Below are 243,793 nucleotides of genomic sequence, written 5' to 3'. Positions count from 1 at the left end.
CTTGAACTACAATTCTTACTTGCACACATACAGCCCTTAAATTGTACGGTAATCACTGTATTCCATTTTCCAAGTGTTTGGGGTTTTTTATTCTGGTACATGCTATTTTTATGTGAGCTGCCTACATTAGAACCACTGCTAAAATGCAGACATTCTGAGTACATTTTATCATTAAAATACCTCCCTTTCTTATTTCCACTTATTATTGTTCAGAAACTTGCAATTGTGTATAAAGCTGGTGCTTTTACCATTGTCATTTTAAAAGCCCATCTCTTAAATGAATAGCAATAAAATAAAAATTTCAGTAACATTTAGCTACAGTCCATGAGAAATAATGACCCAAATTACAAAAATGGCAGTATCTAAGCTGCCTCCAGTAACACAGTTCCTTTGGAGCATCACATTGAAACACTGATTTAGCTCTGACTCAGAGAAAGTGACACCTCCAGAGACATTAGCACTTAATCTGTCATCTAGGTAGGTTTTTTGTAGGTTTCCTATATGAGTAGTAACTTTGGATAGTAACTGGACTACACACTTTGGAGAGTTTTTAAGGTGCTATGAGAAGTTTTGCTGGTGACTCTATGTAGTCAGTATTTGATTAATTCCTTATCATCCCAGCAGGGGCTCTTTGCTGTTGAAAGGTGCCATTTTTCAGATGAACTTCTTCAGAGATTCCAACCAGTTGTGACCATAAAAGCTCCCATAGCACCTACTATAAGAGTAAGCCCCAGTGTTCTGGCCATATTCGAATTTGGGGAAATAATATTCTATTTCCCTAAACTTCCCCTTTTGCTTCAGGAATTTATTTTCTCCTTTCCCTTTTATAAACTCTTCACCATACCACCAATTCAGAATACCTCAGGTTCTGCTAGGGCTGGTTTCATCCTCATTATATTAAGACTATCCCATGTCCCACAAACTTAGGGGACTTTGAAAGGCCCTGAAATTACTTTTGAGGCCTATTAAATGTCGTCATGCTCCATCATAGCTTTCCTTTTCTTTTTTTAATAGAAAATTGTCATAGTGTGTCAAAAATGTCATGATGCTGCATTGTTCCATCTCATGGTAGAGCTCCTGGTTGGGTGGTGGTGAAGTTGGTCCCACCTGACAAACTCAGAAAGGTGATAACTGTACAGTAGCCACTGGAGTTAGTCAATACTGACCCTATCATGTGACAGGGATATTAACATTCTGTACCATTGTCAAGTGCCTGGGTTTATGCAATAAACTTCAGTGTCTTACCAGCACTCATATGTGTCACCTAGAATGAGATAACACCTAGAATGAGACCTGTAAAACGTATTGTAACTATTTGTCACTGTGAATAGTTCTCCTAGTCTTTAAGCTCTCCCCATGCAACCCGTGTGAATATGTAAATGCAATATGCACTTGGCTCAGGAATATTATGATTTTAGCTAACTTTGTGCAAAAATAGGAATTATGTTTGATGCTGCATCTGAACTGAGGAATTTGTCAAGACAATTCCAAGCACTAGGTGTATTTTTCTATATGTGGCCTTTAACAGGGTGGAAGGACATAATTTATGTTGACTCAAAAAGGCAGGTGAATCTAGTTAACTCTAACCAGAATATAAGAGGGGTTGGAGTATCACTTTCTGGGGAGAGGGAATTAAGGGTTGGGATAGATTGTTCCTGCATGGAGAAATTCTAGGGACAAGCCAAGCTCCATATGAAATGTAGGCCAAGGGGTGGTTGTTTATGTTAACAGTGAAAGGCAAACTCCAGGAAGGGTTGAGAGCGAGAGAGCGAGAATCAGACTTGTGTGTGTTTCAGTGATTGACACTCCTGGACTTCATAGTTAAGAAAATGAACAAGCTGCGCAGAGCGTGTCATTTCAAAATATCAATCTCCATCCAGGCATGTTTAAAATTAATGCTGGAGAGTTCTTCAACATGGAAAGAAGACTGATTATTACTAGAACCTACAAAACTTCCGCAGACTCAACCCTTAATATGTACTCCATGGAAAACTTGGCCCCAAAGACCTGCCTCGGTACTAATCGTATATATGCTCTAGGGAGGAACAAAATAAGAAGCCACTTGTAAGATAGTCAACATCAGTTAAGTGAAAACATTAAGCAAATTTAGAGCCTACAAAAATAGTGGAGTCACCGCAGTGCCTTTCGATTCCCCAGGTGATAGCAGGAGGCCTAACTCTAGAACAAGGTCCTGAGTCAGAGGGCCTTAATAGTGAAGAGCTTCAACAGAGAAGACAGATGGGCTCAGATGGGGAAGAGGGACTAATATTAACTTGTTCCCCTCCACGTCAGCTAGGACATGGGGGGAAGGACTTGCTTGCATGTTTGGTCACCCTTTGTTTAAATAACCTAGATCTCCCCACACACCCCTTCGCTATATACAAGTGAATTTATTGATAGCCATAAGTGGAAATGAGGCAGGGACACACCCACTGCTCACACCAAGCTGCCAGGGAGCATACGGTGTGATGCCAGCGTTGACAAGAGTGGGCATTCCAGGGGTGAGTGCCTACACTACTATAAATGGTCAGATATTGGATTTGCCTGATCTCTGAAAATTCATTCCATAGCCTGATCCCCTCACAAAGAATGCTTTTCCCCCAGCTCTCATGCAGTTTGTGATCTGCATTGTCCCCCAGGGAAGCAACTGTCTCAGCAGTTTACAGATTGAAACTGGATGTTTAATTTAGCTTGGGCTTGATCCATTAATTGCTTTGGAGATAAGAATCAAGGCCTTCAGCTGACATTGGAAACAAACTGGGAGCCAGTGGAAGAACAGGAGCATGGACTGGTTGTGTTCACAGTAGTCTAAACCGTGCTGGGGGCAGGCAGCCACATCTTCCATCACCTGGATTCGACACACTGTCTGCACATTCAGCTGCAGATACAGTGAATTACAGTAATCCAGTCCACAACTGACAAATCAATGGATCACGGCTCCCATGGCTTTTTATAATGTGGTTAGTGAATTTTACTCACATAAAACACCAAAACATCAAACATTCATACATCGGAAGGGGTGTAAGACCCCATAACAAATGTTTTAATATCATTGGTACCACCTGTAAATGGGAAAAAAAGGAACCTAGTGAACTGTCAGGTAAGATTCACATGCAAGGTACTCAAAAAAACTATTTCCAGTGGCAGGAGTGCGCGTTTTGAAATTACATTGTTTGTAAGTTATTACTGTTTAAAGAGATCTGCATTGCAAGTTTCAGTCTGGATCAATCACCCTAAAGTGGGGAGGCCTGCAGAAAGATGGAGCTTGCCATATGGTAAAGCAGCAAGAGAGACTCTGCCAGGAAATTGATTGGTACCCAATATACTTGAAGGGAAACTGCTACGGCAACCAAGGTGAACCAAGATGAGACTTTTCTAGGAGGACCAGACTGGACAAGACTTGCATGGAGAAAGGAACTGGACCTCTTTATAATCCCTCCGGCCTGAAGGCCCTCAGTCTAATTCTCCACTGGCACATTGCATGGGGGAACCAGCTTTGCCTCTGTCTCTTTCCAGCTCCAAAAGTTGGACTCCAGATGCATTTTTGCCCTCAGAAAACATAACAACTGCCTTTTAAAACTTCAAACTTGGCATGGACCGAGTCCTCAGCAAGGAAATTGAATATTAGATTGGGAAATGAAAAAACTACAAGAAATGAAGAAGTCATAAATGACTTAAAATGGCATGCTTCATCTCGGAGGCAATACGCACAAAATCACCATAAAAGAAGAGTCTGTGGTACATTGGAAAACAAGGCAGAAATTAGCAGACTAACATTGTTCTTATATTTGCCACAATCAGCAGGCACCTTGTACTTAGTTTTGGCCATGAAATGATGGCAGAATGGCTTAGTAAATATTTGTTTAGCTTTAAGGTATTAATTAGGACTAATCCCTGCAGGTTTCCTTCCACACAAATGTGAAAAAGTTGGTATGTAGAAACGCCAATTCATTATTGGGAACCCAAAGGGATAAAGAGTCATTTTTATTTTTGAAGGGGTTTACATGGACAATTCCAAAACAATTATACCTAACAGTAGTAATGTAAATATTACTTAATAGTCTTAATTACCAAAAGGTGACATTCACCTCAATGCAGAGGGCCAACACAGGGCATGAACACTAGTAAAATGTCACCTAAGTGAGAGTATTTTGCACTGGGAACTCCTGTGCTCTGCACAGTGGTAGATGGAATACTTAATGGTGGGTCAGTGTATCACTTTCACATTTACTCACAATCTAAACAGAAGACAGTGCTCCAAATTCCGCTCCCACTTACACTAGCACTATCTCACTATGTCTAACATTTTCTAAAAGGGCAGGTCAACAGGAGAATTCTGCCACAAAATTACAGACCCTTTCTGCCCACCTTATAAGATTTATAGGTTACACTCTCTGACTAGAGACAGTTTTAAAATGGGAGTTTTATTAAACTTAGAATCCAAACACAGACAAATGCCATTTGCACAAACCCCATTGTTGCTGCGTCCTTTCAGATGACATAAATTCTGTTGCCCCATCCACACTCCTCTATCCAGAGCTGTGACCTTTGACATCTTCAGCAGTACCCCCATTCTTTACAGGGACAGGAGATAGGTAAATATAACCTGGGCATTTACTTATGAGTGCTACATATCCCCCTCATAAGTGTAATATCCCAACATTTCTATTAACGAATTATAACATTCAGTCCATTCATCTGTCCACAAATTTCACAAGCTCATAACAGTTGTTTTCAGGTGCGTCTTTGTTTCTCTTTTCTTTCATAAGCTGTGCTAACAAAGGATGGAAATGTCTGCATTTCTCTTCAGTATATTGTATGCTCAGTGTCTGTGACAATTGTGGCAACTCAATGGCCAACAGAACAGTTTAAATTCCCAATTATATTAACATTTTATTAAATAATGGTTCCTATATGGTCATTCAAAGTCATTGGCAATATGGCAAGCTATTGAGAAACACAGCTTCTAAATAAACATAATAACAAATCATCTAGAGCTATAAAACACTTGATTTAGACCAAACTCTTAGCATAAGTCAATATCACTTAATTTACCAGATTATAACAGTCTTGAATAGAATGCACAATAAGATACAGAAAAAGGTATTTGGTATGACATTTACCAGACTGGAGGATAACCCCATGGTGCATTCACCAGTCCAAAAATTGGATTAAACACCGATAAGTAGGTGACCTTAAGGGCACGTCTACACTGGAATAAAAAACCCGTGGCACAGCCAATGGTGGCTCAGGTCAGTTGACTAGCTGTGAGGCTAAAAATGGCTATGTAGATGTTTGGGCGTGGTCTGAAGCCTGGATTCTGGGACCCTCCCACATTGTGGGGTCCCTTAGCCAGGGCTCCAGCATGAGCCTGAACATCTACACTGCAATTAAACAGACCCAGAGTTCAAGCCCCACGAGCCCAAGTCAGCTCACATGGGCCAGCAGCTGGTGTTTAATTGCAATGTAGACATATCCTCAATATTCATAAGTCAGTGTCTTTGGGGATCTCCTCTCTCTAGCTGGACAACTTTGAATGCCAGTGAATGATGATAATCTGCCCTCATGTGCTCTATTACATGCACTTGCGCAAAATTATGGTTTCAGGTTCTATGGCCTTATTTTGGCATTCATGTTTTTCAGTGGTTGGCACAAATAACACACCAATCCTATCAGCACTTACCAAGTTTACCAGATCAGTAACATTCATATTTTCCAGCCATACATAAAATGTTTCTTTCTCTGGATTCAGAGCGTCTCAGCCATGGACAGTATCCACTATCATTACATAATGTAGTTGATCTTCACTCTCAGCATCAGAATCACTAGAGCCTAAATTCTTGTCCTCATTTTGATCTCTTTGTACTATTTTTCCTTGTTCTCTATGTCTTCCTCTGTGGTGGTTTAGAGAGGGTGGTGTTATATCCAACAGTAAGGAGTCACAAGGAAAGGCGATGAAGAACTCTAATAGATCCTTTTCCATCTGCTTTGACTTCATAGACTGGTCTATCTCTCATTCTTTTAAGTAAGAAATGAATTTTATCTTCCCAATATGATCTTAATTTGCCTTGTCCTCTCCCTCTCTCTCTAAAAATAAAAAAAAATCATATTGGGGTGTGGAAAATTTCATTCTGATAGGTGAAAACATTAGGGAGTTATGAATGACTCAGAACTTTGATATAGAGAGGAAATACTTAGGCAGCATATTAGCTCTGATAGTTGTGACTAAACACTCCAATTATAATGGATGCATGCCCTAAAATGGAGCAGCAACAATAGACAGTAGGGCAGGTGAAGGCCTCATTTCTGTTAAGAGTTACACACATGCTTAACTTTACATACATGAGTAGTCCTGTTGTAGTCAATGAGACTATTCTGTGTATAAAGTTAAACACATGCATATGTCGTTGCAGGATCAGGGTATAAGATAAACGAAGTAACAGCTACTATATATGTGGATCACACAGAACGATGTCTAGGCTACAGTCATAACCCTATTTCATTTAGAAAGCAAGAAATATTCCTCTTGCAACGCTTAACTATAAAACCATAAATTACTGTCTCGCTTCTAACTCTGTGCCCTTAATTCTTAAAAGATACACTTATGTATTAATGGAGAAAGGCATATAAATATTTAAAGCTTTTCTATAAATTTCTGCATATCATAGATTGAATTAATGACCGTAGCATTTTTCCTTCTATAAAACAGTTGCACTGTACATTATTTATAATATTTTCCACTTATTTCACACATACAGTATTAGAAAGTAATGTCTTCTGTTTATTCACAGAACAGGCATAATGAAGATACTGACACTGCCACCTTCCTCATACAGCCCAGCTGTTATGTCTAAAGCAGGGGTTCTCAAACTTCGTTACACTGTGACCCTTGTCTGACAACAAAAATTACCACACAACCCCAGGAGGGGGGACCAAAGCCTGAGCCTGCCTGAGCCCCACTGCCCCGTGCACGGGGCCCAAAGCCAAAGACCAAGCCCCACCACCCCAGGCAGGGGGCCAAAGTCCAAGAGCTTAAGCCCCAGGCGGGGGGCCTGTAACTTGAGCCCTGCCACCCAGGGCGGAAGTCCTTGAGTTTCGGCTTTGACCCCGGTTAGTGGGGCTTGGGCTGCAGCCCCAGGCCCCAGCAAGTCTGATGCCAGCCCTGGAGACCCCATAAAACTGGGTTGCAACCCACTTTGGGTCCTGACCCACAGTTTGAGAACTCCTGGTCTAAATCCTTTCTGCAAGAACTATCTCTGGAGGTGAAAGGACAGTTGACTTGTCATGCCAATTCGTTCTCTTTCCTCTACTAAGACTACCAAGAGGAATATCAGTTCATGTTAATTTTAGTGGTGTTATGTCTGTCTGTCTAGAATTTTACATTAGAGAGAAAAAGTAAGAGATGTAATATGTTTTCTTGGACTGATTTTTACATTAGCTCCCATCACCATCATATCTCAGGCCCTTTTTAGTGATGGGGATTCATAAGCATGAGAAATTGGATTGAGACTACTGACACATTCATGCAGCTAACGAATGGCCATCAGATGGTAGTTACTTTGGATTATCCTCATTTTGTGACCTAATTATAGCTAAGGAATATAGGACTGGACCTTTGATATCAGTCTTAGCCGCTTACCCATGGAGAGTCTGAGCAAAATTGATTCAACTATTTTTGTGTTTATCCAAGTGTGAAACTATTCTATCTCTATGTGTTCCAGTGGAACTGTTTGTACTTCCACCATATGGCTGGTTTTCTAGTTCTCACTGAAGAAGGATAAACCATTTGGGTCAATTTTTGTGCTGACATTCATTTTGGAGGACCCTATTGAAGTGGATGGGAATTGCCAAATTGTTCATGAAGTCATGAAAGCAGGTCATCCCAAACTCATGTCAGTAAAACCTTTGTAAAACATTGGATCATCATGTGTTCTCCATGGATTTTACAAAAAAACAAAATGTCTTTTTGAAACATTTTAGGTAATTTAAAAATAATGGTATTGGGACTATTTTTTGTATCCCTACAGCTGCTGCCTTAGTTGCCATGTGTTTGACAGTAGACTCTCGGAGAGAAAAATATATAGTTCATAAATTTAAAACACCTCCAACATTGACCTAAAATAGGCTTTCAATACATAAACATTTTTAAAGTTCAATACCTTGGGCATCCAGGGATAGAAGCAATGATGTGCCTTCCATGGGCATATGAAATCTCTCTTCTTTCCAAATAAATAAATAAATAAATAAATAAAGGTCCTAGCTTTTATTCTCCTTTGTCCTGCATTGTGTATAGTTAAGGCTACAAGTCGGTCATGGAGGTCACAGATTCCGTGAATTTTTGTGACCTCTGCAACTTCAGGGTTTTGACTGTCCATCACTGGCAGCGGGGCTCTAGCTGTCAGCTCCCTTGGGCAGGAAGCATGGCTTTGGCTGTCAGCTCCCAGCTCCCTAGTCATGGGACTGGGGCTTCAGCCCCATGCTGGGGAGGCTTGGGCTTCTGTGAATTCTTTTTTATTGGCCGGTTTCAGAGTAACAGCAGTGTTAGTCTGTATTCGCAAAAAGAAAAGGAGGACTTGTGGCACCTTAGAGACTAACCAATTTATTTGAGCATGAGCTTTCGTGAGCTACAGCTCACTTCATCGGATGCATACTGTGGAAATTGCAGAAGACATTATATACACAGACACCATGAAACAATACCTCCTCCCACCCCACTCTCCTGCTGGTAATAGCTTATCTAAAGTGATCATCAAGTCGGGCCATTTCCAGCACAAATCCAGGTTTTCTCACCCTCCGCCCCCCCACAGACAAACTCACTCTCTTGCTGGTAATAGCCCATCAAAAGTGACCACTGTCTTCACAATGTGTATGATAATCAAGGTGGGCCATTTCCTGCAGAAATCCAGGTTCTCTCACCCCCTCACCCCCCTCCAAAAACCACACACACAAACTCACTCTCCTGCTGGTAATAGCCTATCCAAAGTGACCACTCTCCTTCAAACTCAAATAAATAGAGCCTGGGAGTGGCTAAGTCATTATGCAAGGTAGCCTATTTCCCCTTGTTTTTTCCTCCCCCCGACGTTCTGGTTAAACTTGGATTTATGCTGGAAGTGGCCCACCTTGATTGTCATGCACAGTGTGGGGAGAGTGGTCAGTTTGGATGAGCTATTGCCAGCAGGAGAGTGAGTTAACCTAGATTTGTGCTGGAAATGGCCCACCTTGATTATCATGCACATTGTAGGGGGAGTGGTCACTTTGGATGAGCTATTACCAGCAGGAGAGTGAGTTTGTGTGTGTATGGGGGTGGGGGAGTGAGAAAACCTGGATTTGTGCTGGAAATGGCCCACTTTGATTTTCATGCAGGTTGTAAGGTCATATTTTACTATCCATATACCTCATACCTAAAATAATATAAATGCAGCATATACCCTAATGCTCTCCACAGCATGGTACAGGGCAGCAGAGAATCAAGCCCCCTGTTTTTACCCTGCAGTGTCAAATGTTATTTGAACTTAAGAACTTAAAGCTGTCACTGATACAGGTCTGAATACTGCTATTCCTGCCTCTAATGGCTGAGTAAATTTTTGGGTGTGGGGAGATTCCAAATGCTGTGAGTAAAAAGGAGATGTTCTGATAATTTAACTTTTTATAATGGCAGCTTTTTGAGCTGCTCTAGGGCTTGGGGTATAGGAATAAGCTTTGGGGGAGATGGTCAAATGTGTATGATAAACATCATTTATTACATGACTTGGCAATTTATCCAGTGTCTATGTCACTGTTTTGTGTGTGTGTAATTTTTATTTAGGGTGACTATATGTGGGGAAAGAGAGATACAGTAATATTTGGGACTATATGATCCATAAATAAAATGTTATGCATATTTATATAAAAGAAAGGATTCATTTCTGGGGTTTTTTTCAACACAACTATTTTTCTCAGTTGTGCTTGTTATTTCACCCATTATACTCAGAACAACCACAGAGGATAAATAAATAAACACAGGCCATCTTTTTTTCACGTACAAAGTGTGAATTATTGTGTTTCATTGTTTTTCTTTCACAGAAACCCCACCGGTGTGGATGAGTTGTAAGTTCTTTTTCAGAAAAAAAAATCTCTCTCTCTCTCTCTCACTGCAGAGCAGACTTTAACAGGGCACTTTAGAGTACAAAAGTGAAATGAATGAGGAAAAATGTTAAGATTGGCATAGAACCGTCTAAAGTCAGGAGATTCAGATTTAAGGCTTATTATGCTTTCCTGAATCCACAGTGTAAAATAAGAGATACCATATGCTTAGGAGTAAGGATGGGGTGGATATACTGAAACAGAATTACAGAGACTAAAATAAAAACAACTACTGCTATGTTGATCCCAGGTGACATGCTGTTGAGTTTGGTGGAATAGAAATGAACAGACAAAAAATACCTTAATGAAATATGCAATCAGCCCTTGGAATTTGCTGCTGAAGGACATTTCTGAGGCACTACTAGTAACCTGTGAAACATTCATGTTGTTTAATAGTATTTTAGCTTATTGTTCTTTTTGAGCAAGGTACATAACTTCAAGCAGGGGAGTGCTCCCATTGATTTCAGTGAGATTTCCCCATTCTTAAAGTTACACCTGTGCTTAAATTCCTTGCCAAATTGGGGCCTCTATCCTTGTTGCAGTCACGGGAGGGTAACATGGTATTACAAGCAAGTCTGATGTTCCACGAGCAGAGGAAAGCAGTCCACACATACAAGGTGTGTTTTAGTGCAAGTATGTATGTAGACACTCTGATTTCAGTGGTTTATCTTTGATTAGTTTGATCTGTTTTTAATGAATTAGCAATCCATTTTTAATGGATTATGGTCAATTGAAATACCCTAGTCTTAGTCCTTGTCTACACACGGTTTTTGTACTGGTATGACTATTTTGTTTGGAGTCTGATTTCTTACTGAAATAGTTATATGGGTACAGCCCTTAATGTGGACACTTTTTATTGCTATAAAAGTACCTTGCACTCATACAGCATATTCTCCTTCCCTTACAGGAATAATCTATACTGGTATAAGCATCTTGGTACCAGCATAACTGCATTCACACTAGGAAGGTTGCATCAGTTCATCTATACCAGTATAGTTAAAGTGATACAAGTGTAGACAAGCCCTTAAACTTCAAGACTAATTTCTACACACAAATTTGCACCAGTTTAATTTACTTGGTTTAAAAACACACTTTGTTTTTAAACGATGCAAGTTTGTGCACAGACAAGTCTTTAGAGAATTTATAAACTGCCTAATGAAAACTTCTATTAAAAATCTCTATAAAAAAGAAATACTGCCTGTGTAGTGACCAGTTTTTACATTTTAACAACTTTCCTTTACTTTTAAAAATGTTTTCAGAATATCAGAAGCAAATAGACCACATTATAGGCTACTCATTTGTCATATTTAAAATGGAAGGGAAAAATTCTGACCGCATATACATATGCGTGAGTGCAAAAATAAACATTTAATAAACTTCCAACATTTCTTTTTTTGCACTCATGCACTCTTAAAATAATCAAACTGAAAAATTAAAAATTTGCTAGAAAGTTAATTCCCAGGATGAAACTTTGACTTTGCTCCAGCCTAGGGCTAATTTTTATAGTTCAAAAATTTAATAATAGAAACTCCAATTTATTCCGATCTATAACTGGAGAAATGTACAATTATAATAAAGCTACATTTTTTTTCTTACTGAACTGTGATTTTTTTTTACTGAACTGTGAGCATGCTTTGGTGTTATACACTGTTTTGAAGTCACAGAAGTTAATATGGCCTTCAAGTACAAAACATGGATGAGCGCAGAAGGTATATAGTATGTTGGTGTATTCACCTAGTGACCCGACTTTGATGATGTGTCTTTTACACATTATAGTTTCAAGCCACATTCCTAGGATACATGCAGGCACAATTTTTATGTCAGTCTACTCCACTCCATCATACTGTGGAATCCCTGCTGTACCTAACAAGCAATGGACCATTAGACAGAGGGAAAGCAGAGGAGAGCAAAATAATAAGACGGTACAGGGGCCAAGGGTCAAAATCTAGCCAAAATTTTCTCATTTCTAAAAATGGAAAATAAACACTTTGATAATTAAAAGACTGAAAGGGAAATAGCTGTGAAAATAAAGCGAGGAAGTGTAAACAAAGGACAAATAGAATTAAGGCAAGCTGCACAGAAAGATACTGAGCCTGATTCTGCTCTCACAAAGGCAAAAAGCAGGAGTAACTTCACAGAAACCAATAGTTACTCTGATGTATAAGGTCCCAATCCTGCTCCCATTGACATTAAATCCAAAATTCCCTTTCCTCTTAATGGTTCAGAAACAGGCCGTTTCTAAGAGGGGAATCAGATTAGTAAAGAGACTTGGAAGATTATTCTGAAATGTATATACATGTTATAAAATTGTAATCTCATTTGGATCACTTTTTCTTTGTGGCCCAGTATGTGAACTTTTTGATCCCCTGAAGAGCAGGTTTAATACTGTTTTCCTTTTGTCATTGAACATTTATTGAAGCAGCAAGCATACTGTTATGAATTTCACGACTATCATAATGATCCTGATCCTGAGACATCCTGGCCTCCAGCCATTTTGTGCTGCTTAAAGATGAAAAAAACCCCTAAACCTTGAAGATACCACCCCACTGGGTCTCTCTTCCATAACGAATCCATCTTCAGTTGTTACAGTGATGCCATAGAGATTCCTACACTGCCCCCTCCCTGCAGCTCGTGCAGAGGGCATTGGCTAGGTAAAAATCTGTGGTGTAGGGATGCCCCAGCAATCCCCAACTGCTAGAACTGCACCTTAGGGTTGTTGGCAGCTGGTACTAGTTAAGAACCACCAGCTGCAAAGTGGAGTGCAAAATGTGCCTTTGAACCATTCCTCAGTTGCAACCAAGTACTTCTCAGCCACAGCTGAGGATCTGGCAAATTGTTTTTTTATTATTAATTATTATTATTATTGTACAACTGCACTTATATGTTTTTGAAGCATGTAAGTGAACAAAATAAATTGTACTGTCTTTCTCTTTTTTTTTCTTTTAGTTCTTAAGTATTGATAGCTTGTACCTGAAATATGAGTATTTTAAAGACAAAATATTTACCTTATATGATTTTATATGTATTGTTTTCTTTGTAAGACATGAGCTTAATCAATATTTATTTATTGATGTAACAATGTCACAATTATAAATAAATGGTTAAAGAAAGAGAAGGAGAGAGGCTATGGTAAAGGGAAGCAAAGCAGAAAGAAGACTGGGGAAGTATTATATGATTTGTAATCATTCTTTCAAGAAGAATCCTCACTGTTTGTGTTCCCTTTCTCCGTGTGATAAAGGGCAATCAGAAAGATCTAATTGGAAACTGTTCCATTTCCCTGCTTTTTATTTTTGTTTGTTAGACATGTGAAAGAAATTTAATTATTTGGCTGTGATTCTTAAAACTATTTGGCTGAAACTATGGGAATCTCTGTCTTTTGAGGGTGTAGATCATATGTACTTCTGACTATGGCTATGAAATGTACTGTTAGGGTTATTGTCGTCACTATCTACATTACATTATACAAAGGTAACTTTGAGGAATCTACTGGGACAAAGAAAAGATATTGCATAAACTATGACAAGTAGGCCATTATGTGTGCCAGGGAACCATAGTTTTCTAATTGTATTCTAGTTATTGTAAAAAGTAGTGAATGGGCCTTCAGATTTCTCCTTAAAGGGACAGTCTTTCATTGAAATAACAATAAAACGGGTCATCTTCACCATGATAACACCATCAAATTAGGCCTGAATAAAGACTGGGAGTGGCTGGGTCACTACAAAAATAATTTTCCCTCTGTTGATACTCACACCTTCTTGTCCACTGCTGGGAATGGACCACATCCACTTTGATTGATTGAATTGGTCTCGTTAGCACTACAAAAAGTAATTTTCCCTCTGTTGATATTCACCCCTTCTTGTCAACTGTTGGGAATGGGCCACATCCACCCTAACTGAATTGGCCTCTTTCGCATTGACCCCCCACTTGGTAAGGCAACTGCCATTTTTTCATGTGCTGTATTGTTATACCTGCGTACTGTATTTTCCACTCCATGCATTTGATGAAGTGGGTTATATCCCACAAAAGCTTATGCCGAAATAAATTTGTTAGTCTCTAAGGTGCCACCAGGACTCCTCATTGTTTTTATGTGGAAAGAGGCATTCTTTTTTGTCTGTTTGTTTAAAGATCATCATTGTGGTGATGCACGAACTTTGCCAGGCTGCTACTGTCACATCCATTAGAGTGGGAGCTAGAGTTTTCAAAAAAGCACATTGTGCTGTCACAAATCTATTTACAAATTCCCCTTGAAGTGAATAGCCCTTCATTCCAACTGGAATTTGTGCTGTCACATCAATGTTATGCATATAAGCTAATTTCACACTGCTTCAGAACTTTGTTTTCAAATGACTAAAAGGGTTAAAGTCTAAGGACAAAACACCTGCCAGTAACCCCCAATCCTAATTAAGCTAGTTTCTTTTTTGAGGGGAGTAGAGGGTGGGAAATGGAGAGGGGGCTGGAGGGGGAACACGACAATTAGAAATTGTAAAAATAAATACTGGAAATTGTTTTGAAATAAAGTACAGTATTCTGAATGTTTAGAGCTCAAAGATTGTTTTAAACTGGACAACCTCCAACTTTTAAAAAATATATATATTTAACGATATGCCAAGACCAACAGATGTATATGGATTGAGCCAGTAGGCCTTACAGATGTCAACTACTACACTGTGTAAAAGGAATTATTCTGAATAATTCACCTTTAGTGATGTTCTAAAAATCTAAGGACTAAATTAAGTCCTGTGGCATTTGATTACAACAGGGATGAATTTGGCACTAGAAGATGTTACCTACTGGCTAGCTCCATTTCTATTGAAATATGACAAAATTTCCTTGGCCAGTATGGACATACTCACTTGTTTTTGTGAAGGGCCTTGAGAGGCACAATAGGCATAAAATTTTATTTTAATAAGACTTAACCTATTTTGTTATTTTGGAATGTAAAAAAATGAAAATTATATGCAGTTTGCAATTTGATAGCAGTTGTCACAAATGGCATACTAAATATTAAAGAATACTTTCTTAATTACACTACTGCCTCATTACACCTTTCTAGCAGAGTAAGAGGGCCTTAAAGTGGGTGTAAGTGTAATTACTAAATGTAACTTTAAGGTCCCTTTTACACTGACCAAGGAAAGTGTAAAGGAGCCTTAGCACCCCAGGAAACTGAGTAATTATACCAGAATGGAGAATAACATTATAAAATTATACAAGAACAATAAACTATACCACGGGCCGTGCCGGTGGTGGCCCACTGGGGGTCCTAAGCAGGAATATTATGCCCCTCCCACAACACATACTAATAAGAGGGGGCCCCCTTGAGCAGCGTGGGGGCCTAAGCCAGTGGTTCTCAACCGGGGTACGTGTACACCTCGGGTACTCAGGGGTCTTCCAGGGGGTACATCAACTCATCTAGCTATTTGCCTAGTTTTACAACAGGCTACATAAAAAGCACTAGCGAAGTCAGCACAAACTAAAATTGCATAGAGAATTATTTGTTTATACTGCTCTGTATATAATATACTGAAAGGTAAGTACAATATTTATATTCAAATTGATTTATTTTATAATTATATGATAAAAACGAGAAAGTAAGCAATTTTTCAGTAATAGTATGCTGTGACACTTTTGTATTTTTATGTCTGATTTTGTAAGTTTTTAAGTGACGTGAAACATGGGGATACACAAGACAAATGAGACTCTTGAAAAGGGTACAGTAGACTGGAAAGGTTGAGAGCCACTGCCCTAAGCAATTGCTTAGTCTGCTTATGCCTAGTGCCAGCTCTGAACACACGGAGTTACACAGGCAAAGCTGTAGCAGTACAATCATTCTGCTATAGCCATTCCAGTCAATTTCCTTGTGTAGAAGAGCCCTTAGTGTAAATAAGAATCAGACAATGTGTGCCTAATTCACAGCTGGCATTACTCCAATTTTACTGCAGTAATGGATTACACATATTTCAATGCAATTACAGTGTCATAAAACTGGAGTAACACAGTGAAGAATCAGGCCCTAAAGTTTAGAATAGAGCTAGGCTAACACTGATATTCTTTTTTAAATTCATTTTATTTTTAATGAAATAGGCTGCAATTTTATTTGCACATGTTCCCCACTGTACCTGAGCTCTCTTGAGTCTTATCCACTCAGCTTTGTTGTAAATTAAAACAGCATGGGCACCGCTTTACATCCCCTGAGGATATGTCCTAGAGAAGTAAAATGATGAAATTTTTTAAAGTTTAACAATGATCCCCATCAGTTATGCTAATTTACACATAAAAATGTTATTGAATGCAGAATGTCCATTGTTGCTAATAATTTGCCTCTAGCGACTCTTTGCCTGATCTTTGTTTTGTTTTTCAGTTACAAATTAGTGAGGCCTGTTAATTAGTGAACATTCAATGGAGCTGAAGACTGGATGAACACAGTTTTCTGAGTGTGTGATAAACTTAACCCATGAGTAGGTTTTAGAGAAACATGATGGTTCAGCTCCATCACTAACTAATGTTACTCAGTCTTGTACATGATGTAGAGCCTGTATCTAACCTCTACTAGAAAATCAAATGATAGAAATGTTTCCACCAGAATTCTCAACAGCATAGGTGCTTATACGTTTATGAAAGCCTTGTTGTATTTTCCATGAAGACTTTCAGTGGCAATCCACCAGAAACAGATGAAGAAAACAAATGCAGACCTCATCGAAACTGGACTCTCAACCTGTATACCATAAACGTCAGTATTTTTATCTGAATCAGACACCACACCTATTTCCCTGTATACAGAAATTACATTCAAATCAATGGGACAAATTCTGTACCAAGGCACAGAAGGTACAGCCTTTGCACTGCCACCTTTGTACTGCCTGGGTTCTAGGTTGAGTGGTGTCTGCTCTAATGTATAGCAGCCTTAGTCAGACAGCTTATGAGCTGTGCCGCAGCCAAGAATCTCACCAGCACTTAATGCTACAGATACTCTGCCTTCTGCTCCTGACACCCTCCTTGTTGCCCCATGCCCCAACATGTATTCTACTTTGGGGGCTATGAGGGGTTGAGGAGGTTGCATAGGAAAATGTTAGGTGGTCTTAACCAACTTCTGTGCAGAGGGAGTTCTGCCCCAGTGGTTGCGCCCCCTTTATGGCCCCTATGCACTGCCAGAATCAGCCCCCAGGAGTTCTGTGTGTATTGCTTTCAGGCTTAAGGCAAAGACCATGGTTTTTCTCCATTTGTGCCTGTTCCTAGGTTTTTTTTTTTTTTTTTTGGTGCACACATATATGGGATAGAAGCACTACAAATGTGTTAATAAATATAGTGAAACGTATATCTGATAATCAAATAATACATAATATATAAAATTCAACAATGGTTGGAAAAGTTATATGGTTTAAGACTAAAGGGGAAATTGTGATTAGCTTGTAGTTAGTAAAAATAACTAACTGAATAAGAAGTTGTGAAAAATTGACAGGATATATAAAATGATACTTTCATTGGACTAATAATTAATAATGCATATTATTCTGACACCAAAAATACAGATTCCTGAAGAAGGGACCCTAATGATCTGAATGTTTCTACATTATAAAGTTTATTTAGCTTTGTGAACTTTTATTTATTACAAGGCATAATAAAAACATATGGTGGTCCTCTAATGATTAAATCATCAATCATTAGGTTCATCCTTAAACTTTTCTGTACCTCATATGTAAAGACTACATAATAATTCTCTGTTGTCAGTACTTTTTCTCAAAGGGTCCAAATATAAGAGGTGATGAGCCCTTTCATTTCCACCGAAGTCAACAGGTTACTACTAGCAACCAGCAGGAATTACTCAAAATCTTGCAGGATCAGGCCCATGAAAGCAAATAATAGCGCCAAAATTTTAAAAGTAGCTATAGCATCCATTTGAGGAACATAAGAGTTGTTCGTATTTCACAGTTTATAAATATCATTCTTCATCTTTAAGCCACAGGCATCTCCTCAAAGACATTACTTGTTAAGAGAGCTAGATGGCAAAGGGGACTGGAAACATGATACAATGCCTTTCACTGATGCCAGTTCTAATTTGTTTCCCCAGAGCAGCAATGAATGAAACTTGTTATCATATGATGTCTTTGATGGACTGTGTGAAATGAGTTTAGTCTCAGACCACTTTGTGGAGGACAGGTGCATCACAAAACAACCCTTACAGCTGGTACAGATTTGTACCCTGGTTGGTATTCTCAGCAGAGATGCCAAGTGAAGAATGGAGAAGGGAAATAAATTATCCTCTCACCTCTAGAAGTGTTGCCCTCAATAAAAGTTTAGACACATTGATGGAGAAGTGTATGGAAGTTTGCACTGCTGCTGCCCATTGTGTATCTTTTGTGACATATAGAACGTAAAGCTGTCAAGACCAGACTGGCATAATCAAAAGACAATAATGTACCACAAAAATAAGTATTTGTTGATCCAGTAAGCAGCTATCACCTAACTTTGTCATACGGACTACATCCTTTTTTCCTGTCTCTCTCTCTTTTTTCCAAAATAACTGAAAACACTGTAAATCCACAGCATTTTTATGCCAGCTTCTAGAAGCATTTCCAAAGAGAAAACACATTTCTTAGCAGGAGGGGTCACTTGCTGCACGGTTGGGCTGCTGCGCTCAGGTGGATTACTTGGAGCCATGTCAGGACTTGGTCATGAGGGAGCCCTGTGGTCCCACAGCTGATCCGTGGAAGAAGCTCTGCACAGTACACTTTTTTCCGTGTCTTGCTGCGTTTCTGGGTGTGCCTGTGTGTCTCTCAGCTCCTCACCTAGGGAATCCCCGCACAGGGGAGACACAGGCTGTCCCCCCGCTCAAGAGTCCTCCTGAGTGAAGGCTGGGGGGGCTTTCACAATGGGTGGCTAAAGCCGCCCTCCCGCCCCCTAACCTGAGGGGCTCGCCACGCCGCCGGATAACTTGGGGGGAAGTGAGGCGGAAAGGTCGGAAGAAGGAGGGGGCGGCCCGGGGGAAGGGTGACCGGGGGGAGAGAGAAGGCAGAAGAGGCGGAGAAGGAAAGCCGAGCCGGGAGGAGAGGAAGAGGGACAGCGGGGAAAGGACGGAGGCAGGGTAGGAAGGAATCGCAGGGAGGGACGGAGGGACCGCTCCAGTCAGCGGGCGAGTGAGTAGCACTGATTTCCCCCAACCCTCCTCCGGCGGCGGAAAGTGGGGAGGGGGAGGAGAGGGGAGGGGCGGGATGGGACATACCAATAAGCCCCCGGGGGGGGGAGGACACCGTGACACCCCCCAGCTCCCGGGGAGAGTCCTTTGGCCGGCGGGGGCTGCGCCGCCCCTGGTGTAGGCGGGCGCATTGGAGAGACTGGGGGGGGGGAGCGAGACGGTTTGCCCCGGGGAGAAGGAGGAGGTGGGAGCGAGCGGCTCCCTCCCCCCCCCCAGCGGGGTGGTGCGGCCCGTTCCGAGGAGGGCGCTGCGCCTCCCCGCTCAGTGACACACAGACCCGGCGCGGGGAGGCGGCGGCGGCGGTGGCTGGTCGGGGCAGCGGGGCGGGCTGGGCTGGGATCGTAGCGGCGGCTGGGAGCCGAGTCCGGAGCATGGCGGGGACCCTGGCGGCCGCTCCCCCGCCGGCTCCTCCCGCCAGCGGGGAACTTCCCGCTACCGCCACCGCGGACGCTGCCTCCTCCCCTCCCCGGCGGCCCCCGGCGCTGCCCGGCCCGGGGCTGCTGGGGCTGGGGCTGGGGCTGCTCCTCTGCTGCGGTGAGTGAAACTTTTCCTCGGGCGGGGCCGGGCTGCGGGCGGGGGCGGGGCCGGGGCAGTTGCCGGAGTTCGGCGAAAGTTTTTGCGGCCGCGGGGTGGGGCGCGGGGCGAGCCGGGGGGGGGGGGGGACGGACCCCAGAGGGAGCAGGGCGGCTGCGGGTGAATCCGGGGGGGGTGGCTCCCGGCGGGTGTGTGTGTGTGTGTGTGTGTGTGTGTGTGACGGGAGGATCCCGGCTGGCGAGAGCCCCCCGTGTGCGCAGGAGAGTGGGGGGTGCCCGGCCCGCTGCTCCCGCTCCTGGGGTCGCCGCGGCCGGGGCGCGGTTGCTGGGCGCGGGGTGTGTTTAGATTCCACTTGTCGCGGCGGCGGGACCGTTACTGCGGGCGGGGCGCAGCCGGGGTGTCTCCCTGGGGCCGGAGCCTGGCCCGGCGCCAGCTGGCGAGGGAGGCTCCAGCAAACCTCCCCCTTTTCCAAAAACGGAGTCTCCGGTTCCGAACAGCTGGTGGCTGGAGCCGCGTTGACTCCGCGTAAAGCGGGGTAACTGCAGCCGCCCAGCTCTCAGCACGTGGGTCTATAAATCACAGCCTGGGGGCTGGGCGCTATTTGTGGGTCTAGGGTCCTTTCTCTCCCCGCGCTCCCCCCCGCCCCCGATACTGCGAGTTAATACCGACCAGCTAGTGGTCTGCCCGGGGGACTGTTGATGATCCTCTCGCCCCTCGGCTGGAGACATAGGAGCTAGCGGTGCAGCGCGCACAGCCGGGCGTGTTGCGGGAGCCGAGGGGGTGGGTTTTCCGCACGTGTGCGACGGTGTCTCTTAGAGGGGTAGAAGCGTTCCTTGGCTTCTGATGCTGTCGCTTGAACGCTCCCCCGTGTGTGCTAGCAGGGGTAGTGGCTTTGGGGGGTGTACTTGTTCAGACTCCCTCCCTGCCGGGAAAGCGTGTTTTGCCCCCTCCGAAGCGGTCACACGTCCCCTTCACGCCTGCTGAGGCTGATCCTGTGAGTGGCGGCTTAAAGCACGGGGCCCCACCTGTAGTTTGATGTGGCCCTGTGTGGAAGATTTACACTCCCCCCGCAACTCTGCTCTTGCGGAAAATAGCTGGGTCGGCAGTATGGTTGAAACTACTCAATGTCTTCTTGAAAAAGAAAGAGGGTACGGCCTGCTCGCATTAGGCGTTATGTGGGGATACAGGAGGAAAGTGGATTTGATATTCGTTGCACAAAAGAAATGAACGCAGCAGCAATTATGTCACTTTCCAGCGCAGCACCAAGTACCTAACGAGGCCTCAGCTGCTTCTTATCGCTCGCTGTGCACGCTCTTGGAGGTGGGTTTCATACAGCGCCTGGGAGCAGTGTGCCGCGAGAGTGCGTTGCGGCAGCGTTTTTGTATTCAGCGAGATGCCCTTGCAGGGAGGGAAGGAGAGCGCTGCTGCTGGAAGTGCGAACTGCTGCATCATTGCCTGAGGGGGCAGACTATCACAAAGTGTGCTTCACAAGGGTGGGGTAATAACAATTGGAATCGCAGAGAACGTGGACGCGCTCAGACTCAGAGCTCTGGATAATCGTCCACCGTGCTTTACTGCTTTCTGTTCTGTGCAAGATGAGGTTTTCTTGGGCTCAGTCACGCTGATCGTGAGCACAGCTTTGTTTTGCTTGGAATTGGGAGTGTGTGAATGGCTAACGGGCTTAATTTCATCTGTCCAGGAGACGGTTATTTTTTGAGTTTGGTGCAAAAGTTAAATGTGCAGCATTTGATTTAACAGCTTGGGTTGTGCAGAATTAGGTAACTGAGTTAAGTCCAGGTGATATATGGTCTTGTTGGCACATATATGAAGTACTGTATGATCTAGAAGTGCTACAGAATTAGTGGAGTTGCAAGTGGTTAAGCAGAGCTTTCATTTGCTGTGTGGCATGCAGAAATCACTTCCAGAGTACAGCATCAAATCTTTGTGGACTGTCTTTCTTTTTCTGACCTTTGGGTTGGAAGTTGTTAGACAACTAAAATTCAGCTGATCTACTGTAATTATTACACTGAATAAATAGATTTGAAAACTAGATGTCAAAACTACAGTTACCACTTTTGTGTACATTTACAGACATGTTTTTCTTAACTAGAAAATTGCCTGATAATCACACATAGTTACCATGTTTTATACTTGGCTGAAGGGGCTCTCAAGACAACCATATTTTACTTATTATTTAATACTTTTACTTATTTTATATTTTGATTAAAATATAAAACTGCATGCTGAGCTATATGCCAACAACTTCTTTTCTCTAGACTGAGACAAAAGAATAAAAATCAGTTGGGATCTCATGCACCATACCTGTACTGTAGTGGGGAGGGGTTGCAAACACAGTAGGGAGCCATGTAAGTTTCTTTCAAATTTGTGTTTAAATAAAAAATGACTGGTGTATAGCCTGTTATAACCGTGTTGGTCCCAGGATATAAGAGACAAGGTGGGTGTGGCAGTATCTCTTGTGGAGCCCAGAGTGGAGTGCTAATGCTGCCAATAGCAGGTAGTTGGAAAGTCTCTCTCACCACAGAAAATGTCACAAAAGTTCAATCATACAATATCAGGGCTGGAAGGAACCTCAGGAGATGCTCAACCCCCTGCTCAAAGCAGGACCAATCCCCAATTTTTGCCCCAGATCCCCTAAATGGCCCCCTCAAGGATTGAACTCACAACCCTGGGTTTAGCAGGCCAATGCTCAAATCACTGAGCTATCCTTCCCACCTAAAAGATGCTACTTCTGCAAGATTTACATCAGAGACATGACCTGGCTGAAGTATTTCCCTGAAACTGATGAGTTGAATCAAACTGGGTTTGGTGTTAATCAGCTCTATTTAGAGCCTTGAGGGGCAGCTCTAAATATTGCAAATCTATAATGCATGTTAGAGTAAAAGGAATACAAGACCTATGGAGCTCTTGTATGTTTTCCTGGGTGTCTCATGAATAAAATAAGTTAACTTTTTTGGGGAAACAGTTCAAGAACTGGTGTCTCTATTGCTGCATGTCAGAAGGTTCTGTGGCTTAAGAGGAAACTAATTGCACTTGTGTAAGATGTGGGGATATTGATAAATGACCAGTGCCAAGTAGACAGTAGCAGACTGAATTAGTGGTAAACTGGTGGTCAAACTTTTAATTATCAAGCCTAGTACTGTAATACATTTCTTGGGTTATAGTTACCTAATAATCATATTGCAAGTGGTAAAAGGCATGCTTTCCTAGCCTTAATAAACTGGATGGCTAAAAATCTCTGTTGTTGTTTCTGGAAGACTTTTGATCTATGTGAACTACATTGAATTCCATTATCCATTTCATTACACTTAAACAACACAAGGCTTGTCAAAAAGTTGGAATGCCTGCTTTATGTAGTGCAATGTTTTCAGCCTGATTGAAAACTTCTGCAGTATTGGGTAAGTGTCTTGTATAGATGTAGGTAGAAGCCTGAAGCACAAGAAAATATTTAGTGATTCTTCACCAGCATTTTGCTTTCTCTCAACAAACAGTTCTTAAACTGTCTGTACTAAAGCTTTGGCTAAAATTGCCCACTTGCATGATTTCTTATCTCTTCCTCTGCTGCTACCACCACGATGCTTTAATGGTGCTGGGTACGAGAGTGACACTTCCTGGGCATGAGAGAAACTTATTTGTGCCCACCAGAGTAAACCTTTCCTGTTATAGCTAACCTTAGGCTCCACGACCGTCGCTTTTTCCCAGTGCAGGTTAGCAATATACATCCCTCACTTTGGTACACTTGAGTGCCCACTCCTTTGCTTTCAGTGTGCACTGCAGATGTCCAGGTTTGCTGCCTCAGAGAAAACAGTACACCTCGGTTCATGCTTTCCTCAGCACAAGGAGCTTAGACAGATTTATAGTAAAAACAGACTGAAGTTTATCAGAGAGAAAGATTTGCGTAAAAGCAAGTATTTGGAAACAAGGCTGTAGGTAAATGGAAATACAACATACAATCTATAGCTTATATTTACTTTCCTGTCTTATAAGGTAACTTGTTAGTATCTCTCACTCACAGGTCATTCCTTGAAGCACTTGTCCATTTCCAAAATCTGGGATTCAGTTTTTGTGAGGCTCATGCTGGCAGAGTTCCTTCTCCTGTAATAGATCATCACTTGTGCCCCTTCCTTTCTTACAGTCACATATCATTGTCTCTTGCCCCAAGGGGTCCTGATTTCTGAGAACTCTCCTAGGTTTGCTGGTCTTGGAGTATGCTCAAGGTTTCATCTTTTTTTAGACCATAAACAAAACTCTCTTCTTTGTTTGAGGTCCGTTGTTCCTCTGTGGATTGGGTCAACCCTGTGACTTCCCCTTCTCAGGTGATAAGTTTCACTCCCAGTGGATTTGGAACACCATACTTCATGTACTAACATCTTACAAGAAAAAAGACAATCAACTAGTTTTTTTCTTTTGGTAGAAACCACATATGACCCTCTTTGCTCTAACATTGAGAAAATGGTCAGACACAGATATAATCTTTCTGCCAGAGCTTGTTTGGGCATGTTGGTGTCACAGTCGGGGCCCAGGTCTACTCTGGGACCTGCTCTACACTACAGAGTTAAGTCTATGTAAGGCAGCTTACATCAACCTAATTACGTGTATCTATACAACAGCCTTGCTCCTGTCAATGTAAGTGCTGCACTACACCGACATCATAACTTCAGCTCCATGAGAGGAGTAAGGCTTATGTCAGTGTAGTTAGGGGGACGCAGTGTCTGTGTAGACACTGTGGGTTATTTACATTTGCTGTTGGCTGTTGTTCTTGTCAATTTCATGGCTCCCACAGGGAGCCATGAAATTGACAAGAAAGCCAGGTGTGGGTTCTGACCTCAGGGCAGGTTGGGGACTCCAACTAGAGCTGGGCTGCTGCCCGGGTTCCCCACTCCCAGCCAGGTAGCTAGCCAGGCTCCTGATGGGGAGCTGCATGCAGAGCTGAGAACCTGGGCTCTCAGCCCCCCCCCCCCCCACTGCTCCTCTTAAGTTGATGGAAGTGCACCACCGACTGAAGGAGGGTAGTGAGGACATGAACCACCGCAGTAATTATTACAGTGGCTGTAAGTTGACCTAACATAGGTCAGCTTAAGTTTGTACTGTAAACATGCCCTGGATCTCACATTGTTACCACATGCCCTGGGTCTCACATTGTTACCACCAGTGCATTATTTCACCAGTCCTAGCAATAATGGGGAAATAATAAAGAGAAATACCATGTGATATACATTGCTATAGTGAAAAGTGAAACTTTTTGGTATGTAACCAGAGAGAGCCTTAAAAGTTCTGAGCCCTTATGGAGGAGAATATTATGATCAAGGGGTATGGACCTTCTGTCATTGTTACTCAAGCAGAATACAAACCCTCCTGGGAAGAGGGTGTATGTGGGAAAAAAAGACTAGCAGCACCTTTGGTTTTTATTTAATGCTTCTTTTCCAGCTATACAGTGGAACCTCCATTATTGATGCTTATTGATCCATAACTTGCCTGAACACCCAACGCTGTTGCATTGCTTACCGTTAACATCTGTCGTGGTGCTGTAGTGAAGTTCTGAAGGCACATCTACACTACAGGTACTACAGCTGTACTTGTGCCGCTGTACTGCCCATGTCGTAAAGCAGTTCTACTCATAAGTGTAAACTAATGACTGCTTCCTTACTTTCTTTCTCTTCTTAGATCTGTGGTGTGTAAAACCGCAAATTGAAGCAGAAAGCTACATAAACAAAAGTGTGGTGAATGGAAACAATATAATAAAGTATGCCATTTTAAATGCAAGATAGCCCCAAGGAAATATTGTATTTCTGGTTTTTTTTGTTTTTTTTTAAAAAACTTTCTTCTTGAAACAGTAGTTTAAAATCTTTTTTGCTTTTTACTGAAGCTTGACAAGAAATATCTCTGAGAGGGAGTTGAGTTTAAGTTGGTGGTGAAAAGATTTATATTCCTTAAAGGAAAGATTGGCATATCAACTTGAGAGTATAGTGAAGCTTTTAAAAAGAAGAATGGTTAAATAGGTTGGATTGTTGAAATTGAAATGCAAGTGTGTGGAGAAGAACAAGGAAATGGGAGGAAGAGGCTACAATGTGTTCATAAACTTCTGTTGTGTTTTTTGTCTATCAAAATTATCAGCAGACTGGTCATACAGAGTGTCAAGGTTCCTTCCCCACTCTGAACTCTAGGGTACAGATGTGGGGACTGGCATGAAAACCTCCTTAGCTTACTTTTACCAGTTTAGGTTAAAACTTCCCCAAGGTACAAACTATTTTACCTTTTGCCCTTGGACTTCTGCTGCCACCACCAAACATCTAACACTGGTTACTGGGAACGAGTCAGTTTGGAAACGTCTTTCCCCCCAAAATCCTCCCAAATCTTACCCCCTTTTTTCTGGGGAAGGTTTGATAAAAAATCCTCACCAATTTGCATAGGTGACCACAGACCCAAACCCTTGGATCTTAAGAACAATGAAAAAGCATTCAGTTTTTTAAAAGGAAAGTTTTAATAGAAGAAAAAGTAGAAAGAATCACCTCTGTAAAATCAGGATGGTGAATACCTTACAGGGTAATTAGATTCAAAACATAGAGAATCCCTCTAGGCAAAACCTTAAGTTACAAAAAGACACAAAAACAGGAATATCCATTCCATTCAGCACAGCTTATTTTCTCAGCCATTTAAAGAAATCAGAATCTAACGCATATCTAGCTAGACTACTAACTAAGTTCTAAGACTCCATTCCTGTTCTGTCCCCGGCAAAAGCATCACACAAACAGAGAGAGAGGCTTTGTTTTTCCCTCCGCCCCCCAGCTTTTGAAAGTGTCTTGTCTCTTCATTGGTCATTTTGGTCAGGTGCCAGCGAGGTTATCCTAGTTTCTTAACCCTTTACAGGTGAAAGGGTTTTTCCTCTGGCCAGGAGGGATTTTAAAGGGGTTTACCCTTCCCTTTATATTTATGATACAGAGTTTGACATTACTTGATTTCCATTGAAAAGCTAGTAAAACTGAAGCCAGTAGACTAAGGCAAACTCTAGTGTTAGATTAAACCAGTTTTCTAAATTCGGGTATTTCAGAACATCCTGGCTCTTTTTATTATTGCTAAAATAGTTTGACAGGTAATCTAAGAAGGAGAGTGTGACTATGTGTACCTGTTTGTTACTGGTAACAGGAAAAGCAGATGGAGTTGTGTAGAGGGCCTAAAAGGAAGTAGAGAAACTTGAGGGATAACTTCCAACCATGAAAAGAGGATGGTTACTGCTGAGATATATTGACATAGGAACATGTTAATTGCAATACTGGATCACATCTAAGGCTCATCTAGTCAGGTTTCCTGTCTCTGACAGTCGCCACTGTCACAGTTCAGGGCAACTGCACCTGTATTTCCCTTTAATGGCCCAGCACTGGCATCCACTCTCAGGCTTCCAGTTCTGCAGCTGTTGCCCCTCTTGGATGGAGAGATGTGTCCCTCTTCCTCCTAACTAGGATATTTTCAGGCAACACTGTTTCTTGCCTTCATTGTGTATTTCCCAGCACAGACTGGTCGTTAATGGCCACCTGCTTGCTTTCTCTTTAGAGATAGCCAATAAGTGTAATTGCTACAGTTGGAAGGTACCACACAGTGTTTCCTATGCAAGCCTACTTTAGTCTTAAAATAAAAAGCTTAACAGAGAAAACATGTTACAAAAAATGAACCTACATGTATGTTAATAAGCTTACCAGATTTAAACCCAACCCTAACATGGATTCGGCAAGACAGGACTTTCAAATCCACACCAAAGGAGGATTCCACAAGTTCATTATAGCTTGAGCTCAGAACAAGCACCCCGTCCTTCCAACCCTGTGCTAAGGATTGGGGCTTTTGTGTACTGGGGGTCATGCTGGTCCTTAGAGAATCCAGCTTGAACTAGTACATGCGTATCTTTCCAGAACAGTGGCTTCAAAGTGTTGATAATGGAGGAAGAATATTAGTATCCCCCCTCCCTACTAAAGAAGGTATGTCTGCAGCATCAGTGCATATACAATTGCATTTTTAATACAATGTACCCCAAAAGTATTAATCCTAATTCAATAAAACTTTATTGAATGCAATTAAGATAGGCTTAATTAATAAAATTTGTTCAGGATATTGTCAGTCTGTCCAGTCGCCAACAGATAAGTTAGAACATTAGGTAAAAACACTGCTGTAGGCAGATGTGAGTTAATGTGCCCTAAACCTGGTAAGAAATAAATAAGATGGTGTCAGAAACTTGACTCTTTGTGAATTGGCAGAAATCCAAGGAAAAGAAAATGCCCAAGTTGACTCCTCTACAAGAAACTACATTTGGAACATAAGAACTGCCACACTGGGTCAAACCAGTGGTCCATCTAGCCCAGTATCCTGTCTCCAACAGTGGCTAGTACCAGAGCTCAGGGGAGTGTAAAGAACTGGGTAGTTGGAGTGATCTTCTGTTTTCCCCTTCTGGCTTTTGATAGAGGTTTAGGGTCACTCTGAGCATGGGATTGCATCCCTGACCATCTTGGCTAATAGCAGTTCATGAATCTATCCTCCTTGAATTTATCTAATTCTCCTTTGAACCCAGTTATACTTCTCACCTCCAACATCCTGTGGCATTGAGTTCCACAGGCAAGTTGTATGTTACGTTAAATCTGCTGTCCATTAATGTCATCAAATGACCCCTGGTTTTGTATTTTGGGAAAGGGTAAATGACTCTTCTCTATTCACTTTTTCCACACCACTGATGATTTTACAGAACTTTATCATATGCCTCCTCCATCTTAGAAGAAAGGCCACCAAGTGGAAGAGCCCTAATCTTTTTAGACTTTCCTTGTCTGGAAGCTGTTCCACAACCTTGAAAATCAGTGTTGCCCTTCTCCGAACCTTTTCCAGTTCCACTATATCCTTCTTGACATGGGACAGCTAGAACTAGACACAGTATTCAAGGTTTGGGTGCACCATGATTTTGTATTGTGGCAGGATATTTTCGGTCTCTTTCCTAATAGTTCTGTTAGCCTTTTTGATTGCTGCTGCTCAGTGAGCTGAAGTTTTCAGAGGACTCTCTGTGATGACTCAAAGATCTTTCTGAGTAGTAGCAGATAATTCAGGACCCATCCTATATATGTAGTTGGGATTATTTTTTCCACTGTGCATTACTGTGCACTTACCAGTGTTGAATTTCATCTGCCATTTTGTTCAGGCACCCAGTTTAGTTAGATTCCCCTGTAACTCTTTGCAGTCAGCTTTGGACTTTACTGTCTTGAGTAATTCTATATCATCTGCACACTTTGCCTCCCCGCTGTTCACTCCATTTTTCAGATAATTAATGAATGTCGATTATCACAGATCCCTGTGTTTACCTCCTTTCTATTGTGAAAACTGACCATTTATTCCTATCATTTGTTTTTTGTCTTTTAACTGGTTACTGATCTATGAGAGGACCTTCCCTGTTATCCCATAACTATTTAGTTACTTAAGAGCCTTTGGTGAGGGACCTTGTCAGAGTCTTTCTGAAATTCCAGATACACTATATTAACTGGACCACCCTTCTCCACATGCTTGTTGACACCCTCAAAGAAATCTAATAGATTGGTGAGGTCTGACTTCCCTTTTCAAAAGCTGCATTGACTCTTCCCTAATGGCCTGAGGCCTTAATGGCTTGACCAGATAAGCAAATAGAACAGAAAAATTTACAGGTCATCTCACTAACTCAAACAGTGGTGAGTTAAGTAAAAAATATTGATAAGTTTCTCGGAAGTAGATAAGAACCGTTGCGTTATTGACTAGAAATTGAAAATGGGGTTTGTTACACAGAAGAATGCAATACCTGCATGGATGTGCTTTTACTCAAGTGAACAACCTAGAGAAAGCATGGAAGTTTTTAAATGTATGAATAAACTATTGTCACAGAATCAGTGAACAAGTGAGTTCAATAGGCTTTCTTTAAAATAAAAAAACAAAGAATAAAAGGAAAATAATACTTGATGATGTTGCAGTAGTGATCCAACTGGTGTAACAATCTGAGCTTCTGAACGTGTAAGTCACCTTCAAGAAAGCAGTGGCACTATAGTGCAACTAGTAGTGAAAGAACTTAGGTGGAAAAACAAACAATAAAACACTTCCTCCCTTGATACATGGCAGGTATGGTAAAGAATACAAAACAGATGAGATCTACGCAGCCAGTGGAAGTTTGTGCAGGAAAATGTTCAAGAAGCTGGCGGGTGGGGGGGACTCTCTTTGGAAACAAAGGAATTTAGGAGATGGGTATGATTTACTTTGCTTGGGTTCTCTACCTTCCTTCCATGTCAGATGGATGTTAAGCCAGGGATTGTGGGTTCGAGTCTCATCTGGGGGGAAAAACTTTTGGGGGGGAGGGATAGCTCAGTGGTTTGAGCATTGGCCTGCAAAACCCAGGGTTGTGAGTTCAGTCCTTGAGGGGGCCATTTAGGGATCTGCAGCAAAAATTGGAGATTGGCCCTGCTTTGAGCAGGGGGGTTGGACTAGATGACCTTCTGAGGCCCCTTCCAACCCTGGTATTCCCTGATTATGGTAGGTTATTGTCTTCTCAACCCCTTCTCAATAGCAGGTGGAAGAAGAAGAGATCTTCAGCCCCAGAATCAGTCTTACACTGAATTTGTGTTATATAGTGTTAAATTAAATGTATATTACTTAAATACAGTGTTAAATTAAAAACTGGTTAAGGTTCAGAAGTGACTGATTGCTGAAGAGAAACTGAAGGAGATGAGCCCTAAATTGGAGTAGTGTAGAGCTGCAGTCAAAGGGCTGGGACAATTGCATGGCCAAATATTTGTGCTAGATCCTGTTCCTTCATGGGATCAGTGTGGCCAACCTGATGAGCCTCAATAAAAACTGTGTTAGTATTTGATGGTAATAGGAGAATGAGTACAGACCCTCTTGCAAGAAGGAGCTGTTCTGTGGCCCTCAGCACAGAGCTAAGGCTAAATTCTGCTGGTTACCAAAGTGAAGAAATGATGGAGAAGAATTATAAAGCCGAGCACTTGATATTTGCTGACAGTAGTATGTCCCATGGTGACTGTGAAGGTAGGCTGGGGGGAAGGTGATGTACCTTGTAGACTACAAGAGGCAAGATGGGAATGTATACTTTTGCCATTGAAGATAATTTTTTGGAGTTAAATGATGCAACAGGATGATTACACTAAATGTAATTAGCACAATCTGGCACATTTTATTTTAATGTGATGGTGCCAAGCTGAAAGAAGTCATGCCACGGGGAAGCTATTCCTCTAGCTTTCTCAGAGATGGCATGAGAATAACTCTAGAAATACTACATGAGAGAGAAAAATTTCCTACTAATCTTGGAGGGAGCGGAAGCTTCTCTGGGATAGACATCAGAAATTAAAATTAAAACAAGTTAAGAAAGCAGCTGAGACTGCTGGACTAAAAATGGAGGAAAAAGTATGCCAGAATGAAGACTCTGGCAATTGGAATTTACAATGGATGGTTTGAAAAACAACGGATTTCACTACCTGTGAGTGTATTAAAACTTATACAGCTGCTAAATGTAATCCGTGTTTCCCAAACTTGGCACCCGCATGTTCAGGGAAAGCCCCTGGCGGGCTGGGCCAGTTTGTTTACCTGCCGCGTCCGCAGGTTCGGCCGATCGCGGCTCCCACTGGCTGCGGTTTGCCGCGGCAGGCCAACAGGGGCTGTGGGAAGCCGATGGCCTCTATTGAGAAGGGGTTGAGAAGTCAATACCCTACCATAATGGAGAAGTAGTTGGGGGGGAGGGAGGAGGATATCCTGGGAAAGAGATCTAGGCCTGGCACTGGCCAAGGTAATTAAGGGCCCTATGCGCATATGTGGGCAGCTTTCCTAGGGCCAGTCCTCCACCTTCCTCTTTTGGGGGTGAAGGATGCAATGAGGGGGGGGGGTCCCAGTTGGCCCAGGCCCACCAGACGTAGACAAGGAAGGAAGATTGTGGTTTCTTTGGGGGAGAGGAGTATTGGGAAGAGTTTTTCCGGAAGGAGGGCAGGATGGGGACATGACACTTTGGAACTTGCTGTGAGTCCAAACAACCTCCCTAACTGGTTTCATAAACATCCCTAAAAGTCTCAGCACAAGGTTGGCATCTCTGCAAGAGGTAAGACTTAAGCCAAATTTAGAGTTAAGGTGATGTTTTTAGTGATCTTGTTTCAAGGATGTGTGGCTGAGTGTTCTCAAGTAGGAGTCTAAGGCTTTTTTTTTTTTTAAACTATTGAAGTCAAACTTTAAACTCACTAGAATTGAAACTGACACCTGGTCCTGAAAAGCTGAGAGTTGATTCTGGATAACAGCTGGATGTAATAAGGGATGTGTCTGCAACAAAAAATACACAGTTTGGGCTGAGGTGCTTGGTGCTGCAGAAACAGCTGTCCTCAGCTGGTTAAAAAACTGCATTTCCACAGCCTGAACAAAAGGAGCCAACAGGCTTAGAATTCCTCAAATGGGTTAACGGTCATCATCAGTTAAGGGACTTGATCACCCAAGTAAAGAAATTGGGGCAAAATTCTTGAATGCCAGAAGATGGCTATATCTTAAAGCCAAAGTGTGAAGCCAGTGATTTTCGTAGAACTGTAATGTTGCTGAAAGACTTTTTTTAGCTTAGTGTGGAAGAAGGTGTGAGAGATCCTAAATCAATAGCAGAAAGTGAGGCAGAAATTTAATCTGCCAGGCAGTAACTCTAATGTGATAGAATGGCATCAGGGATTATACAGTGGCATTAATCAAAGATGGTGGTTAATGTTACTTCCTATGACTTCAAATACCTCATGGTATTAGGAACAAGGAGAGAGTCTGTCTTAGTGGGTACTAAGTACACAATGCCTGTTCTTTACTCTCTAGGTCTGGAACCTTCCAAAGAATTCCATGAAAATCAGAGTTTGTTCCCTTAAATTGAATAAATTGAATTTGCAAAATGGGCATGCTTTAGATGAATGGTTTTGCAGTAGCTGTTACTGGGGAGAGGAGGAACTCCTTGCTCTGTAGGTTAATTCTGGAGGCTCTATAGAAATTGTAGTATTTGAGTCTTGGTCTTAGGGGGAAAAATAATTGGGTTCAGCTGCCTCTGAGATGCTTTCCCATAGAGCCTTCTTTTCTCCCCCCACTCCTCTGACACAGTAGTCACATCCCAGCTGGCAAGTGCAAGATGATGTGTTAGTAGAAGGGTAGTAGAAAGTACTTAGGAGGTGAACGTGGCTACTACTGTAGCCTAAGATGGATAGCCTTAGGTAAGTGCGAATGCACACTGGAATTTGCACCCCTTCCATCTGAGGACAATGATGTTGAAGGAATTAGCGATGTATCAGTGAAGTAGTCCTGGGGAGCTCACTGGGTGGTAATAAGCAGCACTCTCAGTCTAAGTGAGCTCTGGCATGCCTTCAAGAATAAAAATGTCTTAAGTCCAGGATTCATTTTCTGGTGGTTCTCAGCTGATGTTGCTTTGAGGGGATAGAAGAAATGAGGGTTTATAATTACTTAACCAGACATGTTTCCCCTTCGATCAACAGGCTGCATGCTTCCTTGATCAAGGGAGTATGGGTGCTTAACCCTCTGAGACATGGCTACTTCAAAGAGATGTAAAGCCCTAATATTTCCTTTCTGATGACAGCCGAGTAAGTTCTGGGAGGTAAAATATGACTGGTGGTCGCTTTACAGAATTTAAATGTAGCTGAACAAATCCAAGTGAGCAAAACACCAGAGTAAATAAGATATGGGGCTGGGTTCTGTGACAGTGAATAAAAATGCAGAGCCAGACCTCGAGTTGTATTTGATCAACTGCAGGAGTGAATAAATTTGGCCTTTAGAAAAACAAAAAAAACATACCTATAGAAAGGGAAAATAAGTGAAAACATGAAGCAGAAATGAAAATCTGACACTGTTTCATGGAAAATCACGGGAAGGTGTTGAGTTCTGATGTGTTGGGGTAAGAGTAGGATTGGGATGTCCACTGGGTGTTTCAACATAGATGTGTTTCCTTCCATCAAGTGTCAGCCTCGTGGCCACTTAACAAGTGACAGTGAACTTGAAGGGTATGCCCCATCTATAGTATTGCAGCTGCTAGTCTAGAGTCTGGCTCTGTACAAACTTCTTTTCAGAAAGATCGGAGAGAGCCTGAAGTAGCCAGTCATGGAGTAAACTGACCATGAAGGTTAAGCTGCTTTGTAACTCCCATTAGAGGCCAGTACATACATGGAGGAACAAAAGTATAGAGCCCTGTTGATGCTCAGTTACAACATTTTATTAAATCTCAGTTGATTTGAGGTCAGTCTTGCTATTGAAACTCCAGTCATTCTAGTTAGCATATAAATATTAATGACTGGTTTTTGCTAAGAAACCACTTGCCTTAGTGCCTTGGGGCAATGAGTTGCACAAGCGATTGTGTGAAAGTTTTTGTACCAGATTTAAATGAACTGCCGATACACAATGAAAGTCCACCTTCTCAAAATACAAGTGTAATAGAATTAAGTGTGCCTGGCATACCTTGTACGCTGTTAAATATTTCATATGTTTATCCTATCTCCCTCCCCCCTCAAAGATAAAATGTTCCCATCTTAACAAACCCTGTTAATATGGAAGCATTTTCATGCCTTTAATTTTCATAACAATTTCTGAATCTCTTTGATTTCTGCTACCTCCTGCCTTGGAAGGTAACCAGGAATTAGTTATGTACATATGATCATATGTTCGATATTCTTTTGCATCCTAACACTTGAGCTTTTTAGACTGAGGCTGCATGTTAGCAGGTCTTGATTGAGCCTATGACAATGACTCTTAATTGAAATGAATTGAACTTTTTTAGTATAGAACAGGGTAAGACACATTGAAAGCTAGAATGTGCTTTTGTCAGTGAATAAGTTCATCTACTGCTGTTGCCTGTTCTTCTACTTTAGTTAGGTCACTCTTCGATTTCATTCTCTGTCACCTCAGTGTCAGCTTCCTCTAGCAGACAGTTAATATACCAAACACTGACCCTAGTGAAGAACCTTGCAATGTCCTCCTAATAGCTTTTTGCTATAACAAAAATTGACTGATTTCTGATCTTTGATAGTCATTTGTCTCTCCATAAGTACTGTACTTTGACCATCTTTTGAGGGGCTTTTTCAGATGCTTGAGTCATAATTTGGTCTCTTTTCTTTATTTACTACGTGAATGGTAAAAGTTAGGACTAAAAGAAGGAAAGTAAAGATTAAACTTGGAATGAATAAAAAGGATGAGGTAGTAATAACTTAGTTTATGCAGAGGCAGAGCATGCAGGAGGAAAACAAAGGAAAATATACACTGACTACATTTTTTTTAAAATTATTTGAACACATGTTTAGAAGACCATTATTAGCAAAAATCAGATCACAAATACATGTATCTTTGTCAGCGGAAGCTGGCAGATTCCCTCTTAAACTATTCAAGAAATAAAATGTAGTGACAAGAAGAATGAATACCCTAAGTGGTGAGAGGGCAGGAGTCAATGAGGGAAGAGGAGAGAATGGATCTTCATCTTAAAAAATAAATAAATTTTTTTTTAAAATCCATTACTTCAGCATGTCAACATGACAGTCTTGGGCTTTTTAAATGCCAAAAACATGGACAAACTAAAGTCTTGTCTACCTTGATTTGTCTGGACAACTAGATAAAGTGAAGTGTTGTAAAGGCCAAGACTATAACAGGGTTCAGAAAAGAACTAGATAAATTCATGGAGGATAGGTCCATCAGTGGCTATTAGCCAGGATGGGCAGGGATGGCATCCCTAGCCTCTGTTTGCCAGAATCTGGGAATGAGTGACAGGGAATGGATCACCTGATCATTCCCTCTGGGGCACCTGGCATTGGCCACTGTTGGAAGACAAGATATTGGGCTAGATGGACCTTCGGTCTGACCCAGTATGGCCGTTCTTAAAGTGATTGGAGGCTAAGTCCTCTCATAAAGAGGTATTCCAATTGGCCACCCAAACACTGAGTCAGGTGTTTAAGGTAGATGTTAACTAAAGACTTCCTTACAGCCTGACAAAATAACAAGCCAGTTGGTCACTGAGTTGTATGTCCTGTAATGTGGTAATTACATTTGTTAAAACAAAACTGAAGACATGGTATTAAAGATTAAAATAAATAAATATATATATTTTTTTGAAAAACTTTTTGTGGGATGAGTGTAGAGAAAAGTAGAGCTCGTTTGTGTAATTTCCCTCCTACAGCAGGGAAGCCTAATGACAATCGAATCCCCTTTTCCCCCACACAGCACAAGTCACTTCTAAAGAATGTCTCAAAGTATATGCCTTTGGACTAAAAACAAATGCAGACAGAATTATGTATGTACTGAGCAGGAAGAGAGGCCAGGGAGGGGCTCTAGTGTAGTTCCTGTTCAGAAGCATTTAGCAAGATAGAAAAGATAAAATTACTTGGATAACAAGACTATCCAACGTTGTCATGCCTCACTGTTTCAACCAATCTGTAAGTACTAATGATATAAGATGTAATGTGTGGGGATGGATTATTATCTGACTTCTGTGTGGTGGTTAAATTTTTGTGTAAACTACTTAGTGCTGGCTACTGTCAGAAATGAGATATTAAAAAAGATGAATCTCGGGTCTGATCCAGTGTGGCAACGGACTTGGTTTTTCTATGTAATAAGTCACATTTGTACAAAGAATGCAAGTATTTTCACTCTTAAATTAAGAACCTGTAGCTGAATGCTTTGTGACCATTTGATTTTAAAAAAACAAAGGGTTCCCGATCACCGGTTCTGCTGCTAGCCTGCTGAGTGACCATGGGAAAGTCACTTCATCTCTCTGCCTCCATCTCCTCATCTCTGAAATGGGGATAATGATACTGACCTCACTTATAAATGTTTTGAGACTTACTGATATGTGCTATGCAAGGTCTAGGTATTTTTGTCTTTTTGGTATTGTAGGTTAAGGTGAAAAAAAAACCCCACAATTAAGACCTTAGTCTGTATTGAGTAACCCTCTTCTTGACATAAGTATTACGAAGTAGCCTCCTATTTAGTTTACTAGGGCCCTTCATTTACCTTTGTCAGAAAGCTTGTTGCCTTGGTATGTCAAACATATGTCTTACATGAAATGGTATTAGACAAAATATTAAAAATGTTAAGATTGTTGCAAAGTGAGGTGCTTACAAATTAAATAACATGAATTAAGACTGCCTTTTGAACATAACTTGGGCCGCTTGAGTACATAAATTATGATAGTGTTCAATTACATGAACATATTTTTTCCTCAGGATCCCTGCCTCCTTCAGTTGCAGAATGAGCAACTGTTGAATATTCATTTTATGTTCAATGTGTGACCCCTGCTTTATTTACTGCATAACATTCAAACCCTGCTCTGAATAGAGAATCTTCTCATGAGCTTTTCTGTGGGCTGCTCGTTGAATCTGAGTGCTTGACAAGCATCAATGAAACTCTTTACAATGTGCTTATAAGGTGATGTGATATTACTTCTTGTTGCAGAATTGAGCCACAGATAAAGGCAAAAATTGTCACAAGTTACCTCTTGCTATGGGTGCCCAATTTGTGATGCGTAAGGCCTGTTTTCGTTTATGTCAGATGAAATTTTATAGCATATTGGGTGTTCGGATAAGAGCTCCCATTAACTTAGATTGTAGTTCTGGTTGCTGAGACCTTCTGCAAATCAGTACGTAGGGTCTCAAGTCAGCACCTAGAAATGAGATGCTCACAATTTGTATAAGTGACTTTGTGGCACAGGAAGAAAATTTTCCAAGGCTGTGTAAAACTGCCCAAACCATGAGACTGACCATTATGTTCCTGCAGTTCCTTACCTTAATCACAACACTTCCAACTTTGATTTAAAAAAAAACAAAACCTCAGTACACAACTGTTTTCCTCTGTGAGTGATTGTCCCTATGCATATCGCACATGTAGGTGTGCATGCTTGCCATGTGCCCAAGTCAGGAAATTCTTCAAAGCAGCGTCCATTGGTCTGCACACATGTGGTAGCTCTCCTTATGCTCCAGACTAATGATATAAGAGGCAGTGTGGGTTGACGCCGCTCCAATTCTTCCTTACCACCATGTGGTGTGAGCATAGGTGCAGACTCCGTGGGTGCTTCAGGGATGGAGCTCCCACGGGAAACAAAAATAGTGGGTGCTTAGGTGTGGCAGCTGCAAATCAACTCTTATGGGTGCGGGGGCCCCCCTCAACCTTTGGCGGATGACAGGATTAGGTGTTTCCAACCAATCAGCTGTGGCGTGCAGCAGCCTATCAGCTGTTTGGCAGGGAGCCAGCAGATGAGCTCCTTCGCAGCATGTGGCTATAATTCCTAGCCCGGCTCCCACTGCAGGTAAAAGGGTCCCTTTCAAGGGCAGAGGGAGCAGAGTACCATTTAGGGAAGGCAGAGAGGGCTTCTGCTGCTTCCTGAGTTTCCTACCACAGCGGAGTGCAAACAGGAAAATGAACTGCCTCTGCTCCGCTGTCACCGGAGGAAGCCAAAGCCCTTAGCTGTGAGCTGAGCAAGAAGTTTCTTTGGCGATAGGGCTGTTCCGGAGGAGCTGGATCAGCAGCTCCTCCCTCTTCCTCGGCTGTAGGAAATGTAAATGCCCCCTTGTGTGGGCTGCTGTGTTTAGACCACATCCGAAGTTGGCTCCCAAGATGGCTTCCATGTTTCACAAAAATCTGGTTATTCAGCTTCCAGCCTTTTATCCCAAACCTCATCAGGATAATAGGGAAGCCATCCTCAATACACTTGCGTGAGGAGAGCCTTGACCTTCTATTTGGACAAGATAAGAGCCTTCAGAAAATCTTAGACTCTTCCTCTCTGTTGCAGACAAGTCAAAAGGTACTGTGATTTCAGCTCAGAGAATACACTACGGAATAAGGTCGAATTTATAGATATCTGTTTTATACATTCGAGTGTGTGTCCCCCCACAGAAAATGCTCGAAGTGCATTAACTCGGCGGAGTACTTCCACAGTACCGAGGCAAGCGTAGACTTCCGGAGTGTTGCACTGTGGGTAGCTATCCCGCAGTCTCCGCTGCCCATTGGAATTCTGGGTTGAGATCCCAATGCCTGATGGGGCTAAAATATTGTCGCGGGTGGTTCTGGGTACATATCGTCAGGCCCCCATTCCCTCCCTCCCTCCGTGAAAGCAAAGGCAGGCAATCGTTTCGCGCCTTTTTTCCTGAGTTACCTGTGCAGACGCCATACCACGGCAAGCATGGAGCCCGCTCAGGTAACCGTCACCGTATGTCTCCTGGGTGCTGGCAGACGCGGTACTGCATTGCTACACAGTAGCAGCAACCCATTGCCTTCTGGCAGCAGATGGTACAATATGACTGGTAGCAGTCATCGTCATGTCTGACGTGCTCCTGGCCACGTCGGCCAGGAGCGCCTGGGCAGACATGGGCGCAGGGACTAAATTTGGAGTGACTTGACCAGGTCATTCTCTTCAGTCCTGCAGTCAGTCCTATTGAACCGTCTTATGGTGAGCAGGCAGGCGATACGGATTGCTAGCAGTCGTACTGTACCATCTTCTGCCGAGCAGCCACGAGACGTGGATGGCATGCAGTCCTTCTGCACCGTCTGCTGCCAGCCAAAGATGTAAAAGATAGATGGAGTGGATCAAAACAAGAAATAGACCAGATTTGTTTTGTACTCATTTGCTCCCCCCGTCTAGGGGACTCATTCTTCTAGGTTACACTGCAGTCACTCACAGAGAAGGTGCAGCGAGGTAAATCTAGCCATGTATCAATCAGAGGCCAGGCTAACCTCCTTGTTCCAATAAGAACAATAACTTAGGTGCACCATTTCTTATTGGAACCCTCCGTGAAGTCCTGCCTGAAATAGTCCTTGATGTAAAGCCACCCCCTTTGTTGATTTTAGCTCCCTGAAGCCAACCCTGTAAGCCGTGTCGTCAGTCGCCCCTCCCTCCGTCAGAGCAACGGCAGACAATCGTTCCGTGCCTTTTTTCTGTGTGGACGCCATACCAAGGCAAGCATGGAGGCCGCTCAGCTCACTTTGGCAATTAGGAGCACATTAAACACCACACGCATTATCCAGCAGTATATGCAGCACCAGAACCTGGCAAAGTGATACCGGGCGAGGAGGCGACGTCAGCGCGGTCACGTGAGTGATCAGGACATGGACACAGATTTCTCTGAAAGCATGGGCCCTGCCAATGCATGCATCATGGTGCTAATGGGGCAGGTTCATGCTGTGGAACGCCGATTCTGGGCTCGGGAAACAAGCACAGACTGGTGGGACCGCATAGTGTTGCAGGTCTGGGACGATTCCCAGTGGCTGCGAAACTTTCGCATGCGTAAGGGCACTTTCATGGAACTTTGTGACTTGCTTTCCCCTGCCCTGAAGCGCATGAATACCAAGATGAGAGCAGCCCTCACAGTTGAGAAGCGAGTGGCGATAGCCCTGTGGAAGCTTGCAACGCCAGACAGCTACCGGTCAGTTGGGAATCAATTTGGAGTGGGCAAATCTACTGTTGGGGCTGCTGTGATTCAAGTAGCCCACGCAATCAAAGATCTGCTGATATCAAGGGTAGTGACCCTGGGAAATGTGCAGGTCATAGTGGATGGCTTTGCTGCAATGGGATTCCCTAACTGTGGTGGGGCCATAGACGGAACCCATATCCCTATCTTGGCACCGCAGCACCAAGCCGGCAAGTACATAAACCGCAAGGGGTACTTTTCAATAGTGCTGCAAGCTCTGGTGGATCACAAGGGACGTTTCACCAACATCAACGTGGGATGGCCGGGAAAGGTACAGGACGCTCGCATCTTCAGGAACTCTGGTCTGTTTCAAAAGCTGCAGGAAGGGACTTTATTCTCAGACCAGAAAATAACTGTTGGGGACATTGAAATGCCTATATGTATCCTTGGGGACCCAGCCTACCCCTTAATGCCATGGCTCATGAAGCCGTACACAGGCAGCCTGGACAGTAGTCAGGAGCTGTTCAACTACAGGCTGAGCAAGTGCAGAAGGGTGGTAGAATGTGCATTTGGATGTTTAAAGGCGCGCTGGCGCAGTTTACTGACTCGCTTAGACCTCAGCGAAACCAATATTCCCATTGTTATTACTGCTTGCTGTGTGCTCCACAGTATCTGTGAGAGTAAGGGGGAGACGTTTATGGCGGGGTGGGAGGTTGAGGAAAATCGCCTGGCTGCTGGTTACGCGCAGCCAGACACCAGGGCGGTTAGAAGAGCACAGGAGGGCGCGGTACGCATCAGAGAAGCTTTGAAAACCAGTTTCATGACTGGCCAGGCTACGGTGTGAAAGTTCTGTTTGTTTCTCCTTGATGAAACCCCCTGCCCCTTGGTTCACTCTACTTCCCTGTAAGCTAACCACCCTCCCCGCCTCCCTTTAATCATTGCTTGCAGAGGCAATAAAGTCATTGTTGCTTCACATTCATGCATTCTTTATTCATTCATCACACAAATAGGGGGTGACTACCAAGGTAGCCCAGGAGGGGTGGTGGAGGAGGGAAGGAAAATACCACACAGTACTTTAAAAGTTTACAACTTTTAAAAATTTATTGAATGCCAGCCTTCTTTTTTGGGGGGGGGGCAATCCTCTGTGGCGGAGTGACTGGTTGACCGGTGGTTCCCCCACCGCGTTCTTGGGCGTCTGGGTGTGGAGGCTATGGAACTTGGGGAGGAGGGCGGTTGGTTACACAGGGGCTGTAGTGGCAGTCTGTGCTCCAGCTGCCTTTGCTGCATCTCAGCCATACACTGGAGCATACTGGTTTGGTCCTCCAGCAGCCTCAGCATTGAATCCTGCCTCCTCTCATCACGCTGCCACCACATTTGAGCTTCAGCCTGCCACTTACTCTCTTCAGCCCGCCACCTCTCCTCCCGGTCATTTTGTGCTTTCCTGCACTCTGACATTATTTGCCTCCACGCATTCGTCTGTGCTCTGTCAGTGTGGGAGGACAGCATGAGCTCGGAGAACATTTCATCTCAAGTGCGTTTTTTTTTCTTTCTAATCTTCACTAGCCTCTGGGAAGGAGAAGATCCTGTGATCATTGAAACACATGCAGCTGGTGGAGGGAAAAAAAAGGAACAGCGGTATTTAAAAAGACACATTTTATAAAACAGTGGATACAGTCTTTCAGGGTAAACCTTGCTTTTAACATTACATACATAGCACATGTGCTTTCATTACAAGGTTGCATTTTGCCCCCCCCCACTGCGTGGCTACCCCCTCAACCCTCCCCCACTCCCCGTGGCTAACAGCGGGGAACATTTCTGTTCAGCCGCAGGCAAACAGCTCAGCAGGAACGGGCTCCTCTGAATGTCCCCTGAAGAAAAGCACCCTATTTCAACCAGGAGACCATGAATGATATCTCACTCTCCTGAGGATAACACAGAGAGATAAAGAACAGATGTTGTTTGAAGGCCAGCAAACATACACTGCAATGCTTTGTTGTACAATGATTCCCGAGTACGTGTTACTGGCCTGGAGTGGTAAAGCGTCCTACCATGAAGGACGCAATAAGGCTGCCCTCCCCAGAAACCTTTTGCAAAGGCTTTGGGAGTACATCCAGAAGAGCCGCGAATGCCAGGGCAAATTAATCCTTTCATATGCTTGCTTTTAAACCATGTATAGTATTTTAAAAGGTACACTCACCGGAGGTCCCTTCTCCGCCTGCCAGGTCCAGGAGGCAGCCTTGGGTGGGTTCAGGGGATACTGGCTCCAGGTCCAGGGTGAGAAACAGTTCCTGGCTGTCGGGAAAACCGGTTTCTCCGCTTGCTTGCTGTGAGCTATCTACAACCTCATCATCATCTTCTTCGTCCCCAAAACCTGCTTCCGTATTGCCTCCATCTCCATTGAAGGAGTCAAACAACACGGCTGGGGTAGTGGTGGCTGAACCCCCTAAAATGGCATGCAGTTCATCATAGAAGCGGCATGTTTGGGGCTCTGACCCGGAGTGGCCGTTCACCCCTCTGGTTTTCTGGTAGGCTTGCCTCAGCTCCTTCAGTTTCACGCGGCATTGCTTCGGATCCCTGTTATGGCCTCTGTCCTTCATGCCCTGGGAGATCTTGACAAAGGTTTTGGCATTTCGAAAACTGGAACGGAGTTCTGATAGCACGGATTCCTCTCCCCATACAGCGATCGGATCCCGTACCTCCCGTTCGGTCCATGCTGGAGCTCTTTTGCGATTCTGGGACTCCATCATGGTCACCTCTGCTGATGAGCTCTGCATGGTCACCTGCAGCTTGCCACGCTGGCCAAACAGGAAATGAGATTCAAAAGTTCGTGGTTCTTTTCCTGTCTACCTGGCCAGTGCATCTGAGTTGAGAGCGGTGTCCAGAGCGGTCACAATGGAGCACTCTGGGATAGCTCCCGGAGGCCAATACCGTCGAATTGTGTCCACAGTACCCCAAATTCGACCCAGCCAGGCCGATTTAAGCGCTAATCCATTTGTCAGGGGTGGAGTGCGGAAATCGATTTTAAGATCCCTTTAAGTCGAAATAAAGGGCTTCATCGTGTGGACGGGTGCAGGTTTACATCGATTTAACGCTGCTAAATTCGACCTAAAGTCCTAGTGTAGACCAGGGCTAAGTGGGTGCTGGGCTGTATTAAATGGTTACAAATTGTGTAGTGTAACGCCCCCTTCTTCAATCTGCCTGCATTTTACAAGGTCAGTCTCCTCGTCCGTCACTTTCTCCAAGGCTATCCCTGTATCAGAAATCTGCGGAACAGCTACTTGGGCATCAGCAAACACCTTTGCAGAACACTCTGCCATCCTGAGGGATTCAGCTGCAGATGCCAATTTTGGTGCCACCTGTCAGACTCTACTCCGAAGTCCCAGCCTCCAGTCATAGGAACTGTTCAGGAGTCTCCTACAGTGGAACACCCATAGGGACGCTACTCGCCTTGTGCGGTAACGATGGTTCTTTGAGATGTGTGTCCCTAAGATGATAGCACCATATAGCTCTCTGGATGGAAACTGAGTCCTTGGTTTGTCTTGTTGTGTACATCACAGAACACAAGGATGCGCTCCAGTATTTTTGTTTATGGGATGGAATATTATGATTTTTATGAAGACACAGAACCTGGTAACAATTGCCACAAATGTGACCGGAACCCAAGTCTTTGAAGAGTGTTAAGTGATAATTTGGTGCCCAGGGTATGGGCCTTATTACTAGCAAACACCAAGTATCCATCTTTAGGAAATTGGGGCATCCAAAAATAACTCATTTTGATCAAAGTTGACATTGATTTAAAATATTTACTCAGTCTACAGCAGAAACTTGACCATCTCTCCCACCTGGCAGATTACAAAGTTATTCATTAAAATGTGGGCTCTGAGGGATGTGCAGAAAACACTGCTTGTTGTAGTGCTAGGCGCTCAGTATGCATTAGATCTTGTGCTTAATTTGTCTGAGAAGTTCAAGTAGACTTGAACCATTGAAGTTCAAGTAGACTTGCAGAGTATGAAATATCATGGTGAAATCCTATTAACCATGGGATCTAGTATTCTAATACCTTTCCCTACTTATGCTTAGAAAATTATTTTTGTTTAACTTTTAACACACACAGCCAACTCAAAATTAAGACCATCATGGAAAATTAAGAATATGAAAGGAAGTTACTGACTGAATCCTACCTTTACAGGAGTGTAGAAAGTTAAAAGGCTGTACAAGGTGTGCTTCCATTGTTATCTGGTGTAGTCAACAGGATTCATACTTTTCATGCATAGTCCTCCTAAAGATAACTAAAATTATAGAGTAATGCAGTATTGTAAGGAAAGAAAGAAGTTACAAGGTGGTATGGTAGCTTTCAAACACAGTGTGAATGTTTTGTAATTCTTTAAATTCCTTGCAGATGGTAAAATGTGAATATAAACAGTAATTTCTCTAATTAATTGTTGGTTTTGTTAGCATCACTAAGACTGAACCGTAGAGCCAAGTTTAACAGCAGGTAATTAATTTTGAGATTTTAATTTAACACTTGATACAAAAGACCTTTTCATTTACCCACCCACAGATATGACCCTGCTACAAATAATAGGAGTACTGTTTTATCGAATATAGCTTTTAAATAGTCATGACTGACTTCCCCACTTCATATCACTGTGAAATATTCTTTTCAGGCACAAAACTTTAAAACTACACCACCTTCAGCTTTTAATCTCACATTTTCTTGACAAAAAATAGCTGTGCAGACAGTACAGCTTGGGCTGGAGCTTAGACTCGAAAGCCTATGGAGGAGGAGTGGGCTTCAGAGCTTGAGCTCCAGCCTGAGAAGCAACTTCAAAGTGCTGTCTACATAGCTATTGTTAGCCTCGTAGTGTGAGCCCCACAAGCCTGGGTCTGCTGACCAGGGCTGGGAGGCTCATGGGTGCAGGCTCCCTTTAAGAAGTGTGTTCTGCTCAGCAGTTGTTCCATCGGGGAGACCACATTAGATGACTTCCTAGCCAAAGAGACCAATTTTGATAAGTGGTTCCTCCAAATCGTGGAGTTCTTTTCTGTGCAGCCAATTTGCTTCTTCCTCAGCTGGTTCTGCACGTAATGACCCTATGCTACAAAGGCATGTTCCTCTGTTCTCACCTGCCCAAGTTTCCTGTGTCTGAGGTTTTTTTGAGCCTCTTAAGCTTCTGTGCTTTAAGACTTACCATCAGTGCTTGACTTTGTTTTCCTGCTTTTAGACTTTGTTCTCCAAATTCAGCCCTTTCAGACAGACTTGGTCTGATTGGGAAAACTGATTTCTTGAGGCTTTAACTATCCTATGTCTTTCCATTTGAATGGGAGCGATCAAGATATAATGAACCTCTGTTGGTCTGGATCTGGGAGATGCATGAGACAGCCCTGACAACAAACAGCAGATTCAGCTAACACGGAGTTATTTAATCATAAGCAATTTAATAACATCCATCAGAATTCAAAGTTGTACTTAGTCCTCAAATTGTCAAAGTCCATTTCTGCTCTACTGAATAAAGAAAGTTAGAGGAAATTTTAGGGAGAATGACGAGCAACCTTGACTTCAGACTGGTATCTCTGCAGTAGAGTTGTCTAACACCTTATTTTATGGTGGCAGAAAAGATAAATAAGCTTTTCCTATTAATTCAGGTCTCCTTAATCTAGCCAAGGAAATTTTTGTGTCTCAGCTTCATCATCATCAATAATAAAGATGTACCAACTGCCTTGGGCAAAATCCATGATAGTATCTGTAACATACAAATTTGCTTAGAGGTAGCAGTTTCACTCCATTCACAGGGACAGGGAGTTGTATAAACTGGATGTTTCTGATAGACCTATTCCAGCTCCTTGGTCTTTTTGTATCACCAGTTACCAGGCAGCAACGTCTTGTAACTACGTATTATGGAACACCATTGAGCTCCTTTTAACAGCTGTTTACCAGAGGAGCAAAAGGAGGTTGCCAAGACTCTCTGGTCAGTGTGTCGAATTCAAGCAAAGCACTTACTGTGAGCAGCTTATGATCTGTTGAATATTAGCTCAAGACCTATGGCCATGGGCACAGCCTTAAGGAGACGGGGTTTGTTTAGATTATGGATTGAAAGACCTCAAATGGCCTAGCTCACCTTGACGCATAAGGGGTGAGGTAATGTCTTTTATTGGATTAACTTCTGTTGGTGAGAGACAAGCTTCCTGTGACCAACATGACCACAATAATACTGCATAGCTCAATTTGGTTTAAGTCAGGTAGCCCTGTGTCATAACCATATAGCTAAGGGTAGCCTAGAATTCCTTCTTACCTGTAAGGGGTTAAGAAGCTCAAATAACCTGGTTGGCACCTGATCAAAAGGACCAATGGGGAGAAGATATTTTTAAATCTGGGGGTGAGTGGGAAGACTTTTTGTGCTTTTGGTTTGTGTGTTCTCTGGGGAAGCAGGGAAGCATCAGGTCAGAAAACTCCTTCTCCTAAAATTATCCTAAAATGAGTCTTACTTTTTTTTTTTTTTTTTTTTTTTTTTTGCAATATTAAGTAAATAAGGCAAGGCACGTTAGATTATTTTTTGTTTTTAGCTTGTGAATTTTCCTTGTGCTAAGAGGGAGGTTTATCCCTGTTTTTTGTAAATTTAAAGTTTTGCCTAGAGGTGAATCCTCTGTCTTTTTAAATCTGATTACCCTGTAAAGTTACCTTCCGTCCTAATTTTACAGAGGTGCTTCTTTTACTTTTTTTCTTTATAATAAAGTTCTGTTTAAAAATCTGTTTTACCTATTTGGTTGGTAGATTATTCTCAAGCCTCCCCAGGAAAGGAGGTGAAGAGGTTTGGGGGGGATATTTTAGGGAACAGGAACACAAAGTGGTCCTTTTCCTGAATTTTTGTCTAGCACACTTGGTGGTGGCAGTAGTACCCATCCAAGGACAAGAGAGGATTTGTTCCTTGGGGAAGTTTTTAACCTAAGCTGGTAAAAATAAGCTTAGGGGGTCTTTCATGCAGGTCCCTACATCTGTACCCTGGAGTTCAGAGTAGGGAGGGAACCCTGACATGGTGGCAGAGCGGTGGGATCATTTTGAACCAGAAGCACAAACCTCAGGATAGTAAAAGGACTTGTTTTTTTTTCTTCTTTTAGCTGAGAGCAGCTGGAGGGTTTTTTTCCTTCTGCCTCAGGGTGGAGTAGTTAAATCCTGCAAGGGAATTCACAAGCTCTGTGGGGTTCCCCCCCCCCCCTTCCTTTCTAGCTCTCGGGTTAAGCTAGGCTAAGTGCAGAAAGGCTAGGATGACAGAAAATGACTTCCAGAAAAAACTGGAAGTAGACAGATTTGAAGCTGAGGAAAGACAGAAGGAACATGAAAGACAGCTGGAACTCAGACGGATGGAGATTGATGCACAAGTGATCAGAAAAAAAAAAAAAGCTGCTTGGGAGGTAGAAACAGCCAGAGAAGAGGCTGCTCATGAGAGAGCTAGGGAGGCCCAGAAGCATACTCAAGAGGAGAGGGAAAGAGAGAGAAAGCATGGATTGGCTGTTACGGAGTTGAAGAAACAAAACCCTTCAGCTGCTGACTCAACTTCCCCAAAAATCCATAAATGGGAGCGCCTTTGTCCGCAGTACGATGAATCCAGTGATATTGCTGAATATTTCCTCATCTTTGAGAGACTGTGCACCCTCCATGCAATTCCTGATGATCACAAGATGACCACATTGGTAGCAAAATTGACTGGAAGAGCTCTGGACGTATTCAACAAAATGCCTATTGAGAATGCTTCTAACTATGGTAAATTTTAAGGATTTGGTTTTGAAACAATTTCAAATTACACCTAAAACTTAGAGTAAAATTTACAGCCCTTAAGAGAGGGGCTGGACTAAGTAATGTGGCTTATGTAAACCAGATGAAGGATCTGTTGGATAAATAGGTCAAAGGCAGGGATGTAACTAGCTTTGAAGGGATGTGTGATTTGGTTGTCCAGGAGCAGTTCCTGACTATGACCAATAATGATGTAAAACATTGTTTATGGGATAAGAAAATGGACTCAGCAAAAAGTCTTGCTTCTTATGCTGATCAATACAAGCAGTCCCAGACCGTCAGAAAGGCGGGGCAAATTGGAACAAAACGGGTGGAGGTAGCAGAGAGGAACAACCCGGGTCGCTGGATACCAGAAGGGACACCGCAAGACTACACCCTACCACCAGTGGCAGCCCAAGGCCCCAGCTACACCCGAAGGAAAACCCCAGACACCTTATCGTCCCACCACACCATTCTCCAGCAACCCACCCCGCCCCAGTGACCAGTCAGCTGGGCAATGTTTTAAATGTAACAAGCTGGGGGCATGTAAAGGCCAACGGCCCCCAAACCCCAATCGATTACAGTTCATGGCATCGGGGTCACACCAAAGGTCCTCAGGCCCAGATGCCTCCCAAATACCCTCAAAGTGAAGGGAAACTGAGAGTGTGGGCAGGAAGAAGGTTATCACATGGAGGGACACTGGTGCACAAATGTCGGCTATCCACCAATCCTTAGTGGACCCCAGCTTAATCAACCCAGAGGTCCAAGTGATGATTCAAACCTTCAAGTCAAACTCTTTTGACTTGCCGACATCCACAGCCAGGCTAAGCAAGCCTTCGCACCTAGCTCTGTCCCTGAGCCTTCTGTAAGGGCCCCATCTGTGTGTTACCAAAGACCCAGACTGAGGTGGTGGAACTGGACCCCATGCCAACGTCTGCAACAGCAGTAGTGGATCCAGTTGCAGAGACCCAGCCAGAGCCAGGCCCAGAACTGGAACTGGCGAAGCAACCAACACCAGAACCCTGGTGCTTGCAACCCCGTCTACAACTGCAATGCCAGAGGGCACCACTGAGCCTGCCCTGGCAGCAGCAGATAAACCTACGGAAGAGGCTCAGCTGGAGCCTGAACCCCAACATAGTGCACCAGCAGAGAGCTGTTCACAGTCAATGGAAACAGCCCCATCACCTGCATCGCTTCCAGAGGGACCAAGCCCAGGTCCACAACCCAATGAGGAACTGGTGTCTCCAGCATCAAGGGAACAGTTCCAGGCCGAGCAGGAAGCAGATGAAAGCCTCCAGAGAGCTTGGACAGCGGCCCGGAGCAACCCACCACCTCTCAGCTTTTCTAATCGATCCAGGTTTGTTGTAGAAAGAGGACTTCTGTACAAGGAAACTCTTTCTGGTGGACACCAGGAAGACTGGCATCCTCAGACAGTTGGTAGTTCCAACTAAGTACCGGGTACTTGAGCTTAGCCCACAATCATACTAGTGGCCATGCTGGGGTAAACGGGAACAAAGACTGTTTGGGGGAGTCCTTCCCCTGGGAGGGAATGGGTAAGGACGTTTCTACCTATGTCCGGTCTTGTGAGGTATGCCAACGAGTGGGGGGGAAAGCCCCAAGACCAGGTCAAAGCCCCTCTCCAGCCACTCCCCATCATTAAGGTTCCCTTTCAGCAAGTAGCTATGGATATTCTGGGTCCTTTTCCGAAAGACACCCAAAGGAAAGCAGTACATACTGACTTTCATGGATTTTTGCCACCCGATGGCCCAAAGCAATAGTTCTAAGCAATACCAGGGCTAAAAGTGTGTGCCAGGCACTAATGGACATTTTTGCCAGGGTAGGTTGGCCCTCCGACATCCTTACAGATTTACATGGCAGGGACCATGAAAAGCCTGTGGGAAGCTCATGGGGTGAACCACTTGGTTGCCACCCCTTACTACCATCAAACAAATGGCCTGGTGGAGAAGTTTAATGGAACTTTGGGGGCCATGATACGTAAATTCGTAAATGAGCGTTCCAGTGATTGGGTCCTAGTGTTGCAGAAGTTGCTCTTTGCCTGCAGGGCTGTACCACATCCCAGTTTAGGGTTTTCACCATTTAAACTTGCATACGGTCGTGAGGTTAAAGGGCAATTACAGTTGGTGAAGCAGCAATGGGAGGGTTTTACTCCTTTTGCAGGAACTAACTTTCTGGACTTTGTAAACCTACAAAACACCCTCCGAACCTCTTTAGCTCTTGCTAAAGAAAACCTAAAAAATGCTCAGGAAGAGCAAAAAGCGTGGTATGATAAACATGCCAGAAAGCGTTCCTTCAAAGTAGGGGACCAGGTCATGGTCTTGAAGGCGCTCCAGGCCCATAAAATGGAAGCATCGTGGGAAGGGCCATTCACGGCCCAAGAGTGTCTGGGAGTTAACGATCTCATAGCATTCCTCACCTCCAACTGAAAGCCTAAGGTGTACCATATTAATTCTCTAAAGCCCTTTTATTCCAGAGAATTAAAGGTTTGTAAGTTTACAGCCCGGGGAGTAGATGACGCTGTGTGGCCTGAAGGTGTCTACTACGAAGGAAAAAGTGATGGTGGCTTGGAAGAGGTGAGCCTCTCAATGAACCTCGGACATATGCAGCGACAGCAGCTCAAGGAGCTGTGCACTAGCTTCGCACCAATGTTCTCAGCCACCCCAGGACAGACCAAACGGGCATACCACTCCATTAACACAGGTAATGCTCACCCAATTAGAGCCCAACCTTACTGGGTGTCTCTTCAAGCCAAAACTGCTATAAAACAGGAGATCCAGAACATGCTACAGATGGGTGTAATCTGCCCTTCTAACAGTGCATGGGCATCTCCAGTGGTTCTAGTTCCCAAACCAGATGGGGAGATACTCTTTTGCATGGACTACTGTAAGCTAAATGCTGTAACTCGCCCAAACTACTATCCAGTGCCACGCATAGATGAGCTATTGGAGAAACTGGGACGTGCCCAGTTCATCTTTACCTTAGATTTAACCAAAGGTTACTGGCAAGTACCGCTGGATGAATCCGCCAAGGAAAGGTCAGCCTTCATCACCCATGTAGGGCTGTATGAATTTAATGTGCTACCTTTCGGGCTGTGAAATGCACCCACCACTTTCCAAACACTTGTAGATGGTCTCCTAGCATGATTGGGAGAATCTGCAGTCACCTACCTTGACGATGTGGCCATCTTTTCTGATTCATGGACAAAACACCTGGAGCATCTGCAAAAAGTCTTTGAGCGCATAAGGGAGGCAGGACTGACTGTTAAGGCTAAGAAGTGTCAAATAGGCCTAAACAGAGTGACCCACTTTGGACACCTTGACCAGGTGGGTCAAGGAACTATCAACCCCCTACAGGCCAAAGTGAATGCTATCCAAAAGTGGCCTGTCCTAAAGTCAAAGAAACAGCTCCAATCCTTCTTAGGCTTGGCTGGATATTATAGGCGATTTGTACCGCACTACAGCCAAATCGCCGCCCCACTGACAGACCTAACCAAAAAGAAACCGCCAAATCCAATTCAGTGGACTAAAAAGTGTCAGAAGGCCTTTAACCAGCTTAAAAAAACACTCATGTCTGACCCTGTGCTAAGGGCCCCAGGCTTTGACAAACCTTTCCTAGTAACCACAGATGCATCCAAGCGTGGTGTGGGAGCAATTTTAATGCAGGAAGAACTGGATCAAAAATTCCATCCTGTCACGTTTCTCAGCAAAAAAACTGTCTAAGAGGGAAAGCCACTGGTCAATCAGCAAAAAGAAATGCTATGCCATCGTGTACGCTCTGGAAAAGCTACCCTCATATGTTTGGGAATGGCGTTTCCACCTTCAAACGGACCATGCTGCGCTGAAGTGGCTTCATACCATCAAGGACAATAACAAACTTCTTCGGTGGAGTTTCGCTCTCCAAAATTTTGATTTTGAAATACAGCATGTTTCAGGAGCTTCTAACAAGGTGGCTGATGCACTCTCCCATGAGTTTCCCGAAATTAACTGGTTAAAATCGTCCTTGAAATGTGGAAATTGTTAGTTTTATATAATCGGTAGTATATCTAAAGGTGCGTGTGTCTTATTAACTCTGTTTTTTCTCCTAAAGGTCCGGGAAGAAATCACAGCCAGTGTGGTACACGCTGTCCAGCACCATCTGTGATTTGGGGGGAGTGTCATAACCATACAGCTAAGGGTAGCCTAGAATTCCTCCTTACTTGTAAGGGGTTAAGAAGCTCAAATAACGTGGTTGGCACCTGACCAAAAGGACCAATGGGGAAAGAAGATGCTTTCAAATCTGGGGGGTGGAGGAGGGAGGCTTTGTTCGTGCTCCTTTATCTTTTGTTTTTAGTTGTGAATTTTTGCTGTGCTAAGAGGGAGGTTTATCCCTGTTTTTTTGTAACTTTAAACTTTTGCCTAGAGGTGAATCCTCTGTCTTTTAAATCTGATTATCCTGTAAAGTTACCTTCCATCCTAATTTTACAGAGGCGGTGCTTTTACTTTTTTTTTCTTTATAATAATCTTCTGTTTTTTAAATATCTGGTTAACCTATTTGGTTGGCAAATTATTGTCAAGCCTCCCCAGGAAAGGAGGTGAAGGGGTGGGGAGGGATATTTTTAGGGAACAGGAACTCCAAGTGGTCCTTTTTCTGAATCTTTGTCTAACTCACTTGGTAGTAAGAAAAGGAGTACTTGCGGCACCTTAGAGACTAACAAATTTATTTGAGCATAAGCTTTCGTGAGCTACAGCTCACTTCATTCACTGAATGCATCTGATGAAGTGAGCTGTAGCTCACGAAAGCTTATGCTCAAATTTGTTAGACTCTAAGTTGCCACAAGAACTCCTTTTCTTTTTGCGGATACTGACTAACACTGCTGTTACTCTGAAACCTGTCACTTGGTAGTGACAGCAGTACCCATCCAGGGACAAAAAAACATTTGTCCCTTGGAAGTTTTTAACCTAAACTGGTAAAAATAAACTTAGGGGGTCTTTCATGCGAGTCCCCACATCTGTACTTTAAAGTTTAAAGTGGGGAGGGAACCCTAACACCCTGACTATAAAGATAACCGCACACAACAGAAAGGTAAAGTTTTCCAATCTGGAGCCCAACCTTCTTTGCTTGCATCTGTCTGAATGATTAAAATTTTCAAGGTGGTTATACGTTACTTGTTTACCTCATAATAAAATTTAGAGGTTAGCTGCATAACTTAGCATTGTCCAGTTATTTAGAAAATGTCAGAAGAACATATTCCATTGTGCTTTAAATTTCCGGTTACAGAGAATCAAAACAGACCTGTTAAACAGAGCATACACGAGTCTTAACCAATCATTGTGCTGTTTCTTAATCTTCATAAAGAGTGATGTGTGCTTGCTTGAATTTGAGATTTCTGAGATGCAGTTCTTGATTTAGATATTGAAAGATTAGTCAGTGGGCCTAGTGTGAAGATTACAAAACAGTGTCTTACTAATTGGCTCTCATTTTGTGTGTTTGGTTTTTTTTAATCCTGACTATTCAGTGTGTGACTGAATTTATTTCTTGAAAGTAACAACGAAAAATTGTTTAAAAAATATACAGAAGTAGATATTTCCTTTCAGAGATAATTTAAAAAGGGCTAAATATTCTCCTTCAGTGTCAGCAACAGAATTCCGTGGCATTATGCTTGTGTTGTTGTACCAGAAAGTGAAATGGACTACCAAGTGAACTCTCTGAATTTTGAACAAAAACCTATTGAATATTGTATTTGATTGGTGGGAATGGTGAATAATGAAGAGGACATGTCATCAGGATGTGTGTGGTACAAGCAAACAGGGTTTCAGTATTGCCAAATGTAAGACCTCCATGTAGGAGGGGGAAATGTAGGCCATATTTCAAGGATGGAGTCCTCCATTCTTGGAAAAACACTGAGTCTGAAAGACATGGGGATTATGGTGGATAATTAGCTGAATATGAGCTCGCGGTGTCCAAAAAGGCCAATACTTGGAGGCCTTAATAGGGGAGTGTTGATTAGGAGTAGGAACGTTCTGTTATCTCTGCAGTTGGCACTGGTGTGACCACTAGTGGAATACCATGTCGAGTACATCGGTGCCCACATCAAGGAGGTTGTTAATAAATTGGAGAGGGTTTAGAGAAGAGCGGGAATGAAGGATTAGAAAATCTGCCTTTGCAGAGAACTAAGGTAGTGTAGCTTATGAAAAAAAGTGCTTTGACTACTGGTAGACATGTATTCCACTTCTGATGTGCATGCACCCCATATACTGAAGATCAGAATTCTTTGCTAGCAGTGTCCATTGGTCACATCTCTTCCTCTGACCTCAAGCCCCTTCCCCTTCATGGGGGAAAAAGAGGGTAGAGGGACCAACTGATCCTCAGTTCCTTTCAACTGCTAATTACTGTAAGACAGACCCAGTTAGCAGTGTTTACTTTTTTCCTGTCAAACGTTTTATTACGATTTTTCTAGCTGAATATTTTATTACTATTTTGTAAATGGTTAATTATTTAGTCTAGGTATTAAGTGTAGTGTGTGTGTGAAGTAGTTTTTAGCTTTCTCTAGGTTTTATTGTTTGCCTTAAACCAGTGGTTCTCAACTCTGGTTCGCCACTCCAGGCCAATGGGGGCCTGCACATCCCTCGGCCCACGTCGCTTTCTTCAGCCCCCATTGGCCTGGAGCGGTGAACTGCGGCCAGTGGGAGCCGCGATCAGCTGAACGTGCGAATGCAACAGGTAAACAAACCAGCCTGGCCCGCTAGGGGCTTTCCCTGAACAAGCGGTGGACCAGAGTTGAGAACCGCTGCCTTACACCATAGTGTGATGTGGGAACATAACCCACTGGACTTAAAATTTTGGGAGTTCTGTGGGGCTGTTAAACCCACTAGTGACTCGCATTCAAGGTATTGTTACTGTTTACTCAGGAGACGTCTTTAAATAAAAAGAGTAAGGACTGTAAAATAGTCACTAAGGGGGCAACTAAATGTAGGGACAACAGGATGAATTTGTTCATTTTAGAGAGAGCTGTGAAGCCAGTCTTAGAACCAAATGGAAGACAAAATCTCCTAGTCCCAGACAGTCATCAAAAAGGGTCCTGGCAACTGCATTATGTCCAGGCTCCACCTGTTCCATCCTCTGTACTGCAAACAGTGACTGTCATTGCTCACCTCTGAAGTACAGAGGAAAATTCCCTCAAAAGACTTTCTCAGAAAAGAAAAGACAGATGGTTCACCTCTTTCTATCTCCAGGAAGAAACAGTGTTCTGAAAGCAGCAACTGGCTCTTTATTTTGGCAGGAAGTAACTTGGAAAACTTGTTGACTGTTATCTGCACCCAAGCAGAGCACTGCTGCAGCTGTCAGTCTGCTGCTAGCACCTATGCTCTTGGTACTGGGTCAGTTTTCTCAGCTGCCTGTGGCATCAGCTTGTTTTGTGCCAGGGCAGTTACAGCCCCCTATAGGGCTGACTTGCTTAGTGCAGGCATCCTCAGAGAAGCTGATGCTTGAACTTGTATCTGGAGGCTGTTGCTGCTTTTAACATATCAGCTATGGCTCTTCTAGCTGTAGAGCTACTAATGCCATTATTATCATCGCCCGGTCAACTTATGGAGCAGCACCACTTGAAACCAGTGTGTACAGCATGGAGTCATTTGGCAGTTTTCATGCAACCTGACATGACTTTGTCAGGAGTTTCTGTTAATCAGGAAGTGCTTTCATGGTCATCTGGGTGGTGTTGTGGTAGGCCTTTTTCAGTGGATAATTCTCAGATGTTCACACAAGCAGCTCCTTGCCCCCTTAAAATAAAGATCATGGGTATTCCTCTTTAAAGCTCTTTTCATAGTTGGAATATTTTACCCTCTTACCCTTCAGTGTCTTTCTTTATGACTCGTACATATTAGTGTGTCCGGTCAGATACAGGTAAAAACATGTTAGTTCAAAATCTCCTTCCTCTCCTCCCCCCCCCCACCCCCCCCAAAATCTAAACTTGTTTTATCCATATGAACAAACTGCGTGGCCTCACTGGTACCCATGGCCATATCCTAAATCAGAACCTCCTTCAGTTTCGGTTTCTAGCGTTAGATCTCCTTCACCGTAGGATCCACCTATCATGCAAAAGCATTCACAGCAATCTGTTCATATTACTGAGACACTCTTCATGTCTGTCGCTGTATGAACGTATAAATCTGCAACAAGTTTCTGAAACAATTCCAGAGCATATTCCATTCTTTTCTCAGAATGAGGCTCTAGCTCTTCATCAGATAATTATGGGTTATTTCAGGGCTTAGTCGGCAGAATGGTGGATGCTTTGGAGATCATGGTTCAGTCTGTTCAAGGAAAAGGACGTAATATTTGACTCTTGGCATACGTCGTTGTGAAAGGCTTTCGTTTCCTGTAAGTGAAGCCTTATTAAAATCAACCTAACGATTATGGCAGACTACAGTGTCTATATTGCCCACCTACAAGAAAATTGAAAAAAAGGTATTGAGTCCCTTCCACAGGCTTAGAATATTTCTATATGCATCCTGATCCAGGGTCTTTGGTGGTGACCACTGCACAAGAGAAGTCAAAATGTAAGTTCTTTAGGACTACTGCAAAGGAGTTGTTGAGACTGGACATTTTAAGAAAATGGTATTTGTTGGCTAGCCTTCAATTTGGCATAGTGAATTATCAGACCCTTCTGTCACATTTATGATTACCTTATGTGGAGCAGAGTTACTGAGGACAGGTCTACGCTACAGGGTTCAGTCGACCTAAGCTACGCAACTCCAGCTACTTGAATAATATAGCTGGAGTCAATGTAGCTTAGGTCAATCTTTTGCTGTGTCTACTCGGCGCTGGGTCAACAGGAGAAACTCTCCTGTCGACTTACCTTATGCTTCTTGTTCCAGTGGAGTACTGTAACTAATGGGAGAGCGATCAGCAGTCGATTTAGCGGGTCTTCTCTAGACCTGCTAAATCGACCCCCTGGTGGATCGATCACCATGCATCAATCCCCCGGTAAGTGAAGACAAGCCTTGAGTATGTTGATAAACTTTTGATCACACCTTGGAGAGTTGTTTATAGAGAATCAGATAATTGCTAAAACCTCTTTACAAGTCTCAATTGATGCTTCTGATAAGGCATCGAGGGCACCAACAGTTACTGTGTGGTGTTCGTCATGGCTCCGTCCTCTGTTACTAAGGGATGTTCAAACTATGTTGAAAGACCTCTCCTTTGAAGAGTCTTCTACTCTGGTCTAAAACTTAATGACTCATTAGTGATGTTAAGACTCTGGTGCCACATTACTGTCATTAGGCATCTACCTTTCCCAATATAAAAAGCAGTTTAATATTATACTTAACCAATACAGCATTTCACTACTCCTTTCTATCATCCTTATCAAAGAATATTCGATTTCTGTAAGAGGATAGATAGATAGATATGACGGAGATCTTTTTCAACTTTGAATGCTGCTAAGGTGGCTCAGTCATTTTGATGTGTATGTTGAGAGCTGCCAGCCAATTTGGATCTGCTTTCAGGGACATGCACAGCGGCCCCACCTCTCTCCAGAGAAGCTGCCTGGAGCTCCCAAGGAGGCTGCATGGTGAAGGGTGCTGATCCCTTCTGCGACCACAAGCGCAAACACCATGGTGATGCATTGCATTGCTGTTGATAACAGCTATTCAGGAGAGACAGCTGGGCACTGCAGGGAGGGGACACTGCTTTGCCTCCCCCAGTTCTCTACCTGTGCTATGTAGGCTGTTGTGGCTGGAAAAAAAAAATCCACTGGTGGCTGCATTTAAGAAACGGTGTTCTATGTACAGTGACACAAATTTGGCATGGCCCTTGAGGATGAGCTCTGTTCTTAATTTCTAAAACTAATTGTCTTGGTCTTGAACACTTGATGGAGTTGTAAGTATTGTAGAACTTTTAATAAAAGCAGTGAGGTGTCTGGCACACCCAAAGAAGCTAATTTGTAAAACAGTGGATTGGGACTAAGTGGTGATAAATGGTGGAGTGAAAGTTAGTAGTGTAGACGAGTATTAAGCAGAAGAAAACGGATGAGGAGTGAAAGCAGGACAGACTCTAGCCGAGATAAGACATAAACAGTTCTGACTGGCTATTGCCTGTTAGGAACTTCCTTGAACACTAAGGGCTTGGTTACACTTGCGAGCTAGAGCGCATTAAAGCAGTCCCAGGCGCCCTTGTTCACTACGCGTCCACACTGGCAAGGCACGTAAAGCGCTCTGACTCCATGGCTAGAGCGCTCCTCGTACTCCAACTCCACGAGAAGATTAATGCTTGGTGTCCCTTGGCTGAAATGCCCGGTCGTCAGTGTGAATGAGGTGTTGCATTACTGTGCTCTGATCAGCCTCCGGAGACGTCCCATAATCCCCTTAAGTCAAGTGGCCACTCTTGTCATTGTTTTGGAATCGCTGCAGGAATGCGGATATGCCCTTTGAAAGCTCCGTTTCTGACAGCCAGCTGCTTATCTGCTCCAAGACAAAGCAATGCCATTTGTGTGGAATGCTGTGTTGGGGGGCGGGGTCTGCTGCTGTCTGAACCTACAAGACAGCATGCTGACATGCTCTCAGCCCCCCTAAAACCCTCTCTCTCTCTGTCACACCCCACCACCCCATTTGATAAAGCAGGTTACAGCCACTTGCATGCTGGGATAGCTACCACAATGCACTACTCTCTGTGGCCGTTGCAAGAGCTGCTAATGTGGCCATGCCACTGCACTTACAGCTGTCAGTGTGGACAGATTGCAGCGTTTTCCCTATTGTGCTCTACGAAGGCTGGTTTAACTCAAAGCACTCTACATCTGCAAGTTAGCCATGCCCTTAGACAAGATAGATGTTAAAGAAAAGAGTCTTTTGGTGGATGACAAAAGTTAAATGTCTGACTTGGCCACAGACTTATCCTATGGCATTGGACATTTCACTTGCACTCTTTTTTTAATCGGTAAATGTTGGTTAGCATTGATTTCACCATAGATGCACAGACTGACAAAAATATGCCTGTTGATGATTACAATTTATGGATAGGTAAAGTAAGAAAAATGCTGTTTAGGAACTTATTAGAGTTTGATTTAAGGATATTTACATTTTGTTTTGACATGTGACTTTTACAATGTGTGTTTGATGGTTACAAAGCTTCAACTGTTTGAAATTCAACATCTATTCATTATATAATTGTCGTGACACCTTCATAATTTCATGCAAATATGAACATTAAAATTGATCTTTATTTTTTTAAAAGGTTTAAACACAGTTCTTCAGTTATAAAAACATAAAAATAAATTTCTGCCAAATCTAGTTGAGTGTTGGTAATGAAGTACATTACTCAGCATGGGAACCCAGGAGCTGGTTTTCCTCTTCTGTGCACCAATCCCTAAAACCTGCCTCCAGGGAAGTATAATGCATTAGAGTAATAAACTAATTAAGGTTTTAAATGAAATGCAAGAATTACAGCTAAAGTGAATAAGTGTCTTTAGATTTGATACTCGTGTTTGAAACTCAGCTAACATAACATTTCTTTTTTTTAGGTGCCTTGGCTGGACCAGTTGTTGATCCACATGTAACAGCAGTTTGGGGGAAGAATGTCACCCTGAAATGCATAATTGAAATAAATGAAACAATAACACAAATCTCATGGGAGAAGGTACATGGTAAAAGTACACAGACCATTGCTGTTCATCATCCTGAATATGGGTTTTCTGTTCAAGGAGAATACCAAGGAAGAGTGTCGTTTAAGAACTACTCACTCACTGATGCAACTATCATCCTAAACAATATAAGCTTCTCTGATTCAGGAGAATATGTATGCAAAGCAGTTACATTCCCACTAGGAAATGCTCAGTCATCAACAACTGTAACTGTTCTGGGTATGTTTTGCTTCTTAATTTTATATTTGATTTTTTTTTTTACCCCACTATTTTACCCTGCCCCCCCCCCCCCCAAAAAAAGGCGGGGGGGGGGGGCGAAACAAACTTCATAGGACTTGGCTACATGGAGACATTATGTGTGCCAAGCTGGGGTCTGAATCTACAGCACACTATCTTGCCATGTACTGATTGGCTGTGTTTATCTTCCTACTGTGCACTGAAAGTTCACTAGTGGGGTTTGACAAATGTTTCAAATATTGTTAGTAGGCTCCAGCTTCGTAAGGAAGTGATCAAGTTTTTTAATGCTGTGATCTACAAAAGTATATAACTTATTCTTCTGACTCAGGTTTAATTTAACAATCCTCATGGCTGACTTAAGACAACACAGAGCAGGTGTTGTTATGCAGTATTAGTTGATTCGTGAAGGTTTTTTGGTAGACGTAGCCACATCCACGAGAGGGCTACAAGCCTTTTTGATTCCAAGTCATTCTTAGTGATTTGGGGAGGACTTACATATTTTAAATCGGAAAATCCAAGCACTCTGTCAAATAATCCAAAAGATGAGAATAGTGTGTATGTTAAAAATAATAATAATAAAAAAAAGTAGGTAATATAGTTGGGCCTTTAGCTGCAAGAAGGAGAAAATAAACATTGAGTGATGAAATTAATATACTGGGCAGTGCTTACTGAGTGAAGAGAGTCTCTGATGGATTGCGATAGGCTGAGATGAAATTGCTGCTACTTCAAATGTTTGACAAAAATGTGCTAAAATAGTGTAGTTAAAGTTCACATTCTAGTATATGTTAAAAATAAACTGCGCATGAATGGGAGAAATTTCAAGCATTTTTATTTATAAGCTTTCTTCTCAAATTTTAGAAACAATTCAACTAAAAGCAAAAAACAATTTAACAAAGCTTGTCCTGAAATTTTGAATAAATAATACAGCTGTTGACTTGAATGGAAAAATCAATATGTAATTTAAAGGAGCTCTGTTAAGGATGTTTCAGGTGTATTGATCTGATGAACTACTAAATGACTATAGGAAGGCTTTTGATGGTGAAATAAGTAAATTGCTGTGTACTATTTTAAAAAGAAACTTAATGGCTCATTAAAGGATTAAGGAGGGCGGTCTAGCAAGTATGAAGTAGTTCATTTTTTTTCCAGAAAAATTTGGTATTTTAAAATGCTTGAAGTAAAAACTTAACTGGGGCCTTGTCTTACTAATCCACATTCTTATGTTTTCTTATTTGTTTAATATTAATGCCATGAACAATAGTTAAAATGAGATTAGTTTACTTATAAATTAGTAATTTTAACTAAAACTCTGACTAGAGATACATACATGGAAGAAAAAAGTGTAGACAAACACTCACCAATGTGAGGTGAAACTCACGAAAGCTTATGCTCAAATTTGTTAGTCTCTAAGGTGCCACTAGTACTCCTTTTCTTTTTGTTTCCGTTCTGTAAGTAACTTTGCTCTTGGGTGTAACAACTTTTTTTAAAAAAAGACCACTATACTTAAGCAAAATAAAAATATTTTCTGAAACCACTATTAATATGATGGAGAAATCCCTGAAAATAGGTGAATAATATATCTTTAAACATTTTCAGCAGTAATGTTAGTTTTAATACACGAGGGACATGTGTGTGGCAATGGCTGTAACATAGCTCTAGAATTAATTTTTTTTTGGTATTTGTCTCCCAGTTACTCTACTAGCACAGTAAGTCTCAGAACTGCTTCTGTGAAATATGGACTATTGTTTTCATTGTGTGATGCTGTTTTTTTACAGCTTGGATTTGAAGTAACATGTTTCTAGTTTCTCAGCTTTTTTCTTCAGTAAAGAATTAAGTTAAAAAGTTGAATGAGTAAAGAGTTCCGTGTTAAGTAAGGTACAAAAGAATTGCTTGTCAGCTGAAGATCTCTGTTGGTGAGGAATGGGGCACCTTGAAAAATAGTTGGATATGAAGCAATTGTTGTAAGGGCAATCAGGAAGGCGTTTGCCCTTCAGACTGTCATTGTAAGGACAGACAAGGCAGTGATAATGGCTTAGATGGTGCATTGTAGAATACCCATGAGACAGATGATGTGTGGGTAGAAAGTCTCTGGGACTACAGTAACATGAAGAACAATACATGTGTTGAGTTTAGACCTGATAAGGTCATGCTACATTTTGACTTTAACCTGTAGCTGATGGACAGGTTTTTGAGAGATGTGAACTTGGGAACCTTTGACTTGACCAGTAAAGTGAGATGTCCTTAAATATTGGTGGAGTTAAAGTATTACCATGTGTTGTCAGACAAAGGACTCTTCTCCAAAGTCCTGTCTTAAATCAGGAATCCTGCTTCAGTTTCCAGACAGGCTGTGAAAAGCACTTGACTCTCTCAAGTGCTGATTTTTTTTAGCTGCTGCTCTTAACCTGGGAAAGTGTTAAAATGAGTTATCAATAGGTACCATCCGTTCATCAGGAATGCAATGTCTGATCAAGTCTTGATGTATTACTGAGATCTGTTCCTTCCTCCCTTTGTCTGTGTGGACTGTAGAATAGTCTATTACTGCCTAAGCCTTAACTTATTGTGCTTTGTTGCTATTAGTTATTAGGTGAGTTGGTTACATTGCACTGTAAGCCCCCCAAACCCCTCTCTCAAGAATTGGGCGTTTAAGTCTCTACCATGCTGTCTTTTCTTCCTAAGGTTTCCTGTAGGCTTCATCTTGAGCAGGATGGTTCCTAGCTTCAATCTTGATACTTTTCTTGAGGAAATCTCTGCCTCAAAAGTGTTTTGCCTACTTGAAATGTTAGTTGCCTCACTTGAACTGGATTTTACCAAATCATTGAGTTTTGACTTGAGCTATTTAGTAGTCTTAAGAAAAAATGTCACCAATCTAGTAGTATTCAATAGATCAGAAAGCTTAAAAGCTGTTAGAATTGTAAGGGAGTTTAGAAAACAAGTGATAAATTTAAAAGGAATGGTTTTCTCTTGTAAAAAAGATATATATGGCCTCTATTTGATCTCTGAACAATAAATTCCATATACATTTTGTATAGATTTACTGCTTTGAGCAATTCTGTTCATGGTTGTGTTGTCTTGTAGCTTTTCTTCACCTCTTGAATTTCTGCGATGGAACGTATTGCTGTTAAGATGCAAGCATATGGAAGATAGAGATGTATTATCAAAGGTGTTCACTTTTTTGGCAATGTGCTGTTTCAGACCCAAAAGCAATAGTTCTTCCACATGTCGGTGCACATGTGTAAATAATTTTTTGTCATTTTCATAGTGTAGTTCGGTTTCATAAACATCCTCCCTGGTTAAGGGACACAATTGCTTGTTACCTTGGGACTATGCCAAGGATCCCGGGCTTCAAGAACTGTCACATGCTCATTTCTTTTCCATTAGCGACGAGCATTAATGGCGTCTCTACTGTCTGAGTGAGGCACGCATTTCAGTGAAGCGCAGCATCAGAACTAGAGTAGCCTGTGAGCCTCATCTCTGCAAGGTCCTTATAGAAGAGGTAATGAGGCCCCTGGTGCACTTGGATCCTGGCCAAGTGGATTGCCCTGTACAGTGGCCTTGACTAATATGTAGTGCCCTCTGAGCAAGTGCCATTGTGTGGAGCTGTTGGCACTGAAGCCTAAGGACAATCCCCACCATAAGAGTAAGAAACACTCTCTCATGGGCGTAACAGCAGATCCACACAGTGGGCTGCTTATAAGAGATTAGTTCCCTCCCCTACCTGTACTAGGTCAGGTAAGATGCAGCACTTGGATCCAGCAGAACCAAAGCTGATTTTCTTCCTCCCCCTCCCCCCCGCTACCTCCCTGGCTGGGGGGTAAAGCAAAGAAGAAGCAGGAACTGTTGGTAGTGTACCAGTGGTGACCTCGGTTCTGGGACACTTAAGAGCATCAGTCTACAAGCATAGCTCCGGATGCTCTATCATTGCTGCCTCGCCAGCATGCTGACCCAGGTCCCTTTGGAGTCTCAATGGGCACCCCATGGACTCAGGATGTAGAGACTTTCCTCTCATCAGAGGAGGTATGCCTGCTGTATCTGCAGTGTCCACTCCCCAAAGAATGGACCGGCCCATGAGATATCCCCACACCTGAGGATGAACTGCTGTTCCTGCTGTGGGAGAGGCCCCTTTCCCGTCCATTGGACCGAGCTCTCTGGTACTGACAGTCCTAGCCGTTTCTGACGGAAGTGATAGCTTGACTTTTAAGTTAATACCGACTACTGTAAGAATTATTTTCTTTTAAATATAAACTGCAGTAGAGATGCTCTGGACACCTAAGTTCACAAAATGTTGGGCAGTTGGATATTCTCCATTAGTACCTTGCAGCATGGGAGTGAAATCACTCTTATTTGTAACAGGCTTAACATTCATAAATAGACTACATTTCCTTGCACTTAAGTTGGATTTCTTCGTAGGCTTCCCTTAATGTATACGAGTTCAGCCTTCCTTGATGCCATTGATTCTTGGGCATCTCTCAGGTCTTTCCTGATGTTGGGTTTTTGCATGTTGATTGTCTCAGTAGATATGTTTAAAAAAAAAAAAAGAGAGAGAGCTTAGTTCTGACTAGTAAAAAGAATGTTTTATGGCCAGAGCATAATGCTGCAAGCCACACTGTTAACTACCAAAGAAAGTAGGCTAAAGGACATAACGTGGTCTGATTTGTTTAATAGCTTGTGGAGCAAGCATCTTTAGTACTGCTTGCTCTTTAACCAAAAACAAACAAACCTAAACAAACAAACAAACAACCCCACCCCCGTATCTATGAAACTAACTAGATGATAGCACTTCAGGTACACAACAAAGAAGATTTGGGTTCTAAGATGACACTGGAGATGTGTAGTTGTAAATAAGTGCATCATACATTCCTATAAGTGTAAAAAAAACAAAACAAAAAAACCTGAATAAATGTCAGTTAAGCTACAGAATTGCTTAAGTAATTGTGTAAAATATAGTCTCTCTTCCTGGTTAGTAAAACCAGTCTCCCCAAATGTAGTCGAAAGGCTATATTTAGTTTCAGTTCACATGTTTTAATGGTTACCAACAAATGAGCATCACCCTTACCTGGGGGGGGGGGAGGGGAAATCAAGTACAGATGCAAAACTAGATTAAAACAAATGATTTAAAACAAGGTCTCCTGCTTGCTGATTAAAATTTGACTTCTATCACTTAGATTTTAAATCAGTCCACCCTGGCAACGTGCAGCACGGGGGTGTCAGAGCTGTCAATTGTTCAGATTACTTTTAAGTATCCATTGTGTCATCAGCTTTACCTGCTGGTTAAGAAATCAGCCTTGAAAATGAGTTGTTAGTTGTAAGCTATTGGGGATAAAATGTACATACAGGAAATGAAGTGAGGTTAATGAAACTTTTTTCTGTCTTGACTGAAAATATACTTAAACTTTTTATTTCAATAGTTGAACCCATTGTGAGCCTAACCAAGGGACCAAACTCTTTAATAGATGGTGAAAATCGGACAATAGCAGCCATTTGTACAGCAGCCACTGGAAAACCTGCTGCAGATGTTGCTTGGGAAGGAGGTCTTGGAGAAATGGAATCCAGTTCTACTTTATTTCCAAATGAAACTGTGACTGTTGTCAGTCAGTACAAACTCATACCCACCAAATTTGCCAGAGGAAGACGCATAACTTGTGTTGTGAGGCATCCAGCTTTGGAAAAGGAGATGAGATATCCTTACACATTGGATATATTATGTAAGTATATAACAAGTTAACGATTGCTTTTACAGCTGTTGTTCTGTCATATTACAACTAGGCCTTATAGTACGTTCCATCACTAGATGTGCAAGCAGTGTACAAAGAAGGTCACTGTCATTGCCCCATCACACGGATGGGGAAACAGAACAATGGAGAGGTGAAGTGAGTTGACCAAGGACTTGCAGCAGGCCACTGTCCGAGCTGGGAATAGAACTCAGGTCTCCTGAGACCCAGTCAGTTGCCCTACTTGCTGAGAAGCATTGCCTCTTAACTTTTAATTAACTTGATTTAATTTCCCATTTATATTCCTCATATGTTTCTTCATGGACCCTTATTTTTTAACAAATGTGACTAATACTCAGATGTTGAAGCTGAAAGAATTCAATTCCTCTTCTTCAGCTTTACAGGGACTTGTTAAATGGGAAAATGGATTTTGCTTATAACAAGAATTGAAGTATTTAAAAATACTTGAAATAATACAAGACATGATATTCCCGAAGAACTTCAGTGATGAAAAATGTTATGGAGTAACTATGCTTAACCAGATCACTCACTACACTACTGAGAGTGTTAGAGAAAGTGGATAATTTGAGAATCCTTCCACTTGGAAGTCTCTTTTCTTTTTTAATATAGGTTTTTTTTTTTTTTTGGTTTGTTAAATTTGAAGTCCCGGAAAGAAACAAGTGACAGAAGATGATAAATTGCCAAGCCCTCCTCATTATTTGACCCAAGGCCTACCTTGTAAGAATATTCTTTATAATTTCATAACTTCACCTTTTGTCTCAGCTGTAGAAATATGCAGAGCTTTCATCTGTTAGCAATGTTTGGTTTTTTTGCAGCAAATAAGTTTCTGTGTATGACCAGATTGTTTTGGATTCTGCATATTTACTGTTAGCATATCACAAGCAAAAGGTATGGCACATGTACTACTTAATTTTCAGTTCAGTAACAGATAAAACGATAAAAGACCTCTTTCTAGCCCTTTGCTGTTGAGCTTCTGGCTACCTGAAAAACTTTGTCTTGATGGTCACAGATTAAAGCCCAACAAATTTAGGGCTTGTTTACAGTGCCCTACAGTTTGGATTATGGGATTGTGAATCGCATTGAACAGCAAGTGCTGAGCTGCAACTCCTCCATGTGGATACTGTGGGTGTGAACTAAGAGGTTCTTAAAACAGGACTACATTAACTACATTTAGGAACCTCTTAGTTCACACCCACAGCATCCACGCAGGGGAACTGAAGTTCAGCACTTGGCGTGCAGTCCTTTTCACACTCCAAACTGAAGACATAGCCTTTGCATATCTCCCTAGATTGACCAGTAATAATGCTGTGCTCTGGTGCCCGCTGTTTTTTGACAAGAGTTGCCCCTGAAATAAATTCCAGTCCGTTTCTTCCCATTGAAGAGGAACTTCTGACTTATCATAAATAAGTTGAATTTCTTAAAACTTTACATTGTATGCTTTGTTTGTCATTTTGATGTGCTATTGCAAACTTTAGTGCACATAGCCCAACTTTAGGCATCCATTTTGGGTTATCAAATATGTGACCAGAGTTTTCAAAAATCCAGAAAAATTGGGGTTCCTAAGGATTCAAAATTTAGCTTTAGGCATCCATTTTCAAACGCAAACTATAACACACTAATGGGTGCACAGAAGATGGGGAAAGGAAGTGTAGGATGTAGATCTTGGAATAGAAGAAGCTTGTAGTTTACATCTATTGATGGGTTAGAGTAACTTAATTACTACTTCAGAAAAGCAGCTGAGTGGTGAAAAGATTTCAAAGAGATACTTTCCCTCCTTCTTACTGAACATCCGTCCCTTGCTGTAAACTGTTCTATCAAAAAATTAAATGTTTACCATCAGTTACTAGTTGGTCGCGTAAACACACGACCAAAAGAGAATTTTCAGTAAATTAACCTATTGTTGCTTTTTATGGTTACCACTTGTAATCGATTTGGCATATTAGGGACGGGAATGACCTTGAGACAAGTATAATTATTGATTTTTGCCTTCAGCCATCGTGGGAAATACCATAATAAATAAACTTACGGTCTGAGAATGCTATTGGTAGTAAAATTGTTAACATGGAATCAGGAAACATTTGAAATGGTATTAAAAGACTAAAATTATGACCTATTCCAAGTAATACACAACCTCCTCGAACATAACCTTACGGTAGCCCATCAAGTAAACCCACTAATAAAAACGTGTAAGAATTGTAAAGAACATTTTTGAAAGACAAGTATGTTCTATTGAGTCAATGAATTTTTAATAATTTTAGAACAGTCTGTACTGGCGGATTGGCTGGTTTTAATGCCTAATTGAATTTGGAAAGAACTTTAGACTACGTTACACATCTTTTCCCCAGTATTAATTAGAAGTGAATAAACTTTAATACCTTCCAAAACAAATTATAAAAAGGTACTGGACTTCATACTCATGACAACTTGCCTAGTGTTCTTATAAAATTGTGTTGAGCATGAATAGAGAAGCAGTTCTGCTTAGTGCTTTGTTTTAACGTATACTAACAGTCTTCAACTGAGTTCTGAATCTCTACACTTGAATCTGAGTAGAGTGTTTTAGTGGAGTAGTCCTAAATAAATAAATATAAGAATAAGAAGCAAGTTGTGAGAACTGTAAATACTCCATCCAGGCCCTGTGCTCTGATGCACAAATAAGGAAGGAAATTATAACTTTTTTTAAGTGTAAACATAAAATGAAGATTAATTGAATACTGAGGCAATTCTGTTGAGAGAGACTACCAGTTTTTAAACTGCTACTCCCTACATGTCATTTGCATTAGTGTGCTATCTGGAGAGAGAAAAGCTGCATCCTAACACAATTGATGACAATAGCTGAAGAGAGACAAGCATAACAAGAAATTTCCAGTCTCTCTCTAATGTAACCTTTCTGGCCTAGCCCAGTAGCAATAACCAATATCCATAATATGCCTCAAACATAAATTAATAACACTAAACTATGTAAGAGGTGGAAAAATGTGCCTTCAGTGAGAAGAGAGAGATTTCAAGTCTTGCTCTCCTTTTCAACTTTTTTGCCACCTGCATTTGGAGGAAGTAGTTGAGCCTGTTGTCCTGGACTGAGAACAACTATCCTATTCTGAATTCTGACCTCATATTACTTAAGTGTGCTGGGAATAGAACTTTTTACTGTAGCAGACCTTTCAATTGGTGCGTCAATTATATTTGAATGTTTACATTATGTTGCCATATACTGTGAATTTGCCCCAAGCATACCAGTGGAAGGCTTACAATAAGTGTATATTTAAAACTGTCAGACATTTTCTACATCTGGGTTAGGGTGAGATTCTGGGGGCAAGACTGCTAATACTGAGGGGTTGAAAGAAGTTGGGAAGATGGGATTCAGATTGGAGCCATTATCACTATTGTCTTTTGGGTCCTTTGAAAAGAAATAAAACAAAATTAAACACAGAATACACTAAAGTTCCTTGTTGGTTTGACTAGTAGTACTAACATAGGCACAGTGCAGATACCTACTACAGTATAAATCATTAGCCAAAAGTTACTCAGGTTGTATGTGCAATTCATCATTTACCACTGTGTAATGTGAATTTTTTTTGAATTAACAGAATTTGGTATATTTTAACTATTGAAGTTAACACTGCATTATGCTAAAAATTGGCATTGTTGGTGTAAAGACTATAATTAATCTCGGCTTGTTTCAGTTAACAAACTGAAAACTTATGGGGCCCACTGATTTGCTTTGTTAAGCCCCTGATGCCAACCACCCAAGGACACATGTCATTTACTAAGCTTTCCAGGTAGGACTATCACCATTCATTGGAGATTAAGCACTGCCATACTGTTAATTAAATACAACATGTAGATATATCATTCTAAACAATGCATGTCTCCTTTTAAAGATTGTACTTTGAGTATTGGCTTGTGCAATTGCACATATTTTATAGATGCCCCTGAAGTTTCAGTAACTGGGTATGATGGAAACTGGTTCATTGGAAGAGAACATGTTCAGCTCCGGTGTAATGCTGATGCAAATCCACTGCCCATGGAATTTACATGGACCAGGTAAGTGTTCATGAAAATCAAAGATGAATTTTTCCATTTAAGTACACAATATTTTAATAATAGAGTTTTGAAGGGTGTTACTGGCTAATGACATGGTGGAAACAAGGCCCTTTCACTGCTACTACTTGTCTGGTTCCAGTACGTGACTAATGCACATCATATGTGGTTAGAAATGACTGCTATTGAAATATGTCCCATATTGATGCATCAGACATATGGATTCATACATGTGGACTTGTAAAAGAAAACCATTGGCCTTATACAGTTGATGGTCCCTAAGGAAAGGGGAACAGTAGCAACTGGGGTGGGAAAATACAAATAAAGAATTATTGTTACTCTGAAATCTGAACAGTTACCAATACTTTAGGATAAATCCATTTATTTTTATAAATGGAATAACTTCTTTGACAGGTGATTGTGATATGGAGTTTCTTGGGCTTCGTGTAAGATACTTCAAGCACCTGTTGTCTAGCCTTCCTCCTCTGTGTGAGTTGGGGACGTGTTTAAAGCAAAGACGTAAAAAGATTGGATATTATTTGAATAAAATTATATAAAACTGATTACATTAAAAATTGGGATGGAAAACACTTGAAGTATCATTTCAATCACCAAATTTACCATGCCTTAATAAAGAGTAAGGCCAACTGTATCTACTTCCAAATAAGATGCATGAGAGGCTTGCCTCATGACTCGAAACTTAAGTCAATCTGTGTTGGTATTTGGTATCTCTGTATGGCTTTCTGTTGTGTAATAAAAGCTGTATTTCATGATTGTCATATGAATTGGATGCCTTTACTGTGATTCCTGCTGCCTGCTATCTGTAGTCTTGCATGTTAAGTATGTTCCCCTGGAAGGAGCCACCTCCAGGAGCGCATAGATGGCCCAAAAAGGTGTAACTTTCCTTTATTCCTCTTAAAGTAACTTCACTTGGTCGGTCTGTCTAAAACAAAGAATTTTTTTGTGAGAGTGTTTAAGCATATATAATACATCGTAGTAGTGCTGTGAGAATCACTGATACATGATCATTAAAGATCAGTTGTGGTACCACCTTGTATCCTCAAGTTGCTTCCTGAATCAGTTTAAAAGAAAAAACGAATACTTTTAGCTGTCTTTGTCTACACTGGAACTTCACTGGCAAAACTTTTGTCATTCAGGAGTGTTAAAACACACACATGCACCCCGAACAGCAGAAGTTTTACCAACAAAAAGCGCCAGTGTGAACAGTGCTTTGTCGTCAGGAGTCGCTCATTGTGCGACTTTTGGCAGCACAGGAATGTCACTAAAAGCTGCATGGTGTAGACAAAGCCTTTAAAATTGTATTTTGAAATGCGTGGTTAATAATAATAAACATATAACCAAGGTTTTTCTTGAATGGAACCTCCTAAACGCAGAACAAAATATGTTATCCAACTATTACATTAAAAAATTAAGAAACAAATCAAATGAAGTAGTCTCAATTAGACCACATTTAAACCAGGTTGATTAAAAAAATCCACTCCAAATACAAATAGTAAAATCTAACAGTGGTTGTCAGTTAATCCCCAATTAAATTTCATTTAAATCAGTTACTTTCAGTTTTAGCTTGGCTAAACTGCTCAACATTGAAACAATATACATTTGAACCAGTGATCAAACCATAATCACAAAGGCAATACAAGCTGCTTTTCAAGATGATACATGCAAGGTGGCTCAGTCTCTCTTCTCCAACATGTTATGGTTCAGGTTAAAAGTAATAAGGACAAATAACTAATCTAGTTTTAAAAGATATTTTAACCTTCTCAGTAATAGGGGCTTTCATAACACTTAAACCAATTCCCAGATTTAATTTCATTCCTCATGTGGTATAGACAAGTGTGACATTTTTTGTAAAAGCAGAGAACTTAATTTCAAGAAATTGTAGATGAGCTTGTATACACATTTCTTGTAATAAACTCTTTGGCAGAAACTTAATCATTAAAAGAATGCTGACTTTAAAAAGTTGAGGTAGCAATTTATTGGCAGAATACTGGGCTACAATGCAGCGGGTCAGACCACTATTATTCAAGGGTAGAGAGCTTGGTTATGTGAGGGGTATTTACTTGTACTTGCTTCTGAAAAATTAACAAAGTAGTGGCATTTGGGGAAGGCAAAGGCAGAATCTCATCTGTGCCTCTTTGTCCCAGGAAAAAAAATTCAGTTGAAGTTGATTTCAAATCTAGTTTAAATTCTAAATAATGCTATTGAAGAAATACAGAATTGAACTGGTGCAGAATAGCTGTATTTTTGCATTTTGTCCACTGAATGTTAAGGTGAAGGGGGTATGTTATATTCTCAGTAATAGTAATAACATGCTGAGCAATCTTAATAACCTGGAAGTAGATGGACAAATCTGTCCACAACGAAGTAAATGAATCCTTGTTTGGCTGGGGAGATGAAGACAAATGAGTGTGTATTGCGGCAGTGTGTGGTGTTCATGCAATGAAATGACACAAGTCCATGTACAATCAGAAATAACTTAAAATAAACAAGTACAGATTGGTGCATGTTTAGCCATTTGACTCCTATGGTGGGAAGACTTTGAGATTGGCAAGCAGGATAGCTATTAAGCTGCAGAAATAAAACATTTCTACAGTTGTCTAGCAGTCACTGGCCTATAGTCAACAAGATCTCAAGTGGAAGAATGTCTGAGGATGTTCATTCACTGTACATGTTGAATTTTGGGGGTATTGTTCATGAAAAGTAGTTGCAGCATGTGGCATTGCATGGCAGACTGTGTTGACACTTTACTCATGGAAATCGCTCGTGCTCTCGCGCTCACACTCTTCGAGTAGTGTCCCTGTGGGTGCTCTATATCAGTACACTGCCTGCCTGTGCCACACTCATACCCCAATAAACTACCTGTGGCTTGCAGCAGAGCAGTCCGTGTCCAGTAGTTGAACTATGCAGCTGACTATCCTTTGCTTTCTTATGCCTTTTTCATTTTAGTTTTTTCTTAGTGGTTTTTTTAGCACAAGTTCATGCTTTGAGAGGGTTCACCCCTTCTTTCCTCTGGGTCCCCGTTCTCCCCCTCCCCTCTCCCCAGCCCCATGTGTGGGTTATGCTGAAGACCCTGGACTTCAGACCTTTCCATATGTGCCACAAGTCCTTCTCTTGCAGTGATGAACATTCAACCTGCCTCTCTGCTGCTTGGGAGAAATCCACATTCCCTCTAAATGTAAAGTCTGTTTAAGATTTAAAAACAGATCTAAAAAATTGAGGTAGGAAAAGTCGCACATTCCTATTTATGCAGTACTTTGAGATCCATGTGGTGAGTCACCCCCAAATAGACTGATTCCATTGACCAGCTCTGCTTCGGTGGTAACCAAAGACCCCAGACTTTCCAAGAAAAGACCCCATTCTCCAGAATCGGACGAAAAAGGGAAAGTCACCACCTCGATCTGGGTCCCAAGAGACCTCCTGTCCAAACACAGATATTGCTGAGGCTCCCTTTCCTTCAGTACTGTGACTACAGTAGCATACCTAGAAGTCAATTTAGAGAGCTTCTGACACTGGCATCTGACTCCGGCTTCATTTTGACATTCGGAGGCAGAGTCCTTATTGGTACAGTCTTCCATAGCCAGAAGTGCAAACTGTGCCATACCTATTCTGGTGCTGCATCCGGCACCACCCCATATGCTTACTCCTGAGAAAACACATCCAGACGTCCTGGTACTGTCCAGGCTCCTATCTCACAAAGACGTCCGAATCCTCAGAGAGCCCGAATCACCATTAAGAGGTACTGAGAGGCATTCCTCACTGGTACCAACTCATTTCTCTGAGCTTGCTTACCCTCCTTCCTTTTCTTTGATGGTGACTCACCCTCTGGTACCAACACCTTCCCCATGCAGGCTCTTTGAGAGAGACCTCAAATGGTACTGTTACAAGATTTTCTGGAACTGCCTCACCAGCCTCTTTCTAACCCCAATATTTATGCATGTGCAGGTCTCCTTCTGGGCCCCGTACCAGTCTGACCATCAGTACCTACACCATTTTCCTCCCCATTTGGATAACATCATTTGACTCAGGTGTCTGTATGAGGTTCCTCCACCTTCCAGCCCTTCTCCCTAGAAACTGACATTTGAAGAAGGAGCTCATAGCAAGAAATACACCAATTACCATAGCAAGGAAAACGTTGGGATCTTGCATTATTCCTTTATGCCTCATCACAGTGAGCTTGCTGGAACCCATGGGCTGCTTATGTCAACCCTTGTTACATAGGGTACTATCTCAAGAATTCGCTTCAGGAACATCAGCGAGTACATCTAGGTTGTGCCCCACAACCTAGATGTACAACCTAGATGTTCCTCTACAGCAGGAACCAGTGGAAGAGGAAGAAACTTCACCTTCCTTCAAATCCTCCTCATCAGATGAGGGTCATGCCTACCTCAGCATCCTGTGCTAGTGACTTTAAGGCCTTTCAAGAATCCATGAAAAGGATAGCAGACACCTTGCAAGTCCTGGTAAAGGAGATTTGGATTTCCTGAAACTCCTTGTTGGATAACCTACATTCACCTCAGGGCAAGACAATCTTGCCCTATCTGTGAAACTTTGCTTATTCTATTCTGTGGCAAACAGAGTGTGGTGAACTCCAGCCACTGTTGCACTTCCATATGGATGAGGCTACAAAAATTATTACATCCCTCCCAGAGGCTCAGTATTTATTCTCTCAGCTCTCTGGTGGTCAAGGCTACTAACGAATGGAACAGACAGCATTAGTCCTATTCAATGCCATCGGACAAGGAGCTAAAATGATTGGATCTGCTGGGTCATAAGAGCTGCTACTTGGCCTCCTGGTAGTTCAGAGTGGCCTGTTATCAAGCCCTGATGGCTAAGGGTACGTCTTCACTACCCGCTGAATCGGTGGGTAGTGATCGATATCGTGTCTAGACGAAATGTGATAGAATCGATCCCCGAATCGACGCCTATACACCACCTTGGCAGGAGGAGTAAGCGGAGTCGATGGGGTTGACTCGGCGCTGTAAGGATGGCCAGGTAAGTCGAACTACGCCAATCGCGTAGCTGAAGGTGCATATCTTAGTTCGAACACCTCTGCCCCCCCAGTGTAGCCCAGGCCTAAATGTGACTTCAGTTTATTAAAAATTTTCATCTTGTTGAATATGTGCCTCAGGAGCAGAGAGAGAAATTTCAGGCCCTCATTACAGAGGGTCAAACAATTGCCAAGGCATCTCTCCAGGCTTTGTGCAATTGTCAGTTGCATCTAATGTTCTATGGTTATGGCAGCCAAGCTTCCTGAATGTAGTCTTCAGGCCTCCCCTGGGAGGTACAAAATACTATAGAGGACCTTCATTTTGAGGGCCCTCAAATTGTTGAGTGACAACCTGGATGGGTCCCTCCATTCTCTGAAGAACTACTGTGTGACACTAAGTTCTCCAGGCATCTATATACCTGCGAATAAAGAAAATACAGCAGGTTACAGACAGCTCAGCAATTTTGCCTAGTCCACTACCAGCCCATGAGAATAGCTGAACATCCTCGTGCGCGCGCGCACACACACACATAGAAGAAACCCAGATTCCCTAAGAAAGTGGTTTCCCCTGCAGCAACCTCCCAGTCAGTGACATATTCAAAATGTATGTTTCAACCCATTGGTTGACCGTGGTAAACTACTTCTTGCTGTGGAACTTATATTGCACTTATTCCCCTCGTACCTTTATGGGGATTCCCTCTCCTATTATCTATCTTCCTGGGAGCTCATCACTTTGGCCAGATGGATCCTAGAAGCAATTTTCACAGGCTTCTCCATCCAGTCCAGCTCCTTACCACCCCATTCCTCGCTAGGGACCCTTCTCACAAAGAGGAAAAAATTCCTCCTGGCTCTGGGGGAAATTGAACCTGTCCCATCAGAGAGAGGATCCTCTTTTATCAGGATAGAATTCTCTTGGTATTTTCTTGTCCAGAAGAAAAATGAGGGGTTGGGGGAGGAGACCAGTTCTGGACCTCAGGACTTAAACTACTTCTGTCCGCTCCTTATAGTTCAGAGTATGACCCTAGGAACAATAATTCCCTCTCTCTGGGAGGCTTTATTCCTTCAACCTTCAGGATTCTTGTTTCCATGTCGCCATTTATCCCTCACACAAGCAGTTCCTATGCTTTGTGGTATGCAAGGACCACCTTGCCATACAAAGGTTCTGCACTGCAAAATGTATCAAGAATCTATTCAACCTCTTCTCTCCTATCCAGGAACTAACACCAGCATGGGACCTCATTTTGAGTTCTCAATGCTTCGAGGAAACCTCAATTCGAACCTATGGGGAGTTCCCTCCTTCATTTGGCCCTTAAGACCTTATTCCTCGTAACCATTACTTCAGCCAGGAGCGTAAGAGCTTGGAACCTTGATGGTGGACGCACCAAATACAGTGCTCTACCAAGATGAGGTGACTTACTTCGTAAATCTCCTGCTTAACATGCAATTCAGAAGAGATTAACTTGCCGGCATTTACCGCAAGCTTCACTCTTATAGAGAAGAAGTGAGCCACCATACACTTGGCTTTTACCTTGACAGGAGTAGGCCCTTTTGGGTTTTCCCTAGACTTTTCATCTCTGTTGCAGAAAGAATGAAAGGGGACATCTGATATGGACTCAGTCTGTCCAAATGTGTTGTAGGTTGCATCCTCTCATGCTATGAAGTTTGATTGTTAATCCACCCTCCTCCCCTGAGAGTTATTGAGTCCTGGTGGAATGAGCAATCTAGCCCCTTTCAAATGTACACCCATTTCAGACATTCGCAGGGTAGCCACCTGGTCTTTGTCACCCATGTTTTACCAGCATTACACTCCTTCATGCCTGCCTCCATGACTGACATGGGCTTTGATGTACTGTGATCCATACTGAATCCACTTCCTTGTCACCCTGCTCCATGATGGGAGTCTGCTGACATGGTGCACCCATAGGGACGCTATTCAGGTAATCTCTCCTCCGTCTTTACCTTGTATAGTAACTGGAGTTCTTCCAGACATATGTCCCTAAGGGTGTGCCACAACCCACTGTCCTTCCCCTCTGCCGTGGAGCCTTTCTTGAAACATTAGTGGTTGAGAAGAAGCTGCACTAGCATTGGGTATGCCCCTCTCTATATCTATTCTTGAATCAAGGCACAAGGGTGTTTAGGGTTCACATGTGGATCCATACACTGCTGACTGAAAACTCTTATCAAGAGAGCAAGGGTGTGTGCATATCCTGATGTGGAGCACGCATGGAGGGGAGGAGGGCACCTTTTGAAGAACTCCAGTTACTGTACAAGGTAATTAATGTCTCCTCCTTTTTTGGTTAGTTGTAACTCCTCTATGCCCTGAAACCATCTGATTCCTTAATTAGCAGTGAAGGATCATTTAAAGGTGCCCCTAAACAAAAATCTCTCAGCACATTAACAAAAAACAGTTGGCAGAGCAATACCTGTGAAATCGTACAGGCTGTTCAAGATACAAATGAATTAGTGTAAGCACTACATTGAATGCTGCAGATATACTCAGCTCTTCCTCTTCCACGCATTTGAGTTGTAGGCCCTTGATAGTAGTCCCTATCTCTTCCTCTACAGATATCAGTGCGGAAGATAGGCATTTCCACTTGAATCAGCCTTGCCTGTACTAACAAGATAAGGAGCTGTAGGTGGTCCTTTGGGCTTTGTAACTTTGTTTCTACAAAGATTTTCTTAAAATATTGCTCCCTAGTCAAAACTTCCAGATAAATCACGATACATAAATTCAGGTCTTATTAAGCCCAAATGTATTCTCCTGACTTTGCGTCTCAGACTTCCAGTAATGGCAATTTGAAGGACTGAATTAGTTAACTTGTCCTATTGGCAGTAAAACCATATTGTTACTAGTAAGAAGTCTTTTTTTATTAAAAATTTGACAGAACTTTGCTTTAGTTTCAGGCCACATCATTCCTTAACTTAATTCCACTGACATGATTTGGAGCTAAACCGGTGATTAAGTTGGTCTGTTTTAAGATTGCTCATTCTTGTAACAGTCTTTGGAAAACGTGTCCATCAATCCTTATCTCAAAAGAGGGAAGATGATTTGTTTACAGCCTATAAACCTGCAGAAGAGCACAAAAGACTACTTCTCAGGGCATTCTGCGCCAAGAAATTCTGCACACAATATTTTAAAATTATTCAAATTTTATTTGTCAAATAAATGTGGAGGCTCCAGCATGACATGGGGAGCACAGGCCACTGGCTGATGGAAGATCACTGTGCAACTCCACCGCAACACCATCTTCCCTCTGCCCCCCCTTCCCCCCACCCCCCCCAGGACATGGACTCAGCCGTGAGGCTTCACCCAACTGTGACATAGTGTGCCGCAGAAACACCCCAGGTCCCTGCCCCTGTGTGCCAGGTGCACCAGGTGTGGGCAGGCAGGATCCAGGTGTGGAGGGAATTAGCCCCACACAGAACCCTCTCAACCCACACACTATCTGGGTGCGGGAGGCTTAGTGGGGGATCTGGGTGCGGGGGGGGATCTGGATGCACAGGGGCTTGTTAATGGAACTCTGCAGGAGGGTCCAGGTGAAGGTGGTTGGGGCTCAGTGTGTGTGGGGGGAGGAGGGCCTCAGTGTGTGATTTCAGATGCTGGGGGAGTGGGGCTCAGTGGGATAGGGATCCAGGTGCAGCTGGTTGGGGCTTCATAGGGTGGGATCTGGGTGTGGGTGGGTTGTTGGGGTGGTCCAGGTGCAGGGGGAGTTGGGCTAGTCGGGAGGGTTCTGGATAATAAGGGGGTCTGGATGCACGGGGGTTGGGTGGATGGGGGAGTAGCTCCTTGTACAGCGATCCCTCCCTCTGCAGCTGAGGAGCGATGGGTTCAAGAAGTACGGGGGGGCGGTAGTGGGAGAGGAGGAATTGGCAGAGCTTCCCACAGCAGGGGGGAGAAATCTGGGGGTGGATCTGACATGACCCCAGATACCGTGCAGGGGAAGAGGAAATCCCGTCCTCTTTAGCCCAGCCGGGACTAGCAGCTGAGCCTGGCACAGGGTAGGAGCCACCAGCTGGGTCTTCCCCAGTCCTGCCCTGTGCCCCACAGTGATTTACCTCTCTGCTGGCTGCCCTGGGCACCCCATACATACTGTTGGGGAGGGTCGCATGACTGCTCTTAGGGCTTCCCTTTGCTTCCCCCATCAGAAAGGCATTTTTCAGCGGGGAAACAAAGAAATCTACGGGGGACTTAAATTCTGCGCAAGTGCAGTGGGGCAGAATTCTCCCAGGAGTAAAAGACTCAAAATAAACAAATTGACTTGACATTGACATTGTTTTTTAACTGAAAGGGCTTTAATAAATATAACAAAATAATTGCATTCCACAGAGGCAAGCTATTGTAAACATAAAATAATTATAGTTGGAACCTTTTTAGATAATACATTTTGCATTTAAATTTTATTGTGTAATTTCTGAGAATGCTTAAACTGCCTCCAAATATTGTCTAATTCAGGTTGGATGGACAATGGCCTGAAGGTTTAATATCTTCAAATAATACTCTGCATTTCAACAGTCCATTGACTTACAATTATACTGGGACTTATGTCTGTAAGGTGACCAATTCCCTTGGACAAAGAAGTGATCAAAAGACGATCTACATATTAGGTGAGTTGTTTCTCCCTTCCCTTCCTAAACATGCTTTGTTAAAATACTGTCAGAAATTGGACTAGGTGTCTAGTTGAATGTGGTGTTTTTTAGCCATGTTATATATCAGGTTACCTAAAACTCAGTCTTTGATTAAAGGAAATATAAAACTGGGAAGGACAAATGGAAATAAACATTAGCCCCTTGAAATAGTATCAGTACTAGTTGGGTAATCTCATTGTTCTGTCATGTATGCTGTCTGTAAATCGTAGTACTTAAAAGGACCACAGTAGTGTCTGAGACTATATACCAGCCCTAAGTGATGGTAATAAAGATAAGGAAGTAACCTCTGCCACCGCCTAAGAGCAAGTGTTTCCCTCCCTCTGATGAAGACAGCATTATTGACAACATCTATGCTACCTAATTTGAGATCAGTTGACAAATGGAAGAGATTTTAGCTGGTAAGGAGTTAAATAAAATTGAAGAGTTGAGGGTGGGGGGAAGAAATGTTCTAAAACCCAACTTAGAACACTTTCCTGAGGGAGTCTGGTTTTATTCCTTTATCCTTAGGTGAGCTGGTCAGAATAACAGTGACGCTTCTCACTGCTCATACGCTCCTACAGAGCAAGCATAAAGCTCATTACAGGGGGCAGAAATGGTTAGAGCACATTGCTCCACCTGCCCCTTCCTGTCTGTGTGGTGCTCTCTTGTGGGTGGGGTATTGCCACAGTTGTTGGCGGACTTTCAGTTAGTATTTAAATTAGGAAAGCACTTATTACAGTGCTGGCTATGGTAAAGAATCTCAGTAGCAGACAGAAGTGCCACGTTATCATAGTACATGTTCCTTTGAGTATAGCAGCATATTGAAAGGGTACCATGTCTTATTGAAGATCATATGTAGTAGCCTCAATAGTGGAGCTGAGACCTAACATCATTATATTACCATGATGATGGGGGTAAACTAAGTGGAATTACTTAATTGAAACATTTGCATCTATTGATAAAATTAACGGGTGGTAGCAGCATTCAGAACATTAACTATAAATTCATTATATTCTTTCTACGGTCTCGAGGGCCAATCTTCATGGTAAGGTCTGAATCCATTCTTACCTCAGTAGCTACTATCCTGGTGGCATTGTAGCTAGGGAAAACTACTGATTCAGCCTGTAGACCACTGAGAGCGAGAAGTAAAGTAAGTGCCTCTTTGGCTATTGGAGCGGAAAATTTATCTTTCTTAAATGCTGTGAAAGGAGAATGCAGTTGAGCAAGATGGCACCAAACAATCTACAGATAAAACTTTTGAAGTCGCACCCTCTGTATACCAATTACTTACTTGAGTAGGCTTCACTACTTCATAGCAGCATGGCACATGCTGGTATATCTCAGAGCTGGTTGACTGTAATCGAATGGGAGGGAAAGGTGAGCAATATTGAACTCAGTACACCTTCACTTGGTTTGGGGAGAATTCAGACAATACTGTCAAAGGTGGAATTTCAATATTTTTAACTAAATTTGTATGAACACTATACAAAATATTGCAGTATTTAAAAAAAAAAAAAAACCCTGAAAATAACACTTGAAGAAGTTCATAAGTATGTATATACAATTCTGTGACCTAAAAATAAATTTGTCCTAAGTGTCAGTATCTTCATGAGGTTAAATCACCTGTAAATTGTTCTGTGATTCTCTGCTTTTTTTGTCTTAGTTGAACTGTTATCAGAGTAGCAGCCATGTTAGTCTGTATCCGCAAAAAGAACAGGAGTACTTGTGGCACCTTAGAGACTAACAAATTTATTGGAGCAAAAGCTTTTGTGAGCTACAGCTCACTTCATCGGATGCATTCAGTGAGCTGTAGCTCACAAAAGCTTTTGCTCCAATAAATTTGTTAGTCTCTAAGGTGCCACAAGTACTCCTTTTCTTTGAACTGTTATGTTACTGAAGAAAGCTAATGCTTAATTGTAAAGGTTGACTAAGCTCTGGTCTATGCGAATAGCATAGCTGAAGTCAGCGTATCATAGGCCGACTTACCTGGCCGTGAGGATGGCGGCGAGTCGACTGATGCCGCTCCCCCATCGACTCCACTTTCGGGAGCTGGAGTTCTGGAGTCGAAGGGGAGCGCAGCGCGTTTGGGGATCAGTTTATTGCATCTAGACGAGACATGGTAAATTGATTCCCCTATAGATCTGGTGGGTAATGATTACCTGCCCTAAGAAGCTTTGGAGAAACTCTACAAAACCTATTTAAGGTTTTTAAAGCTTCCTGGGTATTTTAAATCAAATCATTTTAAACAGAGATGGTTATTTGTTAAAATAGTAGTTCAGAACTATTTTAGTCCTGGAGCATTGATGACAAGAACACCTAACATATATGAATGGGAATGATAATCCTTAAACCTGTTCAGTTGCGTATTAACTATTGCAGAAGAAATCAGCTGGAACTAAACATACAAGGTTTATAAAGGAAAATATTTTTACTTAATTAAAAGCATTGATATTTTAGAGTTACTGATGCTTTCTGATCATGATTTTTGTAGTAACTTTTTATTTTAAGCTTTTCTGTTAACCTACTTTAATGGCATAAAAAACATTTAAAAAATTACTTTACCTATAGCACTTTAGGTTACTGAAGATGAAAACTCTTGAAAAATTGAAATGGTTTTGTATTCAGGTGAATCTTTGCATTTGATCGATAAAACAAACAGCTCACTTATACTACATATCTCTCCGTTATGAATACAAATTTTTGTCCTGTTAGCAGCATTGCAGGAAAGATGAAACTTGAACTTTTTAAAACAGTACACTAAAACAAAGTTGTTGCAAAATCTTCAACTGCTTGATGATCCCCATTAAGTGTGAATCAGTCTATGATTACAGCATTTAATTACACAAAACTCAACTATGACAAGATATGTGCAATGATATTTGAACTAAAAGCAGTTCAGCAGTACCTCTTGGCCAGTTAAGCTGTCCTAAACTTAAGTCCAGTGTTGTCTTTTGAGCTCACATGTCACCAGTTAATACTGGATATCATGGGGAAAAAGCCACATGTGAACCACTCTTAGTCTAGGAAATTAGTTACTTCAGTAGTATAGTAAAAATTTAAAAAACAAAGAAAACCCAAAACTTTTTATAATAGACTATTGACAGTATCTTGGTCTATATATGGGAAGAATAGCTAAATCCAGAAGGAACAAATGTATTCAGAAATGCAACATGAAAACAAATTAATTCCAACCTGAAAGCATGGCTTGATTTTCCATTCTTAAAACAGACACGGGTTATCCTTTCAGTCTCTCCACTTACTGGCTTTTGTAAACATATTACAGAAGGCTCAAGAGCAAATCTTACAATAGGTTTTCTGACTATTTCAAATGTGAACATGAAACCACTAAAAGTATCCATTAAAATTGGGCTGTTGTAAAGAGGGGAAAACTTATTGATACCTACTGTTTCATAATTTTTTTTGTAAATTTTAAAAAGCAATTTTATTTGCTGTTACAGATTATAATACATAGAATTTGAACATTTAAATATAGTTGATCTTGAAAAACTAGTTACTATGGTTTTTAACAAACGGATTGCATCTGTTGTTAACACACACTGAGCATAATGTGGCTGCAGTCTTTGTAAAGTGAAATAACCGCAAATATAAAATTACTTTGCTCCCCTTTTTCTATTTCAAAGATAACAAGGGTTCTTAGACTTTTTTCCACTAAAAGTCAGTATTAAGATAACTGAAATAGCTTAAGATATAAATAGTTAATATGCCTGTCCAAAGCTTCCAACTGATTATCAAAGAAACTTTTAAAATTTCAACAGTGCATACCAGTCTGGAAGAATGGTCAGAAAAACTTGCCAGCCAGTCATTAATCTGTAGGTAAACAGTCATAATGATGGTGAGCTAAGGAAAAGGACACCTTAGTCGCTTGTCCAAAAAAAAAAAAAAAAAAAGTAGTAATATCTAAACTGAAATTTGCAAGGTTGTTGAGCTAAAAGAAATTGCTTGGGTGCTAATGTATATGATTGCAAATATACATTCTAAGATAAATTGAGGTAGATACAATTGTCAATAGAACGATTAAGTCCTGTTTGTCAACTTCTGTAAACTAAAAATTTCATTCAAAAATAAACTTAATAAATAAGAAAAGTAAAAACCAAATTGAACATCAAGTTAATCTGTTTCTGTGCAGTTTCCTAACAGAGGAGGATAAAAAGGATTTGGAAATGAGCTTAAAGTTGATGAGGAATTTTACCTGATCACATACCTAGCACTAAAATGCCATAATGTGTGGAGGGGAAGGGGGGGTGTCCTTTTTTTTGTTTTTGCTTTTGTGGTTAGATACAGTAAAGAGCTCATAGCAGAAACAATGTCTAGTGCTGCACAGCTTCTCCTTCACACAAATGAATAATGCCTTTGAGCTGGAATTCAGAGGCAGTCCACTGTTGCTGGAGGCTCCAGAACTGAAGCCTCCCTTTAGACTCAGGCCACCAGAAATTATGCAGCTTTTGCTGGAACTCATCTTGTCCCATCCACTTGGTTTACACTTTTGATTTTTGTCAACTTCTAGCAGTGGTCTCTCTCTCTCTCTCTCTCTCTCCCCCCCCCCCCCTCAGATTAGAGATAACTAGAGTAGTAAGGGTGTAGTTTTCTGGTTTCTCCAGTACAGCATCTATCTAGCAAGTTCCTTCTGCTCCCACCACAACTATTAGGAATAGCTCTGCAAGCCTGGAGCAAAGTCTAAGAGGTCCGACTTTTCTGGAAGATCAGAGGGCAAGCTATGTCCTGCTTCTATAAGCCACCAACCCTTTTAATGGGAGGGTGTGGTGATTTGAGTTGGACAAGCTGGGTGGGAGTCTTGACTCCTGTCTGAAGTCACAGCTCTTCCGCAGCAAGGCTTTCTCAGGGTCATGGAACCCCTCTCAGCCTACTCATGGAGGTAAGTCATGCAAATTTGAGAGGCTATGGGTTGCAAAAGTACAGAAGTAAGCATCCCCTTCACAAGGCAGCAACTCTAAAGCTTCAAACATAAGATAAGAGATTTCAGGTGCTAGCAAAGGGATTTGACCCAAGGATTTCCAGTGCCTTGGGTCATAGTCCAAGCTGCACAGGAAAATTCAGAACAGACTTGGCCAACCATCAGAGCATAGTATCCTAAGAAACTAGACATCAGAGAAAGTATATCCCTCAGAGTCTCTAATGCAGAGTTGCTAACTACCATGTACTCCCGGCAAACTACAAGCCTTGTTAGGGGATTAACTCTTCTCATTAACAGACAAGGTCTCCTAACAAATATCAGGAGCAGCTTAGATCCTCCATGACTAAAGGGCAGCTCACCGCTACAGTGGTGCTCTGGGCAGCATTGGATACAGTGGATTTGGCAGCTAGGAGCATGGTAACTGCAGTGACATGAGATGGTGGTCCTGACTTCAGATGGTAGATATCCCTTCTGAGGTCCAAACAACTATAGAAAAAACTGCCATTTCAAGGAAATGAGCTCTTCAGCATGATCACAGATGAGGCAATGCACTTAAAAGAAATTGGAGAGCAACAGTCCTTTCTCTAGGGCTTTATGTATATCCCAGCTTACGCATATAAACTTCAAATGCCTCAGTCCTCTTTCAGATAATAGTCCCCTGACTGTGGCCTGTATCGCTCCAGAGCCATCTAGGGAATACCAGTGACTCAATCCATGATGGTCATTCATCATCATCTTGACAGACCATAGTTGTATTGTGAAGCCCGAAGGCCCCGGCATTTTGATTGAAGTGAGATGTACAGCGTTCTTGTAGGCAAAACGATAATCATTTGCTTTAGTTGGCATGTCAAGTGTCTGGGAAATGATTCATGGAATGAAACCAGACTTCTTGTACAAGGACATCAGGTGACATTGTGGGAAGTGAGTGAGCTTCAGCTGCGGAAGATCTGCAAAGTAGGTTTTGATTACATTGGAGGCGTCCTTTGGTAGGAAGATGCAATTGGGTTAGTTCCTGGATAATTCCTTAAACTATATAAAGCTTTTGCTTTATATCGTGGGTAGGAGGGAAGTGTGCTTCTTCCTAGTCCATTTCAAAATTTGCTTCTCACCCACCACCCCATTTCTTTGAATCACTGCTTACTACCTTTTGTTTTGTTATGAGGAGAGAAGCTATGCAGCAGAATGAGAAATGAGTGTTACATGATCTTCTTTCTGTTAGCAGCTTGTCTCCTTATTCAGCCCACCCTGATAGTCTAATAAGAAATGGAATTTTTTCTGGAGAGACTTAACCTTATTTACCTTAAGGTTACCATCTGATTGCTGTTAATTGGTTGTTGGAGTGTTCCTACAGCTCTGGAAGAAATCTTCTAGTGGCTTGAGTTGAAGGGTGCAGCTTAATCCTGGAGTCTAAAGCAACAACTTTGGATCATTTCAGAATTCCACAGGTGAGAGGCATTATCTGTTTTAAATGAGGAGAGAAGCTGCTAACAGAAAATTATCAGGGCAGAAATTTCTCATTCTTGAAAGACAAATTACATATTGAACAGAAACAATAATACTCCAGTATAAGCATTCAGCTGAAGGGTGCTTATTTGGGGTACTAGACTGTAAAGTAGGAGAAGCACAAGTAAGTGGGTTGAGGCAGATCATTAGCTTTATATAAAATTAACTGTATTACTTCCTTAGTTAGCATGTGCTGAAGTGGAAATAAAAGTTAAAGAAGCTCTTAGGCCAGCAGTTCTCAACCAGGGGTACATAGAGGTCTTTCAGGGGATACATTAACTCGTCTAGATATTTGCCTAGCTTTATAACAGACTACATAAAGCACACCTAGCAAAGTCAGTACAGACTAAAATTTCATACAGACAATGACTTGTTTATGCTGCTCTATATACTATACACTGAAATGCAAGTACAATATTTATATTCCAACTGATTTCTTTTATAATGATATGGTAAAAATGAAAAAGCAAGCAATTACTCAGTAATAGTGTGCTATGGCATTTTGCAATTTTATGTCTGATTTTTTGTAAGCAGTTTTGAAATTAGGTGAAACTTGGGGTATGCAAGACAAATCAGACCTTTGAAAGGAGTACAGTAGTCTGGAAAGCTTGAGAGCTGCTGTCTTAAGCCAAATTTTGTCGAAATGGACTAATTTGTGTGTGTCAATTTTCAGGTGCCCAATATCAAACACTGTTTCACTGGGTTGGGTATGAGATACTTTCCTGGAAATGAGATGTCTGAAGTTCACTAACAAAAAAAACAATAGTGCTACTTGCTTCTGGAAGTTTTGGCCTTGAGCTGTTATAGCAGCAACAATGGAGAAATTCTGGCCTTGACATTTGGTAGTTGAGGGAGGAAGGCTGTACCTTTATTTCAAAAAAAGTTAAATTTAAAGGGACATTTAAAGACAGAGTTCAATGTTAGAAAATACTAGAGAAGCATTAATAGCTGTTGCTTGTTAAGAGTATGAATGATCAGGTCTCCAAAATAAGTGTTCTGGATTATATTTTCTAGAGACTTGAACATACAGAAATGAAAACTGGGGCAATAATCCTATTCTAATTGACATTTTAAGATAGCTGCTACTTGCAATCCTTTTAGACAGTCTGGTTGTAGAATATAACACAAACTTGTCGACAGTATTACATATTCAAATTAATCTCACTAGTTCAGGTTTTCAACTAAGAAATTTTTTTAGAACCATTAACATTGTATAAATCAATTTAAGCAAAAAATCTGCAGTTGACACTGGTTTTACTTGATGGCAATTGGAAAATGCTTTCCAGGAAGCAAGCATTGCTTAGTTCTGAACACAAATGGAAGAATTTAAGGGATGAAACTTCAGAAAACAGTTCTCTCTGGTGAGGAGAACTAAGGAAGGATTATAGCACTAGCTTTTATTTCTTAAATCTTGAATTTGCTACCATTACCTGGTTCTGATGCCATCTGAAGTGTTGTAGATATGCATCTAACCTTTATTTCTTTAATATAACAAATAGTTGTCAGCCTTGATTTGGGGGTTGGGGGGGAAATTGATTTCAGTCTCTGCCCTTAAATCTAAGGATGATGATCCTGGTAAATTGGGGTTGTTCATCCTTTTCCCTTTATAGGATGAAACAAAGCTTTTTTTTTCACTTCAGGTTGAACTTCTGGATCACTAAAATCATAATCTGAATTCCCTTCATTACTTTAGTGCATCTTCTCTCCTTTCTTATCCTAAATTCACTTAATTTTATATATAGATGTGTTAACAAATCACTATGGGCCACAGTTTGTTGCTTTCAAAAGATTTTTTACAAAACTAGCAGTAAATACATTGAACAGAACTTGGCAACATAAGTAAATCATTATGTGACACAATACATGAAATGCAGATGAAGAAATCAATTGCAGTAAGTATTGTGTGCATTGAAAAGATAAATTACTCAATGTAGTATAAGAATTTTATAACCAATTCTACACAATTGTTAGTGTTACCTATTTTTAAAAAATTGAAAAACATTGCTCAACAAGAGCCTGTAAACATTGCATTTGTCAGAGGCACTGAATTTTTTTGTATCTTACTTCTAGTTTTGTTCAGTTACTACCATTTCAGGCTGAGTAGCTTAAATGCTACTTTAACCATTCTCATTAGTTTCACTATTGGTGTTTAGTTGCCTCATTAGTAACAAACAGTGTTAAGAGTGAGTTAAAGATAGCTTGATACTTGGGTATCTATTGTGTAAGCAGGTTTTTTAATCTCTCTAAAATGTAAACTGAAGTCATGAGTCAAAATTTTTCAGTTTTAAAAACTCTTGGATGAATTAAGCTTGCAGCTGGTGATAAGCTACTAATTCATACAGCATTTAAGAAATTATACTTAGTATATTTGATTTTTCAATTTAAGAGATCGTGAAGTCACTTCATTTTAAACCACTTGCAGATATTAGGCAGTCTTATATGACTCCAGGCGCTTCTTACATATAGAAGCATGTACATCGCCAGTTGACTTCGAAACTCAAAAGAGAAAAGGTCTCGTACAATCCCAGTAGCAGATTTTATAAGTGATGGTTCAGTGCATACTCTTGAGAGAGCAAGATAAAACTCAGAATGTATGTCATTATGAAGGAGACAGGGAACTTAAGGGGAAAAAAATTAAAATTTGCTTAAAAACGAGTTAAATCAATCGACATTCTGGAAATGTACTATTTATTACATATTGCAAAAAACTATTTTCAGTGACTTTCTTCAACTGGTTTCTGTAGACTATTTATTTTTCTAAAACAGTGATTATCAAATATAAAGTTGCATTGTTACACTGACATCATTCTCTTAAAAGGAAATTCATAACTAGAGAACTGCATAACATAATTAACTTTGAGTTCCTTCACCATTCCCCACTTAGGCTGTTGAGGTTCTATTAACACAGCCAATGTTTTGGGGAGAATAATTAAAATCAATAGCTTACTTTCTGCTAACTTAGCACACAATGTATAGTTTTTCATTCTTTAAGAGTTTGTTTCAATGCATTGAAAAATTTCAAAATTTACTAAAAGTTTAAGTTAAAAGTGAAGACACTATTTGTCCTTCGCCAATATTAATTTTTCAACCATTTCTTACCTTTTGGTTGAGGAATTGGTTAATGGTTGGTTTTGTTTTGTTTTTTTGCAGTAGATAATATCCTCCATGGATGAGATAAAACTGGTTGGAAATAGTAAACTCTAAAACCTACATAAACTGAAAGGAACTTCTCCATTCTTTCAGGAGAATTAATGGTTACTTTAAAGTTTGACAGTGATTGCTTTTGTGCCACAAAAGCAGTTCCCCACTCTGCTTATCGTATAGCGCAAAATGAATACACAGAAGCCAATTCAGAATTAGTTGGAAAACTATAATCTGTATTGCAAAAGTACTTGATAATTGCTCAGACTTCTTAGAAATTTAAGAATGAAAAACTATTGTCTGTTAGTAGAGAACCACATATTTACATGTTCATCAACTTGGCTTTCTTATAAACCCTCTACTGATTTAGCTTGCATTGACATTCTTTGCCTTTTCTGTGTCTTGTCTACCCCATTCCTCTTTCCATTAGATCCTCCTACTACTACTACACGGCCACCCACGGTTCCATGGCATCCTTCAACTGATGGCATCACAGGTTTAGCAACAGAACCAAAACTAATACATTTTCCAACATCAACCTTGCCAGCAATGCAGGAAGACAGTTGGGGTACCATCATCGCTAGTGCAGTGGGTGGGGCTCTCTTTCTGATACTTGTAAGTGTTTTGGTTGGAATTATCTGCTATAGGAGAAGACGGACGTTCCGTGGTGACTACTTTGCTAAGAACTACATTCCACCATCAGATATGCAAAAAGAGTCTCAAATAGATGTTCTCCAGTCAGATGATGTGGATTCTTACCCTGACAGTCTAAAAAAAGAAATAAAACATCCAGTGAACAGTCTAATATCAAAAGATTATTTAGAAGACCCAGACAAACCAGAATGGAACAATGTAGACAATATTAACAGGTACCAAGAACGGTATGAAAGACCAATGGATTATTATGAAGGAGGAACACTGGGAATGAAGTACATGGGTGGCGAATGTTATGATGACAATGAAGAAGACTTTGTGTCACATGTAGATGGCTCAGTAATATCCCGGAAGGAGTGGTATGTGTAGTAACCACTGATACCTTAACTTGATTCATACAGTTCCATTCATTAGTTGATCACTTTCAGGTTGTTTATATTTTTACTTGAGGAAAAACAAGTTGATTTTCAAGCTTTTGATATTGTAAAATTCTGGGTTAAATGTATCTGAGCTGCTTTATGATTTTTCAATGCTGTACTACTGTCTTTGAAAATATTGGAATTTTGATGCATAATGCTTTATTCGTCTACTGCACATGTAAGAACCAAGTGCTAAATTAAAGTTACCATACAAGGTTAGAGTTAAAAAGCAACTGTCTTGGCTTTGTGATTTAAAAACAGTTTACCTGAGACTATGATCACGTATAATCTTGGTTAAGCACATGTGTTTTTTTATATATATACATTTTAGACAAAAACGAGTGAATTAGTCTCAGAGCTGAAGTTTATCGAAGGTAAATTCAATTCTTAAAAGTAATTTTTACTATACAAAAACATGGATTTGCTTAAATCTGTTTTTTCAAAGGTATATTATTCTTTTCTACACAAAAATGAATACCTCTTTGTTTTAATGAGCCTTCCTGTAATACGATGTGCATAGTTAGTGGTAACTTTGTAAAGAAAACATGTTGCATTGAAAAAGTTAGAATTCTCGGTGAAGGAGTTTTGGAGGAGAAACAATGAAGATATGGAAAGTTTTGTCTTGTAGTTGACTTTTGAGAACCCTTTTTTTACACTACAGTTCATTTTCAAAAAGTACTATACAGTCTATGTACAGAATTAGTCAGTTATAGTCCTGTTCTTCACGTGAGATCAAAAACTGATTCTCCATCTTAAAAAGAGAGAATTTTCAACTAGAAATAAGATGATGTCTGGTAAGTTTTTTTTTTTTTCACTGGGGATTGGGAAATACAAGGAGTTAATTTAGCTAAGATATATATGTTTAAGACTCTAGCAGAATACAGCGTAACATGGTGTGCAGAACATAAAAGGTAAAGGGCAAATTTTTACAATGCTTTGTGATTACATCATTGCTTTTAAGAGTTGAGCATACTTTTTTTAAAAATGCATATTTATGAAAAGGGGTTAACGTAAAAAAAGTGCTATTTAAAATAAAGCAAGTAGGGTAATAAATATTGCTATTTAATGCTGTTGGAAAAATAATTTGTACAAGCACACTGTGGAATCCCCAGAACAACAGTTGTATGTATTACTCAGTTGGGTTTGTTTGTATTGCATTGGTTTGCTTTGTTACAAATAAACAAGTGGAACTGTTGACTAAAACAGTAAACAGTCTTGTAGCTAGGAGAAGCAGATGGTTACTAGAAATGAAATTGCATGCTTGGAAGTCAATTTCTTCAAGAACTGGAATAACCTTGCTTCTTATTCAGTAGTAGGTTCACTACCTCAGCTTTGCAAATGAATAGAATGGAATCTGAATGAAGTTAATTCAGATAATCTAGTTTGACAGCAGTTAACTGTTTATCACCTCTAATTTTTACAATTTCTGTGGTGAAATCATATTTTAAGCTCTCAACTTGACATGCATTCATGAGTTTAAAAACTCTTACCCAGAAAAACTTGCCTTAATGTTGAAGTCCAGAAATGAAAAAAAAAAACTTGGGAGAGAGGGGAGATTGCCACACAAATAAAAATTTAACAAGCTTGGACCAGAATTTTAAGAATACTTAACGGCTACTTCTTTGAATGTTTCCTTTAATAGTAAAAGCACTGCAAAATGACAGAGTATTTAGAGCTTTATAACAAATACAGCATCTGCATTAGACTTTTGACGGTAGTCTGTGATTCCAAATGACTGCATGTCTTCAAAAATGAAGGGTAGACTAGTAAATTCATATACAGATTAAAACTGTTTCCTAAGGCTAGTTAGGCTCATAGTTGAGAGCTATGTGATGTGTATTAAATTAATTGACCAAAGTCTCAACTTAGCACAATAGCAAAGGGGTCTGTGCTCAGGTGTAAACTCATGCAAATGAGTTCTCATAACACACAAGGGTCTACTCCAAAGCCCACTGAAGTAACTGGATCAGATTCTATATATAGAACTTCTTGTTGTCTCTGAGAGATAATTTAACTTAGAGTTTACAGTTAATGTTCTCTTATGTCCATGTGAGATAATTTATTTGGGCCTTCTGTAGGTTTTGGTTTTTGTAACAAGTTGAGATTTAGAGATGAGTATTTCCTAAATTCTTAAGTGTTCTTCACCATCTTAAATTATTAAACTTGGAGGAGTTAAAAATTTTAACCTGAAGAGGTTGGTGGTAGAGTTAAGACTCCAAAAGAGTTGCAGTGTTTCCTACTTGATGTATGTTTGCTGTAAATAGAGAATTGATTGTAAGTATGAATAGCTGTTGTGTGAAATAAACATCTGCTGTTAAATTGAGTTCTTGAATACAGGTAGTGTGCAGAACTGATTTGAAAGACATGAAATAACGAGCTAAAGCTCACACCCAAATATATGTACATTAAGTGTAAAGGTTTTTTGGGGGAAATGGAGTTCAGCAATCAGCCTTCAACTAGAATTGTTTCAGTATCACTAGTGCTTTGAAAATTATTTCTAAATATTTAACTGCCTTTCAAAATAGCATATAGAGAAACTTAAGCAATTAGCATGGCTGATATTTAAGGACAATTCTACCTTTATTAACGGTATGTTAATCACTTAAAATTAATGACTTCATTCATTTCAGTTAAGAAAACAGTTAACATAACGTTTATTAAGTATTTGGACACATTACCTTCGTGTAAGCAAAAGCTGTTCCTTTGATGACATAACTCATTCTGACAGAAGTTATGACTCAACAAAATTACTGCCCAGTCCAATGTAATGGAGTTTGTTATTCTGGATTTGCCTCTGAGACTCGTCTTGCTGTCTTCTTTTGCTGAACTGACTAGACAGTTTGGGAGGTGTCTTCTGCCATACATATTCCTCATCAGCACACTGACTACCAACAATCCCCTGGAAAATAGATCACTTTATTTTTTCCAGGAGTTTTGAGTCTAGAATGGAGGGAAGCTCTAGGAACAAGCTTGCTTAGCACTGCAGATGACCCTGTGATTACCACCTTCCCAGTCTTATGTATTCAGCGGTTCCTTACCTGCCACTCTATCCACTGATCTGTTGCCTCCCACGTTGTTGTGAGAGAGATTGGGACTAACACCAGGGAGTTCAGTGTGGTAATAGTAGCAATTAAAGCAATACTTGCTCTCTTCACCTGAGTCAACATGACTCCATGACAAGCCACTCCACGTATCTGACATATGCTTGTGGATGCTCTTAAGAAAAGCAGGATCAGTTAGTGAACCAGTAGTGCCAAAGTGTAAGATGAAACAAAGCCTCACACTCTGTAAGATGAAACAAAGCCTGCAAATATACGAAGCCTGAAAAATACTCCCTCAATGAAGTCATATTCACATCGTTCAAATGGTTACTTTTACTCCAAGGGATTAAAAAGCAGTAGCCTGTATTTTTTTTTTCCTTCCACCTGCAGTCTTTCAGCCCCAGTGGCTATGATCTTTACTAGACAACTTAAAGCAGTGAGGAGAAGAAAAAACAGATTCCTCCTTGAAAGGCCAACTCCAGGAGAAGGTCAAATCCCAGTCCAAGACATGTACAGTACAATTTTTTAGGCACGTTAAGTGTGTCTTTGGAAATCTTCCCATCAGATAGCTTTCTTCCAAAAAGGATAATAGTTGAAGACTTACTGCTTGTGAAGTTGACATATTGCACTGTACTAATATCTTGGATAACCTCTGGCATGAGTTCAGTCATGTCAATTTGGTAGGGTTCGTCTTCAATAATTAGGTTTTTTATCTTGTCACTGACAGCAAAAATAGCTAGGAGACTAAACTAAAAACTATTAATGGCTATGCTGTTATCCTTTCTTGGCCAAGACTACCTTATTGTGGCCAATTCTGCATGGGTGTCAGTCAAACCTTGAATTTCAAGTACCATATTGATCAGAGCTATGGAGGTTTTTAGTGCCTGAAGCTGGACTCGTAACAGAACTTGGGTCCTTAGGCTTTCTAGAGATGGTACTCTTCATGTAGGGCTGGCTAAAATACTTAGCTTGGTGACTGTTGCTCTATGATTTCTTATGCAAAGAATTCTATAGTCTGATAAGCATTTCAGCAATAGCATCTTACTTTCTCTTGCTGAAGTCCTTGGTTCCATCCTAGTGCTTGTCAGTCCCATTAGAATTTGCGTCTCGCTGTTGCCTGATTCTACAACACATTTAAAAATAGACTCTTAGCCTTAGAATGTTGCCTTGGAGTTTGCAGAAACAGTCCACTCATATGGGTGAATGAGGACCGAACCATTAGACCAGTATCTTACTATGGGAGTTTGGGTTGGGGGAGTAACTGTTAAAAGCTAATTAGAGCCTTGAAGGTTAAGATAAACCTTGAGATAAAAATAATGATCCTTTTGTAGTATGAAATAGTACTTATTCCTGGCAGTCATTGAGCTACCCGTAGACTTTACAGGTGGAGAACCTGAGGAGGGGACAGAATTGAGATGAAAAGTAGGTATTGACTGAATAGCTAAAAGGTGAGGAAAATGAGGATGAAGCAAAAGATTAACAGGGTGTCTTAGTTTGGGGTTCACAAGCTAGAAGCAGTAGACACCCATGTGTGCACTCCCAGGCAAGTACGCAAAATTGTACACAGGTAATAATATATGGGATGCAAAGCCAGGTCTTACATAGCGATAGAGCTTGAAGCTAAACAGGTGGTCTGGGAAACTGGAATGAAAGCTTGCATATCCTAGTCTGCCCAAGGCTGTACAAAGCCAGTGGGATAGCAGATGGCCAGAATGTGAAATGCCAGATTGTCACAGCTTCACGTGTTTGACAGTTGAAGTTCAAAAGCATGCGTGGTATCCACAGCTTCAGATGGATTAGTACCTGCACATGAGTTGGCTGCTTGGCTCTGTGCACAACAACAAAATCAAACTGACAAGCTCTGTTTCTGAAGTACTGTTCTGTTGCATTCTAGACATACTGCCATTTAAACTTGGCTTTTAGTATATTGTGAATGTGCCCAGGTCACTTGTGGTTAGAAGAGGCACGTAGCAGAGGGAACCTCAGGCTTGAAGTAGAAAATGAAGCCCCATGCCTTGGGAGGAAATTAATCTGGATTGTACCATTGTGACTTTCAGTGTGGTAGGCTGTTTTTTATAATATGAAGCTTATGCATATGGAGAGAGGTGACCTATCATTTGTAGAAAATAAGTGACTGGCAGTCTTTTTGTGAGAGATAAGGAGACAAACTTGAGACAATGATCTGTAAAATACAGCTGCATCAGACGTTTTTTTTTATAGCCTTAACTACACTGTAAGTGTAAATTGTGCCATAAAATTCTATGGTGTGGAATACTGGAAAGACCTTCCTATGGGGAGTGTAGTCTGGCCAATTGAAATTAATCCACTCTCGCTGATGGAAAAAGGGCGTGTTTTCATGATTAAAAACAACCAACCCCCCACCTAACATTTCTGTAGCAGAGGATACAAAGTCTTTTTAACTTCACATTTAGCTATATTTTACTGTTAAATTTTGAATTCCTGTCCCTTTCCCTCTAAAGTCCATGGAAGTTGTTTTTCAACTGTGTGATACTTTGATTTGCTTACTGTGAGGATGATGAATAATTATCGAACTTGTGCAAAATCACCGGTTTGCACAAGGCAACGTGTTTGCAACTGAGAGAGCTTCCATTTGAAGCTTCCAACCACATTTAAAATACTTGGGGGGGGGGGGGGGGGGGAGATGAGTACAACTGTAGCACTTATGACATTTTTATATCAGACTCAATAGTTTCAAGTATTTGAAATTAAAATCAGCAGTGATGTAGCTATGGTCAGTTGTCACAAAGTACTTATTTTTTATATTGTTGGGGGTCACTTGAAATCTCAAAGGAAATTTTCTAGAAGTCTGGTTAGAGTAGCAGTTTGTTAAAACTTGGTCAAAATAAGACATGCACTGAAAATTTTTAATGCTTTCTAAAAGCGTTAGGTCTTGGAGAGGACATGGTATTAAGCGTGGTTTTGGTAAGTGTTAACTTATTAGTATTTTTGCATGTTGCATTTTGCAGCCTGTTTCACTTTTTTTCTTTAAAACTAATTTGCTTGGTCCCAGTTTTTGCAATTCTCAATGGTTTTTTTTAAAAAAGCTGTCACCTGAGTATATTGCACTGTCTCTTTAAGTTTGAAATAGTAATAAAAAGCATGCTGTTACTGTATTGTTTTCTTCACTGATTTTTATTAATCTCAAAGGCTTAAAATAGAGAGCTAGTTTATTCATAAACTGCCTTTTCTTTATATCCACAAACTAGCTTGTTAAGTAGAGTTAATGAGATCTGGGCAGCTGGCATTGATTACGAAGACTTTGAAAGAACATCTTACACTATAAAAACGGCTTTTGCATGATGATGCAGGTAGATATAGTTTCCAAAATGTCGCTTAAATGACTAGCTTTGTGAGGATGGAAAACACAAAATAATACCCAAAAAGGATAATCTGTGGTGCATTACATTACAGATGTGCCATTTAAGCAGACATCTTCTGTAGCTGTAGCGGGGGCTGTAATTGGAGCAGTTCTTGCTCTCTTTATCATTACCATCTTTGTGACAGTACTACTGACTCCAAGGAAAAAAAGGCCATCCTACCTTGACAAAGTGTAAGTATCTTAATTTCCTAAATTAGAAGCAATAAGCATGAAGTTTTTGGCTGTATTTATAGTTACTTCGTAAGAAACAAAACTTTAGTGTGTACTACAGACGGTCTCTGAACCCAAAAGTGGTGTTGAGAAATTGAACATTGCGGAATCACCAGGATTTATAAAACAAAAAAACAAGCATAGTTAAACCAAGTGTGTTAAGTGTCTTTCCCCTAGAAAAGCATAGCTGTTTCGAAGGCAAAAAAGGGTTTTCATTTTTTAAAGTGCCCTAGTACACAATACTCTTAACATCTGTTAAAACTAAAATATGAAAGACTAGAGAAGCAATTAGTCATACACAAAACACAACAAATAAAAAAATCAAAGAATTAGCGTACCTAATAATAAATAACATTTATCCCCCACCCACAAGCATACAACTTACTATTGCCACAGCTACCTAGCAAATGACAAATCTCAAACTTACCTTGAGTCACCTTTCTGCACATTCATTTATCAGGTTTTTTCTCCAACAGTAGAAATTATGGATGTTTGGTGTAGTAACTTGTTCTAGTAGTAGATAGGTAAGTGCAAAAATTGTGTGCAGAATGGCAGTTAAAGGGTGATAACTGTCATCTCTAGGAGGGGCTGAGTTAAGGTTGCCTAGTTTGAAGTTAAGAAACCTCCCCACCTCCAGGTGACAGTTACATGTTTTCTGAAATAACAGCACTGAAGGAGCAGTGTCATAGTTAGATTAAAACTACATCCCCTGAGATCATGTACTTGAAATGAGGAAAAACCAGCTTTTAGGCTGAAAATTTCATATTCTTGACATTTTAGTACATGGTTAAAATGTGGTCCAACCTGTTGTTGGGAGTAATTTTTACAAGCTCTTATATACTTGGGAGCTTTGCTCATATGGTGGTGAAACCACTTGTCCTGGGAGTAGTCCTAAATTGGGAAAAAAATGCTTACAAGGATTTGATTGTGCCCTTCAATAGAACAAATATAGCTGGTAATTGAACAGACACATATCCTTAAACATCGAGGTACTCTGAAGATACCTTGGTGGGGGGGGGAATCAGTTCTTCGTCAGTGTTACAGCAAACAAGTACTGGAAAAACTCACTTTAAATGCCTACTCCACAAATTAGTTGCCTATGCTTTTTTACATGAACTCCTTTTAAAGATGATAAAGCAGTAATGGATTAAAAAATGCTTCAGGACACTGTTTTAGTAAATTGAAGTAAATTGCATAAGCATACTACCTTAGTATTTCAAGCAACGTATAATCTGTTAGTGTTTTTAAAACATTTGTTGCCAGTTAACATAACAATGGTTACCTCAGACATAATAAAGACAGCTTTTGGTTTAGGAGTTGATAGAAATCTAGCAAAGCCTAAAAGGAGGGACAAGGTCCTCTTAGAGGTAACTAGTAGTAAGGAAAAAAGTTGTTGACCTTGAAGTATATAGCATGAGGTAACAGTAAATTACAGTTTCAACGTTTTTTAAAAAAAAAACAGCCTGATAAACATTCTAATGCTTGAAACTATAATGAAAATGTAAGAAATTCTACCATTTATCCCAAATGAGACTAAATGTATGGGTTTAATAACAGGCAAGCTGATGGTCAGGGAAGAGCCTGGGGTTAGAAGATGCACATTTAGGGCATGTCTACACTTACTGGTAGATTGACACTGCTGCAATTGATGCAGCGCGTGTTGATTTAGCAGGTCTTCACCAGACCTGATAAATCGATGGGAGAGCACTCTCCCATTGATTTGTGTACTCCACCTCCTGGAGAAGTGTAAGGGAAGTCACAGCGCAGTGTAGTCACCGCAGTAAGCGGATCTAACTACATTGACTTCAGTTACGTTATTTACGTAACTGAAGTTGCATAAGTTAGATCAATTTACTGCAGTAGTGTAGACCAACCCTTAGAGCCAAGTTTTAGCGGGATTATTTGCGGGGGTGCAGGGGGAGGAGCTTAAGAAAACTAGGTTTCCACCTCCCATTGAAGTTAACTTAATATTTGGGTGAATGTCTCATTTGAAAATAGCAGCTTTTATTACTTGAAAGCTACATGTTGATCAATATTACGTCACTCTTTCCCCCTTGTTTTCTGTTTCCCTTTTCTCCAAAATACTATCTTAGGGTATGTCTACACTACAAAATTAGGTCAAATTTATAGAAGTTGATTTTTTAGAAAGCGATTTTATACAGTCGATTTGTGTGTGTCCCCACTAAGCGCATTAAGTCGGCAGAGTGTGTCCACAGTACCGAGGCTAGCTTTGACTTTCGGAGCTTTGCACTGTGGGTAGCTATCCCACAGACTCTGCTGCCCATTGGAATTCTGTGTTGAGCTCCCAATGCCTGATGGGGCAAAAACATTGTCGCGGGTAGTTTTGGGTACATGTTGTCAGTCGCCCCTCCCTCCGTGAAAGCAACGGCAGACAATCGTTTTGTGCCTTTTTTCCCACGTGGGCGCTATACTGCTTTCAGCAGACGGTGCAGTAGATCCGCAAACAGTAGTCATCGAACGACCGCTTCCGCTGCCACTCTGCTCTCCTGGTGGTCCCGCAGAACCTCTATATGACCATCGTCATCTGCTGCTTCCGCTGCAACTCTGCTCGGCTGCTCTTGTCTCGCCATACCATGGCAAACATGCGGCCCGCTCAGCTGTTGTGTCCTGGCAGGAGATGGTGCAGTAGGTCTGCAAAACTGGTCATCCAACCTCCGCGTCCCCTGCAACTCTGCTCTCCTGCAGACGCCATACCACAGCAAGCATGGAGCCCACTCAGATCACTGTAGCAGTTATGAGCATTGTAAGCACCTTGCGCATTATCATGCAGTATGTGCAGAACCAGAACCTGCAAAAGCAGGTGAGGAGGCGACGGCAGTGCAGTGATGAGAATAAGGACACGGACGCAGACTTCTATCAAAGCACGGTCCCAGGCAATTTGGCCATCCTGGTGGCTCATGCCATGGAACGCCGATTCTGGACCCGGGAAACAAGCACAGACTGGTGGGACCGCATAGTATTGCAGATCTGGGATGATTCCCAGTGGCTGCAAAACTTTCGCAAGCAAAAGGGCACCTTCATGGAACTTTGTGACTTGCTTTCCTGTGCCCTGAAGTGCAAGAATACCAAGATGAGAGCAGCCCTCACAGTTCACAAGCAAGTGGCAATAGCCCTCAGGAAGCTTGAAATGCCAGACAGCTACCAGGCAGTCGGGAATCAATTGGAGTGGGCAAATCTACTGTGGGGGCTGCTGTGATCCAAGTAGCTAATGCAATCACCAACACAAGGGTAGTGACTCTGGGAAATGTGCAGATTATAGTGGATGGCTTTGCTGCAATGGGATTTCCTAACTGTGGTGGGGCAATAGACGGAACCCATATCCCTATCTTGGGACCGGAGCACCAAGACAGCCAGGACATAAGCCGAAAGGGGTACTTTTCAGTGGTGCTGCACGCACTGGTGGATCACAAGGGACATTTCACCAACATCAGCGTGGGATGGCCAAGAAAGGTACATGATGCTCGCATCTTCATACAGACCAGAGTTCTGAACAGCTGCAGCAAGTGACTTACTTTCCAGACCAGAAAATAACTGTTGAGGATGTTGAAATGCCTACAGTTATCCTTGGGGATACAGCCTACCCCTTAATGCCATGGCTCATGAAGCTGTACACAGGCACCCTGGACAGTATTCAGGAGCTATTCAACTATAGGCTGAGCAAGTGCAGAATGATGATAGAATGTGCATTTGGACGTTTAAAATTGTGTTGGTGCAGTTTACTGACTAGGTTAGACCTCAGTGAAACCAATATTCCCATTGTTATTACTGCTTGCTGTGTGCTCCACAGTATCTGTGAGAGTAAGGAGGAGATGTTTATAGCAGGGTGGGAAGTTGAGGCAAATCGCCTGGCCGCTGATTACACGCAGCCAGACACCAGGGTGGTTAGAAGAGCACAGCAGGGTGTGCTGCGCATCAGAGAAGCTTTGAAAACCAGCTTCATGACTGGCCAGGCTATGGTGTGACAGTTCTGTTTCTCCTTGATGAAAACCCGCTCCCTTGGTTCACTCTAGTTCCCTGTAAGCCAACCGCCCTCCCTTCCCCGCTTCGATCACTGCTTGCAGAGGCAATAAAGTCATTGTTGTTTTAAATTCATGCATTGTTTATTAATTCGTCACACAAATAGGGGGATAACTGCCAAGGTAGCCTGGGAGGGGTGAGGGAGGAGGGAAGGACAAGGCCACACTGCGCTTCAAAACTTATTGAATGCCAGCCTTCTGTTGCTTGGGCAGTCCTCTGGGGTGGAGTGGTTGGGTTCCTCCCCCTTCCCCCCCGCCCCCTGCATTCTTGGGCATCTGGGTGAGGAGGCTATGGAACTTGGGGAGGAGGGCAGTTGATTACACAGAGGCTGCAGTGGTGGTCTGTGCTCCTGCTGCCTTTCCTGCAGCTCAACCGTATGCCGGAGCATTTCGGTTTGATCCTCCAGTAGCCTCAGCATTGCATCCTGCCACCTCTCCTGTTGCTTCAGCCATCTCTCCTCTCGCGCGTCCCTCCTATCCTCGCATTCATTTTGTGCTTTCCTGGATTCTGCCTTTGTCTGCCTCCATGCATTCTGCTGAGCTCTTTTAGTGCAGGAGGACTGCATGAGCTCAGAACATTTCATCACGAGTGCATTTGTTTTCACTGCCTCATCTGCGCTAGCCTCTGGGACGGAGATGCTAGTCGCAGTGTTGAAACACTTGCAGCTGTGGGAGGAAAAAAAAGGGAGAGTAAAATTGAAAAAGACACATTGGCCATTTAAAAGGAGGAGCTGATATTTTCAGGTTAACATGCAGCACAAACCCAACTAACCCCCTCCACACACACACCTAATTCTCTGGGATGGTCGCTTCACCCCTCCCCCCCACCGCATGGCTAACAGTGGGGATGATTTCTTTTCAGCCACAGGCAAACAGCCCAGCAGGAATGTCCACCTCTGAATGTCCCCTTAGTAAAATTCCCCTATTTCAACCAGGTGACCATAAATGATATTACTCTCTTGAGGATAACACAGACAGATAAAGAACGGATGTTGCTTGAATGCCAGCAAACACCAAGACCACATGCTGCCATGCTTTCTAATGCAATGATTCCAGACTACGTGCTACTGGCCTGCCGTGGTAAAGCATCCTACCATGGATGCAATAAGGCTGCCCTCCGCAGAAACCTTTTGCAAAGGCTTTGGGAGTACCTCCAGGAGAGCGTCATTGAGATGTCCCTGGAGGATTTCCGCTCCATCCCGAGACATGTTAACAGACTTTTCCAGTAGGTGTACTGGCCGCGAATGCATCCCAAGGCTTCAGGGCAAATTAATCATTGAACACGCTTGCTTTTAAATGGTGTATTTTATTTACAAAGGTACACTCCGCCTTCAAGGTCCGGGAACCCGGTTTGGGATGGTATTGGCTCCAGGGTGATAAACAGTTCCTGGCTGTCAGAGAGAACGGTTTCTCCACTTGCCTGGTGTGCACTATCTTTACCCTCCACCTCCTCATCTTCCTTGTCCCCAAAATCATCCCTGTTGCGTGAGACTCCCTTGCAGGAGTCCACGTACAGGTGTGGGGCAGTTGTAGGGGCATCCCCTAGAATTGCATGTAGCTCGTCATAGAAGCGGCATGTCTGGGGCTCTGACCCCGAGCGGGCATTTGCCTCTGTGGTTTTTTGATAGGCTTGCCTGAGCTCCTTAAGTTTCACGCAGCACTGTTGCTCCCTGTGATAGCCTCTGTCCTTCGTGCCCTTGGAGATTTTTTTCAAATATTTTGGCATTTTGTCTTTTGGAAATTCTGATAGCACAGATTCATCTCCCTATACAGCGATCAGATCCAGTACCTCCCGTTTGGTCCATGCTGGAGATCTTTTGCGATTCTGGGACTCCATGGTCACCTCTGCTGATGAGATCTGAACGGTCACCTGTGCTGATCAGCTTGCCACGGTGGCCAAACGGGAATGAAATTCAAGTTTTCAAGGCTTTTCCTGTCTGTCTACCTGGCCAGTGCATCCAAGTTGAGTGCTGTCCAGAGCGGTCACAATGGAGCATGCTGGGATTGGTCCCGGAGGCCAATACTGTTGAATTGCATCCACACTACCCCAAATTCGACCCGGCCATGTTGATTTCAGTGCTAATTCCCTTGTCAGGGAGGAGTACAGAAATCGATTTTAAGAGCCCTTTAAGTCAACAAAAATGGCTTCGTTGTGTGGACAGGGTTAAATCGCTCTAACGCTGCTAAATTCGACCTAAACTAGTAGTGTAGACCAGGGCTTAGTGACTTTGGATTTTTAAGAAAGCAAATTTTAGGAGGTGACTGATAGGCCTGTACAATGATTGACATGACTATCTCACAAAAGTATCCCCGTATGAGGTAAGTTTTTAAAAAGAACATAGGCTTTAAAAGACAAAATAGTTAAGCAAACTTAAATTAAGGACTTCTAATGAACATACACATATGTATGTCTTTGTTACACAAGAGAATATCCACTAAAATGTACGTAAAGGTCTAAATTTAATTTAACTCTTTAAGTCACTGTTACAAGACAAAACAACTTAGTTGACTTATATAAATATAACTAAATAGAGAGCTCCTGAAAAGTGAAGGGAAATCCTTGTCTTGCAACTCTGCCGTTGAACTACATTTCATGTTGAAGGGGAAACAATAGAAATTTAAGTTAACATAAACAGGGTGGTAAGAAGTCAGAAGTTGCTCTTTGACTTAAATGCTTTAAGTACCACGTGACAATAAACAACAATTCATAGTCTCTCATTCTTGAGTTTACACTTCTCCAACTCAAATTTAACCACATAAAATATGTAACTTAAATTTCTTTGACTTTCACGTGGATTAAACACTTAAATCAGCTATCTATATAGTCTTAAACTGCTATATTATGTAAATTGATGCCAATGAAATGAGGGGTGCCCAACCTGCAGGCTGTACACGGTGTATCAGAGCGTTTCACAAGGCCCGTGGCCTGCTTCAACACAATATACTAATAGACGATTCATTAGCGTTTTGTCCTCATGTTTACATTATTTTACAAGTGTGTAAATACACAATACTGTATAGAGGTTGTTTTTATCTAAGTAGATATGAAACAAGCTGAACTTCAAATATAAATTAATACAGGTGACTTTAAATCTTGTGAAAATATGTATAATCTGTTTGGCCCACACAACATTGTGCTAAGGTTTATGAGGCCCTCCTGTGTAATAAGGTTGGGTCCCAATGAATTAAAGGAATTATCTGGGTACCTCAAATGAAACGAATTGATTAGACACAGACTAAAAGGGGCATTTTTTCCCCCTCAGGAACATTACATATGAAATACTTAATCAAAAACTAAAACACTTAACTAACCCAGGCATAAAGAACAAAATTTTGAAAAGTGCCTCAGTTACTTGGTGCTCAGTTTAACATTTAAAAAATAGACTGTTTTGAGGAGGGAGGGAGTGCCAAGGATTGATCTGGTGAAAATCCAAGGTCCCTACAAAGGGTTTAATTGGATAGAATAGAAAATTTGCATTAAATCATACGTTCATTCTTAGGTGGCTGCTGCTTCACTTGTTCGTAGTTGAACTACACACTACAGTAAAATAGAAAACAAAACTCTAGGCTCAGATGTTTAACTGCAGTTGAAGTTCATGGGATCATCATGAATATTAAGTGGACAAAAATAAATCCATGAGGTACTAGTCAGATGGGACTTAACTGACTAACTCTTCATCACTAAAAGAATCCTTAAACTACATGTTAAATGAAAAGTAATATAAACAAGTGTAGTTCAGTCTTATTTTTTCAGGTCTGCAATGCATTGTTAAAACAAAATCATTCTAGTTTACTTTGGCTGTTCTGGGACAGTAAAGATTTAACAGCTCCTCCAGTTGCCTAGCACCTACACACTCACGTCTTCCTTAGTATATATTATGAGCTCCAGCTTCCAACTTCTCCTTCCATGCCGGTACTTGGAGACAGATGTAGAGAACACATTTACCTTTTTTGGTTCTCTCCTTTTCTGTATGGAAATACTTTATCTTAATTAATGAAAATTCACAAATTAGGTATTCTCAGAAGAGAAGAGGTAACTTTCAAAGTAAGCACTTACCTTAACATTTACTCAAATCTAACAAAATTCATTAAGGATGAAAAAGTTGGGATTCCCTCAGACCTCTTTCCATCAGCTTCCCAAGAACTCAGTTCCACTTCATCACTCAGGTATTTTTATTTGGCGTACAATAGTGCTATGCGGAGTTGATAAGACTCAAAAGCGGGGGGCTGGATGCAGGGTACTTCACAGCTCCAAAGTTACTCTCTCACTTTTATATACATTACACATCCCTTTGCATTTACTACGCATTACATCACACATTTGTGTATTGGCTTGGTTACTTTGCGAGAACCAGTGCCCGTGCAGCATGTATTGTCCATGCTCTGTCCATGGTTCGGCTTCCTCTTTATCTCCTCTCTACATTCCTAGCTTATTTGTCTCTTATGTAGGTCATAACAAATAGTTCACTGTGTGTTCTCCCTCTTAGGTTAGTTTGCTCAGATATTCTTTTTAGTTTACTGACCTATATACTTACCTTAGTGCATATGTCCTGTTTTCAGTCCAATGATTGTTACCTACCTAATCCTGTCTTCCAAAGAATGAGGTCTCCCTGTGTGTGTTAATTACTCATGTCAGGCTAGGCCTCAGCTAGAAATTATATCCCTAACATTTGAGTATTCGTAGTTAAGATTCTTAGTACACTGAAGTCTTTCCCATAATTTAAAAAAATATTTTTAATTTGAACATGGAGAAATCAAATAATTCCCATTGTTTCAATTAGTACTTTTTTTCTGTACTGCAGACAGTTATCCAAAGTAAGCATCTCGTATGCAAGTCTGATTACGAAGAACGCATACCATATGAAGAATAAGTAGAGTTAAAGAATACGAAGGTGCATGTAATTGCCAATAAGTTACGTTTACAAAACTCAGTTTCATTGTAGATCTATTAGTGGTGAGCGGAAACAAAAGCTGTAGAATATGTATCCAGGGTGTTTCTGTGGAGAATACTGACTTTACTGTTCATTTGGTCTTCACAAATATGCCAAGTTAAACTGTATAATCTTTTTATGCAGGATTGATCTTCCACCCACACACAAACCACCACCTTCATATGAGGAAAGAGCCCTTTCTGTATCTCAGAAAGAAGTCATTCTTCAGGTAGGTGAATGAGTAATTTTAACATTTCAAAACAGAATAAGCATGTGCTAACTAACATTATGTTGCTTACAATAATACTTCAGTGTTATATGTACAGGTCCTTGTAACGGGAATTGACTAACGTTGGATTTTTGCAACATGATGTTGATTTAAACTTAAGTGGAAGAAACAACTATTTTACTGAAGTATTAAAAGGATTTAATTTTAAATTAGCTATTTGTTTTCTCTATAATATATTAACTTTACATGGAAATGCTGTAATTTGCTGAAATTGGCATGTATTAAACGCAACTGCCATAGCTGCTCTAAAGCAAAATAACTTGTAAATGATAGTTGGTTATTTTATGCTTCAGAATATTTTAGTGCACCTGAAAAGATGGGGACAGAACTGCATTGTTAGAAGTATTAATGGTTTGTCAGTGTAAGCTTCCTTACACAGATGAATTAATAATGCCCCCCTGCCATGGAAGAACCACAGGAGTGGCCATCCTGTTAGTCTAGTATATGGTCTTTCAGTAGTAGAGGTGCCTTACAATGATGGCTTCTGTGATTGGAGGAGTGGGGGCGGCAGGTATAGGCCACTGAGTACCTTTGTCATAATTGAACTAGTCAACTCTGTTGTCAGTCAGACTTGTTTGATTTACTAGAAAGGTTTGTTCTGTATTAAGCAACATACATACAACTAATTTTAACATTCATTACTGAAAGCATCCTCAATGGGGAATATTAGTATTTCACTTCATGTAATGCACTATACCCAACCACCTCATAAAATTTAGAGGTGTTATGAGCCTCAAAACTGAGGCTGGATGTGGATTTTGAACCTCAGACCAGGAGTGAAATCCTGGTCCCATCGAAGTCAATGACAGAAATGACTTCACTCTACCTAGAGTTTCATTCATTAGGAGTGCTCTAATCTGGGCTTCAGTTCAGTATTTCAGTATCCATAGTATTTAATGAAATTCTTGTTAAAGCTTTACCATATCAAGCTCCATTGTAATACAGGTTTGTAAAATACTTCGCAAATTCAGTCAAGGGGCTAAAATTTTTCTGTAATTCCTTCCTCTTAACTTACTAGCCATATAAAGCAAGAAAACTTTGATACACAAGATACTACTGTTTGAATATTGACTGCTCATTTTACCACAATGAGGTGAGAGAGAGAGAAGATGCAGCTGGGATAGCCTGAAATAATTAAGGCTCTAGTTATGTGTTAAGGGGAGAAAAAGACCACTGTGACTGTCTTGTACCTTAAATAGCAGGGAAGGCATCTGTTAGACCTTTGTTTTTTCTTTCACACAGAATCACTGAGATGAATTGGGTTTAAAAGCAACGGGACTTAAGGTGAAATGGGAAGAAAAGGGTGATGGAGATTTGGGCACGAGGAGAAGACTTCAGCTTTGGAACAAAGCTGAGTTTTCACACTGAATGCAGATTTGCCACTTGGTTCACACATTCTATAGTTTTTGTTCAGAATTGCCTGAAGGAAAATTTCTGCAAAAAACCAGCATTTCCTTCACCCTAATTAAATAATGAAGTCCTTAATTGTGGAGTTATGGACCACTGTAAGACCAATAACATTGTAAGCCTGATGAAAACTTCTCCCTCTCCTCCTGCTCCCCCACTTCGGTCTCACTCTGATATCTCATAGAGATTGCTTTAAGCATCAAGGCTTAGTGTCTTGCAAAAGTATTAATTATGAAAACTGATACTCTTATTGATGTAAATGTCCAGTCCCTTGTTAAAATTTGAACATTCTTGACCTCAACTTCTTGAGGCAATCAGTTTCACAATCTAATCACAGATTGTGTGAAAAGTTTTCCTTAATTTAATTTTGAATTTGCTGTCTGATAGTGTCACTAAATGTCTACTTGTTCTTGTGTTATGAGACTGGGAACTTCTGTCCTCCCTGTCTACCTTCTCTATTCCATGCATTATTTAAATTTTATCATGTCTGCTCTTATTCCTTTTAGTTCTATGGTAAACAATCCTAATATTTTTCCATGCCCTTGATCATTCTCACCACTGTTCTCTGAAACCCTTTGCGTTCTGCAATAGACCTTTCTTTGAGATGTGGTGGCCAGTACTGCATCCACTGTTTCAGTTGAGGCCACACAAGTGATGTATACAATGTTCTTGTATAAAAACTTTGTATTAGTCGCCATCCTGATACCATTTCCTTTTTTTTAAACCGTGTATCTACCTTTAGTAGAGGTCTTCGTTGAGCGGCCAACATTGACATCCGTGCCCCTTTCATAAGAAGATTAAGTCTATTTAGACCCTTGGGAAATGTAAGAGTATTCTTGATTTTTTTTTTCCATACAGTGTGCTTTTCTTTGCATTTTTTGACATTGCATTCACCTACTGTCATGCTACCAAATAACCTAGCTTGTTTAGGTCCGTCTGAAAATCCTCAGTCCTTTGTGGTTCTCACTAATCTATATAACTTCATATGAACTGTAAATTTTGTTTCCTCATTACTGGCCTCTCTCCCTACTCCAGACTATTAACAAATATATTAAACTCTTGGCCTTGGTATATAACCTTGGTGCGCTCTACTGTTAACCTTTCACCATAAGAAAAATCAGCCATTTAATTCTACTTTTGACTTTGTTTCCTACTCGGTTACTGAACCATGACAAAATTTACTTTCTCACATGATGACCACGTGGACTTTTTGTGGTAACTTGTGAGGGATCTTGTCAGAGAATATTTGGAAGCTGAAATGAATATATTTTATCCATTTATCCTTTATCCATTACTTCATTGACATATTCAAAGATCTCTAAGATATTGAGACGCAAATTTTCTTTGCAGAAGAAGAGATTTGGAATGAAGGTATAGAAGAACTTTAACTAAAAACACTGTCTTAAAGTTAAAGGTCCTAATAGAGAAAGCAGTGCTGCTTCTTCAAATGCTGGTCCCCATTGTATTGCATTGTGGAGTTACGCATATGCACCATGCATTCAGAGCTGGAGAATTTGAAAGTAGCATCCACTGGTCTGTGCAAGTGCTCTGGTTCACCTCATGCCTCTGTCTGAGGGAATAAAGGGCAGGTCATACTAACTGCCTCTCCAGTACCTTCTCACCACCAAGTGAGAACCTTCAGCGTCCATGGCTTTGGCTTCATTCTACAAAATAGGAATTATGTAGTTCGTAAATAGTTATAACACTTTTAAGAGTTTCTACAGTTAGTGTTCGTCTCCCGAGGGGACCCCCATACCCTGTTTGGGTGCCAGACTATGCCCAGGACTCCAGGCATCAAACTCTGCTTCCTGTCTGCGATTCTTCTTGGTCAGTGATGAGCACCAGCGTTGCCTGTATTACCTTGGGGAAGTCCACATCATGGTGAGGTGCAGTATTTCCCAGTCATTCCCCAGTCATACCTGAGAAGGGCGGGAACTTTTGTCTCCACAAATATCTCATGGGGAAGACCATGTGTCCTCAATCGGACCCAGAATGGGAACCCTCCTCCCCCCTCTGGACTTCATCAGGGCAACCTCAAATTCTATCTCTGCAAGAGCATATCTGCCCAAGGACAGGTTCCAAGCCATGAAAACTATCATTGCTCATGTACCAAACAATCTTTGAGTACCGGTCAAGTCATGTCTGTCTCTCTCCTAGGTCATATGGCCTCATGCACCTATGTCACCCCATTCAGAAGACTCTATCTTTGTTGCTTTCAAACACAGCTGCAGTCAGTATATTCTCTAAATTTCCATTCCATGAACCTCTTGGTGACATTTCCAGTCAAAGTAGTATTTTCTCTGCTGTGATGGACAAATCCTCATCAGGTATGCATGGGAGTCCCTTCTTCAAGAGTGTTCCTGTGGGTGCTCACCTTAGGTGTTGGTGCTCCCTGTGCCTAAAATGGCACAGACACCTAAGGAGGAGCACCCACAGGAACAACCGTCTTGAAGAACCTCAGTTACTGCACAAGGTGAGTAACCTTCTCTTTTCTCCCTTCCACTCTGGACAGGAGCATTATTACAGATGCATCCCTGTTAGGTTGGAGAGCCCACATGAACAGCCACACAGCACAAGGTACCTGGACCTCTCGAGTGTTCAGGAAAACTGAATCCAAAAGAAATGAAATCTCTTTAGTTGAAACCAAAATGAATATTTTCAGGCATTTTTAAAGTGCTAAATTCACAAAACGGCCAGAGGTGAGCATAGTGCTGCTGCCTTCCTTGGTAAGTTGTAGCTCAGTGGTTAGGACATTCACCTATGGTGTGGGAGACGGGGTTCAATTCACCCATGTCCCTGATGTGGAGGGGGGAATTGAATTTCATTGTCCCTTGTTGCAGGAGTGTCCTAGCCACTAGGCTATGGAATAGTCTGGCGGGGGCTTTGTCAGAGTCTCCTAGTGAAGGTGTAATTGTGTGTAAATAAATAATAATTAGTCATTGGAGCATAGACTTGAATGTGAGTGTCCTACATCCTTGGTGAATGATCTATCCAATGCTACGGAGTCATGCCAGATTTCTGGCTGAGTGATTCTATGAATTGCCACAATGAATGACCATCACCACCGCCTCTCTCCGTTGGGTATTCTGTGAATGGCCTGTAGGTCCCAGGGAAAAGAAACTTGCTGCAACTATTGGTCAAATTAATAAATTGCTTTGGGTTGACCAAAACTGCATTTTTGGCAAATAAACTATTTGTCAAAAAAAACTTTACCAAGCTCTACAGAAGACATTAGTACCACTTGTTGCCTCTACTTTTTGCTAGGGGTCATTAAGAAAAAGGCCTGGTGTTTTTATGGGGAATATTGGAAAAGCAGCAGTACTGTTGTCATATGTGCTTACTTAAAACAGGAAAAGCACAAATTGAACTTCAACTAATTGACTAATTTGAGTGAAAGATGAAAAAAATTGAGCAGTTCCTGAATCAAGTACATCTGACGGGTTTCTATTGGACAATGTATTGTAATCAATCTCCTACAACTACTGTAGTTTATAATATGCTGGCTAGACATAATCTCACAGTACTTTATGGATTCTAAGGCTGGAAGGGACTGCTGTGGTCATCTAGGCTGACTTCCTGTATAGCACAGGACATGGAACTTCCCTAAAATAATTCCGAGAGCATATCATTTAGGAAAAAGTCCACTCTTGATTAAAAATTCAGTGATGGAGAATCCATCACAACCCTTGGTAAATTGTTCCAATGGTTAATTACTCTCTCCATTAAAAATTTATGCCTTATTTCCAGTCTGAATTTGTCTTCAATTTCCAGCCATTGGATCAGGTTACATTTTCTGTGCTAGATGGAAGAGCCCCATTGCTAAGTATTTGTTCCCCATCTTACAGACAGTAATCAAATCACCCTTTAACCTTATCTGTCTTAAGCTAAATTGATTGAGCTCCTTGAGTCTATAAGTATAAGGCATGTTTTCTAATCCTTTAATCGTTCTCATGGCTCTTTTCTGAACCCCCTCCAATTGATCATCATCCTTCTTGAATTGTGGGCACCAGAACTGAACACGGTATTCCCACAGCAATTGCACTGGTGCACTAGTAAAATAACCCCTCCACTCGTTCTTGAGATTCCCTTGTTGATGCACTGCAGGATCCATCTTTTGGCCACTGTATTACACTGGGAGCTCGTGTTCAGCTGACTTATCCACCATGACGCCCAAATGTTTTTCAGTCACTACTTCCCAGGATAGTCATCCTGTAAGTATCACCTAAATTCTTTGTTGCCAGATGTATATATTTACATTTAGCCATATTAAAATACATATTGTTTTCTTGCACCCCTGTTAGCAAGCGATCTAGAGTGTTCTATATCAATGACTTGTCTTCATTATTTACCACTCCGCCAGTTTTCAAGCCATTTCAGATTTCATCAGTGGTGATTTTTTTTTCTTCCAGCATTGATTAAAAATCCTAAATAGCATAGGACGAAGAACTGATGTCCACAGATCCCACTGAAAACAGACCTGCTTAGTAACCATTCCTTGTTTACAATTACATTTTGAGACCTATCATTTAGCCAGTTACTGTTTCTCCATTTAATACAGAGATACGCAGTGAGAAGTTCATGGGCCAAATGTGGCCCACCGAGGCTTCCAGCATGACCTGCTAGCTCACCTTCAAAAATGTTTAGAACTACGTTCACGAACAGTGATGCACTGCCTATCATTTGCCCATGACTTCCGAAGTAAGTAACTTACTGGCAGTGCTTAATTTGTAATGAAAAAGGTGCCGGGGCTCAGCTCTGGGACAAATTAAGCACCAGCCGGGCGGCTGGAGAGCAACGGCTGCTTGCCGACTGCCCAGCTCAGAAGGCAGTGCCACCGCTAGCAGTGTGGCAGAAGTAACAGTGGCAGTGGCACGGCCTTCACAGCTGGTCAGCCAGGGGATGGCAGACGCTGGCTGGGAGCCCAGAGGTGCCAGGGCTCATCCCCAGCACAAATTAAGCATTTGTTACTGGATCTTAAGTTCTCACAATAGCGATACAATTGTGTCCTTTTTTTTTTTTAGTTAGTGATGGAAATGGAGCCAAAAATCAACACAACTGGGAGTAAATGTCACAGTCAACAGCAAAACCAAGCTTTTAATCCACACTGGACAGCAGATTTTCTTTTTTATTAAACCACCCCCTTTAAATGCAAAACCTTTGTGTTTTAATATGCCAAATGACTGCATCAGTCTGTAAGGTTGTCAACACGAGGCACCACTTTGAATCAAACCACAGTAACTTCAGCGTGGCCTATCCTCCTGGCAGTGTTGTGAGATGTGACAAAATGGAAAATCTGAAGTCTTTGTATCACACTTAAAATTTTATTGTCACAGCATCAGTCAATCTACAAGAAAAAGCAACAATTCCTTCTCTTTGGATCATGTTGGTACTGGTTAAAAGGAGAGCCTTTCCTGGATGTTTGTGAAAGAGTGAACATTGGAAATGCTGGAAGAGCTTTTTGTTGAAGATAAAAGCAAAGATGATGTGCACCATGTGAAGCAAGATCCACTGTCTGATTCCACTGCAGTGTGAAGATTGGATGTAATTTATGAGGATCGTTTGTGAGTACTGCTTTCCAATTTTAAAAAATGCCTAATATAGGTTTCTTGCAGTGGATGATCAAGTGATTTAAGTGACACTGCCCAGCTATCGCTGTTTGTTAGATTTTATGATCTTAGATGAAACTTTTTTGTGATAATACAATTAGAAACCTACACCACAGAAGAGATCATTTTTGAAAAGATAAAAGTATTTTTTTGGAAAAAAAAAAAAATTTTAGACCTGGAGAAAGTTAACTTGCTTGTTACGGACTGAAGTCCCTCCATGAAAGGGAAAGAGAGGGGCTTTGCTTCACATTTGACAGCAATACATGCTTCATTAAATATGCTTCACTGCATCATTTACCAGACAATTCTGTGCGGTAAGTTGTCTGGGGACATGAAAAAAAACAATGGTGTTGTAATTAGATTACATTGTGTATGTGAACTACATACACTCAACTTCTAGCTTGCATCATTGTCTTTTTAAAGCTTTATTACAAGACATTTTGGCTGAATACAGAGACCTGTTGCAGCATGACTACTTTCTCTGGTTAAGGAGGGGGAGTGTATTAGAGAGGTTTGTGTACTTCAAAAAGAAATAATAGAATTTCTTTCAAACCACAAGACTTGCAAGTTCCTGGAATTTATGAATGATGTTCCCTCTGTCACAAGTAGCCTTTTTGTGCCATATTGCTGGTCACTTTAATTTTCTCAACTTGCAGCTCCAAGACCATGCAAGCAGTGTCAGGAATCTGTATGAAAAAGTATGTGCCTTTCAGAGTATGTGTCTTGTAATCTTTCGGGGAGGCGACAAGAGAGATGTTGTACTTTCCCACATTGCACGTAGTAGCTACAGATGAAACGTCTATGAAAATGACACAAGAATTCCTAAACAATCTGAGCAAAAATTTTAAAATGAGATTTCAGAATTTTCAGATTCTGAAGGATTTGCTTTTATTTGTTCGTGGTGCATTTTGTTGTCTCTGCTGAAGCAAAGAACGCTGGCCTTCTGAAGCAAAGAACAATCTTGATTCAGCTGATGAAGGTGCCTTTCAATTAGAAATTGTAAGGCTCCAGAGCTCTGATGTCTTGAAGGCAAAATTCAGAGTAGTGGGACTTTGTGATTTCTGGACTCAGTAGGCTGACTAGTTTCAGAATAGCCAGAATCTAGTAATTTATCTTTTTAAAAGATGCTTGGATCAACATACCTCTGCTAATCTGGGTTTTCTACCATAAATATGATAAACCAACACTGTGATTGCCTGACAGATGAGCATCTTCACCAGTGCATTCATGTTGCCCTGGCCTCCTACAAATCACTCTTCACAAAGCTTGTCAGAGATCGTCAGTGTCTCCTCTCCCATTAGAGATTGCCACAAACACGGGTGGTAATGTTGATTGCAACGTTTATCTTTTAATAAAGTTTATAATCAGTCTTCATTTCTTGGCAGCCTAAGTTTGTGGGTTTTGGGGGGGGTTTTTGGTCAGCTTTCTGCACAAATGGCCTGCCTCTTGTCATGAAATTATCAAATTGGCTTGCAGGTCGATCTAATTGAGTATCACTGATTTAATGTGTGTGCCATGTTAATTTTCTGTGTTCTAATTTTTTAATCAAAATGTTGTGTGGTATTAAGTAAAATGCCTTACAGAAGTCTAAGTATATTACCTCAACACTATTACCTTTATCAATCAAACTTGTACTCTTACAAAAACAAGTAAGTTTTGACAGGATCTGTTTTCCATAAACCCATGTTGATTTGCATTAATTACATTGTCTGCCTTCAGTTGTTTGTTTGAGTCCCATATCAGCCTTTCCATTATCTTTATGTGGGATCAATGTCAGGCTTTGTCAGGGATCGATGACAAGCCTACAAAATGTATAGTCTGGTTGGTCCTAGGATGCCATTTTCAGGAATTGTCATGCAGCACTTGAGTAACCATGGGATTATCATTTTGCCTATAAATCAGGTGAATAACTGGCATTTATTGAGCCTGTACTTCTTTCAGGGCTTGTCTTCACTACCAGGGTAAGTCGACCTAAGTTATGTCGACTCCAGCTACGTGAATAACGTTGCTGGAGTCGACATAACTTAGGTCAACTTTCGTAAGACACTCTCCTGTCGACGTAACTTCATCTTCTTGGGGAGCTGGAGTGCTGGGGTCGACTGGAGAGAGCTCTGTCATCGATTTAGTGTGTCTTCACTAGATCTGCTAAATAGTCACCTGCTGCATCAATTGCAGCAGTGTCAATCTCCCTGGTAGTAGAGACAAGCCCTAAATCAAGATAATAGAATTTAATATAATTTGCAGATGACACAAAGTTGGGAGGTATTGCCAATACGGAGGACGACCAGAATATCATACAAGAAGATCTGGATGACCTTGTAAACTGCAGTAATGGAAATGAGATGAAATTTAATAGTGAAAAGTGCAAGGTCATGCATTTAGGGACTAACAAGAATTTTCCTATAAGCTGGGGATTTTAGTGGAAAGTGGCAGAGTAGGAGAAAGACGTATGTCTGTTTGGCCACTCATAGTCATCCTATGGTCAACAATGTGATGTGGCCATGCAAAAGGCTAATGAAGTCCTAGGATGCATCAGATGAGGTATTCCAGTTAAGACAGGGAAGTGTTAGTACCATTCTAGAAGGCACTGGTGAGACCTCATGTAGTATATTGTGTGCAGTTCTGGTCTCCCGTGTTTATTAAAGATCAATTCAAAGTGGAATAGGTGCAGAGAAGGGCTACTAGGATGATCCAAGGAATGGAAAACCTACCTTAGGAGATGAGACTTGAGCTTGGCTTGTTTAGCCTAACCAAAAGAAGGCTGATGGGACAAACGATTGCTTTCTATAAAAATGTATCAGAGGGATAAATACGCTTGAACATCGGCAACTGCCAGTAGCAAAAATCCCCAATGGCTGGAGAGGGGACACTAGATGGGGAGGCTGTGAGTTACTACAGAGAATTCTTTCCCAGGTATCTGCCTGGTGGGCTTTGGCCACATGCTCAGGGTCTAACTGATTGCCATATTTGGGGTCAGGAAGGAATTTTCCCCCAGGTCAGATTGGCAGAGACCCTCGGGGGGGGGGGGGTTGCCTTCCTCTGCAGCATGGAGCATGAGTCACTTGCAGGTTTAAACTAGTGTAAATGGTGAATTCTGTGTAACTTGAAATCTTTAAAACATGATTTGAGAACTTTAGTAACTCAGAGGTTAGAGGTCTATTACACACGTGGGTGGGTGAGGTTCTGTGCCTGCAATGTGCAGGAGGTCAGACTGGATGATCACAGTGGTCCCTTCTGGCCTTAAAGTCAGAGTATGAATAATAAAATTGAACTAAACTATGCGGACATTTAGTCCAGTGGTAGACACAGTCCAATCAGATGTGATTAATCATGTTTTTTGTATTAGCCCAAAACACTTGAGATGCTAAAAGAATCAGTCAGTAATCAATGGCCTGTGTGTCCTTGCATAATCTGAAGGATAAGGGCTGTTTCAAGGTCTAAAAAGACCAGGGATACAAGTCAGTGTTCTGCAGATGTTGAATGCTGAAAATTTCAGATTTGAAAATGTCACTCAGATTATACTCTTGCCTCTTTATTTGCTCACACTGGAATTCCAACCTATTTCTTGATCACTGTATTGAAATAAGAACAAGTGTCTCACTCCATCTGAAAAATTATAATGCCAAATTTCACATGGAATATAGCGCTTGAGCCAGACTTCCACATAGTTCTTGATTTTTTTTTTTGTATGTGCAAATTACTCCAGGCAAAAAACATGGAGACTAAGGCACATGCAATAATGCCCTACAATTCAAATTCCTGGTATTAATGGAAACAGATTGCTAAAGTCATGATGACATTGAAATGAAGGATAATGTAGGACAGGCAGAATAATGTGACTGTAAATGTACATGTCATTAAGTTTATCACTTTTTCTTTACTGGTGAAATGTTAAGTAGAGAAACTCATTGTTTTATAAAGAATATTTTTACAGAGGCTATGATTTTCCATCTTCACCGAGTCTAAGGTGGGTTGAGTACTATACTGCCACTTAAGAACCTAATGTTCTTCTTTTCAAGGATTTGGTGAAACATTTCTTATTGTAGATGGCTATAATTGTATCTGGTACATCAATACATAAGAAGAGGTCTTCTCTGATGCAGGACTCTATTATACAAGATAGATAGATTAAGCCAAAGCCCAAGTGCCTCTAAAGGCAATGTGTATGGAGGCTTGTGTTTGGATATCTTCATCAAAGTGGATTGGACAGAGTAAATAAAGATGCTGGGTATACATGAAATGGAACTACTGCAAAAAAGGAGAGCATGTAAGAGCAAAGCAGAAAGTGAGACTGAGATAAGAGGAATAGTAAGAGATGTTCAGGAGTATATGGAATAAGAGGAAAAGCAAAAACAGACAACTGTGTGCAGTTAAACAGAACCTTGCAGCTGAAGATGGTTGAAATCAAAATATGAAAGTTTGGGGCTCACTGGAGAGGGGATGTCACCAATGTGTGAGAAGAAAAATGATCATTTTATAAGCATATTGGAGTTATGTCAGCAACTCATAGAGGAGCCAACTTGATCTGAAATGAAAGATGAACCAGGCTTTAGTGGTGGAGAAAGAGACTGATTGATTCTTTCCTTTTTGTAATCTCTCGTAAAATGATATGATTTAAGAAGAACCTTCTTGTTGAGGGTTGTCTCGTATTCCCAGATGTGTGATATGGCACCCAGCCTCAAGCTGCAGAACTTCCGTGAAAAACTGTCATTTGGGAGGAGGGTGCCCAAGAGATCTTGAAACAGTGATCTCACTCTACCCCGTAAAAGGGAGTGCAAGTAGTAGTTTAAAAGAAACCCCTCAAATGAAAATATTACTTTGTACCAGAATGGACGATCCAATAAGTACTTGGCTAATTTCATGGAATCTCTCTAGCCACAGTTATTTCTAAAGCTAATATAACAAATAACCATTAATTGACTCAAGTTGAATTGCTTGAGTTTAAATAATGAAATTGACTATTCAAATGTGAGAATTGATCAGTACATAAAATCTTGAGATTTGATACTCATGTTGTAGTTTTACTTAAGATTTAAAACTCTTGATGTTTAAGTAGAGGTTGCTCTGATTAGAAATATAAAGCTCTATTCAAACTTAGTTTTCCAAGAAGCATGGAAGTCTCCTCGCAAGTTAAACATGTATGTTTACAAGAACCTTCACAGTACTTTAGAAGTGAAAAATATGAGTTAAATAATGTTTCAGGTTTGCTGTATTGCACATTTTACAGCTAATCCAGGCAATAGCTTGATGAAGGGAACACTAATCTTCTTAGTTTAGTCCTGTGGTCCTGAATATTTTATACTTGTTTCCCTGAGTAAGTATTTTAGTTGAATTGGAGGTATGCTGCGCTATCTGAGGAACAAATGTTTCCAAAGTGAAGTAGGGAGAGGCTTTTTGACCAGAACAAATGGTATAGAACCTAATAGTTACTAGGGCATTATTTTAAAATATTGAGAAACCGTGTACATGATCCTAAATATGTTTACTTGACATTTGCTTTTACAAATATTTCAGATTGAAGGTGGACATAAAAATTCTAAGCATTTGTTTAACTCTTTCTTTGTTAGTCATCTTGAATTATATTATTGACTTCCATGGGAAGAGAATTAAGCCAAGGGTGACTGATTGGTAAATTGCTACCAGAAATGTCTTAAACATAATACTTCCCCCTTCCTCTACATAATATATTCCTTTTTCAGAGGTGAGGTAATGTACCAAACAATTTTGGGCTAAAGCATCCAAAGAAATTGATAGATGTTTTTGAGACATTGGCCAGTGGGTTTTGACTTGGGCCATTTCAGATGCATCAAATAGTATTCAGGTGCTTTCCTCTGTTTCAGAAATGATCATGTAAGAATATCTCTGTATTGGTCTATACAATTTGTACTTAACACTAACTACTATTAAATGTTGAAAATGGTGATATTTTGAGAAATTAACTTCACTCTGGATTGTTTGAAAAAAATGGACTGCTAAGAAGGGTGATGGGAAATCTGCTTCTCTTTTTAGATGCTGTCCTTGGCCCTTGAACTTAATATAGATAACTAATTCAGTCTCGTACAGTTTACTGACTGAATTTATGGGTATTCTAAATGTAGAACTTGAATCAAATGAAGATGCTACAAATGCACAAGGCATAGTATCTATTAGCTGAGACTCAACAAGTTAATAGTAGGACTTTTTAGGCTAGATTAAAGAAAATCACATGAGACTTCACAAAGTGTGCTTTACATGGAAATACTTTTAAAGATGTGGATTACAAATTGACAGTCTGAAGAAGCTGTAATCTTTCATTTGCTTGATCAGCACCAGCTCTTCAGCATCTAAATGTTACATTACTAACGAAAGCAAATGTCTCAAGTAACTGTATTCTGATTTTAAGTGGTTGGAATTTTAAAATAGTAAATCATCCTTGATTATAATTAAAGATGATGGATCAGTGCCACAAAGATGAAACTCAGACTGCAAGTTCTCTAAATTTTGAAGGCATTGTGTCTTAGGTCTTGAGTTGCATAATGGGTCCATCTGCTGTTAACAGAAATTTATTTCTGAAAAGCACCCACTGTAAACCTTAAAATGTTGCAATTTTTCATTAGAAACAGAACACTAAATTGAAACATTTCAGTGCATAAAAAAACCAGTAAATTATAAAATTTAACTGAGTAACCTAATGATAGAGTTGGTGTGAAATGTTGATTGAAAGTTAAAAATGAACTGAAGTCTGACTTCATATTTTTATTCAACTACTGTTCATTTGTTTTGTTTTTTTCCAGCAGTTGAACACTGAAATTCAGCTACCCCTGGGGGTGAGAGTAGTAGTCAAACATCTGGTGCATGCCTATATTGTGGCCGAAGTTGTGAAATACTCATGACTAAAAAGCTAACTTGCTAAGCCAAAAGTTTGGCTGTACTATATGTTTATGCGTAGCTAAGCTTTCTATATGAGTATTCTCCCTTCCAGAAGTGTGCACAGATTGTGATGGTCAGTGTTCTACTACCTTAATTTTCACTTTAACTTTAATTACAAAATACCATAGTCAGGTTCTGTCTTACTGTGACTGCCAAAATAATGTCCAATTTGATTAAATCCTATGAAGACAACCTATTAAGAAATATATGCATGGTGTGGGAATAGCAACAACGCTAGCACTTCTTATAATATTGGTATCATTTTTTAAGTGGGAATAAACCAGACTACTTATTGTCACTGGGATAGTTAGAAACAAAAACTTAAGAAATGACCTCACCACACATTAAGCAGTGGGGGGTCATTGTCAGGCTTGTAGAAAAAGGTGTATGGCCCTTTTAAGGGCTAGATAGCCAGAGAGTGACTTGCTGCTGCAGCAGCTTCAGACTGGGGATGCTGACCCATTCCTCTCCTGATGACACGAAGAGATGGAGGACTATTTAGATCCATGTCGGCACAGGAAAAGCAGTCTTTTACCTGGACCAGGCAAGTGGTGAGGTCCCAGCACCTGCTTGGGTGGGATCAGGATGGGTAAATGATTAGGGAACTACCTGCACTGTATACTTTTATCTGCTGGGTACTCCCTGACATTTAGGAATAAAGTTGCAGCCTAATTAAACCGCATCTAGTATGTCCTGATCTCCTGGCATATCTGGATGCAGGTTTGAAGGTGAGGTGGGAAAAGAAGAAGAATGTGAACAGTAAGACATCTAACCACTTAACAGAGCTTGGAAATAGAAGCAGGACTACCAAAACTGTCTGAATTAATGTTCGTCCTTGTAATTTTTTTAACATGAGTGAGTAATAACTTTGCTATTAGGTCATGTAAATCTTAGTATAATTAAATTGAGCCTCTTTGCTCATAAATTATTTAGCCCTTTTGTATACAGTACTAGACAGCATTATAATCCTTAAGTCAGACTGAGATGAAGGTCTTGTTTCCAGAGGTATGTTTTTTAGAATTATTTTTGGGCGACAAGCTGGTCAGTGGATGGAAATACTTTTTATGTAGGCTCTGGAAGTTTTACAAGTATCTTGTTGCATTACTGATGAATAAAACTTAATTATGGCAGCCTTGTGAATGGCTGTGTTCTGGTTTAACTTGTGTCACAGTAATACATGGATAATTATAGGATATAGAACCCAACTAAAACAAATAAATATTTTCTGTTAAATTCCAATCGTGCTGTGTAGTGAGGTGAAGACTCACCAGTGCGGCACCTCCTGCTGATCATCTGGGAATTGGGTCTTTTCCAGCTTACAGAGCGCCCTCTGCAGGCCGGTGTCTCGCCTGCTGCTGGCCCTGTGTCCCTCCCAGACCTCAGTGCCCTTTACCCTGGGGTTCTGCCCCAGCAGTACCCCCACACTCTGGGTCTCCCCACCCTCAGGAACCCCCCACCCTCTAAACCCACCTTGCCTCAGTGGCTACTGCCAGTCATCATCTAGCCCCTGCTCACTGGGGCAGACTGCAGTCTGTAATGGACGCTCATCATTGGCAAGGGCTTAAGACCTGCTGCCTTTGCCTATCCCCAGGCTGCCCCGCTGCAGCCCCAGTACCTTTCATAGGCCTTCAGCAAGGCCTGCAGCCTGGCGGTTTACCAGGCTGGAGCTCCCCAGCTCCCTTTGCCCTTCCCCAGCACTGCTCTGCTTCAGGTACTTTGCTCCCAACCAGCTAGCCCTTCCCACTGCAGGATTAGAGTGAGATTCCTCTCCCAGGTTCTGGCCCACAGCCTGCTTATAAGGGCCAGCTGGGCCCTGATTAAGCCAGCCACACCTGTGGTCAGCTACATAGTCAGCTTCCCCTAGCTGTTCTTAATCCCTTTTCCCAGCTGCAGCCCTCTCCAGGGCTGCTTTTAACTCCTTCAGGGCTGGAGTGGGGTGATCATCCAGCTACATGCTGGAATTGGAATGTATAGCTAACTTGACACTAGCCTGCTAATAAAGTGATTCAGTAATAATTGCTAGCCACTTTTTGTGGAAGGGGAGACCATTTAATTCCATATAACTGTGGTAATTAAAACTAATTATTGCACATTGTCCCTTTCAAGACTAACCACAGAAATCGAGCAACATGTAGGTGGTCTGATTCTAAGCACTCTGAGAGCACTCTGTGGGATGTATTAGACTTTGTGCATCAACAAGCACTAAACTGAAGAGGAGAAGCCCAGAAATATCAGTTGAAGTTGGTTTATGAAGACTCTTACTTTAAAAGCTGTTGGGCGTTCTCTCCAGATGTTAGGCCAACTATTTTGTCAGAGAGGTTTGTCTTTAAAAAGACTGAGATTACAGGCAAAAGGAGTAAAGATACAAATAATGGAGCAAATTCTTTTCAATAGCAAGTAAACAGCCCAGATAACTGAAAAATATTTTGGACAAATTCTTAATACTAATGAACATGAGTAGGGACACATGGTAGTTGGTGAGACCTGACTAATGGAAATTCTTAACAAATTATTTAATAAAGGTTATTTTAAAATTAAAAATTATAGTGTCTGCCATTAAAAAGTTAGGTTACTTAATACTGATTTCAACCTAGGGAAAATCTGATTAGATCAAATAACACTTCGTGGTAATTAAGTTTAGATTCCTCAACAGTAACCGCTGTAAAGTGTAATGTTACTGTATTGCTGTTAATATAGAACAGCAATATAATAGCTAAATTATAATCATACCAATTAAAAGGAATAGGATGAGATTTGTCTAAGTCAAAGTGAAATGTTAACATGCAGCATCAGTAGACAGTTTTGTACAGCAAACCATCCTCTACAATATATTGGTAAAGTCTGTAGCATAGTGGGGCATCAATTCTGTTTAGGGTCACAAAATGCTGTTTATAATGAAAATGAAAGATAGGTCATATTCCCAACTATCCTAATTAATTTCATATCAGATGAGAGGCAATTATTGGCCGCTACCACAATATTTTTTCAGTCTAAAGAGCTATTTAGAAAAACAAGTTATCTCAGTATAGATCTGAAAAAGAGATGCAGATAGAGGCCTGTCTATATTAACAAACCAAAAAGACTTCATAATGGAATACTAAAATGTCCCTGATGTTCTTTAGAATGACTACATGTAAGTGCTTCTGTATAAAGATAAAGAAGGACATAAGGATAAACATATTTGGAATGGATTCTAGGAAACGAGATGATAGGCATTAGTCGGGGGACGGAGAAACTGCAGCTATCATAGGATTTGAATATTTGAGAGAGTATACGTGTGTGTAAGAAACATGGATGAGGGAGAACATGGTATGGACTTCTGAAGTGGTGGGTTTTTTTCTTTTTGTTCTTGCATTAAGCAAAGTGACTGAAGAAATGATGTATTGCAGCAGCTCTGATTTTAGAAGCCTAGAAAACACAATTTTAAACGTGGGGAAATAAAATTTGAATCAAAGTAAACCTTTAAGGCCCAAAATCAATTAACAGGATACCTGGGTGTATTAATACTTGCAAATAAAAATAGGCATTTATCTAACAGACAATGCCTGAGTGGAGCTTTTCGTTCTCTTAAGTGTTAGTGAAGTCACTAACTCTATGACAATAAAAGGAAAGTGGCGCCCTACTATGTGTTAGTAAGGTACCTTTTAATCACCTAGAAAAATTATGCTCATCTCAAGCCTTGGCAAAAATAAGATGGAGTAATGAAAGGGCCAATGGGGTCATAGTTTAGGGCCACCAAGCTGCCGAGTCCCCAGTAATGTTTGTCTGAAGTGGTGTATGACTGCATCTGTTTGAGCAGTGTCCAACAGCTTTGGGAGCTGCTTCATCAGAAGGCATTTTCTTTCTGTGTGTAAGGATCTGTAGACTTCCATTCTTTTCATGTATACCACTGATCCTTCTGGCCAAAGGAGTGAAGAGCCTAGATAGAGGAAGGAGAAGACAACTAGGAGAGAGGGGAAGTGAATGAGTTGGATGGATTGGTAGAGGGGACAGTGGATAAGGAACATTGGAGGGAATTTTTTGGATAAGGAATGGGGTATTGAGTAGAGAGTGTCAATGGGGGAAAAGTGTTTATAGTCACTGAACTTCCACTCAGCTGTTAATTTTCCAAGCAGAAAATGGGCGGGGGATGGGGGGAAGGTAGGGGGAAAGGTCTCCAGCAGGACTAGTTAAGACAGTACCTAGCCTCAAACTTCAAATGTTTCGGGTCTCCTAAACAAATCTCTAACTCCCTTAAACTGACCTCTCCCCACCACCTGCTTTCAATTTATGTAACACATACTGGCCCTGTTGTCTGGTATGTGAACATGCTGATCTTCTATTCTCATGGGAAAGAAGTGCTGGCTAATGTACCTTACAGCCCTGAGTTCCAGAACATTGATATGAAGGGTGGACTCCTAGGTGGTCCACATGCCCTGTACAGTATGATCCTGTAGTTGACCTGCCAGTCCAAGGAGAGTTGCATCCAAAACTACTGTAAGAGTGGGAGGGGAATGATCGAAAGGAACCCCATAGCACATCTTGTTCAGATACTTCCACTAACACGCTTCGAGGGACAGAGACCAACTTGTTCAGATTGTCCTTGTTGGGGATATAGTCTGACCTGAGCCAGGTTTGGAAGCAGAACAAATGCAAGCAGGTAAGGTGTAATGTGACACAGGTGCACGCTATTACGAACATAAGCAAGAGTCGGGATCTGGCCATGACATGAGGACTAGGCCTTGAAGAGCCACTTGGTGAGATAGGGAAAGACCATTACTCCCCATTGGTGAAGGTGTGCAACAAGTAGTGCCATAACTGGAGCGCTGCGCAGATAAAATATTTGTATCTGCATCCAATCCGCAGACACGGTTTGCAGATATCCACATCCCCAGAATGTATGTTGTCTATGTCCCCTGTAATTGACGAGGAACTTTGAAGGATATAAAGCTTCTGCGTCAAATCCTTCTGCAAGATATTCTGGTTTTGGTCATCAGTTTTTCGCCTAGGGTTAAAACGCTTAGTTCAAAAAAATTATTTTTCCTAATCCGTCATGTTTTTGTGGCACCTTTTAAATTGTCCCCTTCTTTCCCCGCCCCCCCCCGCCCTTTTTTTTCTGCACAGTGGTTAAAATCATTGTAATCAAACCTGCATTTTCTCCCATGCCAGCAGGCGGGAAATTATTAGAGGATTCTAAAAACATGTAATATATATATAAGGTTCTCTTCATTATCTAGTTCCAGTACGCCAATACAAGTTGTTGATTAAGTCTGTCAGGTCTTTCTGGCTTCCAACTGCATACATTTCCCTATGTACTTGTGTATATATAGGTTGTCCTAAAATAAGACTTCACCACTTAAAATTTTCTCCTCAAACTGCGATAGTTCACATGAACACAATCCGCAACAGTTCTACAATGTAAGTCTAATTAATCTTATATTACTTAATGACTATCTAGATATTGAATGGATCTATAATTTCTTCAAGATTTATGTGAGGTACTTGCATCTCTAAAGAAGTGAGAGACTGCTTCATATTGCCTATTTTTCTATTGCTAGGGAGACTATAATCTGCTTTTGTTCATGACAGACTTATATGAACTGAGTAACACTCCATTCCAGGTCTGGTGGCTGACTTCCTTGTATCTCTTGGTTTTATCCATACCTTTTTGTAGAAGTCAGACATGGAAGCTGATGATTACTGTTCAGATTACAATCATTTTGAAATCCTTAACACTTCCTTGTAAGCAGATATTTAACTTCAGTGGGCGCTCTCTTAGAATCCTTGCTTGTTTTTTAGTTAACTCTTCCCCAGCATTCTCTTACATGGTTACTTTGTTTTTGTATCCTGACATAGCACAGAATATGGCAATACAGAGTATACTAACACTTATTCTCTTCCAAATGTGATCACTATATTCCTTCTCTACCATCCTGGAAATTCTATTCCTGTTCATGCAGCTGCTCTTCTTCATGCCTTGCAGTCTTCCCCGTCTCCTTTCAGACACTTAATCTTCCCAGTGTTTATACAGGCACCATATGTGTGTCCACACATGGTCATCTTCTTTGCACTTTGTCATGTAATCCTCCTTCCATTAATATTAGAGATCTTAGATTTGTAATAAAGCCTCATCCAGATGATGTTACCATTTTTCCATTCCATAATCTGTTACTGTATGAATTTCCTTTCCTTTCTCAAAACATGGTGGTGTTCCAGCTGGCCATATGTGATAACCTTATTCATTTTCCTGCTGCCTTTGCATTACTCTGCCATTTTTAAGTAATGTTCCCTGCTAGGCCATCACTTGGATGTATAGTAAACTTCCATGTTCTTGGTCAGAAAAATCATTTTCCTTTCTAACCTGCACACTGAGCCATAAGTATGTTCCTTTTTCAGCATTGGCCATTTCAAAAACATTTCAGGTGATCTCAACCCTTTACGTAGCCTATAATGTTCGATTAGGAAATAGCTTTTTTCTGTTTGTTACCATCCTTTGCTGTGGTAAACAGGTGACCTACATTTCTCATGTAATTCTTCTTTTATGTACTACAGATGTTAACATTATTGAACTTTGTGCCCCTACTTGTGAACATCACTATAGGTAGATTTGCTTTCTGTGAACTAGATAAATGTTCATGTTCTGCATAATCCTTTACATGTTTCTATCTCCTACTATAGCATAAGGTCTTCCCAGCATCATGCTTTTGATTCCAAATCCCAGTGGGTTCTTTCAATGTGTACAGCCATAATTACAGAGGAATGCCTGTTGGAAACAATCTAAGGCAAAGGCAATAATAGAAAAATGGTCATGACATTGCATACTGGTCACTTACAGAAGACATGATGTGTGTTGGAGGAAAGATGAAGCATGTTCCTCCTTGTATGGACTCAAGTTGAGACATTGTTTACTATAGCTGGGATGGCAAGGCAGGAATCTCTGAACAAGTAGTTTACTCACAGGTATGATGACAGCAGGTGACTGTCTCACTTCTACAGTGCTCCCAACTCATAACAGTCCAAAACCAGAGTTGGCAGTATTATTGACTCCCCGGTGGCAGTACTATGACCTGTTCAGAAGCACAACAGGAATTCCTTCTGTTACAACCATTTAAATTTTCTTTCCCTGTAAATAGTATTCTGCCCCACCAAATGTCAACTCCTGTACTACTTCCTGGCAGACTGTGATTCTGCTCTCAAAACAGCATTTTTTTTCTTTAACTTTCTCCGCATGCTCTTTCCTTTTTTCAAGCTCAATCTCCCCCCGTGCACTCTGCTGGCCACTGTTTCCTTGCTGCTTTGTTCTCTGCAAGTTTTTTTCTTCTCCCTTTTCCATTGTCAGTGACTATGAATTTGCTGTGTTACTTCCTTGTCACATCATACTTCAGCTTTTTTCACCCACATTTTGCTACAGACAATTCATCCTTCTCCATGCACACAGAGTTTTACAGATTTCTAGCTGGCATAAATTGATTTAGCCGCATTCATGTCAACAAAGCTGCACTGACTTAGCCCAGATAGATCTGGGATTGTCCTATGTATTTATTGAATGCCTGCTATTCTTCATGAACACTGTATTCATGAACATAGTTCTCTAAACTGTGAGATAAAAGTAGGCAGTAATCTTTATACAGGGCAGCTGGTTGGACAGAACTGTTAGCTTCCATCACTCAGTTATGATGGTACAAATTGCATACTTTCCCTTTTGTGTTGAAAATGAGAAACTATAGCAGCAGTAGAGGTCGATAACAAAATAAATAAATAAATGCCATTAACCACCCACATCCTTCTTTATATAGTAATAACTACTTGAATTTGCAGTTCCAGACTGTACTTTTCATTCAGAGATGTTCATGGATGCATGTGTCAAATGTTCAGATCATAGTGGCTATGGAAGATAACAGATTTACTGATCCAAAAAGAAAGGCCAACTGTAGAAAGGGGAAGTGGGGTGGCTGAGTTGGGGTGCAGACACACATGAGTATGGGGACAGATGTTCCTGACTGAATGAGAGAGGCTAGGGGTCAGCCAGGGTCTGCATAGGGGAGGCTCCCTAACAATCCTCTCTTCCCACCCCCCACCCCCACAAAAAAAAAACCTGTTGCGTACTTGTCCCACTCATATCCAGCAACCCCCCAAGTTCACATGCAGGCTCTTTCCCAGCAATTACTTCCCTCTCCCTCAGCTCCTCCATTACTCCTGACTCCCCCAAGCCTTTGCATGACATCTAAGGGGTGCAGGAAATACGTTTCTGTATTGTAGTTTAAATGAATTATTACTCAGTTCTGTATTAATATGCCTAGTAAGGAATCTATTTGTCAAAAAACATTTCCTGAATCTTTTTTTGTCTGTATTGTTACAGACATACTTGCTGACATGAATGAAATTACCATGAATGAAATGAATTGAATGAAATGAAATGAATTGAATAAAATGAAATGAATTACCAAAATAATTGAAACTGGTGTGATTATATTGTTGTTTTGATTAAAATATGCAGAATTTTGATTTTTTTTTTTTTGGTGCAGAATTCTCCCAGGAGTAAGCTTATAGCAAAAATTCTTGTTGTTGGTCCCTAAGTGTCTGACCTTGCACTTTGCACTATTAAATTTCATCCCATTTCTATTTCCGTTTTCAAGGTCATCCAGATCTTTTATGGCATTCTGGTCCTCCTCCTTATTGGCAATACTGCCAACTTTGTGTCATCCACACATTTTATTAGAGCACTCCCACTTTTTGTGTCAGATCAAACCCTGAGAAACTGCAGTAGTAAATGCCCTCCAGCCTGACATTTCACCTTTCAGTATGATTTCTTGTGGTCTCCCCTTTAACAATTTCCTTATCCACTTTTGAATTCTCATATTAATCCCCATCTTCTTCAATTTAACTAATTTCCTATGTGGAACTGTATCAAATGACTTCCTGAAATCCAGGTAGATTAGATCTGCGTTTCCTTTGTCTAAAAAAAAAAATCAGTTATATTCTCAGAGGGAAATTGGGTTGGTTTGGAAAAATCTCTTTTGTAAAACCATGTTGTATTTTATCCCAATTACCATTCACCTCTCTGGCCTTAACTATTTTTCTCTTTCAAAATTTGTTCCAAGACCCTTGCATACAATTGAGGTCAAATTTACAGGCTTTTAGTTTCCCAGATTACTTTTTTTCCCTTTCTTAAAAAGAGTAACTACATTAGCAATTCTCCATTCATAGAGTGCACCCCTGAGTTTATAGATTTATTAAAAATCCTTGCTATTGAGCTATTTCATGTGCCAGTTCCTTGAATATTCTTGGATGGAGATTATCCAGGCCACTGATTAAGTCCCATTAAAAAGAGTTTGAGTTCTACCTCAAATGTGGTAATTTCTACTTCCATACCCTTGTTCCCATTCACCACCCAGCCACTACTCCTGCACGCTTCATTTGCCTTATAAAAAAAACTGAGGTAAAGTATTTAGGTGTTGGGCCATGGCTAGATTATCTTTCATCTCTACCTCATCCTCAATGCTTAGTGGTCCCACTTCTTCTTTCCGTGTTTTCTTTTTTTTTTTTTCCTATGGCTATAGAACCTTTTACTGTTGGCTTTACTTTCCTTTGCAAGGTCCAACTCTGCTTGGCTTTTGGCAGGTCTCACTTTATCCCTACACTTTCTAAATGCCAAGAGGTAGCTTTCCTTGCTGATCCAGCTCATCTTCCATTCCTCACAGGCTTTCTTCTTTCTCTTGATTAACCTGCTTGCTCATCCAACTTGGTTTGCCACCTTTCCCTGTGAATTTTTTCCCCTTGCTTAGGATGCAGTCTTCGGATAGTTTCTGCAACTTTGATTTAAAGTAATTCCAAGCCTCCTCCGCATTCAGATCCTTGAGTTCTTCAGTCCAGTCCATTTCCTGAACTAATTCCCTTAATTTTTTACAGTTAGCCTTTTTGATATCAAGGACCCTAGTTCCAGATCTATTTTTGTTTATCCTTCCATTTAGTTTAGTTTAAACTGAATTAGCTCATGATGACTTGAACCAAGGTTGCTCTTCTATGAGGTCCTCACTACTTACCAATACCAAATCTAAAATGTCATCCTCTCTTGCTGGTTCAGTGCCTATTTGTGAAAAGCACATTTTTAATGGTTCTTCAGCCAAGAACAGGTTTATTTCTTTGACTTTTTTTTAGCCAGCACTATCACCAACAGCACCGTACCCAATAACACCCACTAGAGCCTGGCTCAGCTGTGATGAAGAGGAAGCAATGTCTCTTGCTGAATCACAATATAGCTACTTCAGGTGTTTGCCTCCAGGGAGATATTCCATTTTAGTACTAAACCAATCTGACCCTCTTTAGGGAGTGACCAGTGTCATGTGATGTGATCTGCTGCATTGTGTGATATGGCTTTGGAGGCCTTTAAAAAATCTTCACCAGGGAAAACTACAGTATAAATGAGAATCATGGAAAATTTTTCTAGCAGTTCCACCAAAGTCTGAAGCATAGCGCTCCCTCCCCCCAACATACACACTTGTATTTTGTATATGATTATATTTTATTTTTTGATGAGAACAATGTGTTTTCATATCCATCTAAACAAACCCATAATCTTATTTTCAGTAGATAATAGACAGCTAGAGAAACTAATGCCAGATAACTTTGTGGGGAAGTCAAAAGGATATTGATGCCTGTTCTTGTCACACACCATCCTTTTATTCTCAACCTTTCCTCAATTTCTGGCATCTTCCCCAAGAGGTGATAAGGGTTTCTCTATCTGTGTCAACTTTATCGATTTTTATTTTCCATCTCAATGAGTTAAATGCCATCAGTCGCTAAACCTGAGAGAGTTTACCTTCAAACACGTGAACTGCTGTCAAAAAAAGTGTAAAACAAATTTGTTGTGTAAAGCAGGGCTTCACAGGGAGGGGTGGTGGCATGAGGCAAGGGCTGCTCTCTTGTGAACAACTTTCTCCTATTGACCCTAATATTGCACAAGGAAAAAATTTAAGGGTTTTTGTGAGCTTTATTGCTAATGATCATCTAACAAATTATTCTTCTGACACTCTGCCTTAGTCAAATTTCAGCAAAGCAACAGATTAGATTCACTGGTTGCTAGACAACATCCTGTTTTCAGAAGGGGTATCCAGTTGCTGCAATCACTTAATGGGGGGAGAGAAGAAGAACTTGTCAAAGACAAATTGCTCATAAATTAGGAAGGATGGTTCTGCTTGAAATTTAAACTTACTCCTCTCCAAACACATCATGTATAATCTGGCTCTGAAATATGGATTAGGATAAAACTCAAATCCTAAATCATGGGTTCTTGCACTGTGGCCTGTCTAATTTTACTACTTAATATCAGGCTTCCTTACTCTGTGTGAAGGTCAGCAACAATGTCACCCAGAAGCAGCTGCTCGTGAGCTTTTCAGAAAGTACCATGATTAGCTCACCTAATTTAGTGAAATAAGCAAGTTGTACTACTTTGAACAAGTACGTATTAAGTTCTCATTAGTACATAGGTGCTGGCATGGTCCTGTATTTGTATTTCTAAATGGATTTGTTTATAAAGAAAAAAAATGTACTTACTGAAATGGTACAGTGAAGTTTTTCCATTGACATTTTTATACCACACAACTGTGCAGTTTGGATGCGTAGTACATGGTTTACACAGAGGCAAAAAACAATTATGCAGAGATCTCCGCTATTATTCTCCCCCCAGGCCCCCCACCCTTCTACAGCGTTGATTTAAAAAGAAAGATGTGGAGGACATTGAGACTAGACTGTCACACAGAACTTAGTTGTCTCTAAATGGGGTCCAGGTTGACTCTTAAACCAATTAGGAGGGATGGCCCAGTGACTAGATGTACTCGTTTAGGATGCTGGGAAACCCAGGTTCAATTCCTTGCTCTGCCACAGACTTTGTGTGACCTTCAGCAAGTCGCTCAGTAGATGTAGCATGAGACGAGCCTATGCCTGACTGTCTCAAAATTCATGTTTCCTAGAGTTAGCTGAATAGATGGATTAGTTTATGAACACTGTTAGTGCTACGAAGTCTCTTTGGGCTTGAAGATTGCAAAGTGAAGCAGAGTGACTGCCTGAGATGAACTGTAGTCACGGGAAGATATGTGAGGGGAAAGGGAATGGAATAAAGTGAGTCAGGAGTGTGCTTTGGTGTTGCACAAAACACATTAGAACACATAATCTCCATCCTAAAGAACTTGCTGTCCAAATTTGCCAAATTGAGACCTAGAATTCACCACATGGCAGATTTATCACAGGAAAGCGCTGGGGTTTAATGCATTATTTCCTAACTAGATGGAGTTCATGTGACTAAGCTGTCCTGAATAATTGTTTTTTAAAATTTGCATGAGGACGATGTAAGCTGTTGTAATGGCAAAAGTAGATATAGTACAGGATGGTATCCCTTTTATACAGCAATATGAATTTTTGCTGGATAAATAAGGGGGGGGGGTGATAATCTTAGGTTATGTAGCATAAAATGGTTAGTTGGCACATGACCTGCAAAGGGCTATTTCCATTTGAATTCAGAAAAGAGAGGGAATGAGACCTTATGCAAGTTACCACGATGGAATGATTATCACGATAATTTAAATGAGAGGTGTTAATTAGATAAGAGAATTTCAGATTGGGTTTGGAAGAGAGACATTTTTAAATACACAAGATGAAACTTCAATAACTGAGGGCCCAGTCTTAGTACTATAGTCAATACGAATTTTTCCACAGACTCAAATGGGAACAGAATGCTTTCGCAAGCTAATGGTCTAACACAGCAATCAATGGTATTTCTGTGTATTAACACAAGAACGTCATCCAACAGTGGTGTATTGACCTGGGTAACTTACTTGCCCCCATTTCTAGGAGAAAAACAACTCTTCCTACAGGCTATACCTTCTCAACACTTGGGGCTTCAGGCCAAAATATCACGATCTCTAACAAGTGATCGGGGGCTACCTTAGCAAATTTGAGTACCAAGCTGAAGAGAGTGCTTAGGCAGCCTCTCAACAGCTAGCTTTTGCTGGTATTCGTTGTAGGGATTGTATTTAGCCCAGAAACTGGTGGAAAACCAGGCACAGGGAACTTGAAAGGGAAAACCTTAGGATGATGGAGGTGGCTATACAAGAGGTTCTGCGAAGGGGCCTGTGGTGGCATACTGATAGTGAGTTTCTCAGACATTGTCACCTGTGAGGACACCCATAGTAAGACCACTTCTTGCCCACCATCCCAGACAATCCTTGCAACACCTGGACATCTGTTGGTGTACTGTACAGAGATGTTAGATACATTTCTCTTAACGCTCTTGGGTGCATCAGGCTGAGAGTGAATAAAGGAGCTTTTACCAATTCTAGTCGGTCTCCTTGGAAAAGAGGCCAGTGTGATTAAGATTAGATGCTGTACTGCACAGAGAATTCTTAAGAGTTTAGTTTACATGTAATTTGAGAGTTGTTCAGATAGCTTCTGTTTCAACCTAAGGTGCTCATCAGATGGAAGTAGTGGCAGTAATCCAATAGTCTATTGTATATAGTGTGGAAACCGTGTTATCTTCCTATGAACAAGTTTTAAATATGTCAGATCTTACAAATAGATAAATGATTTCATGTAGGGGATACTGGTTTACCAACCAAGATCTACTGCTGGCTGTGTAACTTTATAAAAAGAAAAGGAGGACTTGTGGCACCTTAGAGACTAACCAATTTATTTGAGCAGAAGCTTTCGTGAGCTACAGCTCACTTCATCGGATGCATGACTTTATGTAATAGTTATGTGTAACTTTATGTAATAGTAAGCAAATGGGAGGATAAAGCATCACAGTATACCTTGACTTGAACTAGTATAGTTCTAATTTAAGCATCGTTGTATAATAGTAATTGTAATATAGTTAGTAAGATTTAATGACTTCCCTACAGTATGCTAGATAATAGGTACCTGCCTAAACTCTTGTAAACCTCAGATGTGTTGTGCTTGTTCAGTTCCTATTCTTGCTATAGAGGCTCTTTCTGTTTACCTTTCCATTGTCTGTCTGTTCTTTACTCTTTCTTCCTCTGCTTGTCTTCATTGCTCTCTACTATTGTCCTTTTCTTAAAACTAGGACACTTTTGTAATAGCTACTTGTTAAGAAAATTAAGGAATTTATTCTGTTAGCACTGTTGCGCAAATTGATTTAATTACCTAATGAGACTGTGTGGTCATTGGAATGCATTCAGCAATCTGAAATCACTAACTGAGCGTGTGCCTTACTTGTGACAAACTTGTGAATAAAAAAAGCGCACATGCAAAAAATATGTGCAAAACTAAATAGTCTTCTGGGAGATATTGACCATGTAAAATACTCTAAGTGTAATAAAAGCGTCTTGAGTAATTTGAAAAACTGTTCAATATTGGGGTTTTAGTTTACAAATCACTAAGTACCATAACAATGTTGCTTTGTTAGGCTAGTAAATGCAGTCACAAAAGAAATTATTGCTTTGTGTAGTGTACACTAAGTAAAATTTTCAGAAGCACCAGAGTGATTTGGGAGTTTACCATTAAAAAGAACTCCAATTCCTAATTCACTCCAACCCTTTTACCTAGTTTGATTAAAGTTAAATATCAGAAAACCAGCAGTCCCTTTTTACTATAAGTAGTTAACATTTGAATACCTTCTCCTAGGGCGAAGTATTGTTATGAAATTCTGTGGCACTCTATCCCTATTATAGTGTGTGGAAATTTGTTATGACTTGGCTTCCAGGAGTGCCATGAATACGATTCCTCTGGGTTGACTAGCCTCTGCAGAAGTCCAGTGAACTACGAAGCTGAGACTAAAATGTTGTTTGCTGAGTTAAGGAACTTCAGTGAGTTTTAAACTTATTAGGGCTGTCTTCACTGCAATAGTTAGCTTGAGTTAGTACCCTTGAACTACTCCATTTAGTCAACCTACTTTTCCTCCTGAAAGATGCTCTGTTCAGACACTTGTCAAGGCAGAATGCTTCCTCTCATTTTATTGTTTTTGAAGAAAGCACTTGTCAAACCTTTCTCCAGTATTGCAATGTAAACTTTCACTATCACTTTTGTTCCCTGCAGAGAGAACGCTTCCCTTTGCAAAGCCAATACAGGGAGAAAGAAGCTGGAAATTTGCAGAACATAGTAAGTAATATGACTATATGTATTGAGCCAGAGCACTGAGCCTTCATTAAAGAATCAGTGGACTGATCTTGGTTCTTACAGTGAGTTTTTCACTTTTTTTTTTTTTTTTTTTTGACACAAAGAGCTCCAGATTACTTGTCCATCCTATTCAGTAACAATTTAACAAGTAGAATTGCTGTCCATGTGGCATCTGAGTTTCAAACAGCATGAACTAAAAGTTAATGGCTGGGAAATAAGACCAAAGCCAATACTTACATTCATGTCATTTTGTAGTTTGGCTTAATGTCTGTGCTTTTTCATAGTCTTTTTTGTTAGTTTTCCTTTAATAGGAAATTGATTTTAGTCGTAATGTATCTAAGTTCTTGGAAGATATTTTCCATGTCCCCTTTTTGTAATGTAAGTTATTTCATTGAATCACTAGTGACTAAGGAACGTGCATTAAACTATTATAAGGGGCTTATGGCAGAATAAAAGGTGGGTGCTGATGGTAGTAATTACAGTCTTCACGTGATGTGCTGTGGAAGCAGTATTTGAAGAATGAAATTGTTGATGCTTTTTAATGTACGGAGTTGTTTGTAATTTTAGAAATCAGTAAATGGCAGGCAACCTAATTACGAAGATGAAAATCCATTGAGCCAAGACAACCTTCAGCAGATGTACCCAGTTCACAAGCAGATACGTTACAAAGATTGGAGCAGCAAGTACCATCAAAACCCAGGAACTGGAAGAATCTACATTAATCCTAGAGAACACTATGTGTGATTGCTTCCCCTGCTGTGAATTTTTATACAGAATAAATTGGTGTTAGATAACTTAAAATTTTGAGAAGTCTGCAAGCTTAACGCTTGTTGATTATAGGACAACTACGTACCCTGGTGTGTTTTAGCAGTTCCTAAAGAAGTAGGTACAGAGCCAATTAATAGTCTTTTTGTGTGTGTGGTGAGAAATAGGCAAGCAGAAAAGATACATATTTCTGGAACAACTCTTGCATTTGTGACTTTGATTGTGGATTTACTTTTTCAGTAGCATAGTGCTTATCTGTATTGTACTGTTAAAATCCCAGTGTGTTGATAGCTGAAGGGATCCTCCAGAAGAAGAGCCTCAGCTGCCTGTGTTAGCCTCACCAGATTTAAGAAATGCCAGCCCATTCATCTGTAATTCAAATGTGCGTTAAATGAATTTAGAATCTATTTCCCTAATTCATTCTTAGGGATTTCTCTCTCTCTCTCTCTCTCTTCCCTCCCGCCCACCCCCAAAGTGGATGTGCTTAATACAATTACAGTGCCTGTGTACAAAAAATGAGGTATGAGCTGGAGGGAAAATGTACATCCTTTGTGTCAAGTGAGAAATTTGTGTCTAGGTTGTGGGGTTTTGTTTCATCTTTTAAGACACTTTAGAAGCATCACTACTGGTAAATAATTTTAATGAGATACTGACAGTACTTGACCACAGCTTCTGATTCCCTCCCCCATTACCTCTATTCCCCATTCCAATAAACAGTCAGGTGCTGGTCTGTTACTGTGCTTTCTGGATCAATACTGCCTGTCTACCCACCTCATAAGTGCTGTTCAATTCTTTTCTGCCATGAGTCTCAGGTCGCATGTTCTTTTTTTTTTCTTCCTTAGATCCCAGTTCACACCTCCCCAGACTCAGTCTACCAAACCTAAATCTAGCTGCTAGAATCAGATCATACCTGTTTCTTATCTGGTTTAAAACATTCCCACAGACCGCACATGCCCACTCAGAACTCCAGACACCAAGACCTAATTCTCAGTGGTCCCTAGCAATAAAGTAAACAGGAGCTGTGGGTGCTCAGTACAGAAGAAAAGCAAGCTGTCTGTTAGCTAGGGCCATATCTACTCTGTTGTTTGCTGACAAAATAAATTCCAATAGTAGCAATGGGGGTGGGGGAAAGAACCTCACTCTAGCTGTGGGCAAGTTTAACGCTGTCTTCTAACCCTGACCAGAGCAGATGGAAGTAATAGCGTTGTGAAATAGCTCGTGAATGTGAATGGCTTGCCCAAGCTAGTAATAACACAGGTGACACTGCACTGGTGTTGGTAACTGTGGAAACCTGTGTGCAAATACAATTTGTGTTGAAAAGGCACAGTGCTCTTGATGAGTACAAATAAGTTTCCTGTCAGTTAAAGAACCTGCACAGATAAGCCTGTGTGGTCAATTTGAGAATTTTTTTTTATTTGTCTAATTTAACAGGGCAAGAAATGGGACACTGAGTACAGATAACTTTAAAGACTTTAACTTGGATACGAGGGCATAAAGGGGAGTGAGTGTTCTGGAATACAAAGGAAGTGTCTCAATAGACACTAGACAATTTATTCCGTAGCTAACTTACTAGGACATTTGAAAAGAGTAATCGCCCTGAGCATTTACCCACTTGAGCTAATTTTCATTCCAAGTGTGCACGCTCGTCTCAGACAATGGATTTACTGCTGGTTTTGTAGACGGTCAAAGATACTGGAGTATTTTTTAGCTGCTGTATTAGCAAATCATATGTATGGCACAGAATCACAGGCATGCATTGTCTCTCCTTAAAATTGTGACTAGCGAATCATCTAAAACATGAGTTTTATAAGTAACTGACTAATTATGCTGGTTGATGGTAGGGTAATTTATTTTACTGTAGTATCTCCAGCCTTTCATAAAATGAATGTTTAAATAATGAAAGTTACATATTGGGCGGTAGTCAAAGCATGGTTCCCACTGTAAAGGTTTCTTCATGCCTTGAGCCACCGGTTTGAAAAAGGAGTTGCGTCTTTATCTCTCCTAAAGTTTTCTTAGTTTTTTCTAAACATACGTTTGTCAGGTTTCCCAGCTCAACAACTACCACCTTAACATGCTTTTTGTATTGGTACCATTGTAACAACTTGCTTCGCAACACAGCAAAATGTATAGGGCTTCAATTCTGAGATTAGTTCCCAGGGGGCCCCCTTACACACATAGACACACACCCACCCCACCCCCCATTCGGGCTCCAGGCTTCAGCTGCAAGGCACTGAGTCTTGGAGCTTTAGCCCTGAGGAGAGATGGGGGCACCAGGGCTCAGGTCTTTAGCCCCCCAGGGAACGGGGCACCAGGGCTCCTCTCTGGTGGGCTCTGGCTGCATTTAAGCCTTGAGAATATAGCTACTGGGAACTGGTATACTGAAATTTCATTGACAATGCAGCAGAATGAAAGCTGAGATTGATCACAATGAAATGCAGCATGAAAAGTCTGCTTAGAGTGAAAATTCTCTCCAAGAAATGAAGGTTTCCAGTGTGTTTGCCCATAACCCATTAACTTTTCATCTTTGTTCTAGTAAAATTTGATTCCATGACACAATCTCATACAAGGGTCATTAACAATTAACTGTGGTGGCAGAAGAGGGCAGCAAGATTGGTTCCAAGTACTGAAGGGGGATTTTCATTTTGCAGCCCTTGTATATAGCCTGTCAGAGATGGAAGTAGGGAGACTGTCTGGCTTCCAGCATTGTTTTAAGGGGCCTGAAGTGCAGGCATTTTGTGTTGAACACCAGTTTATATGATGTCCGTGTATACTGTGTGCGATGCACTGTGGCAATTGGAAAAATAGGGAAGAGTGGGAAAACCTGAGAAAGCAGCAGTTCTGCCACCATCGCATAGATGCGGAATACATGTGGCGGTGAGAAACAGAAGTGGGGAGAAGACACAGAGCGGTTTTCAGTTGAAAAAAATACTCACTGTGCGAGTTTCTCTCGCTTGTTTCTCTGCAATGATCCCAGTGCTTTCGCTCTGCCTTGCATGATGGCAGATGAAGCAGCTTGGCTTGTTGCTTCATTTCTCACTGATTAAAACTTCAGTTCACGAGGGCCCAGGAGACAGTAGAACAAGGAAGAAAAGAGCAGGCATGAACTTGACGGGCAGAGAATGTGTTCACCAGTCTTAGTTCTGGGAACATAAAAGGATGTTGGTGACTTTTCATCTGTTTCCCCTTCAGGCATCTTTTAAGGGTCCGAATAGAAACAATTTGCGTTTACGAAGCACTCCTGAGCTGTAGATCTCAAAGCTAGTGGGTGGGGGAAATAAGTGGCTGGGTACTTACTGATGACTTCCTCCTGACGTGAGAGGAAATGCATACCCACGGAGACTCGGTATTGAAAAGGTCGATACAGGAAAAAATAACTGCCGCAATGTTTAACCCTTTAGAAGTTGGGATAACATCTCGGACAGAACTTAAACATTCAAGTCCATGGTTGGAGGAGCTGGAGGAAAATAATGAAATAAAACCAGGTGCAGGAAAATGTACTGCAGCACCTACTCATCCATTGTTAAAACAGTGCTGCCGCTGTGGCAAATGCTGCCCAATAACTCAGTGGAGCAGATTCCAACTGAATTGTGGCCACTGAGGTCTCTGCCTCCTTAACTCCCGCTAACAAATTCTGATACATTGCTAAGTGGCGTTACTTGGATACGCAGGCTGCTAGGAAAAGTGCCCCCCCACATCATCTTGTCCTTAAGACAGTTATCGTTATACACATGAATGGAAGTTTTGTTTGTTACAGGCCCAAGTCTCTAGTGTACTTACCCTGAAGCTGATGGAGTTACAAGAGGAATGCATTTCACATCAAAAGTGGTCCATTTATGAGCTTAGATAACTGAAGTTTTACCACTTGCCCTTTTACATTCATCCCCGCAAGCAGAGCTGCAAAAGTTAGATCTGGATTCCTGTTGCCCCAAAGATGAAGTGTGTTTGGATCGAGGGCTGTGGTTCAAACACATCCTAAATAAAACGTATATTTGCTGTCGGATGTTATCTGGCTGAAGTACTCTTGTATTACTGTACTCTTAATTAAAGAAAAACTTTATGCAAGACACAGGTGAGACAGATGGCTGACAAAGTATTTGAAAGTTGGATTTATATAAGCAACAGATATTTAAGGCACTTGTTCATGAATATAGATGTTAAAACCAAAAACAAATCTCATCAAACAAATACTGAAAGCTGGAAAACCTGGTATGTAAGGTTGTGTGTGAACCTCATTAATTCACACTCGCTGGGGCTTTTATGGTAGATTACCTCAATTTGTGAAGCACTTGATAAATGTGCAAATACACCTCTATATCAATATGCTCATGATCTTAATTGCAATTTAATAGTCTAAATATACCAGTGTTAGTGTAACATTTGAATAATACTAAGTTACTATTAACCCCATATTTTTAATTACCATATGGATTGTGATTAATTTACTTGCCTACTTATTACCATTGGTATAATGTATTAAATTGAATTTTCTTTACGGCTGTTGTTGATTTTGAGTAGCATTCTGTTAGTGAATAATCAGATAAAAACAATAAAATGTTAACGCATAAGAAGGATTTGGGAAAATGTAGCTCAAACTTACAGTATTAGACAAAGTGTAGAAGTAAATAAACTGCCCATTTCATGTTAGTAATATGCAGTATCACCACAGCCTTCCACTGCTCAATCGTAGGGTACATGAGGAGAGGAAGATAACCAGTGTGTTACAGAAGCATAGCAGGCTTGTTGATTGGTGAAGTAGGGTACTATTGTAGTTGAGGGTGAAGGGGGTTATGCCGTTGCCCTTAAAGTTTCTCTATGCTTTATGTATGTGAAGTTGGATAAACTGAATATTTGTGGTATAAAAGATAATTTCTATAGTAACAATAAGGAATTACCTTTTGTTTGTTTGTTATGGGTAGCACCTAGGAACTTAAGTAAAGGATCAGGATACTAGTGTGCCAGGCATTGTACTAAAGATGAAGAGAGAACAAGCCCTGTCACAGACTGCTCACAATTCTACTTGTCAGAGAACACAACAGATGGATTAAACTGATTAATGTTGTGGGGGTGGGGAAGATAGGAGGATAATGCAACAATAGAACAAATAATTTGGTAGAAAAGCAGAAGTCACGGTACATCACTTGCCTAATAATTGAGAGGCAAGGGGGCAATAGAATACTGATAACTACCTTAAACATTAGTATGGCTCATATGCAATAACATTATATGGATTGGTAAAGAGTCAGTTGATTCTCTATGATCCTCCCAGGTCAAGTCCAACAATCCTACTAAAAGTTGTCAGAGCTGCTTCAAATAAGGATTTCTCACTTGACTGCATTTGAGAGCTGGAACTTCCTAAAATAAGCATTGGTGAATCTCATTGCATCTGGAGAGTACAGCCAACTTCTACCTGCTCCCTTGTTTTCTGCATCTCAACTTGATGGTATCCAGGAAGTCTCCGGTATTTGCATAATTTAGGAGTTATTAACCGGTAAGCAGGAGTTCAAGGATCTGTGTAGTTGATCTGATCACAAAGCTCATTTTTACTACCCTAGTCTCCTCAGACAGCCTTAGTCCCTGATGATCCTATTTTTGGAAGCTACCAACCGCTTGGCATCAGAAACATCCAAGTGGTATATTAATTGATGCCTGAAGTTTGAGTGAAAGCGCTGACTAATGAATCCACGGAAGCAGGGGGGAAAATGCAGATACACATTTTCTTTGGCTTAAACAAAATATTATTCTGTTCAATATAACAATGGCTGTTCAATGAACTTCTTGTTGTCGGTTCTAGTACAGTGCCCTACTGAGCATCAGATCATAGACTGGTCCATGGCTTTGTTTCTGGGGAGAGGTGACACTTTACTTTAATCTTTCTACTAACTACCTAATTCGCCAGCAAAATGTTTCCATCATGGTTTTGGATTCCATATAACAATTTAATGTGTAGATTCCTCTGAGACGCGTATTAACAGTCCTCTAACAATCCCTCCCCACCCCCCATCAGACAAGTATGTCATCTTCTCCATCAATCCCCACCATATCTCTACAGTGCACTTGGATACCAATCTGGTAGCATCGTACAAGGATAACTCTAAATTTTGGTGGGAGTTGTGTACATGCAAGGACTGAGATCAAAGATTATTGCTGGCCCTGAAAGTAGTGGGTCTGAGAAGGGTGGTTTCCAAATCAAGTCTGTCTTGCTTTTCACTGTCATTGTCCTTGAGACCCAGCATATCTCAGTACAACACAATATGTAAACTGATTTTTTTTTTCATACTGTGGACCGTGTAATACAGGGAGAGTTTTGTGGTTCTGTCATGGCATTTGATTTTTGTGGCAACTTTCCATATCATTCATAATTGTATAGCATCACCATGGCAGGGCAGCAATTGCTTATGTGGAAAAGTAATACTAAAATCTTATTTATTCTATTTTCTTAATCAACTTGAAAGCTGGAAATAACCCAGAGGAGCCAGAACCATGTGGCCAGCAACTGTATGTAGACCACCAACGCTCCATGGGCCACAAGTTGGGAACCTTTGCTGTGAAGCATTGAGTGGGTCCATGCCAATAGCAAACTTTTTATTCTCTATTTCCTTTTTATGTAAAATAGAAAAAGGAAGACCTTGGCTGGAAAATCTCAGTGGCTGGCAGTTTTCAGGTGCTAAATGTAAAAAATCCTTTCTGTTTAAGCACACAACAAAGCACCAAAAGAACAGAATGAAATTTCAGGTGCAACAGATGAAGTACAATGGCTATGAATATTTTTTTTAAAAAAAATCCTTCATTTTATGCACTTCATTATTGGTTGGAAAAACAAGTTTGAATGTATAGTACAGCAACTTTCAAAGCTGTTGCTATGTTTGCCATGTTTACTGTTACTACTGAAGCGGTTTGGTTCAGTCATGGGTAATTGAATACATGTGATAATTTTTTACCCTACACCTTTTCATTTTGCTTTACAATATTCAGGAAACAATCCACTACCCTAATAGTCTTCTGATGTGGATTCATCTTTGAAGTTCTTTGATTTCAGTTTTGCAAATAAGAAATCGAGGGTTCTATCAAAGTGCCAAACAGAACTTTTTCTTTAAGGGAGATTTTAATCAACAAGGCTGCACTTCTATGTTAGCTTTTACCCTTAAATTGCATAAGGTTCCATTGTTACTCTGGTTCATAGAAATGCAAATAAGTCTCTGAAAAATATTAGCGTTAAAGTAGGTTGCTCAAGGTACGTAGACATACAAACTGCAAATAACTGTGTAATGCAAATTGTGTATTAATGTGGCGTTTACAAGTATAATGATTAGGCAGGTACATTATTAAGGACTTTACCTGTACCAAGCAAAAAGGATTTCAGTAATGCATGCAGAGAGGCTTAGAATATTGAGTTGTGAAATGTTGCCTACGTTACTATTTAGTATTAGCACACAACTCAGAAATGTGGGTGGGAGGTCATGGGGGAGAAATTCAGAATACCTGGAGAGAACAGAAAAAAAGTATAGCTGTATTATTTTGAGATCACAAATAAAAAGGACAACAACATTGTTGAATTTGTAGGCTATCCTAAGCTATAAGAAATAGTCCTTTACTTTGCACATTTTTGAAGTGTATGTATTAGACTTGTTTTGAATAAAAATATCCAGAACAAAGGTTTTCATCTTATATTTCACTGTATGGCAAATCTAATGATTGGCAGAATTTTTATATTTTACAAGAAGGTGTAGTGACTTAATTCAACAATCCCTAAATATGTGCATATAGGAGAAAACAAAGGTTTGCTATAATTTCATCAAGGAGGGTAGCTCTTTGATATATGACCCCACATGCCTATACTCACACAACACCTATGCTAGCTAAATTCTTTTTTTCCAAAAGTGATTCATGATTTCATGGTGTCTTGAGATGTCTTGAAGGAGGCTTGAGTCTCAGATAGCAGGCACTCAGCATTTATTGAAAATCCTGCCCCTTTAAGGCTTCTTAAACTGGGCCCCCAAAATAACAAGTAAATTTTGGAGAAATGTGCTTAACATTCATATAATAAAATCAAAGATCCTCATAGCAAATACCTTAGTTTAACATCTACAATTGACTAACCATGTTTAGTAAACGAAAGTGATCCACCTCTTTTGGATATAGTGATAAGGAAAGCTAGAGAAAATGGAGTAGGAGCTCAAGGAAAGGGAGGAACATCCTCCAGGAGTCAGTTACACATGGTCGTGTAAGGAGTGCTACTGGCTGCCTTAACCATATTTAGCAGGTTGGCTACCTGAAGAAAGCTTCCTAGGAAAGGCACCTGTAAAAGTGAATCTGATGTTAAGTAAAATCTGGGCCCCACTGAGTCCAGGAGCGTTTTGACAGATGACGGGCCACATTTTCACCTCTGGGGAACTGAAGCAGCACCACTGCCTGACAGCCTTGCCACTGTTAATGTAAGAAAAATCGTATTCAGCTCTGCGAGCACCATGGATTTGGTATTAGAACACCCTATTGTTTTCAGAGGTAACTGATACTTCCTTTTTCATTTTGAGATGATGGGATAGTTGACCACATTTAGTTGTGCTCAGCTATGATGTTAGGTGGACACAATAAATTTGAATTCATTTTTGACACAAACGGCCTGGGCTTGTAATGGACCACAGCATCATCATCGCTTTCTGACCTAAGGTAATGCAAGTAAGGTGGATAGAAAGCTGGCTAGATCGTCGGGCTCAACGGGCAGTGATCAATGGCTCCATGTCTAGTTGGCAGCCAGTATCAAGCGGAGCGCCCCAAGGGTCGGTCCTGGGACCGGTTTTGTTCAATATCTTCATTAATGATCTGGAGGATGGCCTGGACTGCACCCTCAGCAAGTTTGCAGATGACACTAAATTGGGAGGAGTGGTAGATACACTCGAGGGTAGGGATAGGATACAGAGGGATCTAGACAAATTAGAGAATTGGGCCAAAAGAAATCTGATGAGGTTCAACAAGGACAAGTGCAGAGTCCTGCACTTAGGATGGAAGAATCCCACACACCGCAACAGACTGGGACCGAATGGCTAGGCAGCAGTTCTGCAGAAAAGGACCTAGGGGTTACAGTGGACAAGAAGCTGGATATGAGTCAACAGTGTGCCCTTGTTGCCAAGAAGTTCCCCTCTATTTGACATTGGTGAGGCCTCATCTGGAGTACTGTGTCCAGTTTTGGGCCCCACACTACAAGAAGGATGTGGAGAAATTGGAAAGGGTCCAGCGGAGAGCAACAAAAATGATTAGGGGACTGGAACACATGACTTATGAGGAGAGACTGAGGGAACTAGGATTGTTTAGTCTGCGGAAGAGAAGAATGAGGGGGGATTTGATAGCTGCTTTCAACTACCTGAAAGGGGGTTCCAAAGAGGATGGATCTAGACTGTTCTCAGTGGTAGCAGATGACAGAATAAGGAGTAATGGTCTCAAGTTGCAGTGGGGGAGGTTTAGGTTGGATATTAGGAAAAACTTTTTCACTGGGAGGATTGTGAAGCACTGGAATGGGTTACCTAGGAAGGTGGTGAAATCTCCTTCCTTTGAGGTTTTTAAGGTCAGGCTTGACAAAGCTCTCACTGGGATGATTTAGTTGGGGTTGGCCCTGCTTTGAGCAGGGGTTGGACTAGATGACCTCCTGAGGTCCCTTCCAACCCTGATAGTCTATGATTCTATGAAATGCAGTAATGGCATGGCATGACTGAAATTGTATTACCTGGATAGTGCCTTCTATCTGAAGAACACTAAATATGTAGCAGACCTAAATGAACTGAACTTCACTACATCACTTTGAAATAGGTAGCTAGTAATTATCCATATTTTAAAGATGGAGAAAGACAGAGAGCTAAGTGATTTGGTAAAGGCCAAAAAATGTCAGTTCAGTGGCAGAGCTCAGAACAAAACCAAGATCATCTGACAGTTTACCAATGTGTGAAATTTCAAGTAATTAACTTGGATGTTGCTTCTTATGCTATGAATGGCCAAATTATTAACTGAACTACTTCTGAAGTATTTGACTTGCTTCAGCAATAATTCTTGGGCTGTAGATTGTGAAAAAAACTATTCACTGCAAATATTTAAAATTGAACGTCACACCTGTGACAGACCACAGACTGTCAATGAATTAATACTTCATAACCAACGGGCATTAGGGATATACATTTTAGATTAAGAAAAATTGCACTTAGCTCAATCGAGCTACTTTATCCCCAATAATAAAATGAGCAATATGCTAAGGGAGATGGCAACAAGATCAGTGAAGAGACATAGGTTGAAAGGTGGCTGGGTCACAGCACTCTATTGCATAATTGAGTCGTATGTACTCTGAATGGCTTATGTAGCCCAATGAATTAAAAATTGCATTCTCAAGTGTAAACCTGGCAGTTTAATTTAAATTGCTTGATTATGCACATAAGCACTGGCTTTTTGTACATTCGCTAAAAAAGTAAACCAACTGCAATACAATGAAAGTGAAATAGTTGTAAAAATTGAACTAATACTTGGAGATTTTATTTATTGCATCCTCCCTGTTGTAGAGAATCCTTTCCCATAAATTTTATATGGACCCTTCCGTGATTTAATTTCAGGTAATTTCTAGCCCAATTTTGAAATTAAAAATGCACAACCTGGCCCACTGTAAAAATTTGAATTTTGAAGCAAACTCTTTCAAACTACCAAAAGGATTTTTTGTTAGCTCAATTAATAAAGCTGAGCAGTGACCGAAATTGACATGACAGTATGACGCCTATATGTTGATCTTAAGACACTTAGCTTCTGATCTTGGCCCACAAAAAAGAGAGATTTTGATTACATAATACATATCCTGGTTAGCAGAAGGCAAAGTATTGAATGGACGTAAGCTATACTGCTAGGGGACAGAGCTAAGCTGTTTATCGTACAGGGTTAAGCCAGGTTACTGGAGACCGTATGGACGAAGCCCGCATTGTAATGCTTACCTTTAATGAAAATTACAACCATCAATCATAGCAAAGCCAAGGTGTGAGTTCCTCTGCTCTTGCCACAACAAGCAGCCAGTCTTAAATATTAAGATCTACTTAACATGACAATGCCACTGTCCAGTTTCCTGTTCTTGTAGGCATTCTCTAGAGCCATGAGTTTCACATAGTAGTGGACGGTTTCTCTTCAAGTAATGTGTCTGACATTGTCCCAGTGGAGTCAGGAATTCAGAGAGGCCCTCTAAAATGGTGATTTGATACAGTTAGTCTGAAAAACACAAATGTATTGTTTCCATCTTTAATCTTTGCTCCAGATTACTTTTGTGCTGTATCCAAGTCAAAAGATATTTTAATTGCCAGCCAAACAAACTCCACCTAGGAGCCTAGAAAACAAGCTGTTTTCCTTCTGCCACCTACGCATGACTGGTAATAAAGAATGTGCAATTGGACCTCGGTTCACTGTTCTGATTTTGAGGCAGAACAGACGCCAACTCCTCACCCTTGAATGAGTTGACTGTGCAGGGATACACACTGCGAACAGCTAAAGTATGCAAAGTATATAAAAACGTTAACTTAATAACTTGCTTGAATATAGCCACAACTTGATTATATTCTGCTTGGAAAAACTATGCCACCAGCATGACTTAAGAACCTACAGCCTACCATATGGAAAAGAGAATCAAAGCTTCTTGTGATCCTGGTCTGCAACAGGAAAAAGTATATAGGGTTTGCCGTATCAGAATTAGCTGTTGCTCAACTGAAAATTCAGAATTTCTTTTTTAATAACAGCAAATATATCCCTTTAAACAGTTGATCCACGAGCATGGATACCGTACAGAACTTTACATCCAAATTACTCTGGTACCTGCTGTAGTCAATTGAACTATCTAAATGTATCTCCTGGGCTGGTGCAAACAAAAGGTGGGTATCTTAAATGCAAAATAATACATACACACGCACACACGATAGCAAAATGGTAAGTAAAGAAGTGGTAGTAATGATATTAATCTAGATGCTTACATATCAGTGTTGGCTGTGCCTTACTAGTTTAGGTTATTAGTATCTCTGTTCTCTGTGGCCAGTATTTACTAACTTAATTTAAACTCATTAACAATTTTGTATTTATTGGCTAGTTCCCAGAGAACTTACACTTACCGAACTTTGAGCATAGAATAACGAGGATACACTGTGTCTGTTTTACATAAGAGATTACATTCTTGCTTGAAGTGCAAACTGGAACTCACTTTTCTACAAAGTTGCTCTTAGTGCCTCTATGGCATTTGATAGTGGGGAAGCAAAAAATGTGTGTGTAATCTAAATAAGACTTAATATTTTCTTAACTGTCACAGCTACAATTATGGGTAGTACTATCATGACAGCCCTTTGAGCTGCCTTGATGGAGAAATAGTATGGACTATTGTCCACTGTTACTCTGAAGTATTGGTTACAAAGTGTGTATTTGCTCATCAGAGTAAGAATCTTGGAATTCTGGCTCTCTCCACCAATTGTTCTGTTTTGGACAATTGTCAAGTTAAGTCACAGCCAGTCAACTGAACTCTTCATTAATTAGTCTGTTGTGTTGCAAAACTAAGTTATGACCTGTTTTTTTTAAAACATCACAGCCTTCATGTGTGTAAAGCCTGACTTCACAATTGCATTGAAAAAAACTATAGTTACTGAGGCACTCAAATAAATCCAGAAATGTCACATTTTAAGTGTTACCCTGCACAATTTACCATTGCAGAGGATAGAGTCCAAAAGCCTCAATTTTGAGACCAAATGGGAAATGTTTAGAATGTATGTTTGAAACACATGTTGCTATGAAATACCACCCAAGCTCGACCATCTGTTTGTTTGGAAAGCTGATTTCTGTACTCAAATCCAATGGATAAATTAGCTACACTCTGGCATACTCGGAGGTTTATGTGGAAAGCCAAAGACCGTAATTCAGTTTCTGGTGTCATTGGTCAAAGAGTTCTAATCGTAATGAGATGAAAATAAAGTTTTGGCACAACAAAAAATGGCTTACCGGAAGGTCATTCATGCACGGGGGCAGAGGCTTATTTGATATTCTTTATACACTGTTTTACACCTTATACACTGGGATAGTTAACTATACTATATTGGGAAGGTCTCAATTATTTAATGAGTTTTCCTTTATAAAGCCAACTGATTAACTTTCTTAAAGAAAAGAATAAAATACTCCCAAGAACCCCGAATGGTAACAATATCAGATTAAGATTACAAAAAGATTACTTGATTTTAAAACAAAATTGGGTAAACAAATGATAAAAAAGGCTTAGCTTTTAAAGTGAGTTCTGGTGTGAAGATTCAAGATAAAAAAAAAAATTCTCACAAAAGTAGTTGACCTTAGTATCACGGTAGGAGGAATTCTGAAAACCCTAGGAGGATGCTTGATGACTGCAAAGAAACTTAAAAGGTCCCGGAAGCTGAAGACCACATTCTGAGAGGTGCAGGTATGGAGCAGTGTTGATAGTAGTCAATGAATGCTGTAAGTGCTCAGGGCTTCCCAAGCTTTGGGCTTTAGCCCTTTGCTGCCAGGATGTTCTCTGTTCTCTTACAATAGAGATGCTTACTGTACAAACCAAGACTATTTATGCAGACTTTAAGTTTTTTGTGAGATCAAGTGTTGCAGCTGAAACAGAATCAAACTCTGGTCTTGGCAGGTAAGTGAAAGAGGAACTATTTTTTCTACTCCAAACATTTTATTTCAAAATATAAATGATGTCTTGTCATTGGCATCAGCTATTACAGGGTTCCAGTGTTATAGCCATGTTGGTCCCAGGATATTAGAGAGACAAGGGTGTGTGAGGTAATATCTTTTATTGGACCAATTTCTGATGGTGAAAGAGACCAGCTTTCAAGCTACACAGAGCTTTTCTTTAGGTCTGGAAAAGATAGAGGGTCCACAGCTAAATACAAGGTAGAACAGCTAGTTTAGCATAAGGTAGGTTAGAAGTAATTTTTTCCAATTCACAGATAGGGAGAGGCTCAGCGAGATTCACTGATGTGCCCAAGGTCTCACAACCAGGCTAGCTCTTCACTGTACACCGAGAAAATCTTTTCACAAGCAGTCTTGTACAAGATGCCACTCCTCTAGCAAACAATTTATTGAAGAATTTCTCAAAATTGCCAGTGCACTAAATCAAATCAGTGATGGAGCTAGGGATCGAACTAAACCCTAGACAATGGTACTTTTTCGTTTCCTTGCTGATATTAGCAATAATGGACTGGGGGCATGTTAGGTTGTCCAAAACCCAATGTCTTCATCTTAAAGTATAATTTGGATGTTTCCTACAAAGAATTCTGCTTCATGACTATTTAAAATGTGGCATTTAAACAAAATGTATCAAGTGCATTCATTGTACAAGCTTCATAACTTGACTGCTGTTAATGGAAGTGGTTTTGCCTGAGAAATACATAAAATCAAGGGGAAAAATTGATAAATGACAGCCATAAAAAAGCTGTTGTAACTTCAGATCAATACAATTAAAATAAAAAATTATCTGGACAAAATTACTAGAAGTATTTCTCACTGATAGTGTACAAAGAAATGGGGCAATTAGGTCAAGGTGAATGGTCAACTAGGCCACATGTAAAGAGTCCCCGTTCAGCCAATAGTTATCTGGCCTATGGATCATTTGACAAAAGGATATGTAGTCCTTATGAACAAGTGAATAAAGGACAATTATTGCAATATCATGGTGTTTTGGCAGCTGGGTTTTGTTTCACCATTGTGCGTGTACATGCGCGCATTTACAGTCTCAGATTTGACAACGACATTCACCTGCTTTTTCACATAATAGTTGACTTAAGCAATAAATAAATAAAAACTGGATATTCATGTCTGAATATTGGTGACATCTTAGCAGAATTTTCAATAGCCTTCTCAATCCATCACTCTCTTTGAGCACTCGGTAGCTGATTTCCTATTGACCTACTGCACCTCACCTATCCATCTCCTCACTGATCACCCTGTGTGGTGAAACTGTAGAAAGTGAGACGAAATGGTGTGTATTTCATCAGTTTATCAGAATATCCGGATGTGCATCTACATGATAGAAACAATCTCTCTTTCAAGCATAGTTTGTATTTTATAGAATGCTACTGGAAACTCAACCTGCAATGAAAGAGAAATGTAGCTGAACAGATCACAGAAATTCCACAGTCAGGCTGTTGCCTTAAGTAAATCATGCAGTCAGCGTACATGGTAACCTTTTGAGGAAAAAAAACTAGGACCTATTGAAAAATCTATTGTCAGGGCCAAACAGGTCATAGATACAGAAATTACAGAGAAATATGACTAAGCTGGGATACAGAAAGAGCATACCAGTACCTGAGACAGTACAGAAATACAACAGTCAAACTCCCTTATTCCCTTCTTGCACATAGCTGTTGTTCAGTTACAACAGGCAGGGGTTTGGGAAAAGCCAAGATCCTGAAATGCAGCTGTATTTCACCTGGCACGATACTGAAACTGTACCTCTTTCCATTTCGATGCAAGAGCATATGTGAGCCCATGTTCACTCAAAAATTTGTGAACTTCAGCCTCAGATCAGAGGCTCCAAAGGGTCACTAGAGTTTCCAGCAGAACACCACACCAGGTGAATTCTGCAGAGGTTTGGGTTTTTTCTTCCTTAACAATCATTTCACACTGTTTTGTAACTCAGACTGCAGCACAATAACCCCTTTAAAAAGATAACATTCGCTGAGTCCGACAGTGGGGTCTGCTTCTCGCCAATAATAATCCTAATATTAGCATTCATCTTCTTTTCCATCCCAGAAATAGATAAAAAATCTTCACCAGCACCAGATCTCAAAAGCTTCAATTTTCTTTTTGGCAGTAGCATTAATTTCCCACAATTCACATCCAAAAGTCACTTTGGAGAAATTAAACTTTTCACCAATCTAACCTTTATACATTTCCAAACTTCTTTGAAAGGGACGCCACAGTGGAACAAGTCATTCCCAGGCTTCTTCCTATTTCTTTGGAACAGCCTTCTTGGTTGGATATGTGTACTTTCAGATAGAGGAATTCATCTACTACCTCTACAACTTGACTATTTAATCATAATCTTCACAGGTTCAAAATTATGGACTTTGATCACCTCAGATGTAGAGATGCAAATAACTTTGAGAAAGTTATCATGGAATTCATAATTCAGCTCTCAAAACTTATACATGGCTGTACTCCACCTACACAGGGGGCTTTGGCACCCATACAAGGGAGCAGAAATTAAAATCATGTCTCATCAGCTTTTCCAAGGAGAGCACAACACAGAGCAAGTCTTCTCTGCTAGTCCACAGTTCTACGCCTGGCTGGGAGCTGTGCAGTGGGGATTACGCCCTTCAGTGGTTCCACTGCCATTGACTAGGATAGAAGTCAGTGGCCTGTTGCAGACTCTGGTGGAGAAGCTCACTAGTTGTCATTGCACAGCATTGCCCTATCACCCCATTTAGCATGAAGCACTCATGTGCCAACAGTCAGCTCCTGGGGTAGTTGTGTGTGCATGTTAGGTGGAGGAGGGAGAGAGAGTTATTCCCACATCATTTTTCCTTATTTTATGAAACATTGGTGGGTGGGAAGATGGCTATGGAGGAAAAGGAGAAAGACAATGCCAGGGGTGGGTTTCCTGGTATTACCTGAGAGAGAGTCCAGTGGTGCAGATAGAGGTCCTGTACTCTGAAGAACGAAGAGTATTTGGAGAGTCTGACACAGAAATCTTACCCTACTTGTATTCACCAAACTTATCACTGGGGCGGGGTGTCTTAGTAATGGCATCTTTTCAAAGGGCAAAGGAGGCCAGCATAGAAGTTTGCCAGTCAGTGTATCAAATTATTATGCTTCCCCCCCCCACCCCCACCTTTCAGATGGATGACTTTCCTCAAGAATCTGGCAACAATCATGCTCAAGTTTGAAGACATGGGTGCCACCACTTATCTGGCCACTAGAAGGGGCTTCTTCTCTGTGCAGATCACTTCTGCTAACATGACAGATGTTGACTGGTACCCAGGAGCCTTTCTTAACTAAGACTTCTGGACTGGATGCAGCTTAGAGAATGGGGAACTTACTGGAAGCTGAAAGTTGGGATTATCAGAGTACAATAAACCACCCATTCTACATCTTGTAACTGTTAATGGTTTAACCAGGTGGAGGGTTATGTCCTAGTCAGGACTAATACCTACAATCTTCTGGCTTTAAAGTCAAGTCCAAAGGGGAGTGCCTCAGAACACTAAGAGGTCAATGGAGTTCCGCCACCCCATGTGCAGCCTTCTGGACACGTTGAGAGGCATATTACCATGGCAATTAGAAAAGCATCATGTAGTTGTTCTAGTTCACTGCATCCTGCATAATAGTGCCACCCAGCAGAGGCTCCAGCTTCAAGAATGGCAGGACATGCCTGTCTCCGATCATGAGGATGTTCCTCAATGTGTCAGAAAGACTATAGGAGACTCAGGGCAGTTTCTGAGGGGAGTACTGTGTATGATATACAGAGTACCTAACTTAGACCCCCACTACTTACATTTGCAAGAGAGAGAAGTGGGAGAGATGCAGCAGGTGAATGGAAACCAGAGGCAGCAGGTGCTGTAGGTAGAAGTGAGCTGTATTACAAAATAGTGTAGGGAAGTGCAAAGACCATAGCGCATTGGTAATGTAGGTGAAAATCTAAAGAGAACAGAAGTTGGTAAAATACTGTTCTGCTAGGAGATCCAGTGATGGAATGAAAACTTTTCTATACCACCTGCATGAGAAACATCCTTCACCGATTCACATGTTGTTGCTGCCATTGGATTGACATTATTTTTGCTTTTTCCCCCCCAAAAGCAGAGCAAGATCAGCATGTAGCTTGGTTAACAAGGAAGTCTAGTTTTTCATTTCAACTTTGCTCTCAGCCACCAAATCTCCCCTTTCCCTTCTGTGGTGGAATAGTGTGATGTTTCTTGCCATCATGGGTGATGCTGTTGATACTATCCTATTTGTTTGCCTCTGTTTAAGGTGCAGGCGAGCATGGAGAGAAATGATAAGAAAATTGAACATGTTGTTAACCTGCTGCAGTCCAAAGTGGCACCATTAACAGCTGGAAATAATTAAACTACTACTACTTCTGCAATGAGGTGTCTGACCACCTGGATCAGTCTGTGATCAGGCAAGACTTGAACCTGCAACACCCTCACGTCTTATGTGACACCCAATGTGTTGAATTTGGAGCACGGTTCAAGCGTATACCAGACCCAATGGACATGGCTGTTCCTGCTGCCTCGTGATCCACAGTTGTAAGCAATCAGAGCCCTGTACCCAGTTCTCACTAGGCTCTTTGGATGTTTCACGATACAGGATCTGGATCTAGGGTGGTGTGCCATACTGTCTTGCTCCTTTGCAGTTGCCTGTGACCTTGAACAACTGGATATCCTGAATGCTAATGGACACCCAGAGGAGGAATGGGGGTAATACTGCTAGTGCGTAAGTGAAGAGCTGAGATGATTCTGTTGTGCTGAGAAAAGGAAAGACTGATTAGGAGTGTCACCCAAATTCTGTTCGTATGCTGAATTTATAGCATGAAGGGGTCTCTGAAAGCGATGTCTGCAGTTTACACACCTTAGGCTGGCTTCACCTGGACATACTTTACACTGGAGGCTTGTGATTTTTGCACAGTATGGGATGTGCCTGAGGGGTGTCCTGGGAGGGTAGCTGGGATTATTGATTTCTCAATATGTACACACTTAGTGTATACCAATATATTGTCAAATCCATTCTCTACCTAGTCTTTCCTCTGGGTCTGGCCCTGTCAATCACGCAGAGGTCATGAGCAGCTGTGTACTTCCATATGACTTGGTTCTTAGCTTCCCAGTGCTCCTGTGGTGGAACAGACCCTGAGAGTGCCCCACTGTCTGAATTCTCAGTGGAGAGATGCATCTGAGCTCACAGGGCATGTCTCTGGCCTGTGTGGTTCAGTGTACTTTGACAATGGCTACTGACCCTTTTTTGGCAGGGAGAACTCGTTTCCTGCTTAACCGCTAAGGAGGAATAATGAGACAAGAGGCCAGGCGAAATGTGAGGGACTGTTTAAACTCCTTATGCTTGGGTGTTTTCATTCTGATACTGTTTATCACATTGGTGTTGTGGGGACAACCACTTTCCATTTTTTTTAGCAGAACACTTCCTTGTAATGTAGCTGTACTTGTCTATTAATGGGCTTAGGGAAGCTGAGATTGCAGCCGACAATGATTGTGTCTTAAACTTTAAATCCTCATTTTTATTAATGTGCTGTTTATACGCAGATAAATTATAAAATTCACTTCTCCATCTGGGGGCACACTATCCTTTCCTGAGTGGAGAGACTGCCTTATTGACAGAGCCCCATGCTTCCTGAAACCATTTACCTTCTGCCATTCTGTTGTCCCTTTTCATTGCATCCTCTCTGAAAATTGGGTTGTAAGCTCTTCAGAGTGTGTGGAAGTAGTCAAAATGGAGAGGAGGATGGCCCTAAACCAGAGTTCTAGGTGTTAAAATGAAAAGAAAAGATCAGACCTTGCACCATGTCAAGGGACAGCAGCTGACCTTGGACTCAAACTTGTTGTGTGTTGCAAGTGTGGGCCTGGTGTTTTACGATGACCCTGAGGTAACAAGCTAGAGTGATAGGAGAGGATGGTGGTATGTTGAACCGTGGCAGAGAACAGGGTGATTGCTAAGTTTTAGGAAGAGGCAAGGAATTGAATTTTGGATTAAAATTACTCCATTACAAAAACAAAACAAAAACACAAGAGAGCAAGAGTGGGTCAATTGTAAAGAGAGCAACCCAGAAGACAGTAAAACATGGATAAGGGAAAAGGAGATGATGAGAGTAGTATAAAGGAGGTCAACAGCAGAGAGGAGAGCATGCCATTATGGGGACCTGTACATAGGGGCTATATGTAGTCAGTCAATAAGCATCTCAGGATCCACTCAATTCTTAAGCTTTTTACATGGATCATATCTAAAAGATATCTAAGCTTTTTACATGGATCAAAAATGCAGTGAAAACTCTGCCTGGATCTTAGTGGGTTCCCATCCTATTTTAGGTTTACTGGGTCCTGTAACATGTGTGACTTCAATGCTCCCTCTTGCACTAGCCCTGCAGCTAAGCAGGCTCTTCATCATCACATCTCAAAAACTTCATGTTTTGAAGTGTCTTTGAGGCAAACAGACTTGACCCACCTTCCTACAGAGAGGACTGGAAACCTTGATCTTTCCTTTTTGAAGGTTGTTGGTGGGTGGTGATTGTTCACAACTAGGATAAAGATTTTCCTGTTTATGTTCTGTACGAACACCACAAAGCTGCACAGGATGATTTAGATGATCTCCTGAGGTCACTAGACTTAGACTAGATCTCCTGAGGTCCCTTCCAACCCTGATATTCTATGATTTAGAAACCTGAACAGTGCTAAAACTCATCCCGTGTTCAGTTCAGACCCATCTTACCTCAAATATTGCAGACACACCATCCCAATCAACACTAAAGGGGCTCAGAACTAGATCTGAACGTAGTGGCTCTTTGTTCAGCAATACTTTCTAGTGAACCTTAGTCACCATTATGGATTTTGCATGGAACAGGTGAAACTCTTCGGTCTCAAATGGATTAGATGTGAAACCAGACAAAACAGAGCATTTGTTATTTCATTCCCATTAAAATGTTTCATTTTCTCTACTAAAACTTATGAAGTGCAAAGTCACCACCTCGAATCAGAAATAGAAAAAAATGCCCATACAGATGTCTGTGGTTTCAAATAGCTAAGTTTTCGGGAGCTGTCACTCACAGCTTGAAAGCAAATATTTTTGAGCCAAGCAGGGTAAGAAACTAATTTTGAAATATAAACAAATATTGGTCTTAAAACAGTTTCCCTAAGAGGATCTCAAGAACTCGACAAACGGTATTTAATCTTCACATCTCCCCTGTCAAGTTAGTAATTACTATCCCCATTTTACTGATGTGGAAAACAGACAGAAATTAAATGAGACAGAATCAGCACTAGAAAAGGGGGATAGAATTGAGTATATTTACCTACCAGCTTGCCACTTTAATTGTTAATTTCTTTTATGAAAAGTGGATACTTGAGAGAACCTACAACAACTTAAAAATATTATTTAAAAAGTGGTTCTAAAATCAATCTCACAGTTAAAAACAAACTGGAAAGAAGGGGAGTACCTATATCAGCATCTTAATTATCCGTCACTATAGGATGTTGGTATTTTTGGACTCCACGTTGGTTTCCATCGTCAGATATGGATTTTTTTTGAATCTGAAATATTTGTAACTAACAGAATGTTTGTTTCTATAGGGCTGGGTGTCCTTGCTGGGTTGATAGACATTCTGTTTCTGCTTTGTCTGTCTCAATTCTATGTAAAATGAACATTTTTCAGGTTCTAATCTGACCTCACTGGGTGGGTGAGAGGAGGGGGCTGAGCAATGCCATGCTGATATATTTTGATTTTTACATGTCACTCAATGTGGACCTTTCTGAGAATTCACTGAGATGATAGATGGTAGGTGGTGGTAATTTAACTTTGACCCTGGGAAATGCATCGATTCTTTCTTAAACTGAGAACTCAGTTTGGATCCTTAGTTACATATTGGCTTTGTGGTTCTATTCGCAGCTGTTCTGTCACGGTGCAGATGCGCTCTGTGTCCCTCACTGCTTTGGTAATGAATCAAAGTTTATCTGTAAACCTGACAATTACTGTAGGTGCAGCGTGAGTTCAGCTCACTGGCGTGCAATTAATATTGCTTTTCTCCTGAACAGCCCCCAAAACCTGTTAAGTGAGCAAACATTTGTTTTTGTTTTAATTAGTTTTTTGAAAATAAAGCATTCATGGGATAAAAAGTATCAAATGCTTTGTTGAAACTGGCCGGGTTAAAAATTTTTGCCAATTGGGGGTGGGGAAAGAGATGCAGGACAATCATTTCAATGAATCCTATTTCCTGTGTGTGCAAGCTCACACACAAACGTGCACTGCCTTAGTTATAGTTCAAGTTGCTCAACTGCATTTTCAAAGACAGTCGGTGGAAATTTGTTCTTAATTAATAATTGCTTTAATGCAACTGGCATATAAAGCCTGTGGGAGACTAGCCCTAGTGATGTAATTATCACGAGGGGCACAGCAATACAGAGCTATGCCTCTGCAGGGCTACGCCTGTAAGCGTATTGTTCTCCACACCTCTCTGACCCATATTGGAACTGAAAGGGGTAGGTGTGAAAGCCAAGTAGCCTGATAAATAGAAATTATACCTCCGCTATGGAAGCGGCACCCTCTCCACTTAGACAATTTCATGTAGTGTCCACAGAAAAGCCATGGTGGTTAGGCACTTACTGGATCTGCCACTGTATAGCTCTGTATGATGTTGGAGGAGTTCGTGCAGGGAGGCAATGGATTGGAAGGGAAGCAAAGAGAAATTTCAGTTTAGGGATAGGCTGGGGTAGCCATGAGAAGGCTCTCTCTGAACTAGGTGAAAACTAAACATCACCTGAATTGTAGGCTTTTCTTGCTGGAAAATAAATTGATATGTAATTTCTTCTTTGTGTTTTTTATTTTTTAAACACGAACCTATATAAAAATCTTAAAGTATGTTTGCAAGTTGGTTTATTTTTGAAATGTCAGTTTGCAGAGGGTAATGAAGAGGCAAATTGTCTAAACTTCAGAAATGGCTCATTTTTAATTGAACTTTGATTTTTCTTAAGATAGAGTCGATCTACTTAACAGTTTCTTAGAAAATTGGAATTTGGTGTGAAGAAGGAAGGTGCTAATTATGGTTGGGAAGAAGAGTGAATTTGAAAAGGGCAAACAGAGGGTTGTGCTTAAGGGTCAGAAGCTCAAGATAACCCGAAATACAAAGTCACTACTGTGGTCTGCAACACGTCTGGCCAGGCTGGCGTTAATTGTTCTCCTCCCAGTCTATGAAAGCTGTTTATAATTCTCAGCGCAAACGTGTTTGGAGACACATTTCTGTCAAAAATGAATGTGTGGGCAAACTTATATTTCTAGTTAAACATCTTGCTACTTATCACCTAGACCATTAATCAATACTCTTTGAAGTCCATCTGTAAAAGGAGCGTGAACCCAGAGACAATCCTGTCTGAATTCACAGAAGCAAATTAAAGCCTGCCTGCAGACATGCCTGTGCTGTAAAGGATATCTGATGAGAGAATTCAGGCTGCTCATGGATTTAGCGTGAACAGATTTTTTTGTATTTGAAGTAAATATTTTGCACCTCTTACAAGTTCAAGTTCAGAAGTAGTCACCCCTTCCCGCGAGCGCGTCCCTCCCCCCTTCCACTTTTAATCCATGGTTGTTGCATTTCCCAGTATTTTATCTGTGAAAGAGAACATCAGGAGGTAGAAGCCATGTTTCCCATTGGGCATGATTGCTTTCATCTTTAGCTTTTAGACAAGGTAAATTAAAAGGCATAATATGAAAACTATTCTCAAATTCTAACAGCAGTGACAGAAACATCTCAGCCATGGGAAGTCATCCCCACAGAATGTCCCACTGAACTTTGTGAGCATAGACTACTTCCTGCCCCTGAGTTATGTAGCTTTAGAGTCTCCTATTGTAGCAACATGAAAAGACAAAAGGTTACAACAGCTCAATATTATGCATGTTTGAGGATATTTAGATTCTGTCTTACTAATTACTCCTCTTCCATCCATAATTATCTTCACACTCATATGATACATGATTGGGACACAAGACAAGATCAGAGTTCAATTCCTGGCTCTGCCAGTGACTTCTCCAGTCACTTCATCTTTGTGCCTCAGTTCCCCATCTGTAAAATGGGGGTACTTTGTGTCTACTTGCCTATTTACATTATAAGCTCTTTGAAGCAGCAACTGTCTCTTAATGTGTCTCTCTACAGCACCTAGTACAAAGTTGTTCCAGTCTCCGAGGAGACCTCTACATACTACTATAATAAATTATAACGTTTAATAATGTTTAAGAAATGGCTCTAGATGTATTTGGAAATTCCTTGTACCCTGAGCTTCAGTCACCCTCCTAGCTACTAATGCCATGTTAAATGCCCCTTTTCCCAAAGTGTTTTTTCTTGGTTCCTTAATTATTAGATGATCTCTTAGTTAATAGACTCCTCATACATGAGCACAGCACCTTTCAGAGATTGGAAATCTTCCTTTACATCCCCAATAAATGTTTCCTTTTCCCATGAGAATAAACCATGAATCCTAACTCCTGTGCATAGACTTATTGCCCTACCTACGCCCCAGCCATATGATTATTCTTACTGGCTTGCTGTAGTCATGGTATTCCAGCAGGAGGCCGAGGAAGTGCCTTACTGTCACAGTAACACCTCAGTTTTAAGTTCCTTTCCTGGACCGATGCAGAACAGGGTAGCTTAACCTTGCTATTGATAGCCTCTCTAATCACTCTTCAGAGTGAATTTGATGATGTGAAAGGAACCAAATTGACAATCCTAGAAAATAAATTTGTTCCTCCATCCACACAACCTGGGCAGCAGCATGTAATTGTCCACAGTATCGCCCCCCCCACCTTTGGCACCTTCCACGGTATTTGCCATGCTGCCGCCATGACCCAGTGAGGGACGTCATTAGTCTCCACGTCTCTCTCATCCTGGGCATCTCTGCTGAGACTAACCGGGCAAAATTAGTCTGTTGTGATGCGGATTGTGATGTGCACGCTTGTCCACTAAGAACTGGACTGAGACCCTCCGTACAACTAAGATCACTCAACAGCCATCAGATGGCAACAGCTTTTGATCACATGCAGACAGCATAGAGAGAAAAACAGGCATATACAGGCTTTCATCTATAGAGCCCTCATCTTTGAGTAAAGGGTCCTGAGACACACCCAGGTCTGTGAACCGTAGTCCATTATGCAGTAAGTTTCTAGTACACTGTGTTCTGCTTGCATGTCATAACAAAACCAACGTCAATATTTCAGCCACTGTACCTACTATGAAAACACAGATGAATATTCCCCTTTCGAAACACATGGGAAACAGCATGTGGTACCCCCATGTACATTTTCCCAGTGGCTGGCACCATAGTTAACCTCGTTTTAATTACATGAAATACTATTTGTGGAAGGATGCTACATAATTGGCACATTTAGGCATTCGTATAAAAGGAACTCCATCCGGATGGCCAGGATATCCTGCAGGGAAAGTCCTCTAGTTCACTTGCATTCACACTAATTTGTGCAGTGAACCTGTCAAACATCACACGGGTAGCAAGGTCAGACCAGGTCAGTACTTGTGTGGGAATATCTTAAAAAACCAAAACCAAAACCTGGGTACTGCTGGAAATAGTTGGTGATTCAATAGGTGACCTTCTTCCTCAAACAGTAAGGCACATTGTTCCAGAGCACATAGTTACAGTACATTGGAATGCTGAAGGTTCAGTCTTGCAAGTAATTTAAATAAAGATCCTGGTTATTTTAGTTCGCACAACACCTTTATTGCTACTTCTCACAAAAATAGGGATGTTAACTTCAGATTTGCTCAATGATACCCTCTACCTCTATTTTTTCTCTTGTCACTTACCCATGGGGTTCAATTTTTCTCCTATACTACCTTGTAGCATTGCCGGGTGCTCTTAGGCAGCTGCCACATTCCACCCCAGAAGTGTCGCATTTCTGTGGTGAGAGTGTAATTAGATGCCCAGCATGTACTTTGTAAAATACACAATGCCTTGGAGATCCTCTAGGATGCAAGCACAATATAAAGGTCAGTTGCTATTTATTATTACTACTGCAAAGAAGTAGATGTCAGAAGCGTGACTCAGCCAGGCAATGGAAAAAATGCAGCCTGCCATAGCACGATCAAAAAAGAAAAAAGCTTCTCTTCAGTAGGCCACATCTATGCAGATAAGAACTGGGTAGAAATGTTTATAAGGTCCCTGTCACTCATTTAAGTCGTTTCTCCAGCATGCCTGAAATAATGAGCTGGTCTGTCAGTGCATGGCTAAATGGTTTGCAAGTTATACAGCAGAGTGCCAGCAAAATACCACTCAGTACTAAACAAACCTCCCAGCCACAGAAAGACCCCCCCCCCCAAAAATTAAGATTAATGGCCACTTTGTTTTAGATTCTCACCATAGCCACCCCTTTGCAGGCTGAGATTAAGACAGAATTATTGCCAAGATGGTTTAAACTTTAGTTTTTCTCTTTATAAAACTCTTCAGTGTTGCCATGGAGAGGCCCAGTATTACCATGAAATACAGACAATAAGCTCCTTAAGTATAGAAATTCTACTGTAATGGTGATGAGACACTTGGGACAGTACAGTGTTTGCCATTAAAATCTCTAATCTGCAATTAACATATGATAGCTATTTCCCATAAGTACTAGCAGGAGAGCATGCCCTATATGTGTTAAAGAAATCCCCTGCATACTACACAATTCTGATTAATAGAATAGGGCACTTGTAAGTTTATGGAGAGTAATATATATGTACTTGACAAGGGTGCAGGCACCTAGTAAACAAATGATGATGAAAAGGGCAGCTTCATTTTCTCCTTTCACATTGGCAGGGCAATAAGTGACTTGGAGACAGAAGAATTCCTTTTAGAAGGCCAGAATCCACACTCAGTCGTAGACATGTGTGTTGAATGCCAAGCTGGAGAAGTTTCTGCTCATGGCTGGCTTTCCTGGGTAAGCATTAAACCTTGAGGAAAAGAGCATGCTGACCACAAATATTTTTTTTTCTGCCAAGTTACTCTGGGTTACACAGGGGACTCGGTTCTCCTGTGAAGTGACCCAATTCTTTCAGCAGTTGTGCATATGACAAACTGGTAAGAAAGCAGAATCAGGCAATTCATGTTTGTTCTTCATAGTTTAATCTGAATTGAATCTAGACGGATTAATAGTATTTGTTTTATCGTAGTGCCTAGCAGTCACAGTCCTAGACCGGGACCTTATTGTGCTAGGCACCATACAAACACAGAACAAAAAGTCTGTCCCTGCAAAGCTCACAATCTAAATTGTCCTTTGTGTATTGGAAAACGTATCTCACATATAATACAGCCTAAAATACCCTTTGTTACAGTTTGAAAGAGCACCCTTCCTCACTTCCAGCCCTAAACTTTTACTGCAAGGCACTGTTGAAGCGTTGCCCCATTTCACCCCTATAAGTAGATGGGTTTCATTGCTGAGAGAAGTGATTGCTCTTTGAAGTTAGTCTAACATACTTCATGTACTTTACTATCTCTGGACAAAAGGCATGACCTGCAAAATAGTATCCTTGTTTTTTATATCCTGATGCCAGAAAGACGTGGTTCTTGATGGGTCTTGCTCCCAGGAAATAGTGATTAGAAACCTGAAAAGCTTTGAAAAAGGGAAATATGAAGATGTGTCAAAGCTTAAAAAATGGTCTGCTATGTAATAGAAGGAAATAGATAGGCAAAGGACCCATTATGGCCTAGCTCTGAGGGCGCAAAGAATAGAGGCAAATGGGAGAAGGCAAATACATTGTACAGTCAGTACCCCAAGATGGAAGTTCGAAGAACTAAGAGTAAAGCTTTCCCGAGGTCCTGCAGAAATGGGGAATGCAATTTTGGATTCATTAAGAGTATATTCCTTCAGCAGTTTCAAAGTTTGAGCTTCATTTTCAATGGAAAAGGTAGCTTAGAAAATGCTTAAACATCTGCCGAGGCTCCGGTCTGAATTTCCCAGCTTTCCAATGCTTATGAGCACTTGTTCCTTTTGAGGAGCAGAACAAAATGTGAGAGGGAGTGTACTTGGCAGGGATTTTTGGCTCTTCTGCTGTGGAGTCCTCAGGATACCTTAGGCCTGATACATTGATCATTGCAGAGTTCCGTTGGGAGTTTTCCTTCCCATCCCCTCTATGTGCAACAGTGTGGGGCTAATTGAGCACCCCAGCTGGGACTTGAACTTGTGGGGGGTTCAGATGCTTGGGACTAGCTTGTCTAACATGTGACACGTGCCAGTTTTATCAGTGATCATGTTGGTCTCAGGTGATCACGTGACGAGCCTGATGTTGGCAATTAAAGGATTTAGCTCAGATGGTAGATAGCTGGGCTTTTGGTGTGGGGGGCCAGGTTCAAAGCACACTGAATGTAGCATTTGCATGGTGTGTTAGAGTTGGCAAAGAGCATTCTGCATCTGCCTTCCTCTGAGGCATAAGGAGCAGGAAAGCTACTGAATTAGCTGGACCAATGGTTTGATCCCGGGAGGCAGATTCTACATTTTCAAAGTCACAGCTTCCCGCAGTGTTTCACAAACTAGTGTGGGGAAGTGGAGTGCAAGGGAGAAAAGTGTTGAGGGGTGCAGAGAGTTGCCAACCTCCTATTGGTAGCTCTCCAGCTGCTAATGAGCTGCTTTGTGGGTGAAGCAGCAGGTGGTTCTTTGACAGGTGTTGCCATTCTTTGCTTGATCTTGTGGTAGCCCCTAATGTGCCTTCCTCCCACCGTGGGAACAGCTTATGTATAAAGGGCTGAAGCCCAAGATTCTTCTGTAGATGTGAGCTCAGCTGTTAGTGTCACCAATGGATACCCGCCCTCCCCCATTCAGAGGAATGGAAGAGAAGATAAGGGGTTACAGAAAAATACTCAAATGTTGCAACATTAGGATGCAGTGTAGAAAAGTAGATGAATGAATGAATGATGAATGGGTGGAGAAATCAGTAAGGTGATGTGTATAAAGAGGCAGCATATACTAGGATGAGTGGATGGAGAAAGCAAGGAAAACTGGCAAGGAATAAAAAATGGACAGAGAAAAGGAAAGAATAGCAATTGTGTGAGGACATGGCATTAGGGAGTACAGGGGCAGGGTACACCCGTTCATCTGTCCATCTTGTGGAGGGTGCCAGCAAAACTATGTTGGGAACTTCAGAGTTATATGTACAGAAGTTGTTAATTGTAAATTGCTGCTAAGACTTACAGCAGCTTATGAAAAAGCTCATTGTTGGATTCAAAACTGGAAGCAAATAGGCAGAGTCAAGCTCCCTAACAGTTGTGACATCAGAAGAGCTGTGCTGAGAAAATCGTACACAGCCTCATGCAAAGGTCAGAGAACACATCATTATAAAAACCTGGGTAGCCTTGTAGCTAGCATAGGGCACAATTACTGCTGCTCAATTTTTAGATGAGCCTTTGATAGAGGCAGCATGTCCCACTGAAAACAAGACAGTGGATGCACTTGAGCTGTACATGATTGCTAGGGTTCTATATCCACCTGGAATAAAGTCAAAATACGAGAAAAGATAAATCCAATTGTTAAAACATAATTGCAAGTAACCAGAACACAGCTCAGTCTAGGCACTAGATAAAGTTTCCATGGAAGAATTGTCACTGAAACTGAACTGACCAAAGTTGATAGGTGTTTGAATCATTTTAATATGTAGACATCCTCTCCTCAATTTGAGTATATTACAGGCCTGTTTTTCATGTAAATATCAAGCAACTTAGCTGACCTCAATGAAATTACTCTGGATTTATACTGGTGTGCATAAGGAAATTATTATATATATATATATTAATATAATATAATATAATATGAACTAAGTACTCATCAGGGGAAGAATGAGCCCTATTGGAGGACACTTCCCAGAGAAGGTGAGGAGACATACCCTTCCCCAGTTGTTTACTCCCAATATACTAAATAAATGAATGTAGAAACAAGGGAGATAAAACATAATGCAGCAAAATGATTAGAGTGTGCTTCTGTCTGTAATGCGTGTTACTATAAGGTCATATTTTCCTACGGGCTGCCTTATGCTCTCATTGTGGATTATTAGAGTGTGCCTGCTGTCTGTAATGTGAATTGGACTCGAAGACACGCATTATGCAGCCTGTAGGAAAATGTGACCTCAGAGTAATTAACCCCCAAAATAATAGACAATGCTAGCTGAAATTCATGGTGATGGATGGTAAGCACCACAGACCCCTCTCGGGGAATATAGCCATACACATTCGACCAGAGTACAGCATCAGAATTTTAAAGCTGCGGTCCCAAAAGCAGAAGGGGGACTCCCATGGACAGTGGGGACAATTTGAAAAATGTGGGGATGGTTTCACTGGCAATAGGTGCCTCGAAGAAAAGCTGTGACTGGAAGTAGAGTCCACAGTGCAACCTGTGTGCTGACCACGAAGGAAAATTCCAGTGGCACTACCTAATCCAGTATGTAAGGAACACGAAAATCTGCAAACCAGGGGTATCATAGCACCTATAGAGTCCAGTACAGCCTGGGTAAGCAATATAGTGGTGGTAAAGAAGCCATCAGGCAAATTATAGATCTGCATTGACCCAAAGCCACTGAAGCGGGCATTGAAAAGATGCCACTGCCCACAACTGATGTCATCTTGGCAAAACTTTCCAAAGCCGGATTCTTTATGGTCTGTGATGTGAGGAAAGGATTTTGGCACACAAATCTGGATCAAGAGTCCAACAGGCTGACTGTCTTTGCAACACCATTTGGTTGCTACACATGGCTGTGCAAGCCCAGTATCAGAGGTGTCCCAGAGAAGACTCACCCAAGCCCTGGAAGAATTGCCTGGGGGTGAAAATAATGGCCGATGATATCCCCATGGTAGGTGAAGGAAGCAATTATACAGAAGCTGCATGAGCCCATGACAGAAAGCTGCAAGCTTTTCTATAGCGGTGCGGGCAGATGAACATAAAACTCAACCCGGGAAAAGCGTGACTTAAACACCATAAGGTGACCTACACTGGACAGCCGCTCACAGCGGAGGGACTGAAAGCAGATCCCAATAAGACCAAAGCAGTCAGACACCTGCCAACTCCAGTGGATGTGAAAGGGATACGATACTTCATAGAAACCATAAAAGTTCGGTCCATACCTGGCTGCAGTAGCAGAACCCATACGTCAGCCCACAAGGCAGGACGTTGAGTGGGCCTGGGCAGGTTCCAACAGCAAGCATGTGATATGCTGAAATAAGTTACAATAGCTGTCTCTGTCCTAAGGTACTACCAGTTAGGAGAGAAACACACACTCCAGTGTGATGCGTCAGAGAAAGCTCTTGTGCAGGAGTGCTTCCGCCAGCAGAACCCTACCAGACTGAACAGGGATTCACCCAGGCGTAGAAAAAGCTACTGGCTGTGGTATTTGGAGTGGAGAATTCCATTGGTACACCTATGGCCACCCAGTAATAGGGCAAGCAGGCCATAAACCCCCAGAAGCAATCATGGCAAAGTCCATTCTTGGTGCTCCAAAGAGATTGCAGCACATATTGATGCTCCTCCAGTGGTACCAGACAGAGATCCGGTATTGTCCAGGATGATTACTGGTGTTAGCAGACACCATGAGCAGGGCATATATGCCCAGCATCAGCAAATTAGGAGAAGGGAATCAGGGCACTGAATCCACTGACATGCTACACTATCTCTGTTTCAGCAGCAAAGCTGATGGAAATCAAAGAGGCTATGGAAAAAGGACATCCAACTGCAGGCGGTCAAGAAAGCAATACTAGCAGGGAGTCCAGAAGACAAAAGCCAAGTTTGAGTAAAAGGAGAACCATATTTTCAAATTAAAGATGAGTGGAGTGTGCAGGATAGAATCATATTTCAAGGACAGAGAGCTGTTGTCCTTGCCTCATTGCATAAAGATGTCATGCAAAAACTATATTCCTCACACCTGGGCTTTGACTGCTGTCTTAAACAGGCTCAAGAGTTTGTTTACTGGCCAGAAATGAATATACAACTCCGCTCCCTGATAGAAAGTGTGTGACACTTTCCAGGCACAGAAAGACCCTAGTGCCAAATGCGCTGCCTACTCAAGCATGGGAAAAGGTGTGAGCAGACTTCTTCAAGGAAAAGAACATTACACTGCACTACTAATCAACCTTTTGGGATGGCCATGCCCTGCCTGATACAAAAAGTAAGTCAGTGATTTGCATACTGAAGGTCCACTTAAGGAGATATGGCTTTCGCAACACTATTAACTGTCAACAGACCCCAATTTGCCTTGGAAGAATTCAAGGAATATGCACTGAAATGGGAGTCTGACCATCTCACCTGCTCCCTAGCATAACCACAGAGTAATGGTAAGGTGGAATCAGCTGTCAAAACAGATAAGAGACTGTTAAGGCAAAGCTGTTTCTTCTTGTTGACTCCTTGTTAGCATTTCTGGCACATAGAAATACCTTGTCATAGGGGTTTTTAAGCATTCCAGTCCAGACACTGGTAGCAGAGTTTTGATCCTTTGTGCCATCAGTGAGGGGAGACTTGTGGCCAGAAGGATCGAGACACTGCTGTGAGGAGATGGCCAACAACGAGAGAAAGCAGGCGTTAGTCTGACAGGTCAGCCAAGGACCTCATACCCCTAGAGGCAGGCACTCTTGTGATAATCCAGCAATGAGAGACACCAGAAGGAGTAAAGTTAAGGAGTTGTCAGAGTTCCTTCCCCGCTCTGATCTCTAGGGTACAGATGTGGGGACCCGCATGAAAGACCCCCTAAGCTTATTCTTACCAGCTTAGGTTAAAAACTTCCCCAAGGTACAAACTTTGTCTTGTCCTTGAACAGTATGCTGCCACCACCAAGCGTTTTAAACAAAGAACTGGGAAAGAGACCACTTGGAGATGTCTTTCCCCAAAATATCCCCCCAAGCCCTACACCCCCTTTCCTGGGGAGGCTTGAGGAGAATATCCTGACCAATTAGTTACAAAATCATCAAAGACCCAAACCTCTGGATCTTGGAACAATGGAAAAATCAGCCCGGTTCTTAAAAGAAGGATTTTATTAAGAAAAAAAAAAAGGTAAAAATCATCCCTGTAAAATCAGGATGGAAGGTAACTTTACAGGGTAATCAGATTCAAAACACAGAGGATCCCCCTCTGGGCAAAACCTTAAAGTTACAGAAAACAGGAATAAACCTCCCTCTTAACACAGGGAAAATTCACATAAAACAAAAGATAAACTAATCTGCCTTGCCTGGCTTACCTATACTGGTTGCAATATTGGAGATGTGGATTAGGATGGGTTGGAGAAGATGGATTTCTGTCTGGCCTCTCTCAGTCCCAAGAGAGAACAACCACGTAAAACAAAGAGCACAAACAAAAGCCTCTCCCTCCCCCCCGTAAGATTTGAAAGTATCTTGTCCCCTTATTGGTCCTTTGGGTCAGGTGGCAGCCAGGTTAGCTGAGCTTCTTAACCCTTTACAGGTAACAGGATGTTGCCTCCGGCCAGGAGGGATTTTATAGCACTGTATACAGAAAGGTGGCTACCCTTCCCTTTATATTTATGACAGGAGTCATGAGGGCTGCAATGGGCAACCAGTTCATACAAGATGACTATGCAAGAATGACAAGTCATCTGAAGGAATAGAAGGTGTTTATAAACCAGCAGATAAAACACCTAGGGAGAGCCTACAAAGATGTTCTTGGCCTCTCTGTTCTGTGATTATCTGGAGGCCAATCCCACAGGGAGGGAAGATGCTCCATAGGGAGACTGTTTGCTGGACTTGGTGATAGGTAGATAGAGATGGCTCACTCCAGGTGCGGTCACCAGTTGAGGAGACCAGACTGTCTCAGACAATGTCACCAGTTGAGCCTGTGATAAATATGCTAGCAACCTCTGGCTGAAGGGATTCAGGGTGGGGGTCTGGGTACCAATTATTCTTAATATTTATATTAAAATGTTTGTAAAATAGGAACGATGTATCATAATCAACGGAACTGGAGTCAGAGGGCCCATGTTCCCTGGAGGGGATACCAGAGGAACACAGAATGGGTGGAATTACACTTGAAGCAACTCAGACTCATGGACAGAGCAGTACACAGGGAATAACAACATTTCACCTTCATTCAGCTTCACTCTTTGTTAATGAAACAATTCTCTCTACCCAAAACACAACGATAATATTCCTCCTAACTATTGTAGGAAGTCTTGTGTGTAATTCCCAGCATACAGAGATACAATGGATTCCGAGGATGGTGTTGATAATGGTAAAACTTCTCTTAAACACCAACAAGCACCTCTGAATGTAAATTTTTTTTTTTTGGTCTTCATCATCACACCTGAAGTTGAAGATGCAACTATCAATACAATACACCTCATGGTGGCAGAACTGTCCTCTAAAGAATTTTCTCTAATCTCCAGTAAGCTCTTTGATGTTCATTCACAGTGAATCTTAACCAGAAAAGCAATGTTCTTTCAATCCCTGCCACTGAATTATTTACCTCCAGCCTTATTTGCTCATTTGAAATCCCACATTATCCGCTGCTTCCTCTTGAGCTAATGCCTGTGCTAATTCCCTTGCTTTGTTGGAAGGACACACTTGGAGAATAAAAAAATCATTTTCTTTCAGACTTCTAGGGAAAGCAGAAATTATGATAAAAATAGGAGGAAGACAGGGTGCAAGTCACTCATGGAGGAGTCAGGTTAAGAAAATGCTGTAATTATGGATGTAGTTTGTAGCAATTAGACTATTGGATCCTGTGAGGTGCTGAGGCACAAAGTACTTAATTAATTTATTGTGAGCTCAGGGTGCTTAGCATCCTATAGTTGCTATCACCATGGTATGAAAGGATCATTCAGGGTGAGTCTAAGCACCAGCATGGTATGTGATCTACGTGTGCAAGCTCCATCTTATTGTCCATAGCTGAAATAAAGATTTGGGGTTAACTGTTTATTGTACTTATATTCATGGTTTTTTTCTCCCCGAGGGTGCAGTTACAACTGTCAGGATAAATAACGAGGAGTCCTTGTGGCACATTTAATGGGCCTAAGGTTTCATGTGCTATAACCCACTTGATCAGATGCATGGAGTGGAAAATACAGTAAGCGGGTATAAATATACAGCACATGAAAAGATGGGAATTGCCTTACCAAGTTGGCGGGGGGGGGGGGTGGTCAGTGCTAACTGCCAATTCAATTAGGGTGGATGTGGCCCATTCCCAACAGTTGACAAGAAGGGGTGAATATCAACAGAGGGAAAATTACTTTTTGTAGTGCTACCAAGGCCAATTCAATCAAGGTAGCCCATTCCCAGCAGTTGACAAGAAGCAAATACTCGCCAGCAACTACACACCATACAACAGAAACACTAACCCAGGAACCAACCCCCTGCAACAAACCCTGCTGCCAACTCTGTCCGCATATCTATTCAAGGGACAGCATCATAGGACCCCACCACATCAACCACACCATCAAGGGCTCATTCACCTGCACATCTACCAATGTGATGTGATATATACACCATGTGCCAGCAATGTTCCTCTGCCATGTACATTGGCCAACCGGACAGTCTCTACGCAAAAGAATAAATGGACACAAATCAGACATCAAGAACTGTAACATTCAAAAACCAGTAGGATAGCACTTCACTCTCCCTGGACACTTAATAACAGACTTAAAAGTCACCATTCTTCAACCAAAAAAAACTTCAAAAACAGACTTCAATGAGAAACTGCAGAACTGGAATTAATTTGCAAACTTGACACCATCAAATTAGGCCTGAATAAAGACTGGGAGTGGCTGGGTCGCTACAAAAATAATTTTCCCTCTGTTGATACTCACCCCCTCTTGTCAACTGTTGGGAATAGGCCACATCCACCCTAATTGAATTGGCCTCGTTAGAACTAACCCCACCTCCCCTCGGTAAGGCAACTCCCATCTTTTCATGTGCTGTATATTTATACCTGCTTACTGTATTTTCCACTCAATGTATCTGATGAAGTAGGTTTTAGCCCATGAAAGCATATGCCTAAATAAATTTGTTAGTCTCTAAGGTGCCACAAGGACTCCTCATTGTTTTTACTGATATGGACTAACACGGCTACCCCTTTGAAAACTGTCAGTGTGAATCCACTAATGGAGTTCTTTATTACCACGAGACTGGTTTAGTCTAGACTATCCCTCATTCAGCCCATATTTTAACTTTGCATCTCTTCATGACTTTGGGTTGTGCCACTTGCTGTTGCATCCGTTCACCTATTCACACCTATTGATAAAAATCTATCATTTTGGTATTAAGAACATGAAACTCTCAAATGTCAGATTGTCTAATGGATTGTCCCTGCAAGTCCATCATATCTGCTGTGATTCCCTAATGCAGTGGTTCTCAAAATTATTTGTCACCCTCCCCTCTTTGTGTCTGTAGTGGTTTGTGCCTGACCTCACCTTCAGAGCTAGGCAGTGAGAGAGCGGCGGCTACTGGCCAGGCAGCCAGCTCTGATGGCAGCATCATCACCAGCAACAGCGCAGAAGTAAGGCTGGCAACACTGTACCATGCCACCCTTACTTCTGCGCCGCTGCTGGCGGCGGTGCTGCCTTCAGAGCTGGGCACCGGCCAGCAGCCGCCGCTCTCTCACTGCCCAGCTCTGAATGCGCGCCGTAATTTTTTCCCCTAAAGCTTCTCATGTCCCCCAGAATACATCTTGGAGGGGATGCTCCCCCAGTTTGAGAACCTTTGCTCTAATGGAAGTCTGCACTTGGAAAGAAGAGGTAAGGATCTAGTCCTACATGGAGAAGTCACTGCGGACATTGATCCTTTTGTAGGAAGTTGCTCAGTATCTCACATCACTGAGCAGGAAGGTCTTGTTTCAAGCCATATTATGTCTGGACTGTCCCATTGGATAATGTGGTATATTCACTCTATGTACTTCACAGCAATATAGACGTTAACTGTACAGCAAGGCATCCAAGTGCTGAATTCTGTAGCAACTTTATACATTTACTTGAAATTGAATTTTTTGCTGAATTTAATATGAGAAAGAAAAATACTCCACGTGGTACTTCTGGAAATACTTTCTTTATTTTATTCTGTCACTTTAATTTAGCATGACAGATAGCTTTATGGTACTGAAGCAAAAGTGCATTGAATGTTACTGTGGGGGAGGCTGAGCTATACATTTTGACACTGGGTAATGAAAAGTTGAGTTCTTCACAGGGCTTGTCTAGAAAGGTAAGTTTTACCATGTACCCCAGTGTAACCCTGTACGTGACTGCTCTTATTCTAAGTGGCTTTTTTTTCGTTTAGCTTAAACCCTTTTCCAACCTACTTAAGACACCTGAAAGGTGTTCTTTTATACAGGAATAAGGACATCTATAAGGCACTTTATACTAGTAAAACTGTCTATTTGATTTTAAATGTTTGGTTATACAACAACAAACAAACAAACAAAAAGCCCCACACTTTTTCAGGTACCGAGACACTCCCCAGAAGCTCAAATCTTGGAGCACAATTAGGCAGCCAACTGTGTGGCTAGAGTTAAGGGCTAGAATTGGGCACGCTTGTGCAGGCCTATGTATGCAAAGGAATGTTGCTCAAGCAATGACAAAAGTTCCAGGCTGGGAAATTGAAGAAGAGAGTTAAATTTATTTCTGGAAAGAAGACTTCACAATTGGTGTGAATAACGATATGGAAATTTTAATAAGTGATTCTAAAGTCCAGGCACACATTGAAAGGGATGAATCACACTGCATAGCTTTGTAAAACTGATTTTATTAGTGCCAATGAAAATATTGAGTTAAACATAGTTACAGACCTTACTGTGGATTATCTGATAAATGTTCAGATCAATAGCACAATATTAGAGCAGTACTGTAGCTTTTTTTAATGGAAGCAGATGACCGCTAAAAGAAGCCATTGTCCTCACAATGTGAGATGATTAGTCATCTGTGTTGATGACTATTGATGAGTCATACTAAAAGTTAAATGAAGAGATGTGGACAACAGATCCTAATTTGGAATATGCAGAAGAAGCCTGGAGAGTCTTAAGTCAGCTAACAAGGGCATTGTGAACAGAGCTGGTGGAACAGAAGGGAAAATATTAATATTTGCTTGAAGAATCTACATATGTCAATAGCAGCTGGTGGTCAGCTTCAAATGGTTTATATGAAAACTTTTATGGTTACTTCAGAAGGTTTCCTCCATTAGCATATGAGTCTGCATGTGTAGTGCATATTAATGCTAGGGCTTGTCTGGCCATCCTCTACATGTTCTGTTTTTGTGGTTTTGGGACTCGAGTATTAAAATGTTGGGAGAAGAGGATAGGATGTTTAAAAGAAACCTGTCATACCTTCCGTTACTGTCATGATCAGCAGTAAGAAGGGCAGTGCCAAAAGCAGTCCCTTACTGAGACATTTTGAAAGCATTTCAACTTTAAAGGACTGACCAAGGAGTCTGAAGTGTGACCAGACATGGAAGTGTGGGGCATCAGTATCAGGGACCCTAAGTAACTGGCATGGCATTGCATGGCACAGGCATTTGTAGTCCTGCAGCCAGATGGTTGCTGACTGGGAGGACTATTAATCTGTAGTCCTTTGATTAGAATGGAGTGTGTGATGGTGCCAGCAAACATCACATTGGGCCGGGATAGGCTAGGGACTAATGGTATGGCTGGCAGACGGGGGCTGTAGTGGGCTCCACCCCTCAGCACCAGCGAGAGAGGAACTATCAAGAGCAGGGGGGGGGAAAGAAAGTGCTGGCTGCAACAATGGGAAAGGAAGTGTGGAAGATACAAGATGCCAGGAGCTTTAGAAAGCAGCCTGCCTGGTGAAAGACAAGGACAAGGACTTACTGTAGTAGTACTGTCCTGCCAAAGGAAGACATCCCTTCTAAAAGTTGGAAGGACTTGGACTGACCGCCTGAGGACTGCAACCAGCCAGTGAAAGAGAAGACTTCCCAGGGAAGTGAGGGTTTGTTTTTAAGACAGTGCTCCAATGTAAGGAGTGGGCAGAAGGTGCTGGCAAAAACAGTGAGAATTGGTATAGCAAATGCTAAACGCTGGCTAACCGGACCAAACAGTCAATAGATAAGCGCAAAATGCTATACATGTTTCTATTCTGGATTACAAGCATGTATTCATCCAGGTGGCATCAACACCCAGATTTTTGTCCTGCATTTGGGGATTTTCCTCTCTCCAAATGACAGTCCCCTGCAGAAGGATAGGAGATCTGGTTCTCCTGGACTTGAGCTAACCCATTGTCCTAAGGTGCTTTTACCTCAATAGTCAGTTTTGGGGTTCTAACAACCCACCAGCGTACCTGGTCTGGGAAGGACTTGACACAGCCCTTGTCAGCAAGGGTGGAATCCACATGCACATAGAGGTATTCAATGATACAGCAGTTTTCATAGTAACAACTTCATAGTATCAACCAGAATTCATAATCTGTATGGACTGATTACCTGAATAATGTCACACTGCAGGAAGGAGACCCTTTCGCAGGGTTGAAGAAGGAAGAGGCAAATTCTAATGGAGCTCCGTTAGAAACAGGGTTTCAGGACTCAACAAAATGTATACCTCAACTTAAGTGTCCCTGAGAAGGGAGTTTTCGTAATTAGATGGGAAGGAGCATGGCTGTTTTTTCTCTCTACAGTGTGTGAAGAAGTTGTTACCAAGCTATTGCCTGGTGGACCATGATGACCTCTCAGGCAAGTGCAAATTTTTCTAGGGAAGCAGGTCCTGGTTGCTGCCCCACTCTCCCCAAATTCAGTATCCTTGTCCCATGGCTTCTTTTCTCCTGCCCCTTTTTGGACCTTTTTTCCCCGTTTCTGTCTGGGCACTTCTTCAGCCTCACAGCCTTCTTGCGTGCTGCCTCATCCTTCTCTGCCCCCTTGGAATGAGCTGGGCCTGGCATATATAGACCCAGACACGTCCGTCGCTCAGCAGCTCCAGAGAGGTGGTTAATTGGAGTTAGCTGCTTAGGGATTTGTGGTTTTTGTTTTTTACACACACACACACACACACACACCCCTTCACCATGTGACAATTCACCCTGTCACAGCTGAGTCTGAGATGAGCTTATCTTGGGAGAGAGGTAGTGTGTCAGTGCATGGGCTGCTGAGCGAGAGCACTACATACAGCAGGGTGAGCTTGGCTTCATTGGAAGGAAAGATGAGGTGGGATAGCTGGTGCATCTGAGTTAGGCTCATGGCGTTTACATATAAAAGTTGGATAAAAATATTCTCAGTGGAAGGTTGCAACATAATACTATTTCATTTCTTAGAATTAGAATAACACAGAAGGAACCCCAAAACAGAGGAAATCACTCCCTAAACTGGAGAGGCACATTACGCTAGGCTGGCTGGCTGCTGACTGACTGGTCACATGCTTACCTACAGAGCCCCCAAGCCTGCAAGCAGGACCCAGGAAGCCCCTTACAAATTAAAGTGATAGCCTACAATTCCAGCACACTTTTCAAATATACCACTGTCTGGACGCAGACTTTGAAGGACAGGTTTTCTCTCCTGAATGCTGTATCATGTTTGTGAAGTCCCAGGGACTCATGAATAGGCTGAGGGCTACTATTGATTCATTGAAAAATGGTTGTTTTCAAAACTAAATTGCTGGTTAAGTAGAATTCTGGACACTGAATGTGCTTATGCAAGGATAGCTCTCATTGACTATCCCACAAGTTAAATTCCACATGGGTTGAGGTTTTGTTGTGGATGTTTCACAGTGCCTCACTCAGACCACTAGGGCATGGGAGGGGCAGGAGGAATGTATTTAAATGTTGAGAAAACTCTTTCAGCACACAGTTGAATAATGACTTCGGGTGTCCGTGCTAAGCTAAACTTAAAGGGTAATGAGAGATGCTTTCAGAGCAGGAAATGTGTGGGGGTGGAAAACTATAGCAACATTTTGTAGAGTTTTGGGAACCCTCCAGTGAGGGAAACTCATTAGTGAGTAGGAACATGTATGTTGGATAGCCAAATGCTTCAAATGTCACAGAAATCCATTTATACTGCTGCTATGTGCAGGAGATGGAAATTGTAGATACAGCAGGGAAAATGTAATATCTATTTTTTCAAAGGTTAATTTAAATACGCATCTCTCTTACATAAAGAAAAAAGACAGTAAGGAAATAAAATACAACTATCGTTGTATTCCATCTTGGATCATTATTATTCAGTTATCTTACTCTTGGTTTAATTTCCACGATGGGTCGGGGAGGGCAATCATCTGGAATTACCATACTTTTACAGTTGCATCTGCCTCAGCCCACTTTGGAGATGTTACTTTCTTAGCAGGGAATTAGTTACAAAGTGCCTCTGTTATTCATCTGACAGCCTGGTGTGAATTGTGTTGTCTATTTACTGAAAGTAGGGGGAGGTCATGAAGCACAAAATCTAGACTTTGGAATTAGGGGTTGTTTGAAGAGTTGTTTGGATCAGCATCCACGAGTTAGGATTATGCCACTGAAGGGGTTTGCAGTAGTCTGGAAACGTCCTAATATCAAGCTTTTTAAAAAAAACCTCCTCTCCCCTTCTCACTCTTGGGAGTGGCTATAAAGGATTCCAGTGAGAGCATCAACAAAATGGTGGGAAATAAAAATATTAGAGTATTGCACCCACTGACCCTTTTAAAAAAAAAAAGTTGTAACAAAGTTCCTATGCATTTCAACCACAAAAAAGCAATAATCATTGTTAACCTTGGCAGTTCAGTTGTATAAATGGGGCATGAAGAGGACAAAGATAATCTTGTTTAACTATAAAACCTCCACAGATCAAAAAGACCTTTTATAAAGAGGGGCACCAACAATAAGAAATCATGGAACCTCCACCACACAGAATCCAGAATACATGGTTGATTGACTGACTAATAACCATTATAAATGCACTGAGGAATAACACCAACAGAAATGACTTACATTTGCTATTTCGAGAACACCTACTTCTAAGGAGCTGCGTGGCTTCAACAATTCACTCATGTAAGGTGTAAAACCTGATGTGCATTGGTAGAAATGAACACTGTGCGTCTCTGAATAAAATGGTGCTAATGAAAGGACCTGATATATTCATATCTATTTACAGCTCTAGCTTTATTTTCTCCAAATAAAGCATTTTAATTAGCCTTTATGCTTTCACTTTGTCCATGAAAGGACATAATTGGCCTTAAGGGATTGGAGGGAGCACAAAGAAAATTATAAACATCCTCCCACACCCCATGTTTCAACGGCTGCAAACGTGAACATGAATGAAGGCGGTTGGAACAAGTGTTCTGATGTGTGCAGTGTCGTTGTGGCTGTGTCAGTCCCAGGATATGAGAGACAAGGTGGATGAAGTAATATCTTTTATTGGACCAACTTCTGTTTGTCAGAAAGACAAGCTTTTGAGTCAGAGTTCTTTTTCAGTTCTGGGAACGGTATTCCCAGAGTCCTATCAAAATGCAAGCTGGAATAGTTTGTTTAGCATAAATAGTTAGCACATATTGTAAGGGACCATTCAAGATAGACACTAAAAATCCTTAGTCTTCATTAATTCATTACTCTGCTAGACACTAAAAATCATGGACAGAACAGAGATACTGGATTTATGGCTTATTACAACAATCTGTAACCCACTAACCCCCTCTTTTGTCCTATAACTGTAGAGGTGTTAATAGGCTATTCTACCTTGAATGGTCCCTTAGAATATGTGCTCTTTATGCTAAGCAATCTGTTCCACCTTGCATTTTGTTGCGATGCTGGGAAACCTATACAAGCAAGGTCCACTGCTTTTGTACTGAAGTAAATCCTGGAGAAATTGTACACAAATCCAGAATAATCTGGGTGCTTCTGGTAAAAGACAAAATTTTCCCATTATATTTCCTATGTTTTCTTTTAACTATTTTTAAAATAATTCTGATTTAAATCAATCCAGTTGTCAGGTGCATGTAGGTTGATGTGCTCTAAATAAATAAAAATAAAGGCCCCTTGAAAATACTGGGAAATATCTTTTCTATACCACATAGTGTTTGATGGAGGTTGTGTGGTATGAAAGGTTGTGTTAACTCTGATGTGGGATGACTTGTATAATGCAGTCACGGTTCCACTGTTTGGAGTTGTGAGATCATCCTAAACTCATTCTGGTAAAGACTTTTATAAAACACCTTCATATGATCCCTGTATATATGTCTGGAACTTATAAAACCTCATCCACTTCATTATTGTTTGTTGGTTGCTGATAGTAATCAACTTGCCTTTTCATGTTTTTATCACTACTTCAGTGATATCAACCTCTGATTTCACTTAGACTGTATGTTCGTTGTGAGTTCATCAGTTGTTGACATGGCAAGCATAAAGGGGTAGTCCAGACATAGCCTTTAAGGGCTCCTAGTGTGCTTTTGGTGAGCTATTTGATTGAATTGGGATGTACCCAGGGAGTCATGAAGAAAAAGGCAGTGTCACTTGTACTCAGCCCTTATTGCTATCCAAAGCACCAGAGAGAGCGAGAAAGAAAATGTGGTAGTATGATAATAAAAGAAGACACGTAGGGGATGTGTGTAAGTAGCTTGCACTAATGCAGGCCATGCTGTATCAGTGGCAAGCATCCATCTTGAAAGATGATGGTGCAAGCACCAAAGCAGTTCGGTTACTATATGTCCTACTGCAGCATCACATGTGGCTACGAAGTCTAATTCTTGAGTGACCATCCTTGCCACAGATAATGCAGGCATCAAGTGTAAGTCCAGATGAAGCTGGCTCCCTACTCGTGCTTGAGGCCTGGTGCGCTTTCCCCTTCACGCTCTTTGCTTTTGTCTCTCTCACCCACCTCTCTTCAGCCTCTTTGACTCCCTGCTGCAGCACAGCCCCCTGTCACTGTAGCCTTTTACATGCTGCATCTTCCCAGTTTGCAGTGCTGATAAGTTTTCAAGTCCCTCTTGCAACTGTCCTTGAACCTGAGCCTAGGTCATCCCAGTGGACTTGGAGATCGCTATACAGAAGATCCTTTTGAGTGGCCCATCATCCCTCCAGGGCAGATGATCAAGCCAATAGAGACAACTGTATTTGAGAATGGTGATGAAACTTGGTAAGTTTGTTTTCTCAAGTACTTTTGATGTCAGGAACTTTGGTTTCCTACTTGATACTTAGACTATGGCAAAGACAGTAGGAGTGTTAGCTATTTAGTTAGGACTCCCCACCATACAGCAGCATGCTCAAAATGCACACATAGCAGATATGTATCTTGGTGTTGAATGTCGGTTTCCTGTTACCTCACACTTGTTTAGTCAGATGGCTGAATGTGGTGGCTACCTGTCTGAAGTGAGAACTAAGCTTGTCATCTAGAGACAAATTATCAGATACAGGTGACCTTAGATAGAACTTGTGCACTATTTCTAGCATGGTGCGAGCTATCAAAACTTCTGGAGCAGTCAACATACCTTGTGCCGTAAGCATTGTCATCTTTAGCTATTGCAAAGTAGTGGGAGCTCCTCTTCAGTGTGTGCAATGAACACTGCAACATCCATGAAGTAGCTCTCTTATCACCAGGTGTTTCACTTGCCTTTTTGAACATACGTTGTTGAAGAGTTTTCTATCTGACCTCATATGGAGATAAACACCCTCAGTGCTAGCTGAGAAAACATGACAAAGGAGCAGGCACACAAAGAAATGTGTTATTAAATTATAGGATGGAAGTCCCAGAGAGAAATTCAGTAGTATAAGGCAAATAGACGGAGGTACCATGTAAGAGAATGCTTAGCAGAAACTAGCAGAGGTCTGCTGAATGCCACTGAAACATTGATGTATAAGACTCATGGGCGACCATGGAGCGAACAGTAATTGTAGCCAAAGAATGAGTGCAAAAAGCAGAAAGATAAGCTCAGAGCTGTGGAGAGAAATTGGCTGAGAAATGTCACTTTGGGAGATAAGCAATTTAAGGAAAGAGAGTGGGGAATTAAAGGGAGCATTTACGCAGATGTTAAAAACTTTAGAGTGCTGAAAGGATTAAGCAGGAGGGTGTAGTAAAAGGATTGGGCATCACATTAAGTAAGAAGGGGAAAAAAAGAATGTTTGCTTTGACAATAAAACCTGGTTATGGTAGCACAACTTGCTGCAGTCTTGCCCACTGGAACCCTAGTAGTCAAACAATTATGCAAGTGGAGGTCAGGTGGTGACCACTACCACCACTGTACTTTTGTCCCCTGGAACTGCTACAACCATTCTGAAGGGACATTGGCCCATTTCCCAAAGAAACGGTCTGTAAACAAAAACAACAAGGAGTCCGGTGGCACCTTAAAGACTAACAGATTTATTTGAGCATAAGCTTTCGTGGGTAAAACCCCCACTTCTTTAGATGCATGGAGTGAAAATTACAGATGCAGACATAAATATACTGACACATGAAGAGAAGGGAGTTACCTCACAAGTGGAGAACCAGTGTTGACGGGGCCAATTCAATTAGGGTGGATGTAGTCCACTCCCGACAATAGATGACGAGGTGTCAATTCCAGGACAGGCAAAGCTGCTTCTGTAATGAGCCAGCCACTCCCAGTCCCTATTGAAGCCCAAATTAATGGTGTTAAATTTGCAAATGAATTTTAGTTCTGCTGTTTCTCTTTGAAGTCTGTTTCTGAGTTTTTTTTTTCAAGTATAGCTACTTTCAAATCTGTTATAGAATGTCCAGGAAGGTCTGTAAACAAATACTTGTAAATGACTGCTAAAGGAAGAGACATAATCTGAGTTGAATGATTTGACTACAGGCAATTTAGTTAAAATCACCAAAAGAAAATAGGGGTTTCCATTTGAACTTGGCTGCCTCTGGATGTACAATCAGGGAATGTAATCTGGGTAAAAAAGAATTAATCAACACAATGGGTGTTGAGCAAAATATTTAAAAGAAATGCAAATACATTTGTGGTGTTTATGCAAAGTTTTAAGGACCTAAACAAACAATCCTGGCTTGTAAAACCACTTTTTTGTATCTAAAATGAATTGGCTTTTAAAAGATTTCACCAAAAACCCATCTGAATTTTTCAATCAAAGTTGAAAAACTCTGACAGACACTTTTTGAGCAGCTGCCAATGTTTCCTGACAGTCTTTAATAAATTATTATCTCCCCCCAAACCAAATGCAAATAGCTGGTGTTATCTGGCTTTATTACCTCAAGACTTTTATGAAGCTCGACCTCTTTTAAAATAAGGACTAGAGGACATGGTTGTGCTGTGGCAGGGACAGCCAGAACCAGGGGAGTAGGAAGAAGCTCCGGTCCTTTTGTAGCAATGAAACAGCAGCTGAAAGAGATGCAGGACAGAACAAAAATTAAAGGGATAGTGCACCTCTAGAGTAACAGGAAGGGGAGGGGATGGTTACAAGAGTAGTTATGTTAGGAACACCTAGCTTTAAGGTGGCTCTGGGTGATTAGACAAGCGCATTGATGGGGTACACGGAAACTCTTCAAGCACAAATCAAAGAGTTACACTTGATGTGAAAATTAGTATTGCTAATGTGATTTTATTGCAAATAAAGGGTATGCACTATGGAAGGAAGATGCATTCACTTGGAACATGTAGTGCATATGGTAAAAGGAGTAAAATAAATGAAAGATAAGGTATTTAATTAAAATCCTATAGAGGGTCCAAAGAAGAGCCACAATAGATTGTTTTCTTTTTCAGATGGCTGTGTGCTTTGGGAGCAGAACCAACCCAGCACCAAGAAAGATCAGTGAATATAGAAAATGGAGTTTAACCATTAACATGCTTATCCAAAAGTTCTGTTTAACTGTAGTGCAAAGGAAATGTTATTAGGAGGTAAAAACCTACATTATAGTATTTTGTAAATGGAAAAAGAATATTGTATTAAAACTAAGCAAATATATAAAAGATTGAAATACCCTAGACTGGAAACAAATCCAACTAATGGCTTAGGGTAAAATCTGTTTAATAAACTAAATATTATTAAACATTTCCTTATGTGCCAAGTGTTATTGAATTTCACCAATCGGCAGTCACTGGGGTGTTGTCAGCAATGGTTAAAAACTATTGAAAGGACTTGATGGACAAAAAAAATAAACTTCTGAAATTCATAGGTCTGCCAAAGTGGGGCATCAGCAAACTGATGGTCACTTGACATGGCAGCTTAGCTGCTGGTTATGTCACTCTGTGAAACCAAGCTGACAGAGATGCTGTTGGACTATAACCAAGTATTTCAACACAAACAAGCAGCAGAAGCACTGCATCCACTTCATGAACAAGGGCTTCAGACAGAATTAGCATCTCAAGTATTGTATTTTAAAAAGCAACAAATGCATTGATAGTTTTTAACTGTTTTACATGAATGATGTCTCGGTTTGTTTTTAATGTGCACGTTAAAGTTAATTTCTCATCCTGAAATGTAAAAGGCAAAACAATGGCATGTGCGGTATGTGGGGAAAATAGGCTATATAAAGGAGGCCTTAATTGATATAGAACAAAGAAGGTCACCCTCTTTTATCACCACAGAAAAGTGTAAAATGTGATACAAGGGAGTTAACACTAGTTGGTACAAGGTAAGAAAATTATTACAAGGGTCCAATACCATGAAGTGAAATGTGAAAAGTATTACAACTCATATGGTGTAGAAGATGTTGGTTTTCCACCCTGAAATACTGTTGCAAGACAATGCAAGGTCTAGGCAGAAGGCCCTTCTTACTGCTGTTTACACCTGGCTGACATTTACATGTTGTGACAGACCTAGACTAGTGGGTACAGGAGTCTGGTAGAAGGCAAATATATTGGCCACTGGATGAACAGTTTTCTGTTTCCTGAGTGACCAGAGCAGGGGCTGCCCTAGAGCAATCAGGAACCTGCCAGAACCAATTAAGACAGGCAAGCTAATCAAGACACCTGGAGCCAATTAAGAACTTTCTAGATTCAGTTATGGCAGGCAGACTAATCAGGGCACCTGGTTTAAAAAAGACCTCTCATCAATTAGTAGGGGGGCACGCCAGGAGCAGGGAGTGAGAAGGCGTGCTTCTGGAGGAGTGAAGAGTTCAAGCGTGATCAGGCTTCAGGAGGAAGATCCTGCAGTGAGGATAAAGAAGGTGCTGGGGGGAAGGCAATGGGGAAGTAGCCCAGAGAGTTGTAGCTATCACGCAGCTGATACAGGGAACATTGTGGACAGCTGCTATCCACAGGGCCCTGGGCTGGAACCCGGTGTAGGGGATGGGCCCGGGTTCCCCCCCATTGCCCCAACTCCTGATCGGACACAGGAGGAGTTACCTGGTCTGTGAGAAACACCAGAAGGGAAAGCCTAAATTGGAAAGGGATCTGCCCTGTCCCCGACCCAATAGGTGGGACACAGAGACTGCAGGGATTGTTCTCCGTGTCCCCTATGCTGGCCAGTGATGAGGTTAGCTGAGTGGACGGCAGGTTTGAGCCACTAGCAAGAGTGGCCAAACTGAGGGCGGCTGTGAATCTCTGAGGTGAGCAAATCCGCCAATAAGCACCGGACCCACCTAGGCAGAGGAGGAACTTTGTCACAATGTACAGGTGTAAAGTCTTACAAACCAAGTTGCCAGCATGTAGGTTTAGTCTGGGGGAGCAGTGTCCAAACTGTACAGTTCAGATGCCGGGATGCTAGTAAAGTAAAAAACCTGCCTGTGCTGGTGGTGACAAGTACTGTGTGGTGGCTGAAGAGGACCATTTCTGGCATGGAGCCAGGGAATGGTATTTCAATTGGCCTATGTTCTGTTTCACACCTAAATTTCCTGTGGTGATAAATGGAAAAATTTTTTTGTTTTGCACCAGTTGGTCATAATGTAATTAAAATAAAAGCAAAGTTAAAATTACCAAAAGATGCTTTAAAGGCAGAGCAAGCTTTTAACGTGGGACCCTGGTGGAGGGTGCTTGCACCACCTGGTTTGTACTTCTGAGCCTAATATTAATGGTGGTTCAAATAATTATGATTACTGTACTCTGAGACATTTGTTGCTGGGTAATGACCTTGAGAAAGAGGACACAGAAGACTGGAACATGAGGCAGATTAAATGAAAGTGAATACAGAACAGAAAGATGGAAGCAGGGGAATGTAGCTGAGGCCTGACCTGTCATGAATAATTAACACTGGGAGGGAGGCCTCATTTCTTGGAGGATAGAATTAGGGAGGTAAACAGATCATTAAGATGAACACAGAATATTTATGCTAATATGTTAAGTAAATAGGTCAGTAGGTGAAAAAGACAGAATGTCTGAGCCAGCTTAAATAAGAGGGAGAACACTCAGGGGACCATTTACTAACATAGAACACTGATTCCAAAGCTTGGAAGGTAAGTGGAGCAGAGCAAGTGTTCTCAACTAATTGGCTTAACATTTTTAAATAATTTGTCATCTTTGGGCATGACATCCATCTCACTTACTGAAGCTACTTGTCACACTGGTATACACACTAGTTAGGTACTTAAGTGCTGGGTTTTATCGCTAAAATATGTAAAATACAGTAGAAATGAGAGCAACTACCTTGGCGTTCACACACATACTTAGTTATTAATTTGGGATTTTTAATTGTTTGATTTATTTGTATGTTTGCAAGAACTTACTGGTTGCTGTATAACTAATTCTTGAATATCCTACCAGATAAGGTTGTTTTTCCTTTAAAAAATGAAGCCACTGATGAAAAGTAAAAATGTGTGCAATTCCTACCATGTGGAAGATCTTAAAGCTTTGGATCAACGTCAACTGTGCATCATGATACTTAAGGGGTGATGGTGCAATTCATATTAAAATGAGACTTTTATAGAGAATGGAAATGTGGTTTGGATAAAGTAAGCATGAGACTCTTTCTTTTTAAAGGGTGGAGATAAATTTGCCTGGTCTTCTCCCATACAAACAATACTCTGCTGAAGCAACAAAATGCATTTTAGGGATGGATGACTACAGCATAAAAAACCCTAAAGAATAAACTGTTATAATGAAGGCTTTCTCTTGGCTTATTCAGAATTCATGATCAGATGTAATCTAATAAAGTTGCTGCAGATTGGAGTCTGATAAGCTCTGTATGCTGGTATTTAGGTACTATCTGGTTTCCTTAAATCCTTCAAGCTAAATTTATGAAGGACATGGACTAAGAGAAATCATGACTATTAGCAAGTTATATTACCTCTATGAAACAATGGCATTCATTTTCAGTTCTGTAATTAGTTCTTCAAGAAACAAGAGGAGGTTGTGACCGAAAGACATAAATGAGTAAAATGAAGTGCATTTAGTATCATTAGCTACTGCAATAACCTTGAGTTGTTTGTTGAAAGCTCCCAGGTTTCTTGCCTAGGTGTTGGACTGAATAAGGTATCTGCTCTATTGTTAGCATCTGTATTTGTTTCTAGGAGAAATGCTTAGTGTGATCCATTTCTCCTGTGCTTTGATATACTGACATCTTAATTATCCCGGATTCAATTGCTGTTCATTTTGCTATTACTTAGTGCAATATTATAATAGAATCCACTTAACTGGATGGTCCTGTAGCTGCCCCCCTCCACCTGATTTAAAAAAAACCCTCTCAAATAAGCCATTGCCTTGATCCTCAAAGTGTCCTAGGAATATGTTAGGCCAGGAGGTACTGAAGTTTTCATGAATTGCTTTCAAAATAGGGACTATATAAAAGCATTACAAATTAAATACATATTTCACAACTGTGACATAACAGGATGACAGCCTGAACTGATCAGAGTAGAAAGTGGTCAGAGTGGGCACATTGTTTCCGTCAAATACTCAGGTACCACTAATGAATTAGCTTGCTGGCAGGCTAAGGGTGCCATTTAAATGGATGATGGTATGCCCTTTATCCATTTCTTGAGGTCACTGAAAAGCACTGCATGGAATCCATTCTCAGGAAACCATTCCAGCTGGGCAGATGTGCTGTGTCTACCCTGTGGTACTGTTGTATTGGAAATAATTATGATCAATGTATCAGTAGTTATTTTACCATGTTGTAGAAGCAGTAGTATTGTATTACTGTAGTACTTGGAAAACAATGTACTTAAAATGAGTGCTGACCTATTCCAGCATACTGGATTGTCTGGATCTCTGATGCTTACGAAGGAATTGGACATCATTGACACTACTTTAAAAGTGGAAGCTGTACTCAAGTGTATTGAAAAACTAGACTTATTCTCAATGAAAAATACTTGGTTTGTTGCTCCTCTGTGTATGGATTCCCTCTGATATCAGCAAATAGCATTTAAACCGGTAAATCCCCTGTAGACCTGATAGATTACTTAAATGCAGTTTGACTTGCTCTGTACTTAGCCCATTGGGGTTCCAATATAGTACGACAGCTGTTTTTGGATTGTATAATGTTTATAACCCTCAGGTGTTTTGGCAGCAACAAGGATCAGGTTAAATATCTAGAAAAAACTAAATATCTAGAAAAAACTGACCTAAGCAGGCAATACTTCCCTTCTCAAGCACTGAGTCTCCATGTGAAGCAAGAAAAAATTGATTTAGGGATGCAAGAACACAGTATCAACTTGGTACAAACACTGCAATAACAAATCAATGAATAAAAAAATAAATCACTCTTGCCCCCCACCCCCCAGTGTCTTTGGCAGTAGTTCTTGAACTCCAGTTCCCCAATGTCAATTATCAGATAAGCCAAGGTCCCTCTGACACATCTCCTCTTTCCGCTTACAGTTTGGCATCAGTGGTTAACATAGTTCCAGAATCTGGGAGACCCTCAAGCAGGCCTTTCTCCTGTCCCTAGGGAAAGTGCTGCCTAGTCTAAGGCTCCAGCACCTCACCCTACTCTAGGCTTTTCAGCTTTATTGGGGCTGGGGAGAGGTGCTTCACTGAAGTTTACTCAGTTCTTTTGCTGCCATCTGCAGCTTAAGTGAAAAGCTGCTGCTTGCCAAGAGCTTGTTGTTGTTGTTGTTGTTTTTTTTTTGCCAAGTCTTCCATGGAGAGGGATAGATGGTACACAGGTTCCTTGAGTAGACACTTTACTGCTGGGGATGTACTCCTTGCTATAAGATAGGGGCCCCTTTACCTTGCTTCTCCCTCAGCCCACTCTCAACCAATTTGGAGTTTGTGTACAGCTTTCATGAGTCACTGAAGTGTCACTTGGAGAATGTCTGGGTAGAAAGCTTAAGCAAATGAGCTCTCTGTAGCTGTCGTTTCGCTATTCACGAACAGATGGTGGGAGAAAGCACCTTCCCTGATTGAGCTTCTTTCTGCTCTTTCCTCTGTTGCCCAACAGGCGTGAACAGTGAATCCTTTACCTTCTATCGCTTCAGACCACAGGGTTTACAGGCTTTTCTTTTGGAAGAGGCTGTTCTGGGATCCCACCCCTTTCTCTTCGGCTACGTCTCCACTTATGGTGGTGTGTAGAGTATATACACTGCACGCACCCCTAGCATGAGTATAAATTGCAGTGTAGATGGTGAGGCACTTCTTAGGAGAGTAAAGCAGAAACATGCCAGAACCTTAAGGTATATACACGATGGCCGACTCACCCAAGCACTGCCTCCCACATCTAGATGGCTATTTTTAGAATTGCAGGGTCCCATTGCTGAATTCTTTCCCTGCCACAGGAGTGACCAGAGCCATTTCTTGGCAGGAGGGAGGCAGCAGGGAAAGACTTGGGCAGCTCCCTGATGCCCGAGACTTTCCCCTTCCCTCTCTTTGCCAGAGCCTTTCACTGCAGCATGTAGCTACACATCACAGTGTGGAAGCAGTCTGTTTCACTATGAGTACCCCACATAACACCACCAGTATAGACAAGGTTTTACAGCAGTGTGAGTGGACGCTACAATACTGCTTTCTGTAGGAAATAGGGAGCTCCTGTATTTTGAAACTAAGCTGTACACTGTATTTACTGTTGGTGTAAGAGCTAAACAACCATCTGATTGTTCTGTGTCTAGCAGCCTCAGTAAAGAACGCTCTTTTTAAAAATGAATATTTAAAAAAAGTCCCCTCCCATGACTACCACCAGAGACATGACATCTCCATCGCTCTTTCCTTGCAGACCCAATAGCACAGCTCAGCATCCTGTCTGAAGGAGAGCATGATAGACAGATCTGAGATTTCTCTCAGGTCAAAAAGAAGGGTTAAGCAATATTGTGTGACTTTACTCAGCTTGATTAAATTATAGGGGAATAACACTGCTGCAACTCCCAGGGCAAATGTTTATGATCATACGACTGAACAGACACAACCAGTGTGGCTTCCGGACAGGTCGATTACAATCCATGTTGTTACATATGCTCTAAGGAATGTAGAACTTAGCGAGACAAAAGGAAATTAACATTGCAGCTGCTTTTGACCCCGTGCAGTGATCAGCACTGTGAATACTGCTATGCCACTATGGGGTGTCAGAGGCTTTTGTATGCCCAGTAGAAGAACTGTACTGTAGTATGTCTAGCTATGTGAGAGTCAATGGTTATATTACAGATTGTTTTTTAGTAGAATCAGGAGTATGTCAAGGATTCATTCTAATAGACTATCAGATGACATACCTTCTACTTTAGTCTCAGTCGGTTTTGACATTTAAAGATTCATTTTTAGAGGATCTTGAATATACAGATGGTATTGCCTTATTTGGAGAGACTACTGACAAGCTATAGTTAAACCTAGAAGAGCTGTGAAAAACTACAGAATCTATGGGACTTAACATGAATGGTGTTAAAACCAAACCTATGCATGCCTCATATAAAATGGAAATGAATGATCATCTGATGCTGCATGTAGATGGCAATAACATTGAATGGGTGAATAGTCTTATCTATCTGGGTAGTCAGTTGACAGCATGTGGTTCTATATGCAAAGAAGTTGCATATCAGATTGGTCTTGCACAAATGGCATTTCAACTTATTCAAAGGTCTCTGTTTGGGTTGGTGGGCTGTCTGTCTGACAACGAAGATATGAGTGTTCAGCGCAATAGTGATGACAACTCAGTTACATGGAGTAGAAATGTGGCCATTAAACATAAATGAGGAGAGGAAACTAAACAGTTTTCCATGTCAAAAGATATGACATATGCGGAATACTCATTAGTTTGATCATTTTTTTTTTCATGAATGAAGAGAAACAAACAATTTTGGCAAGTTGCAGTCTTGCACCAGTAGAGAGGGTCATGTCCAGCATTCAGAATCATAGAAGATTAGGGTTGGAAGAGACCTCAGGAGGACATCTAGTCCAACCCCCTGCTCAAAGCAGGACCAACCCCAGCTAAATCATCCCAGCCAGGGCTTTGTCAAACCTTAAAAACCTCTAAGGGTGGAGATCCCTCCAGCTCCCTAGGTAACCCATTCCAGTGCTTTACCATCTCCTAGTGTAATAGTTTTTCCTAATATCCAACCTAGACCTCCCATACTGCAACTTGAGACCATTGCTCCTTGTTCTGTCATCTGCCACCACTGAGAACAGCCTAGCTCCATCCTCTTTGGAACTCCCCTCCCCCCTTCAGGTAGTTGAAGGCTATCAAATCCCCCCTCACTCTTCTCTTCTGCAGACTAAATAATGTTTCCTCAGCCTCTCCTCATAAGTCATGTCCTCCAGCCCCCAAATCATTTTCGTTGCCCTCCGCTGGACTCTCTCCAATTTGTCCACATCCTTTCTGTAGTAGGGACCCCAAAACTCAACACAATACTCAAGATGTGGCCTCACCAGTGCTGAATAGAGGGGAATAATCACTTCCCTCGACCTGCTGGTAATGCTCCTACTAATGCAGCCCAATATGCCATTAGCCTTCTTGGTAAAAGGGCACATTGTTGACTCTTATCCAGCTTCTTGTCCACTGTAATCCCCAGGTCCTTTTCTGCAGAACTGCCGCTTAGCCAGTTGGTCCCCAGCCTGTAGCAGTGCATGGGATTCTTCCATCCTAAATGCAAGATTCTGCACTTGTCCTTGTTGAACCTCATCAGATTTCTTTTGGCCCAATCTTTCAATTTGTCTAGGTCACTCTGGACCCTAACCCTACCCTCCATTGTATCTATCTCTTCTCCCCAGTTTAGTGTCATCTGCAAACTTGCTGAGGGTGCAATCCATCCCATTATCCAGATCATTAATGAAGAAGGTGGTATGCTTTTACAGAAGGTTTATAGAGCTGAGGTGGAAGAAAGCAGAGCATGAGGCTGACCATGAATGAGTTTGGAAGCTACAATTTTGAGGGTTTAAGAAGCCTAAACCCTCCTATACTGATTCCTACTGAAGGATGAAGACTTACAAAGGATCATTCAAGATGGAAGTACATTCTCTATGCCACCCTGGCTACATCATAGCCATGTGAATCCGCTGCTGCCAGTGTTTACCTCCCTGCTTATACGGGGGTGTTGCATTAGACATCAAGAATATATACACTTTTTCTAAGGTCCAGGTAGTGAAAGCCACACTAGATGAAGGTCTCTGGGTAAAGATAAAGTGAGGGGAGAATAGGGATGATGTCATGGTAAGGGGTCTGCTATAGATGACCAAATCAGGAAGATGTTGATTTGGTATTTCTGAAACAAATAACTGAAATATCAGAAAACTACTACCTGGTAGAAATGAAGGACTTGAACTAGCCAGAAAAGTTGGCTAGTAGTATGGCAAAACACAATTTTCAGTAAGTTCTTGGAATGTATGCAAATAGGTTTTTTTTTTTTTGGCTTTGCTTTTCAGAAAGTGGAGGGAATACCAAGGGGGATGGCCATTTTAGACTTGATTCTGACCAAGAGGGAGGTAGTGGAAGGCAATTTGGGTGAAAGTGATCATGAAATGATAGATTTTGTGATTTCCAAGGTCAAAAATGAGGTGAGAGCAGCAGAATAAGGAGGATGGAGTGCTAAAAAACAGACTTCACAAATTCAAAGAACTGGTAGGTAATGTCCAATGGGAAGAAAATCCAAAGGATGAAGGAGTTCAGGAGAGCTGGCAGTTTAAAGGAGACAATATTAAAAGCACAACTGTGAACCATTCTGATGCGAAGGAAAGCGAGGAATTGTAAGAGACCAATATGGCTCCACCATGAGCTAATCATCTGAAAATCAAAAAAGGAGTCCTACAAAAAGTGGAAATATAGAAGAATTGCTAAAGAGGAGGACAAAAGAATAGTACAAACATGTAGGAGCAGAATCAGAAAGGTTAAGGCACACAATGAGTTACACCTAGCCAGAGACATAAATGATAAGAAGTTCTTCAAATAAATTAGGAGAAAGACAAAAATGAAGGAAAGTGTAGGTCCTCTACACGGTGGGGAAAGAGAACTAATACCAGATTACATCAAGAAGGCTAATGCTTATTTTTGCTTCAGTCATCACTAAAAAGGTAAATGTAACCAGATACTCAACACAATTAATACTAACAACAAGAGGGAAGGAACACAATTCAAAATAGGAAAAAAGCAGATTAAAGAATTTCTAGATAAATTAGATGTATTCAAGTCAGCACAGCCTGATGAAATTCATCCCTGGGTATTTAAGGAACAAGCTGAATCAATCTTGAAACTGTTAGCCATTATCTTTGAGCACTCATGGAAGATGGGTGAGGTCTCAAAGAACTGGAGAGAGGCAAACATAGTACCTATCTTTATACAGGGAACAAAAAGAATGCAGGGAATTATAGACCAGTCAGCCTATCTTTGATACCTGGAAAGATACTGGAACAAATTATTAAACAATGAATTTGTGAGCACCTAGAGGATAATAGGGTTATAAGGAATAGCCAGCGTGGATTTGTTACCAATAAATTATGTCAAACCAATCTAAATTCCTTCTTTGACAAGGTTACAGGCCTAGGGGATAGGGAAACAGTAGATATATCTTGATTTTTAGTGAGGCTTTTGGCAGTCCCACTTGACATTCTCATAAGCAAACTATGGAAATGTGATCTAGATGAAATTACTATAAGGTGATGCACAGTTGATTGAAAGACCTTACTCAGAGTAATTATCAGTGGTTCACTGTCAAAGTGGGAGTATGTATCTAGTGGGGGGCCATTCCTAGGTCCAGTACTATTCAATATCTTCATCAATGACTTGGCTAATGGAGTGGAGTATACTTATAAATCTCTGGAGTAAGAGGGGGTTGCAAGTACTTTGTAGGACAGGATTCAAATTCAAAGTAAACTGGAGAATTGGTCTGAGTTCAACAAAATGAAATTCAAGGACAAGTAAAAAGTTTCCTATTTAGGAAGGAAAAATCAAATGCACAACTACAATGGGGAATAACTACCTAGGCAGTAGTACTGCTGAAAAGGATCTGAGGGTTCTAGTGGATCACAAATTAAATATGAGTCAGTGTGATGCAGTTGTGAAAAAGACTAATATCATTCTGGGGTGTATTAAGAGGAGTGTTCTATATAAAACATTGAAGTTAATTATCCTGCTATGCTTGGCACTGGTGAGGCCTCAGCAGGAGTACTGTGCCTAATTCTGCGTGCAACACTTTAGGAAAGATATGGACAAATCAGAGATTCCAGGGGACAGCAAGAAAAATGATGATGATCATTTTAGAAAACCTGACCTATGATGGAAGGTTAAAAAAAACTGAGTGTGTTTAATCTTGAGAAAAAAGAGTGAGGGGGATACCTGGTAACCATCTTCAAATATGTTAAGGGCTGTTATGAACAGGAATGTGATCAATTGTTCTCCATGTCCACTGAAGGTAGGACATGAAGTAATGGGCTTAAGGGAGATTTAGGTAGATATGAGGAAAAACTTTCTAACTGTAAGGGTAGGTAAGCTCTGGAATAGGTTTCTAAAGGAGGTTAAGGAATCCCCATCACTGGAGGTTTTTAAGAACAGGTTGGACAAACGCCTGTCAGGGATGGTCTAGGTTTACTTGGAACTGCTTCAGTGCAGGGGAGTGGAATTGATGACATCTTGAAGTCCCTTCCAGCCCTAAATTTCTATAATTCTATAGCACCAAATGTGCTGCCAGCCTTGTGCAGTGCTGTATTCATGGAAAAGCCGCATTTCAGATCCCTTGTGGCAGTGAGATGCTTTAAATGTGTTTTTGAAAAAATAAAGCAAATCTGAACACAGCAGCGTTGTAGTACAGAGTTCTGCTGCTTTGGGGGGTTTCTGAAACACTGACCAAAAATGCAGAAGAAGAAGAAAAATTATTTTTTTTAGTGCAATCAGTAAATGTGTATGATGTTTCTGAAATTCTTCATTCCTAGTAATTAATGCACGGTTAAGCCTTGAAGCCAACACAGTTTTCTTTCTCCAACTCCCCAGACACTTAGGAGAAAAAAACCCAAAAAGCTTTTTCAGAATGCAGTGCTGCCTTAAAGATATTTTCTCCAGCTCTCAGAAGGGTACTAATTAATTGGGAGTTGACACATCTGAGGTATTTTCATTTGTGCTCTCTCCTTTTAAGTATCTGACCCTCTATTGAAAAATAATTATTCCTTAATTCTTATTACTTCAGTAGTATCTAATGACCCCAATCAGGCTTGAGGTCCCATTATATTATAGGAAGTAAAAATGGATAAGAAGACAATCTTTGTCCAAAAGGTTTTAAAACCCAAAGACTAAGGGTGGAGGGAAAGGATACAAGAAGCAATGGTCATAGTGAAGGTTGGTACGTGAATTATTTGCTCATGTATGTGCTCTGGGAGTTGGGAAACAGGGTGCTGGCAGCCAGGAAAAGGGAAACCGAGGGAAGGAAGAGGGGTTGAGAATGGCAAAAGGGCTGAGTGACTGTGGGATAGTGAAGGTGGAAGTCTGCAGGAGGAGCGGGTTGGAAAAGTGGTTGAAGCACACTTGAGTTACTCACTCTGACCCTCCCTAAGGGGGTGAAAGCTGTAGCAGTAATGGCTGCTGTGCGGGAAGGGAGGGTTCCTCTGTAGGCTTTCACTGACACTCCCCTCACTTCTACTGGGTGGGTGGGTGGAAAAAATGTAACCATTAAGGCCCCTGGTGCCATTTGAGGATGGGAAGAAGGCTGGCAGGGCTTGTACTGGCTCCTGCTGCTATAGCAATTGCAGTGTCCATTTGTTCCATTAAATGGAAGTGGCAGAGGACTGGTGTGATGTATGGGGAAAGGCAGGAAGGACTTGGACTATTGACCTTCAGAAGAAAGTAAAAGGTGATAAGAGGGAAAAAATGATCAGGTCCCTCTCCTGACCTCATTGCTCAGTCAACTAGAGGCTCCCCCAGACACCATGTTTGCGCAGGCTAGAATGTTAGCTGGAAACCAACCCCACGAGAAGGTCAGAAACAGTCAAGGTACCATGAGCATGTGTCCCAGAGGCAGTGACAGTTTTAGAGAACTAGTTCAGAAATGCCTTACCAAACTGCTTCTGCTGCAGGATAAAGGCTTGTACCTTTGCAGCTGTGGAGAAAGGGAAGGATTTCTTTGCCCGACAGGGAAGAGTTCAATAATGCACCCGACCTACTAGGCCGTTCCACTCCCCGTAGTGCCTGATGAGTTGCTGCAGCCCTGGCTTGAACACTGGCCTGCTCCAGTGTGACTGCCTTTGTAATTGCCCCCAAGTCCTCAGACTGTCGTGTTGGCTACAGGAACTCTTGTTGTGAGACAGTTCTAAGACTCGCATTTGCTGTCTCTTCCTGTCATTTCCATTTGCTGTCTTGAGTGCTGCTTGGCCAAGTAGCCTCAGCTCAGACACAGACAGTTAATAAGAGGTCTGGCAGGGAGCACTGGGAGCCTACAATGGTGCCATTTGGGACTTCCATGGCTGTAAGAACAGAGGACAAAATCCAGACTGACTTTGACGTTGGTAGGGCAGCATGGAGACAGTCTCTCTTGTCTGATGGTGGTTTGAAAAAGAGAGTCAGACTTTTGAAATTCCAAAATGCCTGCTGGCCACTTAATCCTCCCTCTGTACCTGCCTACCATTAAGGCTTTCCTATGTTTATATCTAGCCATGTTGTACAAAGAAATATTAGTATTGATTCTTCTAGAGAGGACTGAGAGATCTATTGCAGTACCTTGGACAGCACTGACAGATATTTTATTGCCTATCGACCCCACAAAAGGGGGCTTTTGTTTCATTTTCTGCAGCCCTAGCAGCTTTGTTCCAGCCAGAAAAAAATTGCCTCTAAACTTAAAAAGCTGCTGATTGAATTTGGATAGGCTGGCTCCGATTTAGCCTAGGCACTGCCCAGAATAGATTGAAAATCATCATTAGACAGAAACAGAAAGTTTGCAGTGTTGTTGTAACCATGTTGGTCCCAGCATATTAGAGAGACCAAAGTAGGTGAGGTAATGTCTTTTTTTGGACCAGCGTCTGTTGGTGAAAGAGATGACCTTTCAAGCTACGCAGAGGAGTCCTTCAGCCCAGATCTGAAGGAGAGTTCTGTGTAGCTAGAAAGCATGTCTCTTTCACCCAGAAAAGTTGGTCCAATAAAAGGTATTGCCTCACCTATCTTGTTTCAGAAATAGAAAGTGCCTTTTTCCATTGATCAGTGGGGTCAAAACAAGTTGCCAGGAACAGCAAAGTTCTCTCTCTTCTAATATTGGAATTATGTTGTTGTTTTAAAATAACCTTTGGTGTCTCAATCATATTAATTAAAGCCTCTCCCATTCTCTTGATAAGAAAAGCATAAACCGGCGTCGTATCCTAAATTGTCAAAAAAACTAAATAGCCTTGCGTGGAGAGCACAGCTACTGTAAAATAGGCAAGGATTTGATGTCTAGTGGTTAGAGCATGGGACTGATAGTCAGGAGCTGTTTCAGTCCCTTATACTGCCACTCAGGCAACTTAATCTCGGTGCCTCATTCTGCCCACCAGCAAAAAGGAGCGTAAAATATACTGCATGTTGGGGGTGACGAGGCATCAGGCTGTTTGCGGAGCTTTGCATTTCTAGATCATATTTTTGTTGGAGAAATTTCAAGTATTTTAGTTAGTGATAAATGTAAATCCTCGGAAATGTAAACTCTTCTCCCTTGCGTTGCTTTTTCTCTATTTAGGCTGTTAAAGCCTCTCTGTATATCTTACTGAGATTGTAGTGCAGTCCTTTGAAGCTATGACCTTCAAGATCTAAACAAAAGTCATTGTGGCTTAGAAGGAACCACGATAAGCTAAGAGAATGCCAAGTCTACTCAAATGCATACAGAGGGAGTTGTAGAAAAAGATTCACAAGCTGTTAAATGCACATTAATAGTGAATAATTGTCTCGTTTTGGTGTAGGGTTGCTACCATGCTAAATGTTTCTTATTTCTTTGTAACTAACTATGCAAGGCATGATGCATATCTAATGAAAGTCACAGCTATGTCTGGACCCTAGGTATTTAGGGAAATAAACAAGCATCAGCCACTTTGTTAATGTGGCATACTAGCTCCCAGATAAATACTGAAAATTTGTGCTTAAACGTTTATTAACCTACCTCTGAAAGCTTTCCTCCTCTGTTTAATACTCAAGTATCACTTTATCAAGAGGGGCATATATTGAAACAAAAATCTGGACACCCGAAGCCTGATTCCCCAAAGTGGGAGATGGAAGGCAATAGGGAAGGGTTGATAATTATACAGATCATTGCTTTGACCTAATCCAAAGTCAGCCAGCATCCAACGAGTTTGCAGTGAGCCAGCTGCTTAATGCAGCTCTTGTAATGGAAGCCCCATAATAATTCTACTGTTGCGTCTCTACTTGTGATTCATGCCTCATAAAATAAATATATATAGTATGAATATTAATATCCTCATTATAAATATATTTCTAACCAATATCTACCAAGAAATTATTTAAACACAGAAGCATATTCTCTTAATGGAGTGAAATTTTCTATCCCAAACATCTGACAAAGACTTACCTTTTACATCTTGATGCAGACTTTGATATTTTAGCTTTAGAAATAGCACTTTTATGTTTCCCTTTGAAGTATTTTTATCCTTTCAGCCTACCTTAACAATCAATCTATGTGGGGATGAGTAGGGGAGGGGCTTTGAAAATATGGAGGCCAATTTTTGAAGCAAAATAGAGGAAACGAATCTGATGCTCGTGACTGAGCTTGTCATCCAAATGAATGGGATTCACAGAATCTATGTATATTTTTTAACCCTTATAATGGATCTTTTTTTAAGTGGTGGGTCTTCATTAGATTTGCTTTGGGAATAATCTATCTATTGCCTGGAAGATAAATAGAGGAGAAGGGTAGTCACAGACAGAGGCAGGGTTGTGGTGGGATTAGGGTATTGGTCTGAGACATGATTCCCTGCTTTGTGACAGAATTCCTGTTCCTTAGCCAAATTACTTGGTTTCTCTGTGCCTTAATTACATGTAACACGGGAATAATGTCTCCCAGGGATGTTTGGAAGCATGAAAGATTGTGAGGTGCTCAGCCGCTGGGATAATGCAGGCCATATAAATACCTGAGAATGAAATTGAACAAATCTGTTGAGTCCTGCCTGTTTGCCAGGTTCCTCAGTCTAAGGGGAAATGTAATTAAAACCAAGGTCAGGTGGCGGTCTCAGGGGGGACAATACCCAAGCAACACAGGAAAGAGCTACGTAGGAGTCTCACTTAGTGTAAGTTACTCAAAACACAACACTGAATGATCTGTGGGTGGGACTTTCGTCAGGTTTCTTTTTTGTTTGACTTTCTTCTAGTTTCTCAGCCAAATGTTACTTTTTGAAAGGAAAACATGGCACATCTAGGTCAGTGCTCAAGGCTGGCTCAAGTCAGAAACAGATGGAAAGGAGTTATCACTAGATTTCTATGCCATGAGTTCATGGCCCCAGTCCATTTCCTAAGGGGTAGGTGTCAACATGATTAAAAATGCCTTTACATTTGGCACTAAGTGGCCTGCTTGTTGGCAGTCTAAGCAGAGAAACCAAGGACTGAATGGGCTATGGAGAAGACATTACCTTGTTGCCCCAGAGCTTGTTATTCCAGGATAGAGCAGAGATGGTGTATTAGGGCTGTGCATGGAAAACTTCCTTTGCTGCTGTCCCTATTGGTATTTTGTTGATTAAAACAGAACACTTTCATCTTTTTTTGGCTGCTAATCCTGGGTCCATTCCAGGGCATTCAGTCAAACAGCTTTTTAAAAATACCGTGTAGAGGCTTCTTCCGTGTGTGTGTGTGTGCTGGTCTTTGAAATTCTAGAAGCACTCAAAACTTTGGGGTCATAGCTGAAAGTGTTGGGCATTATTCAAACTTTGGTCCACAGTGATTTGTTTAAGATCACCCAGCAAGTTTGTGGTAGAGCCAGGAACAGACCCCAGATCTTCTTCATTCCAGTGCCAGTGCCTTAACCACAAAAGCATACTTCCTCTCCTGCCTTTTCCTGCCTCCACTCACGTTGACAATTAGTGTGAGAACAGATTTCTTTGTACTTAAACACCTCTATTTTCAGTCACAGCTCTGGCCAATCCAGAAATTAACACGGTCTTAACTAAAATCGCCAGAATAGATTTGGGGGGGGGGTTCATTTGTGTTCGTGCTGTGGGTAAAGGTTCAAGTCAATTAACAGTCCAATGGATTCATTCTTACGTGGAACAGAATAGTGCAGGTGGCATTCCTCTCACCGCTTTGTTTTTTCTTTTGGATGATTTGGTACATTACAAAATCCTTCTGAGTGTTCCCATGCACACACTAAATTGTGTTTGAGGTTTTGCAAATTTGGAAAAGGAAAAAATCCCCATTTCCATTGTTCGCCTCACCTTTACAGCAATAAGACTGCCACTTTTCCCCTAGCAGCTGGGCTCTTGCAGCGGTAAATTCCTCCTGCTGTGCTGGGGATTTCTTGCCCTCTGAGATGAATGGCTCTGAATCAGAGTGCCTGTAAGACACATTGCCTTCCTCTCGGACTGGTAGAATTTTGAGCACTGGTAGACTGTAAAGGATAAGTTTATAGTCTGGGGGAAATAGCTTTTTGTGGGGGGTGGAGGGGTTGTTTTGGGGTTTTTTTGGACAATGCAACTAAAAATTAACAAAGAAACCACTCGCTGTTTTAGAAGAGAGGAAAAAACCAAACCTCATGGTCCTTATTTTGGGGTTTTCTCTACATTCCCCCTCTCTTCAGTATGTCCGCTCTGCAATTGTAAGTGTGAGTGCAGTTGGAGTAGGCATACCCACCTTAGTTTTAATCTAGCTAGCATGATTTAAAGCAGCAGGGAAGACACACCAGTGTGGATCCTGCACAGTCTAGCAATACAAGTGTGTACTCAGGGTCCGGGAGGGCTTGTACAGCCCACGCCACCGCATTTTAACTGCTAGTTTTAGTGGTACTTATTAGATTGCCCAAGCTGCAATCACACATCCAACTGCAGTGTACACATACCTTTCCTTCCCCATGAGCTCTCTCAACAGTGTGGACTTGAGACCTTTGCATACCAAATGAAGAAAGACCAAAACTGATGATTGATCATACACTTAAAATTCCACCAATTTTCATGCAAGCAGGACTGTCGTCCCATCTCCCCCACGCCAACACTGCACCCCGCTTCAGTGAGTTCCGCTTGAATAAGAACTGCAAGTTTTGGCCTTAATCTTCTGGACAGAACCTTGTGTATTTGGTGTGGGATTTTCAAAAGCACTTATGTGATTTAGGCGTCACCCCAGTGACACTGAAGGGGATTTGCGCTCCTAAGTCACTTAGGTGTTTTAGAAAAGCCCACCTTTGCTCTCTATAGCTCTTTGAAAAATCTCCTTATCAATCTTGGTGTCATAATCTTTGGCAAATTTACAGTACATGGACCCAACCAAGAAAGGTACTTGGTATTTCCAGAGGAGTGCTGTGTACCCCGCACTCCAAGGCCAGGAAATGCTCAGCATCCTGCAGGATCAGGCCATGTGTTTGTTTGTTTAAAAAGAGAGAAAATATAATATTTTCCTAGAAGCAGGAGACTCATCTCCGCATAAACATTAAAGATTAACTCTTTCTGATTAAGGCCCTTTAAACCGTCTTAATTAAAAGGAGAACTGTCATCCACGACTCCTTTTGAATTAGAAATAACAATGAACAGCACAAACAGCTACTTCATTTCATCTGGAATTCACTTAGTCCTTCAGAAATGTTATTTCCTTTTGCTTTTGCACAGAAAGGCAATAACTTTGATTTTTTCCCCCTGTGGATTTACTGTTTCCCCATCTGTGCTTTGCCTACGCATTCTCTTTGTTGGGAAACTGAAAGTCACAATCCAAACTCCTGGCAACTGAAATAATGGGGGCTTGATATTTATATTACTATTGCAACATATGGACATCTGTTCTCTGTACCATTAAAAAGAAATTGGTTCTAAGTCTAATATTTGGCACTTCCAGTCTTTGGCAGTTGATGTCCACATTTTTCCGTCTGTTGAGTAGGAGTGGGTAGTGGGTGCCATAGCTGACCATTGTCCGGTGGTCCAGGTATGACTCTGCTGGGCATAGGTTCTCAGTAAGGACACCACTTATGGTATTTAATTAGCACTGATGTCCAAAATGCTGTAATGCTTTGTGTAGTGTGAGACTAGAATGGACTTTCACCCTTAAATACATTGTGTTTGCTGAGCGCTGCTATTACAGCCTAGTGTAATAGATATAAAAACGGAAGACCCGGCATGCCTTCCATAGTACTGACAAGTGTTAACATGATGGATACATTAATTTTGAAGCCAAAACATCCCCTGCACAGAATAAACTCACATAAAGGAAGAGACTTAGGCAAATACAGGCTTCTTGGTTTTTTTCAGTCTTATACTGTCAAAAAATGGCCTCTTTTGCCAGTGATAGCCAAGATGTGAGCGGATTTCAGGGGATCAGAGCTGATGTACACCTCTCCCTCTCTTTCAGAGGCATGTCTCCATGGTCTGACTTCCAGCTCAGATTGAGTCCCAGCTGCAATGGTACCCAGTAGGAGATGCAGAGTTTCACTCCAGAATTAGATGTGTGCTCACATAACCATGGGGTTGCCAGGGATCGATGATGTGGATGTTTCATAACTTTTCACCTTCACATCCAAAATCCCATGCAGACTGGAACCCGAAGACTTGTGGTGGAAAAGGTTCCCCAGATTCGCTAACAGGTGGTGGTGGGAAGAGTGGGTGGCAATGACTCACACAGCCACCACCTTTTATCTGTCCCCAAGATAAAAATAAATCTGTCAGACATTTCTGCTCCCAGAAGCATAAGGGACAATTCTCGGACCTGCTTGTATAATAGTGTGATATCTATGTGACTGCAGGCTAAGAAGCCAAGCCATGAAATGAAGCTAAGAAAGGACGGTGTTTAGAGCATTTGATATCATTTGAAAGATAAAATGTGTTCTGAGGAATTAGTCCCTTTTCTCTGTGGCTACCATTACTATAGTGCGATTGGGAACGTATTTTTCGCTATTATATCTTGCTGTCATTTGGCTTCTTAAAGTGTGTTCAGTGCATCTTTTTCTAGCTAGTAAAGTGGGCCAGGATCTTCAATCTCCATCAAAAGATTTGAGGGTGCGGGGGGCGAAACTTGGTGCATTTCATCCTGCTTCCCACTTGGTTTGTTGAGAAGATGCTGAGGCTGTTCCTACTGTCTCAGGGACTGTTGAAGGTCTGTGGGGTCAGAATTCGTGGCCAGGTTTTCTCACACTGCCTGTATCTGTCCCCTTCTGCTCACACTCAACATGGTATATTTCCTTTACCTGGGACTAGCTCCTGCCCAGCAGCAGGAAATATTAATTGTGTATCTGTGCATTAACTTAGTGTATGATCAGGAAACTGAAGAAGAGCAACTATTTTTTGTGAACTGTTGAAAGGAGTGAACTAAAAATCTCCTCCATTATAATGTCTGCCGGTAATGCCTAAGCAATGGCACACAGAGCAGCCCAGAGAGCTCTATGAAGTGTGAGGTATAAAATGCCTCTCCCCTTAGTCAGGCTTCAGGAATACCCACAACTTTATGCCCATGTCAGGAATCAAATATCAATCTTTGGCTTTAAGGGAAACTTGCAAAAGCACAACTGGTAATTATGTGCTTGTGATGGGGTGTCTAAACACCACATTGGTTAACCAGGGGTTAACCGGAGCCTGAGCCCCGTTAAGCCCCTGGGATGGCACCTGGAGGCGTGTTAAGCATAAATGAACAAACCCAGCTGGGGAGGAGCTGGGTCTTCGTAAAGGAAAGAGCACAAGGAAGTGGAGAAAAAAACAGGGATGAGACCAGAAGAGTGGTAGCTAGGAATTTGCTCTTGGGCTAGCCAGGCAGAAGCATGAGAGGCTGCGGGGAGAGGTGGGTTTTTCTGAGGCAGGAGAAAGCCAGAGACAGTGAAGCCAAGTAGACAGTGAGGTGGGGTGTTTGAATTGGAGCTAGAGGGGCTACCGTCGCTCTCTGGGGAGTGGAGAGACTTATCAGCAACGGGAAGCTCCTGCAGGGTAAGGAGAGAGCTGAGGAGGGGTGGAGTGGGGAAGGTGCCTGTAGGCCACAGGATTGGAGCAAGCTCCTGTGGTTGGCCCTGATACAAGGGTGGGGACTGGTCCACTGGGAGGTGCTGGGGTGTTACAATGAACTGAAGAAGGTGCTGGGGAAAAGGCCTGAGAAATGGCTAATGGTAGGAAGGAGTCCAGGTAAGCAGTGGCAAGGTGTCGGGCAAAACAGACCTTGGCTGCTCATTGTAGGGTCTCTGGACTGAAACCTAGTATGGAGAGTGGGCCTGGGTACCCCGATCAGTCATGGGGAAGGTGGTGTGAAGTCCCCTGACTGAAGGGGATAAGGACAAATAAAAGGCTGGAGACAAGGGTGTAAGGACCACAGGGCTAAGAATTGGGGTCTTAGTGGCTTGCACACAGGACTGAGAGCCAGGAAGTTTTTAAAGCCGGTCTCTGACTGTAAGAACTGGAATCATTCACTCTGACTCTATTCACTCTTGTGTAAAATAGGGGTAATTGCCTACCTCCGCAGGGCATTAGTGCAGATCAATGTAGAAAGATGATTTGAAGAATAAGTGCCTTAAGAATACTGTTTCTGCTCAATTCCTGCATTGTGCTGCACAGTCCTTACATAAGCTGTTGGTTCTGAATACCTTGGATAAACCGACTGATAAATCTGTCTATGAAGACTGAAAAAACAGTTCCTTTGTAAGTCTAATTAGTCTGGTTGCAGGCAGCTAAACAAGTGTCTACCTATGTATATGAGGCAAAGCCTGCTATATGAAAAAATAGAAAGTAATTTTCCTAACATCTGTGGAATATCTTGGGAACACTGGGACACTCCTTGCTACCCAGCATGTAATGAATTTATGTGCTGTAGTGCACAGAATTACTGTTTAATTCTTAAACACTTAGCATGCCTAGACTAGAACCCTAGACCTCCCAAATACAAAAATACAGGTCCCTACTGCTTGAGCTGAAGGAATGTTCTCCCAGCTTCTGGAAGTAGTAGACCCAATAGTCTTTTAAGCAGGCCACCAAACAGAAGATGCCACACAGTCAAGCTCAGAAAGATAGGATTACTTCCCCTGCACACTTGCCCTTCCTGTGAGTACAGGTAGAGATTTTTTGTTCACTAGACAAAAGGGCCCATAGCAAGTATTACCAGTAACAGTTGTAAATCTATGGTTCTGTTGCCTTTAGCAAGCAGACTTATGTTCACTGAAACTTTTCCTTTAAAACTTTATTGCACATGCTTCTTTACATTAATAGCTGGTGTAACAGTTATTCTAGTGAATCATCTTGCTAATTTTCTACAGTACAATCGCAACCTAGCCAATACAAGATATTATTTAGAGGGATGTGACCTCTCTGCACTTGGTAACTGCAGCTTAGAACCAGCCAGCTGCTGTGATGCATGAAATACATCTTAGTTCATTAAGATCAAAGGAACTAGACACTTGTTCACAGGGGCAATGTCTGCAGCCAAAAGTATTTATACTGATTAACTGCTTTTTAGAACCCTCTGCTTGAATTGTTAACCTTCAAATAAACCATCTCTTGGGAAATCACTGACACAGCCACTTGTCTCAAAATTCAGCTGCCTGATCTTTTTTGAACTAGATGTGCAAACATTTAAATGATAATTGAAACACTAATTAAATGCTGTGTCTGGGCACTCTGTTAAGGCTTTCAGAGATGGCCTAAATTATTGGACAACAGTATTGGTTGCTGTAAACCCAGGTCTTGGGCAGGTTTGTGAGAAACGGGACTGGTACAGTCATTTTTGTTACTCTTGTTACCCTTTGTCGGATCTCTGAACATCTCAGCCGCTGAACTAACACAGCCAAGAAGGCACAGAGATTTCACTTGTCAAGAGAAGCAGAGAATCTAGTGGTGTAGAGCAGGGGGCCACACCTTAAATTTCCTTTTCTACAAAACTTAACAGTTGGGGGTGGCAGTTTCATTTGGTGAACAGGGCACAAGACTGGAAGCTATGAGGCCAGAGTTTTGTTCCAACTCTGCTGCTGACATGCTATCCAACCGGGGGTCATTTCAACAGTTATTCTGTTTTCCCAGGTTTACCCACATGTATGAAGTGCCCTAGAAGCTACAAATGAAAAGCTCTATTTAAATACTAATTCTTGTTGGAGTCATTGATATTTAACTTCATACGTCTTCAACGTATTTCAGCCGTTTTATTACTCTTCGTGTAATATCACTTAGATTTCCTGGTTTAAAGTTGCTCATGTTATGTCCCTGAATTGTCGGTCTTTTTCCTACCAGCACAGTTACTTCCATCTGCATTAGCAGACCTCAATTTTTTTTATTGAAAATCGATTTTCAAAAATACAAAGGAAAAAAAGGACGGGAAGGGAAGGGGACAGGGAGGTGAAAGGCCTTTAGGGATTAATCAAAAAATGTATATAAAGTTAGACCAAATTGGTTTAAAATTTGTCTGAGGTCTCTTTTCTCTGGAATGTTACCTGCTCTACCTAAAACTCTAGTCTTACTAAAAGACAGTAAACTAAATTGTTCCTCACAACTTGAGATTTAGGCATTATCTTGGCTTTCCCATGTTGTTCCCAGTTGAGTTAAAATGATTGACATTTCTATAGCACCTTTTATTTAAGGCTCTCAAAGGACATCATAGTTTATAAATGACTCACACATCTTGAAAACTACGTAAATGCAACAGGTTCTAAAGGCTTTACTGGGTCCTTGGCAAGTTTGGTTTGACCCCCAGCTTTGCTTCCCTTTGCACAGATGCTCAGGCGAAGGTAAATGAACAAGTGCTTGAGACTGAAGACCAATTTACTTCCCCAGGAGGGAGACAGGAAATAATACACTAGATGCTTTGGAAACAGTGGGTTGGAGCTTGATTTGGAAAATGACAACTCCATTGCCTATTAATACAGGGTTCAGATGATAACTTCTCCTGTGTGCTCCATAACAGAAAGCAAATCCAAGCATGCACACAAGTATAAGATCAGTACTGTTAAGCTAACAGACCTGCAAATAGTCTGGGCTCTAAACCCTGGGGATTCTCAGGTTTCAACAGTATGGTGGCCTTAAATAGGCCATTATTGGCTCTTTCTGTCCCTCTTACTTAGAGGGCCCTCATTTCTGCAGTGTCTGAGCCCTTCAGTGTGGCATATTGAGACCAGTGTTGGAAATGCAGTGTTAAGGGCTGGGGAGAGGGGGGGATGTGGTTTCCAGGTCCTGCTTGCAGGCTAGTGAGTACAGCTAGTCTGGGAAGAGCCATATTAAAGCAAGGTGGGGTGAGTTGTGCTTCTCTGCCTTAGGGAGCAGCCTGTTTTTTTCCTTTCTGTTTTGGGGCCTTCTGTGTTAGTGTTCTGAATTCTAATAACGGCAGTGTTACACTGCCACTACTGTGAGAGTAGTATTTTTAATTTCATTTCCTCTGTGTGTGTGTGTATGCAGTGAACATAACGCTGACAATCTTTAATGTATTTATCCTCACAATATCCCTGTGAAGTAGGAAAATGTTATCCTCATTTTACAGATGGGGAAACTGAGGCATTTTTAAAAAATTTCACCAGTCATTTTGTACCTGACCCATGTTTTTTAAAATGCCTGTTACTTTTGAAAATGGGACGTAAACTTCTAAGTCACTTAGGTACTTTTTAAATCTTTACTCTAAGTGACTTGTCCATGGTTACCCAGGAAGTCTCTGGCACAGCCAGAAATAACCTCGATCTCTTGTTTCCCAGACACAGGTTTCAACCCATACTTGTAAATCAGCAGGATTGTCCTCATTTTTCCAGAGGGGGGCGGGGTATCTTACATACATAGTAGCAAGAATACTGCTTTAGTTATCTCACTCTGCAGATACACCCTGCAGTGTCATCACATAAAAATATGGTGGTTACACAGATTGTGCTTCATGGGACTTGAGAAATCCACCATGCTAAATTGCAGCCTCAATCTGAAATGTCTTTCTGTAAGCATTTCTGAAATCTCTATCACCACAATATCTAAGTGCTGCACATGTCTTTGACAGATCTTACTGTCTTCTCTAAGGAAGCAAGTCCCCACCGGCAAACTTAAACCTTGCTGTTCAAATATGTATTTCCACTGAAAACAAAGTTTTCCAAGATTGAATATGGCTAAGGGGAATCACTCCTTTTAAAGAGTATATCCAAAACACTGCTTGTGAATGGATCCCTGCAGCAACTTTTCAATCTTTAAATGTCTCTTTAAATTAAAAGGCTCACACATTTCCTCCAATGAGAGAAGTGCCAGCTGTCTCAGACGTTTCTTTTCACTTTTAAGGATGTGACTTTGCACTCCAAAAGACAGCAAAACTCAAGTGTTTCTCTCCAACAATATCAGGCAGTTGAGAATAAGAAAAGTAAAACCTGCTGTCTTGCTCTAAAGCTTTAGAGGCAGGTAACCCAAGATTAAGTCATTGCAAAGGAGAAATTGAACATAACAAGAACAGTTAATCTAAGGTTATATCTTTGCCAGTTAAATAATGGAAATGGCCTGATATCCAACCCTGTATGTGAATTTTGGTTATTTCAGAGAAGTAAGGCTCTAGAGCTGAAATCTGCTTCCCAAGACTAGAGCTGCCACTTTTTAGTCTTTCTAATGACTTAAAACAAAGGTTGAGTATTCAAAGATCCCACGGCTGTTTTTATTTGCAAGAGTCTTGGTGGCCGGGCCAAACTGCAACTTAAATCATTCATATTTTCTTATCTGGACTTCACCCTGGCTTCTCTTTGGATGAAGTATGCTTTACTTACTACGTTAAACAGGTGTGTTAATGTGGAGTAGGGGTCAAAAGCTACCCCACAGCTGGTTCATTTAGTGGTGGAACAGTGAGATCTCTTGTTACAATGCTTTCAAGGTGCTCAGATAACATGGTGATGGGAAACTTTTCAGACACTTACTTGATAGATTTTTAATGGTACTGGAGGGAAAATGTTACCTAACTGTACAGTTAGTGTATATGTGCAAGGTTCTCCAAGGGGATTTCTGTATCAGTAAGTCCCTATCCTTTTAGAAATATTAGATGAAATCATAAGGCAATTCTCAACTTTTTATATTCCTCTTTTATAAACAAGCCTCTATATTGAGTTGCCAAAGAAAGTGAATGGTAATTTAGTGTTTGCAAAGGATTTTGATTGCTGCTTTCTTTCCTTTCTTTCAGGTGTGATATTAATTGACCTTTTCACAAGTGCTGCAGACAAAATATACCAATTTGAATGAAATCTGGGAATTAAATGACCAAACACATTTATCTTGCCAGGTATTTCAAAGCAGAAAAAACATAATGCTTGCACAACATGTTCCGGTAAATGTTTTAGAGTACAATGTAAGTGGTTCAATGTATACAGCAAAAATTCTCTCCATCTGACACAGAGAAGGTATTGTGCTTATGGTGCTCCTTCTCAGTGTGGGAAGCTTCAGCTGTTAATGAGAGTTGTGAGCCCAAAATGAGTACAGAACATGCATTGGTTTATCTGGTAGATATATCTTAATTTGTTAAACAACACTTTAAACACAAATTAGGATAAAGGTGGCCCCAGTGCGTCAAAGAGAAGCAGCTGCTCTGCCAAACAAAGTAACTATAACAAATTGCCTATTTTGGTATAAAGGCCTAGTTGGTCAAAGATTATCTCAGGTGAAGGGAGACTTGTAGTTGGTCACAGTTCTGATGGACAAGGTTACGGAAGCTGAGTAGCATAGGAAACATCTGAGAGCAGTGTTCCCAATGAAAAAAAAAGAGCAGTAGTATGTGGGGAGAAGCACTAAAGGTGAGCTGTGTGCATCAGAAGAGACTTTATGCTTGCCATGATTACATGGTGTGTGTGTATAGATAACTCTACACGTTAAAATATCATAATTTAATCTGTCTGCTGGTAGATCTGATGGTTTTATCTGAAGAAGCACAACTGTATCTGAAAAGGTTACTGAGGAGCTGGAATGGATAAACAGTCAGTTGTATGGAAAAGAAATATTCAAAGGTCACAATTTGAGGATACATTTTCTGATGTCAAATACTAGCAGACAAAGATTAGCAATTCCTGAGAGGCTAGGAGCAGTCTCTGCAAAGGAAACAGTTCTTTAAGTCCAGCTGAGTGAAATCTAAATTGCCAGGAGAAGAAGATCCAATTGATGGTCCCATTTTGTCACTACATCATTTTTTTCCCCCATCCTCTTGCCCTTTTTGATAGTCATTGATAAGTTCAAAATTCTGGCACTTCCTCTAAAACCTTCCAAATCCCCAAGAGTTTAGCTTGAAGGGAAAATGGGCTTGCAATGTCTAGAAGTTCCTGGGGATTTTTTTTCCAGCATTCTCCTTATCAGAGATGGTCAGCAAGTTAAACATGTTGATGAGTAGATGTGTTCTGAAAGGCCACAGGTGACAAACTGTCAGGAATTAACTCATGTGATTATGATCATAATCAAGCTAAAGCCACTAGCACCTATATGTTTGGCCAGCAGGATGGGTACCTCTTCAGTTTATCTTGGCAATTCTCTTTATTTATTTATTTTTTATTTAGCATGTGCATAGTTGTCTAGCCAATTGACTGCATCTTCAGTGGCATGATGCAGTTCTTCTAGGCCACCGCTAAACCTAGGCAGCAGCCATTCGTCAGCTATGTGCATCATCGTCTGTGGTGTGTCACAGCTGCACAACGGGCTCTCATGAAGGCCCCAGCGATGCTGGTTGGCGGCACAGAGACCTCGCCCAGTCCGGAACCTGTTCAGTAGGGACCATTGGCGATGGGGCAGGTCAAAACCAGGCCGGCGAATCATGGGGTTGGCGACGAGGGACTGGTTGGGGATTATAACAGATATCCTTTCCTCTCGCCAGAGTGTTTCCACCCTAACATCCTGGCATGGAGGATGAGGCCATAATGGGTGACGTGACGACAAACGTGCAGCTGGTAGTTTTAAAAGGTGGTCATGCAGCGGCAGGCTTGGGTTGGAGCGTACTTTTTCCAGTAACTTGCCAGTGGCAACCTCTCATCTGATAGGAGGAGGAGCAATATTGCTCAGAATTGTAAGCCATGGGAGTGGAGTCGGACGCAGGACACCGGAGATGATACGTAAGGCGGCATGTAACTGCATGTCCACCAGTTTGGTGTGTGATGATCAACTCCAAACTAGTGTGCAGTACTTTGCCACCAAATATGAGATGGCAAAAGCTGACGTCCGCAAAGTTGGAGCATGAGCACCCCATGACGATCCTGCCAGTTTGCTAAGAAGATTGTTGCATGTCTTAACTTTAGCTGCTGTCTTTTTCAGGTGGGCATGGTAACTCAGTGTGAGGTTTAAGGTCACACCTAGATAGACCGGTTCTACTTCATGCTTCACCTTCTGACCATTCCGATAAACATTCAGTTCTCGGGTTGCGCTGGGGTGATGAAGATGGAACTAACTGGAGACTGTTTTTATGATGCTTGGCTGGAGGTGCCAGTCTTACAGTAGTCAGCTAACTTTACCATGTCCTGATTTAAAGTGGCATCAAGCTCGTGAAACGTCCAGGCCTGGGTACTGCAACAGATGTCATCTACATAAATGAACTTTCGTGACTCTGTTGTTGGCAGGTCACTGATGTAAAGGTTGAACAGGGTTGGAGAAAGCACAGAGCCCTGGGGTAACCCATTGCTCTGTCGTCTCCAAGCACTGGTCTTCTCCCCCATATGGACTCTGAACTGCCTATCATGGAGGAACAGTTCAACGACGCCTGTGACCCAAGGTAGCAAGACCCATGATACCTTCATGAGCAGGCCAGTGTGGTTGGTTGCATGTGCTACGACCTTGGTGAAAGTTGGCTTGGTCAGGGCTCAAAATTCTCTTAATAAGGAAGAGTAACCACTTGCTCAGCCATTTGGTTAGGTAGGACTGTCCATTACGTGGGAGTTCAATGCGTCTACTGCCCAATTCAATGTATGTCCCTTTAAATGGCATTATATGTGACCCTATGGATATGACCTTAGGGAATTGTTTCATACACTGTACGTACCTCCAGGGCCCCTTAGTGCACGACTGGCACACAGCTGAAGGTATTCCGACTGGAGCTCCCACAGCATAAGAGGTACAGCAGGGAAATGTGTAATGGCTGAATGTATTCCCGAAACTGAGATATTAGGGATGAATACTGTGTTCCAGATCTTTTTTGGAAACCTTCAGTGGCTCTCAATCTGTTAACTCTAGTGAAAAGTACAAGCAGAGGCTGCTAGCTGTCAGGTAAGAAGGGGGAGAAGGTCACATTGTGGCTTCATCTCAACGGGAAGTTTGCTGCTTCTTAAATTGTCAGGGGAACAGCAGCAATCTCTTTCCATGGTATCCTGGATCTCCAATGAGGGAGCATGTCTCCAATGGTGTGCCCCAGGACTACTCACAAGTGGTAGAGATGTGTATGCATGGTAAGTGTTGAGCTGTATCATAGCTTACTTGTCGTGACACATTAAGGCAGCTGTCTGCTATTTGTGCAACACCGTACATCTTCACCAAGAAAACGCTCTGACTTCACAGTTGTGCTGGGTCTGCCTTCTTCAGTGCTGCTGGAAACACAGCTATGCACAGAAACCAATTGCTTGGCTAAAGGTGGAAAGGCTGTGTCTCATGCGTGCTGTGTTTTATGGTATTCATGGATTCCCTTTACAAACTGAGCCCTCAGGACCACCACGAACATAAAGTCTGAGTGCACAGTGCTGTAATCAGTGACGGGCTTTCCCATCGGGGGCAGCAGGGGCACTGTAACACAAAATGTATAAATGAAAGCAGAGTAAAATTAGATTAATCCTAATTCTGTGTTCCATTTATGATGGTTAATTACATGGGGCTCCCAAGTGGTAACAGCAGGCCTGCAATGAACAGTCTGACAGAGCACTGAGGGGACACTTTGAAAATTGGCTTTAATTAACAAATACATGTGCTGCTGAGGAAAATCACAGGGTCCCCCTAGAGCTGAACACCTGCTGCTAGCAATAGTATAAACTCACTGCAATAGCTCTCACCATTGCAATGCTGCTTCCATTTAGTATGAGATCCACTTGCTCTAACGAGACGGCAAAACCTCCTTCCTCCAGTTGCAGGAGTTGGGTCTGCAGGCCATAACAAAGAAGCAGCAGCAGTAGGGGAAGAACGGACTCAGAAGAGAAGAGAACCACTGTTAGGGTGACCAGGTGTCCCGATTTTATAGGCCAGTCCTGATTTTGGGGGCTTTTTCTTATATAGGCTCCTATTACCCCGTACCCCGTCCCGATTTTTTACACTTGCTGTCTGGTCACCCTAACCCTGTCCTCCCTGCAATCTTGGTAGTGGTGGTGAAATAAAGGAGCAATTGTTTAGAGGAAGATCTGGATAAGAATAAGTGGCATGGTGTCACTGGGAATTAAAGATAAGGGGAGGTTAGGTCAGGATATAAAGATCCATGTAGTGTGTGTGTGTATATAAAGTCACTATGGGTCATGGCTTCATGAGAACATCTTAATGGAATCCTAGTGATAACTCAGCATCTGTAGATAACTCTGCCTACAAGATGTCTCAGTACCACTTGTATTCATAGAGATTATGCTCAGTCTTGTCAGCAGGTGGACTTGAAACCACACTGCTGTGCTACTTTAGCCAGAGTTGATCTTCAGCTGCTGACATACTAAAACAAAGAATTAATTGCAAAGTTATGCCCAAACAGCTTTCAATCTCTTAACTACTAGAGAAAGAGAGGACAACAAAATGGTCCATTCAGATAATTACACATAATCACAGATTTAACTTCCTGGGAAATAAACTTCTTTTTCTGTTACTTTAAGAGACTAAAAATGGCAGAAGTAGCACATGAGGAAAAACAGAAACAACCTCTCGTGTTCCTTTGGCATTAAATGATCAAAAAAAGCACACTAGCTGAGGCTCCGTTCCTACTGTATTCATTTGCTTTCAGAATAGGAGTTTCTCAAGTTATTCCAGTACTTGGTTCATAATTAGAAAGACGTACTGGGAGAAGTGAGTACACAGTTGCTACTTGCATTAGGTTCCCTTCTTCAGAGTTGGAGGATATTTAGCTTTTTGCAGAATGCTTTATCCAAGTATGAACTGTGATTCAAGGCAGATCAACCTGCCTTTTTGAGTGCCACTGAAAATAAACAACGATATACATGCTTTTGAGAACATCTACGCTTCTCCGTGCTACTAGTGAGGTGATGAGGTTGTACTTTTCCACAAAGGACTATCGTAGCTTAATTTGATTAGGCATGGTTACTTTTTGCACCTCATAGCTAGTACAACCCTAGGCTTCTTTTTCATGACCTAAGGCTTTTTACTCCTTAATCAATAAATATAATATTATGCAGATGGTTTTATTTACATGCAGAGGAAAACAGCAAGTAACAAAAAAAATCTGTTCATTCTTAACCCTTTAATGATGCAATAGAAAAGTTAAACTATTTACAATTGTTGCTTGATGGTTGGTATTTATTCATTTTTACCGTAGTGCTTGGAGGCTTTGGAATGTTTCTAACCAAAGAGAAACACAGAGGAAACAGAAGACCAGAAAAGGAAGAGATGTTTCCCTTTTCATGATCAGGTGATGGCCTGGCCAGTACGGTCTTCTCCAGCCTGGAGCTGAGGCTCTTGGCTTGCACAGGCAGTGGGGAGTGATAAAGTTGGAAGTCAAACGAAGAGGTGAGGTGCAGGGTATGGGAACCAAGTTTTCTGCTCTCTCCTGGTGGCAAGGACTAGCAGAGATGGTCTCAGGTAAGCAGGCAAATACCAAATCCTGGGTTATCTAAAATATATAGTTAAAGGTGAGACAGATCATGGTCTATTACACAGTAAACTCATGATACCTGTTACAGCTCTACCTAGGAGCAAAAAGTAACAAAAAGAATGAACAAAGGAAATAAAATAAAATGAAGTAGAGATAAGCCCATACTAAAAAGTTAATGAGTCTTCTACTTCCTGACTCTATGGGAAGCTATCCAAACTGTATGTAGCATTTCTTCATAGAGTCTTCTAGTACCATGTTAAGCTCAACAAACTTAAACAGTACAAAGTCACCTTGAAAAGTGTCTTGGAAATGATGATCAAAAATCTAGTTTTCAAAACTAATTTCCCAGTGTGCCTTGGGTTCTTATTAGCATGAATTTGACCAGATGATTTTTCTTGAGTTCTAGGACAATGTTTTTTAGATTAGAAGTTGTCTCTCCTTTTAGATAAGCCATGTTGCTTGATCCCATTATCACAGCACTGTCATATTTAGCCCTGTTGCAGCCAGTGCAAATCCCATTGAAGTTGTCTGTTTACACCAGAGCTAAGTTCAACTCTAAGAAGACATATATTTTTTTCACTGTATAGTTATAACTGTCTTCACTGAATGCATGCAAAAAAGGAGAGGGAAAAGCTTGGTGGAGAAATGAATACACTAATATCAAATCAACAGTCCATAGTCTATCCTGATAAGTTGTGTTGTGGTTTTTTTTAAAAAAAAGGCAAATAAAGTTTAATGACCATAATTATAAAAGATTTGTGAAATTGCAGGTTGTCAGGCAAACTCAATTACTGAGATGTAAATGTGTAACAGAGAGAACATACTGAACTGCAAATGCTAATAAGTTAGTTTCAAAATGTTACTGTAAAGGTACAAATAGGCTGCACTGCTGCACTGATATTTTGGCAAGTTATTGGGAATGACAGCCTGAACCAGCTCCCATTGCTTTCAGGGATAGTTTTGCCACTTAATAATTACTATCATAGTAGCTTCTCGAGGGGTGAGAAGGGCCCATATTATAAAGTGTATATTGTATGAACAGTACACTTTGTCTGCACCACATGCATATGTATTGAGTTCCTGCCCTGAGAACCTTAGTCTAGTAGGGATGACAGGAAGAAATGTTGAAAAAAATTATTATCCAAGGTGAGGGTGTCACTGTGGTACTGATAAATGAAGTGACTTGTCCAAGGTCCCATAGAAAGTTTGAGGCAGAACCAGGAACTGAATGCTGGTCTCCTGAGTCCCCATCCAGTGCTTTAACCAGAAGATTGTCCTGTCTTTGACTACAGTTGAATTAGTGGCAAGAGGTTCACACTGTGAAAGTCTATTCAATACTACTTTGTTATCCTTGCACGCTATCTGTATATAATGCAGCCTAAATAAAATTATGGAACAGAAGTGCATCCTGAAAGCTTCAGGGGTTACCTGGACACACTGTACCTGGTTATGAGTTCCTCACTCAGGCCAAGCTGCCATTGACTCAAATGGCAGCCCAGCCTAATACAGCCTACTGTAAACTGTCTCCAAATTGAACTTTATGACCCAAATTTTGCTCTAAAACAAGCAAGTGCAATTTGAAGTCCAGTGGAGTTAGACATTTATGCAGAAAGGCTGAAATTTAACACTGTTTAACATATTGGAAAATATAAATCACTGAAATATTGAACTGCTCTGCTTAATGCAGTTTTAATGGGATATGAGGGAGCTCCCACTTGGTTTAATAGTCAGGCAAGTGGCTGTGAAATAGCAATAAGACAGCAGGACAAACTACTCAAGATGCTTTGGAGTTTGAATAAACTATTTGCTGAAAATTTTTTGCCTAGCTCTACAGATAAGCCATTCGGGCGCTTATTAAAATTTTACCCATAGTCCCTACCCTGAAGAACTTAGTCTGACTGTGACATCTTTAGCAAAGTCAATGTTATCCAAGATGCCTGTAAGAATTGACAGAGCAATTAAGTATTGTTGCAACTGACTATTTCTCTTCCTAAACACCAGGCTGTAATGGGGCGGGGGAAGAATTTAATTTTGTTTCTTTCAAATCTTCAATCAGTTCAGTTGCCAGGTGTGTGTAGGATGCTTTAATTGCATCTGGAGACTGTAAATTTTTCTAGATGTGAAGTGTTCAGCCAAATTACAAGTCTAAACCTTATCTGTCTGGGACTGTTTCTCATATTTCACTTTCTGTCTATTCACTGGCCTGATTATCCCCTTGTTAGTCTCTCATATGAATTGTCCTTACTGTTGGAGTTGGTCATTAAATGTTTTAGGGCATGGACTGGAAAGATCTGAATTTCCTTCAGTTCCATCTTGAGCTTTTGAGCATGAAAATGTTAATGAGGATCAAGACAGACTGTGCTCAAGATGTTGCATTGACTGCTTTCCCATGTGACCCTGTAGCTGTAATGGTGACTTTCTCTAGATGCAATCAGGAACTGATCCTTTCTACCTTTCACTTATTCCCAGGTGCTTCTGAAGAGAGAATTTCCACTGCAAAGACATCAGTAGTGATAAATAAACATTTGAGTGGCTGATATTAATTTTTAGGTTGCAACACATTAAAAAAAATCAATCATCATCTCAGTCTGCATTTTGGAATCAAGCAATTAGACATGGACCATGCTGTGGTGCTCATAATCGGTGCTTATTGTGTGGAGAAGCAGAGCAGCTCCAGCATGGCTAAGGTTTCTACTGACTAGCATTACTGTGCCTTCCACCATCTAGTATTTTATTTAGAAAATGGACCTTTAAAAGATAGTTTAAAATATTTGTGTAAAATTGACCAGATGTATGTAGAATACTTTCCTACTGTGTAAAATAATCCATGAAGGTTTATACTGATAAATAACTATAAAGAAAAATAATAAATGTAAATTATTTCCCTCCCAGCGTACAGCCAAGTTATTGATCTACCAGAGGCCTACATGGTCCAGGGTCTTGCCAATGGCGTATTCAGCTTTTTACCACTTCTTCTGCAGTTTAAATCCACCCATAGTCATCATTTGGTTACATCTTTAAGTCACTACTGCTGCTAGGTCACCCATATGATGTGCAGCAAGCTCACAAGCACTATTAAAATTGGTTGCCAGTCACAGCAGAAGAGACATGTAATTAAAGGGCTGGAGTTTGAGCTACCCTCTCCCGCTATGTGGTGTCCCCTTTTGATCAGCGTTGATGTTCATTAGTGAACTGTTGTGGGGGAAGCTTGTGCTGCTCATGCTACACGTGCTCTGTAGGTAAACAAGGTTGGAATCCTCTGTTGGATTTATGTGAAGATCTAAATTCCAAGCTTTTGGTTAAATTTGGAAATTAAGACCAATGCTGCCATTCGATATTGGTGTAAGGTTACCATGCTAAAATGAACTATCTACTCAATGGAAAAACAAACAGAAAACAAGTATGTTGGTCCTTGAGCTTTGTAGTTGTTAAAATGATAACACAATTATCTAAATATAAACATATAAAGTCACTGTTGATAAAATTGTGGATGACACAAAAATTGTTGGTTGTAAATAATGACTGGGCTCTCATACAGAGAACATATCAACAGTCAAACAAAAAGGAGATCAACCAGACAGAGATTAACAAGTATTAGAGCACCCAACCTGGCCAGAAGTCTCAAAATTTTACTAAACTGATATTGAGTAATTACCAAATGACCATTTTAGAAGATTATTAAATATCTAAAATACATAGCAACAAGTACCACTAATAAAAAAAAAAGACCAGATATAAAACAGCAGCTGTAATTACACAGCAGAATGATTAAACAGCATGAAGCAATGACAATTCTAATCTGTTTTATAAAATGAAATCAAAGTTTGAACAATAAAAAAAATCAATTAGTGAGCAAGGGAGCTGAAAAAAAATAAATTTAAACCAAGTGATAAATCAATCACAAGTAATTGTGGAAACCACTCCAACGTGTCTTGTTTTGATGACACCAGTTATTATATTATAAGTACAGGAACAACTCTCTATTTCTTAATATCTATAGGACTATACCAGAAAACCAAGAGAACGCTTTGGAGGTTTGAAGAATCTTTGGCCCAGACTGGAAAATTTTAAAATAACATTGAAATTCAGAGGCCTGTTTTGAAGATGTTTACTCATAATGCTTACTAACACCAGAGATTATTTAGATACGACTTTCTGTTCTACTTCTAACCAGTTATGCTTTTTTGTTTGTTTTACATCTCACTCACCTGGGAAAGAGGAATTATACAAGTCAGTTTCCCATTCAGACTATAGCATGAAACAGCCACGTTTGGAATTCAGACAGCTGAAGGAGAAAATTTAAAATTAGAGTTAAAAAAAAAAAAAACCCTGAAAAATTTGCCAGAATATTTTAAGATTTTGATCCCAGCACCCAACCCCCATCAAGTGAACTTGTGCTTAAGTCTGCTTATTCACTGTGGGGTGGGGGTGATTGGATCCCTGGGGTACAATCTGGAACTGTGGAACTGCTGAGCCCCTTTAACTCTCCAGCCTGGGCTGTCTCTCATGATGCTTTGCTAATGAAAAGTAAGTAACCTCTCCAGATGCTGTGGTCACTCAGTCAACAACATGCAAGGAGACACCCAGCAAAATTGCATAAATGCGGTCTAAGCCATTTGTGAACCATACACAGGGAAACACCAGCAAATCCCCCCAGTCTTGCACCCCAGAAATGCACCATCTTACACTGCTCAAGACTTTCTCTTGCAAGCTCATTCATTCCCCACTTCATCAAAGGATAGTGGACATGCACCAGTCTTTGTAATCTGTGCAGATTCCCCAAGCACTTTAGACAAACTCACTGGTAAGGATAAAATATTAAAATAAGTTTATTAACTACAGAAAGAGAGAATTTAAGTGATTATAAGTGATAGTTACCTAGGAAAATAAAAAGTAAACACACTTTCTAAATCCTAAACGGTATCAGACTCAGTTAATTTGAATCAAACAGATTTTCTCACCCCACTAGATGTAGCCGGCAGGTTATAGTTCTTAATATGCAGGCTGAATTCCCTTCTGAGCCTGGGACCAATCTCCCCTTTTCAAGTCTCTGTCTTCCTAGTGTTCTTGTTGCCCTCAGGATACAAGGCGGAGGAGAGAAGTGATCTCATGGTGCTACTGTCCTTTATTTTATATTCTCATTTCATATCTCTGGAAAAATACTGGCCCTGCCATGTCCTGGTGGGCCTTGCTGAGTCACAGAGTTGAGGAAGCCCAGTGTGTGGTGCTTGTGCAGCTGTCTCTTACTGAATTGTAAATCTCTTGTGGCACCTTAGAGACTAACCGATTTATTTGAGCATAAGGTTTCGTGAGCGACAGCTCACTTCATCAGATGCATCCGATGAAGTGAGCTGTAGCTCACGAAAGCTTATGCTCAAATAAATTGGTTAGTCTCTAAGGTGCCACAAGTCCTCCTTTTCTTTTTGCGAATACAGACTAACACGGCTGTTACTCTGAAACCTGTAAATCTCTTGTTTACAATTCACCTTCTGGTCAATGGTTGGTGATGATCGTTTGATGCCTGACTGGGTGGGGGTCACCTCCTTTGTTGCCACTGGAGAGCCAGCTGTGGGCGTCTCCCAGACTCATAACATATTTCAATAACAACCATCTAGCAAAATCTCATAACTTCATACTATATACATATTTTGACAGAACAATGAGTTTCAGCAGATCATGACCTTTTCTATGGTACCTTACAAGGCATTCTTTGTATGAAATATCATAACCATATGCGAATGAATATGGGGGTTGGCAGGGTGCTACTTTGAGGTATGGTGCGTCTCACGGGTGTTTTTTTTTCAGAACAGAAGCGACCATTTGGTCATCTAATCTATTCTCCTGTATATCACAGGTCACTAAACTTCACCCATTTACTCTGTATTGAGCCAAACAGTTTGTGTTTGGCTAAAGCACATATTCCAGAATGACATGCAGTTTAGATTTGAAGACATTAGGAGATGGAGAATCCACTGCTTCCTTTGGTAGTTAGTTGCAGTGGGTCTCTTTCATACATGCTAAGAAGCTGAAGTTTCCTGATGCTCCCTGCTATCCCTATCAACCACTGCTCTAGGTTGCGTCATGAGTTTTATTCACTTTCTTTTTTTGTGGGGGTGACTACAGCTGGGCCGAGAAACATGATTGTATTTTGAGGAGGATTTGGAAATTTGATTTAGTTCTAAAAAAGGGAATGGAGTCCTGACTTTAAGGCAAGCTGCCTGGTGGGCTAACCTCGAAGCCCCGGGGTCCCCAGCCCTGAGGCCATCTGCCCAGCAGGCAGGTTTCTTCAGCCAGGATTCTGTCAGACCTTCAGCGAAATCCCACAGTCTCTGTGGAAGGTTTCAATTTTGCAGAATTGGCAAATTCTGACTAAACATTGTTTTGTCAGGATTTTTGGGACCTGCTCTACTGGTGATATTATATATTGCTTGTATTATGGTGGTGCCAAAGGGTCAACACAGAACTCGGCTCCATTGTGCTAGGAACTGTACCAAGATCGAGTGAGGGACAATGAATTAAGGGGGGCTGGGGGGGAATAAGTGAAATAGTGCAGGGGAGAAGAGAGGACAGGAGCCTAGAGGGCTGGCAGACTGAAGCTGAGGTGAAGCGGCCTGAGGAAAGAATGGGGGAGGGGGCTGGAGCGAAGAGCCAGTCAGCCTAAGGAAAAGAATGTCAGCAGGAAAACTATAGAAGCTAGCTTGGTGACATATTTACTGTCCCACAGCCCTTGCTTAAACTGCTGCTGCAGCTGCTCCTCTCGGCTCAAGTCTCCCACTGCTGCCTCCTTGCAGTGTCTTTCCCCAAGACAATAGGATGGGTGGAGAGGGAGGGCCCGGTGTGGACCCTTGTGCAACCACAGTAAGGGGCTCTTCCCTGTGTGGCTCCAGGTTTGGGGGATGCTGTGGAGAGGAGGGGTATCCCTGGCTGAGCCCGCATTTTGTTCCTTCCCTACCCCTCTGAGCAGCAATTCCTGGTTACATTGCTTTTGAAGTTGCTCTGTGGGCTTCAGTTTTTTATAACACTTAGCTGTGTATGTATAGGTCTTCCTCTGAATCTGTGATTACTTTCTAAAAGTCTGAACAAACTTGTATTTTGACTTTTCTAATTGATTTTATATCTTCCCCAAAATCACATGGCTGGGATGAGTGCCACATGAATCCTTGTGACCTTGTCAAAGAGGGGAGGGGGAAGGGTCTCTGCTGCGGAATTTGGGGTCCCAGAGGCTCTGGGCAGCAGGATCATTCCAGCTATGTCTCGACCCTGCCTGCACCCATCTATAACCACCATTCCGAGCATTGCAGACTGGGACCTGTACTCTCCACAGCCTGGTAACCCTGTGAATCCCTGAACTGCATTTGGTAGCCCCAATTGTAAATATTGGGGAGGGGTCTTGATGTGAGGACTTCTAATTACTGCCATGAGTCAATGCTGATGAGTCAAAAAGAGAATGGGGGCGGGGGAGAGAGACTTCAGCACTCCACGGGGGTAACATTTGGGCCTTGTCTAATCTAATTATTACCATTCTTAAAGGGAAATTGAAAACCACCCATGAATGATAGATACTTGAACTCCATCTGACCTCATTCAGTTCATTCGCTTCAAAAGAGGGTGGTCTCTACAAAGAGATTGGTTTTCTGACACTCCACACTCCATCTACAAAAACAACTGATGAGACTAAAGAGGAGGTTGGGGAATAGGTTCCTTTATGTACAAATAAATAACTTCAAGCTCAGCACAAAAATGTCTTTGGAAAGCATAGACTGAAGAATCTTTTTGGAAACCAATTACTTGCTTAAAGAGCAAGGACCTGTAAGTAAATAACTGGTTTCAATAAAACTTTTCTGAATTGTCTTTTTCAAGGCATTTTTGTGGCGATTCTGAAGTTGGTGGTTTATGATTCACTACGTAATTATGAGAGGTGCTTTTTCCTTTGAGAATCCTCATAACACCCCAGGGACAGCTAACTTGTCACATGTCAATTTCTTTCAGTGTTTTATGTTTTTTCCTTTCTTCTATATTTTAGATGCACGATTTGTTTTGTTCCTGTACTGTAGAGCTTTTAGTCATCTGAAAAGTTATGGGAGGGAAAAAACTCCCGCTTATAATTTTTAACGGAATGTCTGATGATCCAATTCTTATTTAGAACCATATTATTTCTTGATAAAATTGTACATCAGGTGTGTTACTGATCACGCCTAATCTGTCAGTAACTCCTGCTTCATAGAGGAAATGAACCATTTTGTGATGATCTCTATTTAGTGATGTGGCGGAGGAACTCACTTGTACTGGAGTGGTAGCATGGAAGTAGAAAAGCTAAAGGCCCCCAACGGATGAATAATTAAGCTCATACACTGAGGTCTCTGGCAGGACAATAGAATAAGATGAAATGCATGACTGGAATAATTTTTAAATACTGGTTAAAAATGCCCCACGAGACATGATGGATGAACTACTCTAGAGAGGGTGGGAATATTCTGGTTACTAGTCAGACTAGGTAGGTGGCCTAAACCATGCAAAGGAAAGGGATAGGGCCAGAATCTATGGGATTGTGTTGAATAAACTTGGTTTCTAAATAAAATGCTCTTCATTTTAAGAAGGTATTTTTGAAGCAAATTGAACATAGCATGTTCTGAAAGGGGAAAGAGCCGTCTGACATCTGAGAGGCAGGCAAGGAGCAAAAGGTGCCTGCTTGATCAAGGTGGCAGAGAATCTCCGATCTGGGCTGTCATCACTAAAGGTGAGTGTAAATGGTGTGTTCTGTTTGATATCAGTGCTGAGATGACAAAGATGTCAATTATAAAGATTGTGATGGGGGATTGTTTGTGATGTGGGCATATTAAAATGATCCACTTCCAGTTCATTTCTTGTACCTTAGGTGGCCTTCAAATGTCATTGTCAAGCAGTCACTATGCCAGTGAGACAGGAATTGAAATGGGGACCAAAAGCTCGCAGGCTCCAAGATACCCTATTATTCATCTCCTGAGACATTTACTCCACTGGAGGACAAGTCACTTATGATATTTTCTGATTAAGCATTTCTTTCAAGTCAAGCTCTTTGACTAAGGAAAAGGATGATATAAACATTAGAGCTGGTTTAAAACAAAAAAAATTCCTATCCCATAAGAATTTTGAGATTTCATTTTGTGCCAAATCAAGATGGAAAAACTGCAATCTCAGAATTTCTCGTGAAATATTCCAGAATATTGTCTTTTTAACCTTACCAAAACATTTAAACTGTTATAAAATACAAAAAAAAAAAAATAGAAAAGTTGAATTGTTTTGATAATTTCTCATTGAAAATGTTAATGAAATCAATACATTACCATGAACCATTTGAATTACTCAAATCAGCATTCCCCCCTCACCCCCCCAGACAAATACTTTTTCAGAAAATTTTTGACCAGCTCTAGTAAAAATGTTACCTCCCTGCTAAATTTAATGATCTCCGCCTGGGACTTCAGGCTCACTTTCATGACTTTTTTTGCTATTTTTGACTTATGTTAACACTGGTTAACACTGGTAAACCAACATGGTTTACAGAGAAGGAGCTGGATTATTTTCTGGCTCATAGTTAATAATCCTGTAAGTGATGCAAGTACCAAGCGTAGAATCTATCGGGGCTGTTGATGAGCAAGAAAACACACCTGGACTGTAAGATTCCATTTTGATTTTGTAGCAGTTAGTCATTCACTTACCTATGAATTGAGTGTATTTGATTTTGAAGTCGCTGAAATGAAATAAACACAGAACCCTAGGATGCCACTTTAGTGAGTCAGTTTTCAGAGAAGAACCACACTTTATGCTGCAGAGTTCCATTGATTTACATGCATTTTCTTGTCACATGCTTTGGCAAAATGTATCTGCATGCAGTTCTTACCATCAACAAATACCATTTTACTTGCAAACGAGCTGCTTGGGGGTTTTTCTCTGAGTAAAAACACATTTAAATTTTACTGATCTTGAGTTGGCACTATCCCTGCTTTGAGCAATGCACTTCCTCACTCTGGTCCCTTCTGTGCCATTACTTTTTCCTTGCACACTGAAATAAATGTCTTAAATAAATGTCTTAAAGGGCTCTCAAACACATCTACACTTTCAGGTTTAAGAAACTGATCTTTTCAACAATGTAATAGTGGACACTCTTCTCTTGCTTTAGGATCCTTGTAATGATCACCTTTTAAAGAAAATAGTGAACATTGTCTTTTTCCAATGCAGGCCTCTTATTCATAATGAGTTTAAATAGAAGCAGCATAAACCCATCTGGAAATAAAATTATGCATTGAGTTCACTAAAAAAAGGTAATTACGTTATAATCAAGCTGTCACTTTCTGAGATAGTGGGAGATGAAGCACACCATAAGCTGACAAGAGAAAGGAATGGTTTGTTCTTACAAATATCCTCCACGGAACAAGGCCATGAAAAATCTCTGTGAATAATATACTGTGGAACAGGGAAATCTCTAGGAACAGTAATGGAGCTAGGTGTCAGACAGAGATCAATACATTCACATATTGGAGCCTTAACAGTCACACAAAGGGCAACTATTTGACTGACTGACAGCCCAAAGGTATTCTGGCAAGGGATGAAGTTTGTCACAGAGACCTGCAAATGGGAAATCACAAATTTGTGCATCAAGTTACACAAAAAGAGATGTGATGAGATATCCCCCAGCTGTTCCACCTATCAGTCAGTCCTCGGGCTCCATTCATCATCTTCTCCCTGCCTTCCCTTCACCCAGACAATTCCTTGTACTAATAAGCCACCACCTTATCCATGTTCTCCTACAGACTCTTCACAAGATGTGAGCCAGAAATCATAAAAAATAAAAACAGAATGTTTTTTTTTCCTTTTGCTGTGGCCCTCTCAGTGAATTCCATCTCTTGTTTGTCTCTGACTGGAAGTTCGGATTTGGGGCAGAGGCCAATTCTCAAAATAGTCCATAACTTGGTAGTGAGGACACTCACCTGGCATCTGGGTTCAAGTCTCTGGTCCAGAGTGAGTACTTGAACCAAAGTCTTCTACGTCCTAGGTGAGTGCCTTAAGCACCTATGTTCCCTTGTGAATCTAGACTGAAAAATTGAAATGTTTCATTTTGATGATGTTGAAATTAACCATTTTGACACTGAACCATTTTACCTTTTTTGACCAAAATAATATACTAGAATCAACACACATTTGCAAAACTTGGGTGATCCAAATCTGCTTTCTTTAGCAAATTTGGCCAGTCAGAGCTTTTGTCTCATTGAGCCCTGTGATGGGTTGTCACCCCTAGGGTGCAGTCTGGGAGCTGTGGGAACCATTCTGCCCCTCTAAGGCACACAGCTGGGCTGACCCTGCTCTACTGGAGATTTACAAACAGCCTTACCAGGGCCTATCACCCAACACGACAACAGGTGGCACCACTCACCCAAACTGAGCTACCTGAGTGCAAACAGCAGACACCAGCCAATTTCCCAGCTCCCCGGGCATGCGCGCCCCACTGGAGTATAAGCCCAAAATTATGCTGAATTGCACTGCACAGGGATCTGTACAATGTAAGATCATAAATAGTTCACACCTCTCTCAATGTGGAGAGGAATATGCAACTAGCCTGGGTTAACCAAGCTGAGATTTTTTTTCCCCAGACACTTCACTCAAAGGCACATTGGTTTAGATAAAGCAAAAACCAAGTTTATTAACAACAAAAGATAGATTTTAAGTGATTATAAGTGATAGCAAACAGATCAAAGCAGATTACCTAGTAAATAAACAAAACCGCAAACTAAGATTAAAATACTAGAAAGATTAGGTATGAATTAACAATCTCTCACCCTGGCCGATGATACAAGCAGTCCACCATGTTTCCTTTTAGCCTGGGACCAGCACTTTCCCTAGTTCTGTCTTTGTTCCTTAGGTTTTTCAAGGAGTGTCCTTGTATGGGAAGTGAGGCCACTGGATGATGTCACACCCCACCTTATATAGCTTCAACCTATGGCCGGAACCCTTTGTTGCAAACTCAGTTCTCACCCAGTTTGTGGAAAAATATAAGTACCCAAAATGGAGTCCAGTATCATGTGGGAGTGTGCAAATAAAGTTTGCGGATGATACAAAGCTGGGAGGTATTGCCAATTTAGAGAAGGACAGGGATACCCTACAGGAGGATCTGGATGACCTTGTAAACTGGAGTAATAGTAATAGAATGAAATTTAATAGTGAGAAGTGTAAGGTCATGCATTTAGGGATTAATAACAAGAATTTTAGTTATAAGCTAGGGACGCATCAGTTAGAAGTAACGGAGGAGGAAAAGGACCTTGGAGTATTGGTTGAGCATAGGATGACTATGAGCCGTCAATGTGATATGGCTGTGAAAAAAGCTAATGCGGTCTTGGGATGCATCAGGAGAGGTATTTCCAGTAGAGATAAAGAGGTTTTAGTACCGTTATACAAGGCACTGGTGAGACCTCACCTGGAATACTGTGTGCAGTTCTGGTCTCCCATGTTTAAGAATAATGAATTCAAACTGGAACAGGTACAGAGAAGGGCTACTAGGATGATCCGAGGAATGGAAAACTTGTCTTATGAAAGGAGACTCAGGGAGCTTGGCTTGTTTAGCCTAACTAAAAGAAAGTTGAGGGGAGATATGATTGCTCTCTATAAATATATCAGAGGGATAAATACCGGAGAGGGAGAGGAATTATTTAAGCTCAGTACCAATGTGGACACAAGAACAAATGGATATAAACTGGCCACTAGGAAATTTAGACTAGAAATTAGATGAAGGTTTTTAACCATCAGAGGAGTGAAGTTTTGGAATAGCCTTCCAAGGGAAGTAGTGGGGGCAAAAGATCTATCTGGTTTTAAGATTAAATTCAATACGTTTATGGAGGAGATGGTAGGATGGGATAACATGGTTTTGGTAATTAAATATTCATGGTAAATAGGTCCAATGGCCTGTGATGAGCTATTAGATGGAGTGAGATCCAAGTTACCCAGGAAAGAATTTTCTGTAGTATCTGGCTGATGAATCTTGCCCATATGCTCAGGGTTTAGCTGATCGCCATATTTGGGGTCGGGAAGGAATTTTCCTCCAGGGCAGATTGGAAGAGGCCCTGGAGGTTTTTCGCCTTCCTCTGTAGCATGGGGCACGGGTCACTTGCTGGAGGATTCTCTGTTCCTTGAACTCTTTAAACTACGATTTGAGGACTTCAATAGCACAGATATAGGTGTGAGGTTTGTTTTTTTTTTGTAGGAGTGGTGGGTGAAATTCTGTGGCCTTCGTTGTGCAGGAGGTCAGACTAGATGATCATAATGGTCCCTTCTGACCTAAATATCTATGAATCTATGTGGTCTGGTCACATGACCTTGCTGAGTCATAGCGGCCATTACTTACAGGCTGCTGAAATGTTACAGGAAGGCTAAACTCTTCCATAGCCCATTGTCTTTGTTGATGAGCATTGTCTGGCTTCTTCATTTTTGTACCTGAAAGGCTAGCTGTGGATGTTTTCCAGAGTAAGCACATTTGAAATACAGATACCTAGTCAATATTCCTAACTTCAGATACAAAAATGATACATGCATACAAATAGGATAATCATATTCAGCAAATCAGAACTTTTCTAATGACACCTTACATGACTCATCTTGTACCAAATGCATCATAATTATGCCATAATCATATTATAATAACATCACTATGACAAATACACGGTGTAGTGTCACAAGCCCACTTACCCTTAAATAATTCTACTGCCCACATGCCTGGTATGAGTAATTTTTTTTAAACTAAAAAAATCTTTTCTTTCAATGGTCTAGGTAAAGAATGGTCAGGTAGAATTTTTTGTCTTGGCTGCTATGTTTTCAAGACAATTGAGCAAAGCTGGTGTGGCCTGTCAAGCATAACATTAAATGGTCATTTGCAATGAACGATGCAGCTGTTGAAATGCCTTGGGTAGGCTCATCAGCAATATTGTTACCCCTTGCTTAGGGTGAATTCAGATTTACTTTCTTAATTACCTTTTGGTTGTACGTAGAGAGAGTTATTTTAGAAGGCACTGAATAGTGCAATGTCTTGGATGTGCAGCGCTTCAGGGGGTTGTGCTCCTTAATGGATTTGAATGCTTCATAAAGGAGGATTACTACAGATTGTGTATTCTCACTGGAGCCCTATCTTTTTCTGCCTCTTATGGCTATCCTCAAGTTGACCTCCTGTTTCAACAGATGCTGTGGAATAGACTTTTAAGACTGGCAGGTGGTGCTCTCTCTTTAAAGTCCCTAAGCAGCTGGGACTTGTGTAACATTATAGAAGCCTGATGTGGTTGTGGCATGCATAAGATTCATTAGTAAATGGCTCCACATAGACAATTTAATTTAGAAAAGGGGATGTACCATCCATTTTTTAAACTTAGTTCTGGAACTGCTACACCCCAGAAAGAACAAAGGAACTGAAAGCCATAACTATTAAGTCCTGATGTAATTTTTAAAGCCAACAAAGAGCTTCTGATACTGGTTGGAAGAAGCGAAAATACAGACATCTCTCCCTATTATTTACTTTTCCTTACACACACACACACACACACACACACACACTCTCTCTCTCTCTCTCTCTCTCTCTCTCTCTCTGCCACAGTGATTCAATTACACACACACACACTCTCTCTCTCTCTCTCTCTCTGCCACAGTGATTCAATTATTTGAGTCTTGATACTTGGCACTTGTGGGGCTAAATAACAGGATTTATTTACCTGCTGCAGCAGACATCTAGTGACCTACATAACTGTTCATGATTAATGATGAGCAAGAAAGGTAAAATGTTAATCAGATTTTTTAAAAACGTGAATTCTGTAAGTGGCAGCAATGTTGGTTTTTTTTAAAATGAAGCATGAAAAGATGCACTGGCCCAGCCTGACTTAAAACAATGCACAGATGGGTGTCTGATTGATATGTTAAGTAGTTGTCCCATTATAGATAAAAAGTGAGAGTGGCAAATGTTTGAAATATGTTACTTAAAGTTAATAGTTGTTGGGGGAATAAGGAGGAGTTGAGCAGAATTTGTTAGCTGTTCCTTCAGGTCTTTGTAGAATTCTTATGGGCCCTTTCAGATGGAAGCAGAAGGTGGGGCAGGTAGAGGCCATGTGTCTGAGTAGGTTGGCTATGCAGAAATCATCAGGCTTGATTTTGCAGGAGTGTTGTACGAGGGTTTTGTTTGTTTTGTACCATATGAGTTTGCACAAACCCAGAGCTTCAAAGAAAAAGCGAAGCTGCCAGATTCTGAGTTTTGAGTGACACCCCCAAAACTGATTTTTTGCTGCAAATCTGTAAACTGGAGTGCATCTTTGTAAGGTCTGTGAAGCTCCATGAACCTATCACTACACCAGGCTGAGATTAGGGTGGCAATGAAATCTGAAACCCAGGTGATTTGCATTTTTATTTAAAAATGTCTACACTGCTTTTCTGGTATATAGAACTTTAGTAAATATACATGATTCTCTGTCCCAGTTAGCTGGTTTGGAATCTTCCATTGCAATGGATGGAATCTGGGCTAAGAATCATATTTCAGTGCTATGCTAGACACTTAAAGAATCATTAAAGTTTTCCACCTGTTTAGTTGAAAGAACTGTATAAGGTTGCGACTAATTTACTATTGGAGTAAATAACAATTCTTTGAAACTGTTCTGGCCACAAACAAGAAATGTTTGGGGATTGGGGAGAACCATGAGTGGCACAAAAAAATGCTAAAAAATAGCAGCCCAATGCTAAAAAATAGTCTAAAATAGACACTCTTGCGGTGTCGGAGTAGATTATTATGTTCTGTGTTTGTACTTCACCTAGCACAATGGAGTCCTGGTCATGACTAGGGTCCTTAGGTGCTATGGTAATACAAATAATAAATAATTATAATTATTAGAGGATCAAGGGGGAGGGGAGAGTAGCCCAAAGCTGCCATAGCTTCTGTTTTGTTGGGAGAAAGGTGTTGTGATGCTATATGGAATACGGCTGACCATTTAGAATATTATTGATACCAATATTACAAAGTTACAATAAATCTTACAAAATATGTCATGTACGGTATCAGTGGAAAAGTTAGGATTTGCTAAATATGATCATCTTGTTTATATGTTTTTATCATCTTTGTATCATGAGTTATAAGTATGTGTGGTATATTTGTATCTCAAACCTGTGCTATGTTTCTGGGTGACACCCCAGACAGATTCACATCGGCTCTAGCCAGCCTGCTTGATGGCCTATCAAGGGCAATCAGCGGTACAATTAACCCATTGAGTGAAGCCAGGGGCTATGCCTCTGAGTCAGCAGGACATGTAGGGACATGCCTGTGGACAGGGGACTCCAAGTATTTTTCCATACCCATGTGCTGTGAGCTTGTGTTTGGGACAAAGGATATAAAAAGGCAACTGCATCATCTCCATTTCGTTTTCAATCCTGCTTCTCCCATACCGGTAAGTCTTCTGTGTTACTTTCACCACTGCTGGTGAATCTAAGGGTATGTCTTCACTACCTGCAGGATTGACGGGCAGCAATTGATCCAGCAGGGATTGATTTATTGTGTCTAGTCTAGACATGATAAATTGACCCCCGAGCGCTCTCCTGTCGACTCCTGTACTCCAGCGCCGTGAGAGGCGCAGGCAGAGTTGACGGGGGAGTGGCAGCAGTCGACTTACCGTGGTGAAGACACCACAATAAATTGATCTAAGTACATCGACTTCAGCTACGTTATTCACCTAGTTGAAGTTGCATAACCTAGATCGATCCCCCCCCAGTGTAGACCAGGGCTAAGAAAAGTGTTAACCACTAGGTTTGGGAGAATCTGCTCTCCTTTTTGCAGCCTGGCCTGACCCTGGCGTTTTCCATGTGGGCTGCCCTAGGCACCTCAGGTCACAGGTGTAAGAGGCCATCCCAGCCCAAAAAGTACTAATGATCCCTGAGAAAAAGTTGTGTTCGTGGTGATTGGAATGTGTTGCATCAGTGCTTCTGTTAAGCTGCCTTTACAGATGTGGCTACTAAGGACCCATCAGCAACAATCAAGGGCCTATATTTTCAAATGAAACTACCTTTGAGTGTCCAGGCTGGAGTAATCTTAAAGATATCAGATTTTCACTAAGTGCTAAGCACCTGCCCTCTGAAAATCAGGCCCCCTTTGAAGGTGGGGTCAAGCTGAGCACTCCAAAAAATGGAGGCATTCCTGGTCAGGTTAAAAAATTTAGATCTAAAGCTGTCAGAGCCTCCATCTTGTTGGCTAGAACGCCCAAGGAAGGTGGTGGTGGTAACTCTAGCTTCCCCCTTTGCCACAAACATGCAGAGGGAAGTTAATATTGCACCTGTATGTACAGGATGAATAAACTTGGCCCAGTGGTTGAGATGATGTTTTCTAAAAATGTGTCAAAAGAAAACACATCCAAGCTTGCTTACAAAATGAAAGGCGCAGGACACCCTGCATGAGAAGTCCAAAAAGAAGTGTCAGCTATTATTAATTTCCGGCTTTTAAATAGCTATAGGTTTGTGTAATGCATTTTGACAGACAAAGTAATTCACAGAAGCAAAGATGGTGGATTTAGGAAACCATCTCGGATAGAAAAATCCTTCTCTCCGTTCATTGCTGTTTTTTCAGTTTTTGAAGTATTAATTCCTCCATGTGAATCCTGCTTTTCACATGGGGGCAGAAAGGTTCATTCACACGGTTGAAATAAATCACTTTAAGTACAGCATTGGAAAGAAATGAGCTTTGAAACCTTCCCCAGTGCAACAATACACTTCTAACCATCAACCATTTTTGCACGTGCGAATGAAAGGCTGGTTGTTTGCTTATTTTTCTATAGCAATTATCTCTTTAAAGGATATTTCTCTGGTTTTGCCTTGCAGATTAAAATCTGAATTGCTAATAATCAAGATTTTTGCTGCCTTGTTGTAAAATGCTTGCAGCATTACTAGAAGCAATCCAAGCTATGATGAATGATGACCTATGCCTTGAAGTAAATTTGAGTATAAAAGCCTGTATGACAGGAAAGACTCTTCCTTTTTCATTTAGTGCACGTGGTAGAAAAGGGAAAAGAGTTAATATCCAATAGGTGCAATTACATTACAATTGAGAAATTTAAAATAGAATATTTAAGTACAAGGCCAATTTGCTCTTAATTTTAGCTCTCCCTTGATTCTGACTTTATATTGGTCAATGCAGATGCTATTAAGTTTACGCTGATGTAAACACATTTCACAACAATTAAGATCCGTATTTGCAGCAGGTAAGGAGGGCACTCGGGAGTATACTTCATTTACTGTAATCTGATCTAATTGTTTAACCTTTTAATTATCCATGTTTGTTGTGTTCATCTTGAAAATAAGAGTGAGCTTTGTCTCACCATGTGTTGCTTGTGTCTGTCATGGGTTTTTCTCTGCTGTAACTTTGTGTGGTGTGCCTTTTATGTAGTCAGGACCAATCATTGATGGTGTAAGTGGGTAGCACTCTCATGACATCAGAAGTTGTGACTGTGTACGTCACTGATGAATTTGGCACAGGGTTTCCAGAATGATAGAAACTATCTAATAAAGGTAATACAATGAATGGAGGACATTAGAGAAATGCCAGCATTTTACAGAAAGGAAAAATTAAGGCTAGTACTTTGATGCACAAACAAAACAAGGAAACTTATTTCAAACTCATGGATCATAAAGATACAAAACTGTAGCCCCAAACATTCTGTGTCCATGGATATCAGGACTCAGAAGGGGAGACTTGCCAGATCGCTGTTAATCTAGGCAGGCTGTACATGGATATATACTTGAAGATATAATCAATGCCCTGTCTATGAAGGTTTTACACATCAGCACCATAATCCTGAAAGCAATTATTTACTTGCAGCGGGTGTAAGGATGTAGTAATTGGTACAATATGACATGCACTTCTTTTCATGACAAGGCACCTGAGCAGCGAAATTTTGAATATACTGACTATCATAACCATAGGGGTAGTCTAAATTCCTCCTTACCTTAAGGGGTTAAGAAGCTCAAAGTAACCTAGTTGGCACCTAACCAAAGGAACCAATGGGGACAAAAGATACTTTCAAATCTGGTTGGGGGGAGAGGTTTTGTTTTGGGTTCTTTGTTTTCTGTGGCCATTCGCTCTTGGGACTAAGAGGGACTGGTCATCAATCCATGTTCTCCAAATCTTCCTGAACAAGTCTCTCATATTTCAAACTTGTAAGCAACAGCCAGGCAAGGCATATTAGTTTACCTTTGTTTTCTCAACTTGTGAATTTTCCCTTTGCTAGAGGGAGGTTTATCCCTGTTTTGTTGTAACTTTGAAACTAAGGCTAGAGGGGGTTCCTTTGTGCTCTTTGAATTTTCTGGTACTCTGTAAGGTAACCAGACTAAGTTTACAGAGGTGATTCTTTTACCTTTTTCTTTTTAAATAAAATCCTTCTTTTTAAGAACCTGACTGATTTTTCCATTGTTCCAAGACCCAGGGGGTTGGGTCTTTGATCATTTTGTAACCAATTGGTTAGGATATTATTCTCAAGCCTCCCCAGGAAAGGGGGTGCATAGGCTTGGGGGAATAGGACTCCAAGTGGTCCTTTCCCTGATTGTTTGTTAAATCACTTGGTGGTGGCAGCGATCCCAAGGCAAGAAGGGAATCTGTGCCTTGGGGAAGTTTTAACCTAAGCTAGTAGGAATAAGTTTAGGGGGTCTTTCATGCAGCTCCCCATATCTGTACCCCAGAGTTCAGAGTGGGGAAGGAACCCTGACACTGACAAAGATTGCTGATCATATTATATGTGTTATGGGAACAGATGGGCATTACTGGAGTCTTTCCTAGGGAAAATAAGTGTGGCTGGGTTTCTTAGAATCTACTAATTGCAGACCTGACGAACTAAAATCTTTTGAATGATAACGCAAAGTCCTTTGCACACTCTGCCTAATAACATGCTACTCTCAAATCAGCTGGGAATGAAAACCCACAAAGAGATGATCTTTGCTCTGGTTTCAGGTGTTACTTAAGATGTCTCAAAATAAATTGAAAACTGCCCTGGACTAAGGCTGATATTGGGATCTGGTCTTAAGCATCTCCAGCTCATTTTTACTAGATTTTAAATGAAGAAAGTTTAGACTCACTCAGGCTTTATATGTCCCATAGGCAATTACTTAGAGTTACCTTTACTTGACTGAAATATGTTGGCTTTCTATCAGAGAGACAGATCTGAGAGTTACTGGCAAAGAACTGGAAAATTAAGGTTATGAAAATGAAGAATTTGCCCTAAGGGAAGGATATCCACACTAAATTAAACTGATGAAAACTTTAGGGGGCCCTGTAATAAGGATGCTACCACAAATGGTCAGTAGGGCTTGTTGTTAATCATATGGGTTTGTAGGTAAGGCGGAGAAGGGTCAGTATGGTCAGGTTATAAACCATTAAGTATTATTAAACTAAGCTGAGCAGACAACCACTAATAACACAAATACAGTATTACTGCATGTATTTTAGTGCGAGTAACTGGGTCAAAGAACAAGTTTATGTAAGAATATATGAGTTGACACTCTGGGCCATGGACCATCATGCCCAGTATCCTGTCTTTGACAGTGGCCTGTATCAGAGCTTCAGGGCAAGTGTGCTAAACAGGGCAATTGTGGAATGATCCACCCCTGTCTTCCACTCCCAGCTTCTGGTAGTCAGAAGTTTGGGGTCAACCCGTGCATGAAGTTGTGTCCCTGACTATCTTGGCTAATAGCCATTGAGGAATCTATCCTCCCTCTACTTATCCAGTTCTTTTTTGACTGCATTTATACTTTTGGCCATCACAACATCCCATGGCAACGAGTTCCACAGGTGACTTGTGCATTTTGTGAAAAGTAGTTCCTCTTGTTTGTATTAAACCTGCTGCTTTTGAGTTACATTGGGTTGACCCGTGGTTTAAAGCAAAAGTCACTACAGTTTCATGAATGTCTGCAAGTTAACTGTGCTGTGCTTAATTGTTCTTTATGTTAATACAGTATTGATCCATTGTATTCCAATTTGCATTTAGTTACGGTTGAAATTCAAAGTTTCAGAGATGAGATTTGGGTTTAGTCAAGTGCCTGGCATTTGGGTGCTGATAAGAACACCTTGTTTGAGGGGAAAATGGAGCCACTTGACTCTCTTTAAAGTCCTCACAACATGTACTTCTTCCTTCCAGCCACAAGACCTGTAATGACTTCCCCACACCTTCTTCCGCCACCCCCATTCCTTTCCAAATAACCTGCCATTTTCCCTTAACTAATTTGTTCTCTGCTTGAAAGAGGCTAGTATATCTTCTTTCCAACATTAAGGCACCTGTTTTAAGTGGCAGTTGGGTGGCTTCCTTCCAGTCTCTACAGTTCCATCAGACAGTTTGCTCATTCAACATAGCAGGATCATGACGTTTAACTTGGTTCTGCCCATCTAAAAATGACTGGGAGCTGACACCGGAGTCCAATGTGAGCCCTTATAATTTCAAAGGAACACAGATGGGTTGGGAATGGCTATCATACCGTATTACCAATAGGTTGCATGTAACAAGAGTCATCAAAGCAAGCTGTGACTTGTACATTCCCCACTCTGGAGCAAATGGGCTTTTGGAGTTACGAAGGTGGCTGTATATTTCTTAGTCTGGAGAAAAGCAATTTCCTGCACTTAAATCTCTGTATCCCTTGCCCCAAAGTTGTTAAACCTCTTGAGTTTACAGTCTCCTGTGTCAGCAGCCAAATAAATTCCTGCAGCAAGGTAAATGTGCAGGTAAAAAACCATGCATGCATGTGCACAGCATCCATCTTTAACTGTGCAGCTGATAGTGTCACAGAATTTGCTGCTGCACATGCCAAGTTCCACATTCTCAAGTCTTCTCACCTTAGGTTAAAGCATTTCGTTTTTAGCTTGTGCTACTCATAAGGGCCTATTAACATGGGCATGGCCTAAGCCTGCAAGGTCTTACTGACAAGAAGAAATACTTTGACTTCAATGGGACTGTTCACATGAGTAAAACATGAGGATGGGACCCCAAGTTTGAAGTTTGCGTTCAGCCATATCTGATTTGTGACAGCGGGAGAGGTGATTAGCAATACCGAAGAGTCTAGCCCTCCCATTGCAAAACTGCTTATGTTGCTCTCCTTCACCCAGGAGTAATAAAGGGGAGAACGTTGTCTTTGGGCTGACAGGAAGAAAAAATACAATTTCAAAGGGGAATATTGTGGAAAGTTGTGCCTGTAAGGGAACTGAAATTAGCATGGAAACTATTAACCACTGTAACTAGAAAAGGAAGGAAGTGTGGTCACAGTCAGTGCTAATACTATTGTTCTCGTTGAGACATAAGCCAAGATGCACACTTAGCAAAGCTGATCATTGTTCCGAACCTTAGTGAAACAGAGTTGCCATTGAGGGAGATGGGGAGGGGCTACGTTGTAAGGGGGTAGAAAGAACCACCGTGATGAGCTAGTGGATGGAGGCAGTGGCCATCTTTGCTAAGGGCAAACTGTGGCTTCAGGTCTATCTAGGACTGTAGGAAATTTTGGCCATTTTGAAAGAGACCAATTCTTCATCAGTGGCTCTGAAAGAGAATCATATTCTTCAGCCACTTACGCCTAAAAAAATTATTTCCCAAAAGCTACCCATTGGACTGCATGTACTCAAGATTCAATTTGCTGCTTGTTTTTTAGATAGACAGCACTTGAGTGGAAATCATTTGGGACAAAAAAAAAGTCAGATGTAGAATGCTCAGTTTCTCTAAGGACTCATTCTTAATTGCACTCAGAAACAGATTGACTTGAAAATTCATTCACTACTGAAAGTGCTGTCATTTTGGGGAGTGTACAGTATACCTCATCCATAACAAAGAGGCTGTACCTATGGAGCCTCAATTGGCAACTCCAGAAATATTGGCTTCAGATTGCAATCAGCAGATGGTTTACCTGGAGTCCCTTTGCTCGATTCAGATTATAGTTGCTGGCAGAGAAATATCCCCTCTGCTTTGGAACATACTGACTCCCAGGGCCTGAAATAGTCCAAGTGTATTGATTTTCCAGGATGTTTCAAATTCCTTGTATTCTAGTACTGCCTACAGGCTGCAACCAGCGTCAGGATCCCAATTAGTTAGGCTCTGTATATAGACAAAAGAAAGTCCCCGACTTCAAGAAACTACAATCTAAATGGACAAGATTACAAGGGTAAAAGCTGAAAGACAGTAAATATTATCTGAGAGCTCCAGACAGGGAACCAAGGTAAAGAGAAATGAAGTGATTGATCAGGAGAAGCAAGCGAATGAATGAGAGGCACATAGGATGGTTTAAATGTCAGGCCACAACTTTATGAATTATATATTGGGTGGGGCACTACGCTGCTACTTGCCCCCCGCTTTCACATACCAGGCATTTAATTGGTTCCCATGCAGATTACAAACCAAACAATGACTCAGTGTCTATCCCTAGTCTATCAGGCAGACTAAATGAGGCTTCAGGTGAGGCTTTCTAGTCAGGTGGTGTCAGGCAGGTCGACATCTTGTTGTCACTGATTTTTGGTAGCCCAGCATTTATAATGACCTTGCTCCCTGACCTTTTGCCATTTCCTTCTTTCATTGCAAAGCAGAACTGACCAAATATGGGGTAGTTCACCAGCCAGCTTGGAATAGGTTTAGAGAGGGTAGGTAACAGGAGTTAATTAGACTCCATGGAGAGCGTATTGTTGCAGAAGTAGTCCAACTCTGTATCTGTGAATCTGTGGTTCCAGACATGGTGTATGCTTGGAGATGGAGACTGTAGGCCCATATAAATCTTCTTGAATCCCCTATGAATGTAATACTGTTAAGTCAGAATCATCAGGCAGCAATGTTGCACTTAGTCATACAAGATTTTGTTTCTATTTGTTTTTTGCATAGGAGCCCAGTTCACCTGAGAAGAAATGCTCTCTTGCTAGCCTTGTGATGTAAATGTATTTCTCAGGGAGCTGTGGCAAGCAGCGGAAGAGTTGGATCTCTGCCTTAATCCCCCCCGATTTCTGAATTCTTGAGGCAGGGAACCAGGCCTTGAGTTTATTGGCTGAAATACACAACTGGCTGTAGGCTTCTCTACATGGCTGCCCAGTTCATACTAGAGGGGTGTAAACTGCAGCATGCACTAGCGTGCTGTGCTGTAACTGCCCCACGTAGACCCTAGGTAAAACGTACCTAGTTCAGGTTAGTGTATTCCTGTTTGAAACAGGGTGATGTTAATGTGAACTAGGCAGCTTTTAGTTTGTGTTCAGTGGGTCTACACAGGGCAGTTACAGTGCAGCAGGCAAATCATACCCCACCATAGTCCGGATTGTGGGATCTGCACAGATATACCCTATGGAGGGCTAATTACCGCCTCTGTTCAAACTATTTGCACCAAGGGCTTGTCTACACTTGAAAATTAATCAGACAAGCTAACTGCAAGGGTGGTCATGCTTATTCTGGAATAAGAGTGCCTTTTCTGCTTTCCCTTAATCCCCTTCCATTGACAGAGAAATGACATGGCATAAAGGTTTTAGTGCCATGAGTTTGTGATTAACACATATTTCCTGAGTGTTGCAACTAATGAATGAATTTAGGCCAGTCATCCTGAATGTGGTGTGTATGTGTGGTGGGTGGGGGAGGTTTGTTGTTCAGTAGGTCCCTAAAAGCCTCAACCAGATTAGGCTCCATTATGCTAGGTGCTGTACAAACATATATAATAAATTACACTAAACAATTATGTTAAAAGAACATTTAGTTTGCAAAGTCAAGCACTCAAAAGTTAAGAAATGTTAGAATTCAAGTAACTAACATGTATAACCTTATTTTGTTTCTTCCCCCCCCCTTATATATGTGCATTATGATAGTCTATAATTACATTATCACATTATTTTTGGCCGGGTTTCTGTCTCATTCAGTGCACAAGATGGACTTTCTCTGGGGATGACTCAGGGTTGTGTAGTAAAGTAGGCTATTGACTTGGCAGCCTAATGAAGCCACCCCCAATGAGCAGCGGTAGCTATGTTGGTGGGAGAGTGTCTCCCACCGACATAGCGCTGTCCACAATGGCACTTTTATTGGTGAAACTTATGTTGGTTGGGGTGTGGTTTTTTTCCTACACCCCTGACCGACAAAAGTGCTCGTGTAGACAAAGCCAAAGTTTGTCACAACCCTGCTTCTCATCAGACCTATCTGCCCTCTCCACCTTTTCCCACTCTCCTCCCACTGATTGCCAGTCCCAGTTTCCCACCTCTTCTCAACTCCTAGTTCAGCCTGTGCTGCTCTCCCTCCTTGTCCAACCATTCTGAGCCTCCTCTTCCCCTTCTCTCCCCAGCCAACCAGTCCCAGCCTCCCTTCACTACCCTGCAACTCCCGCTCTCTGCCCAACTCGTCTCAGATTTTCATGGGAATGGCAAAAGGCACATCCCTGACACAATGATCCCATCTCAACTCTCAAGTCCCTGCTCCAAAGCACGGGGGTCTTACAGCTTCTCCAAGGAAAAAGTTGCTAGATTTTTTTTTAACATTGTGAAACAATGTATTTTCCCTTAACCTTGCCCTTGGAAATGGCTGAGCTGTTCTGGCTGAAACTTTCCAAACATCTGGAATGGAAGATTTCAGTCTAAATGGTTAAAATTTGGCCAAATTATAAGCAACTGAAAACATTGTCTTATAATGGGAAGTGTCAGGCTACCTTCAGAGGTGGCACTGCCAGCCCCACCAACAATGACAGTCCCTGCCCCGAAGAGTTTCAATCCATAAGAAAATGAGACAAACAAGTAGGTGGAAGATGGGGTAACAAATTCCACAGGATGAGCAATGGAAACGAATTCCATTAAAACCCAAATGCTACACCCAGATACCATTTATTCTGTATAATGCTCCATATGTTAAAGTATTTATTTAAAGTTTTGTGTAAAAATGTATTTCAACTACTTGTTATAGCCCTCAATCTGTAAAGCCAGCTGGATAATGGACCAGGAGTACATCTGTACTGGGCTCAGTATGAACAATAAATACCATTTCAAATGAATGAAAATACTAGACAAATAGCACATAAAAATAGCTGGGGTTGCCATAACATCAGCAAGCCCCAATAATATTATATTAGTATATCTGTGCTAACTCAATCTTGGCTTCAGTTTTCCAGGCTGGGTGATGTGAGGTTATAGTAAGAGAACCATATGGATACGTCTTGTTTCAGCTTCTGCTACTGCAGTGTTAGACTGAAGATGCAGTCTGAATTTGTGTGAGCTATTAGGTGTTTTCTTTGTTGTGATTTCAGTGTTTTGTCTTGTTTTAATAAACGTTGGTAAAGCTGCAGGCTATAAGGTCATAACCCCTTTAATGGAGGGCTATCCTCTTCTGGGTATCCTGCAATTCTCTGAGTAAGTGATGCAGAACATGGACCAAAACTATTATTCATCAAAGAGGGAGCTTAGTTTAATAGGGTGTGCTTGCATATGTGCAAACACATTAATATCTATTTGTGTGTCTATGATGTTCCTCTTAAATTTATAAATAGATACCTATGTACCATGTGTGGCTTTGAGACTACGTCTTGAATAAAGAGGTATTTCTAGGTTTTAGAAATACTCTGCAGTACTTGGGAACAATTATGGTAGTATTATATAGACTGGGTAAGGTTCCAGGATGGAGGATAAGGAAGATGGTAATTTAATGGGTAAGTTCGTTGTACCTTGTGATACAGCATGGCCAGAGGGCAGCAGGAGAGTTTTTTTTTTTTAAAGCAGAAAAGAATTTTATTTGTGTAACACTTACAAGGAATCACCAAAAAGGATAAAGCAAAACTATGCAACAAAACAAAAGCAAACACAAGGTATAACACAGCAGCCTTCAGGAGGGAGAAGCGTTCAGGCTAGCCTAGGCCCAGAGAGGGGGGGCTTCCTCGACACTCATGGTCTTCCACCCCCTCGAGTTACCTAGTGCCATGCCCAGTGTCACCAATTATCCCTCTCCTGAGAGTGCCCGACAAAATGGGCACGGCTGCGGGGTGGGCGGTGTGGGGGTGGGGGGGACGTACACCACATGTGATAGGACCCCTCCTAGGTGACAGTGATGATGGTATCCACAGCCGCAACGGCTGGGGCTGGGGTCTCTCGCTCTTCCCCTCAATCAAAGGGTCAGACGGAGGGAACCAGACAGCGTCACCGAGCAGAGAACCTTGGACAGCGCCCACCGCTCCTCGAAGGCATCAAGGGAGTCGGTGGACGCTGCCCAGAGGAACTCCGCCCGGATACGTGAATGTACTGAGGATCGGAAAACGGCCCTACAATCGCAGGACGCTTCATTAGCCAACCTCCCCTCTCTGGTTTTATAAATGGCTGTTTTAGCTAGGGCTAGGAGGAGGTTATCCAGGAGATCTCGTGATTTTGTGGGGCCATGGATGGGGAGCGTGTAGATAAAAAGGTGAGGGGAAAAGTGTAGCCAAAAGCGTAATAAAATATTCGTGAGGAGCTGGAAAAGGGGCTGCAGCCTGGCACACTCTCAATATACGTGCGCCAGGGTTTCCTTCACGTTGCAAAAAGGGCAAGTATCCGGGATGTGGGTGAACCGTGTCAAAAACACGCCCGTGCTCACAGCTCCGTGAAGGAGCCGCCAACTAATGTCCCCGACGGGCCTCGGGACCAAGGTGGAATACAGGCTGGCCCACCGGGGTTGCTCACCCTCCAAAGGTGGCAGGAGGTCCCGCCACTTTGTATCGGGGCGTGACACCAGGGTGTGGGCGTGAAGGGTGTGAAGCGTGAGCGTGTATAGATATTTCCGTGGCGCGATTTGGAAGCTGACTGGCTGCAGTTCATGCAGCTGGCTCGCAGTGAAAGGGTGAGGGATTTGTTGGGATCTACGGGGTAAGGGCTCAATTGAAAGGTCCGGCGGGCCTGGGGTAGAGGGTGGGCGGGGTGCACCCTCGCACAGGGCTCGGTTGAGATAAGCCCGAGCAGCAGGCGTCAAGGTGGCCTTAACCTCCTGAAGTACGCGCCGGGGGGGTATGAGGTCTGGAGAGCCCCATGCGCCGAGCCAGCTTCCGGGGATCCAGCCAGTCTCCCCGGTCGTAGTCCAGGAGGTCTCCGACTCTCGTGACTTCCGCCAGGACCAAACTCTGGTGCACCAAGCGGGACTCTGCCGCCTGCACACGGAGCTGGGGGTTGTGTAGCAGGGGCTCCACGAGGAGATCTGCTCCCATGGTGGCTGCCGCGGACCTGGTCGTTGAAAACAGTTTACAGGTCCGGAGGAGGTCCTGGTAGAAGACCGGCAGCCCAGAGAGGTCTTGCGGAAAACTTCTCGGACAGAGATAAAAGAGCTGCCAGTCATATCGGAGCCCTTGGAAGCGGCGCAGGAAGGCGTGTGCCAATATACTCCACGTCGAACTACCTGCACTATAAAGGAACCTCTGCAGGGCCTGGAGGCGGAAGACACGGACCTGAGTGTGCAGATACTTCAGGCCCTGCCCTCCTTCCTTCAGGGGTAGATGAAGAACCCCAACAGGGGCCCAGTGCATTCCTGACCAAAAGAACTCTAGAATCAATGTCCGGAAGTTGGTCAGGAAACCCGGGGCCGGGACCAGGGTGTTGAGCCGGTACCAGAGCGTGGACAGGACCAGTTGGTTAAGCACCAGAGCTCTCCCTCGGAGGGAGAGACATCAGAGTAGCCTCATCCATTTCCGGAGCCGCTCTATCACCTTGCCTTCTAAATTTTGCCAGTTCTCCGGCGGAGAAGGGTGCATGGCAGAAAGGTAAACGCCTAGGTAGAGCAGTGGACCTGCGCTCCACCGGATGGTCTGAAGCGCGGGTGGGAGGGAGCTCACCTGCCGCCAGTCCCCCACCGCCAAGCCAGAGCTCTTGACCCAGTTGACTCGGGCAGAGGAGGCTGCTGAATAGATGGCCTGGCAAGCCTCCACCCGTGCCAAGTCCCCCGGGTCCTGGACCACGAGGAGCACATCATCGGCGTACGCCGACAGGACCAGCCGCAGCTCCGGCTCCTGCAGCACCAACCCCATCAACCTCCAGCGGAGGAGACAGAGGAAGGGCTTGATCACCAGAGCGTACAGCTGGCCCGAGAGGGGGCACCCCTGCTGTACTCCTCTCCTGAAGCTGACCGGTTCGGTCAGGGTCCAGTTGAGCCTAACCAGACACTCCGCGGAAGCGTACAGCACCTGGAGAAAACTCACAAACTGAGGTCCGAATTCAAACACCTGCAGAGTGCCCAGGAGGTACCCATGGTCCACTCTATCGAACGCTTTCTCCTGATCAAGAGACAGGAGGGCAAACGACAGACCGTCTCTACACCCGAGTTCCAAAAGATCTCGGACTAGAAATAGGTTGTCAAAAATGCTGCGACCCGGGAGAGTATAGGTCTGGTCTGGGTGGATCACGTCCGCCATCATGGATCCTAGCCGCAGCGAGATTGCTTTCGCTACGATTTTGTAATCCGTGCTAAGGAGCGAGACGGGACGCCAATTTCGTAAATCGCGGAGGTCCCCCTTCTTCGGCAACAAGGAGAGCGCCGCTCGCCTGCACGAAAGAGGGAGGACCCCGCCCTTCAAAGACTCAGCCCAGACAGTGGCTAGGTCTGGGCCAAGAAGGTCCCAGAACGCGCGGTAGAACTCCACGGTCAGCCCGTCCATGCCCGGAGATTTATTGGTGGGCATGCGACGGAGGGCTTCCGAGAACTCGGCCAGGGTGAGAGGCAGCTCTAGTCAGTCTCGGTCGCCCACGCTGACCGTGGGGAGTTCCTCCCAGAGCACCCTGCAAGCGCCAGGATCGGTCAGATCCGGGGAGAAAAGGCTTGTGTAGAAGTCACAGGCCCTCCCACACATCTCCACCGGACCCGTGAGGGGGGTGCCGTCTTCTGCTAGAAGGCAGGTGACGTGTTTCTTGGCCCCCCTCATTTTCTCCAGGGCACAGAAGAAACGGGAGCCGCGATCCATCTCCTGAAGGAGGCGGATGCGGGATCGAACAAAGGCATCTCGGGCCCGATGGTCCTCGAGGGCCTGGAGCTCCTCCCGCTTCTCCCAGCACGCTCCGCAGAGGAACGGGTCCTTGGGGCTGGCGGCCAGACACCTCTCCATCTCTAAGACCTCCCCTTCCAACTGCTCTATCACTGCATTTCTCCGTCGGCTGGTGCCCCGGGTGTAGTCACGGCAGAAGAGCTTGGCACGCACCTTCCCTAGATCTCACCATCGCCGCGCCGAGGGAAAGGCATGCCGCTGCTCTCACCAGGCCAGCCAAAACTCCCGGAAGGACGTCACGAAGCCCTCATCCTCCAACAGGCTGTTGTTAAAGTGCCAATAGGCCAGTCCTGGCATCTCTGCACAGAGGCTGTTATGGTGGCTAGATGATGGTCGGAAAATGGGGCCGGCCGAATGTTGGAGGAGTGGGCCTGTGAAAGATGGAAACGGGATAAGTAAATACGGTCCAACCGAGAGTGGTGTGACCGATGGGCCTCCACCTGGACAAAGGTGAACGTGGAAGTGTCATCTGGGTGGTGGTCACGCCAGACGTCTACTAGGGAGTGATGTTTGACTATTTCTCGGAGAATGTTCGCAGCGGCCGGGCTCAGTTCGGCCCCTGAGCAG

General features: G+C 41.4%; 1 protein-coding gene across 5 annotated transcripts; it reads left to right on the top strand.

Moving 5' to 3' along the window:
• The first annotated feature begins 19,678 nt into the window (after positions 1–19,678).
• NECTIN3 (nectin cell adhesion molecule 3) lies at positions 19,679–136,019 on the top strand. 5 transcript variants are annotated; one of them, XM_074972700.1, is made up of 9 exons: positions 19,679–19,846; positions 59,532–59,870; positions 65,291–65,587; positions 69,538–69,655; positions 79,114–79,265; positions 96,410–96,548; positions 105,700–105,784; positions 134,791–134,853; positions 135,439–136,019. In XM_074972700.1, the coding sequence occupies exons 1-9, from the start codon at positions 19,684–19,686 to the stop codon at positions 135,613–135,615; spliced, it is 1,533 nt and encodes a 510-aa protein (XP_074828801.1). In that variant the 5' UTR covers positions 19,679–19,683; the 3' UTR covers positions 135,616–136,019. The 5 variants fall into 5 exon arrangements, 4 of the variants coding, with proteins under 4 accessions (XP_074828801.1, XP_074828810.1, XP_074828819.1 ...); XM_074972709.1 differs by lacking the exon at positions 96,410–96,548 and having other exon boundaries at positions 135,439–135,578; XR_012641999.1 differs by lacking the exons at positions 96,410–96,548; positions 105,700–105,784; positions 134,791–134,853; positions 135,439–136,019 and adding exons at positions 85,525–85,664; positions 89,294–89,431.
• The last annotated feature ends 107,774 nt before the right edge of the window (positions 136,020–243,793 follow it).

The sequence above is a fragment of the Natator depressus genome, chromosome 1 (assembly GCF_965152275.1).
Source record: "Natator depressus isolate rNatDep1 chromosome 1, rNatDep2.hap1, whole genome shotgun sequence".
NCBI classification, from domain to species: Eukaryota; Metazoa; Chordata; order Testudines; family Cheloniidae; genus Natator; species Natator depressus.
The sequence above is the reverse complement of the archived record's forward strand: the minus strand, read 5'-3'. Positions and strand labels throughout refer to the sequence as shown.

Excerpts from the sequence above, each read along its gene's own strand:
- NECTIN3 (XM_074972691.1), top strand. The coding sequence starts at position 19,684 with ATGGCGGGGACCCTGGCGGCCGCTCCCCCGCCGGCTCCTCCCGCCAGC. Across the intron at positions 19,847-59,531 it reads GGGGCTGCTCCTCTGCTGCG|GTGCCTTGGCTGGACCAGTT; the intron begins GTGAGTGAAACT and ends TCTTTTTTTTAG. Across the intron at positions 69,656-79,113 it reads ATGGAATTTACATGGACCAG|GTTGGATGGACAATGGCCTG; the intron begins GTAAGTGTTCAT and ends TGTCTAATTCAG.